This window comes from Lissotriton helveticus, chromosome 12 (assembly GCF_964261635.1).
Source record: "Lissotriton helveticus chromosome 12, aLisHel1.1, whole genome shotgun sequence".
Taxonomy (NCBI): domain Eukaryota; kingdom Metazoa; phylum Chordata; class Amphibia; order Caudata; family Salamandridae; genus Lissotriton; species Lissotriton helveticus.
The window spans coordinates 50,903,580-51,191,937 of NC_136073.1; the positions used below are offsets into that span (position 1 = coordinate 50,903,580).

The 288,358-nt window shown below is 44.1% G+C and overlaps 1 protein-coding gene and 1 long non-coding RNA gene across 2 annotated transcripts; one reads left to right on the forward strand and one right to left on the reverse strand.

Moving 5' to 3' along the window:
• Positions 1 to 7,749: 7,749 nt before the first annotated feature.
• Positions 7,750 to 159,866, reverse strand: LOC144798742 (uncharacterized). Its single transcript, XR_013603635.1, has 3 exons — positions 159,807 to 159,866; positions 7,991 to 8,047; positions 7,750 to 7,886 (listed from the first exon to the last, which is right to left on the reverse strand). It is a non-coding gene; the product is annotated as an uncharacterized LOC144798742 (long non-coding RNA).
• Positions 159,867 to 198,107: 38,241 nt separating this feature from the next.
• On the forward strand, positions 198,108 to 239,253 carry LOC144797849 (monocarboxylate transporter 13-like). The gene is made up of 5 exons (XM_078668656.1): positions 198,108 to 198,857; positions 203,422 to 203,650; positions 207,525 to 207,668; positions 211,379 to 212,164; positions 238,994 to 239,253. Exons 1-5 carry the CDS (start codon positions 198,108 to 198,110, stop codon positions 239,251 to 239,253), a joined length of 2,169 nt encoding a protein of 722 aa, XP_078524782.1.
• The last annotated feature ends 49,105 nt before the right edge of the window (positions 239,254 to 288,358 follow it).

Consider the following 288,358-nt stretch of genomic DNA (forward strand, 5'->3'; position numbering starts at 1 on the left):
GAGATAGAGGCTATGAGAGACTCAGGGGCCAGCGTGACATCTGTCAGGTGTCAGTGGGTGTCTGAAGAGCAGATCATTCCCAAGGAACTCCGTCCTGTGGTGGCAGCTGACAGTTCAGTGCGCCTCTGCAAGTTGGCACGTGTTCCCTTTGAATGGGGAGGAGTCTCCGGTCTTTTGGATGTGGTTGTCAGTGATGCCTTGCCTGTAGATTGTCTATTAGGTAACGACCTGGAGAGCTCTCCATGGAAAGATATGGAGCACAGAACTCATTTGGAAATGTTGGGCTTGCCTGGGTGGATCTGTGTGACCACACGTGCAATGTCAGCCAGTAGGGGTGGATTAGCAGAACTGGAGCCTGGAACAATGGCCCAGGGACCTGCCAAGAGGGGAAGGGGTAGAGGGTGTGGGAAACCAGCCCCCACCGTTCCCACGGTCCAGGAAGAAGCAGAACCTGAGGGGGATGCCCTGGAACCTACAGGGGAACAGGTGGCCGAACTGGGGGAATTGCCTGAGCTGTCCCAGTGGCAGCAAGATGGTGGTCCCTCCAGGGAGGAATTCTGCCAGGCTCAGAAGGAGTGCCCTTCTCTCATTGGTGTGCGGCAGCAGGCTGCAGACCAGGCGGCAGGCCTAGGGTCTAAGGAACATTTGATTTACTGGGAGGATGACTTACTGTATAGTGAGCCTAAGTTCGCTGAGCCCGGTGCAGCCCGTGTGCTGGTGGTACCCGGGCGCTTCAGGAACTTCCTACTGGGTCTGGCTCATGACGTGCCTCTTGCAGGACATCTGGGGCAAGACAAGACCTATCACAGGCATGTAACCCACTTTTACTGGCCCCAGATGAAGAAGCACGTCGCAGCCTTTTGTAAGTCTTGCCAAACTTGTCAGGCCAGTGGCAAGAGCGGAGGGAAGTGCGTGGCACCCCTCCAACCCTTTCCTGTGGTGAGCACCCCTTTTGAGCGGGTGGGCATTGACATCGTGGGGCCCCTGGACCCCAAGACAGCCTTAGGCAACAGGTTTATCCTGGTCTTGGTGGACCATGCTACCCGGTACCCAGAAGCAGTCCCTCTCAGGACAGTCACAGCCCCGTGGTGGGCCGTGCCGTAATGGGGATCTTTTCCCGTGTGGGGTTCCCCAGAGAAGTGGTCTCTGACCGGGGTACAAACTTCATCTCTAGGTACATGAAGTCTCTGTGGGAGGAGTGTGGGGTGACATACAAGTTCACCACTCCTTACCACCCTCAAGGAAATGGGTTGGTTGAAAGATTCAACCGCACCCTCAAAGGCATGATTATGGGCCTGGAAGAGCCCATGAGGCAGAAGTGGGACGTCTTGTTACCATGCCTGTTGTTTGCCTTCAGGAAGGTGCCTCAGAAATCCTTAGGGTTCAGTCCCTTTGAGTTGCTGTATGGCCACTCTGTCAAAGGACCTCTCACTCTGGTGAAGGAGGGGTGGGAGAAATCCCGTGGGAAAACCCCTTAGGATGTGTTCAGCTATGTGCTGGCCATTTGCAACTAGACCAAGCGCTTCAGGAAGCTCGCTCAAGAGACCTGGAGGCTAGCCAGGAGGAGATGAAAAGATGGTACGACCAGAACACTTCTCTGGTTGAGTTCCACCCTGGTCAGAAAGTGTGGGTGATGGCGCCGGTGGAGCCTTGTGCGCTCCGTGACAAGTGGACCGGGCCATATGAGGTGGTAGAGCGCAAGAGCGAGGTTACCTACTTGGTTAACATGAAGACTCCCAGGCAGCCCCTGAGAGTGTTGCACGTGAACCGCCTCAAACCCCACTTTGAGAGGTCTGAAGTGACTATGCTCCTGGCTACAGATGCTGGAGGGGAAGAGGATAGTGATCCTCTCCCTGACCTCCTGGCAACCAAGGAGCAGGATGGGTCAGTGGATGGTGTGATACTCTCACCCACCCTGACCCCAGAGCAGCAGAAGGACTGTCGCCAGGTCTTGCGTCAGTTCGCCCCCCTGTTCTCCCTGACCCCAGGTGTCACCAACTGGTGCGTCCACGATGTGGACACTGGAGATAGTCTGCCTGTGAAACAGAAGTTTTACAGGGTGGCAGACAAGGTCAGAGGTAGCATCAAGGAAGAAGTTTCCAAAGATGTTAGCGCTAGGGGTAATTGAGCCCTCCAGCAGCCCCTGGGCTAGCCCAGTGGTCTTAGTGCCTAAGAAAGCTGCTACCCCCGATGGCCCCCCAGAACTCCAGTTCTGCGTGGACTACCGTGGGCTCAATGCGGTCACCAAGACTGACGCGCACCCCATCCCCAGAGCTGATGAACTGGTGGATCGGTTGGGAGCTGCCCAGTACCTCAGCACCTTTGATTTGACTTCAGGGTACTGGCAGATTGCCTTAACTGAGGGGGCCAAGGAGAGGTCAGCATTTTCAACGCCAGAGGGGCACTTCCAGTTTCGTGTCATGCCCTTTGGGTTGAAAATTGCCCCTGCAACCTTCCAGAGACTGGTCAACCAGGTATTAGCAGGGCTGGAGGAATTCAGCGCAGCATACCTGGATGACATTGCTGTGTTCAGCTCCACTTGGGAGGAACACCTGCAATACCTCTGTGAAGTGTTGAAGGCTCTGCAGAAGGCAGGCCTCACTATCAAGGCCAGTAAGTGCCAGATAGGGCAGGGATCAGTGGTGTACTTGGGACACCAGGTGGGGAGCGGCCAGGTGGCACCCCTACAGGCGAAGATTGATACCATTCTGGCTTGGGAACCCCCCAAGACTCAGACTGAGGTGAGAGCCTTTCTAGGTCTCACCGGGTATTACAGATGGTTTGTCAAAGGTTATGGCACCATTGTGGCCCCTTTGACAGAGCTGACATCTAAAAATCAGCCCAGGAAAGTGAATTGGACCGAGGCCTGTCAAACTGCTTTTGACGCCCTCAAAACTGCCATGTGCACAGCACCGGTGCTTAAGGCACCTGACTTTTCCAGTGAGTTCATTGTGCAAACTGACGCTTCAGAGCAAGGCGTGGGAGCAGTACTCTCACAAATCAATGATGAGGGCGGAGACCAACCAGTGGCTTTCATTAGTAGGAGGCTACTCCCCAGGGAACAGAGATGGAGTGCGATTGAAAGGGAAGCTTTTGCTGTGGTATGGGCTCTGAAGAAGCTGATGCCCTACCTGTTTGGGACTCACTTCCGTGTTCAGACCGACCACAGGCCCCTCAGATGGTTAATGCAGATGATGGGTGAGAATCCAAAACTGTTGAGGTGGTCCATTTCCCTACAGGGGATGTACTTTACGGTGGAGCACCGCCCTGGTACAGAACACGCTAATGCTGATGGTCTGTCCAGATTCTTCCGCCTTAGTGATGAGGACTCCCAAGAGGTTGGGTAGTTCTCCCCACTTTCAGCTAGAGGGGACACGTGTTAGACCTGACACCCTTGCCGTGGTTTTCCCCCATCTTTTTGCCTCTGCCTCCTGTATTTTTTGATGCTGTGCTGGATTTCGTTTTTGCTGGTTTAGATGCTTTGGACACTCTGCCACTGCTGATCAGTGCCAGAGTGTAAGTGCTCCCTATGTAAATTGTCATATTGATTGGGTATACCTGATTGGCATATTTGCCTCACCATGAAGTCCCTAGTCAAGTGCACTGTGTGTGCCAGGGCTGGTGATGACAGATGCTACTAGTGGGCCTGCAGCGCAGATTGCGCCACCCACATGAGTAGCCCTAAAATGGTGTCTCAGGCCTGCCAGCGCAGTGCCTGTGTGCAGTCAGTGGACTGCCATGTCCGCCTGGCCAGTGTCCCTACTGGCTGGGCCTAACCCTTCCCTGTCTGTGCACATCAGTCACCCATATGGAAGGCTCAAGGTACCCCCCTGGGCAGGGTGCAGTGTATGGGTAAGGTAGAGCATGTACTAGTGCAGGTCACATGCTCTGGTAGTGAGCGGCAGCCATTTTGTGTGCTCACTACTGTAAGGTTATCTTGCTCCATAAAATAACATGGGGGAGGCTGGTCCCAATGGATACCAGCCTATCTTCTCATAGGAACAAGATGGGACATAAGTGATTGATATCCCTGAACTCAGAATTTAATAACACATCTTTTAGTGAAGGTTCCTTTTAAATTCTGTGTTTGAGAATAGTACTTTTAGAAAGTGGCTGTTCTCTTGTCTAACCTCTCTGTGTGCCTGGGCCTGCTTGTGGATTGACTGTCTGGTTTGAGGGTGACAGGGGCTGCAGAGCCCCCAGGAGGTTGTCTGAGTCAGCCCGTGGATGAAAGGATGCAGCTGCTGCCAGGGAAGTGGGAGGAGATAGCACCTGGCTGCAGAGCCCCCAGGAGGTTGTCTGAGTCAGCCCATGGATGAAAGGATGCAGCTGCTGCCAGGGAAGTGGGAGGAGATAGCACCTGGGAGTGAATAGGGCTGTGCCGGCCTGACCACAATGCTGGCTCCACCTCCCGCTGGGCGACTGTCACCTCTGTCCCTGATACTGAAAGAAAGAAGGAAGCCAGGAAAGCCCCAGTGCTCCAGCAACACCCAGAACTGGTTTAGACCGGGCTCAGGGCCCACTTTCACAAAGACTTCAAAGGACTTCAAAGACTTTTAGGGGTATAAGAGAAGGACCCCTGACAACAGAAAATTAGATTCTACAAGCAAGAGGAACCTCTGCTGGAAGAAGGACCACTGGAGAACTGAAGGAAGATTGCCTTGCTGTGTGCTCTAAGGGCTGACCTGTTCTGCTGTTCAACTAAAAACTGAGAAGAAGAAAGGGACTTTGCTATGTGCTGTGACCCTGCCTGCTTGAACCAAAAAGACTTTGCTGTGTGCTGTGTCTCCAACTTGAATCTCCAAGGGCCTGAGAAGAGCTGGCCCCCTGTTCCTGGAACCCAGGGTTAAAAGGTTCCTAAAGAAACCCCAAGACGCTGCGCAGATCATGCTGTTTTGGCCTGGTGCATGCTTTGTGACCAACTGCTGAGCGTGGGCAGAGATCGGTGTGCTCATCGGCACATACTCAGCGAGGGTCGGAGGTCCGTGGTGCCTCCCCTCGTGAGTTCTGTTCTAAAACGATCTTGTGGCCGTGAGGGCGGTCTTGTTGTGACCTGTGCCCTCGTAAATCTCTTGCCGCCTGCTCATCGCCGCGGCCCGTGCCAGCAACACCCTCGAAAGCTTGCCGTTCTTGGCGGGGGCTGCGGAGACGGAGAACGAAGCTGCCGCGCTCCCATTGGCCAGGAGAAACGAGCCCCTCCAGTAACGCCGCGCTGGGATTGGCCCAGCATCGCCGCGTCTTCGTCGAAGCCTCGCACGGATTGGTTGCCGGCTCAAGCGTCATCAGGGGCTGGTCCTGGGAGCCGCACTGCCATTGGCTGACTCCCGGGTGCACACGGAGGCTCGCCTAAAGTGCCGCGACATCATTGGCCGGCCCGGGGAAGCTTTGGAAGACCGGCGGAGCTGCGCCCGCAGCGAGAAGGAGACTCGTCCTCGAGACCCGTCCTCGCCGCGGGAGCATCGTGAGTGCCCTCCTGCCCCTGGCCTGTCTGTCCCTGCTCGGAGCGCCGAGCTAGCTCCTCGCCGCTCCCCGAGGATCAGAGAGCGGGCGGAGGGCTGCTGGGACCGGCCGGGGCGGGGAATGAGTCTGTTCTGCACGGCGCAGTGCGCCTGAAGTCCGTGGTGGAGGCGCGCCCGCATTGTTCGGGTCCAGTTTATCAAAGGGCTCCACAGGGGAGTTAAGTACACGCTGGCAGTGATTTTACCACTCGTTTTGAGAGCTAATTTAAATTAAGTCAGTAGCGTTATTTTTAACACTGATTTGAGAGACTTGAGACTATATTTAATATGAAGAACTTCCTAATAAGCTAAGTAACCATCAAGATTAAGAGCAACCTTTTGATCAAGAGCTATCATCGTGCAACTGTTTTATTTTTCTTGCTGAAACTAGATAAAGATATATTTTTATAAATATACTTACCTGTGTGGTCTCAGTTTGTGGTGGATGGGGAGTCATTGTTTGTGTTAAGTGCAGTTATTATACACATTGCCTTGGGGATGAGCCTGTCTGCTCGCGCCAAGCTACCTAGAGGGGGAGCAGGGATTATCTACTGTGTGTATTCCTTCACCCTGACTAGAAGCAAGGGTCCCTACTTGGTCTAAGGTACTTACCTCTGCCAATTAGAGACCCCCAAATCTAACATCTACTATGTGCACATGAGTATCACAATATTTCACACCAACACAGACAAACAAGTGTCTAGTCTCATCCCAAGTTTATTCCAGAGTACCAACCTCAAACTGGCATACTGTCAGTAACTTAACCTACATTATACAAAAGTGAAATGATCAGTCTCGTACACCACAAAGGTCATGTCCAGAATGGAACAAAATGGTAGGAGAGGGTGCACATCACAATCCTAAAAGCTTTGGCCACATGCCAAGCGGTCATGTCATCCGCTGGTACCATACTTAACCAACTCACAATAGGAATCCCACATCAGTGAGAATACCCAAAACTAATATATTGCATAACAACAGTTTTTTCATCACAGGTCCTTTCCAATTTGGTGTAGCTGCCTCTGGTGGAATGTCACTCACAAATGTCAGTGTGTGCCACATGCACTGTGGCTCATAATGATGAGACACATCAACAGCTACATCCAGCTCATACACATTGAGAACATTGTGTTGCAGTACATGATGGCTCACATATCGCAATAGGAACACCACACGACAGGGAGCAAATCCAATTGATTCATTGCAAATTCCATTCTATCACAGTGCAAGCAGCCTTGGTATCAGGGTTGTACACCCAAAGCCGGTGCCGGACATATCCAGGAACAATACATGTTTATTTCGTAGTTTGTAAGAGTATCACATACTTGCTGATGTCCCAACTCTGAAATACCCAAATGAGGATGACATGGTGAAGACACCTACAAGAAACCAATACATAGAGATTAGCAAGGAACCCATACATATGACACCAAACAGAGCCCATTTCTGGAGTACACAGTACATGCCTAAATGTCACCTACACCAATCAACAACTATTATATGTCCATCACAGCTTTTAAAAATGCAGCCTAACCTTTCTTATGAGCAAATTCCTGCCATAACTCCAGCAGTTGTGTCATTATCAGAGGATCTTCTTGTTTAATACACATGCTACCACACATCGACCACTGACATCATTATGATTTTGTAAATTTGCATGTTATGCACAAATGTTTCTCTCACAATTCAATGTACAACTAATTTAATCCTTTGTAGCATAACTGTTGCTAGTAACTCACTGTATAATGATTAGGTTTACTGAAACAGTAAGGTGTTCCATTTGTTATGTGTAAAATTATGTGAATGTAAAGCGCTCTGATACCCTATTAGGGTCAAGTTTGCGCTATATAAAACACCAAATAAATAAAATAAAAAAATAAAAAAATATGAGCATGTATCCAAATCTCCTTCCACAAACATACTCTGCACAGATATTTATACAGCTGTACATACCAAACAGGTACCCAGTAACAAACTCCTCACATCATCACAACTGCAGTCACTGTAACAGGCTATGTAATGACAGTGCACATCATACACTCATGAGAAGAAGTTGTTGATGACCACTTGATGAATGTCAACTCCTCCCTCTTCACCACTATCATCATCAATTACCATTTCAGTCTATTCACCCAGTGGCTCCTGCTGGTCTCTATCCTCTGCTATGAGAGGGATGTTCCGTCTCAGTGCACGGTTGTGGAGCATACACCAGGCAACGGTGATCTGACACCCCTTCTCGAGTGAGTAGAGGAGGCCCCCCACTATTCTGGTCCAGACATCTGAATCTGGCTTTCAGGAGCCCAAAATCCCGCTCCACTGGCTGCTGTGTTCTTCCATGGGCCTCATTCAAGCAGACTTCCCATGGGCGGTTGGGATATGCTGAGTCTCCTAGATGGGAGACGAACAGAAGTGCTTAAAAGTTTAACACACTTTCTGATCATGCAACCTGACATCACACACACACATACAAAGGTTAGGTACATCATACTCACCAAGAAGCCGTGCCCTCTCCAGTAGTATTGTAACATCAGCTGGGGAATGGTGCTGTTCTGCAGTACAAAGGAATCATGGTCAGAACTGGGTAATCTAGCAGACTCTTGTAATATGTAAAAATCTACTAAATAAACCACTTGGACATTGATCGCATGGAAGTACTTCATGGTCCGATATACCTGTTCATTGGTCTGTGGTGCCACCTGTGGTGCCACCAAGGCAATATGCGTGCCATCTGTCGATCCTATCACATGTGGGATGCAACCAAATCCATAAAAGTGTCCTTTCACATTGGTCAAATCATGCAGTGTGCCACTAAACATAGGTTGTGACATTCCTCCAGATATGTCCACAGTGTACTGAAAGGAGCCTGTGGCAACGGAAAGATCATGCTGCCATGACTGTCACCATTGGTTCAGAGCTATTCAATAGTGTCTTTGAGGACATAAATCTGGTCCTACCTCTGCAGATAAATCTTGTATTGTCTGCCTATCAAGATGAAACTTCTGGATTACATCTCTTTCCCCCATAGTTAGGAGGCTTGGGGATGTTCGGTATACTAGAGGTTGGTTTCCTCTCTCTGACACAGAACCTACATGTGGACTAAATGCACATATGGATACAGGTCACAGTGCCCACACAAACATTTGCCAAAACACACCCAAACGTGATGGGAAAATACATTAATTCATATGTGAGAAGTACACAGCAGTTTACTTCACTTTATATGCCACAAAATACTTTTATACATGGCTACTTATTGTATGATGAAACTGAATGAGATGCATTACACACAGCTGGATGCTTCATTTCCACCATTCGGCATTGTTGTGGGACAGGCCATTCCATGAGGAAGAGAGCCAAAAGTGTCACATACACATATCACATATTAATATATTTACTGGAGTCGGTAGGATAATTAAGATGCACTACTTTACATATAAATTGCAGCCATCTTCATATATGGAAAACACGTGTCTGTAACAGCACTGTGCACATCTTGCACACTTCATGGGTATGGTTAACTTTGTCATTTTTCACCATTGTACACAGCCCTGTGGTAAACGTGTGTACATGCACAGTCTTGTTCAACACAGATGAGTGAGCAAAGGTATAGGCAGGGAAATAGTGTCATACATCATGTGTGATATTACTACATACATACATTGTTGAATATGTATGTCAAAAAACATTTTATGATGTAAATTTCAACACTGACAATGTGGAGTCCTAGGCTCTCCAATGGGACATTCAGGACAGCCGACAGCCAGCTGATGGGAACTGTACGGTAGGCAAAGTCTACCACATCAGTCACAGCCATTGGCTACCTTTGTAAAATGCAACCACTGCGGTTCTAATGATGTTTTTGCAGACAGAGGTCACAGCCTAAGATGTTGCCTAAGTTCACCAATGGGACATGCCCAATCAGTGATGCCGTCTGGTTTGAACTAAGCTGTAGGCGTCTTCTACCATTGGTTAACCTTGTAAAATGCAACTGCCGCGGTTCAATGTACGTGGCATCCACACTGAAGACAAGCTGTGTGGTGTATTTAATGGTTGCGGGTTGGGAAATGAAATGCTTGCCTCAAGCCACTGCCTCAAGCCACCGCTGCTTACTACATCTCCTCATCTCCAACTACTATTTGCCACCTCTGGGAATTGTCATAACACACTGTACAGGGCAGAGGGGCCCTCCCTTCACTCCAGAGGAGCTCCAGCCACTGGTAGAAGTGGTCCTTCCCCTGTACCACCAGTTCTAATGGCTCACCAGAGGAGCAGGTAAGTACTGCTGATACAATTTTTACACTATATGGATTGACCTAGCTCAGCCCATGAGCCACATTGTGGATCAGATTCCCATAGCGATATCAATGAATTGTAATTATGATGTTGTGGCCACAACATAGGACTCTAACAGTTATGGTACATGTGGCACTGATATTTGTGGACCTAACAGATTCAAGGTGATGTGCATATACTCCTGAACCATACACCAGTTGAATGCATACAGCAATGCATGTATGGATCTATTATGTTACAATGCTGACTTTGCTTACCATGTTATGGCAGTTTACAGGAAATAATAAGTGGCTTTACTTTAAAATTTGAGTATTTGTCCTGTGAGTGGGTCTTTATTGGACATGTGATATAACTGTTCAGTCCTACCAAGTGCTTAGCACACAAGGAATTACCAACCTGTCTTCAGACAGGTACCAAGACCTCACAGATGCCTTCCCAGTGACCCACTATGTTAATGAGACATATAGAATGGATACTAGGTGTACTGTAAGGTATGGTATATGTGGCCATGTGATGGTCATGTGGGCACAGTGTGCTCAGCATGCTGAGATCTAACACTGACATTGGTATGCGCCTTGCATGCCACATGGCCCAGACTGGGGCATAGTGCATTCCCCAATGCAACAGATGCACACATTACTACCCCTGTAGACCTGCAGATCCTCAAATGTACGCTGCAAACATGTTGAAGGACCATGAATTGACATTGATGCACCTAGTGATACTAGATTGGGTATGGTGCAAGATGAGACCCCCACACCAGAGACTACTGTCCATGGGCCCATTGTCTCACTGTTTGTCATTGCATTAGCACAGGCCCTTAAATGCCACATGCCTTGGATTTTACCTGACATAAGAGTGAGGCTGCAATTGTATAGGAACACTCTTCATGACAAAGAATGTCACAAAAGATAGTCTGGCACATCTGCAGTGCTGTTCCAAAGTGTATCACCAGCTGTGTGGATATGTGAAATTGTTCAGTATGTACATTGCTATGTAGATGTTGTCCCATACACACCCTGACATATATGGCATACAGTGTGTTCTGTAATGTCAGGACTTAAAACACTGACACATGCAGATGTAGTCTGAGGTTCACATCAGAAATCAACATGTTCTCTGATCCACTGACTTTAAATTATTACTTACATGTATGGCAGCCCTCTTTTTTTTGAGAGCCCAAACTTGACATGTACTCAGTGCAATGGTAGTAGTGATGTTTCAGCCAGTGAGATTGAAATTATTTGTCCTGATTGTACAGGTGTCTGTGCATGGCTTCAATACAAGTGTAGCCTTTTTTGAGGACACATTGCTGTGTTGTGTTAAGCTATAACACCATTCACATAACATGTGGTGAGGGCTATGGGTATGTGATATGAGGAGTCTGGTGTAGTGAGTATAACCAAGATCAGGGTGGAGGGTAGTACACAGAGGACATTTAAACTGAGCAGTTAAGGATTTTCTCTAGGTCAGAATGTGCACTTCAAACATGTCATGTATACAATGTTGTTACATGTCTCTGCTAGCTGTGTAGTGCCTATGTGTAACCTTAGATGATAACCTATAACTTGTGTGTCCACTCAGTCTCTTCATCAATTGCATCCGTAAAGGTCATGGCCCATCATAAGGTGTCGATATGGAAAGGAGTTGCCCGGAGTGTGCAGACCCTAGTGGTCAACTGTCCATGCAATGTTCACTGCAAGAAAAGGAGGGAGGACCTGAGATGCTAGACCAGGAAGATCGTTCCTTCTGCCTGGGGCTGTCCTCCCCAGGCAGAAGGACGCTCAGCGAACCCTGACACCCCTAATGGCCCTCATACTGGCATTGGCATACCCAGACCTTGATGAGCAGTGGAGAGCCCAACAGCAGCTCGGAGGGGGTGAGCGGTTCCCTGAGTGTTCAATTCAGTAGCGGTCAGTGGTGAAAGTGCTGCCGGGCGGTGACATGGGGAGGGGGAGGGGCAGGGTGGGAGGTACTAAACTATGGATTACGGCAGATTACAGGTAAGTAAACATAAAAATAAGTAAAACAAATTTTGTTGTGCGCACTGCATCGCATTTGGCGATGCATTGCGCGCAATAAAATTAGTTTTATTTATTTTTATGTTTACTTACCTGTAATCGGCCGAAATCCATAGTTTACTACCCCCCACCCTGCCCCTCACCACGTCACCGCCCAGCAGCACTCCCACCACCGACCGCTACTGGTTCAATTATACATAACATCTATTTTTCCATACAAGCAGCTATTGTCCATTTTAGTTGGAAGATTACCCATTTCCCACACAATGGGAAATGTATTGCATGTGTAGGTCTGGCAGTTGGAGCAAGGTGTGCAGCTTTGACTATTGTACATGTGACCATGAACTGAGCATGCAGAAGTCACACATGTGTGTCAAATGTTGAACAGCCACTTGTCTGCCTATTTATTTGTTGAGATGAATAACCTCAGCTTTTGAAGTAATGTCTGACAGTGAGCCCAAATAGGTCACCTATCAGCTTTGTGTCTAGAGTGATATTCCTGCCCTATTATGTCTCTTTTGATGATGGACAACTCACTTACGGTGAGTGACACAATGCACTTTGGATGCAGACACTAAGCACAAAAATCCCTTGGTAAGAGGGGAAGGTAGAGTAACATGAGTTTGCAAACATCACTGATAGCATATATTTTGTTGTCTACATGCTGGAATGTATACATTTACGTGTTGTACTGCCACATGTACAACTGCTCCATACATGATAATGAGGGTCGACAAGTTGTTCTGACATTATCCCACATTATGTTCTATGTTGGCTAATGTATACATGACAATGTTAGTCAATGATGGGTATACAGAGTATGTGTTACCACATACCATAGTGTTTAGACATTGATGGGTTGGTCACACATACCCATTGACATTGATGGACATCATTACCCAGGTCAAATGTGGAGACAATGACACACATGGTGGTATAACTTCCAGGACTTTCTGGCAATGTTCCATTGCATGTCATTGTGAAGTGTGTATGCAGTGAAAATTGATGTACATGTTTACTGTGTAGGTTCATTCTGTGGCTGGTGATTTATATCAGGGAGTGGTATGCTGGCATGTTGTGTTCACATATTTGTGTCACCACTCAGTGCTACATCTGTATTTTTGATAGCAAAACATGAAATATACAGTTAATCCACTTCCCCTGTGGACACTAGTAAGAACTCTTTGAGGACTACACATTTCCTATTCCTCATTTACTACAAATGTTCAATTTTCATTGAGTTTTTTTATTTTAAATGGTGGGCCCACATAAGATATTCTAGACAAGGGATGTTCCTAAGCAGACTCATGTGCACATGTACTTTTGTCCTGAGAACTAAAACCAAATGGAGCCACTTTGTCTACATAGTACTATTCTGTACTATATGTGACACCTATCAAGGCTACTCTTGTGAATCTGTCAACTAAGTCATCTGGTAGTGGACAGACGTATGTGTCACTTGTGGAGTTTGCACATTGTGGAATGCACACTTCCATGTCATGTCATTGGTGTTCCTCTATGGCAGGGGCCCAGCTATCCTACATGTAGTGTGTCTGGGCCCAGAGAGTGGTGGGAGTTTCATGGAGGAGCAGCACAATGACTCTACAGCAGCACCTTTGACAAGCTCCGCTACATTCTTGTCTTCTATCCCCTACCATCACCACCCTGCCTGCTGCGCCCCAACTAGCTGCCCGGGCCTGCTCCCCTAAAAGGCTCCTTCTTCCCAGGCACCTCATCTCCTGCCTCTGTCTCCCTTGCTGCCTTGAGTGTGGAGGCTATTGACCTCCTTAGGCAGGTCTCTGTTTGTCAGACAGCAGTACTGAATGACCTCCAGGTGCAAACATCCCAGCTAAACTTGATAGTGTCATACGTGGAAGGCATTTACGTTGACATGACTGGCCTACAGTTTTTTTCAGGCTCTGGCTTCCAAATTCACAGCAGTCGTCTAGCATTCCCAGCTTTCCACCCCACCCCCTGCCCTCTCCCCAGTCACTATCCCTTCCTCCTACCGGCCCAAAGCATACACAAATGTCACACATCCACATCAACAGTCACATGCAGCACATGCAAAGACAAGCATAAGATGCCAAAATCCAGCACACCCACTTACTATGCAGTAACCAAAATCCCCACCACATCCACTGACAGACACACATACCCCATTACACCACAGCCCACCACCAACATTTCCACCAAAACACAGACAGACACTATACCCACAGCCTCAGCCATTGCCAATGATATTTTACCTACCATCAAACAGACACCCCAGCCACAGATACTTCCACCATCACATTGACAGACACCACACCCATAGCTGCAGACACTTCCACCATCAGACAGACAGACACCACACCACCGCTGCAGCCACAGACAATTCCATCATCAAAGAGACAGACCCCACACCTACTGTCATAGCCACAGACACTTCCATCATTCAACAGACACACACCATACCCACAACACCAGCCAGCTAGACATCACACACTTCAAGCACAAAAACCATTCAACGGCCAAACAGAAATGACACACACGGAGACATGCATATACTGCACGTACATCAACACCTCAGACCTCACATCCCTCTACCTCGAAGGCCAAACCCCTTCCCATTCCTCCTCCCCAGTCTCGCAAAACTCTTACCCTGTGTGCCCTTGATATTTTTCCTGCCACAGCTGCCACCTCAAACCTAAAAGGTCTGGTTTCCCACCCCTGCCCTACTCTTCCATGTCAAACACCAAACAACCACTACAAAACATCCCACTACCACCAAAGGGGGTAAAAATACCAACCCACTCATCCTGATTCCAAGTGATACCCACCCAAAACAAAACGGTCCTTTTCCGCTACACACCCCAAAGCTTCTAAGCAAAAGAATCGCCCACCTGTTCCCACCCTCCCTATTCCGCTCACTACACTAAAAGGGATAAAATGCCATGGATGAGACAGCCTAGTCCTCGAAACTCCAAGGCCAGCACTCCCACACCAGAATCCAGACCTCCCAATCCCAAGCCCATCCCTCTCAACAACCTACTCAACGCTCCTAATCCAGAGCCAAATCCTCCAAGGCCCACCCCAGACCCCCAATCCAAACCCCAGCCCACCCCAATGACTTATCAGAGGACAGGACCACCCATTGGAGGCCCCTCTCCTGGGAAGGTTTCCCTGGCAGTGATCTGGTTGACAAGTGTCGTGACACAGCAGTGTGCAGGACTACATGGACAATTTTGGACTGGCCATTGGCCTTTGTTTCATCACATTGAAAATGTTGCCTGAATAAAGACTGAATATTTCATGTTGACCTTTGTCCTGCATTTGCTACTTATGCTATTTGTTGTTCCTTACATTTTTAGGATATGAAACAACAGTTGAGTTTGTTTCCCCATGATAGCTGATCCATTTGAGGTGGTAAGTCTAGTCAAACTTTGGAACAAGTTATGAAGTGACAAAGAATGGGGGTCAATGTGCTATGGTTTCATGATAGAGATATATCCAAATGTGGCATAAATCGATTTGGGTGTCGTCTGCTACGGTAAGTATTGTATCTTGTCTTGCCCAATGTCCATGTCTTCAGGCTTGCTGTACTAGGTTAGATATGTGGTGGATATGTGTTACACATGTGTTAAGCAGGTATTTGTTACACCACACATGGGAAGTGCAATATTGTGATAGGTATTTGTTACTTTGGAGGTGCATGTAGGCCTTCTCATGTGTGTTCGTTTGACATGCTTCTCATGGATGTCTGACTAGTGCTGTTGCTGTAGCGTTGTTTTAAGGACTCGCACTTACACATGGTGACATTAATGCAGGGGCAACCTGGACTGTGTTCTTGGTCTGTTGTCTTCCAATTGTTCCCCTGGTTTGGATACTCACATCTGCTGGATTACTGCAGTTTTTGACAATCGCATTTATCTGACTTATCTTATTCATGTGCGTGATGTCAGAAAGGGCAATACAGTGCTTTTGCAGTGTAGTTGGTTACAATTTGCCAAAGACATCCATACAGTTGTAATATCAATGTCTCATCAGATTCTGATAGTTATGTATGTAGATTTTGTGAGTGTGTGGCTGTACATTGTCACTGATCTGGACATAGGTGTAACCATGCAGATATGATGGGAACATACATTCAGTGATATTACAAACAGGGACCCACTAGAATTGTTTGGTCCAGGGATTCAACGCCATAGCCTTATCCATGATTTGGTGCTTCGGGGGTATGCAGTGTGTGAAACCCATTATTGATTTATACTGTGGGTCACAGTTGACTAGGAGTGTTTTCAGTCAGGTGATGTGCAGTGGTGCAGTGTCTGTATATTTTCACCAGGGATGTTTGACCTACACACACACACAGTGACACATGCACACCATCTCTGTCTCCTCTGTTATGGTAGACATTTATAGTTTTGTAAAATGTGTGTTTGTATGTGTTTTAGTGTCCTCCACAACAGTACTTTGAGTCTGATGAGTGTACTGGGGGTCTCTCACAGGTGCTTGAGTGACATACATGAGAGCGTGGCTTACAAGCATGTAAGCCCAACATATGTAATAGCCCTAGTGTCCCACTCAGATGAGATATTTGTTATTGTGACATAGCACAACATCAAGGTATCTGTTTACACAAGTTACATTGCATCTACAGGGATTCAGTGCAGTTGAATTTGCCAATGGGTGTTACTTGCATTAGTTCTAGGAGTTACTACTCAGTCTTAACAACATGAGATTTACGGTGATGCTTCTGATATGACCTATCGGTATTGGGAATGGACTTGTAAGAGTCTCTTGGCTGTTCCATGTGTGGCAGTGATAGGTGGTACTGCTGCAGAAAGACAATATATCACACCCTGAGGGGGGAGGCTATTGAGACTCCATTGGCTCCCTTCTCTGCATCAGTTTTTACCACCTCCCGTTGATGTCCACTGAGCCTCAGAACACTTCAAAAACTTCAACATGACTGTCACAACTTGCTCTTTCCAAGTTCCCTTCAGGCCCCCTCATGTCCGGCTTCTCATTTATTTTGTATTGACTATATCACCAAGTGTGTTCATTTGGGTACATCTTGTTCATACACCCCTATTCCTAAAGACAAAAAGGGCCCTGATTTGGTGGGGACCGTGTGTGTACAGGTTGATGTGTCACATTCCAGCGGTATTCATGACGATACAGATTTTGACTCGTGGAAAATGTTTTTATGTTTCTTCACATAAATATTGAACACAGCAGGGTCCCTTGGCAAATAGAGCCCCTTAAAAGCAACAACTACATGGCTCCTCAAGACACACAGCCTCCTTGAAGATTATGAATAAGAAAATCAGAAAAAAGCCACATCCGACAGACACTAATTGCACTCATCAAAAAGCAATCCAAGACACAAACTCATAACAGGCTAATTTTGGCCAAGCCTTGTGAACATCCACTTTAGAAGATTGAGCCAATACCTATTTACACGTTCTTAAGATGGTGGTAAGTACCTATGAAGCTGATGGCAAATTTCAATGAGGAGTAGGCAGATGCTATGTTCACTGCTATGGTCGCCCGCTGTGGGAGCTCTTCAACCTTCTTCCATGCACACTCAGCGTAAAAAACAATCACGCATTATGGTAAGTACGTCTACATAACACACATATTATTGTACTGTGATGCAGGTGTAATATTAAAACAAATCAAATTTTTTGGGATGGTAAATATTTTTGGTCTTAATATTCGGAATTCAAAACTAGACAGATATTGTCCCAGGCGAAAAGCAAAAATGTAAATCGTGTTTGGAATATTTTCGTCTCCTAACTTAAAGCTACAAGTACAGCTTTTGTGAATTTGTGCACTTGAAAGTTTAAAGCACTTTCAGGGATTATAAGTTTATGGAGTTGTTAAGATTGCCCACGCATTTCTTTGTTTGTGAATCAGGCCCCCTATGTTTGATTGTTCCCATGCTAGTCAGAAAGCAAAAACCTCTTATGAATAAGTTATGTCTTGGCTATGTGAATTAACCCTAACATTTATATTTATTTTTCCACAAACCTGAAGTTACTAGGTAGTATAAGCTCTTGGAGTAGTCATAAGATGCAGGCATAGGTTTGAGGTGCTACTCAGTAATATGTTTGAAACATCAGAAAAGGTAATGTTAATAGAAACTATACAAAGACTAAGGGCCTGATTATGAGTTTGGTGGTGTGGGAGCGGGCTACCATGCCACTGCCCCATTCTCACACTGCCAACCCTCATTAACTGCCACCCCTAGAATATGACTTAGCTTGTGGTCTGGAGGACGGTGCTTTGGCATTCCCAAAAGGCATCGCAATGGGAGTGCCAAAGCCTATTCCTGCACGGCATGACCTGTAACTTCCATGCCATGCAGGGAAAGGGGTGCACGTAGACAGGGGGCACACCATGTGCCCCCCCTGCATGCATACCATGGCCATGAGGGAACCGGGGGCCATGAAAAGGGTGGATGTGAGGAAACTAGTAATATGCTTACCGGTGCAGCTGTGGCAGCACCAGCGTATTGCAGCCCTCTGACTGCCACGCCACTGCCAGGGATCCCTGGTGGTTGTGGCGGTCCTATTGCAGTTTGACTACCGTACTAGTAATAAGGAGGTCGGATCACTGGTGCGGTAGTCCATGACCACCGCCGCACCTCCACCACATGCGTGGCAGTCCTATGGATTCCATAGACTTCCAAACACGTAATCAGACCTATAGACAAGACAATACATACCCTTTCACCTAATTGGCATGAGCAATGAGGTGCCTTATTGCTACGGACACCAGTTAAAGATACCTTTTTCTTTCACTACTGTCTAATCCAGTAGTTAATATAGTACTGGACATTGTCCTGTGGCAGATCTGTTGAGCTCCTTTACTTAATGTACTGTGGATCTTACTGTCACATTTCATGCAGATTGGATCCTCAGACAACCTACTCCTTCAAGTGAGGTGCTGTATTTGATTTTATATAAGTGGGGTGTCATGATTTATTTTAACATTCTCATTCAAAATATATTTAACTTTCAAGTGAATACATAGAACTTAATTCTGATCGTATAGCTTCCTATATTCACTATTTGCAACTATATTTGCTTTTTTCTTCCATTTTTCCATTTCTCATTTATGTGCCAGTAATCTCTAAACATGTAGTGTTTCAAATGACTACGTTTTTATTAAGTACTAGCTTACCCGTCGCGCGTTGCTGCGATCTCAGAAGAAAGTAAATTCAAGGAAACTCGTTATGATAACATTCAATTTACATTGTGTCATTTATATTAAAAAGTATTCATTTTAATGTGGAAAACATTTCAAAGTGTCGTTTTAACTCTATTTATTTATTCGAGTGCTTGTAGAGACACGATATTTTTTGTATTTCCGTCTGGTGCGTACACGAATAAATCAGAAGGTTTTTTCCGACGCATGACCTGGCCACATATAGTTGTCCATGTGAGAAGCACAGATTCTCCAAATCTAGTCCACACACTTGCAGCGATTGTCCTTGTGCTTTGTTGATGGTCATTGCAAAAGCGAGTCGCAACAGAAACTGTAAACGTTTGAATTCAAAAGGCATATCTGTTGGGATCATTGGAATACTTGGCAACAGTACATCTTCCCCCTTGAATTTCCCATTCAAAATTGTAGCTTCGCTGACATTGTTCATCATCTTTTTCACCGAAAGTCTTGTACCGTTGCAAAGTCGTGGTGGATTGATGTTTCGTAGAAGAATGATCGGCACACCAATTTTCAATGTTAAAATGTGCGGTGGCATACCTGGCAAATCCAGTGAATTCAAGAATTCCGTTGGGTAATTGACATCTTTGTCTTGATTCATCACAGTATCGATGGACTTATACGTTGTCGCTTCGCCTGGTATTCTGTAATTTGACGAATTCAGTATTCGAAAGATTATGAGGGCCCTGGGGGCTGATATTTTTAAAAAATGTTTACCTTGAAAAAAGGGTGAAATTTGAAATGCAACACAAATAGGATGCTGTAAAACAGTAATGTTTAACTAGATATTGAATGTATAGGTTGTTGGGCCACAAGGTGTGTGCAGGGTTGATTGTAGGGTCTTAAAGCCTCTCTCATATGTTGATGATAATATATTGTTGAGCAGTAGAGACCAGAAATGGGAGATATTGAAGCATAGGGCTTAGGATGGAGTTTTGAGTATTTCTCAAGAATTGTAAGCTTATATGTATTGGGTTTACAGTGGCAGAATGTGGCTAATTTGTGGTGTGAGGAGTGTAAGTGTGCTTCTGAAGCTTACTGGTCAGGGCCACTATTTGTAACAAGCCCCAAGAGCAATATACAAATGGGTGAACCTTTCCTGAAAGTTTACGGATCCCATTGATAACAAAAAGTCTCCAGAAGATTGGGGAAGAGGCCTTGGTTCGCTCACCTGTGAACTTCATAATATCATAACTGGTAATCAAATCTATAAGAAGAATGTGACTCGTTCTAATGATATCAAAACAAGATGTAACACAACTGATCTAATCAAGGACTTTTTTGGGTTCCACATTTTAGAGAGGATGTCGATTGCCATAATATGGGAAGAATTTTAAGTGATTGTAATGGTTGGATGTTTGTCTTTCACTTTGTGATAGACAGGCACTAAAGGACTAAAGAAAACTGATACACTTAGTAAAGGGACAGAAGTACAGGCAGAACTTATGGGACAAATATGGAAAAGGTAGCATGGAATATGATGATGCCACAGACATATTATGAATTTAAGATAACAACATGTTTCTGACCAGCCAGTATCAAGAAGAGAATAAATCAAGAAGAACAGAGGTACGATTCAAAAAGAAGAATTTATGTTTTCAAAGTCAGAACCTTTAACTCAAGACATAGGAAAGGCAGTGATTGAGTTTCAGAAAAGTTCTGAGGATCCAGGAAATTATGGTACACCCACATAATTATATTAATTTTTCAGAACAACTGAGAAAGTGAGAGATACATCACTCATGACATGGTCAGTGACATCACTGATGACACCAATAATGACATTTCAAATGACATCACTATTGACATCATGCAGTGATTGTGAGTGTTTTAAAATAGTTTATTAGTCTTAAACATATAAACTAAGTTACTACAAAAGTTAAATTAGTATACCTTGTGTACTACTAATGAGTGATACAATTTTTCTAACATATATTATGTGAGTGGCTGTGTGACTGTGTGTATCCATAGGCAAGTGGATATGTTGTGGCTTTTTGGATGTGTAAGTAGCTATAGAGGTGAGTGAGTGGCTGTGTGAGTGGCTATATTGGTGAGTGAGTGGGTGTGTGAGTGGCTGCATGGGTCAGTGAGTGGCTTGTTGAGTGACTGTATGCATGAATGAGTAGGTGTGTGAGTGTCTGTATGGGTGAATTAGCAGGTGTGTGAGTGGCTTATAGGGAAGTGAGTGGCTGTGTGAGTGGCTGTATTTGTGAGTAAGTGGATGTGTGAGTGGCTGAATCAGTGTGGCTCTATGGATAGGTGAATGGCATTATGAGTAGCTGTATGGGTTGGCGAGTCGATGGGTGAGTGGGTATATAGTAGAGTAATGTCTGTGTAAATCTCGGTATGAGTAAATAAGTGGGTGTGTGAATGGTTGTATGGATGTGTGTATGGATATGTAAGTGAATGTGTGGGCTTATGAGTAGCTGTATGAGCTTGACCAGACAGGACGCCTTTCATCATTTTGCAGCGCTTGGCAGATCACGGTCTAGTGCACATACTGTGGTGGGCAAGAGCGATTTTTAAAATACCCGTTTTACATTTGATTCATTTTCTGTTATATTTTCCCCTGTTTTTATAATCGGCCAATTCCAGCTTACCTGCACGATAATTGTTAAACACACCGCGTTTTGGCGGGTCCTTCGCATCCCTTTCTTCATCGGCGGCCATCTTGGGGGAAAGACGGGACGCCCGGCGGAGCCATCTTTGTTTGCCCGCTAGTTGTACAGAGGCAGATATTTAGAGCGGCCATGCTGACGCGCAGCGTTCGCGCGCAGCGTGAGCACGCCGGAGTCACGCCAGAGTCCAGCCCATCTGCACCCGTCCGCGCACGGACGGGTGCAGGGGCCCGGTCTCTTGGTCAGCGGCGTGTCTACACCTCTAGAGAGTTACTCCAGCTTGAGAGACAGGGACAGTCTCTAGATATAGCCATGGTGAGGAAACTAGATGAGATGTCCATTGTTAAATCATCTATCGGTTCCGCCAAACTTTATTCAGGCTCCCTGAAACTGACCTGTTTAAATACAAGGTCTCTGCATAAACACAAGTTAGAAATATTCTCCCTGCTTCAGGATGAAGATATTGACATTCTAACGCTCACTGAGACGTGGCGCTTGGGGACAACTCACTGCCAGACATCATAGCCGCTCTTCCGAATGAATATGATGCAGTATGGCACAATCGTGCAGATAATGCTCGAGGGGCGGGGGGTAGCAATTGTGTTTAGGATATCCCTTACAGTAGTTAAAATTCTAGCGGAAACAGCGGATTTAGCTGACATCCTTGGAGTAAAAATCATGTTTGATGATTTGTGTCTTGTGATCCTCACAGTTTACCGTCCACCTAATTCTACCTCAGTCTTCAATGATTTATTTATGTCTATTATATCTGACATTTGTTAAAGATATAAAAAGGTAGTGGTAACCGGGGATTTTAACTTACATTGGGACAAAGCTCACAAGGAGCCGGCAGCCCGATGCCTAGACACAACTATGTCTTCTTTTGGCTTTAAGCAATTGGTAAAAGTCCCCACACACATAAAGGGACACATCCTTGATCTTATTTGGACTCTAGATCTTAAGGTGGCTCTTTTGGACATCCTACCCTGAATTTGGTCGGACCACCATCTGGTCTATTGTGATATCCTCATTGAGGTAAAGTTGACACAACCACCCCCTAAAATGAAGAAAGTCCGCCAATGGAGGAAAGTTGATTCTCAAACTTTAACGGACACCCTCTCAGACTTTGTCCAACCAATGGCCTCTAATGGCAATTTAGATCAAGATTATAGAGATATAGTGAGTAATCTGAGGAAAGCGGTTGATCAGATTGCACCGGAGAGGCTACAAATAGTTAAAGGAGCAGGAAGGGGGGCACCATGGTTCACATTGTCATTGAGAGAACATAAAAAGAAGCTCCGTCATGCTGAAAGAAGCTGGAGGAAAACCAAAGATGAAGGGAGTCGAGAGCAGTACAAAAATTTGCTCAACGCATATAAAAAACTCATTCTGGTTACTAAATCAAACTATTATGAAATCCGTATAAACCAGGCTGAGAATGTTCAGAAAGAAACATTCAAAATATTAACAAAGTTGAGTAAAAAACCTGATAATACGGAAATAACAATTAGCTGTAATAAGTTCCAAGACTACTTTATGGAAAAGGTAGACACTATCCTCTCTGATATTAGGCAGGGTATAGTGTCTGGTTCTATCATGCTACAGGACGTTCAGACTTCTTCGGAAGTCATTATCTCAAAGTTCCCATTGATAGATCCGATGAGTCTTGAGCAACTTATGAGCAAAACTAAATCGGGCTCCCTGGCAGACCCATGTCCCCCTAGTGTCTTTCGCTTCGCACGCCCTATGCTAGAAGGCCACATTGCCTCCCTCTTGAACAATTCTTTGGAAACAGGGATGGTACCAGCTAGCTTCAAGGAAGCCCGAGTGAAACCTCTGTTAAAGAAGCCAGGAGCCGACCCTACCATCTTGAAAAACTATAGGCCTATCTCCCAACTACCGTTCTTGTCTAAAATCCTGGATCAGCATGTGCTGAAGTCCCTGGCCTCGTCTCTGGAGTTTCACCATCTTCTCCAGGAATGTCAGGCGGGGTTTCGTGCACATCACAGCACCGAGTTGGTGATGTTCTCGGTGCTGGATGAGCTTAGGGGGATGGCTGACATTAAGAAACCGAGCGCCCTGATACTTTTAGATCTTTCAGCGGCGTTCGATACTGTCAGCCATACCCTGCTCTTGGATAGGCTAGCCAACTTTGGGATTCGGGACACGGCCTTTCAGTGGTTTCAATCCTTCCTGTCGGGAAGGACACAGCGGATTCAGCTGGGGAATAGTTTATCGGAGGTGGGTAACCTGATGTGCGGAGTCCCCCAGGGCTCCGCACTATCTCCAGTATTATTTAACCTTTACCTGCAACCAATGATTAACTCCCTGGTAAACATGGGTTGTCGCGTATTTAATTACGCTGACGACACCCAGCTGCTACTTAGCATAGACAATACGGTCTCTGTGCAGAAGTACGCACAGGATACTCTCAGATTTGTAGTTAGCTGGATGACGGCAAATCTGTTGAAAATCAATCCTGAAAAAACTGAGGTTCTAGTGGTTTCAACGATAAGTTCCCCATGGAATGATCTATATTGGCCTCAAGAATTGGGTCCTACCCCAACACCATGTGACAAGGTGAAAAGTCTGGGAATTAATTTGACCGCGACTTGTCAATGGCCAGCCAGATTTCCTCCGTTGTGGGGACATGTACTGGTCTAATTAGACAACTGCGCAAGTTAGCTCCCCTGCTCTCCTCGTCCATGCTTCGCACTGTAGTTTCTGCTACAATCATCTCGAGGCTGGACTACGGGAACGCTCTCTATTTAGGTCTTCCGAAAAACTTGACCAATAGATTGCAGGTTGTTCTGAATGATGCCGCACGTCTTATCTTCAGACTTCCAAGAAAATCTCATGCCTCCCCTTTGTTACAGAGCCTTCACTGGCTTCCTATTAGGCAAAGGGCAGAATTCAAAAGCCTGTGCACGGCCCATAAGGCAATCTACGGGCAAGCACCGGCCTATATTAAGGAACGGCTGGAGGTTTATAAACCTGAACGAAGATTGAGGTCGTCTGATGCCCAGTTGTTGGTCTGTCCACGGTTTAAACTGGCAACGAAGGGTGGGCGATCCTTTTCTGTTTTAATTCCCCAAATCTGGAACAGATTACCCGAGCCCCTTCGCAAAGAAGGTAACCTCCTACGCTTTAGGAAATCATTAAAAACACTTCTATTCAGGGAGGCCTTGGTTTCACCTTAGTCTGTATTATGCTACTGGCTCTCCGATCTGCAAAAAAGCTGTTTTGTCAGTCGGTTATGAGCGCCTTGAGACCTGCCGGTGAGATGGCGCTATATAAACCGAAGCTAACAATAACAATAACAATATGTGCTTGGCTGTGTTCAGAGATTTATGGGTGAGTGAATGGGTACATGAATTATTGAATAAATGGGTGTTTGAGTACCTGTACAGGTGAGTGTGTGGCTGTGTGAGTTGTTGTATGGGTGAGTGAGTGGTTGTTTGAGTAGCTGTATGGGTAAGTGATTAGGTAAGCGAGTACCTGTATAGGTGAGTGAGTAGGTATGTGAGTGGCTCTATGGTTGAGTGAGTGGGTTTCTAAGTGGTTGTATGGGTCTGTGAATGGGTATATGAGTAGCTGTGTGAGTGGGTGTATGTCAGGTTGCATAGGGGTGTGAATGGGTGTGTAAGTAGCTCTGCAGATGATATCATCAGTGATGTCATCAGTGATGTATTTGAGACATCATCAGTGATGACACTTACCATGTCTTGAGTGATTTATTATATGAAGTCATAAGCAGTGCATTGTGGGGACGTAAATTATAGTTAGCTACAACTACTGAATTTCTATGGTTTTGTACGAGTGAAATCTGAGCCAAAGTATAACATCCATGTGACCATTGGCTTTTGAAGTGAATTTGTACGTTTTTATTTTTATTCTCTTAAAATAATGTCCCCGTAAAATGCTATTTCCTAAATGTAACCTGTCACCTTTGAGAGTGTGTGTGTGCGTAGGCTGTATGGGTCAGTTAGTGGATATGTGAGTGACTGTATGGGTTTGTGAGTGAGTGTGTGAATTGGTATGTGAATGGGTGTGTGAGTGACTGTGTGAGTTGATGAGTAGGTGTGTGAATAGCTGTATGGGTCTGTGAGTGGGTGTGTGAATAGCTGTATGGGTCTGTGAGTGGGTTTGTGAGTAGCAGTAAAAGTTGGTGACTAGGTGTGTGAGTAGCTGTATGGGTCTGTAAGTGGGTATTTGGAGTGTCTTAGTGGGTTTGTGAGTGTGTCTGTGGGTCTGTGAATGGGTGTGTGAATACCTGTGCGGATCTGTGAGTAGGACAGAGACTGCCTGTGTGGGTCTGTGAGTGGGTATGTGGATGTGTCGGTAGGGGTGTGAGTACCTGTGTGGGTCTAAGAGTACCTGTGTGGGTATATGAGTGGCTGTGTCAGTCTGTGAATATGCCTCTGGGTTCCTGTGTGGATCTGTGAGTGGGTCTGTGAGTGCTTGTATTAGTCTGTGAGTGCCTGTATGGCTCTGTGAGTGCCTTTGTGTCTGTGAGCGGGTGTCTATGGGTTTGACTCACGAGGTGTGGTGATGGCAGTCCAGCTGTCACCACACCGGCAGTGTGACCACCCCCATTATGAACTGCCATTGTACCACTGCAGCAGCCAGGGAACCGCTGTGCCTTGGCAGTGGCACAGTGGGCTGAGGGTCAAAATATGCTTGGTTGTGCCCTGAGGCACAACCAAGAATATTATGACTTTCCTTACCAGCAGCACTGTCATGGAGGTTCTTCCACCACGAAAAGGCTGGTGGTGAAGAAAGAAAGGGGCCTCTATAGGGCCTCCTATTGCCCTGTGCACAGGGGTACATGCAGGGGAACATGTTGCGTCCTACTGTTTGTCTGCATCCCCAGTTCCTGCACAGGAAGGAATTCAGGACACAGTGCATTTCTTCCTGTGCAGGAAGGAGCACTGACGGTCCTATGGTGGTGCTGTTTCAGGCTCACAAAGAGCCTTTTAAACAGCACCACCATAGGACTGCAATGCCGCCTGCCCATCGGACCACATAAAGCGTGTAAACTGGCAGGAGGGCATAAGTGAGTCTCTGCAGTGCTGGAGCCTGGTGGTGGCATGCCGCCTGCTCATCCACCGCCAAAACCCGTATTCAAGCCCTAACAGCATTTAAAAGAGAGAACCATGGACTCTGCTCTCACCAGGAGATGACAAGAAAGAAACTAAATCATCACAGTCGCTACAGATCAGATGGCGCTCCAATAGATCAATGATGCATTCACCTCCAAAAAGGATTTCATATAGTTTTTCAACATGGAATATGAGAGAAACACACTTGCTTTGCCTTTTGAAATCCCAAGAATTTAAGATTGATTGTACTTTACTGAAGTGGAGCTCCAACTGGGGCACCTGCTATGTTTATATTTGTAAGTTCTTACCATTGAGGTTTCATTTCTGTGAAATAAGCATCAGAGCCAGAATGAAACCTCATATTTTCCAAGAAGAGTCCACAGTTTTGCTGAAAATGTCTACACAATGGGAATACGTTCTACTGGTTAATTAGTAACTGCTAACTCGTTGGGTAAATGTCTAGTGCATATTCTACACTACAGATGCTAATAGGGCCACAAGGTAATGTCATCAGTGACCTTGAGTGCATGTAATTTTGGCAACATGATTGTTCCTGCAGTGTCTTTATCCACAGAATCCTCCTCAAGAGAAGAGGATGAGACTCCAAGGAGGTGAATCTCCACCAAACAGACATACTTTATTTAAGCTATATGAAGTAAGTGTCTGTTAGTTTGGTGGAGATGCCCTTGTATTCCTCTGCATGAAAAATGCTTCACAAACATCTATGGGAAATGCGCTTGAGGGCCTTTTGGTAAATTGTCCCATCAATGTGGGAAAAGGTGGGCAGACCGCTGCATACTTTTAAGGAAAATGGGGCGGGACCAAATTAGCTGAGGTGGCAGATGATTTTGGGCATTTGCACAGTCAAGGTAATTAAAAGGGAGAACCATGGTCTCTCTTTTCTATATTTTTCCAGGAGATAACAGGACATAGAGACCTGGACCTGGACCTGAGAGGTGGAAGTCTTCTGGGCATGAATGACTCCAGGAGGAGGGCTGTGCTGCCCACCTACTTTCATCTTCAAAGGCCTGCCCTGGGGAGGTGGTAGTCCCCAGAGCCCTTACAGGCAATGTAGGGGTAGTCAGTGCAGCCCCCTCCATTTTCATTACTAAAACCCAGGGAGGTGGTAGCCACCAGGGCTCATAGGTGCTTCAGGAGGAAGACCACACTGCCCTCCTCTGCTTTTTTTTATTCAGCCTGGCTCGGTCCCATGGTCTAAGAACATCCCAGGAAAGGGGGGAGCAGGGCCTTCCTCCTTCAAAAGAAAAATAATGCTAAATCCCTCTGGGAGATGGTGTTCCCCAAGGCCATACATGTCTTGGGGAGGAGAGCTCTTTGGGAGGGGAGCCACATGACCCCCTCCCTCTTTATGTACGTGGCTCTGGGGAGGTGGTAGTCCCCAGAGCCCTGACAGGCAATGGCGATGGGGTCAACGTAGCCTCCCTCCTTTTTTATTATAAAACTTCTGGGAGGTGGTGGACCATGGGGCTCATAAGTGCCTCAAGAGGAAGGCCATGGGGCCCTAATCTGCATTTTTAAAATGGTCTACCCCGGGGAGGTAGAGGTCCCAGGGTCTAAGAACTGCCCAGGAAGGGGAGCTGCATGTCCCTTCTCCTTTTAAAAAATAATAATAAAGTTGGGGGGAGGTGGTATTTCCAAAGGACATTCATAGCTCGGGGAAGGGAACCACATGGCCCCTCTCCCTCTATTATGTTAATGGCCCATGGGAGGTGGTGGTCACCAGGGCCTTTACAGTCAGTGGAGGGGGTCAGATAAGCCCCCTCCTTTTTTATTATAAAGCCACATGGAGGTAGTGCCCCCCAGGGCTCATAAGTGCCTAAGGAAAGAAGGCTTTTCAGCCCTCCTCTGCTTTTTTTAATCGGCCTGCTCTGGGGAGGTGGCAGTCCTCGAGTCCAAGATAGACCATTTTTAATTTTCAACACAAATTCACTAATCAATTTTGATTTTCGCTGCAAAAATGTAAAGCAAAATGCTTTTTGGGCCAGGTATGGTCCCTGGGGGACACAAGCACCACGCCCAAGGGGTCAGTGTATTCCTACCCTGCCCCCTTATCTTTTCTAAACATTTTTGTTTGTTTGGGACTTGACTGGTTTAAGTTTTGCCTGCCAATCAGATCTCTGCACGAGAGCGGGAAGAATCATGAAGGGGTCGTATCTCTAGATGTCGATGTACAAATTTGCTTTTTTTATGAATAACTCCAAAACTACCGCAAGAATTTACACCTAATAACAAAAAGGTCACTTGTTGAACCAAGGCCTACCTTTCTGCCAAATGAGGTGTAATTCCTTTTAGTATTTCCGGTTGTAGTTATATTAAAGATCCCTATGGGAAACTGCATATTGATAAAGTATTTGGAACTCTCTTTTTCCTTGGCCCCCTACTTGATGAATCAGGCCGAATATTCCCCGATAGCAGCTGAAGTGACTGGCAAACTAGTTCTGAAAATGTTGTGAAGATGCGGCAAATGGCATCAATGGTTTTAGCTTTTCCTATGGAAACTATGTCTTAACTAAAACTACCAACTGGCGACTGCCAGCTGGTACTATATATCATGTGACCAAGGCCTCGTGTAGGCCGAAACGTTATGCTGTCTGTTGCAGAATAACATTTACTCACAGATCAACTTGGGTCTCCAGTTTCTTGGCGGTAGCAGTGGGAGTCGAACCTGTGAGCTGTTGCTGCCTGTGGAACCTGTGCTCATATATATATATATATGTATATATATATATATATATATATATATATATATATATATATATATATATATATATATATATATATATATATATATATATATATATATATATATATATATATATATATAATCCAGCACGGCGCAGGCTTTTTCCAGGCTGCAAGTACGGACACAAACCCAGGTTCAGTGCAAAAAGTGATTTATTTAGGCTTCGGTGTTCCCAGTCATCACATATATATATTTATATATACATATATATATATATATATATATATATATTCACTGAAAAAACCATAGGTTATAGACCATATATAGTTAGGACTTAGCATTTACAAAACCTTGAAAATTCACTGAAAAAACCATAGGTTATAGACCATATATAGTTAGGAATTAGCATTTACAAAACCTTGAAAATTCACTGAAAAAACCATAGGTTATAGACCATATATAGTTAGGAATTAGCATTTAAAAAACCTTTTTTTACTCACACAAAACCATTGAAATTCCATATATAGTTAGTAGTACTAACTATATATCGCGCACCCGCAATCCACTGCTGATCATGTCACATATTACATCATTCATGACATGGTCAGTGACATCACTGATGACATCACTGATGACATCTCAAATGACATCACTGATGACATCACTGATGACATCTCAAATGACATCACTGATGACATCACTGATGACAACATCCAGTGACTGTGTATTTCTGTAAAGTTAAAATATGTCTTACATATTGAAGAATGAGTGGATGTAGAAGTGTCTGGATGAAGGATTTAGTAGGTGCATGACTGACTGTATGAGTGAGTGGTTAAATGTGTCTCACTGAGTGCATGGGTTAGTAACTGAACTGTGTTAATTTGTGCATCATTATGTTTGTTGTTCTGTAAACTGCTGCATGTGTTGATCAGTAGCTATATGAGTAAGTATATGGGTTATTGATTGGTTGCTCAAGTATTTGTATGGGAGACTGAGTTTGTGTGTGGGTGGCTGGGAGGTGTATGACTGTGCATAGATGTGTGAGCAGTTGATTCACTAGATGTATGGGTTCAAAAGTGCATGTGGAAACAGCTGTATGGGTGGTTGACTGTGTGCATCAGTGCATTGGTGAGTGAATGGATATCTCAGTGCTACATGTCAAAGTAAGTACATATGTAAAACATAGTACATGTGAGAGTTGGCATATATAAATAACTGTGCATAAGAGCCAGTGAATGTGTGAGTGACTTTATGGATGATTGTGAACTTGTATCAGGGATTGTAAAAGAGAGTAAATATGTGTTAGTATATGTTTGAATAAGTAAGGTGTGTATAACTGTATAGTTGAGGAAATGGAGGTGTAATTGATTCTTTGTATGACTGACTAGGTGTGTAAGTAACTCCATGGATGAGTGACAGTCTGTGAGTGTCTGTTTACACTGAGTGTATCTAAGGTTATATTAGAGTCTGAAGAGGTTCATCGTATTATCACATGAATGATGTCATCAGTGATGTGATCAGTAATGTCAAATGAGATGTCATCAGTGATGTCATTTGAGATGTCATCAGTGATGTCATCAGTGATGTCATTTGAGATGTCATCAGTGATGTCATTTGAGATGTCATCAGTGATGTCATCAGTGATGTCACTGACCATGTCATGAATGATGTAATATGTGACATGATCAGCAGTGGATTGCGGGTGCGCGATATATAGTTAGTACTACTAACTATATATGGAATTTCAATGGTTTTGTGTGAGTAAAAAAAGGTTTTTTAAATGCTAATTCCTAACTATATATGGTCTATAACCTATGGTTTTTTCAGTGAATTTTCAAGGTTTTGTAAATGCTAATTCCTAACTATATATGGTCTATAACCTATGGTTTTTTCAGTGAATTTTCAAGGTTTTGTAAATGCTAATTCCTAACTATATATGGTCTATAACCTATGTTTTTTTCAGTGAATTTCAATGGTTTTTTAATAGCAAATATCATAAGCTGTCGAATGTCAAGTACGTGGTAAGAAAAAACATTTTCGTGTTTATGCACACTGATCTGCTTTGAATGCTGCCCCCCCCCTCATTTCTATTAGGAGTACTCTCTCTTTGCAGATAGTGAAGGGTAGTTAACGCAGGCCTTTGCCCCCGTTGTAATCCGTCGTGCCTGCTTCTCTCTCCATTTGATTGATTGTTATCCAAGCATTTACTGTTTTAGAATTGGTTCTCTTTGGTTCATTCTCTATTTACAAACAAGCACAGAGTCGCAATACTCTGTTTAGTCTTTGCAGATAGCGAAAAATCGTGTAAAAAAACAAAAGGAATCGAGCAAAATCAGTAGGCCACTAATGGGATCTCTTTTTGACCTCGCTAAAATAGAAACATTAGGAACAACCCCTCATGACAAATACGAAACTAGTGAGATGAACTGAACTCCACACCATGATGGCTGCAAGACAGCTCGGCTCCGCCACCCACCCCGCCCAAAATAACGATAAACTCTATGCAAATATTACAAATGTATACAACACACCAGCAAAGTAACAGGGTAAAACATTTTATTAAACAACTATTTACATAACTATTTTATACTTTTTGTTGCCCGATCCGGCTAGCTCAATCGATCGAGCATGAAACTCATGCACTCTGATGGTTCAAAGTTTTGAGGAGTGCTTGTAACACTGTCTGAAGCCTATTTGCACTTGCTTCAGCTTCACTATTCTCAAAGTAAGTGGGGGCTGTTTGAGGACGTGACTGCATTTGTAAACAATGTGATGCGGTGCCACCCTGAACCGCTTGACGGAGGCCCCCGAGGGACGGTGTGATGGCGCGGACTCGGAGGGGGCGCTTGGCTCCGGCCCCCCTCCCCAAGTCGTGTTCTCCTGGTGTGGCCTGAGATCGCCCCCGACATAGGTGGCCGGCTCCCGGGATCAAGCAGAACTTTTTGCCTTTTGGTAACTCTTCCATTCTTGACCTTGTCCCACAATCCGTTTCACCTAAAGACACGCTGTAGTGGGGCGCCCCTTTACCATTTCAGTTGCCATTCCGCCCGCTTTTGCTACACTGTGCCTCTTCCGCTATTCAGCTGTTTACCGCCCGCTCTTTCGACTACAGCGTCTCGCTCACCATGTAGTTGAGTTGCTCCCACTCTTGCGGTGCAGCGATAGGCGGCTGCCACAGGACTCTCAAAATTGCGGCCGGCTCTTCAGATTTGGGCGTGGTCCACTGAAATGGCCCTGCGACACCTTGGAACTCGGACGCTTGTCTGCTAGAGCTTGGGCTCCATTCTCGAAAGCGTCCCCTCAGCCTTGAAGATTCTACAAAAGTCTTGGGGGCCCCCGACTCCCGCAGGCTTCTGGTGGGGAGCGGCTAGCATGATTGCTCGTGGAATGGCCACGACGGAGCTACGAAATGGTGGTGCTCTCATGCTAACGCCAGCTTCAGTCTGAAACATCCAGAAACACTGTAGACTACCAATTCGATCAGTTCCGGTAGCGCCCCAACGTGACCCGGTAGAGAAGAACTTGCCCTCCCCTCTTTGACTGATGGTTCTTGTTGCCTGTCCCTTCTGTTGTCATTTAACAGAACTATTTAGCCTGCTGAAAGGGGTTGTGTTCCGACCGCTGGTTGGTGGAGACATTTTGACTATATTCTGGACCTGCGTTGTCGCGTAATGCGTCATATGACGCGCCGCGTTAGCGCATCCGGAAGTGATCCGGGGCGCAGCGCGCAGCGCGTAACGTAAGCATAACAGGTCATGTGACTTGTTAATAAAACTTTTCATTGGTTCATTTTACTTTTCTTATTCTAATGATGAAAGGCTTGGTCATATGACCTAAAAATTACGCTTTTTATTACTTTCGAACATTATTTTTTCTTAAACATATGTTATAATGTTCCAGGCTAATGTACTTTCCCGGAAAATTTACAACTGTCCTGCAAGTAAAATATATTCCTTTTTCGAGAAAAAGGGCGTTTCTTCGTCCCATGACGGAGCCGTTGAGCAAAAGAGAGTCGGCCTGCTGTCTTAGTCGCCGATACGCCTGAATATGAGATTCTTATCGATCATTTTATGTTGCAGGAGTAGAAAACACAACAGCCCTTGACCATTTATCTTTACTGCGTTCCTGCGTATTATACCTTTTACCCTTCATGTAATTGGACTGCTTTATTTCACTTGCCTTTTACTGATTCTAAAACAGTGACTATTATTAAAAACTTTACCAATGTAAATACTACTACCATGTTTTCTTTTAAAAACCTTTATTGTGAAAATGTCAGTATACAAATACGGGCCTATAACCACGTGGGCCGGCCACGGAGCAAACTGTAATCGTATATGATGAGTAGACATTTACACTGTAGAGGAACGTAACGGGCGGGCCATTAGGTTGCAAGAACTAAGGTGTCTAACAGTTGCGGAATCGGTGGACGTACATTTTATAATTAAAATACGACAGGGCCAGTTACAATAAAATTATCTAGATATACATTTGCGGGCAAGTACCATGGGTGACGTTAATTCGAACTTTCAATAGTACAGTAATCAATAACACATCAGAACTTAATATCAATAGGGATGTCGAAATATTCAATCAATTTTCGTCCCCGCCCGCCATGTGCTTCAAAACTGCATACGTATCTCGTGATATCAAGGTTGTGCAACCAGTACACAACAAGGAGTTACGAGTCCCATTTATTCCGGCGCCATTTTGGGCGAGGACGGGCAGGTCCAGGATATAGTCAAAATGTCTCTACCAACCATCGACTATGATGATGTTCATATGCTGTATTTATTAGAGTAACACTCATCTGTCCACATAAAATTAATTTGCCACAATCTAAACATGTCATTTTAATCTTTCCAAAGTTCTTCTAAATATTTGGGACCGTTTCCCTTGCCTCTGATGCTGTCAGTGCCACTTCTTTGATGAATGTACTGGCAGGTCGGGGGTTCTCCTCCAAATCTCTCTTTTATGCAGCACTATAATTAATCGGTGCCACCTCTCCATATGACGATGCATGGTATAGTTTTTTTTTTTTTTTTTTTTTTTTTTGGGTTATAAACTTTTATTCAGTGACAGTACAGACACACAGCTCTATGCCTACAACCCTGAGGCCGGCAGCAATGTAAATGAACTTCAAGACCATCATGGTAGGATCGGCAGATCTATAGAGCAGGAGCCCCCCAGGGAACTGTGGACGACTTGCCTCTTCTCAACTGCTGAGCACACATTCCCTAGGTACCATGGCCTCCCCATCCTAACCTCGCCCCCCCCTGTTGGTGCCCACCCAGCCCCACTATGTGATTAGGTGTGTTGGTGTGGAATGTCTGTCCATCCCCTGAAACCCAGTTTACAACCTCTCTTACAACTACCCCTCTCGAACCTACCCCCTTCCCACCCTTAACTACCCCCGTGCTTGCCTCTGCGTGACTCCCAAACCTATGTCACCTCCTAACCCGTCCTCCCGATCCGTGACCTACCCTCCACCCACTCCAAACCTCAGTGACCCCTGTGTACTGTGACGACCCGCCCTGTAAGGAGCACACTGGAAATGGCGTTCAAATAGCACGCTACCACTAGCTTCCCACCACCCTTGAAGACTCACCCAGTGACGCACCCAGGCCTCCACTAATCACTTAATCCGAAAGAATCGAGCCCCGAGCCTCAGTGTCCTCCTCCCCGATCTGGTTCTCCTCTTCCTCATGTCCCGAATCCGCGTCAGCCTTATTGGTAGCATACGTCAGGTACTGGTCCCAGAAATTTTTGGGTCTGCTGCGAGGGGGTAGAAGCTCGCTATAGAGCTGCGACTGAGTGCACCCATACAGCATATCTCTGGACCACCCATCTTTGGTCGGGAGAGGACCTCGCATCCAGCACCGCGCCACCAACCGTCGGGCCATTATTAGTCCCAGGTCTGCAAGGCGACGCATCGCCGGCGGGAGAATTCTGGAGTGTCCCAGGAGTGCCAACGCCGGGTCAACCGGTAACTCGGTCTCCAGTATGTGGCCCAGCTCATCAAAAATGTCCGCCCAGAATCTGTTGATGCCCGGGCACGTCCACGCAAGATGCATGAAATCCGCCACTGGAGAGTGGCAGCGATCGCACTCCGCTGATTGTCGGAGGCCATACCTATGTAGGCGTTCAGGGGTGTAATATATTCTTTGCAGGAATTTGAAGTGAATGAGTCTATGTCGAGCGTTAATGGAAACCCTTCTAGTATTGCGACAGCAGTATTCCCACATTGAATCGCTTATGTCTGCCTGCAGATCCCGTTGCCAAGCCGATCGAGCTTTGGAGATAGTCTGTTGGCCGCAACGCTGACCCATCCGATACAACCGGGAGATAAGGTGGCTAGGGGACGGCGTTTTGATAACGTACGACAGTTCCGGGGTTTCAGGAGGCTCCTGCATGGTCGCACCCAACGAGTCCCGTAACGCCGCACGGATCCTGTGGAAATGGAAACGCTGCATTAGTGTGGCAGACGGCCTGGATTGTGCCAGCTGTGTCCAGGTGATCGCCGTACCCTCTTTGAATAGATCTCCCAGCTTGAGTATGCCCAATTGTCGAAGCGCACACAGGACCCCCTTCTCCCGTAGCGGCGAGAGCCACACTGCCCAGTCTATAGGGACAAGTGGGGAATACAGAAGGTCGTGTCCATGTCTCCGAGCCAAAGAACGCCACGCATGATTAGTCGCCGTTATGGAGTCCAATGTACCAACCCGACGCGAAGCCGGTTCAAACACTGTGGCCGGCGGGGGGAGAGGGGCGGCGAAAAGGGTTTCAAGTATCACGTGGGGGATGTTGCGATCCCCGTGAATCCAAGTATGCAAATGTGTTGCTTGCGCAACTCTGTAGTATCTCTCTAAGTCAGGCGCCCCTAATCCTCCTTGCTCATATGGGAGCGTGAGGATTTGCCACTGTATCCTCGGTTGCTTGCCCCCCCAGGCCAACCGCGTGAGAGCCTGGGTCAGCGTCTTGAAGAAAACCTTCGGTAAGGTCACCGGGATGGTATTGAACAAAAACAGGAACCGAGGCAGGACAATCATTTTCATCAGGGCTATGCGACCCGACAGGGATAACGGTAACCTGCACCATCTGTCAATGTCATCGGACAGTCTGGAATAGGCCACCCCATAATTCTCCCTCACCAGAACATCTGGGTCCGGGTGCAATTGTATGCCCAGATATCGAACCGGGTCATCCGACCACTGTAGTGGATAATCCATCTCAAACTTGCTTGTTGCCGGGGTCAGTGGGAATGCGACGGATTTGCTCCAGTTTACTCTCAGTCCTGATAACGCTCCAAACTGCACTACTTCCCGCAGCACAGAGGAGAGATTGAGCTCTGGGTCTCTAACATATAGGAGGGTATCGTCAGCATACGTGGATATGCAGATCTTGTACGTAGGGAAACTGATTCCCTCGAGACTATGGTATTCCCTCAGTGCGCACGCCAGAGGTTCGGCAACGAGCGCATATAGCAGCGGCGAGAGAGGACAGCCCTGCCTGGTGCCCCTGCGTATTGCGAAGGCGTCCGACACTCTGTTGCCCAGGCGAATTCTAGCTGATGGTTCATAGTATAACGCACCTATCATCTGCAGGAAGGGTTCTCCCAGGCCCAGCTTCCGTAGCACTCTAGACATGAAGGGCCATTCGACAGAGTCGAACGCCTTTTCCATGTCCAAAAATACAGCTAGTGCCTTACACTCCGGTTTAACATGTTGCATTGTCCCCAGCACCGTGCGTATGTTGTAGGTAAGGCTCCTGGTAGGGATGAAGCCAGCCTGCTCCGGAGCAACCAGTTCCGGGGTCAGGAGAGCCAGACGCGTCGCCAGAATTTTGGCGTACAGTTTAGCATCGACGTTTATTAACGAGAGTGGCCGGTATGAGCTCCGTTCTGTCGGGGGTTTTCCCGGCTTAAGGAGAGTAACAATGAGTGCCTCTCGCATGGTCGGCGGCATACAGCCTTCCTGACATATGCCGTCGAACAGAGTCGACAGGTAGGGTACCAACTGGTCCCCGAAGGCCTTGTAGAAGCCAACCGTCAGCCCGTCGGCACCCGGAGCACTGCCCGCGCTCATGCTGTTCAGGGCATCAACTATCTCTTCCCTCTGAATGGGCATCATCAGGAACTCCCTCTGTGCGTTTGATAGCTGTGGCATTTTAATAAAGCCTAAGTAATCATCTATTGCCCCTTCCATGCCGGTAGATTTGGCCGCATAAAGAGTGGAGTAGAATTGTCGAAACTCATCTAGAATTCGCTCTTCGTCGGTCAGGAGCTCTCCCGTACTCGACACCAATTCGCCAACTACAAGCTGTCGCCTTTCGCTGCGAACCATGTTGGCCAGCAGGGATCCAGGCCTCCCACCTTCGCCATAAGTGCGTGCCGTAGCATATTTGCCCATGTGTTGGACCTCCCTATCAGCTTCCGCATTGTATTCTGATACTAGCTGTTTAATAATATCTAGTGTGTCCCCGTCGGGGCCTGCCTGCAGCCTCTGTTCCAGCTCCGCCAGACGCGTTTCCAGGTGTTGAAGCCGCTGCCTAATGGACTTAAGGACGCTGGAGTGTTTGGCCATAGCTACACCGCGTACATACACCTTGAACGTCTCCCACAGCGTTTGGAAGTCATCCACGGAGCCCTCGTTGATGTCAAAGAAGTTCTGGATCTCCTCTGCGAGTTCGCCCCTAAACACTTCGTCTAGTAAAGAATATGGGGGAAAGCGCCACGTGAAAGGGGGGAGACGAGGCGTCGGCAGTTCGAGAAGCATGAGGAGAGGAGAATGATCCGAAAGTGTGCGGGGCAGAATCAGACAGTCCCTCACTCTGCTAGCCAGAGGCCGCGATGCTAGCCAGTAATCAATTCTCGTGTGTATCTCGTGGTAGGAGGAATAGTGCGTGTAGCCCCCTCTGTCATGGTGCCTGTTTCGCCAAACGTCTAGTAAATCCAGACGCGTCATTGCAGTCTGTAGCACCGCTGCCGCCGCCGACGGACTCCTATGTGGTCCCGCTGACCTGTCCAACATCGGGTCAAGAACCAGATTGAAATCCCCACCCCAGAGCATCCCTGTACATTCATACAGCTCGCATTTCTGAGCCAGTGTCGTGTAGAACTCCGGGGAGTCAAAGTTTGGGCCATACACATTCACCACCATACAATCAAGACCCCTGCCCTCACATCTGCAGAGTACATATCTGCCCTCAGTGTCGGCTTCCAGGAGCGTCAGTTTCAGTTTGGAGCCAGGGTTAACCCAAATGAGAGTTCCCCTAGAGTGTGTTGTGAACCCAGAAGCTACACTACAATCCACCAGACCCTTGTGATGAAGCATTTTGCTGGTCAAAGGCAAGTGTGTTTCCTGTAATAGTGCAAGATCTATGTGGTGTCTGCGCAGGTAACTGAGGACTTTACGAAGCTTCCTGAAGTCATTTAAGCCCCGTACATTCCAAGTCAAGATTCTTAAGTGTGTAGGTTCCGGCTCCCTCAGTGCCGTGAGCTCGGAAGTATCAGTCCCACCCGCCATGGCAGAAGATAATAAAGTTGTGGAATAGATTCGCGTTTACTGCGGCATCACAGTCAAGCAGGAGAAACGGGAGGGGAGCAACAGCTGCAAGCTTATTGGGAGGTCCCCGCACAAATTGGCAAAGCACATTTTCAATCAATAACAAAAAGAACAGTCCAAGTCCCAAAACAAACCCCAACAGTCCACCCTCCTCCCACAGCTGACCCTCCCCAACTCGGTCACTCAGGTCCCTGTCCCACCCGCCCCTCCCCAGCCACCAGTCCAGAAACCCCATAGCCAACGGCTCGTGGGCAAAGGTAGCCAGCCACAACAGACTCACCTAGTAAGTCTCAACTCTGTTGCCCCGAGTCCCCACCCCCCGTCGTACACCATCAAGTATGCATCAGCCCATCAAACCGCAGATACAACTTCTGCATTTCTCCCAGCTATGCCGGGAAGAACTCCCCCTCCCCCCCCACACGCCCCCAACGCTGTAACCACAACCCATCAAATAGTAATAGGCAGAGAGAGCAACAGTCACAATGGGTGCAGTCTATCACAACAATGAACAATAACTGTGCCCGCATCCCACGCCCTCTTATCTGTGACATCTCGGCAGTAAATAGTCCCTCCGGATCCAGATCACTCCAAGCACACACGACCTCAAAAAGGATCAGTTAGCAAAACACTATACCACAGAGCAGTTATCGCCAGGTCACTCCTGATTGTCCACAGGTTGCTGACCGTCTTCTTCCTGATTATCCGCCTGCTCTTCCGGCTTGTCTCGAGCCCATTTCTTCAATGCTTTTTGCAACTCCACAGGGTCCGTGAAGATGTGCGAATGGCCCTGCCTATTCACACGCAGCTTGGCTGGGTACAGCATGGCGTAATCAAGGCCCATGTCTCTGAGTCGTTTCTTGTGCGGCGCAAAGTGCTTGCGCGCCTCCTGTACCCGGGCCGTGAAGTCAGGGAAGATGGAAATCACTGATCCCTCGAAGCGTAGATCACCCTTGGAACGCGCCAACCGAAGTGCCGTGTCCCTGTCTCTGTAATTCAAAAGCTTCGCAATAATTGGCCGCGGAGGGAGACCCGGATTAGGACGTGGGCCCAGCGACCGATGAGCACGTTCGACCACAAACATGGACGAGAACACTCCTTCTCCGAGCAGGTTAGTGAGCAGGGTTTCCACAAACTGCTCCATTCGGCCGGTCTGAGTGGTCTCCGGCAGGCCAAGGATGCGGAGGTTGCAGCGACGGGACCGTGCTTCTAAATCCTCCGTCTTGTCTTGCAGAGTCTTGATCAACGTCTCCGCACGGCGTCTCGCGGTATCCAAGTCTGTCTGGGCCTCCTCCACCTCCGTGATGCGCCTTTCCGCCATGTCATGCCTCTCTGTGTGTTTGTCGAGACGCTCCGCCATGCGGTCCATCCTATATGACATGGCGTCCATCTTGGTCCCCAGCGCCGTGATGTTTGTTTGGATATTCAATTCCATGGATCGAAGCATCGATTTTATCTCCGAGTTATCCTCCGGACGTTCCCCCGCGGGCAAAACCTCATCCTGGGGCGCCTGTGGACTCAGCACCTGGACCCTCCGCTGCGAAAAGGGGAGCTTGCTCTGGGTCCTGTCTCCCTTCCCCATGTCTCCTTTGGGCCTGATATGCCCCCGCCTTTGCATGAAGGGGAAACTGGCCGCCACGTAAATACTGCCGCTTTCAAACGTCTAGAGCAGCACCACTGGGACTTCAAGGAGATAGCCCGGCGCCAGATATGGGCACCGAGACCGTCGTGATACCGCTTGGCCGGCGAAGCAGCAGGTCCGCCACAACCAGATAGTCCAACCGCCGTTGGCAATGCGGTGGGGCCTGGGCCTCGTGGTGAATAAGCAGCAGGAGAGCGGGGGGAGGTGCGCAGTCCCCTGTGTGCCCGTGCTTTAGTCCAGGAGAGGGGCTGATCTCGGGCCGGGCGGACCGTCCAAGGCTCTCTGGGTGGGTAGGAGGGGGGAGACCGCAAGTCACTGCACTCCCCCTTCCACAGCCAAAGTCTGTGCCTGCTGCCGTACGTGTCCCCGGTGCCCCGGGTCCGCGGAAGGCCGCGCGTGCACCCCCGTCCCCTCCCGACTCCTCACCGCTGGTTTAAGCGAGGGCCAGGTCCGCAGTGCAGGTAATGATGGCCGCACTCCCCTCGGCTGCTCCTCTGAGATCTCGCCGAACCCAGCGGAGGGTCCCGACAACTGGCGGTGCAGCCGCCCAGTCTCCGCCGCACGTCGCCGCACGCAACGCGGGCACGCTGCTACTGGAGACCGCGGGCCACGGGCCTTCCAGGAGTTCCAGCGAGGCAGCCCGCCCACTCCGCCGGAGCTGTATGGATCCGTCTCAAGTCGGGTCAGCCAGGCCCCCAGGTGCTCCGCGACACTGTAGAGGGGAGGGGGGGTCGCAGATCGTGGATTGAAGCAGGATATTGTAGGATAGTAAAACGGTGTCGACGGAGCCCCGGGACTATGCGGCCATTTTCCGCGGCTGCTAGCTCCGCCCCCGATGCATGGTATAGTTACCATAACTATATTTTTTTTCGGTTCCTCTGGAGAGTACATCATGGCAGATGAAGCGTGTAACGTACCGGGCATTTACCTTTTTTTGCATGTAGAGGAAAAGAAAAAAAATTCGAGCGGCCGAGTTCTAAGGTGTCCCAGGGCCATTTTAGTGGACCAGGCCCAAATCCAAAGAACAGGCCGCCATTTTGAGAGTCCTGTTGCAGCCGCCTGTCGCTGTAGCATCAAGAGCGGCCGAAACTCAGCTGAATGGCAACTGAAACGGTAAAGGGGCGCCCCACTACAGCAGACGAGCCTCCACCTGGGAAGGCCCGTTCACGCCGCCTCCCCCCCCCCCCTTCGGACACCCCACGCCGTTATTCGGAGCAGGATTGTAGGATGGCCACACCAGTGCGGCAACTTGCTAGACACCACCTCGGTGCCAACCGAATCTCAGCGCCTTGTGGTGTCTTCTATTCAGAAAATATTGTTGTGCTGCCTTCGACCTATTTGCCGCAAGTGCGCACGCAACTCAGCTGCATAGCGAGTGAAACACCAAGGGGCGCCCCACTGCAGCCGAGGAACCTTCATCTTGGGGGCGACGCACAGCATCACATTGCTTTCCAATGCAGTCAGATCCTCAAACAACCCCCACTGACTGACGCGAACTCACAGGCCAACGGAGCGCCCCACGCCGACTTTCGGCGCAGCATTGTAGGATGGCCACACCAGTGCGGCAACTTGCTAGACACCACCTCGGTGCCATCCGGATCTTGGCGCGTTGCGCTGCCTTTGGCCCTATTCGCACATCGGTCCGCTACTGACGCCACCTCACAGGCCAACGGGGTGCCCCACGCCGACTTTCAGCATTGTAGGATGGCCACACCAGTGCGGCAACTTGCTAGACGCCACCTCGAAGCCATCCGGATCTTGGCGCGTTGTGCTGCCTTCGGCCTATTCGCACATCGGTCCGCTACTGACGCTACCTCACAGGCCAACGGGGCGCCCCACGCCGACTTTCAGCATTGTAGGATGGCCACACCAGTGCGGCAACTTGCTAGACACCACCTCGGTGCCATCCGGATCTTGGCGCGTTGTGCTGCCTTCGGCCTATTCGCACATCGGTCCGCTACTGACGCCGCCTCACGTGCCAACGGATTTTCTACGCTTTTTATACCCTATGCCGCATAACAGGTCATGTGACTTGTTTATAAAACTTTTCATTGGTTCATTTTACTTTTGGTTTCCTAATGATGGAAGGCTTGATCATATGACCTAAAAATAACACTTTTCATTGGATGAAAACTTTTTTTTTTTCCCAAACGATGAAAGCCCCACCTTGTTTCTGGATGTTTCAGACTGAAGCTGGCGTCAGCATGAAAGCACCACCATCTCGTTGCTCCGTCGTGGTCATTCCGCGAGCAATCATGGCAGCCGCTCCCCACCGGAAGCCTGCAGGAGTCGGGGGCCCCCAAGACTTTTGTAGAATCCTCAAGGCTGAGGGGACGCTTTCGAGAATGGGGTCCAAGACCTAGCAGACAAGCGTCCGATTTCCAAGGTGTCCCAGGGCCATTTCAGTGGACCAGGCCCAAAAAGGAAAGAGCCTGCCGCCATTTTGAGAGTCCTGTGGCAGCCGCCTATCGCTGCACCGCATCAGTGGGCGCAACTCAGCTGAATGGCGGATTTTGACACAGTGGACCAAAAGCGGACGGAATGGCAACTGAAACGGTAAAGGGGCGCCCCACTACAGCAGACGAGCCTCCACCTGGGAAGGCCCGTTCACGCCGCCTCACGTTTATTGCCCATGCATAAGACAGAGAGCGGGGGTGACCAGTGCCTGGGGGAGATGCTTGCGAGGGTGGGGAGCCATGCTAAGGATCGACAGCGTGCAGAGAGTGGGTCTGGTCAAGGCATCTAAAATGGCTGCCATGCACGACAAAAGTGTGGCATTTGAAAAAAGGCAAGATGGCGCAGACAATGTTTATCAACACTTCCTGATTTCCTTCGAATCGAACGTTAACAGACGTTATCTCTCCCACACTACCGGTCCCCCTGGGCTTAAACGCCGAGATGGTAGGGACTGCATCCCGTGGAGATAGGCCGAGACGTCACTCAGCAGAAAAAAAAGAAAAAAAAAAGTCTATAAACATACAATAAGTTAAAAGTCAATCATTCTTGTTTCCTTGTACGAGCGCTGTTACAGATATATATCTTTTTTTGAACGTTAATTTCTCAAAATCCACTGGAGCACATATATTGAGACCGAGGAAAGGGACATCGGGCTACCAGTCCCTACAATTTTGCCAAGTTTCGTGCAAATCCATTCAGCCGTTCGATTATTATTATTTTTTTTTTTTTGCCCCGCGGGGCCCTTTTAAAACCTCCACATCAAACCTAGGGGGTCAGGGAGGATCTACTATACCCCCTTATGGTCATTTGCCCCTTCGCTTTGGCCTCCTCTTGTCTCTCGATCCTACAGAGAGACAAGATGGCGGCCGCTACGGACTGTTTGGAATGTTTACAGACGCCGGAGAACCAATCAGCTTTGCTTCACAAAGCTCCGTAACGCGAAAAGTACGCGAAGCGGAGCGCTGCCCGGAGCGCTGTTACAGATATATATCTTTTTTTAAACGTTAATTTCTCAAAATCCACTGGAGCACATATATTGAGACCTAGCAAAGGCACATCGGGCTACCAGTCCCTACAATTTTGCCAAGTTTCGTGCAAATCCATTCAGCCGTTCGGGCTAAAAGTGAGGCCAACCGCCCTATGGAAATTAACATTGGAAAAACACGTTTTGGGACCCCCCTTTTTTCTCGGCCCCCCTTGATGAACCCCCCCCAAATTTTCAGGGGCTACTCAGAAACAAAATGTTCCATTTTCCTGAACATTTCAGCCAATTCTGTCCACAAACGCCAAAGTTATTAGACATAGAATTTTCAAAAATCCCATAGGGAAAAAATCCTAACTATATATACCTACTGGCGACCGCCAGAAGGTAATATATATATATATATATATATATATATATATATATATATATATATATATATATATATATATATATATATATAAATTCGATTGCAGAATCCAACTTTTCGGTAGGAACCACACGAACACTGTACTTAGGCTCTCCTCTTTAATAACAGCATCTTGCCAGCAAGAACCTTGCACAGAAGCATTAATAACATCTTCCCCATCGTGCCAGACGCGTTTCAGGACGGAATGTCCTTTCTTCAGTGGCTTTTCGGAGACATGGAGAAACCGTTTGTAAAGCGTGTCTTCATTTATGCAATTCTTTCACTCCCGCCCCGATGGGCGTTGCCACAGGCATCTTGGGAGTTGAAGTCCGCTTTAATTTCTTACCCATGTGGGTGATTTCACAATGTCTTAATGTCCGTAAATTAATGATGCTTGCACTCGTGTAGGTTGTTGCCCTGCTTTATAGTTGCTGTTAGAGCTCAGGTAAACTCCTCTTTTCCAGGCTGCAAGTACGGACACAAACCCAGGTTCAGTGCAAAAAGTGATTTATTTAGGCTTCGGTGTTCCCAGTCATTATATATATATATATATATATATATATATATATATATATATATATATATATATATATATATTGTGATCAAGCTCCGTCCATGGAGCGAAACGCGTCATGGAGGACAGCCGTCCTGTGATTCCACAATAAAAATTCTGAACTGCTCACACAACTTTGTGTGTTGATGGCTTGTTACTGAACGTTACTCTTTGGGGGAAGAGGTCTGCACCTGCTTGGTTCCGCTACGTGATTAGCGGTCAGGATTTGCTTTTTGATATATATATATATATATATATCTTTCTTGTAAATAAAGACCCTTGATAACGAATCCCACGGAGTCGGTGCCTGCTTTTTGGAAAATTTGAACACAGGATTGGGTTCATATATCGTGGCACTCCTGCTACACATGAAAAAATAAAATAAAGAAGACACTGCCGCACTCGCTACCTGACTTGGTGTCCGTTTTTCTCTGAGAGGGTGCTGCGGTCTGTGGCACTCTTGGGAGCGTTGTTGTATATATATATATATATATATATATATATTCCGGCTCAGGAAACGTTTCATTCAGGAAACGAAAAAGCGCACTCCGGGGGTAAAGCAGCAAGGTTTATTTTTCAGCCCACAAACACTCGTGCAACAGACGCGTTTCGGACGTCAAGTCCTTCGTCAGTGTTTACACAATCAACAGTCTACTGGCAACATATAACGATTACCAACAAACTAGAAAACGGACATTCACCATGTAGTATTAATGCGGTGGCCATTTTGTAAAGGTAAAAATACCATCATTCATATGTTATTTCCCAAGGAAGCCTCAATTCTCCCTGTTCTTTCTTATATTGCCGTGTATCGGCAAATCACCGCATTTCAACAATTATACTCCAAAGTCCGTTTACAAAAAACAGGAGCAAGGCAGTTTTTGCATGTATCAAATAAAATTCACATTGATCACAATTATGATTCAATCATTATTCTTGAACATGCATACTTGTGTCTTCCCATGCCTACAATCAGGGCTGATATTAAAGACATGACCACAATTGAGCCGTGTATCGGCATATCACCACACCTTGCCAGTATAAAATATCAAACATCTGTTTGAGAATAAAAAAGAGCAAGACTCCCTGTCCAACATGAAAAATACGTTTCGTATGATAACTACTTTCTCTGATCAAGCCAATGTCCTTAGGAGGATAATGACAAAAAACTGGCATATTCTTCACACGGACCCAGTAATAGGAAAGGATGTCCCGATAAAACCCCTTATGACATTCAGGAAACTTAGATCCATTAGAGACACAATAGTCAATAGCAAATCACTGATGACATCTCATTTGACATCATTCTTGTGCTAATACGATAAACCTCTTCAGACTCTAATATAACCTTAGATACACTCAGTGTATACAGACACTCACACACTGTCACTCATCCATGGAGTTACAAGTTCACAATGATCCATACAGCCACTCACACATTCAGTGGCTCTCATGCACAGTTATTTATATATGCCAACTCTCACATGTACTGTGTTTTACATATGTACTTACTATGACATGTAGCATTGAGATATCCATTCACTCATTAATACACTCATGCACACAGTCAACCGCCCATGTAGCTGTTTCCACATGCACTCTTGAACTCATACACCTAGTGAATCAACTGCTCACACATCTATGCACAGAGTCACACACCTCTCAGCCACCCCCACACAAACTCAATCTCCCATACAAATACTTGGGCAACCAATCAATAACACATATAACCTCTCGTATAGCTAATGATCAACACATGCAGCAGTTTACATCACAACAGACATACTGATGCACACATTCAGACAGTTTAGTCACTAACCCATGCATTTAGTACGACACATTTATTCACTCACTCATACAGTCAGTCACGCACCTACTAAATCCTTCATCCAGACACTTATACATCCACTCATTCTTCAATATATCAAACATATTTAAACTTTACAGAAACACACAGTCACTGGATGATGTCATCAGTGATGTCATTTGAGATGTCATCAGTGATGTCATCAGTGATGTCATTTGAGATGTTATCAGTGATGTCATTTGAGATGTCATCAGTGATGTCATCAGTGATGTCATTTGAGATGTCATCAGTGATGTCATCAGTGATGTCACTGACCATGTCATGAATGATGTAATATGTGACATCATTAGCAGTGGATTGCGGGTGCGCGATATATAGTTAGTGCAACTAACTATATATGGAATTTCAATGGTTTTATGTGAGTAAAATAAGGTTTTTTAAATGCTAATTCCTAACTATATATGGTCTATAACCTATGGTTTTTTCAGTGAATTTTCGAGGTTTTTTAAATGCTAAATCCTAACTATATATGGTCTCTAACCTATGGTTTTTTCAGTGAATATACATATATATATATATAACATCTCTATGGCAAAATGAAACCCCTCATTTTGTTCCTTTGCAAATTAAATGTTTTAAGTGTTAACACTTTATTCCAATCAAGATGACTTCAGGTGTGCCATACTTTTGTCATAAGTAAGACTGTTAGCGCTCTAGTTGTTCTTTAGAACACTCTGGGACATTCTGTCACTGGGCTATAGTTGGGCTACATCTGGCTGATATTTGGGCTACATTTGGGCTCTTTTGTCTCTGGTGGCCATCTTTGGGCTACATTGGGCTACATTGGGCTACATTGGGCTCCAACATATATATAGCCCAATGTAGCCCAATATATATTTTTCAAAGTTAATTTTCGTAAAAACCACTGGAGCATATATCTTGAGACATAGCAAAGGCACATCGGGCTACCAGTCCCTACAATTTTGCCAAGTTTTGTGGAAATCCATTCAGCCGTTCGAGCTAAAAGTGAGTCCAACCGCCCTATGGAAAACTCAATGTTAAAAACACATTTTGGGACCCCCCCTGTTTTCTCGGCCCCCGCTTGACGAAACCCCCCCAAATTTTTAGGGGCTGCTCAGAAACAAAATGTGCCATTTTCCTGAAAATTTCAGCCAATTCCATCGACAAACGCCAAAGTTATTAGACATAGAATTTTCAGAAATCCCATAGAGAAAAAATCCTAACTATATATACCTACTGGCTATCGCCAGTAGGTAATATATATATATATATATATATATATATATATATATATATATATATATATATATATATATATATATATATATATATTTTCTCTAATATTATAAAGAGAGAGCCCAAACCTTTGAGGCAGGTAATCTCAGGAACCACAGCACCAATCACAACACCTAATACAGCATTGGAAAGGACAGTTGCAGCAGATGGACATAGGCTATACAGCTGCCCACCATATACATTAGAAGGGTAAAAGAACCTTAGGGGCAAAGTAGTCCCTTGTGGGCGTGGGCGTACTGCTCGGGGCGTTGTGCTGGGGGCGTGTGCAAACAGCAACGGGCGCGGCATTCCGACATTAAAACGGCATTCAGAAAAACAAAGCCTTCACACTACTTCCTTGTGGGCGTGTGCGTTCTGCCGGGGGCGTGGCCATAGAGCGATGGGCAAGGCATTCGCGCTGCATTCGTGTAAAAATAAAGCCTTCACACTACTTCCTTGTGGGCATGTGCGTTCTGCCAGGGGCGTGGGCACACAGCGATGGGCAAGGCATTTGCGCGGCATTCGTGGAAAATGGGCCGTAAATTCTGGATGCGTTCTGGAGCCGCCACACACCACAACATATTGCTGCAGTGCTCAGGCGGGGGCTGTGGTGAGTCAGCGTACCAGCGGTGCTCAGGCGGGGGCTGAAGAGAGTCAGCATACCAGCGGGGATAAAAAAAAATAAACAGGCTGCTCTTTCACACACGCGCAGCGTGCACGCTGTCATGCACTGAACTCTCAAGAGGCTGAGGAGAGTCAGCGTAACAGCGGGGATACCCGGACAACGTCGGGACGGGCTGCTAGTATATATATATATATATATATATATATATATATATATATATATATATATATATATACACAGCTGGTACAGACCACTCAAGTGCATTGAAGTGAAAAAAGTGATTTATTCCTCCTTATCTGGCAGCATGACGCGTTTCGACTGGGGGAACCCTGTCTTGATCCCAATATATATATTAACGCTCCGTTCCTCCAAAACTCCTCGAAGAAATTACCACACTCACGGAGGGCTGAATTAAACTTTTATTCGGCAGACTAAGAAACAAATGTTTCCACGTGAAATCTGAAGTCATATGTACACTTCAAAATGGCATCCATGAAGGTAAATGGAATTGTGTCCCTTCCTTGTTTCAATGCCTTTTGAAACATGCTCTTTTGAATGAATTGTGGACACAGAGGAATTCTCTACACCGAAACATTTGTTTCTTAGTGTGCTGAATAAAAGTTTAATTGAGACCCCCGGCCACCCCCCCCCACCCCCCCCCCCCTGTGTGGGGAAATTTCTTCGAGGAGTTTTGGAGGAACGGAGCGTTAATAATTAACGGTTCGTCACTACCGCAACCAGCACCCGCCTGTTTGTACTAAGTGGCAACGGAGCTTTGATATATATATATATATATATATATATATATATATATATATATATATATATATACATATATATATATATTTCCAAAGTGCTCCCCACGAATCCCCGGGAAGCATTAGGTGGCACGCCCAAACTGGAAAACATCTCCTTTAATAATTTCAGCAGCAAGAAACATGATTTGCCTCCCAACGCGTTTCGGCAATAAGTCTTGTTCACAGGCATGGCAGAGTCAACGCTACTGTGCATCACACAGGTGACTTCACTTTATATGTTGCAGAAGATCAAGTAATCAGGCAATGCATTCTGGTCACAGTAGTCCCTGCAAAACAATCATAACTCACCATTAGGTAAAATAATGTACATTTGATGCCCTGAATAAAAAAATCAATTATAAGTATGGGCGAACTTTGCGGATCCGCGGTCCGCGAATTCACGCAAAATTGCAAAAAAGTCAGCGAATGCGCAGATTTTCCCGTGAACTCGCGTATTGTTTGCGATTTCCATCTACTCAACTGTAGTACTTTCTACTGGCTAATCAATAAGTGCTACCTCGTTGGGTGAATGTATAGTGATTTTCCTACACTGCAGCTGCGTAAAGGGCCAGAAGATTTGTCTCCACTGACCATGTGTGCCTGTAACTTGGCCACCGCGCCAAAAGGTGCCGAGGTCCCTTGAGTGAGCTGTCCATCATAGTTGGGAAAGGGCGGGAAGACGTTTAATACCGCTTGTGTGTGGTGCGGGGCTTCTATGCGTGTTCACATGCCTTTTGTGTATAAGGTCAGAGAGCGAGCAGGGCAGCAGGTGAGGAGAAAGCAGCCTCCTTCACAGGAACTACACGGGGGTTGCGCTCGAGAAACTCAGGGATTAAAAGACCTCCCTCAAGTATTACTGATAATTTTCGACAGCAGATATGGGGTTGAAACACACTTGCCCAGCCTCGACCGTGCTCAATAATGTTTTGGGCTGATTAAAACGTTACTGAATTTGAGCTTCAACTCGTGCACCTGCTTTATTTATATCTGTAAGTGCTTCCTGTTGAGGTTTAATTTTTGTGACAGGAGCCTCATGCCAGAATGAATCCTGCCCTGCATAGTTATCCATGAAGATGCCACCATTTTATGCAATAGTAATACCTCAACTGGAGTACTTTCTACTGGCTAATCAGTAAGTGTTACCTTGTTGGGTAAATGATAGTGCTTTTCCTACACTGCAGCTGTGGGAAGGGCCAGAAGATTTGTCTCCACTGACCATGTGTGTCACAGGGCGTGTTTGCACACATGTCATCTCAGGCCCCGCCCTCTTCCTTCACCATTGGGCAAAAGCCCCCTGTGGTGCGTTTTAAGTTGAGGAATTAATTCCTCTTCAATCTTGAGAGTCCCTGGGAGCCATCTAGCCCACCTGGTACCTCCAGTATGCGCCAGGGAGCTGCGTTGCAGAGAGGTGTTCAGAGGCCATGCCCCTTTTTACACCTCTCTGCAATGCAGCTCTGTGGCGCTTACTGGAGGTACCTAGTGGGCTAGTTGGACCCTAGGGACCCTCAGGATTCAAGGGGACTTAATCTCCCAACTTAAAACGGACACAGGGCGCGTTTACACAGGGGCGAAGGGAGGGGACGGGGCCTGAGGTGAAGTGTGCAAACACGCCCTGTGGCGTGTTTTAAGTTGGAGAAATAAGTCCCCTTCAATCCTGAGGGCCCCTGAGGGCTAACTAGCCCATCAGGTGCGTCCAGTAAGCGCCACTGTGCTGCATTGCAGAGAGGTGGCCCAGGCCGTGCCCCATTTTACACCTCTCTGCAACGCAGGTCTGGGGCGCCTACTGGAGGTACCTAGTGGGCTACCTGGAACCCTGGGACCCTCAGGATTCAAGGGGACTTAATCAACCAAATTAAAACAGACACAGGGCGCGATTACACAGTGGTGAAGGGAGAGGATGGTGTAGGAAAGTGGCTCTATATATAGTGGACCAAAGTAAAATCAGCCGAACTACGAATTCCGCTTTACTCACCTGTTATCAGGAGAGACCTCAGTGCTGCCTCTTTGAGCCCAGTCCTGATCCTGAAAAGTAATTCTAAACGTACTTACAGTAACTTGAATTTCCTTCCTTCCTTCCATAGGCTAATATTGACTGCTTTCACTTGGAAATTCTTCTGAATGTGGAGTTTTGGAACTTGAAAATATTCACCTAAAATCATCTGAACAACGAATTCCGATTTACTCACCTGTTATCAGGAGAGACCTTGGTGCTTCATCTTTGAGCCCAGTACTGATCCTGAAAAGTAATTCTACCAGCAACTTGAATTTCCTTCCATAGGCTAATATTGAATGCTTTTACTTGGAAATTCTTCTAAGTGTGGAGTTTTGGAACTTTAAAATATTCACCTAAAATCATCCGAACAACCAATTCCGATTTACTCACCTATTATCAGGAGAGAACCTAGTGATGCATCTTTTAGCCCAGCACTGACCCTGAAAAGTAATTCTAACCGTACTTACCAGTAACTTATATTTCATCTATTGTGTGGTTTTCACCAGAAAAGTTTGTGTCGATTTTCACAAACTACAAATATTCCTTAAAATTCGCATGTATGACTTAAACACATTCTTTCAACTGTTACAGAAGATGCACCAGTGCTGGATTCAGGATCCATCACTGAGTAAGAAAAAGTAACCATAACACTACTTACCTGCTAAGTAAATTTCCTCCCATAGGATAACATTGGTGATTCTATGTGAAAAAGATTTTAAGTGTCAACTTTTAAAATACAATATTATTCCTTAAAAATCACTATTGTAACCAAAACGGTTTTACTCAACTGTTTACAGGAGATGTCCCAGGACTGAATCTAGGATCCAGTCCTGTGGTTAGAAAAGTAATCCATAAAGTAACTAATTGCATTTAACTAGAAATTCCCATTGAGCTCAATGTTGCATTGTGTTTGAAATTGTGTTGCCCATTGCAACAACTATAACTACTGTATTTAAAAGTCTATTGCCTATTTTCAAAGTATTTAAACTAAAGTAATTCATTCTGAGAAAGTATATTTTATAATGTAATGTAATGTAATTATAATGTAATTTAAAAAATAAAATATCTAAATATAAATAGTTTAAACAATTGTAGTAAATCAGTATAAAAAAATATATAACAATTAATACATTTAAAAATTGTCATTTACAAAACCTTTGAAATTCACTGAAAATACCATAGGTTTCAGACATGTTATAGTTATTAGAAATTAGCATTCAAAAAACCTTTGAAATTCACTGAAAAAAACATAGGTTTCAGACATGTCATAGTTAGGAATTAGCATTTAAAAAACCTTAGAAATTCACTGAAAAAACCATAGGTTTTAGGGGTGTTATAGTTAGCTAGACATTTCACTCATACGAAACCATTGAAATCAGTCCGTTATAGTTAGTTATGCTAACTATAACTCGCGAGCCCGCAATCCACTGCTGATGATGTCACATATTACATCATTCATGACATGGTCAGTGACATCACTGATGACATCTCAAATGACATCACTGATTACATCACTGATTACATCATCCATGTGACAATCAGATACACCTCATCATACACTAGTATAACCTTTCATCACTCACTGTAAAATACAAAGGGCCCGATTCACAAAATGAACTTAAGACTCAATCCTAAACTTACTACTATTTTGGTATTCACAGAATGCACTTACTACTTTTGGCATTCACAGAATGCACTTACTACTTTTGGTATTCACAGAATGAACTTACTACTTTTGGTATTCACAGAAGTTAGGATTTTGTCTTAAGTTTGTCTTAAGACAAACTTAAGACAGACTTAAGACGACTTAAGACAAACTTAAGACAGACTTAAGACAGACTTAAGACAAAATCCTAACTTCTGTGAATACCAAAAGTAGTAAGTTCATTCTGTGAATACCAAAAGTAGTAAGTGCATTCTATGAATGCCAAAAGTAGTAAGTGCATTCTGTGAATACCAAAATAGTAGTAAGTTTAGGATTGAGTCTTAAGTTCATTCTGTGAATTGGGCCCAGAGTGCCTTATTTGAATCCATTGACACACCTATACAAGTTTCTAAAAACGCACTCAGTGATTCCTTGATCTACACACATATCTAATCACTTACCTATAGATTCACTCATACATGCTGTCAATGATCAATACAACACTATCAAATATACTTATATACCTATATCAACATTACACACCAGCACACATCCTATTCACTTATGCAGTTATCCTACTCACTTATGCAAACAATGGATCATACTTACATTTACTCAGCTACACACTTATACAAACACCACTTCATTTAATAATTTAGATAGTAACTCATACTTAGTGTGTTTTAAATCACTATTACAGCTATACAGCTATCCATACAGTCACTCATACAATCACTGACTCTTATGTATACTTATTTATGTACAACAACTGTCACATACACTGCCATTTATTTTTCTAGTTTGTTGGGCATGTACCATTGAGAGATATATTTGCTAATCACCACACCCATAAAGATATTCACTCACCCAAACAACCGTTATATCATGTAGTCTTAACGTCATATACCGCCTAAATCAACTATTCACACATCTTTAAGCAGTCACACTCCCCCCCACCGAACCACACACACATTCACTCTCCCATACAAATACTCAGTTAACTAATCAATAACTAATATAGACTTTCACATAGCTAGTAACCAACTGGTGCAGCAGTTTACACAACAACTGACAAAGTGATACAGATATTCACACAGTTTAGTCACTATCCAATATATTTAGTGAGACACTATAAATTAGTCAAGTAAATAGTCAATCACACTGCTACTAAATCCTCCATGCAGATATTTATATATCCACTCATTCTTCAATGCAGATTGCTATATCTATATACTAATATTATAAAGAGAGAGCCCGAACCTTTGAGGTGGGTAATCTCAGGAACCACAGCACCAATCACAACACCCAATACAGCATTGGAAAGGACCGTTGCAGCAGATGGACGTAGGCTATACAGCTGCCCACCATATACATTAGAAGGGTAAAAGAACCTTAGGGGCAAAGTAGTCCCTTGTGGGCGTGGGCGTTCTGCTTGGGGCGTTGTGCTGGGGGCGTGTGCATACAGCGATGGGCGCGGCATTCCGACATTAAAACGGCATTCAGAAAAACAAAGCCTTCACACTACTTCCTTGTGGGCGTGTGTGTTCTGCCGGGGGCGTGGCCATACAGCGATGGGCAAGGCATTTTGCGCGGCATCCGTGAAAAAACAAAGCCTTCACACTACTTCCTTGTGGGCGTGTGCGTTCTGCCGGGGGCGTGGGCATACATCGATGGGCAAGGCATTCACGCGGCATTCGTGGAAAATGGGCCGGAAATCCTGGATGCGTTCTGGAGCCGCCACACACCATAACATATTACTACGGTGCTCAGGCGGGGGCTGTGGTGAGTCAGCGTACCAGCGGTGCTCAGGCGGGGGCTGAGGAGAGTCAGCGTACCAGCGGGGATAAAAAAAAATAAACAGGCCGCTCTTTCATACACGCGCAGCGTCGCGTTCACGCTGTCACACACTGAACTCTCAAGAGGCTGAGGAGAGTCAGCGTATAACGGAGGAATTTCAATGGTTTTGTACGAGTGAGATGTCCATCTAACTATAACACCCCTAAAACCTATGGTTTTTTTCAGTGAATTTCTAAGGTTTTTTAAATGCCAATTCCTGACTATACCATGTCTAAAACCGATGGTTTTTTCAGTGAATATATATATATATGATTTACACACCTCTGCAAACAAGGATTGACGCCGCCGTGTTTTGACAAATATCAAGATTTATTTCTCGGCTCAACGGACGCATTTCGCCTGCACCAGCAGGCTTGTTCACCAACCCACCTGGTTGGTGAACAAGCCTGCTGGTACAGACGAAACGCGTCCGATCAGCCGACAAATAAAATCTGATATTTTTCAAAACACGGCATCGTCAATTCGTGTTTGCAGAGGAGTGTAAATTGTAAAAGTACGGACCGAGCTAGGAGTTTGCGGCGGCTGCTACACAAGCAATGCGAAGAAATATATATATATAGTCATTTTTCATTTGCCAATAACTTTGGCGTCATTTGACGAATCCTCACGAGATTTTCAAAACTAGTTTAACGCTTACTTCAATTACTGTCTTGAAAGTTTCAGAGTGATTAGTTAAGTGGGGGCTGAAATTGTCAAAACTAGTTCGTTGCTGACTTCAGCTGCTGTTTTAGAAGCTTTGCGGTGATCAGTCAAGCGCTGGCTGAGAAAAAGGGGAGTCTAACCATTAGTTTTCCCCATGGTAATTTCCAAAGGAACTTTAGACAGCTACAGCCCAAATAGCTGAATGGAATTACACCAGATTTGGGAGAAAGTTAGGCAATGGTCTAGAAAGCACCCTTTTTGTAAATTGGTGTAAATCCTTTTGGTAGTTGCTGAGTAAATAAAAGAAATGTCCAATTGTATCCATAGGGCGGCGGAGGATCGGCGACCCGTTCTGATCTTGTGCTGAGATAAGATTTTATGTCAAGACAGGAGGCTAGCATTATGCATAATAAGCTTTATTTCAAAAACAACAGGTGATGGACAGAATGCAGAACAATGTCATACATTCACCCCAGTACAGAGATCTGGGCCTAAATCCATCGTTTTTTTCACTCCACACCACCCCAGTTCAGACATGGCCATGTGCAAATCAGCCTTGACCCTGTGCCTCATGGGAACAGTCCAGCCCGTACTGCCAAGCCATGCCTTTCCTGGACCGGAATCAAGCATCCTAGGACCGGTTTCTGGCTATCAGCCGTCTTCAGCCAGGATAGCTTGACTCCAATGGTGTGGAGAGCATGGGACTCACGTCTGAGCATACCCATCCCACTCGGGGTGACAATTGCAAAAACAACAGGTGATGGACAGAATGCAGAACAATGTCATACATTCACCCCAGTACAGAGATCTGGTCCTAAATCCATCGTTTTTGTGCACTCCACGCCACCCCAGTTCAGACATGGTCATGGGCAAACAAGCCTTGACCCTGTGCCTCATGGGAACAGTACAGCCCGAACTGCCAAGCCATGCCTTTCCTGGACCGGAATCAAGCATCCTAGGACCGGTTTCTGGCTATCAGCTGTCTTCAGCCAGGATAGCTTGACTCCAATGGTGTGGAGAGCATGGGACTCACGTCTGAGCATACCCATCCCACTCGGGGTGACAATTGCAAAAACAACAGCTGATGGACAGAATGCAGAACAATGTCATACATTCACCCCAGTACAGAGATCTGGGCCTAAATCCATCATTTTTTTGCACTCCACACCACCCCAGTTCAGACATGGCCATGTGCAAATCAGCCTTGACCCTGTGCCTCATGGGAACAGTCCAGCCCGAACTGCCAAGCCATGCCTTTCCTGGATCGGAATCAAGCATCCTAGGACCGGTTTCTGGCTATCAGCCGTCTTCAGCCAGGATAGCTTGACTCCAATGGTGTGGAGAGAATGGGACTCACGTCTGAGCATACCCATCCCACTCAGGGTGACAATTGCAAAAACAACAGGTGATGGACAGAATGCAGAACAATGTCATACATTCACCCCAGTACAGAGATCTGGGCCTGAATCCATCGTTTTTTGCACTCCACAACACCCCAGTTCAGACATGGCCATGTGCAAATCAGCCTTGACCCTGTGCCTCATGGGAACAGTCCAGCCTGGACTGCCAAACCATGCCTTTCCTGGACCGGAATCAAGCATCCTAGGACCGGTTTCTGGCTATTAGCCGTCTTCAGACAGGATAGCTTGACTCCAATAGTGTGGAGAGCATGGGACTCACGTCTGAGCATACCCATCCCACTCGGGGTGACAATTGCAAAAACAACAGGTGTTGGACAGAATGCAGAACAATGTCATACATTCACCCCAGTACAGAGATCTGGGCCTAAATCCATCGTTTTTTGCACTCCACACCACCCCAGTTCAGACATGGCCATGTACAAATCAGCCTTGACCCTGTGCCTCATGGGAACAGTCCAGCCCGAACTGCCAAGCCATGCCTTTCCTGGACCCGAATGAAGAATCCTAGGACCGGTTTCTGGCTATCAGCCGTCTTCAGACAGGATAGCTTGACTCCAATGGTGTGGAGAGCATGGGGCTCAGGTCTGAGCATACCCATTCCACTCGGGGTGACAATTGCAAAAACAACAGGTGATGGACAGAATGCAGAACAATGTCATACATTCACCCCAGTACAGAGATCTGGGCCTAAATCCATCATTTTTTTGCACTCCACACCACCCCAGTTCAGACATGGCCATGTGCAAATCAGACTTGACCCTGTGCCTCATGGGAATAGTCCAGCCCGAACTGCCAAGCCATGCCTTTCCTGGATCGGAATCAAGCATCCTAGGACCGGTTTCTGGCTATCAGCCGTCTTCAGCCAGGATAGCTTGACTCCAATGGTGTGGAGAGCATGGGACTCACGTCTGAGCATACCCATCCCACTCGGGGTGACAATTGCAAAAACAACAGGTGATGGACAGAATGCAGAACAATGTCATACATTCACCCCAGTACAGAGATCTAGGCCTAAATCCATTGTTTATTTGCACTCCACACCACCCCAGTTCAGACATGGCCATGTGCAAATCAGCCTTGACCCTGTGCCTCATGGGAACAGTCCAGCCCGAACTGCCAAGCCAAGCCTTTCCTGGACCTGAATCAAGCATCCTAAGACCGGTTTCTGGCTATCAGCCGTCTTCAGCCAGGATAGCTTGACTCCAATGATGTGGAGAGCATGGGGCTCAGGTCTGAGCATACCCATCCCACTCGGGGTGACAATTGCAAAAACAACAGGTGATGGACAGAATGCAGAACAATGTCATACATTCACCCTTGGATTTTGTCAGGGCGGAGGCAAGATGGCGGCTGCGTAATGGCGGCTGTAACGAGGGAGCAGTGAGAGCTCGCAATACAAGGAGCCCAAATGGAACTTTAGACACGGCCAGGCGCTGTCATCTGGCGCTCATGTAAAGGAGAAAATACCTGTTACCTTCGAACTTCTCGGAATGCTGACAACTTTGTCCTGTCGAAGATCTGCGAGGCAATTGCTCTGGGAGCTGGCATCCACACTTGCCGCTCTCTCACCCGGTTGGAAACGCTGTGGCATTGCAGGAGGGAGGAGTTTGGGTCGAAGACCGCTGCAGCCAGTACAGCCTCCGCGGTCGGATCCCAGAGCGAAGCGCTCGAGCAGGAATTCATTCGGAGAAGAGCTGAGCGGGTTTGATCTTCGGCGCCAGGCACCAACGGAAGCGATGGCCCCTAAAAACAATCCGGCTTTGAAATCCGCCGTGGGGAAAAAGAAAAAACAACGCGATGAGGGACAATTGCAGAGACACTCGGCGCTCAAACGCCCCCGACCGAACATCCAAGGAAGAAGCAGCAGACTGCGGCTAGAACCCGCTTGGCAATGGCTTCGATAGCAGACCTGTTTGCTAAAACCGGTAAGGAGAAAGCAGTTGAGGTGGACACTAAAGGGGTGGAGGGGACCATTACAGAGGACCCTCTGGTCAGTGACGATCTTGATGCCGGTGATGATACTGAAGTACAGGGCGAATTGGAGGTCCCACTGGGGAAGGAGATCCTCGGAAATTCCACAATAACACCTGGAAGTAAGGATGAGCTTTTGGGGTCCTCTGATTCAGGTCGGCATGCCAACAGCCCCCAATTGCCGGTAAAGGATGTTGCGGGGGCAATCAGAACTTTTGGATAATGGAGCTACCCCAGGGATAGATATTTATTCCTCTGCTGGCGGATCAGCAGCTCCTGTAGGCGCAGCAGGGGATGGGATAGAATCTGCCTCAAGTGAAGCTTTTTTATCGGCCTCTGATGCGGCCGGATGGTCTGAGGAAGACGAGGAGTGTAGCTCGTATGCGGACTCCGAGAGTAACTCGGAAATAGATCACCCTGCAACTGCATTTAAGGCCCCAGCTGTGGTCGGCAAGGCCTATACCAAAGGAGAAATGAGTGGGGATCACCTCACCTCTATACAGCTACAGGATAGCCCTAGTATGGAGTTTGCCCAAATGTCATTGCTTGAGACAATTCACCAGGAAATCATAGCCCACAGGGAGAAAACCAGCTCAGACAATCTTAAATCGCAGGCGGCATTGAGGAAGATGAGAGGCGTAGTCAGGAAACTCTCAAAGGTCTGCGTAAATACTGGGGATAGAGTCTCAAACTTAGAAGACAGAATAGTCTCAACTGAGACGGAAGTTGCAGAGGCTGTATCCAAGGTTAACGCGCAATCCTCCCAGGTAGTGGACATTCAATGGAAGATTGAAGAAATGGAGAATAGGCTACACCGTAACAATCTAAGGGTATTGGGAATACCGGAGGGAGCCAAGGGATCTGACATTAGGGCATTCATTATCAAGCTCTTTCAACAAGCATTCCCGGAATTATTTAGCTGGAATTGGCCCCTGGAGCTGCAGAGGGTACATCGCACTCCCTTTAAGATACAAAGGAAAATGAAGGAGGGGGACAAACCCAGGGCTGTTTTGATATTCCTTGGTAACTTCATTCTCAGACAGGCAATATCGGATTTAGCCAGGCCAAACGCTAAGCGAAGCAATGATGGAATAACATTTTTTGTCCGACCAGACTTCTGTCATTCGACAGTAGAGAGACGCTGGCGATTAAGAGGGATGATTAAACCATTCCAGGATAAAAAGATGGAGGCATTTCTGATAAACCCAGCTCAACTGAAAGTCATCAATGAAGGGAGGACACTCTATTTCTCCTCAGAGATAAAAGCGAAGGAATATCTGGACTCTGTTGGTAAATAGACTGGAAGTTTGACACTCAAATTGATATTGCTCTTAAACCAATAGACTTCTGGCTGTCATATAGCGTTAGATCGATGGACAGTGTGATCTTGGCCGGTCTTTGGTTTAAGGATTTTTGGTTTTTCACTTGGGTTATATAAGGCTTCAAAACTGTTTTGTATTCTCTTTATGAATATTGGCGCAGTTTAAGATCTCACTGCTCTATTCGTGTTCCATCACATGCACAGACTAGGTCCGAGTGCCTCATCATGGAGGGATGGGGGGAGAGTGGGGATTTTAGGGGTGAGGGTGCAAGTGTGGGGGGGGGTTGGGTGGGGAAGGGGGGAGAGTTGGGGTTTCAGGGGGAAAAGTGGAAAAAGTGGGAGACGATGCAGAATAGCACAAAGTAAAGGAACATTAAAGGAAAATACAATCAAGGATCAGTTTGTAGTAGAAGGTGGTATAGCACAGCAGGATGGCGAACATTAGAATTTGCACAATTAATGTGGGGGGTATGAATGACCTGAAGAAAAGGGAGAGACCGGCGTATTTCGTCAAATATAATAAAATAGACGTCCTTTGTCTTCAAGAAACTCATCTCCCATGGGCTAAAAGGAAATTGATGTCTCTTAATGGTTTTGAGCTTGTGGCTTGTTCTACCCAATCTTCAACTATCAGGGGGGTTGCTATATTAGTAAGATCTACTTTGGGAAATGCTAGAAAAGTCAACGCTGATAGTAATGGTAGATGGGTCATTGCAGAACTGGAAATGGGTTTTACACTAAGCACCATATACGGCTCTAACAATGATGACCCAGAGATCTTTGATTTTTTAGAAACGGAACTAGCCAGCTGGCCCTCTCCTCTAGTAGTAGCCGGAGACCTAAATATTTCAGCAAACTGGGGAACTGGAATAGTATATGCTGGGCATAAACCCAGAGTTTTTAGAGCATTACAGGCTTTTATTAGCTCATACGGACTTCAAGATGTTTGGGGCGTGAAAGTGCCCAAAGATCCTGGCTTTACGTATTTTTCAAACCCAGCCCAGAAGTACTCAAAGCGGGATTATTTTTTTATCTCATCTTCTGAGATTAAAAAAGTAGCTATCACAAAACTCCCAAGATTAATCTCAGATCACAACCCCTTGGTATTGTCATACGAACTCGGTGGGGTGGAAAGGAAAAGGACAGGATGGACCTTCAAAAGGAGATTATTGGCCGACAAGAGGTTTATCAAACATCTTACTATTTGGGCGGGCGAATTGTTCGCAGGAAATATATATAGTACCTCTATGATTAGGGGTCTGGGAGGCTTTCAAGGTGGCTTTAAGAGGAGAAACTATAAGTTGTTCTGCAAGGCTGAGAAAAGATGATAGATGTAAGGTTGAGGTTTTGATGGAGAAACTATCAAGGACTGAAGAGCAACATGTAAAGGATATTGCCTCAGAAGGGGATAGCAGCGAAAGTCAAAATGCGCTGCTGGCGGTTAAGGCAGAACTACAGAAGGAGGTAACTCAAAGGGCGATCTGTGAGTTTCAATCCTCTAGGGCTAAAAGGTACGAAACAGGGGAGCAAGCTGATAGAGCCCTAGCCCTCAGGTTAAGGCAGGAAAAAACTAAAAACGTAATTTTGTGTATAGAGGAGGATGGGAATGACTATACCAAAGTAAAAGATATAGTGAGGGTTTTTGAGAATTTCTATAAAAAGCTTTATGATGAGGAGAGCGGTGCTAGGACTCAGAGGGGCGAGTATCCGGATAGTGGACCTCGTCTGGATGATGCAGCTAGGGAAGACCTCGATACAGACATTACACAGAGTGAGGTCCTAGCCGCACTGCGGGAACTAGCCCCGGGCAAAGCATCAGGGCCAGACGGGATCCCTCTTGAGGTCTATAGAGCGATCGAATCTGAAATTGCCCCACTATTGGTCAATCTGTTTAATGGGATTATGTACTCAGGGGTAGTTCCAGATTCGTGGAAAGAAACCAGGGAAGCCAAGCGAAAACCAGGGTCTTACCGCCTGATCTATTTAATTAACTCGGATACTAAGCTTCCAAGATATGGGCAAAGAGGTTGAGCAGGATCATTGGGGGTCTAGTATACCCATGGCAGCATGGATTCGTCCCAGGTCGTGGTACGACAGACCATATAAACAGAGCAATAACACTGTTTGACGCCCAGGCTGCCACGGGGGCGGGGGGGGGGAGATGGCCATGATTCTGCTCGACGCAGAGAAGGCCTTTGACCGTGTGGTTTGGAGCTTTCTCTGGGGTATCTTGGCCAGGAGGGGTTTTGGCGAAAAAATTATTAAAGCTTTAAAAGCCATGTACTTAGATCCTACAGCAATGGTTATGGTGATGGGCGAGAAATCGGGTAAAATCGATATAAAGAGAGGCACGCGTCAGGGTTGTCCGTGTTCACCAATCCTGGCCTCTCTTTATATCGACCCCTTAATACAGGAAATTCTCGAGTGCCCCAGGATAACTCCTGTGATTTTTAATGGGTATACGCATAAAATCTTGGCTTACGCCGATAATCTGGTGGTTATCACCACTAATCCACAGCAGGCACTCCCGGCTCTGGCTCGGATGGCGAAGGACTTTGGCCATCGGTCGGGATACCTTTTGAATGAATCAAAAACTCAGATTATCTGCTCAAAAAATATTGTTAAATCTGATTTTAGATTTGTCGATTCTGCTACTTATTTAGGGGTGAAAATCAATGCTTCAGTTGATCGTATTGTTGAAGAAAATTACCCTCCCCAGATCAAATCCATAGAAGCCAAACTAAAAAGAATAGATGTCCTACACCTCTCTTAAGTAGGAAGGGTTAACGCATTAAAGATGTTAATGTTTCCCAAAGTGTTATACTTGTTTTGCGCCATTCCCCTTTTTTTAGATGAAACAATAATGAAAAGTTTGGAATCCACATTCATAAGATTTATTTGGCAGTACGGGAAGGTTAGGCGTTCTACTTGCCTAATGTCATTACCTAGGGAAAAGGGGGGGATGGCTCTCCCAAATCTTAGACTTTACCACTGGTCTTGTTTATTGATTCAAATATCTATCTTTTTTCAATTTGAGCTGGACCCGGGGACCAAAAACACCATTGTACAGAATCCTCCCCCGATTTTTAAGATGCTGCTGGGGGGAAAGGCTACAGGGTTACTGTTGCGTGAAGTGGAAAGGAGATTTTACAAAGGGGCAAGATTTGGGACTTTGTATAGTGCTTGGCTGGTCTGGAAATCTATTCTAAACTTTTTTAATGTTTCAAAGGTACATTCATATTTACACCTTGGAAACTCCAGCCTTTTCCCTCAGTTGAGAGCAGATAGGAATATTCAGCTATGGAAAGGATTAGGAGTTAAGACTCTCGGGGATATTCTGGAGGGCGATAAGATAATCGGGTTCGAAGTTTTACAAAGTAGGTTTGGCATTCCAGCCGACCATTGGCTTCTGTATGGCCAAATAGTTTGAACCCTTAAGGCACAAAGACCAAAGCTCTCTGTCCCGGCGGACATTCCTGTAGTTGAGGTACTAGCTAGAGGTTGCAAGAAGATTAAATTTGTGTATAATCTCCTTTTAACGAAGATCCAAGATGATATTGAGAAGATTGAACATAATTGGGCTATAAAACTTGGAAATCCTGATGTAGACGTGGATCTTTGCGCTATGTCTGAATAAAAAGATATTCCGGGCCTTTAATCTACGAGCCCAGCACTATAAAACGGTTTTTAATCTTTACCATACTCCTGCAAAATTATTCGCCTGGGGCGTAAGGGAAAATGACAGATGCCCAAGATGTAATGACAGCCAAGCAGATATCGTACATATGTTTTTTCATTGTAATCGGATAGAGCCAATAAGGGAAGAGATTATGAAATTTTGGGAGGGGCTGCTGTTTTGCAGCCATTATCCCGCATTTTTTATCCCGCGGACTTTCAGGCCGCATACCATTTTCACGCAAGGTCATTGACCTCGCATACCATCATCCCGCATTTTTTCAAAACGCATGTGCATTTATCACGCATGCCTTTACAACGAATTACGTTGCAAAGGCATGTATGGTAAATGCATTTGCGTTGTGAAAACCACAATGGCGAGAGAGGTAAGTGGGTTTGGGTTAATTTTTTCGTCGTGCTGGGTTAGTGATTGTGTAGTGTAGTGTTGTGTTAGTGTAGTGTAGAGTTGTGGTGGTTGTTTAGTGTAGGGTCGTGCTGGGGGAAGTGTTATAGGGTTTAGGGTAGTGTTGTAGTGTTTGTGTAGTGTAGGGTCATGCTGGGGGTAGTGTGTTAGGGTTTAGGGTAGTGTTGTAGTGTTTGCGTAGTGTAGGGTCATGCTGGGGGTAGTGTGTTAGGGTTTAGGGCAGTGTTGTAGTGTTTGCGTAGTGTAGGGTCATGCTGGGGGTAGTGTGTTAGGGTTTAGGGTAGTGTTGTAGTGTTTGCGTAGTGTGGGGTCATGCTGGGGGTAGTGTTTTAGGGTTTAGGGTAGTGTTGTAGTGTTTGCGTAGTGTAGGAACTTGCTGGGGGTAGTGTTTTAGGGTTTAGGGTAGTGTTGTAGTGTTTGCGTAGTGTAGGGTCATGCTGGGGGTAGTGTTTTAGGGTTTAGGGTAGTGTTGTAGTGTTTGCGTAGTGTAGGGTCATCCTGGGGGTAGTGTTTTAGGGTTTAGGGTAGTGTTGTAGTGTTTGTGTAGTGTAGGATCATGCTGGGGGTAGTGTTTTAGGGTTAAGGGTAGTGTTGTAGTGTAGGGTCATGCTGGGAGAAGTGTTATAAGGTTTAGGGTAGTGTTGTAGTGTAGGGTCATGCAGGGGTAGTGTTTTAGGGTTTAGGGTAGTGTTGTAGTGTTTGTGTAGTGTAGGGTCATGCTGGGGGTAGTGTTTTAGGGTTTAGGGTAGTGTTGTAGTGTTTGTGTAGTGTAGGGTCATGCTGGGGTGTAGTGTTTTAGGGTTTAGGGTTGTGTTGTAGTGTTTGTGTAGTGTAGGGTCATGCTGGGGTGTAGTGGTTTAGGGTAGTATTGTAGTGTTTGTGTAAGGTCATGCTGGGGGTAGTGTATTAAGGTAGTGTTGTAGTGTTTGTTTAGGGAAGTAAAGTGCTTTATGGTAGTGTTGGGGGGTCGTGCTGGGTAGTGTAAATGTTGGAAAAGGACTGTGTATCAAGGGTGGGTGGGGTAGGGGTACTACATTAGAGTGTAGTGTAGGGTAGGGTACCGTTACTTACCTTTAGAACTTTTACAACGAGTATATCTTTAACATGCATGCCTTTTCGTTTTAATGGCATGCGTGCTAAAGGCATATTCGTTTTAAAAGTTTTCGTTCTCTTATTTTGCGGACTAATAGTACTTTCGGTATTATATTTGCGGGATGATGGTATGCAGGATGTTCGTCTGCTGTCTGACATACTATATTCGGGGCTGCTAGGTCATAAGATCGATCTATCCCCGACCCTGATGCTACTTGGTACGCATTCTACGCTGAATCTTGGGAAGGAAGAGGAAGTCCTAGCTTTTGTGTCAGTCGCCGTACTAAGGATTTTAATTTCGGCAGGCTGGAAAAATGTCACAGCTCCTTCCTTCAAGATGTGGCTTTCTAGACTTTTAGGTATACATAATGTCGAATCTTGCCTATATGAATTGAAAGGGACTAAAAAACGGGAGATGGGAAAGCGCATTTGGGCTCCTATAACAAATTGGAGGGAGGCAAGATTATGAGAGGCGGCTGTATGATAATGATTTGTAATTAAAAGAATACCCCATAAGATTGACCTTTTATTATTGTATGTTTTTTATTCTAATTGTGCATCTATTTATTCCCTGATTGGTATATCTATTACTTTGTATATTGGTTTTAGGTATATATGTAATGAAATGCTCTGTCCTTTACTGCATCTTAACCTAATAAAGATATTTAAAAAAAGAAAAGTCATACATTCACCCCAGTACAGAGATCTGGGCCTAAATCCATCGTTTTTTTGCACTCCACACCACCCCAGTTCAGACATGGCCATGTGCAAATCAGCCTTGACCCTGTGCCTCATGGGAACAGTCCAGCCCGAACTGCCAAGCCATGCCTTTCCTGGACCTGAATCAAGCATCCTAGGACCGGTTTCTGGCTATCAGCCGTCTTCAGCCAGGATAGCTTGACTTCAATGGTGTGGAGAGCATGGGATTCACGTCTGAGCATACCCATCCCACTCGGGGTGACAATTGCAAAAACAACAGGTGATGGACAGAATGCAGAACAATGTCATACATTCACCCCAGTACAGAGATCTGGGCCTAAATCCATCATTTTTTTGCACTCCACACCACCCCAGTTCAGACATGGCCATGTGCAAATCAGCCTTGACCCTGTGCCTCATGGGAACAGTCCAGATCGAACTGCCAAGCCATGCCTTTCCTGGACCGGAATCAAGCATCCTAGGACCGGTTTCTGGCTATCAACCGTCTTCAGCCAGGATAGCTTGACTCCAATGGTGTGGAGAGCATGGGACTAACGTCTGAGCATACCCATCCCACTTGGGGTGACAATTGCAAAAACAACAAGTGATGGACAGAATGCAGAACAATGTCATGCATTCACCCCAGTACAGAGATCTGGGCCTAAATCCATTGTTTTTTTGCACTCCACACCACCCCAGTTCAGACATGGCCATGTGCAAATCAGCCTTGACCCTGTGCCTCATGGGAACAGTCCAGCCCGAACTGCCAAGCCATGCCTTTCCTGGACCGGAATCAAGCATCCGAGGACCGGTTTCTGGCTATCAGCCGTCTTCAGCCAGGATAGCTTGACTCCAATGGTGTGGAGAGCATGGGACTCACGTCTGAGCATACCCATCCCACTCAGGGTGACAACTGCAAAAAACAGCAGGTGATGGACAGAATGCAGAACAATGTCATACATTCACCCCAGTACAGAGATCTGGGCCTAAATCCATCGTTTTTTTGCACTCCACACCACCCCACTTCAGACATGGCCATGTGCATATCAGCCTTGACCCTGTGCCTCATGGGAACAGTCGGCCCGAACTGCCAAGCCATGCCTTTCCTGGACCGGAATCAAGCATCCTAGGACCGGTTTCTGGCTATCAGTCATCTTCAGCCAGGATAGCTTGACTCCAATGGTGTGGAGAGCATGGGACTCACGTCTGAGCATATCCATCCCACTCGGGGTGACAATTGCAAAACCAACAGGTGATGGACAGAATGAAGAACAATGTCATACATTCACCCCAGTACAGAGATATGGGCCTAAATCCATCATTTTTTTGCACTCCACACCACCCCAGTTCAGACATGGCCATGTGCAAATCAGCTTTGACCCTGTGCCTCATGGGAACAGTCCAGCCCGAACTGCCAAGCCATGCCTTTCCTGGACCGGAATCAAGCATCCTAGGACCGGTTTCTGGCTATCAGCCGTCTTCAGCCAGGATAGCTTGACTCCAATGGTGTGGAGAGCTTGGGACTCACGTCTGAGCATACCCATCCCTATCGAGGTGACAATTGCAAAAACAACAGGTGATGGACAGAATGCAGAACAATGTCATACATTCACCCCAGTACAGAGATCTGGGCCTAAATCCATCGTTTTTTTGCACTCCACACCACCCCAGTTCAGACATGGCCATGTGCAAATCAGCCTTGACCCTGTGCCTCATGGGAACAGTCCAGCCCGAACTGCCAAGCCATGCCTTTCCTGGACCGGAATCAAGCATCCTAGGACCAGTTTCTGGCTATCAGCCGTCTTCAGGGAGGATAGCTTGACTCCGGTGGTGTGGAGAGCATGGGACTCACGTCTGAGCATACCCATCCCACTCGGGGTGACAAATGCATCAAGTCCATCACCTGTTGTTTTTGCTATTGTCACCCCGAGTTGGATGGGTATGCTCAGACGTGAGTCCCATGCTCTCCACACCATTGGTGTCAAGCTATCCTGGCTGAAGACGGCTGATAGCCAGAAACCGGTCCTAGGATGCTTGATTCCGGTCCAGGAAAGACATGGCTTGGCAGTTCAGGCTGGACTGTTCCCATGAGGCACATGGTCAAGGTTGATTTGCATATGGCCATGTCTGAACTGGGGTGGTGTGGAGTGCACAAAAACAATGGATTTAGGCCCAGATCTCTGTACTGGGGTGAATGTATGACATTGTTCTGCATTCTGTCCATCGGTACACATTCAAAATATCGAGTTTTTTATGTCGACTAGCACTAATATCGAGGTTAAAAAATCGAAGGTAAGAAATATCGATGTTGGAAATATCGCAGTACTAAATATCATTTTTTGTGTAATGAAAATAATATCGAGTCAAGTAATGTCGAGATAAGAAATATCGATGTATCAAATATCGAAAAGTCAAAATAGCGGCATGTAAAAAAGTGTTGTTTGTAAAAAAAAATTAAATAATAATTGTGTTAATTTTTAGCCATAAGAGTTTATAGTAATAATAAATAGTTTTATAATGTATTATATATTTTTAGGAGCGGGATGTTGGGTTTATAGGGGATATGGGTGGGGAGTGTTTTAAAAAGATATATTTATATCGTAAAAATATGAAATTAGATAATAAATAGAAATTAGAAATAAAAATTTAAATTTAAAAATTATTTGGAAACTCGAAATTAGATAAATTGAAATTGTACATTAATTATAAATTTTAGTTGCGGGATGTAGGGTTTATAGGGGATAAGGGTGGGGAGTGTTTTAAAAAAATATATAGAGATTTTTATATTTTTTCAAACAAGTAGAAATTAGAAATAAAAATTTGAAATTAGAAATTATTTCGAAATTTGAAATTAGATAATAATTAGAAATTAAAATTTAAAATTAGAAATTATTTCGAAATTTGAAAATAGATAATAAATTGAAATTTTACATTAATTATAATTTTAAGTAGCGGGATGTAGGGTTTATAGGGGATAAGGGTGGGGAGTGTTTTAAAAAAATATATATAGGTTTTTAATTTTTTTTTTATTTAATTGAAATTTGAAAAAAAAATTCCAAGATTTTTTTTTCGAATTTGGAATTTAGATACAAAAATAAAAAAATACATATTTTTTTTAAGTACGGTATGTAGGGTTTATAGGTGATAAGGGTTGGGATTGTTTAAAATAGATATATTGAGAAATTTATATTTTTTTACAATTTTATGTAGAAATTTTAAATACAAATTTTAAATTCGAAATAATTGTTAAAAAAAATTAGATAATATCAATTTTTTTTACAATAAATACATTTTTTACCAGTGGGATGTAGGGTTTATAGGGGATAAGGTGTGTTTCTAAAATATATATAGAGTATTTTTTATTTTTTATAGAAACTAAATTGAAATTTGATTTGAATTTTTTTTTTAAATATTTAGAATTTTGAAAATCTATTTTATATATACATTTTACATTAAATACCATTTTTAATAGTGGGATGTAGGGTTTATAGGGGATAAGGTTGGGGTGTGTTTCAAATATATTAAATGTAGATTGGAGTTGGAATAGTAAATTAAAAAGGTTCAGTCTCCAGCACCTACCCTAATTAAATGTAGATTGGAGTTGGAATAGTAAATTAAATAGGTTAAGTGTCGAGCACCTACTCTAATTAAATGTAGATTGGAGGTGGAATAGTAAATTTAATAGGTTCAGTGTCCAGCACCTACCCTAATTAAATGTAGATTGGAGTTGGAATAGTAAATTAAATAGGATCAGTGTCCAGCACCTACCCTAATTCAATGTAGATTGGAGTTGGAATAGTACATTTAATAGGTTCAGTGCCCATAACTTACCCTAATTAAATGTAGATTGGAGTTGGAATAGTAAATTTAATAGGCTCAGTGTCCAGCACGTACCCTAATTAAATGTAGATTGGAGTTGGAATAGTAAATTAAATAGGTTCAGTCTCCAGCACCTACCCTAATGAAATGTAGATTGGAGTTGGAATAGTAAATTAAATAGGTTAAGTGTCGAGTGTTAGGATTCGGTCCCCAGTCCTCTTTTGATGACCATGTCTTTACTGTCACATGACTTGCCAGATACACATAAAAACTAGTCCTACCATAGTGTTGGTGCTTGTTATTGCTAACCTGTGGGTTCCTGCTATCCTGGTTCCTGTGTATCCTGTCGGCTGTTGCTGGTTCTCACGGGCTCGTGAGAATCCTTGGAGTTTCCCTTTTTGTTTGCCCCCGCTTCCTGTATCCTGGAGTCCCGTTATTGATTTGTGCCTGTTCCCTCCCCTCCCTTTTTTCTTAGTTTCCGTCCCTTGTAGGCTGTAGTTAGTTAGTGTTGCCCCTTTTTTTTGGTCTCTCTCCCCGTTTTTGCACTTTTATGAGACTTTCTCTGACATTCAGGGGCTCCTGTTTGTCAGTCACCGTATCGGTGCCTTTCCCTTTCTTCTTCACGTAGCGAAGAAAGACTGTTGGACGCGCGGGCTTTCGCGCTGTGCTCACGTCTCATTGTACCCGGTCCGCCTCGTTATGGGCGGAAATGACGTTTGAGGCCATTCCGCGAGTGAAAACCCGGCGGGGTATTACCACTCTGTCCTCCTGGGAATAGAGTCTTCACAGTTCCAGATTGCCCTTTTATCCTATAACTATTTCCGAAGAAACAGGGGTTTTTTGTTCATGCCATCCACTTAGGCGTGTGTTTTACCCTGCATATAAATAAGTGCCCAAACTAATCACCCGAAATACTAGTCCTGTTTTCACTCCTTTCCAAGAGATGTTATCTTGGAGTAGTTGTACCCTGGACTGGACCCCCTCGAAGCAAACCCTGCATTCGTTTCTGGTAAGTGCATGTGTGGTTAATTGTTGGATATGGTCATTATGTGCAGAGGTAGGATTGGGGACTGAGAAGTTATTGTGCGGTGTATTTTTGTCTCACTGTTTATGCAGGTGCGGAAGCGAGGAGGAGGGTGTTTTATTGGACTACGCTCTACAGGGGTGGAAGGTTTGGTGCCTTCATAAAATTCCACCCCCTTCTCTGGGTCATCGGCTTACTCATATGTACCATCTAGTGAGTGGCCGGTGAGTCGGGGAAGTGGATTGGGACATACCTCGTTCCTGCAGTGTGTGGGTTGGGCAGGAGTCTAACAGAATAACAAGACCACGTTTAACTACACTGCCCGAACTAGGATGGATGTCGATGCAGGGGCCATGGCAGGGGCTGAGGCCCCTACCATGTCAGATGTAATGGGTGCCCTGGTAGCCTTGCAGGCTCAGGTGCAGGACTTACGACAGGAGAATGTAGGACTGAGACAGGAGCTAGGCGCTGTAAGGGCGCGAGAGCACACACATTCAAGAGGTCAGGCTCCCATGATACAGCCAGCTATATTTCAGTATGGAGGGGTGGGACAGAGCAATCCAGGAGGCGGAACCCCTGTCGCTATCAATCAATCAATCAATCAATCAATCAAGGCATTTATAGAGCGCACTACTCACCCGGAGGGTCTCAAGGCGCTTGGGGGGGGGGGGGGGGGGTGCCGCTACTGCTCGAACAGCCAGGTCTTGAGCTTCTTCCTGAAGGAGAGGTGGTCTTGGGTCAGGCGAAGGTCGGTCGGGAGGGTGTTCCAGGTCTTGGCGGCCAGGTAGGAGAAGGACCTTCCTCCAGTTGTCGCTCTTCGGATGCGGGGGACGGCGGCGAGGGCGTGGTTGGTCGATCGGAGGTGGCGTTTGGGAGCGTAGAAGTTGAGGCGGTTGTTGAGGTAGCTCGGGCCTTGGTCGTGTAGGGCTTTGTGTGCGTGGGTGAGGAGACGGAAGGTGATTCTCTTGTTGACGGGGAGCCAGTGCAGGTCTCTCAGATGTCCGGAGATGTGGCTGCGTCGGGGGATGTCGAGGAGGAGTCTGGCTGAGGCGTTCTGGATCCGCTGGAGTCTCTTCTGGAGCTTGGTGGTGGTTCCGGCGTAGAGGGCGTTGCCGTAGTCCAGTCGGCTGGTGACGAGGGCCAGGGTGACCGTCTTCCTGGTCTCGGTGGGGATCCACCGGAAGATCTTCCGTAGCATGCGCAGGATGTTGAAACAGGACGCGGAGACGGCGTTGACTTGTCTGGTCATTGAGAGGGAGGAGTCCAGGACGAAGCCCAGGTTGCGTGCGTGGTCTGTCGGTTTGGGTGCGGTGCCCAGGGCGGGGGGCCACCAGGAGTTGTCCCAGGCGGAGGGCGAGGAGCCTAGGATGAGGACTTCCGTCTTGTCTGAGTTCAGTTTCAGGCGGCTGGTCGTCATCCACTCGGCTACGTCTTTCATCCCTTCGTGGAGGTTGGTTCTGGCGGCGGCGGGGTCGTTGGTCAGGGAGAGGATCAGCTGGGTGTCGTCGGCGTAGGAGATGATGTTGAGGTTGTGTTGTCGTGCGATGGCCGCAAGGGGGCTCATGTAGATGTTGAAGAGGGTGGGGCTGAGCGAGGAGCCCTGAGGAACGCCGCAGATGACTTCCGTGGCTGCAGATCTGAACGGTGGCAGGCGTACTCTTTGTGTCCTTCCAGCGAGGAAGGAGATGATCCACTCCAGAGCCTTTTCCTGGATTCCGATGTTGCTGAGGCGCTGCACTAGGGTGCGGTGGCAAACAGTGTCGAACGCCGCGGAGAGGTCTAGGAGGATGAGGGCTGCTGTTTCACCGTTGTCCAGCAGGGCTCGGATGTCATCGGTGGCAGCGATGAGGGCGGTCTCGGTACTGTGGTTGGCTCGGAAGCCAGACTGTGAGGGGTCGAGGGATCCATTCGTCTCGAGGAAGGCGGCCAGCTGCTTGTTGACTGTCTTCTCGATGACTTTGGCTGGAAACGGGAGGAGCGAGATGGGGCGGTAATTCTTGAGTTCGGTGGGGTCCGCTGTTGGTTTCTTTAGTAGAGCGCTGATTTCGGCGTGCTTCCAGCTCTCAGGGAAGGTGGCGGTGTCGAAGGAGGTGTTGATGATGTCCCGCAGGTGGGGTGCGATGACAGCGTCGGCCTTGTTGAAGACGTGGTGAGGGCAGGGGTCTGTCGGAGATCCGGAGAGGATAGAGTTCATCGTGCAGATGGTGTCTTCTGTGCTGATCTGGGTCCAGGCGCTGAGGGTGGTGGTGGGGGGCGTTGGTGCGGTCGTGGGGAGCGTTGTTTGTGGGCTGAAGCTGTTGTGTATGTCAGCGATCTTGTTGTGGAAGTAGGAGGCGAGGGAGTTGCAGAGGTCTTGCGACGGGGTGATGTCGTTGATTCCGGCGTTGGGGTTGGGGAGCTCTTTCACGATGTTGAAGAGTTCCTTGCAGTTGTGTGCGTTGTTGTCCAGCCGGTCCTTGAATGCTGATTTCTTGGTGGCGTGGATCAGTTGATGGTGCTTCCGGGTGGCGAGCTTGAGGGTGGTCATGTTGTCCGGTGTTGGCTCCCTTCTCCAGGCTTTCTCGAGGGCTCGGCAGTTCTTCTTGGAGCTCTTGAGTTCGTCGGTGAACCATGGGGCCTTCTTGCTGCCGGGTCTGCTAGGCGGGGTCCTCAGTGGGGCGAGGTCGTCTGCGCAGTTGCTGATCCACTTCGTGAGGTTGTCGGCGGCCTGGCTGGGGTTCGCTGAGCTGGCGGGAGGGTGTTGGCTCAGGGAAGCGGCGAGCTGGTCTGCTGTGATCTTGTTCCAGTTTCTTCGAGCAACCTGTTGCTGGTGGTGGTGGATCGTGGATCTTCTGAAGGTGAAGTGGACGCAGCTGTGGTCCGTCCAGTGGAGTCCGGTGGCGTGGCTGAAGCCGATGTCCTTGTTGGAAGAGAAGAGAGTGTGTGTCCGGCGAGGTGGGTGGGGGTGGTCACCAGCTGCTTGAGTCAGAGGATGGCGAGGTTGTCAAGCAGGGTGGTGGTGTTGCGGTCGTTGTTGTTCTCCAGGTGGAAGTTGATGTCCCCCAGGAGGATGAAGTCAGCAGAGGGGAGGGCGTGCGGGCTGATGAAGTCGGCGATGTCTTCGCTGAATTGTGTGCGTGGTCCCGGGGGTCGGTAGATGAGGGCACCTCTGAGGGTGGTTTTGGGGTCCGTGTGGATCTGGAAGTGCAGGTGTTCGGCGGTTGTCAGGGTGTCGTCGGTGTTGGTCACGATGCGGATGGTGTCTCTGTAGATGATGGCGATGCCTCCTCCAGTCTGGTTGCCGCGGTCTCTTCGGGTGATCTTGTAGCCCTCTGGGATGGCGATGGCGATGTCGGGCGCTGAGGAGTCGTTCATCCAGGTTTCCGTGAGGAAGGCGACGTCAGGAGCTGTGGTGTCGAGGAGGTTCCAGAGTTCGATGGCGTGTCTGTGGACGGAGCGGGTGTTGAGTAGGATGCACTTGAGGTGGTTGCTGGTGGTGTTCGGCTTGGCGGGCGCTGGTGCGGGGCAGGTCCGGTTGCAGGTGAACTTGCAGGCGTGGCAGCTGTAGGGTCCGTGGGTTCGTCTCGGGGTGGCTCGGTAGCATCCCGGGAATCGGCCGGTGTTGAGTGCGTTGAGGGTGGCGGCGTCATACGTCCGGCGGGGGTCAGGGGTCTTGGCCCTGGGCACGGTCCAGGCGCAGACGGGCTTACCTTTGGCGCACCTTCGGCGCTCAATCGGTGCTCCCGCTGCACGCGTGCGCTGCGCGGTCGCTCTGGGGGCGTCATAAAAAGGGAGCCGGTCGGGAGGGTCTGCGGGAGGGCGGGAGCGGGAGCCAATCGGCTGGCGGGGGGGCGGGGCCGCGGGCTAGGGCGGCGGGAAAATCTGGCGCGACCTCGGCGGGCCTCGGGTGGCTGGGGTGGCGGGAAAATCTGGCGCGGCCTCGGCGGGCCTCGGGTGGCTGGGGTGGCGGGAAAATCTGGCGCGGCCTCGGCGGGCCTCGGGTGGCTGGGGTGGCGGGAGGCTGGCGTGCTCGGCGGCCCTCGGTGGCTGGGGCTGAGCAGGCAGGCACAGGAGCGTGGGGGTGACCAGGCCAGGAGGCGCAGTGGTCACTCCACTATCACTGTGACATCCCCTGTTCCTGTTCCCCTGGCTCCGCCTGAACGATTCTATGGAGACAGTTTGAAGTACGGGGTGTTTATGAATCAGTGTCAGTTACACTTTATGTGTAGGCCTGGTGCCTTTCCTGATGATGCGGCGAAGGTAGCCTTTACGCTTTCTTATTTGGCTGGTACCGCTGCCCAGTGGGCTATACCCTTAGTGGAGGGCGGGGATCAGGTGTTGCGTGATTATGAGGCCTTCAAGGAGTTGATGCGAGGGCTCTTTGCTAAACATGCATTCATGCAAGCCAGTGATTCCGAATTGTTGAAGTTACGGCAGGGCAGACAGGATCTGTTAACGTGTATAGCGACCTTCAACCGGTTGGTAACTGAGACTCACTGGCCAGCGGAAAAGCGGACCTCATTGTTCTACCAGGGTCTCAGTGAAGAATTGAAGGACGTGGTGTCGCAGGTGGTGGATCCGCCAGAGGAGTGTGCCGCGTTCATAGACCTGGTGGTTAAACTGAACCATAGGCTTTCAGAGCGACGTGGGGATCGTGCACGTTTTCAGGTTGCACGGGGAAACTTAATGAAATCAGAGGTTAAACAGCCCCTTGGGGAGTCAAAGTCATCACCGGAACCAATGGAGATAGGGGGAGTAAGGGGGCCTCTGACCCCAGAGGAAAAGAAAAGAAGAAGAGACAAGAACTTGTGTCTCTATTGTGGACAGGGAGGTCATTTTGCAAGGGAGTGTCCTGTTAAACCCTCAGGTGTAGGGTATGGAAAAAAGGTGGCATATGTACAGGTGGGAAGGTCCCGACTTACTGAGCACTCAAGGGGTCAGTATGAGGTGTTGGGGGCAGTGGATTTGGCGCCTAGACATTTCGTCATTTCTGCCCATCTATTGTTGGCCGCACAAAGACGAGTGCCCGTATCGGTGCTATTAGATTCTGGTGCCACTGGTAATTTTATTGATATCTCATTAGCTGAGAAGTTGGGTGTTCCCTGTCAATATAAGAGGCAACCGGAGCCAGTAAGAGCAATTGATGGGACTGAATTGTCATCAGGTTGCATCACCCGACAGACAATGCCTTTGCGATTGCTATGTGAAAATGGACACTCGGAGCGGGTGGTGTTTGATTTGATTGATGCGCCTTCATTCGGTCTGGTGTTAGGGGTTCCTTGGCTCCAGGAACACAATCCCAGGATCGATTGGGTGCAGCGATTAGTGACCCTGGATTCACATTATTGTTTGGGACATTGTTATAGTGAGGCCAGTGAGAAGGTCCCTCCGTTGTCCTGCGCAGCAATGGAAGGAAGTGGGGTCCCAGTGCAGTATGCTGCTTACAAAGATGTCTTCGACAAGGGTTGTGCCCAGAGTCTACCACCACATCGGTCTTTTGACTGTAGGATCGACTTAGTGGCAGGGGTTCCCTTGCCATGTAGTCGTATTTACGCACTATCCGAACCTGAGGAAAAACACCTCAAGGAATATCTGGATGAAATGCTCGGATTGGGGTTTATCCGTCCTTCTTCTTCACCTGTGTCTTCAGCGATCTTCTTCATACCGAAGAAGGTGGGGACATTGAGGGCTTGTGTGGATTATAGGACATTAAACAAGGCCACTGTGAAGAACAGGTACCCTCTTCCGCTCATCCCCGTGTTGCTGGACCAGCTCCGCAAGGCCACAGTGTTCACTAAATTGGACTTGCGGGGAGCTTACCATCTGATCCGTGTTCGGCCTGGGGATGAGTGGAAGACGGCTTTTAAAACCAAACATGGCTTTTTTGAATACTGTGTGATGCCGTTTGGCCTTTGTAATGCGCCGGCGGCGTTCCAGTATTTCATTAACGAAGTTCTGAGCGAGTACCTTGATAGAACGGTCATTGTGTACCTGGATGACATCCTTATTTATTCCGAGACAGGAGTAGACCATCACAAGCATGTGATACAAGTGCTGCAGAAATTGAGGGAACATCGGCTATATGCCAAACTCAAAAAGTGCCAGTTTGATGCTGTAGAGGTGGAATTTTTGGGGTTCTTGATTTCAGCAGAAGGTATACGTATGGACCCAAAAAAGATACAGGCGATCGTGACCTGGCCTGTGCCATCCACTGTTAAGCACATTCAGGTGCTTTTAGAGTTCGCCAATTTCTACCGGCGTTTTATCGCTCGTTTCTCTGATATTGTGGCGCCCATGACACGATTACTGCGAAAGGGGGTCCCTTTTGTGTGGTCCCTTGAGACTCAGAGTGCCTTCCGGTTGTTATTGAAGACCTTTACGTCCGCTCCTGTGCTGGCCCATCCTGACCCTGCCTTGCCGTTCTATGTAGAGACCGATGCGTCAGCTGGTGCAGTAGGTGGTGTATTGTCGCAACGAGAAGAGGGTACGGGCCATATGCATCCTATTGCCTATTTTTCTAAAACATTGCTGCCAGCAGAACGCAATTATACGGTGGCAGAACGCGTGTTGTTAGCCGTGAAACTGTCCTTTGAAGAATGGCGTCACTATTTGTGGGGGGCCAGACATACGATCACGATCTACACGGATCATAAGAATCTGGAGTTCTTTAGATCAGCTCGGGCATTGACACCCAGACAGATGCGATGGGTTTTGTTTTTTAACGAATATGATTTCATCATAACGTACAGACCCGCTGCTCAGCAGATAAAATCTGACGCACTGTCGAGGATTCATATTGATCCGGATGAAGTAAGATCAGTGAAGGAGAGTAGACCCATGATTGAGAACAGGAAGATAGTTGGAGTGGCTTCGGTGGAAAAGTTTGTCTCTACCGTGAAAGACCAGTTGCGCAGGATGGATCTGGCTCCATGGTTACAGCTATCTCAGGTGGTGTTTCGGGATGGGGTGTTGTATCAGGGGGATAGGTTATTCGTTCCACCCGATTTGAGAGGTAAGGTGGTGGAGTGGTGTCACTACTCTCCTTGGTCGCGCATCCTGGAATGGGGAAGACGAAGGAGTTGTGCTTGAGATGGTTTTGGTGGGAGACCGTGGCACAGGATATCCAGAGGTATGTGTCAGCTTGTCCTGTTTGTGCTATCAACAAGCCCTCACATAGAAAGCCCTCTGGTCTCCTGCAACCGTTGGAGGTCCCTCCCTCCCCTTGGCATACGTCACGTCACTGACCTTCCCTCGGTGTCCGGATTCACAGCCATATTTGTAGTGGTGGACTTGTTCACTAAAATGGCGCATTTCATACCACTTAAAAAGATCCCGACAGCAAAGGAGATGGCTTTGGAGTTTTTGTCTTCGGTTGTAAGGTTACATGGGTTGCCTACAGCTGTTATATCAGATAGGGGGGCGCAATTTGTGTCTCATTTCTGGACGGAACTCTGTCTGGTGCTCAAGATGGATATACGATTGTCCTCTGCGTATCGTCTTCAGTCAGATGGGCAGACAGAGCGCACCAACCAGACAATGGAACAATACTTGAGGTGCTTGATCACGTCTCTGTTGTGTGATTGGGTGACGGCTTTACCCATAGCAGAATTCGCCTATAACAATAGTGTACACACTGCCCTGGGAATGACACCGTTTTATTGTTCTATGGGATATCATCCTAGAGCATTAGCTATTCAACCCACTGGGCATATGCCAGCCATTGACGAAGTGTGTAAACGATTGAGTGACATCTGGGAAGTGGCAAGGGTTAGGCTACATGAGGCTAAGGCTGCTATGAAAGTACAGGCGGATCGTCACAGGGTCTCGGCCCCTGGTTACAAGGTGGGCGATCAAGTATGATTGGTTTCACGCAATCTGAGGTTGCAGGGGTCACGAAAGCTACAGCCCCGGTATGTAGGCCCTTTTCCTGTAGTACAGGTGATCAATCCTGTGGCACTGAAGCTTTTATTGCCATTGGATTATAAGATCCATCCAGTTTTCCACACATCGTTGTTGAAGCCCTTTGTTCCTTCAGATCAGGTCTTGCCCCCTCCCGCCCCTGTGTTGGTGGATGGACAGGAAGAGTTCGAAGTCCAGGCTATTCTTGATGCCAAGCGTAGGAGGGGGAGATTGTTTTACCTGGTGGATTGGAAGGGCTATGCCCCGGAAGACAGAACATGGGAACCAGCTGGGGGGGTGCATGCACCTCGTTTAGTGCGGTTATTCCATAGACAGCATCCCCGGAAGCCCCGGCCGGTAGGGAGGGTCATTGGGGGGGGGGTACTGTTAGGATTCGGTCCCCAGTCCTCTTTTGATGACCATGTCTTTACTGTGACATGACTTGCCAGATACACATAAAAACTAGTCCTACCATAGTGTTGGTGCTTGTTATTGCTAACCTGTGGGTTCCTGCTATCCTGGTTCCTGTGTATCCTGTCGGCTGTTGCTGGTTCTCACGGGCTCGTGAGAATCCTTGGAGTTTCCCTTTTTGTTTGCCCCCGCTTCCTGTGTCCTGGAGTCCCGTTATTGATTTGTGCCAGTTCCCTCCCCTCCCTTTTTTCTTAGTTTCCGTCCCTTGTAGGCTGTAGTTAGTTAGTGTTGCCCCCTTTTTTTTGGTCTCTCTCCCCGTTTTTGCACTTTTACGAGACTTTCTCTGACATTCAGGGGCTCCTGTTTGTCAGTCACCGTATCGGTGCCTTTCCCTTTTGTTGTAAGTAATAACGAGGTCTGGAAACAGAGTACTTGTAGAAGCTGGTTTAATGCAGCACAGAGTAAGTAGTACCATCCCCTATCTGACCAGAGCTCCAACTGCCAACAGGGCAGATGGGAATTCCAGAACAAGGAACTCCACAGAAATCTAGAGTGCTAGTCCAGGAAAGGAGAAAAGCACTGTACAACATATCTACCCCCCTTAACAGATAAAAGAAAACAGAAATGATAAAAACGATAAAATCAATGTATGTAGTCATCTAGATAAGTGGGTGGACGCCGAGGGCGAGAACTCCTTAACTTGGCCTCCCCAGAGGAGGACGGAGAAGAAGAAGTAGGAACTGAATCAGCCAGGGCACCACCATGTACAGACATGGAAGCAGGAGCATCACCACTACCCACCTCCCCTCGTCCAATGGATTGAGAGGGGAAAAGTGAACCACCATCAGAAGACAACAAATACCCATTACACTCCCCAGAACCACCACCCTCAGATAGATCAGAAGAGACATCCTCCTTTCTTTGAAACAGAGCCACCCTCCTATAATTCCAGGTTTCCCCGTTTTCCAACACGACAAAATGTGGAGAAGCTTTCTTGACTCTAAAAGGGCCCCTATACTTGCTAAGACCCTTAGAAAATCTACCCGGCTTTACTTTGACCAGATCGCCCACTGCAATAGGTAAAGAATCATCATTAGGGGGTAAACTCTCTCCCTCCATACACCTCAATCATGCAGGAGTCAACCTTGATACCGGTGTGCGTCCACGCATCAATTCAAAAGGAGATTTCTCTCCAACTTTATGAGGTGTTGACCGGTAAGCCCACACAACTCTCTCTGCAGGAGACCACTCTCGCGTCGATCAAGAGAAGATCAGTCTCGCGTCGCTCACTGCACAGGGTTCGCAGGGCAATAGAAGCGCTACCTCTCTGTAATTTCTTCTGCTGCAAGGCTGTGGCCAGATGCGGTATCCGAGTCCAAGTCGCCAAATGTTGTAAGTAATAACGAGGTCTGGAAACAGAGTACTTGTAGAAGCTGGTTTAATGCAGCACAGAGTAAGTAGTACCATCCCCTATCTGACCAGAGCTCCAACTGCCAACAGGGCAGATGGGAATTCCAGAACAAGGAACTCCACAGAAATCTAGAGTGCTAGTCCAGGAAAGGAGGAAAGCACTGTACAACACCTTTCTTCTTCACGTAGCGAAGAAAGACTGTTGGACGCACGGTATTTCGCGCTGTGCTCACGTCTCATTGTACCCGGTCCGCCTCGTTATGGGCGGAAATGACGTTTCAGGCCATTCCGCGAGTGAAAACCCGGCGGGGTATTACCACTCTGTCCTCCTGGGAATAGAGTCATCACAGTTCCTGATTGCCCTTTTATCCTATAACTATTTCCGAAGAAACAGGGGTTTTTTGTTCATGCCATCCACTTAGGCGTGTTTTTTACTCTGCATATAAATAAGTGCCCAAACTAATCACCCGAAATACTAGTCCTGTTTTCCCTCCTTTCCAAGAGATGTTATCTAGGAGTAGTTGTACCCTGGACTAGACCCCCTCGAAGCAAACCCTGCATTCGTTTCTGGTAAGTGCATGTGTGGTTAATTGTTGGATATGGTCATTATGTGCAGAGGTAGGATTGGGGACTGAGAAGTTATTGTGAGGTGTATTTTTGTCTCACTGTTTATGCAGGTGCGGAAGCGAGGAGGAGGGTGTTTTATTAGACTACGCTCTACAGGGGTGGAAGGTTTGGTGCCTTCATAAAATTCCACCCCCTTTTCTGTGTCATCGGCTTACTCATATGTACCATCTAGTGAGTGGCCGGTGAGTCGGGGAAGTGGATTGGGACATACCTCGTTCCTGCAGTGTGTGGGTTGGGCAGGAGTCTAACATCGAGCACCTACTCTAATTAAATGTAGATTGGAGGTGGAATAGTAAATTTAATAGGTTCAGTGTCCAGCACCTACCCTAATTAAATGTAGATTGGAGTGGGAATAGTAAATTAAATAGGTTCAGTGTCCAGCACCTACCCTAATTCAATGTAGATTGGAGTTGGAATAGTACATTGAATAGGTTCAGTGCCCATAACTTACCCTAATTAAATGTAGATTGGAGTTGGAATAGTAAATTTAATAGGTTCAGTGTCCAGCACGTACCCTAATTAAATGTAGATTGGAGTTGGAATAGTAAATTAAATAGGTTTATTGTCCAGCACCTACCCTAATTAAATATAGATTGGAGTTGGAATAGTAAATTAAATAGGTTCATTGTCCGGCACCTACCCTAATTAAATGTAGATTGGAGTTGGAATAGTAAATTAAATAGGTTAAGTGTCCAGCACCTACTCTAATTAAATGTAGATTGGAGGTGGAATAGTAAATTTAATAGGTTCAGTGTCCGGCACCTACCCTAATTAAATGTAGATTGGATTTGGAATAGTAAATTAAATAGGTTCAGTGTTCAGCACCTACCCTAATTAAATGTAGATTGTATTTGCAATAGTAAATTAAATAGGTTCAGTGTCCATAATCTACCCTAATTAAATGTAGATTGGAGTTGAAATAGTAAATTAAATAGTTTCAGTGTCCAGCACCTACTCTAATTAAATGTAGATTGAATTTGGAATAGTAAATTTAATAGGTTCAGTGTCCAGCACCTACCCTAATTAAATGTAGATTGGAGTTGGAATAGTAAATTAAATAGGTTCAGTGTCCAGCACCTACCCTAATTAAATGTAGATTGGAGTTGGAATAGTAAATTAAATAGGTTCAGTGTTCAGCACCTACCCTAATTAAATATAGATTGGAGTTGGAATAGTAAATTAAATAGGTTCAGTGTCCAGCACCTACACTAATTAAATGTAGATTGAATTTGGAATAGTAAATTAAATAGGTTCAGTGTCGCGCACCTATCCTAATTAAATGTAGATTGGAGTTGGAATAGTAAATTAAATAGGTTCAGTGTCTAGCACCTACTCTAATTAAATGTAGATTAAATTTGGAATAGTAAATTTAATAGGTTCAGTGTCCAGCACCTACCTTAATTAAATGTAGATTGGAGTTGGAATAGTAAATTAAATAGGTTCAGTGTCCAGCACCTACCCTAATTAAATGTAGATTGGAGTTGGAATAGTAAATTAAATAGGTTCAGTGTCCAGCACCTACCCTAATTAAATGTAGATTGGAGTTGGAATAGTAAATTAAATAGGTTCAGTGTCCAGCACCTACTCTAAGTAAACGTAGACTGAATTTGGAATAGTAAATTTAATAGGTTCAGTGTCCAGCACCTACCCTAATTAAATGTAGATTGGAGTTGGAATAGTAAAATAAATCGGTTCGGTGTCCAGCACCTACCCTAATTAAATGTAGATTGCAGTTGGAATAGTAAATTAAATAGTTTCAGTGTCCAGCACCTACCCTAATTACATGTAGATTGGAGTTGGAATAGTAAATTAAATAGGTTCAGTGTCCAGCACCTACTGTAATTAAATGTAGATTGGAGTTGGAATAGTAAATTAAAAAGGTTAAGTGTCCAGCACCTACTCTAAATAAATGTAGATTCGAGTTGTAATAGTAAATTAAATAGGTTCAGTGTCCAGCACCTACCCTAATTAAATGTAGATTGGAGTTGGAATAGTAAATTAAATAGGTACAGTGTCCAGCACCTACCCTAAATCAATGTAGATTGGAGTTGGAATAGTAAATTAAATAGGTTCAGTGTCCAGCACCTACCCTAATTAAATGTAGATTGGAGTAGGAATAGTCACTTAAATAGGTTTAGTGTCCAGCATCTACCCTAATTAAATGTAGATTGGAGTTGGAATAGTAAAATAAATAGGTTCAGTGTCCAGCACCTACCCTAATTAAATGAAGATTGGAGTTGGAGTAGTAAAATAAATAGGTTCAGTGTCCAGCACCTACCCTAATTAAATGTAGATTGGAGTTGGAATAGTAAATTAAATAGGTTCAGTGTCCAGCACCTACCCTAATTAAATGTAGATTGGAGTTGGAATAATAAATTAAATAGGTTCAGTGTCCAGCACCTACTGTAATTAAATGTAGATTGGAGTTGGAATAGTAAATTAAAAAGGTTAAGTGTCCAGCACCTACTCTAATTAAATGTAGATTGGAGTTGGAATAGTAAATTTAATAGGATCAGTGTCCAGCACCTACCCTAATTAAATGCAGATTGGAGTTGGAATTTTAAATTAAATAGGTTCAGTGTCCAGCACCTACCCTAATTCAATGTAGATTGGAGTTGGAATAGTAAAATAAATAGGTTCAGTGTCCAGCACCTACCCTAATTAAATGTAGATTGGAGTTGGAATAGTCAATTAAATAGGTTTAGTGTCCAGCATCTACCCTAATTAAATGTAGATTGGAGTTGGAATAGTAAAATAAATAGGTTCAGTGTCCAGCACCTACCCTAATTAAATGTAGATTGGAGTTAGAATAGTAAATTAAATAGGTTCAGTGTACAGCACCTACGCTAATTAAATGTAGATTGGAGTTGGAATAGTAAATTAAATAGGTTCAGTGTCCAGCACCTACTGTAATTAAATGTAGATTGGAGTTGGAATAGTAAATTAAAAAAGGTTAAGTGTACAGCACCTACTCTAATTAAATGTAGATTGGAGTTGGAATAGTAAATACATTAAATAGGTTCAGTGTCCAGCACCTACCCTAATTAAATGTAGATTGAATTTGGATTAGTAAATTAAATAGGTTCAGTTTCCCGCACCTATCCTAATTAAATGTAGATTGGAGTTGGAATAGTAAATTAAATAGGTTCAGTGTCTAGCACCTACTCTAATTAAATGTAGATTGGAGTTGGACTAGTAAATTTAATAGGTTCAGTGTCCAGCACCTACCCTAATTAAATGCAGATTGGAGTTGGAATAGTCAATTACATAGGTTTAGTGTCCAGCATCTACCCTAATTAAATGTAGATTGGAGTTGGAATAGTAAATTAAATAGGTGTAATGTCCAGCACATACTCTAATTAAATGTAGATTGGAGTTGGAATAGTAAATTAAATATGTTCATTGTCCAGCACCTACCCTAATTAAATGTAGATTGGAGTTGGAATAGTAAATTAAATAGGTTAAGTGTCCAGCACCTACTCTAATTAAATGTAGAATGGAGGTGGAATAGTAAATTTAATAGGTTCAGTGTCCGGCACCTACCCTAATTAAATGTAGATTGGATTTGGAATAGTAAATTAAATAGGTTCAGTGTCCAGCACCTACCCTAATTAAATGTAGATTGTATTTGCAATAGTAAATTAAATAGGTTCAGTGTCCATAACCTACCCTAATTAAATGTAGATTGGAGTTGAAATAGTAAATTAAATAGTTTCAGTGTCCAGCACCTACTCTAATTAAATGTAGATTGAATTTGGAATAGTAAATTTACTAGGTTCAGTGTCCAGCACCTACGCTAATTAAATGTAGATTGGAGTTGGAATAGTAAATTAAATAGGTTTAGTGTCCAGCACCTACCCTAATTAAATGTAGATTGGAGTTGGAATAGTAAATTAAATAGGTTCAGTGTTCAGCACCTACCCTAATTAAATGTAGATTGGAGTTGGAATAGTAAATTAAATAGGTTCAGTGTACATCACCTACACTAATTAAATGTAGATTGAATTTGGAATAGTAAATTAAATAGGTTCAGTGTCCCGCACCTATCCTAATTAAATGTAGATTGGAGTTGGAATAGTAAATTAAATAGGTTCAGTGTCTAGCACCTACTCTAATTAAATGTAGATTGAATTTGGAATAGTAAATTTAATAGGATCAGTGTCCAGCACCTACCTTAATTAAATGTAGATTGGAGTTAGAAAAGTAAATTAAATAAGTTCAGTGTCCAGCACCTACCCTAATTAAATGTAGATTGGAGTTGGAATAGTAAATTTAATAGGTTCAGTGTCCAGCACCTACCCTAATTAAATGTAGATTGGAGTTGGAATAGTAAATTAAATAGGTTCAGTGTCCAGCACCTACTCTAAGTAAATGTAGATTGAATTTGGAATAGTAAATGTTATTGGTTCAGTGTCCAGCACCTACCCTAATTAAATGTAGATTGGAGTTGGAATAGTAAAATGAATCGGTTCGGTGTCCAGCACCTACCCTAATTAAATGTAGATTGCAGTTGGAATAGTAAATTAAATAGGTTCAGTGTCCAGCACTTACCCTAATTACATGTAGATTGGAGTTGGAATAGTAAATTAAATAGGTTCAGTGTCCAGCACCTACTGTAATTAAATGTAGATTGGAGTTGGAATAGTAAATTAAAAAGGTTAAGTGTCCAGCACCTACTCTAAATGAATGTCGATTGGAGTTGGAATAGTAAATTAAATAGGTTCAGTGTCCAGCACCTACCCTAATTAAATGTAGATTGGAGTTGGAATAGTAAATTAAATAGGTACAGTGTCCAGCACCTACCCTAATTCAATGTAGATTGAAGTTGGAATAGTAAATTAAATAGGTTCAGTGTCCAGGACCTACCCTAATTAAATGTAGATTGGAGTTGGAATAGTCAATTAAATAGGTTTAGTGTCCAGCATCTACCCTAATTAAATGTAGATTGGTGTTGGAATAGTAAAATAAATAGGTTCAGTGTCCAGCACCTACCCTAATTAAATGTAGATTGGAGTCGGAATAGTAAAATAAATAGGTTCAGTGTCCAGCACCTACCCTAATTAAATGTAGATTGGAGTTGGAATAGTAAATTAAATAAGTTCAGTGTCCAGCACCTACCCTAATTAAATGTAGATTGGAGTTGGAATAGTAAATTAAATAGGTTCAGTGTCCAGCACCTACTGTAATTAAATGAAGATTGGAGTTGGAATAGTAAATTAAAAAGGTTAAGTGTCCAGCACCTACTCTAATTAAATGTAGATTGGAGTTGGAATAGTAAATTAAATAGAATCAGTGTCCAGCACCTACCCTAGTTAGATGTAGATTGGAGTTGGAATTTTAAATTATATAGGTTCAGTGTCCAGCACCTACCCTAATTCAATGTAGATTGGAGTTGGAATAGTAAAATAAATAGGTTCAGTGTCCAGCACCTACCCTAATTAAATGTAGATTGGAGTTGGAATAGTCAATTAAATAGGTTTAGTGTCCAGCATCTACCCTAATTAAATGTAGATTGGAGTTGGAATAGTAAAATAAATAGGTTCAGTGTCCAGCACCTACCCTAATTAAATGTAGATTGGAGTTAGAATAGTAAATTAAATAGGTTCAGTGTCTAGCACCTACGCTAATTAAATGTAGATTGGAGTTGGAATAGTAAATTAAATAGGTTCAGTGTCCAGCACCTACTGTAATTAAATATAGATTGGAGTTGGAATAGTAAATTAAAAAAGGTTAAGTGTACAGCACCTACTCTAATTAAATGTAGATTGGAGTTGGAATAGTAAATAAATTAAATAGGTTCAGTGTCCAGCACCTACCCTAATTAAATGTAGATTGGAGTTGGAATAGTAAATTAAATAGGTTCAGTGTTCAGCACCTACCCTAATTCAATGTAGATTGGAGTTGGAATAGTAAATTAAATAGGTTCAGTGTCCAGCACCTACCCTAATTAAATGTAGATTGGAGTCGGAGTAGTCAATTACATAGGTTTAGTGTCCAGGATCTACCCTAATTAAATGTAGTTTGGAGTTGGAATAGTAAATTAAATAGGTTTAGTGTCCAGCACATACTCTAATTAAATGTAGATTGGCGTTGGACTAGTCAATTAAATAGGTTCAGTGTCCAGCACCTACCCTAATTCAATGTAGATTGGAGTTGGCATAGTAAATTAAATAGGTTCAGTGTCCAGCACCTACCCTAATTAAATGTAGATTGAATTTGGAATAGTAAATTAAATAGGTTCAGTGTCCCGCACCTATCCTAATTAAATGTAGATTGGAGTTGGAATAGTAAATTAAATAGGTTCAGTGTCTAGCACCTACTCTAATTAATTGAATTTGGAATAGTAAATTTAATAGGTTCAGTGTCCAGCACCTACCCTAATTAAATGTAGATTGGAGTTGGAATAGTAAATTAAATAGGTTTAGTGTCCAGCACCTACCCTAATTAAATGTAGATTGGAGTTGGAATAGTAAATTAAATAGGTTCAGTGTTCAGCACCTACCCTAATTAAATGTAGATTGGAGTTGGAATAGTAAATAAAATAGGTTCAGTGTACAGCACCTACACTAATTAAATGTAGATTGAATTTGGAATAGTAAATTAAATAGGTTCAGTGTCCCGCACCTATCCTAATTAAATGTAGATTGGAGTTGGAATAGTAAATTAAATAGGTTCAGTGTCTAGCACCTACTCTAATTAAATGTAGATTGAATTTGGAATAGTAAATTTAATAGGATCAGTGTCCAGCACCTACCTTAATTAAATGTAGATTGGAGTTAGAAAAGTAAATTAAATAGGTTCAGTGTCCATCACCTACCCTAATTAAATGTAGATTGGAGTTGGAATAGTAAATTTAATAGGTGCAGTGTCCAGCACCTACCCTAATTAAATGTAGATTGGAGTTGGAATAGTAAATTAAATAGGTTCAGTGTCCAGCACCTACTCTAAGTAAATGTAGATTGAATTTGGAATAGTAAATTTTATAGGTTCAGTGTCCAGCACCTACTCTAATTAAATGTAGATTGGAGTTGGAATAGTAAATTAAATAGGTTCAGTGTCCAGCACTTACCCTAATTACATGTAGATTGGAGTTGGAATAGTAAATTAAATAGGTTCAGTGTCCAGCACCTACTGTAATTAAATGTAGATTGGAGTTGGAATAGTAAATTAAAAAGGTTAAGTGTCCAGCACCTACTCTAAATAAATGTAGATTGGAGTTGGAATAGTAAATTAAATAGGTTCAGTGTCCAGCACCTACCCTAATTAAATGTAGATTGGAGTTGGAATAGTAAATTAAATAGGTACAGTGTCCAGCACCTACCCTAATTCAATGTAGATTGAAGTTGGAATAGTAAATTAAATAGGTTCAGTGTCCAGAACCTACCCTAATTAAATGTAGATTGGAGTTGGAATAGTCAATTAAATAGGTTTAGTGTCCAGCATCTACCCTAAATAAATGTAGATTGGTGTTGGAATAGTAAAATAAATAGGTTCAGTGTCCAGCACCTACCCTAATTAAATGTAGATTGGAGTCGGAATAGTAAAATAAATAGGTTCAGTGTCCAGCACCTACCCTAATTAAATGTAGATTGGAGTTGGAATAGTAAATTAAATAAGTTCAGTGTCCAGCACCTACCCTAATTAAAAGTAGATTGGAGTTGGAATAGTAAATTAAATAGGTTCAGTGTCCAGCACCTACTGTAATTAAATGAAGATTGGAGTTGGAATAGTAAATTAAAAAGGTTAAGTGTCCAGCACCTACTCTAATTAAATGTAGATTGGAGTTGGAATAGTAAATTAAATAGAATCAGTGTCCAGCACCTACCCTAGTTAGATGTAGATTGGAGTTGGAATTTTAAATTAAATAGGTTCAGTGTCCAGCACCTACCCTAATTCAATGTAGATTGGAGTTGGAATAGTCAATTAAATAGGTTTAGTGTCCAGCATCTACCTTAATTAAATGTAGATTGGAGTTGGAATAGTAAAATAAATAGGTTCAGTGTCCAGCACCTACGCTAATTAAATGTAGATTGGAGTTAGAATAGTAAATTAAATAGGTTCAGTGTCCAGCACCTACTGTAATTAAATGTAGATTGGAGTTGGAATAGTAAATTAAAAAAGGTTAAGTGTACAGCACCTACTCTAATTAAATGTAGATTGGAGTTGGAATAGTAAATACATTAAATAGGTTCAGTGTCCAGCACCTACCCTAATTAAATGTAGATTGGAGTTGGAATAGTAAATTAAATAGGTTCAGTGTTCAGCACCTACCCTAATTCAATGTAGATTGGAGTTGGAATAGTAAATTAAATAGGTTCAGTGTCCAGCACCTACCCTAATTAAATGTAGATTGGAGTTGGAGTAGTCAATTACATAGGTTTAGTGTCCAGGATCTACCCTAATTAAATGTAGTTTGGAGTTGGAATAGTAAATTAAATAGGTTTAGTGTCCAGCACATACTCTAATTAAATGTAGATTGGCGTTGGAATAGTCAATTAAATAGGTTCAGTGTCCAGCACCTACCCTAATTCAATGTAGATTGGAGTTGGCATAGTAAATTAAATAGGTTCAGTGTACAGCACCTACCCTAATTAAATGTAGATTGGAGTTGGAATAGTAAATTAAATAGGTTCAGTGTCCCGCACCTATCCTAATTAAATGTAGATTGGAGTTGGAATAGTAAATTAAATAGGTTCAGTGTCTAGCACCTACTCTAATTAATTGCATTTGGAATAGTAAATTTAATAGGTTCAGTGTCCAGCACCTACCCTAATTAAATGTAGATTGGAGTTGGAACAGTCAAGTACATCGGTTTAGTGTCCAGCATCTACCCTAATTAAATGTAGATTGGAGTTGGAATAGTAAATTAAATAGGTTTAGTGTCCAGCACATACTCTAATTAAATGTAGATTGGAGTTGGAATAGTCAATTAAATAGGTTCAGTGTCCAGCACCTACCCTAATTCAATGTAGATTGGAGTTGGCATAGTAAATTAAATAGGTTCAGTGTCCAGCACCTACCCTAATTAAATGTAGATTGAATTTGGAATAGTAAATTAAATAGGTTCAGTGTCCCGCACCTATCCTAATTAAATGTAGATTGGAGTTGGAATAGTAAATTAAATAGGTTCAGTGTCTAGCACCTACTCTAATTAATTGAATTTGGAATAGTAAATTTAATAGGTTCAGTGTCCAGCACCTACCCTAATTAAATGTAGATTGGAGTTGGAATAGTAAATTAAATAGGTTTAGTGTCCAGCACCTACCCTAATTAAATGTAGATTGGAGTTGGAATAGTAAATTAAATAGGTTCAGTGTTCAGCACCTACCCTAATTAAATGTAGATTGGAGTTGGAATAGTAAATAAAATAGGTTCAGTGTACAGCACCTACACTAATTAAATGTAGATTGAATTTGGAATAGTAAATTAAATAGGTTCAGTGTCCCGCACCTATCCTAATTAAATGTAGATTGGAGTTGGAATAGTAAATTAAATAGGTTCAGTGTCTAGCACCTACTCTAATTAAATGTAGATTGAATTTGGAATAGTAAATTTAATAGGATCAGTGTCCAGCACCTACCTTAATTAAATGTAGATTGGAGTTAGAAAAGTAAATTAAATAGGTTCAGTGTCCATCACCTACCCTAATTAAATGTAGATTGGAGTTGGAATAGTAAATTTAATAGGTGCAGTGTCCAGCACCTACCCTAATTAAATGTAGATTGGAGTTGGAATAGTAAATTAAATAGGTTCAGTGTCCAGCACCTACTCTAAGTAAATGTAGATTGAATTTGGAATAGTAAATTTTATAGGTTCAGTGTCCAGCACCTACTCTAATTAAATGTAGATTGGAGTTGGAATAGTAAATTAAATAGGTTCAGTGTCCAGCACTTACCCTAATTACATGTAGATTGGAGTTGGAATAGTAAATTAAATAGGTTCAGTGTCCAGCACCTACTGTAATTAAATGTAGATTGGAGTTGGAATAGTAAATTAAAAAGGTTAAGTGTCCAGCACCTACTCTAAATAAATGTAGATTGGAGTTGGAATAGTAAATTAAATAGGTTCAGTGTCCAGCACCTACCCTAATTAAATGTAGATTGGAGTTGGAATAGTAAATTAAATAGGTACAGTGTCCAGCACCTACCCTAATTCAATGTAGATTGAAGTTGGAATAGTAAATTAAATAGGTTCAGTGTCCAGAACCTACCCTAATTAAATGTAGATTGGAGTTGGAATAGTCAATTAAATAGGTTTAGTGTCCAGCATCTACCCTAAATAAATGTAGATTGGTGTTGGAATAGTAAAATAAATAGGTTCAGTGTCCAGCACCTACCCTAATTAAATGTAGATTGGAGTCGGAATAGTAAAATAAATAGGTTCAGTGTCCAGCACCTACCCTAATTAAATGTAGATTGGAGTTGGAATAGTAAATTAAATAAGTTCAGTGTCCAGCACCTACCCTAATTAAAAGTAGATTGGAGTTGGAATAGTAAATTAAATAGGTTCAGTGTCCAGCACCTACTGTAATTAAATGAAGATTGGAGTTGGAATAGTAAATTAAAAAGGTTAAGTGTCCAGCACCTACTCTAATTAAATGTAGATTGGAGTTGGAATAGTAAATTAAATAGAATCAGTGTCCAGCACCTACCCTAGTTAGATGTAGATTGGAGTTGGAATTTTAAATTAAATAGGTTCAGTGTCCAGCACCTACCCTAATTCAATGTAGATTGGAGTTGGAATAGTCAATTAAATAGGTTTAGTGTCCAGCATCTACCTTAATTAAATGTAGATTGGAGTTGGAATAGTAAAATAAATAGGTTCAGTGTCCAGCACCTACGCTAATTAAATGTAGATTGGAGTTAGAATAGTAAATTAAATAGGTTCAGTGTCCAGCACCTACTGTAATTAAATGTAGATTGGAGTTGGAATAGTAAATTAAAAAAGGTTAAGTGTACAGCACCTACTCTAATTAACTGTAGATTGGAGTTGGAATAGTAAATAAATTAAATAGGTTCAGTGTCCAGCACCTACCCTAATTAAATGTAGATTGGAGTTGGAATAGTAAATTAAATAGGTTCAGTGTTCAGCACCTACCCTAATTCAATGTAGATTGGAGTTGGAATAGTAAATTAAATAGGTTCAGTGTCCAGCACCTACCCTAATTAAATGTAGATTGGAGTTGGAGTAGTCAATTACATAGGTTTAGTTTCCAGGATCTACCCTAATTAAATGTAGTTTGGAGTTGGAATAGTAAATTAAATAGGTTTAGTGTCCAGCACATACTCTAATTAAATGTAGATTGGCGTTGGAATAGTCAATTAAATAGGTTCAGTGTCCAGCACGTACCCTAATTCAATGTAGATTGGAGTTGGCATAGTAAATTAAATAGGTTCAGTGTACAGCACCTACCCTAATTAAATGTAGATTGGAGTTGGAATAGTAAATTAAATAGGTTCAGTGTCCCGCACCTATCCTAATTAAATGTAGATTGGAGTTGGAATAGTAAATTAAATAGGTTCAGTGTCTAGCACCTACTCTAATTAATTGCATTTGGAATAGTAAATTTAATAGGTTCAGTGTCCAGCACCTACCCTAATTAAATGTAGATTGGAGTTGGAATAGTAAATTAAATAGGTTTAGTGTCCAGCACATACTCTAATTAAATGTAGATTGGAGTTGGAATAGTAAATTAAATAGGTTTAGTGTCCAGCACATACTCTAATTAAATGTAGATTGGAGTTGGAATAGTCAATTAAATAGGTTCAGTGTCCAGCACCTACCCTAATTCAATGTAGATTGGAGTTGGCATAGTAAATTAAATAGGTTCAGTGTCCAGCACCTACCCTAATTAAATGTAGATTGAATTTGGAATAGTAAATTAAATAGGTTCAGTGTCCCGCACCTATCCTAATTAAATGTAGATTGGAGTTGGAATAGTAAATTAAATAGGTTCAGTGTCTAGCACCTACTCTAATTAAATGTAGATTGAATTTGAAATAGTAAATTTAATAGGTTCAGTGTCCAGCACCTACCTTAATTAAATGTAGATTGGAGTTGGAATAGTAAATTAAATAGGTTCAGTGTCCAGCACCTACCCTAATTAAATGTAGATTGGAGTTGGAATAGTAAATTAAATAGGTTCAGTGTCCAGCACCTACCCTAATTAAATGTATATTGGAGTTGGAATAGTACATTAAATAGGTTCAGTGTCCAGCACCTACCCTAATTAAATGTAGATTGGAGTTCGAATAGTAAAATAAATCTGTTCAGTGTCCAGCACCTACCCTAATTAAATGTAGATTGCAGTTGGAATAGTAAATTAAATAGGTTCAGTGTTCAGCACCTACCCTAATTACATGTAGATTGGAGTTGGAATAGTAAATTAAATAGATTTAGTGTCCAGCACCTACTGTAATTAAATGTAGATTGGAGTTGGAATAGTAAATTAAAAAGGTTAAGTGTCCAGCACCTACTCTAATTAAATGTAGATTGGAGTTGGAATAGTAAATTAAATAGGTTCAGTGTCCAGCACCTACCCTAATTAAATGTAGATTGGAGTTGGAATAGTAAATTAAATAGGTTCAGTGTCCAGCACCTACCCTAATTCAATGTAGATTGGAGTTGGAATAGTAAATTAAATAGGTTCAGTGTCCAGCACCTACCCTAATTAAATGTAGATTGGAGTTGGAATAGTCAATTAACTAGGTTTAGTGTCCAGCATCTACCCTAATTAAATGTAGATTGGAGTTGGAATAGTAAAATGAATAGGTTCAGTGTCCAGCACCTACCCTAATTAAATGTAGATTGGAGTTGGAATAGTAATATAAATAGGTTCAGTGTCCAGCACCTACCCTAATTAAATGTAGATTGGAGTTGGAATAGTAAATTAAATAGGTTCAGTGTCCAGCACCTACCCTAATTAAATGTAGATTGGAGTTGGAATAGTAAATTAAATAGGTTCAGTGTCCAGCACCTACTCTAATTAAATGTAGATTGGAGTTGGAATAGTAAACTAAATAGGTTCAGTGTCCAGCACCCACCCTAATTAAATGTAGATTGGAGTTTGAATAGTAAATTAAATAGGTTCAGTGTCCAGCACCTACCCTAATTCAATGTAGATTGGAGTTGGAATAGTAAATTAAATAGGTTCAGTGTCCAGCACCTACCCTAATTAAATGTAGAATGGAGTTGGAATAGTCAATTAAATAGGTTTAGTGTCCAGCATCTACCCTAATTAAATGTAGAATGGAGTTGGAATAGTAAAATAAATAGGTTCAGTGTCCAGCACCTACCCTAATTAAATGTAGATTGGAGTTGGAATAGTAAATTAAATAGGTTCAGTGTCCAGCACCTACGCTAATTAAATGTAGATTGGAGTTGGAATAGTAAATTAAATAGGTTCAGTGTCCAGCACCTACTGTAATTAAATGTAGATTGGAGTTGGAATAGTAAATTAAAAAGGTTAAGTGTCCAGCACCTACTCTAATTAAATGTAGATTGGAGTTGGAATAGTAAATTAAATAGGTTCAGTGTCCAGCACCTTTCCCTAATTAAATGTAGATTGGAGTTGGAATAGTAAATTAAATAGGTTCAGTGTCCAGCACCTACCCTAATTCAATGTAGATTGGAGTTGGAATAGTAAATTAAATAGGTTCAGTGTCCAGCACCTACCCTAATTAAATGTAGATTGGAGTTGGAATAGTCAATTACATAGGTTTAGTGTCCAGCATCTACCCTAATTAAATGTAGATTGGAGTTGGAATAGTAAATTAAATAAGTTTAGTGTCCAGCACATACTCTAATTAAATGTAGATTGGAGTTGGAATAGTAAATTAAATAGGTTCAGTGTCCAGCACCTACCCTAATTAAATATAGATTGGAGTTGGAGTAGTAAATTAAATAGGTTCAGTGTCCAGTACCTACTGTAATTAAATGTAGATTGGAGTTGGAATAGTAAATTAAATAGGTTCAGAGACCAGAATCTACCCTAATTAAATGTAAATTAGAATTGGAATAGTAAAGTAAATAGGTTAAGTTTGTAGTATGTACATAATTTACATTTAGATTTAAATGTGAATATTAAAAGGATTTACATTTTTTACTTTATTTCTTTGAATTTATAATATTTATATATATGATGTTTTTAATAAATAATTTTTATATAGTGTTAGTCATGATTTTATAATAGGTAGTAGACAAACATCAATCAGTTTTTTGAAAATAAAATTTCTTTATTTGTTCATATAGTACACAAATTAAATTAAAAATGTTTTAATAATGCATGTATAATATTTAAACAAATAAATATAAGTACAATGTATAATACAAATATACATTTTTTGATAGTTGTTCAGTACAGTACATTTTTTGTATATCAAAATAATATAGTACATGAAAATAGATTGAAGATAACAATAATAGAGTACATACATTTAGAGATAAATGAAAATATTCATACATTCTTCTTCAATGAAATGTAATTGAATTTTTAACATATTAATGTGCTGTACAAATTATGTTATACAGGTTTATATATTTTTACATTGCAACATTGATACTCAATAATTTTAACATCATACAATAAACATTTTTATAATAACATTTTTAAATTATATCAGTTAAATATATTTACTTTGTTATTATTAATTATATAGTATTAATAATAATAAATTAAAAATATTTGTAAAAAAAGTAAAATAAATACAGAAAAAGTATACATTAAGTTTCACAATTTATAACAAAACATGTTTTCATAATTATAACGTTAAAGATTAAAAAGTAATAATATTTAATGTTATACAAATTAAAAATATGATTATAATAAAATAGTTATGGAACAAAGAGAAATAAATTGTATAAATGTTGCAAAACAATTTATAACAGTTTTACAAATTTTTTACTAGTAAAATACATTTTTTACACATTTATTTCACTATTTTTTTGATTATACTATTATTTGGGTCTTTTATTTTGTAACCACTCATTGTCTTTTTGGGTCATTTTTGAAGATTGAAGCTCGCGGTTGGAAGCTACTTCACGTCTGAGCAGGTAAGAGTGGTTTTCATTATATTTTAACTATTTTAAGTAAGTTTTGAAGGTAGTAGTTTGTCATTTAGTATTTGTGGACTATTATATTAGAATTTAGGTAGTATGTAGTTGTTTATGTACGTTTTCCCGTTTTCTTAGCGTTTTGTCATTTCACGGCCTTGGAGTTATTGTGTTTGTGGCATTTTATTAAGTTTTGGTTAAAAATATGTATGTTATGGTTATTAATCATGTATCGTTTTAATTTTTTTGTGGGTGGGAATGTTCATTTTTCTATTCTAGGTTTTTGGATAAAGCCTTTTCCGTTTCCGAGTTGTAAAATTTTTTTTTTTAAAAGGAAGTTTGTTTCAGTTGTTTAACTGAGATGTATTTTACACTTCCTTTATTTTTCGTGTTTCCTGGAGCGTTTTTTAAATTTTTAAGCCATTTTCGGGTTTTTGATGGATTTCGAATTATCGATTTATTTGGATGTTGGATGGATTTACCACAGTTGTATTTTTTCATTTTATTGGGCCATTTTTTTATGCTGTGGATTTATTACTACATGGATTGGTATGGATAATTGGATTTGCCTATTACGTTCTTGTCAAAGGTAAGTGATTTTATTATCATATTTTTGTGGGTTGGGAAATGTGTTATTATTAAACATATTTTTTTTAGTTTGATATTTATTTTGTCTACATACTAAAAATTATTTAAATATATTAGGCAAAATAAATATCTTATAATTTTTTATGGGGATGTGTGGTGTTATATTTCATGATTTTTTAGGATTTTGAACATTTTATATGGTTAGTGTTTTTAGTTTAGTGTTTTGGCTATCATTTTCAAGTATTCTAGTCCTCTTGTTGTAGGGTGAAGTTGTACTTGTTGTTGTAAATATTGGTACATTTGGGCAGTTTGTCTTGATATTTTGGGTTTAAATTGTAAGACAGATTGCTCCATTCTTAATTCTTGAAAACTTTGTTCTTTTTGGATTGCTGTTAGGAGTTTGTGTAGTGTGGGAGTTGTTCGGCCAGTTGAAGATAGGAAGGCATTATGCCAACCTTCAACTGCGTTGTTTGTTTTGGCTTCTTTGTTTAGGTTTGGTAGATATACATTCCACCAAGGGATTAGGAATTTAGGTTGGCGTCTGTGGCCTGACCTGTGTAGTCTTCCCACCCAGGTGTCCTCAAAATAATCCAAAAGTGGAGCTAGTTTTTGTTCATTTTGTGTATAGAAAGGACTTTCAATTAAAATGTTATAGTGATCAGCCACATCTGTGATTGGTACGTATGCTAAGGCTATTGAATTTATAATATTTATATATATGATGTTTTTAATAAATAATTTTTATATAGTGTTAGTCATGATTTTATAATAGGTAGTAGACAAACATCACTCAGTTTTTTGAAAATAAAATTTCTTTATTTGTTCATATAGTACACAAATTAAATTAAAAATGTTTTAATAATGCATGTATAATATTTAAACAAATAAATATAAGTACAATGTAAAATACAAATATAAATTTTTTGATAGTTGTTCAGTACAGTACATTTTTTGCATATCAAAATAATATAGTACATGAAAATAGATTGAAGATAACAATAATAGAGTACATACATTTAGAGATAAATGAAAATATTTATACATTCTTCTTCAATTAAATGTAATTGAATTTTTAACATATTAATGTGCTGTACAAATTATGTTATACAGGTTTATATATTTTTACATTGCAACATTGATACTCAATAATTTTAACATCATACAATAAACATTTTTATAATAACATTTTTAAATTATAATATCAGTTAAATATATTTAATTTGTTATTATTAATTATATAGTATTAATAATAATAAATTAAAAATATTTGTAAAAAAAGTAAAATAAATACAGAAAAAGTATACATTTAGTTTCACAATTTATAACAAAACATGTTTTCATAATTATAACGTTAAAGATTAAAAAGTAATAATATTTAATGTTATAAAAATTTAAAATATGATTAGAATAAAATAGTTATGGAACAAAGATAAATAAATCGTATAAATGTTGCAAAACAATTTATAACAGTTTTACAAATTTTTTACTAGTAAAATAATTTTTTACACATTTATTTCACTATTTTTTTGATTATACTATTATTTGGGTCTTTTATTTTGTAACCGCTCATTGTCTTTTTGGGTCATTTTTGAAGATTGAAGCTCGCGGTTGGAAGCTACTTCACGTCTGAGCAGGTAAGAGTGGTTTTCATTATATTTTAACTATTTTAAGTAAGTTTTGAAGGTAGTAGTTTGTTATTTAGTATTTGTGGACTATTATATTAGAATTTAGGTAGTATGTAGTTGTTTATGTACGTTTTCCCGTTTTCTTAGCGTTTTGTCATTTCACGGCCTTGGAGTTATTGTGTTTGTGGCATTTTATTGAGTTTTGGTTAAAAATATGTATGTTATGGTTATTAATCATGTATCGTTTTAAGTTTTTTGTGGGTGGGAATGTTAATTTTTCTATTCTAGGTTTTTGGATACAGCCTTTTCCGTTTCCGAGTTGTAACGTTTTTTTTTTAAAAGGAAGTTTGTTTCAGTTGTTTAACTGAGATGTATTTTACACTTCCTTTATTTTTCGGGTTTCCTGGAGCGTTTTTTAAATTTTTAAGCCATTTTCGGGTTTTTGATGGATTTGGAATTGTCGATTTATTTGGATGTTGGATGGATTTACCACAGTTGTATTTTTTCATTTTATTGGGCCATTTTTTTATGCTGTGGATTTATTACTACATGGATTGGTATGGATAATTGGATTTGCCTATTACGTTCTTGTCAAAGGTAAGTGATTTTATTATAATATTTTTGTGGGTTGGGAAATGTGTTATTATTAAACATATTTTTTTTTTGTTTGATATTTATTTTGTCTACATATTAAAAATTATTTAAATATATTAGGCAAAATAAATATCTTATAATTTTTTATGGGGATAGGTGGTGTTATATTTCATGATTTTTTAGGATTTTGAACATTTTATATGGTTAGTGTTTTTAGTTTAGTGTTTTGGCTAATATACATTCCACCAAGGGATTAGGAATTTAGGTTGGCGTCTGTGGCCTGACCTGTGTAGTCTTCCCACCCAGGTGTCCTCAAAATAATCCAAAAGTGGAGCCAGTTTTTGTTCATTTTGTGTATAGAAAGGACTTTCAATTAAAATGTTATAGTGATCAGCCACATCTGTGATTGGTACGTATGCTAAGGCTATTAGGTGTTTTATTTGGTATGTAAAGGTAATATTGGTTGCATACTCAACACTAAGTCTAGATTTTTGCAAATGTCTCCATAGACATTGGTTAAAATGGAAGTAACATCCTTGTATGGATGTGTGTGGATTCGGCGATTAAATTGGAATTAGGTCTCCGTACTAAGAAACCTTCGAGTACATGGTCCTTTGATCGCTCTCTCCTCACCAATGATGAGGATATCTCATATCTCAAGTTGGAGACTCAGAACTTTTTTCTATCAAATAATGGTTCAGCTTCAAATAGAATTATCTGGGACTCTTTTAAGGCTACCTTAAGAGGGCTTATAACTGCTAAAGTTGCCTATCGTAGGAAGAATTACAATGATAAAATTTTCTTTATTTAAGCAGAAATGGCTTGTGTTCAACATGATATTGATATTAACAGCACAGCCTCAGGGTCTATGTTAGACCCTCTTCACAATCAAATGCTGATCTTAAAAGGAAACCTTGCGTCAACGTTAAATCTGAGAGTTCAACAGAGATGGGAAGCCAGTAAGTTGGCCCATTTTGAATACAGTGAAGGTGCTGGTAAATTACTGGCTTGGAAGACCAAAGTAGATCAGGTCCGGAACAATATAGCATCCATAAAAGTAGGAAATAACAACTTCACCTCAGATGATGAAATCAGGAGAGCTTTTAGGGAATTCTTCCAAGAGATATATCAAGAAGATAAGGTTATTACAGCTGAGGCCATTAAGAGTTGGATGAGTAACATCACTTTACCCTTTTTTTCTCTGGAGCAATCACAACATTTGGATAATCCCATCACAGAGGAAGAGGTGAGATCAGCTATTAGGAAGGGTAAGAAAGGAAAGGCATCCGGACCGGATGGGCTGCCAGCCGAGTTATATAGAATCCTGGAATCAGAAATTGTTCCCTTCCTCACCATTTTGTTTAATCAAATCCCTGTAGAAGGAGTATCCCCTCCGACATCATGGGATAATGCCTCCATTACCCTTATCTTAAAACCTGGTAACCCTAAGGAGGCCTGTGGCTCTTATAGGCCAATTTCCATTTTAAATGTAGATTATAAAATCTTTACCACAGTTTTATCCATCAGATTGGCCTCTATTGCGCCTTCTGTCCTTCACTCGGATCAAAAGGGGTTTCTGAAAGGGAGACAACTTTACGAACTGACCTATGATTTGATTGGTGCCATAGATATGGCAACAACTAATAACCTACCATTGGCCGCCCTTACACTAGACGCAACCAAGGCTTTCGACAGGGTTAATTGGGGATACCTGTCGGAGGCCTTGACCAAGTTTGGTGTCGTTGAAAGGTTCCGTAGGGTGATAGGCCTCTTGTATAGTAATCCATCTGCCTGCCTCCTCGTTAATGGTGACCTGTCGAGCCCCTTCTCCATCTCTAGGGGCACCCGACAGGGATGCCCGCTCTCTCCCTTGCTTTTTGATTTTTACATTGAGCCTTTTGCGCAACATCTAAGGGAGGAGGTCACCATTAAACCTTTTTACTATCAAGGTTGGATGAGAAAGGTAGCATTATATGCCGACAATGTGGTTATATTAACATCAGAGGTCACCACTGCTCTTCCGGCAATCTTGAAACTGGCTTACCCTTTCGGACAAATTTCGGGTTATGAGATTAACGCCGCGAAGACTGAAATGCTTGTATGGAACAATGAGAATGCTGTAACCGAGTTGTAAGCAGGCATTTCACTACGATATCTAGGCTTGACGATAGTTAAGGACATTAATAAACTTGTCCAAGTAAATCTATCTTCAGTTCTTAAAGATTGTCGCAAGCTTCTTCAATCATGGTCGCATTTGCCCCTCTCATTACTTGGTAGAGCTAATCTTATAAAAATGTCTATTCTTCCTAAAATTTCTTTTTTATTTAATACCATTCCTTTATACTTTGATCAAACTATCTTAACTAAATTCCAATCCAACATCTCAACCTTTATCTGGAATAACCATCTTCCACGTATCGCTTGGAAAAAACTAAGACGGCGACGTGACAAGGGTAGTTTAGCGGCACCAGATCTAAAAATTTATGCGTGGGCCTTTCAATTATCCCATTCTCGAATGTTGCTGAAGGGTCCTTTAGGTTCTGGGGTAGGCCTTATGTAAGCAGCTATGCTGGATGGGGAAAGAATTAATCGTTCTGTTTTTCTTTTTAAGTTTGGTAATCCTAAGTTCTTTAAAAAAATGAAATTGAAGATTTTACAAGGTCTTGCTAAAACTTGGGCTGAAGTCATGAAATTCATTAAACTAAATTACTTCTGTGAAAAAACTCCGTTGTGGGGGCTGCCTGAAAATCCTGCCTGGCCTGATGATACTCTAGCTATCCCTTTGAGAGAGGCAGGCCTTGAAGTTTGGGGTGACCTCTTTTTCGAGGGGGATTTACTTTCATGGGAACATCTGCAGGCTAAGGTTGGCCCCAACCTTTCACGATTTAAATATCTACAGATTCATAGTTGGACAGTGGCCTATAAAACCTCTCCCGCTAATAGGAATAAATTTAAACTTGGAGGGCATAGTCAATTTGTTTCTGATTTAGTAGTCTGTGGACCAGTAAAAAAAGAAGTATCTAAATGGTATAACTTTATTCTGGAGGAGTCGGATGGGGACTTTATTCTGCCGGAGTCAATATGGGGCTCAGTTTTGATGGACCAAAACTTACAAAACCTTTGGATAACTTCTTTTTAACTTTTGTGGACGATTGTTAAACCATCTTGGCTTCGCAGAAATCATATCTTTACCCTCCATAGGGCATATTATTCCCCTCTTAGGTTATCTAAATTCGTAGGAGGAGAGTTAGTGTCTTGTGCTAGATGTGGGTTGATTGCTGCATCAGACACACATATGTTTTTTGAATGCCCACTATTAACCACATTTTGGGAGGAAATCTGTAACTACCTCACAGAATCACAGGGAAGTCCTGTTATCATAGATCTGCCCCTAGTGATATTTGGGGTATTAGAAGGTCTACAAAATCCAGCCAAGTTTCTAGTATTCTATGCTATCCTGCTTGCAAGAAGGGAGATATGCAGAAAATGGAAAGACTCTTCACCCCCTACATTTAGGGATTGGCAATCTTCAGTCTTGCAGACCTCCCGCATGGATCTGGCTAGATCTGGCAATCGCAGTAAAAGGGCGTTTTGGTATCTACTTTCTTGGCTTCATTGATTTATCCGGGTTTTTCTTTTTTTTTTTTCCCGGGTCCTATGATTGATCTCCTATGGTACTTAAATATTTTGTACCTATGGAACAGCCGTTAACCGGTTCTTGCCCGGCCCCATCTGGCTGCTAAATTACACCAATGGTTTGCTGTAGATCGGTAAATCGTTGATTTTGTGCCTACCTGGAATGCAGTTGACAGCTGTGGGATAAATGGCCCCCACAAGAATCGTGTCCCCTCCGGTTTATGAAATAAACTGAGACAGCTGTTTTTGTAAATTCCTTTTGGTACTTTGTCTATATGATGGTTATGAGGACACAAAAAAAAGACATTTAAAAAAAAAAGGATGGAATTAATCATTGCTTGTTCGAAGTCAATTATAATTTTTAGGGGAAAGAAGTCTGATGTCTCTTCTTTTATTTTGTTTAATATTTCTGTGTAAGTAGATGTTTGTTTGTTTGGTAATAAACAATAGATGAATGGAATACAGGTATTATGGTATTGCCCATGTATGGTATATAATTGATAGAATGGTTTATGGCATATGGTAAAAGTGCCATCCTTCATCCATGTTTGACTTTCTTTTAATTTAGGTTGTTGTTTGTAGCAAACATTATTATCCTTTTATCTTTGTTGTTGTTATCGTAGAAGATAAAAGGTTCATCATTATGTGTTATGGTAAGCTCAGGTGGAATTATGATCTCTTCAAAAGTTTTAGGTATTGGTATTGTTGGTCTACTGGATTTTTTGGTACTAGCTATGGTTCTTTTTATAGCAGCTATTGTTGGTAACTGACCTCTTGCCTCTCTAGGTACTCTAGGTATTAATTCTTTAAGTATTACACTAGTTGGTAGGTCAGAGGTTTTGCTTAATTCTGTAATATTGTCTAGAGTAGATCTAACCTCTATTTCTGAGTGGTTAGGTGGATGGTTATGTTCAGTAGTATTAATAACACTTGTTTCTGTGGTTGTTGCACGCCCATAGCTTTGTTAGAATAATACTTAGTACATTTCCAGTTAACTTTAAGGTCTATTTGTTTTTCTTGAATATAAGTATACCCCATATAGCACAACAAAAGTTTTCCTTTCTGAGATGTAACAAATCTTGCTTCTTCCGTCATTGTTGTTTTCTTAAATCTAGAAAGGGTGTATTAAATATTATTAGGAAAAGTATTAACTTTAAAAGAGTACATATTTATTTATGTACAATTTTTAGGTACTTACCAATAGTAAAATTGTAGATTTTGAAAGTAGATGGGTTTTTTGCTTGATGCTTTTGTAGATTTTACTGGTCTGTTGAAAGAAAGTGAAGAATATTTTAGGGAATGATTATATGTGTATTTTGGTTACACATTTGGTAGGGTGCTATCTTTTATTATAAAAAAGCTACGTTTATTTAATTAAAAATAGAAAACATTCAGTGAAAATACATTTATAAATTTTAATAAAGTCAAGTACTAACATTGTGGTTTTTTAAAAGCTAAAAAATAGTACATGTGCATGTATTATATACTTACCAAGTGTTAATTCTAAGGGGGTCATTATGATGACGGGCGGACTTTGTCCGCCCGTCACCATAGTGGGGAACGGGACATCCCGCCATAAGGGCGGGGGTCCCGTGGGGGGAATTAGGATGTGCCCGCCACAGAGGCGGGCACATCCTGTAGTTTTAGCATTGTGGCGGGCGGTGCACTCTGCACCGCCCGCCACAATGCTAAAAATGCATTTTTGCATTTGCATATGCAAAGCGGCAGGCACCGCGCGGTGCCTGCCGCTTTGCATATGCAAATGTGGGGGGGTACCATAGGTACCCCCCATGTGCCCCCTGACAGTGGTGTGAACCTGGGGGCCCTGCAGGGGGCCCCCGCAGCAATCCCCGCCTGCCTTTCCGTGGCGGCATTGCCGCCGCGGAAAGGCCTCTACTTTGTGCCATTGTAATATGGCTGGCGGTGTCCATTGGACACCGCCACCATATTAATCCATTACCGCCGCGGTCGCCTTGCGACCGCGGCGGTAAAGCGGCGGACGGTCTTTCCGTCCGCCGCTGTGCCCTCCGCCATCCTAATCTGGCGGAGGGGAAAACGGGAGTGCTTGTCGGGCGGATTGCCTCCGCCAGGGTGGCGGTGGCCACTGCCACCCTGGCGGAGGCAATCCGCCCGACATCCTAATGGACCCCTTAGTTGTTGAATGTATATTCTTGGTGGATGTATTGCAGCTTTTCGTTTTTCAGTTATCTGTTGAAAAATTAAAATGTGTGAATAATGATTTGTTCAGTATTTATAATTTAAGTTTCATTTTAAAAAAAGTATTACATTTTTTGTGTCTTTTAAACCTGTGTTTACTAATTTAAAAAAATTAGAAAGTTAAGTGGGATTTTCTTACAAGTTAATCTCATTTTAGATATTAATTTAACTTTTCTTTAGTGTTTATAAAGGAAATTTCATATACTTACGTTATAAGTATGTTGTAGTAGTTCTGTAGAAAATGTTCATCTGTTTTTTAAAGTAGAATCTGTAGTGGAAAAATGTAGAGATAGAAAGCAAAATCAGTTATTAAGTTTTGACTATGAATAGTAGGTTACATTTGATGTAACATTTTATTCATACTCATAAATGTACTTACTTTTTGTAGTTTGTAGTATTTTCCTTGATAGAAGAATCTTGAAGGTAGTTGAAAAGTTTGCAGTGTAGCTTGGAGCTGAATATTTTCTGCTGGTTTTAGAGTATGTTTTCAAATTCTTTATACAGGGTATGTTTAATTAGTGTTTGGTTCTGATTGGTTACATATCTTGAAAATTGTTCGTATTGGTTAGTTTGAATTTTTTTAAGTTCATTTATTAAGTTAGTTGTATGTTAAATGTTTATCCTGAGAAGTAGTGTAGTTGTAAGTATTGTACGAATAGCATTTTAAAATTGTATAGGTTGTAAAAAAGTATAATATTTATTTAAAAATGTGTATGTATTAAATGTGTGTGTATAAATGTTCTTTATTGATGTGTTAATTTTAAATAATTGTTTTAGGGAGATATATGTATATAAATGTTTTTTGTATGTTAAAACATATTTTTATGGTTGTACTTGTAATAGATTAAATGTGTAGTATGTTTAAAAAAATTATTTAATCATTTAGAGTTGTCGATATTTAGATAAAGTCGAAATATTAGCTGTCGATATTTGTGCAATCGATATTATTTAAAGTGCTATAATTAAATGTATAGGTCGATATTTTATATTCCGATAATCGATATTTATGCTATCGATATTTGTGCTGACGATATTTTTGTATATCGATATTGTTTGATCGATGTTTTTGTAGTTCTTTAAATAAATATAGGGTGTCGATGTAATTGTCATCGATATTTGAGACACAATATTTCTGTAGGTCGATTTTAGTGAAATCGATAATATGTCAGTGATTCCTGTCCATCAACTGTTGTTTTTGCATTAATAACCTTTATTTGCCACCTTCTGAGCAGCAACCATTTTAAAGCTAATAGAACCAAAAATAACATCACAATAACTAATAGAATGTTCAGTCCCATAAATAGACTCTGTCCTCCATTTTCCTCCTCTTTTGTTTGCTTCTGGGCAGATAAGGATATGAATCTTACTTTATATATTTAATGTATAATTCATAAATGTCTGTTGGATTGACTGCTTATTTGAGGTTTGTCCGAAAATACCCAGTATATGGGCATATGAAGTATGTAAGCCATTAAAATGTTTAGCAGCAATTTTTAAATTGAATTTTAGAGAAAGGTAGCGTTTTAAGGAATGGTATAAATATTTGATTAGGTTCAAATAGGCTAGTAGGAGGTAGTTTATTTTTGTAGCATGTGGGCTTGTTCGTCTTATTTAAAAAAGAAATAAAGATACCGTTTTATTTTTTAACTGCGCGGGTCTTACCGGTGAGACTTGCTCGTGCAGGAAAAAATCCGACTGCCTGCAAGGCGCACGGTATAGAATTTTTCAGCATTTGAGTTTTTGTTGCACAAGCTTATGACCGCGAGCAAGGTGTGGGGATCAGATAAGGCTGCGTCGAGGGTTTTTAAATTGCTAACATGACGCTGTTGATGTGGTGACATCACTGGTTGCTCGGGGTTAACTCGCAACTCGTGTATTGATTGGCCAGGTTTAGTGTTATTTTTTAAGGGATATGGTGCATGTTATGATGAATCCCATCGTATTGTAGGATTGCCATACCAACGGAACTCATGAAGTTAATCGTTGTGGTGAGGAGACAATCACACTTTTAAGATTTGTTATGGGAGGGAAAACAGAATAGATAAAAATATGAAGTATAATAGAGAGGATCAAGAGAGCTTGATTAGGGATATTATATCCAAGGAGTCTGAAGATGTGATAAAGGAATCTGTTAAACAGGCTCTGAGTAAAAGAAAATCCCTGAGGAGGAGGAGTATTTCTCTATTTCTGAAGAGAATGATGGGAGGGGCTCAGGAGGGAAGTGTTTAACTAAGAGGAAGCCTTTAGAGAATATAACTTCACGGAGTGGAGTCCAAAGCTGCTCGCATCGAGAAGGTACCCGACGGGGTACAAAGACAGGTCAGTCAAGCAATGATAATGATAATGAAGATGATACATCTGAGGATGTATCTATAAACTATAATGGAGATTTGGATGAATATATTCTTGATCTTGAATATAAAGATGATTTGGATGAGGAAAATGAGATTAAAACAGGTAGAGTTAGGAGTAGTGAAAAGGTGGTTGATCCCTTTGGAGAGGTTCTCTTTAACCCAAAAGAGATTAGACATCCTAGAGGGAACGATAGGTGGCCATTAGAGCATGTTGTGGATTACATTAGATCTAGATTAAGGAAGACTTTGGAGAAAGAAGAAAGAAATATAATGCAAGCTGAGTGATCGAGACCTATCATTGAGGAAAAAGTGTCAGTAACTCCAAATTTGGATCCTGAGTTAATAACTTATTTATTTAAGATGGGGAAGGATCACAGGAAGGGTTTAGAGCATTCACTGAAACAATGTCAGGATAAACGTCTTTACTTTTTAGGGCCTCTGGCAAAAAATGTTGACGCAGTGGAGGAAGCATATATTAAAAATCTGGATTTGGATTGTTATATGGATGATGCCAGAGGGCCATGTGTTTTTTGGGACACGCAAATACAGGGCTATTACCAGAAAGGAGGAAGACAATTCTTATGCATAATAATCCCAAATTGAGCAACCTGGCAAACAGGGAAACTAGTGTAGATGCCCGAGGTTTGTTGTTTGGAGAAGGCATGGTGAGGTCATTAACGGAGTACATAAAAACTTTTACTGGCCTTGATAAGGCTCAGAGTTCGATGAAAAGAGTATTTGGATACTCTAGTTTTTATGGACAGGCTGGTAGGAGAGGGCAAACTATCAGCCATGCAAATTTCAGAGCCCAGTACCACAATCAAGGAAAAGGCTATTTTAGAGGACAAGGGAGTTCTCAGTTCTTCCATCAAAGAAGAAGGTCACGGAGTCAGGCAAATAGAGCAAGAGGTCAATTTACGACTAATGTACAGAATCAGGGTGAGTACGAAGATTATTTCCATTTCTAAAGGTGTAGGAGGAAGATTAAACATTTTCAAGGAAAAATGGAAAACAATAACAGGAGATATATGGGTTCTAAAGGCTATAGAGGGCTATTCAATAGAATTCGACACAGAACCTGGGTCAGCTAAATGAACCACAGGAATTGAGTTTTCTGGAGGATTTACACAAAGTAATAGAGGAGGAGGTTTTGCAGATGTTGGAAAAAAATGTGATTGTTCAGGTGGTGGAGGAAATGAAAGGTTTTGTGAGCACTTCATTTGTTGTAGAGAAAGAGGACAGAGGGTTGAGACCGGTAATGAATTTGGAAAATTTAAATCAGTATGTGACGTATCAACATTTCAAGATGGAGGGGGTTAATCTTTTAAGAGATATTCTTCAGGAAAAGGATTGGATGGTGAAATTAGATCTAAAGGATGCTTATTTTACTATTCCGATGGCGGAGACGAGTCAGAGATCCTTGCAGTTTACTTGGAAAGGCCAAATTATTTCAGTTTCTAAGTTTACCTTTTGGACTATCTTCTTCCCCTTGGTGTTTGACGAAGGTGATGAAACCAATAGTTTGTTTTTTAAAGGAAAGGGGTGTAAGAATTATTGTGTACCTAGACGATATTTTACTAATGAATCAACTGATTTGAGATTTGGAGAAACAGTTGTTGATGGTGAGAGAGTTGTTGGAGAGTTTGGGTTTCATAGTGAATTTAGAAAAGTCGATTTGTGGTGGACACAGTATCAGGGCAGCTGATTCTGCCGGAGAAGAAGGTAAAGATGATAAGGCAGAAAGTTCAATTTGTACTGAGGAAAGAGAAGGTAACATTGAGAGGTTTGGCACAAGTGATTGGATTATTAACATCATCTATTCAGGCAATTTTTACAGGTCCTTTGCATTACAGGGCTTTACAATGTTTAAAGATCTCAGGTTTAGCGAAGGATTTATGGCATGGTGATCAGATAGTAATCTTGGAAGAGGCAAGGGAGGAGTTGCTTTGGTGGAAGACGAATTTAGAGGCTTGGAATGGCAAAGCGATTTTTGGAGTTGCTCCAAATTTTGTGTTGGAATCAGATGCAAGCAACACAGGTTGGGAAGCATTTGGCTTTGGAGAAGAGACTGGGGGATTTTCGAACCAGAAGGGGCAGGAGAGGCATATAAATTGTCTGAAAATTAAGGCAGGCTTGTTCTCATTGAAAAATGTCAGGAAAGGACTGAAGTCTGTTCTCTTAAGGATGGACAATATAAGTGCCATGGCATATATAAATAGGTTGGGAGGAATGAGATCAAAAGGTCTATCAAATTTAGCAAAAGAAATTCGGGATCTTTGTCTGAAACAGAAGATAGGATTAGGAGCAGAGTATTTACCAGGGAAGGAGAATGTTTTAGCAGATTGGAGCTCACTTTATTTGACAGATTACTTTGGTAAATTGAAGGAGGAAGTGTTTCAGAGAAGATTAACCTTCCAGTTGGAAAGGTATATCAGTTGGAGAGAGGATCCGGGGGTGATGGAAGTGGATGCTTTTCTTCAGAATTGGAAAGGAATGAAAGGATATGCTTTTCCCCCTTTTTCAATGATTCAAAGGTCTGTCGTACATGTGAAGAGACAGCAATGTCAGATTGTCTTGGTTACTCCCTTTTGGAAGACCAAGCCATGGTTTACATCAGTGATGGAGTTGATGGTGGAAGTACCTCTTTTGGTAGAGAATTTGGAGGGACTATTAAAAAATGTAGAGGGGAGAGAGCATCCGATGGTGAAATCAGGTTCTCTCAACCTTGTAGTATGCAAGATATCAGGCGTTCAGAGGCATTCAGAGAACTTTCGAGCTCTGCTACAGAATTACTCAATGAATCTTGGGCACCGGGGACTAGAAAGAGGTACAGAGCTGCATGGAAGGTGTGGTTTAGTTGGTGCGTGGAAAATGGTTTGGAACCATTGGAAACAGATGATTTTCAGCAGAATTGTTTATGGTTTGTGTTATACTACAGTGAATTGTTATAGATCTGTGATTTCAGCGTGTCATTCACTTAAACATGGTGTAGTGTTTGGGAGGCCCTTTGGTGTGTAGAGTGATGAAGGGTATTCGTCTTAGGAGACCGCCAAATTCGAAATATAATTCTTTATGGAATGTTGATTTGATTCTGAAATTGTTTCAAGGGTGGCCAGCTAATAAATATTTAGGGGTGTGAGAATTGTCATGGAAATTAGCTTCTTTGTTATGTCTTATATCTTTTAGAAGAGTTTCTGATGTGAGAGCAATGGAGCTTTCTCATAGGTTTTATCAACCGAATGGGGTTGTTTTTGAATTATGTAGGAGGACCAAGACCATGTCTGGTTCAGTATTTTATCCTTTGTTTGATGATCACCCTACGTTGTGTGTAGTACATTTTCTTAAAGGGTACGAGAATAGATTGCAGGAGAAAAGGGCGGACGGAGTTGATCAAGTGTTGATTTCATATGTTAAACCTTATAGAGAAGTGTGTAATGCAACGATTGCAAGATGGGTTAAGAATGCAATGAAAGAAGCAGGTGTGAATGTTTCAAAATGTATAGCTAATTCTGTGAGAGGAGCTATGGCGAGTAAAGCGTGTATGATTGGTGGTAGATTGGAGGATATTATGAAAGCAGCAGATTGGTCTTCAGCTGAAACATTCAGAAGGTTTTATTTTAAGTCAATAGATCATGTATCAAGATATGTGTTACAGAAGCTTTGAACATGCATAATGCTAGCCTCCTGTCTTGAAATAAATTGCGATTCTAAAGGGTTTACCCTATACAGAATCGAGATTTTCTTAAAGACTAGGAGGCTAGCATTATCCTTCCCTCCCTACACTTGTTTTGGGAGTTGTGGTATCTAATAGATTAAGTCTATACTGTTGAATATTATTTTAATTTGTGGAGTATATAATGTGGAGTATGTAAAGTGATTAGAATTTATATAGTGTTGTTTATTTTTGTCTCATAGAGAACTAAAAGAGGATAAGGAATAGGAGTAAGGGATCAAGAAGGACAGGATACAAAAAGAGGAAGAAAATGGAGGACAGAGTCTATTAATGGGACTGAACATTCTACTAGTTATTGTGATGTTATTTTTTGGTTCTATTAGCTTTAAAATGGTTGCTGCTCAGAAGGTGGCAAATAAAGGTTATTATGCATAATGCTAGTCTTTAATAAAATCTTGATTCTTTATACAGTAAACCTTTCAGCATCACAATTGGCTGCTGACATTTAAAACCAGGAAGTGTTGGCAGCCATCTTGGGACTGGACTTGAGCAGAGTCCCTTAAAAAACATAAAAAATACAAAAGGGGGCAGGGTAGTAATACCCTGACCCCCATGCCTTTTGGGACAGTATCACAGGCACCCTGCACGGCCAAAAAAGCTTTATTTGAAAAAACAGTTTGGCAAAATCCTGGGATACTGCCTAAAATATTTTCAAACATGAAGCGCAGGCTCCCGCACTTCGTTACTTCTCGTTCCCCGGGTGGGCCGAGTCTCGGCGGCATATTTTGAATACGGGAGGGGGCACATGCTCCCCCTCCTGGGGCCTATAATTGCCCCAGTGCCCACCACCTTCCCGGGGCTTCTTAATAAATGAATGCGTGGTAGGCCGCATGGCCTGCCTGGCTGCCCTGGGGACCGCCACCTCACTGACGCTTTCCCAGAAAAATTCAAAGGGGGCTGCTCAGCCCCGTCTGTAACCTCGGTGTAGTGCTAGAGGCAAGTTTTGAAACCACGTGATTACCTTTGACTACAATTATTTTAATTGAGTTTTGGTGTTTTATTTGCACCGTAGCTTGAATGTACAACATCAGTTTTCCCTGCATGTGCATGTTTCCTCTAAGATGTCTCTTGTGTAATCTTGCAGTTTTAAAGTGGGAGAGCTTTCACACAGTAGAACAGCCTTGCCAGGAACAAAACATGTGGGATGTGCATTTGAAAGCATTAGAGAGAGGTGTGGAATTTACTTCTTGGTCTCGAAGTGCAATGTTATGAGCAATGGTGCTCAAATGTGCATTGTGTTGTACATTGGAAAGTGTTATTAATTTCTTACTATTGACTTTGACATGCCCTCATGTCATCTTGAATTGTGACTCTGTCTAGCTTGAGCTTTTTGTGCGCACAGGCAGACCCCCAGATTGCTTAAGTTGCTTAATTTATTCACGTTCAAGGTTGTTTTGTTGACTGTACTGCCACATGCCTCCAGTTACTCACTAAAGGCCCCAGAATGCACTAAGTATCTCATGTTTAAACGCGCACAGGTATACAGTTCCATTATTGCTTAATAGCGTGAATTATATCCAATGTCACAATCGTTGTGTCATATTTCAAAAGTGCATTCTTGAAAATTATTAAAAGCTGCAAAGTGCATAGATTGTTCCGCAATGCTCGTAGTACCTGCGTGTCATGCCGTGTCACCAGAGAGAGGAATTACCTCTCTCATCTCCCTTTCTCAATCAAATGCAGCCACATTGCCACAGAAACCCATTTGTGCTGGCTTGCATTTGAGAGCGGACCATGACTCCTCCGTTGAATATTAGCAAATAGGCTTCATTTTGCCGGGGGCCCCCAATCCTGCAGGGCGGGCTCTTAAGCCAGGAATGGAGATCCTGGAAAATGCAGTTCTGCCACGAAAGAAAGCCTTGGTGCTTTGGTTGCAGGGGTGTCTTTAGGCGTCGGCTTTCTCTTACCAGCTCCGGTCGCTGTCGGGGGAGTCTCCAGAAAGAGGCTGCAGGCTTCACTGGGAGTTTCGAGGCAGGTCAGAGATCACCAGATCTTGGGTCAGAGTTGTGCGGACTCGCATATTTGGCTGGAACCAGAATCTGTGGGTGAACAAATCCGGTGTTCACCGGAGACAAAGGGTTTTATTTGGAAGGTAGGGCAGGTCCTCTGGGATTTTGAGGTTGCTGGCTTCAGGACACACTGGAGTTTCACTTCTGCAGGTTCGCGGTGGGGGCAGGCTGGTAGGGCTGGGGCCAAGTCAGTGGGGGTCCCCCTCTTCTTAGCATCAGCACGGCTGTTTGGTCCTTCTTCTTTTTTTCTTGGTTGTTTCTTGTCTGAGGAGGCATGGTTCAGGGGTTCCCTTAAATACTATATTTAGGGGTGTTACAGGTAAATCAAAGGTTGGGACCATTGGGTCCCTTTCTTGGGGTGGGTACACCCCCTATTATGCCACCCTCCAGTGGGAGGGGGGAATATGCCTCACTCTAGTTGGCTGGGTCCCCCCATCTGCAAGGGTGGGCACACCTCCCTTTCTCACTTGGTTTTCCTGACGGTTCTCTCACCCAAGGTAGGGGCCAGAACCAGTGGGGACCAGTTGCTGGAACCAGCAAAAGTCCTGGGGAAGCTTACAAAGACAGCAAACCTTTGAAGCTTCCCCTTCGTGGACCCTGCCCATGCTGGGGGAGAAGGCTTGGCACCTTGTCCCAGGATGTGCATTATTTCAGACCCCAAGAGCAGCAGGCTCTCAACCCAGGGGTCCAGAACATTTGTCTCAGCCTGGACACTAGTGTTAGGTAATTTTTCTAGGGGGCATCTCTAGGATGCCCTCTGTGTGCATTTTTAATTAAATCCCACCCTGGCCTCACTGTGGGTTTAGTGTGCTGAGAAGTTTGACACCAAACTTCTCAGTTTTCAGTAAAGCCATTATGGTACTGCAGAGTTTGTAATGACACACTCCCAGCACCATCTTGATGGCATTACTGTACTTACAATGTTTAAGAATTGACTTAGACGCTGTAGGGGTACAGGGCTCAACTACCCCTCCAGCTGAACTAACAAAAGTATACATTTGGGAAATTTCATGAAGATTCATCAAGCAGCGACACAGTTATTGACAAAACAAAAAAAGCTCTCCCTATGGAAGCTAATTCCTATCACCACATACTGGTGACCGGCAGTGGGGTAGGTAATATTTGAAGATAAAGTAGATTTTTTATTTTTTTACCTGAAACGTGGGCTACCGCAATTCTTTAATAATCAACCCCGGGTGGGCCAGGTACCGGGAGCACTTACATAACAAAGGAGGCGGTGCACAGGTACCACCTTCTGGGGCTAACTTATGTCCCTGCAATACACTGCTTATGACCTCACATATTACTTCACTCATGACATGGCCAGTGACATCACTGATGGCATCTCAAATTACATAATCAGTGATGTCACTGACAATGTCATGAGTGATGTAATATGTGAGGTCATAAACAGTGCGTTGCGAGGGCGTACCTTTTAGTTAGCTCAGGTAGCTATAACTGGTGAATTTTTATGGCTTTGTACGAGTGATGCCGGTTATGCACGGAAGGTTTTTACCATACTTTTGTCTGAAGATGTCCCCATCAGATCCGTCTCTTGTACATGTGATACTTCCTCTGCACTAGACACTTTGCACATTGTTTTAATTTGCCCTAAGTGGGCCGACCTGCGACATAAATATATCCGTTCTTTACTCATGCCTTTGAATTTTCAGCAAGCAAGACCAGTTCTTTTATCTCTGCAATTTTAAGATAATATTATACTATGTCAATATTAATGTAGATTTTTAGCAGGGGCGTTTTTTGCTTGTGTAGAACTGTAAATATGTTAATTTTCATGCCATAGTCATAAATGTATTGAAGTTTTTATTATATTTTTATGATTGATGATGCAAATCAAAATACAGAGCTAATGATGATGATATATATGTATATATGTGTGTGTGTATATATACATATACATATATATATATATATATATATATATATATATATATATATATATATAATTATTTAAGGTAAAATAGACGTCTTACAGCAAATTTTCTTGTTTAAAGAGACGAGGCAGACCCAAGTAATGGTGCTTAATTATTTTTAATGTGCTCTACACCATTCTGCCATTACGCGTTTCGGCCTAACGTGGCCTTGATCACATGACAGCCAATATAATTATAAATATATATATATATATATATACATACATACATACATATACATATATATATACTGGTGTCACTGTGCTGTGCCTGACCAGTTGGACCTGACTGAATGGCCTGGGGAGGGCCTGGGCAGTGGCAGTGGGAGATAGGCTACGGAAAACAGGGCAGCACAGTTGCTGCGTGACCAGTCCATTTTGCCAGTTTTACCGTCCCGAGGGACGCAGGCTGCAGACGAAGTCTGAGCGCAGCCAGGAGATGGAAATTCAATCAGTCTATCAGCCCGACAGCAGCTACTAACAGCAGTCACTGTCAGATGCCCCAGGCAATCCCCATTACTTTACCGAGCTACTCACTCTGCCTCTACTCTTCCCCCGCCCCATTCCGCCCCGCAGACATTTGCAGACCGTGCAAAAACGTGCGCTCACCTCCTCCTCCTGACATGGAAAGCAGCCAGAAGGAGGCTGGTGGTAACTTCCAAAGGCAAACAGGTGACAAACAGGATAATATAGGAGACAAACAAGAGAGCAGCCGGAAAGCATGAAAGCAGAAAAGGCTATAGCCATGGTACTCCCTACTGGGGCAGAAGCAGCCAGTGGTAGGCCTGTGCAGCTTGCCTCATCGGTGATGGCCACACCCCCACTCCCCGCACCCTCCTGTAACTAAGCGGGTCTGTGCCAATGTTTTCTGTGAAGCAGCGATGAAGGTTAAAGGAGTAATAGGAAAAATTGGACACAGGAAATGGAGGGATTGAAAATGTAGGACCATCTTCCCATTCATTGTCCCTTGAAATAACATAAAGGGATACATCTGGGCTTGCTTTCACTTGCCTTCACTCACCAGCACTTATTGACTTTGCTCAGCACTCATTCCTCAGCACTTTCAGTCGGCGCAACCCAAAGACATGCTCGTGCCCCCTTTGTACAGGAGGGTGTGGGGGTGCACAGGGAAGGCCTCCACTCTCTCGCAAACTGGCCGTGTAATGGATGTGCTGTTAGTGCACAGCAAGGGGGCGCTCCCCTCCGCCACTTGGGTTGGGTGTGTGGGCTTATGCCTACCCCTCCTACTAAACTTTGACATTGACTAGCGAGAAAAAGAAGACAACGCTCAGCAATAAGCCAATACAAGAAGTGAATGGAGTACAACGGAGAAGCTATTGTCACAAATTACAATGTCAGGCAGAGGGCTGCTAAAGAGACACGCATGCCCCCCATCCTGACATAAGCTATACCTGAAAAAGCGGGATGTGGTGGTGCAGTCCAACTGTAGGCTACATCTTCTGTAAGGCGATACTAGCAAGCCCAAAGCCAAAGAAAGGATCACACGAGTCGACCAGGAAGTCAGAGCTTTAACCACAGCTTCAAAAATTAGGTCCCACCAGACAACGAGGCCTCCGTTGCCCAAGACAGAGGGAAAAAGCACGAAAGGAAGCTGCAACCAACTCAGCTTTCTGGGAAAACTCAATCTGATCCCCAACTAGATCTCGATATCATTGAAACTGACTTTGACAAAGGACAAGGACACCCACTAAGCAGCACTGCGGAAGAGAGAAAAAACAGTGCCAAGAAATGTTGCGGCAGTGTCTCCCAACCGAAAATCTATACTAAATTCTGCTTCTTGAAAGACGCAGGATCTAATCTCTTTTCAAGCATCACCTGTGTTCAGGGCCTGGAATCACCACTTCAACCATTAGAAAGTAGCAGTCATATGGAGGAAGACAGTCCTAAGGTGAACGCCTCTAAGCCCAGACTAGGTCTAGGGACTGAGCAGCTCTCCGCCAGGACCACAAAGTCTTACTGCACCCACATTACAGAAAAAAGGGCATACAGCCCAGGTGATCCCAGCGGAGATCAACGCAGTCTATGAACATGATCCGGGGCCAGTCCTAGCCCACTCACCTCAGTTGGCGCCAAAACTGGGACATAGAATCAAAAAATACATGTGAAAGAAAAGATACCAGAATCAGAAAGAACTGCCAAACAAATGAACCCCTAACTATAACGCAGTTGGACAACTTAACATCTCCAGATCAGGACCATCATTTCTCTAAAGATGTAAAGTCCCACACCCTCCAAACAACATCACTCTCTTCCCCTTCAAACTGTAACAAGCCAAGTCACTCCCCCTGCAGCAGATGTAAAACAGTAAAGCGCAGGTGCCTCAGGCTCACTGGAAGGGGAAAAAGACAACACAGAACGTGCTTGGGCATCTTTATTAAAAACAGTGCAACTCTTAGTGGAGGCTCTCCAATACCATTCGGACAAGATGGCCATGCAGATAACCTTTGTCAGAACCCTGGTAGTCTTTGTAGCAGGCATTGATGGGAAGTTAGGAGATCTGAACTTACTACTCCATTGTGCACAGAATAGGCCTTGTTGAGAATAACCCTGTTGTGGGTACGGTCCAATAGTGTATAAATTAGCTTCTCTCCACTCAATTCTGAGCAACCTACGTAAGGATCTCAAAAAAGAAATTTGAGGTGGCAAAAGTCTACCTCCCAAGGAGCAGCCTCCGCTCACAAAGCAAACGTGAGTGGGAACTCAGCCTCCAAACTGTAGTGTAGTTCCAATAGTACCCTTTCATACAGGACCTATGTTGTTTACGGATAACGTATACTGTGGGCTTGGTGGCAAACTGACACCCCCACTGAATATGTCGGCCTATGTTTTCGCATTAGCTAGCTCGCAATGCCACTAGAATCTCCTGTTATCAGAGAGTTTAGTTTTTGGCAACCTCAGAACATAATAACCTCAGGCTCGTGGAAACAATATCCTACATTTCACCCAGTCACTCCTGCTTGCTTGTTTTGCTCTCAGAAAGATACACAAAAGAAACAATCGAGGGCATTTTCAATAGGAATTTATTGTACCGTTGTTCATCTTATGTAAAATACTGCGCTGCTACAACTGTAACACTATAATGTAAAGATAGTCTACAAGGGATTTTGTTTCTAGTACAATTGTGTTTTTTTTCAATTCAATTAGGCGAGTAAGTCATGTGAGATCAACCTCGAACGTGTCCACATTTGTTGGTGTTGTCCTGTGGACACGTTCGAGGTTGATCTCACATGACTTACTCGCCTAATTGAATTGAAAAAACCCACAATTGTACTAGAAACAAAATCCCTTGTAGACTATCTTTACATTGTACTGTTTATTGCCCAAGCCTACAAGAGTTTATTGGGTTTCCCATATCTCTCAACAACTGTAACACAGTAGCAGAGACATAGAACCAGCAGTACACTGAATAAAAAGAAATAGTATAGTTCTACCATTTTGCAATAGTCTTGAACACATACATGAATATGAAATGCATTTATAAAATAAAGTGCGTACTCCTAAGATGCCTGTCTAGATGTACCGAAGTGTACCTAGCATGTGAGTAGATGCGAAAGAGCCTAAGTCTAAGAACCAAGAATCCCACTAGGATTTAGTCGAACCCCCATACCTGAATAGTGAGAGTGTGGGACTTTGTCCTGGACTTGAGCTGGACATCCTGCAAGGGATCGCAGACCACTGTCAGCAGGAGCGAAGCATGTCGGAGCCGCAGCTTCTCTGGTTGGTGTGTCAGCTTTGAAATCACGGTTCCCTCCTGCTCTTTGATAGCAAGAGGTGCTGTTTTTATACAGTCTATGTGTGTGTGTTCCCCATTGTTCAGTATGAGTATGACGTTGAGGATTACATCTTGTGCGTTGATGGGAGAGGTGAAGTGTACCTCCTGGAGAGTGTGCTCATAAATTATTCATATGTGCTAAGGATGACGTCTTAGCAATATCGATTGGGAAAACCCACCCTCGGCATAGAACTAGGTGAAAGGTTTAGTCCATAAAAGGCTACAGTCCTTATAAGGCGTTATGTCCATACAAGGCAGTCTGTCCTTATTTGGAGTTATGTCCTTATAAGGCTTGTTCATAGAAAATGACGGGGAGATGATGTAGGCAAAGTGTGTGATATTCCCTGGACCTATGTCAGGGTACCAATATGAAACATAAACACCCACTCCACCTTATACTTAACAATGATAATACTCATTTGAGATACACATTTATAACAGTGTCAGTGCATAAAATCACCAAGTAGTCATCTAAAATGTTTCTAAAAACGTTAAAATTTCATTTAAAAACAGTTTAAAAAACGATGAAAAATGTTCTTTGTGAAAGTATGACCTTTGTAGTAAAGTTCCACAAATCACAGTTCTAAATGAGTTCGATCACACAAGTTTAACTACTGCAAACGTACTTAGAAGGCCATGCTTTGGTCTAGAAAGTGTCAATTCGAAAAAAAAGTTATTTTGAGTAAAAAGAAGGGGAAAGAAAAAACTGAATTTGTTCCCAGCACACGGTGAGCCGGATTCGGATTATATGTCCTGGCTGGGAGACATAACATTATCGTTGCCTGCTGTCGTAGGGGACAAACATTGTAGTACCTCGCATAGCACGGCAAGTGTGCATAGATGAAACTCGTCAGTGCTGCCAACAGTTGTTGATGACCAAAACCAAAACAAATGCCAATACTGAACACTACTTACCATGCTACTTCATAAAATGACCCATAAAACTAAATCAAAAGGTCTACACTGATCAAATTCAAGTTCTTCATTTTATTTGAAAAAACCTTTGAATTACTTTCGAATAATCTACAAACATACACTGTTTTACTTAGAGGAAAGATTGCGACACACACTTAATGAAAATACACAACTTCACCATAGAGACACCACAAACACTCAATGCTCTCCTTCACTCACTCCACACTCATTCACAACATCATTACCACTCAACAGACACAGACAGTTCAAACCCCGGTTAGGCCAAAGTGGCTTATTTTCTTGGAAAGGCAAAACCCGGGAGAGAACAGCGCGTAAACAGCCAAACAACGAGAGAATTAAACACAAATCTCAGAAAGGCACACAAAAAAGGTTCTACTATAAATTTACAGTGACCAAACAATTATTTACAGTGCACCAAAAACCACATTAATTTTAAACACGTTTGTTTGACTTGAAAGAAGGCAAGGTCGACGCGTTTCGAGCCCAAGAAAAAACTGAATTTGTTCTCAGCACATGTTGAGCCGGATTCAGATTTTATGTCCTGGCTGGGAGACATAACATTGTCGTTGCCTGCTGTTGTAGGGGACAAACATTGTAGTACCTCGCATAGCACGTCAAGTGTGCATAGATGAAACTCGTCAGTGCTGCCCTCAGTACCCACATACGTGTCCCAAAGAGGACCTCATATGGAGTGACACCCCTAAGAGAGCTTCTTGGCTTGTTGTTTAATGCCTGCTGTACCCCATAAAGGTGTGTGACCCAACTACCGCCCTTGCCTAATACCCTAGCTGTTAAATATTGCTTAAGTCCCGTTGTTTTTCTCTCCACAACTGAATTTCCCTCGGGATGGTATGGAGATGAGAACCGCAATGCTACGCACATTCCTTCCATGGCCTCTTTGTAAGCCCGAGAGCTAAACGCAGGGCCATGGCCAGAGTGTAACGTGCTAACCGCGTATGTACCAATAAAGACTCGCAAATCTTTTATAACAGTTCAAGTGTCAGCAGAAGGCTGAGGCCATACCGATAGGACTCTCAAGCATGAATCCACTGCTACCATGATATACCTGTAAACCCCGTCCGTTTGCAAGGGACCGCAGTGGTCCAAGTACACACATGCAAGAGGTTTGTCTGACTTTAGTAATGGCATCTGTGCCAGGTGTGCAACGGTGGAGCCTTTCATCTGCTGGAAGATGTCACATTTCAAGACATAGTCTTTAGTTTGCTTAGTTAACCCTGGCCACCAATAGCGCTGTTTCAGTAAAGAAATAGTCGCTGTAATGCCTGTATGCGCAGAGCCCAAACCTCTGTGTGCAGCTAGTATTAAACCTTGCCTATGATCCATATTTGGTATTACTCTATCCCCCACTCCAGGAATCTGAGCATATGGAATGTTTTGTGCATCTAACTTGTAGGAGTATTTGAGTGGAAATCTTTTAGGTACTGCTGTGCTGCCTTTGCGTGATGCGATGACAGCTACCATTATATCTCTGTCTATTCTTCTTTTTTAAATGAGTCAGCGCAGCTACAGAAGCTGTGCGAACAGCTCCCTTTGCGGCTTCATCAGCCAATTAATTCCCTTCATTGTGAACGCCATCACGTTGATGACTCAGTGTATGGATCACTTGAGTCCTCGGTAGCTCAGATTTCAATTCCGCTACCTGTTCCCATAACATTTTGTGTTTTATTGTGCCACCTTTTGCGTCTTTAAACCCGTGTTGCTTCCAATGCTGTAAGTACTCATTGTTCAACTGTACACAGTAAAAAGAATCACACACGATCAGTGTGGGGAATTCATGATCCGTATTTACAAGTGCCAGTATTAGTGATTTTAATTCTGCCAACTGAGCCATGCAGTCTCCTAGAGATCGCGTTTTTGTGCTACTAGGATGGAACTTGCCATCACGCATGCGACGTTTAACGATAGCACACGCCCAAAAATATTGCTGCTTACTTCCTATGGCCGGTTGCGCAGATCCGTCAGTATAAATAATATATTCATACTGATCTAGAGGCAAGATTTCATTTGGTGGAGGATATTCTTGTTCATATTGCAGGAATGCTTGTGTTTTTGAACTTGGATCAAATCTGTATTCAACATATTTTGCAGTAAGAGTATTAGTTCATTGTATCCATCTTGGATGTAACGCTTTTGCATTTGGGATGCTGGCCTTTGTAACAGCTTCTAAAGCCGGCACCGGAGTTACGACAATAATGCGTTTCCCCTGAGCCAGTGCTCTTTCTCTTGCTACAGCAGTCTGAACGGCTGTCCATATTTCTTTTGTTGAAGTGAAATGCATTTCTGCATTGGTGTACAGGTGTGATTTTTAAGCGATTGGTACAGTTTCTCCTTCATTAAAGGAGAAATAAGTGTACCCGCATTGACCCGCGATTATTCGGATCACTAAGTGGCGTACGTTTACGCGTGTTTGGAAGTGTTTGGAAGCAATCATGTCTTCCTGGAGTAAACGACGAATATGAGTATGTTCTTGTCTCCAATCTTTGGCTGAAAAGTCAGGTTTTATTAAATCATACAAAGGTTTTCCACTTTGTGCTTAATCTAAAATGTATGTCCTGCCGAAATTCAGGAATCCTAGTATTGATTGTAATATTTTTAAAGAGTTTGGAGGCTGGAGCAGTGCACATTTTTCTAAAAAGTTAGCTGCCTGACTTTTGCCTTCACTTAACAGCTCATATCCCAAAAATAGGACATTGGGGTGGGCTATTTTTTATTTTTGAAAGTTACATTTGTAGTCCTCTCCGGCAAATCCCATAATAATGGTGCTTAACCTGGTCAAGTGCCTCTCTAAGTCGTCATATGTCAGATAAATATCATCCACATATGACAATGCTTCTTCATCAAATTCTTGAAGTAACTCTGTTACCCTTGCTGAAAATACACCGGGCTGTTTTTATACCCTTGTGCTAGATGACAGAATTGTTGTTGGGACCCTAACGCACTGAATGCGGTCAGATACCTGCTTTCAGGAGCTATATTTTGGCAGAAAAATCCATTTGAAATATCTAGTGTGGTTTTGTATTTTTTGCGCACAATGTTATTAATTAATGCATACTACGTGCATTTTGGACAGCATATGTCTTTGTGCATGAGTTTAAATTCTGTAATCGAAAAACTAGACGATATGTATTGTCGGGTTTAGCAACAGGAAACAAAGGATTGTTCATTGGCGAGGTATATTTTTCAATTAACCCCTGGTATTCAAGTTGCTCTAAGATCTCCTTGACCCATTTTTTTAGCTTCTTGCTATTGGATATTGCCTCTGAGCAATAGGTGAAACTTTTAACGTGATCACGTGGTAGGTTGAGTTCTCATCCCATCCTGTGTGATTTTTGTACAATGCCGGAGCTTGGGCTACTGCCCACTCCTGTGCATATGTATGTTTACGGTGAAGTGGAACGTGGCTGGCAAATGCAGGAAAATTATACTTTCTCCCCTGGGGCACTCCATTACGAATGCAGGCGGCCAATCTTGTTCTGCTAACAAGATGTCATAATCAGATGATAAGTACTTCAAAAAAAGAGCTTTTACTTTCCTGGGCTTGTCCTCCTCCAACCGGAGTGTTATTTATTATAACTTATGTGGGACGCTCACCCTGGTGTCTGGTGTTTCCACCGTGATGTAATCATTCAACTCCGCTGTCACCAGAAATTCCTTCAGGTGCAGGCGAGCTATTGTTACTTCTGCCACACCATCTAGAATCAACAGAGCCCATTTACCGCTCAGACGTTATGTCCTCGGAATTCTGGGCATGTCTGATTTTAAGACTAGCAACTTTCTTTTACTTAAATTGAGGTTTTGGATTTTCTTCTTTTTTAGAAGTAAAGTCTTGAGGGCGCTGTTTGTCTCTGAACTGTGTGCGCTCCTCTCTATTTATAGACCGTCCTTCCCTTTCTGAGCTTTTCTTCGAGCCCTGAAAGGAATGAGAGAAACGTGTATCAGTATACTGAATCCTGTCACGTTTCCTAATGTTATCCCTATTCCTAAGGTAATACCTCCTTTCAGGCGGCTCCTGTGGAGGAGACCTACCTCGGTATTGAGATCTCTTACCTTTAGAATTTTCTTTTTTACTATCCCATTTCTTTTTAGAAGAAGTAGGTGTCTGCTTAGACGTGTCCTTTTCAGATCTGCCCTGTAGTTAATGTTTTAAAGCTCTTTCCCCCAAACTATCTCTGCCTAATTCTGCATACGCAGTTTCAAATATTTTGGTTAGTTCAGCCTCCTGAATTAACAGGCAGATCTACCTTAGACATTGGTGGATTGCCACTGATGCTGCTTCCCTTTTAATATTAGCTAGTATTATGGCTGATACCTGGTTGTAGTTATTTAATAACTTCATCCCTAAGTTTAGGGCAGGTTCTGCTCCATAGTCATTTTGTATTTGTCTTAACACATCTGGTATTATTGCTAATGAAGGAATACCATGAGTTCTGCTTTATATGTGAGCGGCAAAGACTGTACCCCAAGAGGTGCAATCCTCTAACTGTGGTGTAATCCCCATGGGCAAACATATTGTTAACGTTCTGTGTTTTCCAAATGATGTTGTATTTGGGAATACTGCTTCTTCTGAGCTACCGAGAAAGGAATTTTTTCACGTTTTGTGGGCACTTTGCCCATTACCAAGTGTAATGTTTGTGGAGTTATTCTAGTACTAGTACTCTGTTTAAGAGCTGCAGAAGGTGTAATTACTGTAGGTTGGACTGCTAGTGTCCTTAAGACGAACTGTGTCATGTTTCTGTAGTTTTATCAACTCTGTCATCTGAACAAGTAGTTCATCAGATGGCATTGTGTCAATGTCTGGATGTGGTGCATAGGTCGCTCATATCGGTCATGTTGCTCCTGGTCTTCCTAAAGGACCAAGCCTTGCTCTTGTTCTTGTGTGGGGTAGGGCGCCCTTAAACCAGAAAATATGTTCCTGGTAAGTAAGCGGAATCTCAGTCTCCCCAAACGGAGTGTAAGCCGCTGGAACTTCTTCATGTGTGTAATAATGAAAGGTTTTTGTCACAGCATCTGCCTCTGGGAATATAACCTATGAGTAGAATACCTCTGTTTTGAAATCTTCGTGTGCCTTTATCATGAATATTACTACACCTCCTCTGGGGGATAACCCATGTTTAACAAGTTTAACTGTCAAAGTTTGTCTTACTTTGGGTGCAATATGTATTGCATTTGCATCATCCCATTCCTCACTAGAATGATTTAGTCCTTGGTGTAAGTCTCTCTCCTCTTCAGACATCGTGTTCTTATGACACGGAATTACTGTCCAAGGAACTTTAGAAAAGGTTTTATGCAAAGGTTTTATGCACAATTTTGGGAACTTTTTCCTTTCAAGCTTGATTAACCAACAGCCAATACATAGGATATCTGGCTTACTCAGATGTGGCAGAGTTTTTTTCCCACCTATTTGAGAAGTCTCTGGGTTTTGTAAGTAGGGTCCTGAGAATAGGCACAACTGAGCTACTCAAATTCTACTGTTGAGTAAGTGCACCATATATATACCACGTTGGGTAATATTAGACCACATTGGGTAACCCATGTTTTACACGTTGGGTGCCATGTAGAGTAGTTCCGATAGTACCCTTTCATGCAGCACCTACGATGTTTGTGGATAACTATACTGTGAGCTTGGTGGCAAACTGACTCTGTACACCCCCACCGAATATGTCAGCCTATGTTTCCGCATTAGCTAGTTCGCAGTGCTACTAGAATCTCCTGTTATCAGAGAGATTCGTTTTTATCAACCTCAGATCTTGGTCAAGCAAGTATACTCTCATATAGTAATATGTTTTGGGCTGTTGTTAACAGCCCTTTTTTTCTGATTCAGAAAGTGCCAGAACAGATTGCACCATAGCCCCAGATCGATCGGTTCTGTATTTTGGGGGTATGTACAGTGGCAACGATTTGGAAGGGATGGAGATACAATGGGACTCCAGCTTAGTCATTGCACCTCTTTATGTTAATGTAGATGAGGTCTATAGAGCAATCCTTGCTACATCTGGGGGAAAGGCACCGGGCCCGGATTGGGTACCAGCCAACCTGTACAAGGCAGACCTTTTGGCCGGGGCGAACATATTGGCTCTGGTTTTTAATGCGGTTAGAAAATGCGGCTTTCCTCCCTCGTGGGACAGGGCTATTATTATTCCTATTTTTAAAAAGGGCTCATGGGACAACCCTGCTTGTTACCGACCCATTTCGCTCTTGGACTCCGCTGCCAATATCATGGGGAATGTGATTTTGAATTGCTTATCATCGTGGCTAGATAATTTTAATGTTATTAGTGATCTACAGTATGGTTTTAGGCAAGGCAGAGGGACCCTTGATTAATGTATTAATTTGAACCTGGTGGTTGGGAAATATACAATAGCAAGAGGGGTACCCTGCACATGGCCTTTATGGATTTAACATCTGCATTTGACTGTGTAAATATATCCAAACTGTGGACGATCCTCGGGTAGCTGGGTATTGAGCCGGAGCTAGTAAACTTTTTATATTCCGCCAACAATAATACTACTGCGGCAATAATGTTTAAGGAGGATGGCGGTATGACAGACCCCTGGGAGGTCGGGAGAGGGGTACGGCAGGGGTACACTTTGGCCCCTCTGTTAGTCACATACTTTATCAATAAGCTAGGGGACCTCATCACAGCGAGCAGTAAAGATATCCTAAGAGCAGGGTCTAAACTGAGCCCTGCACTTTTGTACGCAGATGATCCGGTGCTGTTTGCCAGGACCGCTGCAGTCCTTCACAAACAACGATTGGCAGTAGAAAGGCTGCTAAGTGCAAGTTTTTTTGTAGGAGGGGCTGAATTAACAAAAGTGACTACCTTCCATAACTTGGGGGTGTTGTTTGACGATCGAGGGTCCTGGTTGCACAAAGACAGCTTAAAAAGAATGTTCTGGCAAGAGCAGTAGGGGCTACACGGAACTTTGCAAAAAGGCTGGGATCAAAACCTGTACCTGCCCTTCTTAAGGTGTATACAGAAAAATGTATTCCTATGGCCACATACAGGTGCGATGTCTGGGGCTACAAGGATGTGAGTGACATTCAGGGGGTTGAAAACAAATTCATGTGAGGCCTTCTTGTAGTCCCTTCTAGCAACCCGGTCATTATTTTGCAGGAAGAGCTTGGTCTGGGGAACATTTCTGACCTTATTGCTGTTGTACCATGCCACGTTGGCTGAGAATCTGGTTGAGTCCCACGACCACCTTGAACCAGCTTGTTATCGGACTGTATTGCCTACAAGGGGGCTCTACGCGTTCCCTGGTTAACATATATCATGGAGCAAATGAAATGGTTAGGCTGTCCTGAAATGTATACTAAACCTAGACCTCTAGGTCCGGCAGGCATCAGGGACATTAAACAGAAGTTTCTGGATAAGCAGCAGGCGATTAGGGAGGGTATGGAATTAGCCAAACCCTCAGTGAGAAGGTATCTCACCTTGAGTGCGTGCTCACAGACACAGCCTTATTTGTCACTGGTCTTAAACGTGTAACATCGCTTTGTTTTGACCAGATTCCAGCTGAACCTGGTACCCTGGTAATTAGCTTTACCCAAGGATTACTTGACACCTGGTGCCCTAAAGCCATGTCTCTGTTTTTCTGAGCAGGATATCTTTCATTTTATCTTTTTTTAATGAATTTTACGACCCCCTGCGTAAAAAGTTTATATTGCCGTTACTTAAAAATTCAAATTTTGTTCAAGTAAGGCCAGCATTATTATATTTAAAAATGCTTCCCTCCCTTTTGGTGTGCTTGGGGTTGCGAGTTTCCTATCAGGGGCTTTAAGACATAGGAAGAAGATGGCTCAGCAGTAGTTATCTATTTAAATATGGCCAGGGCATTATATGCATCATTGAGCTCTTCTTATGGTGTAATTAAGCTGTACATTTATTAAGGCCTCGTCATTACTATATTTTATTCACTTTTGGTACTTGCTGCCTGATTTCTCGTAATGAGTTCTAATTCTATTTGCCAAGTGACTAATTCTAGTATACATAATATTTGTATGATGGGGCCTCTCTTAAAGGATGTGTGCAATTATTTCTTTCTTTTAATGTACTGAATTTTTAAAATGTTTTAAAAAGTTTTTAGCTGTCTGCTTTCATGGCTTTTATCGGCCGAATAAAGTATTTTGTATTTGGAGACAGTAAAGAATCAAAATAAGTTGGAGAGGCCTCGGAAACAAATATAAATAGGACAGGAGCCAGAACAGACAGCCACCAACAAGCTCCTGGTCCAACACTACATCCAACCAGCATGGACCCTCTGATAGCACCAGCTAACAATGATAGTCAGACAGTGTTCAAACCACACTATTGAGAGGGAAAACAACCCAGAAAACACTATGAACCTTACTAAATTAACTAAGCCACTGACAAGCCAGCAAAGGTCAGATGAGGCAGTCCAATCTCTGCTTGATGGGCATGGATGTGGTACTTTGCCCCGGGAAGTCACAGTTAAGGTGACCCAAGTGGAATCTAATACAAATGACCAATTCTGTGAAGGAGAAAAGGCTGGTGGAAGCACCCTAGCACCAATTTTCAGTCTGCTGCTCTTCTGAAACCATGACACATCGGAGACTCTCAGCGGCAAACTTGCAGTGGGGCACAAACACCTTCATCTTCAGTCGGGAATATAAATCCAGACGTCCTCACTACGTCCTGAACCAAGGGAACATACTCTGGCTGCTGGCAAATATTCCATCCCTGACAGATCTATGACCTACAAACTTGGGGAAAAAATGCTGTAGGGAGAAGTCACAAAGACAATTTGCAGAACATTGAATACTGCACAGAAAGTCTTCACGGAAAGTTCCATCTTTGAGAACTGGGGGATAAATATTACTGCCTTTCAGGAAACCCAGCTATCCTGCAGCCCTGCTATCAGAGGGAAGGGGCAAACCCTCTGATGTTTGAATAACACCACAAGTTCTGTGCTCAGAGGAGCAAAGGTGCCTTTGCCAACCAAGATGGAGACTTTTCAAGACTCAAACAGATATCACATGGATCTAGTGGATCTCTGCCATCTGTACAACAACCTTAGATGGATTTTAAGAACCATCAACAGTCAATTGGGCAGTAAATGAAAAAAGAAAAACAATCCATTAATCACACGAAGTAACAATATTCTCCATCTGTGTTCTTGGAATATCAATGGACTCGCCAGCAAGGTGGCAGATCTTGACTTTATCAACTATCTGCAATCTTTTGGCATCATCGCACTGCAAGAAACCTGACAGACAGATCCACTGCACCTTACAGTTTTTTCCTGTTTCTTCACATCAGCAATCAAGGGGGGGAAATATGGCCACTTACAAGGTGGATTGGTTACTCATATTTCCATCACGTGCACATCCTCGGCCCACCTCCTTCACTCTGCTCCATCAGAAACCAATGCAATAAAAATGTAAGTGCTATCCATAGCACCACAGATCAGGACCCTTGATATAATATTCATCAACATTTATATCCATCCAAAAAGGAAAATCAAGGCAGCACAGCATTTGGCTGATTAGCTTGAGGCATACATAAGCAAGAAGGAAACAGCAGGCATCTTCCTCACTGGTGACCTGAACCTATTAGGCTCCTCCTCAGAAGATGCTGTGTCTGCTCAAAGTTCACTCTGGGACATACCCACGCAGGGAAATAACACTCAGGATCATTTAACTAGAACAGTCCGGCACCTATTAGAGGACCTTGAGCATCTTAACTTAAGAGCCACTAATGGGAGGTTCTCAGACGACAACCCCCTGGCATCCACCTTCTACTCCTCAACTACAAGTACAATAATAGATCATCCCTTTGTCTCCCTTTCACTGTTCAAACAGGTCATTTCATTTCAATTAGGAGACAAAGGTGACATTGAGCGTCGACCCCCAAGAGATCTCATAAAAACAACTATGCCCATCTTTGATTTGTCACTTGTCACACCTGAGACAATCTCCACAATCAACTACAAGAAGATCAAATATGCACAAGCAGTAATTAGGCACCTTTCACAATCCGCCACATGTCTCTTCAAGGCCTTGACAGGAACAGTCATTCCACACCAGCCAAAGGTGCACCAAAACACCAATGGGAGGGGAGGCATTCCAAAAATGCAATGGACCCAAATCAATTTCAATTTCAATTTAAAAAAAGTACACCAAAAGAATAATTAACCATACTCTAAGGTCTCTTCGCCACAACCCAATGGACAAGTTAGCTCAGACTCTATTACGGCAGCAAAAAGTACATTTAAAGAGATTGAAATGGGCTGCCAACAGGCAAAGAGAAAAGGAGGTATGGGCAAAACATTTTGCTGATATCAAGCACACTGACAGCGCTAGATTCTGGGGAACGATTAACAACCTTACCTGCGCCTAACATAGGGGCACTATCGCCCACATTTCTGATGAAGGCTGGGTAAGCTACCTTGGGTATAATTTTCACCAGGACAGCACCATGTAAATGACTGGACCAGCACCGAAAAAACATCAAATTACTAACCCCTGTGCTGCCCAAGTAGATAAAGGCAATCCCTCAGTGCAGTCTTCGACAGAAGTATGAACGATGCTTACACCATCTCTAGCACTCATCACAGTAATTAGAAGGCAAATTGGCAAAAGCAGGAGGGAGGGGGCCCTGGGCCCCAATAGGATCTCCCCAGCATTATTAAAACCTAATGCAGAATTCTGGATTAAAGCATTAGAGCCTCTCTTTTTCAAAATAAGGTATTCCTAGAGGGGCTCAAAATTCTCTCTGATATTTAAAAACGGCAATAAATACATGGCAAAAAATTATCATCTAGTTGCTCTTATAGACAATGAGGCCAAATACTTTGCAGGAACATTATTAGAGGAACTTTTTTAGTGGGCCCATGAAAAATTAATTATACCACTTAACCAAACTGGCTTCTCAATGTCCGCCGGTACTGGCCTCAAAGGACAGAATATATGCCAATGCACACAATAGCAAGGAACTCTTCACCATCGTCTAGGAGTTCACCAGATCCAACAGCTAAACCACTCATGTCCCACCCTCCCAAGACCTCTACAACAAACTCAGCTCCTTCTTTCACCACAAGATCAGGCACATCTACAGCTTCAACACCCAAGACCCCGCTACAACGCCCACCACCACTGCACACAACCACACCTCACCCGAACAGATTGTGCTCAACTGGACTCTACTCACCATAGACGACACACTCAAGACCATGAAGAGCATCCACTCAGGAGTCCGTTTGAAACCTTGCCCGTACCACATGTTCCATAGAGCAGCCGCCTCCATCGCATCCCAGCTTCGCTGCGCCATCAACAGCTCCATTGAAACCGCCCCCTTCCCCAACAACTGGAAACACTCCGACACTAACCACCTGCTGAAGAAACCATTTGCCAATCTGACAGACCTCAAGAAGTTCAGACCCAACTCCCTCCTCCCCTTCCCAGCCAAGGTCATCGAGAAAGCCATCAATGCCTAACTCTCTGAGTTCATCATGGAGAACTACGTCCTGGACACCTCCCAAGCCAGTTTCTGAAGCAACCACAACACTGAGACCGCACTCCTCGCTGCCACCGATGACATTCGCTCCATCCAAGTCCCAGGTGAAACCATAGCCCTCAACCTACTGGACCTCTCGGCCACCTTTGACACTGTCTCCCATCGCACCCTAATCTTGAGACTCCACGACGCCTGCATCCGCAACAAGGCATTAGACTGGATCCACACCTTCCTTACCGGCCAAACACAGCGAGTCAGACTACCCAGTTCCTCTTAATGCCCTCAGAGATCAGCTGCGGAGTGCTCCAGGGCTCCTACCTGAGCCCCACCATCTTCAACATCTACATGGCTCCCTTTGCAGCCATTGTCAGGAGCCGCGGACTCAATATTGTCACCTACGCTGACGAAATCCAGATGATCATCTCCCTCAGCAACGAACCCACAGCCGAAAGAATCAAAATTCACAACAGAAAGAAGGCTGTTGCTACCTGGATGCAAGACAGCTGCCTCAAGCTCAACTCAAATAAGACCAAAGTACTCATTCTGGGACCCACCCCCTCAGCCTAGGACAACTCCTGGTAGCCCGCAGCAATATGAACCCCTCCCACCCCTACAAACCACGCACTCAACCTCAGCATCATACTAGACTCCTCGCTCTCAATGGGCAGCCAAATCAACTCAGTATCCTCATCCTGTTTCCACATGCTCCGCCTGCTTCGAAAAACTTTCAGATGGCTCCCCAGAGGACCCAGGAAGATGGTCACCCACACACTCATCACCAGTAGACTTGACTTCGGCAGCGCACTGTACGCCGACGTCACCCAGAAACAGCTCAGGAATTAAAGAACATCCAGACCGCCACTCGACATTCCCCACAACCAACATGACAACACCTCCAACAACTCCACTTGCTCCCCATCAACAAGAGAATCTCCACCTTCAAGCACCTCACACATGCCTACAAGACCCTCCATGATGCAGGACCAGAATATCTGAACCACTGCCTCACTTTCCACACACCTGCCAGACAACTCTGCTCTGCCCAACTTTCCCTGGCTTTCGTCTACGGTTCCTCAAGACCAGAACCTGAGAAAACTCCTTCGCCTACCTTGCTGCCAAGACCTGTAACACCCTACCCTTCCACTTTTGGAAATCCGCTTAGTTAACCCAGTTCAGGAAGGATCTGAAGACAAGGCTCTTTGACTGAACCACTACACCCAGACAGATCAGCAGCCTGCCAGCACCTTGAGACCCTCACGGGTGAGTAGCCATGCTTTACAAACCCCTGATTGATTGGTAGAACATCAAACATCTTGGCTATGCCATTGCTAATTGACAAGGCAAAAGCATCAAAAATGTTGTTACACCTATGCTTTATTGCCTACAAAGCCAAATTCAACCACGTGAATCTTGGCAGACTCTGGAGCAAACTAGCACAGACTCTACTGAACCTATTAATCTTCCTCTGTACAGATACATCGGTACAGGTAAAGCTTGGCGATGGCTCATTTTTATCAGTATGCATACCAATGAGCAAAGTGCTCAAGCAGGGAAGAGTCTTCACCCGACCCTATTAAATCACTTCTTGTCGGACTTGTTACCATCACTGAATGCTGTGATTCCCATGACAAAGGCCTAGCAATGTCGAGTATCCTATACGAGGATGACATAGTCCGGATTAGTCACACAAAGGTTGGCCTACAGCAGCACCTCATCAGCACAACACAGGAACGTTCCAGAGCAAATAGCCTAAACATTAGGGACTATGACAATTGGCAAAAGCTCCAAGAAATCACTGGTCTGGTTCTGGGGCAAAACACGAGTCAAAGCAGCATCAGAATTCAAATGTCTAGAGGTAATCATAGACAAGGAAGGTCACTTCATTTCTCAAAGGGAGTCAATTAAAAGAAATGGCCTTGCCTTGGCAAATACCTTAAAGAGCCTCAAGTCAAAACTGAAAGTTCCAATGCTACTCCCCTGTATTTGAGTAATACAAGCCAAACTTATACCAACAATAGCTTATGGCTGCAAACTACAGAGGGGTAGGGATGCTAAAATTCTGGACAGCACTATAATAAGAGCGTGTAGAATCATCTTCAGCCTGGTAAACTACACCTCGCCAGCACAGATCCGGCTGGAGTTTGGACTACAAAGGCAAACCTTGGCAAGAAAAGGAGACTTCCTTATCAGCTAGGATAAAATCCAGAAGGCTAGACCAGAAAGAGCTACAACAGAGAGGCTCATCATCAGCCAAGACTTACCTCAATGAATGCCTATATAACATAGGTCTTTACAGCTCTGGGCATCAACCTTTAGCAATCCTGCATTCAAAAAGCTAGTTTGGAAATCAGTAAAATCTCTGTCGCTGGTTGAAGGCAAAGCCGAATTAGCAAAGAGGGCACATGGCTGGATGACATTGAGCACTTATAGAGCACTGGCACCTCAAAAACACTTCAGCCTAGGTTATTTAAAAACCATTAAAGAACAAATTCTGAAACACCGATTGGGGTTGTTACCATGCGCTCAGCCCCTCCCACCCTGACAAAGGGACTATACAGAAACAGTTTGCTGTCTATGCAGCATGTCCCCAGTAAATCTGTTACACCTCCTCTACACCTGCAAAGAGCTTTTGACAGAACAGAGGCAGATCCTTAAATCTTATTTTAATCAAAGCGGGATTCGGACTCAGAGACAGGCCATGCTGGCCTGTTTTTTACCCGAGGATCTGCAGCTGAACTGCCGACTGGTACAATTCCTGACACTGGTGACTAAAAGGATGCCAGAAAGCTAAGTCAGGGGGTTCCAGCTCAAAACAACTCAAAGCTGGCTCAAGGCACTCTGCAGTCCCTACTACATCAGTTGGATTGGTTCTATTTGCACTCAGCCGAGACGGCAAACCTGGGAAGCATGTCACCTGACTGCAAATTTATTGGCAATATAGAGATGCAGACCTAGACCCAAGCCTACTCATAAATCTCTCTGGAAGTCAATCTCGATGTCATCAAAGAGAGCCCTCCCTTCTAAATATGTACAATCTCCACCATCCCCTATCATTCACATGTACTTAAGGATTCTTTTATCTGTTTCACTATCCTGAAAAAACTGCTATGGACTTTTTTCAATTTAAGCAACGTTTTATTATACACACTGTTTTTATGCATTTTCTCACCATATTCTAACGTCAAATAAATCTTTGCCGCAAGGGTGGCCATCACTAAGGGGCATCCCTTCAAGAGGATACTCCTCTTTTTGTTGTACCGCATCCCTTCAATGCCACAGAATTTACAATCAATTATTCTTGAATAACTCAAAAGCCCATATTACATATTTCAGGACTGCTGCATGCCCACATAACATTTTATCAGTTTGTCAGGATTTTAATGCTTTATCTCTTTTATGCAATGATTTTATGTAACTATGCTAATCAAATTTGACTTGACTTGTGTCCAAAAATGTCGTTTTTTTTAAATTAGGCGTGATATTCACGCAGACAACCCGACCATCAGTACAGCCTGTGTTACGCTGCAACTATGTTGTTACTATTTCGACGTTGTCACAAACATAAGTGAAACTAAAAAAATTATTCACAAGCTCACCCTCAATTTTACATAGACACTAACACATCCACTCACAGACTCTCATGCACTTACTGACCCACTCATTCAGAGACTTGTACACTCATTCATAGTTGCTCTGCAACACTAATACAGTCACTCACAGACCTACTCAAAGAGTCATGCAACCACCCACAGACCCTCTTAGAGACTTATTCACCCAGTGACTCACAGGTCCACGCACTCGATAAGAAAACACTCAGACACTGATGTGCCCAGTGATAGATCTACTGAAACACTGATGAACCCTCTCAGAGATCTATTCAGAGACTGATGTAGCCAGTCGCAGATCCATTCAGAGAATCAGACACCCACTCGATTTCCTACTCGGACGCTGACACACACATTAACAGACCCACACAAAGACCTAGGCAGCCACTCACAGACCCTCCCAGAGATATATACACTGACTCAGACATCCCCTGAGATACTCATGTACCCACTCACAGACCCACTCAGAGACTCATGCACTCACTCACAGACCCACTCAGAGACTCATGCACTCACTCACAGACCCAATCAGAGACTCATGTAGTGACTCACATAACTAATCAGATACTCATGTACCCACTCAGAGACACATGTACCCATTCACAGACTCACTCAGAGTTATGTACCCACGTGCACACCCACTCAGACAGAGTTTCACACGGCCACTCAGAGACCCACTCAGAGACTGACACCTTTTCAAAGACCCACTCAGAGACTCATGCAGCAACACTTACATCTACTGTGGAGAGAATTGATTAGGCCACTTCCATTTCTGCCGTTGGCATATCTTGGAGTACACCAAGACAGTGTGAGGAAAAAGAGTCATTAATTTTGCAAAGGTATCCTTCATTAGGATTTCCAGTCCTACTCCAGTCAGTGTGCCTAGGTCATTGCCACCACAGTGCACAATCATGAGGTCAGGGCAATGGGAATCGCAATGCTTGTAAACAAAGGCAGCAATTGATGCCACTTTAATCCTCTCTGACCAATTCAATTAATGTTCACATTCGGCAAACCCAAATCACTGTCACTACTACTTTTTCTAGCAGCTTCTCTTGCCCATAAGACATAGTTGGGGCCCACAATCCACACTCTAACCATTTTGAAGTGAAGAAGCAGTAACAGAAAGGAGAATGGTGTAGCTGAATGAGGCAGTTTTCCAAATGTAAAGCAAGTAAAATGGAGATGTTCTCCTGGTTTAAAAAAACCACATATTTGATTGGATGTTGTGCACATGCAGGAGGATAAAATGAGGTAATGCATGTGTTGAGAGGATTAGTTACTAGGGGCCAGATGTAGGTACATTTTATTTTACCACCTCTTAAATACCGCATCATACCGACTCGGTATTTCAGAGATGGTAAAATAAAAGTACCGAGATGTAGGTAAATGCAGATGTGCAATTACCGAATCGGAAACAGTCGGTATTTTCCGATGCGGTAAATACCGACCAGTTAATGCCCATTCATTCCTATGGGCTTTGAAGCCCATAGGATTGATTGGGCATTTACCGGTCGGTATTTACCGCATCGGAAAATACCGACTGTCACAAGGGTGCAGGGGGTGTCACTTTGACACCCTCTGGCACCCCCAAAAGAGGCTCGGGTGCCATGTGGCAGGCATACCTGCCCTAAGGGCAGGTCTGCCTGTCATATGGCATAGGTGTGCATGCACACATGTGCATGCACACCAGAATCGGTATTTTACCATCAAATAGTATTTGATGGTAAAATACCGATTTTGTAATGCTTGTGGGACTCAGAAGAGTCCCACCTACATAACAATTTTCCGGAATCCGTAATGATACCGACTCGGTATTTTACATAATCGGTAAATTTACCTATCGGTAAATTTACCGAGTCTGTAAAATACAGGGCCCTACATATCAAATTGCTTTTACCGGTCGGTAACGGCCGAATTCGGCCGTTACCACCCGGTAAACGCCTACCTACATCTGGCCCTACATCTTTTACTGGGTCTGGTGAAAAAAATGTAATACAGACATGTGTATGCATTTTTAATATGTACAGTAAACCACACCTGCTACAGCTCAATTTGTAAACAAGTATGGTACTTTTAGAATGTGGTGTGAACTTGTAACCTACTGGTTCAATTGGGCTGGTGTGGACACTGTGCTAAGAGACATATTGGGAGAAGGGTGTTAAAGAGACAGGTCATTATTCCTTATAAATATGAGGTGTTTAGTCTAATTACAGTATAAAAAAGGGTTTTTATTTCCTAGGAAGGGGTTTTCAAAAAAGTGTACTGTACTGTTAAAGTTGTAAAAGGATGAAGGCAAATATGTTTTTGAGCTCCTATTTCTTTGTTGGGAATTCAGCGCAATGACGCTGCGATTAGCAACAAATATGCTTCTAGTTTGTGGTCTTTATTAAAGGGAGGAAAAGGGTTAACATATACTAACCATTCACAAGTGCACTTACAGCTTTACAATATGAAAGGAATGTTTTCATTTGCTGCCTTCTACAGTATCCAACAGTACAAAGTTGAAATGATTGCCATTTATGGTTGCTTTTATGAGAGTGGTGTGCCATTCTTGTGCTTAGTTTTTGCAAACGCTGAGACTATTGCATCTATCTACTAAGAGACCAAAAAGCTATTTGATCAACAAACTCAATCTTCAGTTATGTGAATTATATTTCTTTTTAACTAAAAAAAATATATAGAGGTATGTGAGATTTTTAACAAAGTCTGAAATGTATATAAAACAATTTAAAGAAAATGAAATGTTTTATGAGTGGTAGAGTATACATGATGTGGTGTTTACATAGAACCTTTTTCTTTGCATTCTGGGACTTTTAGTCATATTTATTTAATTGTAAAACAGAACAAGAATAATTTTAGTTGAAAGAGAAAACAATGCAATGTAGGTTTATATGAAACGTGAATCTCAGAAACCTGCCACAAATGTCTTAAATATTCTTTAGCATAGCTGTTTCACAATTATAAAGCAGATTTGTTGATGATTAGATGGTGAGATATGTTCTTTAAGCTTGTACTAAGTCACATATGTACTATGAGACTGCTCTGCATACTTAAACATGCACTATTTAAAAATTAGTTAGGTTTTCTATTGTAGACTGTGCCTCTGGAGTGTCACTGTGAGCTTGACTATCCATATAACATCTGCTTCTGATGTGTTGAATGCTTTTTTTACAACAGATAACTCCCCTGGGAGATGTGCTGTAGGTATGTCATAAAGCATGGTTTTGCTTTAAAAAGTGACATTTGCTGTTTTGAGTTTTAGTAACTTAGTTATGTATGCACACACTGTTATAAACACTACATTTGCTATATCACGTATAATGCAGGTAAAATAGATGGTTGCAAAGTATATATATTCCCTCACCCACCGACAGACTAACACCTGGAGTTATACATTCACTAAGTTACTCCTGAAGTAGTTATATATGCAAGTTATAAGGTTAAAGATGAAGTATGAACTTCCAGTGATCTACATGCAGTTCTACAGATACATGTGCCCAATTATACATGCACCCTGCCACCGAGATTTTAATCTGACGTATCTAAAGAGAAAAGAAGGCAGACACTTGAAAATGGATTCAAATAAAGCAGCTAAACAGTTACTTGCATATAGAGGCACAACTGATATGTATCTAGCACTAAGGAAAGCAGTTGCACATATACCTCTAAAACCCATCACTCACTAACATACCCACACCTGAGAGGTCACAAACAGAGGCAGTAATTTATCAATCAATTAATCAATCAATCAATCAGGGAATTTGTAAAGCACGCTACTCACCCGTAAGGGTCTCAAGGCGCTGGGGGGGGGGGATCCCCTACTGCTCGAAGAGCCAGGTCTTGAGCTGTTTCCTGAAGGAGAGATGGTCCTGGGTCAGTCGTAGGTGGGTGGGGAGGGAGTTCCATGTCTTGGCGGCCAGGTAGGAGAAGGATCTTCCTCCGGCGGTGGTTCAGCGGATGCGTGGGATGGTGGCGAGGGCAAGGCTGGCGGGTCGGAGCTGGCGGGTGGTTGTGTAGAATGTGAGGCGGTTGTTGAGGTATTTGGGTCCCATGTCGTGGAGAGCTTTGTGTGCATGGGTGAGGAGCCTGAACTTGATCCTCTTGTTGACGGGGAGCCAGTGCAGGTCTCTCAGCTGGGGAGAGATGTGGCTGTGGCGGGGGATGTCCAGGATGAGTCGTGCAGAGGCGTTCTGTATGCGCTGGAGTCTTTTCTGTAGTTTGGCAGTGGTGCCAGTGTAGAGGGTGTTTCCATAGTCCAGTCGGCTGGTGACAAGGGCATGGGTGACCGTCTTCCTGGTGTCGGTGGGGATCCACCGGAAGATCTTTCGGAGCATGCGCAGGGTGTTGAAACAGGATGACGAGACGGCGTTGACTTGCTTGGTCATCGGGAGGGAGGAGTCCAGGATGAAGCCCAGGTTGCGTGCATGGTCCGTTGGCTTGGGGGCGGTGCCCAGGGCAGGGGGCCACCAGGAGTCGTCCCAGGCGGAGGGGGATGTTCCCAGGATGAGGACTTCCGTCTTGTCTGGGTTCAGTTTCAGCCGGCTGAGCTTCATCCATTCCGCGACGTCTTTCATTCCTTCTTGGAGGCTGGCTCTGGCAGTGGCGGGGTCCTTGGTGAGGGAGAGGATCAGCTCCGTGTCGTCTGCGTAGGAGATGATGTTTATCCAGAAACTTACATGAACATGAACTTACATGAACATGCAACCAGGACTGCAAATACAGGCTGAGACACTCATTCGGATATGGGCTAAAGAACTGACACTTTCTAGATTAACATGTTTAGAAGTAGCCCTTGCATCATACTTTGGGCATGGAACACTTTAGCTTGTGCACTCTGCTTCATAGCCAGGCTTGACCTTCACATTTAAAGCTCCTACCTAAGGCATAAACTGCTGTTCTACTATGTATAAGTCACCACTCAGGTAACCTCCAGTTAGGTCATAGGGGAGAGTACTATGTGCTGAAAAGATACTACATGTACTCTCAATAATTTTTTTAAGGAGCATGCACTTCTAGGGATCCATGTGCCCAATTTTACATCTACCCTGCTACCCAGACTTTAATCTGACATACCTAAATAGAATAGGAGGCAGACAAAAAAAACTCAGTGAAATAGAGTCAGAAACACTTAAAGATTCACTCATACAGATAGGGACAGCTGATATGTCTCTAGCACTAAGGGACGCAGTTGCACACACACACTTCAAAGATCCTATATTCACTAACACAGCAAGTAGGCTAACCATGCAGTCTATTCCATTTAATTTCAGAGAACCAGGGAGGTCACAAACAGAGGCTGGTCATTTGCCCACAAACTTGGTAAAATATATGCATATACACATGTAATCACAGGCCCAAATAGGGAGACACTCAATTGGATATGAGGTAAAGAAGTGACATTTTCTACTCTGATATGCAGACAGGTTGCCCTTCCATCATGTTTGAAGCCTTGTACACTTCAGTTAGTGAATGGGATTTTTGCATCTAGGTCACTATCTGAGTTCAAAGTACTACACAAGACATAAACTGTAAGTGACCACAGAGGCGGTCTGCAGCTAAAGTATAGGGCATGGTGCTAAGTGCTTAAAAGGTAGCATGGGCACTCTGTATATTCTCCAAGCTACATGCCACCCATACTTAAATGTGACATACCTAAATAGAAAAGGGAGCAGACACATGAACATTCAGTAAAATAGTGAGAGAAGCAGTTAAACATTTACACGCACAGAGAGGCAGAACTGATATGTATCTAGCACTAAGGAAGGTAGTTGCACATATTCTTCAAAAAGCCAATACTTACTCACACACCCAGGACACAATCCATGCAGCCCTTTTTACTTTGTTTTACGAAACCTCCCAGGTGACAAACAGAGCCAGCCATTTAACCAGATACTTGCATACACATGCAATCAGAGCCCCAAATAGGGACTGAGATACTCATCCAATTTGGGCTAAAGAATTTATATTGTCTACTCTTACATTCAGACAAGTTCTTTATTATCATGTTTGAGGTCTCCTACACTTGAGACAATGCATGGAATTCTAAAGCTAGGCCAATCATCTGATTTAAAACTGCTATAGAAGGCCTAATCTGATCTTCTACTACATATAACTTACCACTGAAGCACTTTGTGCTAGGCCATAGAGCAGGATGCTATGTGCTTAAAATATACCAGATGTGTTCTGTATCTTGTGTTACCTATATGGCTCCCTACAAAATACTGTTAGAAATGAATAGCATAATATTACGTATAGCAGAGAAAGAGAATTGTTTGATTCTGCTTAAATATTCGAAAAATATAAAGCCATAGTATATGATTAAAAGGTAACTTTGGTTATGTTCTTTTTTTCTTTCAGATATCAATTTTAAGTTAACTCCAGACAGATATAATGCCATAAAAAAGTGGTAGAAGAAAAACACAACAGTTGAAAATACCATATTGTTGGAACTGAGAAATGGGCTAAATGCGGAAAAAGTGGTGAAAGAGAAAAGAGCTGCTGGTGAGAGGGCAAAGACATTTGTTAAATTGTTTGTGGTCAAATGGAAAAAGAGGAAAACAGAGTAAATAAAAAAGAAAATATTAAATGCAGTAAGAAAGGTGAAATGATACATCGAAAAAAAAATGAGAAATGTAACGGAAAAGGACTGGCTTTAAGTAGGAGGTGTAAGCAGTTTAAGGAAATCAGACTTAGAATGTTCTGTAGGTGTGTAATATAAAATTCAATTACAAGAACGAAGAAGTACAAAAGAAGAAGAGAAGCAGTGAGACAAAAGGAACACGTTGAGGGTGTAGTTGATAATGCCTTTGCTCTGAAGAAGAAGCTATTTGTTATTTTGTTATGGTACTAAACAGAATGAACAAATTAGACAAAATAGGATTGTCAATGAGAAGACAAAGCCAAAAGAAAAGACTAGTCAATAGAAGTAACTTTTGCATGGGTTTTAGTGGTGAATGGATACATACTTCAAGCACGGATGTATGACGTTACAACGCATGCTTTTACCACGCATGCTGTTACAACGCGGTTTTTACATCGCATACCATTACAACGCATAGCGCTTTTGGGTGCTGGATAGTGAATAGTTTAATTTACTATTCCAACTCCAGTCCCCGCGGACACTAGGGAAGGTTATTGGATAGTAAATTAACCTATTCCCTATCCTAGAGCGCCCCCCAGCGCAATGCGTTGTAATGGTTTGCGTTGTAATGACCGCGTTGTAATGGTAGTGCGTTGTAAAAGTTTCGTTGTAAGTGATGTTTCCCTTCAAGCACTGAGCCTTTCTATAGCGAAGAAGACTACTTGCAAGACAACACATTATTGCATGCAGTTGATGAAGCTGGATGATGTTATGAGATGAAGAATGGTACTCCTATTCCAAAAGAATTAATTATACCTAGAAAGGTAGAAGTAGTGATTTTTGAAGAAGTGTAAGGAAGGCGTACACAAGCCCCTGTGTACCAATGTAATTGTAGTAATAGGTTGCATTATTCAACAATTGATATATTAAGAAATTTCTTATGTAACTTTTCCAGGAAAAGTCTAAAACAGACAATTGGCTTTGCAAGGTTTAGATCCATGCAAGTTGAGGAAGCAGACTAATTTACAGGGCTACTCACTAGTAAGTCTATAAAAGAAAGTGTGCCAAAGCACCTTTCATCATTTCAGAATATTAGGTGTACACCACTTGAAAATGTGAACCTTTGTTAGGAGGCTTTACTATGTGAAAACTCCTGCTCTTTGTTTAGGAGAAATTAATAGAGCTCTTTTGCATGGTACTGTAGTATAGGTAGAAAAGGTGTGTGATGATGTACAGTTTTGTTTCTTTCGTCCTGAACAGGACTGTAAGCAAAATGAAGAGTTGGTAACAACGGGAGTTGCAGAACAGGACACAGGTGTTACTGTTGACACTCTCTACAAAAGTCAAACTTCGAATATTGATTTGTACATTAAAAGTGAAAAAGAGAATAATGATAAGTGGTGTGAATTTGCTGTTTACTTATTTGTAGAGGAACAGTTTTACTTGTCCATGCGACAAGTTATATGTAAGTACTGCTCTATTATGTTAGAGGAAAACAAAATGTCTGCTAGAGCAGTCCAGAACAAGTTAGAAATATTACCTATTCCAGAAGTATTTAAATATTTTAATGTTTATGAATCAATACTAAACCAAAGTATACATGTATTTCAAGTTATAGTTCGTGTGGAGCCAAAGACAGGAAAATTACCTCCAACTGACCTGTAGAAAGGTCTCAAAGGTAGAGGTGTATACTTGCTATTTGATTTTAAGCAAAATATTGAAACTATAGGGGTACAGAGAGATTTGGAAGAGTGTCCCTACCAAGAGTAAAAAGAAATGGCAAGAGTTAGTAGATGTTACTGAAGTTTACTGCAAAAATGTAGATATTCCTTAAAATATCACACCCATGGAGAACAACACATCACCATTGACAGGTCAGATAAAACATGTGGATCGATACAGATCAGTAAAAAAATGTATGGACATTATAGCATCGATCCCCAACATTCTAAAGAAGGTATTGGTGATGCTATTGGTCTGTATCAATTGAAAGAAGTGAAAGAAGCTCCCATCAGTTTGTGGGAAAAAGTTTAAAAGCTTGCTGTTTCCTGCATCTCTGTCATAGTGGACTGGGTGGTAGGTATGATGACCAGCCTGTAAAAATACCAGCGACTAAGTACAGATCAACTAGACTTTACTCAGAGAACCCCAGATTTCCCCACTGTATCCCTTACTTGTTTCATATACCTTTGAAAGTGACTTGTCTGGGTTGTTTTGCGCCATAAATCACATTGTGAAAACAGGTGTGCATCTGCAAAATGTATCAGCAAGGGAATTTGCTGAGAAATTTTAAGGAAAAGATGAACAGCTGCAATGCAACTTGATTAATCTTAAGGCATGTCAACCTGGGATGAATGAGTATTGGTATCATTGTAATGATGAGCTGAAATTCATTTTGAGAAACTTAGGAGGAAGGGCTAGAAATTAACAAACTCTCCATAGCAATAGAAATAAAAAACCCTCACCCACCAGGATTGCACCTTGGTGGCATGATTCATCATTGGGGTTCTTCCCGATCCACTGTGGATCGAGGCGTGCTATGACCAAGAGAACATGCCGGAACACTTGTTGGTAACATATATGATAAAGCTGGTGTTGTGAGAGGAGAGTGGAGTGAAAGTGCTAAGCTAAAAAATACCTGACTAGTAGGACACCGTACTTTATTCCCGAACACTTGCCGGTATGGTTAAAATCAGGGGGTGATGGGAAAAATAGGTTTCAATGAGTTTATTTCTTCAGGTCGCTCAACAAGTTTAGAGCCTTGCCCCTATTGGCTCTTGGACAGGACCTCCAGGAACCTAGTTCCTATTGCTACCACTCCGTGATGGTCCTAGTAGGAACACATTACCCAGCATGCCACGAGGAATCAAATAACATACATACAATTGATATTAGTGTAAGCTGCAATGGCACTACGTATCTATAAAAACAGAAAAGAGGTGAGAGATATTCACTGTTTGGATGTGTTAGTTGTTTGATGAGACATCAGAAAGAAAATCTTATCAACCACATAAAACTGAGTTTACAAACACTAGGCTGAAACGAGTTTTTCTACTTGCCACTTTTGTAGTTGTTCAAGCCCTGGCATGGAGAATCAGAATTGTTTGGACACTTTACTGTTATGAAGACACTTTCAAATCTATGAAAGACACCATTGAGTTCTAAGTATTTCCAAATCACCTTCAAATATTGAGAGAAGAGACTGAACAGGAGGTAACCATTGCTGCCGAGATATCCAGGGAGAGCCCCAGGGAGAGTTCTCGGAGCAGTGAAAGTTCAGCATCAGCAACTCAAGATCATCTTGAAGAACCAGTGATTCAAAACTAAACAGCTATATCTATGACTGAGGTGGAGAATGCAATTCAGCATGTAAGAGTTGAAACTGAACAAAATTCAACCAGTTAGTGCAGCAACCGAATACCAACCAGAAACACATTTTTTATGAAGTTAAAGATAAAATAGAGCATGGACACCTGCATGAGAAGAAACAGTGTGATTGTTGTTCTTTTAATCCAGTTCACCTGCATATACATGGTCAATCTGGCACTGAAAAAATCTTCCTAATTAAAGTACTCACCAGTTATCTACAGAAGACTACAGATTCAAATGTGTCATGTGTAGTTACTGCACCAACAGGATTTGCTGCACATAACATTCAAGGAATTACTCTTCATCAACTATTAATGCTACCTGTGGAACACGACAACAAACTGGAATACCAAATGTTTTCAGGTGACTCTTGTCATGAGGTAGCAAGAGTTTTAAAAAACTGAATCTTCTCATTATTGATGAAGTCAGCATGGTGTCAAACCTAATGCTTGTCGTTATACAATTAAAAATGCAGCAGATATTGAAAAATAACTATGACACACTGTTTGGTGGAAAGTATTTAATTGTATTTGGTGAGCTTCTACAACTAACACCTGTAAAAGGACAACCTGTTTTCAAAACACTTCTACGAAATGAAACAAAAAGTTCTCTAGGAAGTATGGGAAGCGTAAATATTTGGCAATACTTTAAATTCAAAGAATTAGTCCAAAATATGCAGCCAGCAACAGATGTGGAAATCGGAGATATATTCAGAACTCCTATTTGAGTAGGAGTTCTGAAAAAACAAGGAAAACACGCTTTGGAAACTCATCTTATCAACAAATTATTTCCATTGAATATTATACCAGCTCAACAAAAATTTATAATTTCATTTAAGAAAACACGTATATAATTTGTTTAATGCCAACCCTACATAGTGCTCCAAATCAATGAACAATTACTCCAACTGGAGAAAGAAGATATTTTAAAAATTACATCTACTGATAAAATGGAACATCGGGGAGCAACAGTAATACTGACAGATAAACTATAAGCAAAATTGGATTCTTTGGAAATGTCTGTATCAAAAACTGCAGGATTAGAGAAGCGGTTACATCTTTGTAAAAACTGTTGTATAATTTTATGTCGAATGTAAATGTTGAAGAAGGGTTAGTAAATGGTGCAATGGGTAAAGTTATACATTTTGTTAAATAACCAAACATAGATGACGTAGAATACCTGATAAAATGTGATGAGGTTGACAGTGTCAAGCAGATTGGTTGGTGACTTGTACAGTTTTTGTTAGTGAAAGACTTATATGTGCAGCAAAAGCAGTTTCCAGTGTCACTAATGTATGCTGTATCAATTAAAAAATCACAAGGGTTAAGTATAGATGCAGCTTTTTGTAAATATTGGTAGTACTGTATCCAAAGAAGGAATGTCATATGTAGCATAATCGCTAATTAGAACATTGTCAGGTTTGTTTTTGATTGACTTTGATGAGAAAACAATTAGTGCTGATGCAAGCTGCGTAAGGGAGTACAATCGGTTAAGGAGTGCATTTGCTCCTTATTTATGCTAAGTAACCTGTTTATGAAGAAAGAGTAATCTGTCCAAAGTGGAAGATAGCCAAACAGAATATAGATATTGAACAAAAGTACGGAAGGAAAATCCCCAACAATCAAAGAAGAAGAAACTAATAATTGATGACAAAATTGTAGGTTACCAGTTTGACAACACGTCAGGGGTCAACATCTAATCCAATGTTGTCAATCTACTATTCCATGTGCCAGATGTTGTTACTGAACTCCAACAAAAAAGAGATAAGATGATTTGTTCCGCAATATATGGTATTCTGCAAAGTTTACTCAGTGACAGAACTACAGTACATTCTGCTTCAGGAATACGAGATCTTATAGATGTATGTACTGGATCAGTAGTGTTTTCTATGAATAATCAACAAGATGCACAAGAATTTTCTATGGCGATGTTAGGAATATGAGAGGAAGAAGAGGTAGATATTAGTGAGTTATTTGGATTATGTTACAAATGGGAGAATAAGTATAAAGATTGTAAATTCACCTTAAGCACTGTAATCAATTGCAGACCGATTCCTCTACTTGACATTACCAGATTTCAAAACTGTACCTTTCCAGCAATTGACCAAAAAGGACAACCAAAATATGACCTGCCCAAACTACAAATTAGACTTTATATCTACATGGTTTCTAGAAAGAATAGGAAAGTACATTATAATAATGTTACAACGATGTACACTAGATGGGGCAAAATTGGATGCTGAAATAACAAGCTATGTAGCTGGACAAATATACATTTCAGAAATAACTTTTACTACTTGGCAATCATCTTTCATGAAGGAGTAAATACAATGTCTGGACATTATTTGGTCTATTTAAGATGCCAACCTTGATGGACAGAATGCAATTACCTCAGTCTAAAACTCAAGCCAAGGCTACCTAGGAGATTACCAAACTCATATCTCTTATTTCTTGGACCAAATTTCTGAGGATTATTTGCAGATAAAAAAAACTGGTATATGGTATTTTGTATTATGAGGGTTATGATTTATTAGACATTATTTGGTCTATCAGGGATAATCTTTGAAAAGTTGTTTGAAGTGTAACATTGGTTTTACCTTTCACAAAGGACTGTATATAACATCTAACAGTACACTCTCTTATTACAGTTAAATACTGAATGCATATAGTGCAATAACAGGAGACTTAAGATACTACTTAAAACTGCCTTAAAAAACAAACAAAAACTCTTTTGTTTCTCCAACAAGAACTTCTACATACTACTGTGCAGTATTTTGTATACATGGATCATCACTATTTTCCATATTATTTCAAGTACAAGAAAGGATGTTTTCAAAAGGATCTGCAAAATTAAATACTGCTTCACAATTAGAAGTCATTTTGTACCAAGTAGAGCAACATAAAAACTGTTATATCCTACATATTCATAGATTATTGTAGTAAGTTTAGAAAAAGTCACTAATTACTGAAATGTAGTGAGTGCAAAGCACAGCATCACTTATTAGTAGAGATGTTCTATGCAGCATGGTGTTTTTTTGCAATCCATTGATTGTTATTTTCCCCACTGTTCCATGATGATGCTATATACAGATCACTATTTATGGTGAAGAAGTATGAAAACTGAGAACAGTGCAAAATAGATAATAATGTTTTTACTATGCTGTCTTAAACTGTTACATGATAAGTAATCTATGTTGGTATAATTGTGCTATGTTGAAGATCAAATACTAACATATCTTTTCTTTCTTTTTTCTTTGTCAAAACTGGCTGCAGTTCAGCTGTATTGAATGTGTCAAGTCACTTTTGCTCCACAATTGGTTAGTCATAAGGAAAGTAATCCATCCACTTATGCACTCATTCAATCATGCATGCACAACTGATGCACTTATTCAATCATCTATGCAAAACTCATGTACTCACCCAATCAACCATGGACCCCTTACACCCTCATTCAATCATCCATGTACCACTCACACCCTCATTATTTATTTATTTTTTAAAATATCTTTTATTGCATTTCTTATTGAGATTGCGTGACAAAGCAAAGATTTTACAGGATAAACATGTCTTTCAAAGAGAAAAAAAAGAAAAAACGCAAATGTACAGAGATATATGCAGTCAACAACAGTTTGCTGTGTTAGCATTACTTGCGAATCAGGCATATGGTCTAAGGCACATATTCCAATAAGCAAATAGCCCAGAAATGGTGGGGTCACTTGAAAACAGTGTGGATAACATCAACTAAATGAAATCAATACCACTTCATCAAAGGGGTGCCAACATGTTTTGAGGGTGTGTAAAACAAGAAAAGCTCAGGGCATACAAGGCATCGCTATGTATCTGGTCATGCGTGTCAATAATTAATTACCACACTACGAGGGTGCACCCCCCGCCATGTTCCTCAGTAAAGCTCGTCCGCCCACTGGGGTCACAGCGCCAACAGAATCAAATCCGCGTCTGCGCTCGTTGGGGCGGGCCCAAGGGGATGTGCATGTCATTCGATATTCAGTGCAGCGCACTCATTATATTGAACATAGAACATTAACTTGAAAAAACAGTAACAACTGTAAATGTGAAAAAATCTAAAATAAAGAAACATGGGAGAGGTTGGGTGTTCGTGTTACGCTGTCACTAATGTGAAATGTCCGATGCGAGATGCGGCTGTTCTAGGAGACAAGGGAGGCCTGCCGGTGTTGTGTCTCTGAGGGGGAAGAGGAGGGGGGGGCAAGGCATGGGGGGGAGGGGGCGGAGAGGGGGGCGGGGGGAGGGGGGAGAAAGGGGGGTTCGGCGGGGAGGCACAAAGGAGCAACCATGGCCTCCGCTCTGGTGCCGCGGGAGCTGTATCCGTCAGGCTGTGGCGGGTGGGCCTCTTAAGTGTGCTTCGGCAGAGCCTTGCTTCCCTGTTGGGGTTCGAGTGTAGGACTGCCGCAATGGGCCGCCGCTGGTGCTAGCGCCATGACCGAGGAAGTAAGCGGGAGGGGGTATGTCTAAGTGATTCCTTACTGAAGGCATGCCCGGGTATACTCAGACATGAGTCCCTTGCTCACTGCTCCATCAGGATTCAAGCAAGCCGGGCCGACGACGGCTGAAATGCCAGAAACCGGTCCCCGGAAGCTTGTCTCCTTTCTGGTGAAGAATTGGCTTGGTAGTTTGGTCTGCCCTGTTCCCATGATGCACTGGGCCAGGGACAGACTAATTTGCATATACCCAGGTTCTGAGCTGGGATGGGGCAGTGAGCTAAATGACGGTGATGGATCAAGCCCTGATCTTTGGACTGGGTAAGAGTGGTCTGCTTAATTCAGACACTCTGTTCATCACTACCCCCTTTTCTGAATCGTTTTTGGCCACTATAGGTGTGGCAGGGTATACTCACACATGAGTCCCTTGCTCACTGCTCCATCAGGATTCAAGCAAGCCGGGCCGACGACGGCTGAAATGCCAGAAACCGGTCCCCGGAAGCTTGTCTCCTTTCTGGTGAAGAATTGGCTTGGTAGTTTGGTCTGCCCTGTTCCCATGATGCACTGGGCCAGGGACAGACTAATTTGCATATAGCCAGGTTCTGAGCTGGGATGGGGCAGTGAGCTAAATAACGGTGATGGATCAAGCCCTGATCTTTGGACTGGGTAAGAGTGGTCTGCTTAATTCAGACACTCTGTTCATCACCACCCCCTTTTCTGAATCGTTTTTGGCCACTATAGGTGTGGCAGGGTATACTCAGACATGAGTCCCTTGCTCACTGCTCCATCAGGATTCAAGCAAGCCGGGCCGACGACGGCTGAAATGCCAGAAACCGGTCCCCGGAAGCTTGTCTCCTTTCTGGTGAAGAATTGGCTTGGTAGTTTGGTCTGCCCTGTTCCCATGATGCACTGGGCCAGGGACAGACTAATTTGCATATAGCCAGGTTCTGAGCTGGGATGGGGCAGTGAGCTAAATAACGGTGATGGATCAAGCCCTGATCTTTGGACTGGGTAAGAGTGGTCTGCTTAATTCAGACACTCTGTTCATCACCACCCCCTTTTCTGAATCGTTTTTGGCCACTATAGGTGTGGCAGGGTATACTCAGACATGAGTCCCTTGCTCACTGCTCCATCAGGATTCAAGCAAGCCGGGCCGACGACGGCTGAAATGCCAGAAACCGGTCCCCGGAAGCTTGTCTCCTTTCTGGTGAAGAATTGGCTTGGTAGTTTGGTCTGCCCTGTTCCCATGATGCACTGGGCCAGGGACAGACTAATTTGCATATAGCCAGGTTCTGAGCTGGGATGGGGCAGTGAGCTAAATAACGGTGATGGATCAAGCCCTGATCTTTGGACTGGGTAAGAGTGGTCTGCTTAATTCAGACCCTCTGTTCATCACCACCCCCTTTTCTGAATCGTTTTTGGCCACTATAGGTGTGGCAGGGTATACTCAGACATGAGTCCCTTGCTCACTGCTCCATCAGGATTCAAGCAAGCCGGGCCGACGACGGCTGAAATGCCAGAAACCGGTCCCCGGAAGCTTGTCTCCTTTCTGGTGAAGAATTGGCTTGGTAGTTTGGTCTGCCCTGTTCCCATGATGCACTGGGCCAGGGACAGACTAATTTGCATATAGCCAGGTTCTGAGCTGGGATGGGGCAGTGAGCTAAATAACGGTGATGGATCAAGCCCTGATCTTTGGACTGGGTAAGAGTGGTCTGCTTAATTCAGACACTCTGTTCATCACCACCCCCTTTTCTGAATCGTTTTTGGCCACTATAGGTGTGGCAGGGTATACTCAGACATGAGTCCCTTGCTCACTGCTCCATCAGGATTCAAGCAAGCCGGGCCGACGACGGCTGAAATGCCAGAAACCGGTCCCCGGAAGCTTGTCTCCTTTCTGGTGAAGAATTGGCTTGGTAGTTTGGTCTGCCCTGTTCCCATGATGCACTGGGCCAGGGACAGACTAATTTGCATATACCCAGGTTCTGAGCTGGGATGGGGCAGTGAGCTAAATAACGGTGATGGATCAAGCCCTGATCTTTGGACTGGGTAAGAGTGGTCTGCTTAATTCAGACACTCTGTTCATCACCACCCCCTTTTCTGAATCGTTTTTGGCCACTATAGGTGTGGCAGGGTATACTCAGACATGAGTCCCTTGCTCACTGCTCCATCAGGATTCAAGCAAGCCGGGCCGACGACGGCTGAAATGCCAGAAACCGGTCCCCGGAAGCTTGTCTCCTTTCTGGTGAAGAATTGGCTTGGTAGTTTGGTCTGCCCTGTTCCCATGATGCACTGGGCCAGGGACAGACTAATTTGCATATAGCCAGGTTCTGAGCTGGGATGGGGCAGTGAGCTAAATAACGGTGATGGATCAAGCCCTGATCTTTGGACTGGGTAAGAGTGGTCTGCTTAATTCAGACACTCTGTTCATCACCACCCCCTTTTCTGAATCGTTTTTGGCCACTATAGGTGTGGCAGGGTATACTCAGACATGAGTCCCTTGCTCACTGCTCCATCAGGATTCAAGCAAGCCGGGCCGACGACGGCTGAAATGCCAGAAACCGGTCCACGGAAGCTTTTCTCCTTTCTGGTGAAGAATTGGCTTGGTAGTTTGGTCTGCCCTGTTCCCATGATGCACTGGGCCAGGGACAGACTAATTGGCATATAGCCAGGTTCTGAGCTGGGATGGGGCAGTGAGCTAAATAACGGTGATGGATCAAGCCCTGATCTTTGGACTGGCTAAGAGTGGTCTGCTTAATTCAGACACTCTGTTCATCACCACCCCCTTTTCTGAATCGTTTTTGGCCACTATAGGTGTGGCAGGGTATACTCAGACATGAGTCCCTTGCTCACTGCTCCATCAGGATTCAAGCAAGCCGGGCCGACGACGGCTGAAATGCCAGAAACCGGTCTCCGGAAGCTTGTCTCCTTTCTGGTGAAGAATTGGCTTGGTAGTTTGGTCTGCCCTGTTCCCATGATGTACTGGGCCAGGGACAGACTAATTTGCATATAGCCAGGTTCTGAGCTGGGATGGGGCAGTGAGCTAAATAACGGTGATGGATCAAGCCCTGATCTTTGGACTGGGTAAGAGTGGTCTGCTTAATTCAGACACTCTGTTCATCACCACCCCTTTTCTGAATCGTTTTTGGCCACTATAGGTGTGGCAGGGTATACTCAGACATGAGTCCCTTGCTCACTGCTCCATCAGGATTCAAGCAAGCCGGGCCGACGACGGCTGAGATGCCAGAAACCGGTCCCCGGAAGCTTGTCTCCTTTCTGGTGAAGAATTGGCTTGGTAGTTTGGTCTGCCCTGTTCCCATGATGCACTGGGCCAGGGACAGACTAATTTGCATATAGCCAGGTTCTGAGCTGGGATGGGGCAGTGAGCTAAATAACGGTGATGGATCAAGCCCTGATCTTTGGACTGGGTAAGAGTGGTCTGCTTAATTCAGACACTCTGTTCATCACCACCCCCTTTTCTGAATCGTTTTTGGCCACTATAGGTGTGGCAGGGTATACTCAGACATGAGTCCCTTGCTCACTGCTCCATCAGGATTCAAGCAAGCCGGGCCGACGACGGCTGAAATGCCAGAAACCGGTCCCCGGAAGCTTGTCTCCTTTCTGGTGAAGAATTGGCTTGGTAGTTTGGTCTGCCCTGTTCCCATGATGCACTGGGCCAGGGACAGACTAATTTGCATATAGCCAGGTTCTGAGCTGGGATGGGGCAGTGAGCTAAATAACGGTGATGGATCAAGCCCTGATCTTTGGACTGGGTAAGAGTGGTCTGCTTAATTCAGACACTCTGTTCATCACCACCCCCTTTTCTGAATTGTTTTTGGCCACTATAGGTGTGGCAGGGTATACTCAGACATGAGTCCCTTGCTCACTGCTCCATCAGGATTCAAGCAAGCCGGGCCGACGATGGCTGAAATGCCAGAAACCGGTCCCCGGAAGCTTGTCTCCTTTCTGGTGAAGAATTGGCTTGGTAGTTTGGTCTGCCCTGTTCCCATGATGCACTGGGCCAGGGACAGACTAATTTGCATATAGCCAGGTTCTGAGCTGGGATCGGGCAATGAGCTAAATAACGGTGATGGATCAAGCCCTGATCTTTGGACTGGGTAAGAGTGGTCTGCTTAATTCAGACACTCTGTTCATCACCACCCCTTTTTCTGAATCGGTAAAAGGCAGTCAGGGTGTCATCCCAGGCCTGGGCTATGAGATATGCGTGAAGTCCCGCCGTTTCTTCCCTATGCAAGGCTACGCTGTCTGCTCTAGTCCAGTTATCAAAGGAGTTGCGCCAGTGTATCACCTGGGGAGGTTCGCTGTTCTTCCAGCGCTTAGTGATGAGCCTCTTTACCGTTATTAAACCAAGGTCCCAACGTCTGGTGGGAACCTTTGTCAGCTTTGTCTGTTTGTAAAGACCCAGCAGACATGCCTCCCACGTGTGCTGTAATCCCCCTCCCACCCCCGCAGCCAGGGAGGTTGACACCGCTTTCCAGTAATCGTGTAGTGAAGGGCAAGACCAAAGCATATGTAAGACACCTGCATCGGTCAGCCCGCATCTCGGGCATGCAGACGTAGTAAGTCCGAAATAGCGGTTGATCTTGTCTGGGGATAAGTATGCACGGTGTATGATGTAGTATTGGATGATTTTGAAGCGGGAATTACGTGGGATGTTAAGTGCACCAGCTAATACCACCGCCCATTCCTTGTCGGTCCATACCCGACCCCTGTCCTCTGTCCACTTGTCTCGCAAGCGCTGGGAAGAAACCTGTGTGTGTGTGTGAAGGGCCTGCGCCAGCCAATGCACTACATGGGACCCGTTCCCCATCACATGTAAGTATTGTATTAGCAAGTGGGTTGGTAGTTCCTCAGAGAGGTCGCCCCAGGCCTGTGCAAGTGTGCGTATGAGTACGGCGTGTGTTAGGAACTGTCCTGCCGAGAGTCCCGTATCAGTGACCAGCGTCTCGAATGGGACTAAGGCACCCTCCGCAAATAGGTCTCCTACGGTATCTATCTCAGCCCGCACCCAACTGCCCAGCGCCGTCTCCGTAAGTGCACCGTTCTCCCAGGGTGTCCCTAGCAGCGGTAGGTTTGGAGCATATGGCTTTGTGGATCCCGTAAGCTTCAAACTTCTCACATAACATCTCCGTGCAACCGCCAAATGTAGCTGCATTGGGCAGCGGGTTTTGGCTAATGGGTGGAATAGTGCATGTACCTGTGCGACCGTCATGACTATGGTATCCTTGGTCGTATCTCCCAGGTTTTTCCCACTCAACCAGTAGGTCACCCACTGCAGTTGTGCGGCTAGGTAGTAAAGCTCCTGATTGGGGACCGCCAGACCCCCAGCTTCCGTGGAGGCATAAAGCATCTTCAGAGCCACCCTGGCCTTCCCGCACTCCAGATCATGCTCCTGACTAGAGTCTCTAATTCACGAAATATGCGTGTGGGGACATAGACTGGGGGGTTAGCATAGAAATACAATAATTTGGGTAGTGCTATCATTTTCGTCAAAGTGATTCGGCTCGGGACATTCAGAGGAAGAGATTTCCAGAAGGCCACATACGCCCTAAGTGATGAAACTGCCCTTATTAGACTACCCTCTAACACATCTGTGAGGTCTCGATACATAAATACACCTAAGTAACGAAAAGTGGTCGGATACCAGACAAGTTGTTCGTCCAGAACCGTGATTGCACATTCGGGTGTGGCGGCGTCAAAAGAGTACACGCCAGACTTTGCCAAATTGACCTTAAGCCCCGACATCTCTCCAAAGTTACGGGAGATGGCAGTAAGCGCTGATGGGAAGCGAGTCAGGTCTCTGATGTATGGCAGTAGTTCGTCAGAGTATAGCGAGACCGCATGTACCCCGTCGGCCAGGGGAATGCCCCAATCCATGCCGGAGGCTCGTAGTTGCGCTGCCAGAGGCTCCATCATTAGAGCGAAAATTGGAGGGGATAGGGGGCATCCCTGCCTGGTACCCCTGCACACCCGGATAGGGTCAGAGAGCAGCCTACCCGTGCGGACCCGTACAATGGGTCTCTGGTACAGGAGCTCCACTATTTGGATAAAGTCATCACCCAGGCTGTACGTCTGTAACACCGACACCAGGTAGGGCCATTCTACAGAGTCAAATGCCTTCTCAAGGTCGAGCACTATAGACATCCTGAGTGAGGCCATCGAGTTGTGGCGAGGCTCTGCACCCTGAACAGCCGATGTGCTGCGAGCTGGTACAAAACCGTTTGTGTGTGGACGAGAGCAGGCACCAGGGGGGCCAGTCGCTGAGCCAACGTGGAGGCCAGGATCTTGTAATCTGTGTTAAGAAGGGCTAGTGGCCTGTACGATCCCAGTTGGGTCTCGTCTCTGCCTGGCTTCGGGAGAGAGATCAAGTTTTCTTCATTCAGTGTAGGCGGGAGAGCAGAGTCGGTGATTGCCGCCTCGTACACCCGAAGCAATTCCGGAATTAGAATGATAGAATAGGCTTTGTAAACCTCCGTGGGTAGCCCATCAGGCCCCGGGGATTTACGGTTAGAGAGGGAAAAAATGGCTGCTCGGATTTCCCAGTTTGTCGCTCTGTGCATCATTTATCTCAGGTAGGAGTAGGGCAGATAGATATTCCGTTATATCGGTAGTAGTAACCTGCAGGTGGGACCAGTAGAGACCCTTGTAATGTTCCACGAAGGCCTCATGGATGGCTCTCTGCGTATACACAGTATTACCTTGGTTAGTGCAGACGGACGTCACTGGAGTGGTCTGGGCATCCTGCCTGATCAACCACGCCAATAGTTTACCTGGCTTATCCCCAAGGTGATGGGTGCGTGCCGAGTGGGCAGCATAGTTCAGATTTTTCAGCCTGTCAAGCAACCGCATGTGCTGTTCCCTTCCTGCCAGTAGTGGCCCATCATCCCCCTCCACCGCCTCCTGCTCCCCATGCAGTAGGTCAGATTCAATACGCGTCAAGTCTCCCTCTATTTGCTTTCGCATACCTGCCTGCATGCCCAGACAGTGGCCCCTCATGATGACTTTAAAGGCGTCCCATTCTAGTTGCGGAGTGGAGGCAGTATGGTTGTTCTCTTCAAAATATTGTAAGAGGCATGTCGAGAGTGCGTCCCGGAATGGAACGTCCAGCAGCATATCAGGTTGAAGTCTCCAGGTGGGCACCGGTGGGTATGGGCGCTCCCAAGTCAAGTCTAAAGTGTGGGGGTTATGGTCAGAGTGGGTACGGCCCAGATAGCAAGTATCCGTGACATGGGGGAGCAGGTCGCTTGTTAGCATGTATCTGTCCAGCCTGACATGTAATGAGTGGCCGCCTGAATAGTAAGAGTATACCCTAGTGTGCGGATTACGACCCCGCCAGGCATCGTGTAAGTCCCACTGTGACACCCAGTTCGTGAGTGCCCTCATTGCCCCACCTGCCCAAGCACTGGCTAGGGGAGGGAATGAACGGTCCAGGTCAATGTCCAAGACGCAGTTATAGTCGCCCCCCTTGTGCAACAACAGCGTGCCTCTGACACCATAAATTCAACAAACTTTTCGGTACCCAAACGCTTTTTTAATTAACGTTGGGATGTTTGCATTTAACTTTTTTTCTTTTTCAATTTTTCACAATACACAAACACAACCTACTGATGGGCATTGGAAACATTTCTTAATGTGTACAATCTAAACAAGGTAGTGTGTTCTGTAAATATATAGAGTGAAAAACAACTTAAACATGTGCTAATATATACATTAAAGACAAGCGTGTTCCAAGGACAAAAAACATAAGAAAGTATTAAGAGTATTTCAATGGTACAAGTGGATGTAAGTCTTTCCATCCATCGTTAGTCTTATTACTTTGCGAAAGAGCAACAAGGGCAGATTATAACTTTTTACTGTCCTCAGGCTGATAGTACTCTTCTATGCCAGGGGAGAGGTCAAGGGAATTATTTCCAACACGAGGGGCAGAAAAAATCCTGGATTCAGGGCTAGGATAAATTCAAAGTCTGAACTCGACTCGGTTGGCCTAAGAACCTCTCTCAAAAATGGGCCAACGCGTTTCGACCTTCTAGATGGCACTTCTTTCAGGTGAAGGTCTTTTCAGGGAAGCAAGTTCAAAAGAACAGGACTGGTGTACCGTATTTCTTGTTATGGCCACACCCAAAGTTGGGCCAGAGGTCCTGTGGTGTTGTTTGACAGTGTCTTGAGCTCCTTATTTCGTAGGGTATGGGTGTACGCTGCTCGGAGTCGGCATCAAGCGTCTTCTTTAGCCGTCCTGTCCAGGCGCAGACAGGTACGGGTTGATAAATTCAGGCGTGTCTTCTCTCTTCTTTTTGCAGCTGTATTCCTTCCGCAAAACTTTCAGATGTCGGTAAAGTTATAGTCGCCCCCCAGCACCAAGGGAACGCCATGCCAGGGCACCAGCACTGTCGACAGCTGTGTGAAGAAGTTTCCCTGCTCAGTGTTAGGGGCGTAAAGGGACGCAAGGACAATCAATTGGCCGTCTAGCTTACCATGAATTACCACATATCTACCCTCCGTGTCTACCCTGCAGTGGGAAAGTGCAAATGGGACCCCGGGTCGCACCCAGATCACCGCCCCTCGCGCATAGGCCGAATATCCAGTAGCATACAACTGCCCCCTCCATCTGCGGTGTAGAGTGTGCATCTCCGGGCCAGTCAAATGAGTTTCCTGCAAAAGGGCTATAGGTACGTGGTGTCGCTTGAGATATGAGTATATCTGGTAATGGCGCGATGGCGTGTGCATGTCACGCACGTTCCATGTGTATAGTTTAATCACCGACATAGCACGTCTAGACATCTGTCACTCCCCCGCCCGCCCCCCACCAGCAGCCAGCACAGTATCTCATTAAGCCATGCATCCACAATCATCATCGAAGAACCAGCGTCTACACTTACAATATGCATGAAAGGCGTGGGAAAATAAAACAAATCAGCCAGTACTAGGAACAAGGAAAACAAAAGTACAATGCCAAAGGGTCGACAGCAGAACATTCTGTCGTCCAAACGCTCTAAAGAGCTATTGAAATCGTAAGTTCAGGGGGGGTCGCTGAGCACCTGGGTCAACCGTTGCAGGCGCACTGGGCAGACGATCCGAGGGTGTCTCCCCCTACACAGGCGTCTCATGTGAATCAGCCCAGTTGCAGCAGGTATTCGTCCCATCAGGGGTTCTGGGCCTTCTGGCCGCAGCACTCCGCAGCCAGGCATTGCCTTGGAACAGTTCTCAACATATCATTCACCTCTGGAGGCATGACCGTCTCCACCACTCCGCTCTCTGGTCACCAAGCCATGCCTGGGCTCGCCCAGTGTCTCGAAGCCCTAAGCGATACCTGCTGTGCCACTCCGGTCAAAACAAGGTGCATCCTGGGACCAGAGTGCACTCGCCAGTGTCCAAAAGATGCCCAGCGGAAGCAGGATCCCGGGTAGCAGTAAGGGCTCTCGGAAACTAGCGAGGTGCACCAGAAAGCCTAGTCCGTCATCAATGAATGAGATCCGCAGTTTGTGGGGTGACAACGGGTAGCTCCATTGATACTTGTGAGTCCGGCAATCCATAAATTTGTTCGTCGTCACTGGGCATCTCTAGCGGGCTGGCCTCCAGGGCGGTATCTGTGTCCAGGGAACCGCTGATCTCCACTACCATCCAGAGGGCTTTTTGTTGCTCACTGTGGACGAGATCAGCTGGGGGGCCCACCTCCGTCTCTGTACGTGCCTGTCCCGCCGGCGAGGATCTTCGCCTGCGACGGCGCCGGGGCCCCCGGGAGCGCCGCAGGGCCGACGCCGATGGCGTCGCATGGGGTTCCGTACCCACACCCAAGTCCAGCCAGGCCTCAACCGTCTCAGGGGTGTTGAAAAAATCAGTTTTGTCCTGGGCCACCACGCGCAGTCGGGCTGGAAAAGGGAGAGAATATTTCAGGGCCAGCTGGCGGAGCCGTTGTTTCACCACCAGGAAAGAGTGTCTCTGGCATTGCCCCTGAATCGTGTAGTCAGGGAACAGCATGATCTTAGCATTTTCAACCCTTATTTCCGGCAGCTTCCTAGATTCTCGTAGGATGGCATCGCCGTCGCGATAGTTCAGGATACGGATAAGCATGGGTCTCGGGTTAGAACCTGCCGGGAGAGGCCGGGTCGGCACTCGGTGGGCCCGCTCCACCACAAAGTGTTGAGAGAGGGTGCCCTCTGGCAGTAGGCCCGTTAGCCAGCACTCCATATGTATCTCAGGCTCCCTTCCTTCCCATCGTTCCGGCAGTCCTACAATGCGGACGTTGTTTCTCCTCGCCCTCCCTCCCGCATCCTCCGCGCGATCCTCCAGGAATTCCATATGGTTGAGGAAGTCCTGCACATACCTGTCCGTCCGTGCTACCTTGGGCGCAACGTCAGTCATGGTGGCCTCCAGGGTGGCAGTGCGTTCCGATAGCTTCCTGTGGTCAGCCCGCAGGTGCGTGAGATCTATGGCAACACTGGCGATCTTCATTTCCAGGGAGGTGCGGGTCAGCTGCATCGACTCATCCAGCCGCTCCATCGCCGCCAGCATTGTGTCCAGTTTGGAGGCGGTCTGATCTTGGTCAGCCAATTTTGTCGCCTTCTCCATCTTCCCCTTCACCTGTGTGTCGCCTGCACCGGCTCTTGTCCTGGTTCCCCCAGACATGAGCACCTCGGTGTATTCCGTGATGTGAGTGCGTCCAGGGGGTTTCCCCGGGTCCTGGGCGGGGGGGGGGGGGCGGTCCACCTCTGGGCCAAGAGTATTCAGATCCGTGGGGGGCGCAGGACAATGTCGCTGTCAGTTCGTGCGGGAGGGCCTGCTGCGCACCGGACCAGATGGCAGCAATAGGGCAGGAGCGAGGTGGGGTGGGGGGGTGCTCTCTCCCCACGCAGCCGGTACCCACTGATATGCACGGGGGGCCAATGTCCTCCCGCGATGGAAGCCTGGAGCGGAAAGCAGGTGTCTCTAGTCTCTGATAGCAGTCCCCCGAGCTCAATTGGCCGCAGGGGCTTCAAAGTTCACTCCAGTCTGTGCGCCGTGGTCAATGGCGACCACTTTGAGCCTCCCCAGCACAGAGCGCGTCTCCCTGGGGGGGGCAACCTCCTCCTGCTGCAGGGCGGGCGGGCCCAGGGCATGTGCAAGGCATGCGGCTCCGTCTCCACCCTCACAGGTCGCAAGGGAGAGGCCTGCTCCGTGGCTGAATGAAGGACACGAGGATCGGGCTGTTGACCCCTTCCCTGGGGGGGGGGGCGCTCGTCGCCCATGGCAGGTAGTAGATTTACCCCAGCGCGGGTGAAGGGTGGCCCGATAGGTGTTCCACAAATGTCACTGATTGTCCGCACCAGGGGCCCCCAGACTCGGGCTCCAGCAGCAGGGCCTCACAGTTGCAGTTCAACCCCGGCCTCGCGTAGGCGCACGCCCCGGCCGGGGGAACCAGCCGAGAAGATGGCTCACCTCGCTGCAGCCGGAGCAGCTGAAAACATCCCCGCTATCCCCGACGTCGTGAGGGCATGTAATGTGTTCCTGCACAGCTCCGCTGGCGTTAGGGGCCGGTTCCGTGCAGCGAATATCCAATCCAGGTGCCCCCAGATGCAGGTCCCAGCAGCCGGGCCCCGCGATCGCGGCCCGACCCCGGCCTCGCGCAGGCGCGCGCGCGCCGGCCAAAAGAACCAGCAGAGGAGGCAGCCCGCCCTCGCTGCGACCGGAGCGGCCGGACACTTCTCTGCGACCCCAAAATTCTTCAGGGCATGGAGATTGCCCCTGCGCTGCTCAGGGCCGGTTCCGCAGAAATGGTGCGGAGTATTGACGTGCGGTAGGGGAGCTCGGCACGGAGCTCTACCCAGGCACGTCCGCCGCCATTGCGCGCTCAGCCACGCTCCACCACTCACACCCTCATGCAATCATGCAAGCACCACTCATGCACTCATTAAACCATCCATGCACCTTTCATGCACTAATCCAATCATCCATGCACCACTCACACCCTTATTCAATCAATCATGTACCACTCATGCACTCATTCAATCATCCATGCACCACTACTCATGCACTCATTCAATCATCCATGCACCACTCACACCTTAATTCAATCATCCATGCACCACTCATGCACTCATTCGAACATCTATGCATCACTCTTGTATTTATCCAACCATCCATGCACCACTCATGCACTCATTCAATAATGCATGCACCACTCAAGACACATTTCAATCATTCATGCACCACTCATGCACTCTAATGCACTCATGCAATCAATCATACACTACTCATGCACTCATTCTTAGATACATCCACACAATCATATACTCATTCAATCATTTTTGCACTGATACTAACATTCATAGACCACTCATGCACTCAATAAATCATACATGCGCCACTCATGGACTCAATCAATCATCCATGTAGCTCATGCATTCATTCAATCATCCATACATCACTCATTCTCATTCAATCATCCCTGCACCAATCACACCCTGGTTCAATCATGCATGCATCACTCTCGTACTCATCCAATCATCCATGCACCACTCACACCCTCATTCAATCATGCATGCACCACTCATGCACACATTAAATCATCAACACACCACTCATGCGCTCATTCTAATATCTATGCACCACTCATTAACACATCCAATCATGCATGTACTACTCATGCACTTATTTAATCATCAATGCACTACTCCTACACCCATTCATTCATCCATGTACCACTAATGTACTCATGGTTGAGGAAGTCCTGCACATACCTGTCCGTCCGTGCTACCTTGGGCGCAACGTCAGTCATGGTGGCCTCCAGGGTGGCAGTGCGTTCCGATAGCTTCCTGTGGTCAGCCCGCAGGTGCGTGAGATCTATGGCAACACTGGCGATCTTCATTTCCAGGGAGGTGCGGGTCAGCTGCATCGACTCATCCAGCCGCTCCATCGCCGCCAGCATTGTGTCCAGTTTGGAGGCGGTCTGATCTTGGTCAGCCAATTTTGTCGCCTTCTCCATCTTCCCCTTCACCTGTGTGTCGCCTGCACCGGCTCTTGTCCTGGTTCCCCCAGACATGAGCACCTCGGTGTATTCCGTGATGTGAGTGCGTCCAGGGGGTTTCCCCGGGTCCTGGGCGGGGGGGGGGGGGCGGTCCACCTCTGGGCCAAGAGTATTCAGATCCGTGGGGGGCGCAGGACAATGTCGCTGTCAGTTCGTGCGGGAGGGCCTGCTGCGCACCGGACCAGATGGCAGCAATAGGGCAGGAGCGAGGTGGGGTGGGGGGGTGCTCTCTCCCCACGCAGCCGGTACCCACTGATATGCACGGGGGGCCAATGTCCTCCCGCGATGGAAGCCTGGAGCGGAAAGCAGGTGTCTCTAGTCTCTGATAGCAGTCCCCCGAGCTCAATTGGCCGCAGGGGCTTCAAAGTTCACTCCAGTCTGTGCGCCGTGGTCAATGGCGACCACTTTGAGCCTCCCCAGCACAGAGCGCGTCTCCCTGGGGGGGGCAACCTCCTCCTGCTGCAGGGCGGGCGGGCCCAGGGCATGTGCAAGGCATGCGGCTCCGTCTCCACCCTCACAGGTCGCAAGGGAGAGGCCTGCTCCGTGGCTGAATGAAGGACACGAGGATCGGGCTGTTGACCCCTTCCCTGGGGGGGGGGGCGCTCGTCGCCCATGGCAGGTAGTAGATTTACCCCAGCGCGGGTGAAGGGTGGCCCGATAGGTGTTCCACAAATGTCACTGATTGTCCGCACCAGGGGCCCCCAGACTCGGGCTCCAGCAGCAGGGCCTCACAGTTGCAGTTCAACCCCGGCCTCGCGTAGGCGCACGCCCCGGCCGGGGGAACCAGCCGAGAAGATGGCTCACCTCGCTGCAGCCGGAGCAGCTGAAAACATCCCCGCTATCCCCGACGTCGTGAGGGCATGTAATGTGTTCCTGCACAGCTCCGCTGGCGTTAGGGGCCGGTTCCGTGCAGCGAATATCCAATCCAGGTGCCCCCAGATGCAGGTCCCAGCAGCCGGGCCCCGCGATCGCGGCCCGACCCCGGCCTCGCGCAGGCGCGCGCGCGCCGGCCAAAAGAACCAGCAGAGGAGGCAGCCCGCCCTCGCTGCGACCGGAGCGGCCGGACACTTCTCTGCGACCCCAAAATTCTTCAGGGCATGGAGATTGCCCCTGCGCTGCTCAGGGCCGGTTCCGCAGAAATGGTGCGGAGTATTGACGTGCGGTAGGGGAGCTCGGCACGGAGCTCTACCCAGGCACGTCCGCCGCCATTGCGCGCTCAGCCACGCTCCACCACTCACACCCTCATGCAATCATGCAAGCACCACTCATGCACTCATTAAACCATCCATGCACCTTTCATGCACTAATCCAATCATCCATGCACCACTCACACCCTTATTCAATCAATCATGTACCACTCATGCACTCATTCAATCATCCATGCACCACTACTCATGCACTCATTCAATCATCCATGCACCACTCACACCTTAATTCAATCATCCATGCACCACTCATGCACTCATTCGAACATCTATGCATCACTCTTGTATTTATCCAACCATCCATGCACCACTCATGCACTCATTCAATAATGCATGCACCACTCAAGACACATTTCAATCATTCATGCACCACTCATGCACTCTAATGCACTCATGCAATCAATCATACACTACTCATGCACTCATTCTTAGATACATCCACACAATCATATACTCATTCAATCATTTTTGCACTGATACTAACATTCATAGACCACTCATGCACTCAATAAATCATACATGCGCCACTCATGGACTCAATCAATCATCCATGTAGCTCATGCATTCATTCAATCATCCATACATCACTCATTCTCATTCAATCATCCCTGCACCAATCACACCCTGGTTCAATCATGCATGCATCACTCTCGTACTCATCCAATCATCCATGCACCACTCACACCCTCATTCAATCATGCATGCACCACTCATGCACACATTAAATCATCAACACACCACTCATGCGCTCATTCTAATATCTATGCACCACTCATTAACACATCCAATCATGCATGTACTACTCATGCACTTATTTAATCATCAATGCACTACTCCTACACCCATTCATTCATCCATGTACCACTAATGTACTCATGCAATCATCCATGCACTACTCCTATACTCATTCAAATATTCATGCAACACTCATGTACTCATGCAATCCTCCATGTATCACTCATGCACTCACCATGCATGTACTTATTCAATCATTTATTCATCAATCATGCACTTATACATTTATCAATGCAGCACTCATGCACTCATTCAAGCACCGATGCTCTACTCCTACTCTTATGCTAACATTCATTTTTCGCACATGCATTCATACAATTATTCATGCACTACTCATGCACTCACACAATTTTCTATATACCACTCATGCACTCATTCAATTATCCATGCACCACTCACACGCTCATAGAAACATCCGTACACCACGGTACACTCATTCAATCATCCATGTACCAATCATTTTATTTATTTTATTTTATTGAATTTGTATTGAGCTCAGCTACCCATAAAGGGTTTCCCGGCGCCAGGGACAGCCTAGAGAAGAGAGATAGGTATTTGCTGAAGCAGGAAAAGCAGAAAACATTTGATCAACTAAAACAGAAAAGTTTTTAGCTTTTTGCGAAAAGCCAACAGGTTGGTCTCCGTTTTGAGCGTCAATGGAAGAGCATTCCACATCTTCGGCCCCAAATGGGTAAAAGAGCGACCTCCCATTTTTGTCAAGCGAATTCTAGGAATTACAAAATTTGCTTGATTTGATGACCTAAGGGGACGGTTTGGCTGGTATGGTCGGACAAGATTGTGCAAATATGCAGGAGCAAAACCCTGACGGATCTTAAACATAAGGCACAAAGTTTTAAAAGCTACACGGTCAGCAATTTTTAACCAATGAAGGTCACATAGGGCTTGTGTTGCAGACATTCTGCGAGGAACATTGCACAGAAGGCGGGCAGCTGAGTTCTGCACAACTTGGAGTATATTCATTGTAGCTCTATCAGCTCCCAGATAGAGCACATTGCCGTAGTCGATACGGGACATTACAAGAGCCTGGACAACAGTTCGACGAGTAGACTCAGGCAGCATCCATAGGATCTTCTGCAACCAGCGTAGAGTATTAAAGCAGATTGCAGCGACCTTAGTTGCCTGTTGACGCATCGAGAGTTTCTCGTCGATTAGAAAGCCGAGGTTACGAACAACTGGCACAGGGGTAGGCAGTGGACCCATGTTACTAGGCCAATGTCTAGAACCCCACAGATCTTTATGTTTGCCAAGTACGATCACCTCGGTCTTTTCACCATTGAGTTTTAGCAGGTTAACCTGCATCCAGGCTGCAACCCGAGAAAGGCCGATTTTAAGGGCAGAAGTGTCCTGAGACCTACTGTCAGACAGGGAGAACACGATCTGCGTATCATCTGCATAGGAATAAATAGACAGACCGGCGTCCTCTACAATCGTGGCAAGGGGTCTGATGTAAATATTGAACAATAAAGGGCTCAATATAGACCCCTGCGGAACGCCATAAGCAGATGAACAGATCGCCGATTCAGCTTTGGTTGAAAATACCTGAAAGGTACGCTCATTAAGAAATGAAGCCACCCAGGCGAGCGCAGATCCTGCAACACCAAGGGAGTGAAGGGACTCTAGAAGAATGGAATGCGACACGGTATCAAAAGCTGCGCTTAAATCCAATAGTATAAGCGCAAAGGTCTCACCACTATCAATACCGTGTCGGAGTCGCTCAGTCACCCCCAGGAGTGCGGATTCGGTGGAATAATTGGCGCGAAAGCCTGATTGGGATGGATGGAGATATCCCGTATTTTCAACAAATTCGTTTAGCTGAAAGTTGACATGACGTTCTAGTATCTTAGAACAGGCTGGCAGTAGGGATATAGGCCTGAAGTTGGCCAGGTTAGCAATGTCCATGCCAGATTTCTTCTGTAGGGGAACGACCATGGCATGTTTCCATTCCTGTTCCACCCGAGATTCACTGAGAGAGATGTTAAGTAACCTCATTAGGAATCTGCGTGGTTCAAGGTCAAGTTGTTTCAGTATCCTCATAGGGACAGGGTCCCGAGGAGATCCTGACTTGATGCTTTTTAGGCATGACAGGAAGGAAACATCATCAAATAATTTCCAGTTGTGCAGAAACTCAGTGGGAGGGACAGAGACATTACAGCAAGAGCCAGATAAAAAGGGATCAATAGGGGGAGGAAGAGACATTAAGGATTGGTGAATGTCTTGAACCTTCGATATAAAAAAGTCCGCAATAGCATTACAATGTTTACCATCTAAGGCCGGCAACACAGGAACAGTATCAGCACCTGTAAGTTTGTTAACAGTAGCAAACAGAGTCCGAGGACAATTTTGCACTGAAGTGATAGTAGAGGTAATGTAAACTGCCTTGGCCCGTTTACAGTTGGCATGATAAGTTTTTAACTCATCCTTGTAAATCTGTTTAGAGGGAATGGAGTAAAATCTTCTCCACTTCCTCTCCAAGGCTTTACATTTAGCACGTTGGATTCTTAACTCATCCGAGTACCAAGGTGCTGGGGGACGCAAAGATCGAAATTTACTGCCCGAACAGGGGGCGTGCACAGATACTGCATCTGTTAGCCACTTATTAATAGGGGCGTTCAAATTCTGCTCAGTGTTATTGAGAGAAGGAATAGTCTTTGTCAGATGCAGATTAAAGGTGACTATATCGATTTTGTCCCATCTATAAGAGGGTTTAGTTTCCTCTACATAAGCATTGGCTATGTAAAGACCGGGCGGTAACACAAAGTGTACAGCATAATGATCGGACCACACCAGCGGACGTGCCAGATGAGAGCACTCAAATGGAAGAGTGGAAATAACTGGGTCCAAAAGGTGACCGGCAATATGAGTAGCTCCAGTATTACATAGTTTGAGATTAAAAACCTCTAAATCAGAAAGAAGAGATTTGGTAAGGGAATTATTAACATCATCTAGATGAATATTTAAATCACCAAGTATGGTGAAATTATTTGATTTCAGGAGTATTGCTGATAGACAATCAACAAGTAAGGGAATCCAAGAAGCAGCATTCCCCGGGGGCCGATAAATTAGCAGACCCGAAAGTGTCAAACGGGGATTAATCGTAAGTTTAAACAATGCAGCTTCACTACCTGGAAGATGTAAAGCCTCCAGTTTGCATTGGTAGGTGGATTTAAAAATAATGGCAATTCCACCCCCTTTACCTGAGGGTCTATCCTGATGTAGCATAACATAGTTAGAAGGGATCGCAGTAGCGATATCCGGACCCGAGCTGGCGTGAATCCAGGTCTCGGTCAGGAATAAAACATCAGGGGATTCCTCAATTATGAAATCATGGATGTTTAAATTATTCTTAGGGAGCGATCTACAGTTTAGGCTCCAAAAATGGAGCGGGGCGGGAGGAGAGGTACCACCCTTCGTAGGCTTCCGTTTCCCCCTACAGTGCTTAGTATACTGTTGGGTTTTAGAGAGCTGCATTTTGCCAGTAGTAAAACCGCAGCCGGGGCATAAAAAGTAGTGACATGGCAGAGTGCAGGTAGCGCAATGAGAGGAGGCAGAAGGTCGCAGAGAATAGAGTGCCGCAAATGAATAATAAACGCGACTTCCCTGAGTTGACGTACCTGAAGTCACATTGGTAGTAGACAGCCCGTCCTGCAGCCCGTCCTCAGCGCGGAAGGGCGCAGACGGGCGCAGACGGGCAGGACTCAGGCACGACTCCGGCTAAGCGAAGGCGACCCATCTGCGCGTCCCGCTGCGCGGTAGAGAAGAGCTTTAAATAGGCACTCCAGGCCCAGCTCGGTCACAAGGGCGTTCCAAAATGGCGCCCGTAGTTGTGGTAGTGATCCCAAACTAAGATGGCCCCCAAACAGGGCAAACCCCGGGACCCGGACTCGCCGAAAACGGCGATGCGCTTTCCTTTATATCCGGTGTGAGGGAGGGAAAGATGTTGAGCCCAGCCTGACCCCGGCTAAAAACAGGGGAAAAACGAAAATTAATACCAAAACAAATATCAAGAAAGGTGAGTTTTAAAATGAGGTAGCGCTAGCAGCAGCGCGAGCGCTAAGCAGCAATACCTATCAGGGCAGAGATGGAGGATTAATCGCCTTAAATAGGCACTCCAGGCCCAGCTCGGTCACAAGGGCGTTCCAAAATGGCACCCGTAGTTGTGGTAGTGATCCCAAACTAAGATGGCCCCCAAACAGGGCAAACCCCGGGACCCGGACTCGCCGAAAACGGCGATGCGCTTTCCTTTATATGCGGTGTGAGGGAGGGAAAGATGTTGAGCCCAGCCTGACCCCGCCTAAAAACAGGGGAAAAACGAAAATTAATACCAAAACAAATATCAAGAAAGGTGAGTTTTAAAATGAGGTAGCGCTAGCAGCAGCGCGAGCGCTAAGCAGCAATACCTATCATGCACTCATTCACTCATCCATCCACTGCTCATAAACTCATTCAATCATCTAAGCATCAATCATGCACGCATTCAACCATTCATACACCAACTATGCACTCATTCTAACATCCATGCACCAGTCACAGTCATTCAATTTTCCATGCACAGTCATGTACTCATTTGAAAATCCATGCACCGGTCATGCACTCATACAATCATCCATACATGTCATACACTCATTCAATAATCCATACACCACGCATGTACTCTTTCAATCATTCATCCACCATCAATCCATCCAAAAACATGTTTTTTAGACTATTGACCTTTAAACAGTGCAGCAATTTATGTCCATTGTCCGATGTCCAATTTCAAGTGCCTAAGTAACATTCAAACTAATACAACAAACTTATCAAAATCTACCTATTAAAATCGACTTTCAAGCAAAATATCTGATATAGTCCCATAAAATACACAAAACATCCTGATTACTAAAACTCAGTGATCACAGTTCTAACTGTCCTCATGAATCTCCCAATGGCACATGCTATATCCAAAAAAGGCATAGTAGTTAAAAATTCTGCAGCGTAAAAACTGTCTCCGTTGTTGTTTCACCTTTAAGCAGTCCAACAGAATATGCAACATATCACATTTAGTGTTCAAACCACAAGTACAATTCCCTCCTACATCAATAACTTTTAATTGTACCATATTATATATCTTGAGGGTTGAGTCCAACCCTTACTCTCAGTAGTTCACTTCTTAACAAGTGGTTTGGTAAGATATCAACATACTGGAAGCTCACTTTGTTTCGCCAAAAGTGTAGCATGAATTGTTCTGATTTCTTCCCACTTAAGTAGAGATAGTCGCATTCATAGGATAAATCTTTACCTAACGGATTTAACTCACTCTTTGAAAATTCAGTTTGTAGATTCTGTGGATGCAACATTGCTTTCATATCTTTGGCAGACAGCCCTTAATTCGATCCTTATGTGTTTTGCCCACTTTAATTCACTTTGCAGAATGTTGTTCTTGCACCACTGAGAAACTTTCTGTACTTTTTCCCCACTCAGTTTTCCCCAGAATCTTATTAACGCTTCTGCAGCCGAAAAGTTCCCTGAGATCATACCAGTTTCTAATCTTATTGCTTGGTTCATGACAGAGCTGGGAAGTGACAATAAGTTCTTCAAGAACTTCCCCTCCTCACCTTCCCACCTATTTTTGCCACTAACATACAGTAGCTCAGCGCCATATTGCAATTGCGGAGAGATCATTGCAACATAAGGTTTAAGGACTGGTCTGAATGACATTTCGCAGAAGTCCCTATTCAATTTTTTCAGGCCACTCACCGAGGCCATAGCCCTGATCTTAAGTACCTCTAGATGTATTTTCCATTTCAGGGACCTCTCAAACCAGACTCCAAGATACTTATGTTGGTTGACTAATTCAAGTTTCTCGGTGCCTAAGTGCCAATTAAATTAACTTTTTGTCTTCCCAAAGCAAAGCACCCTAGTTTAATCCAAGTTTACCACTAAAGTTTGACACCTACAGTAATCTCTAAATATGCCTAATTTCCTTTGCAGGCCTATTTCAGTTTGTTCTACAATCACAAGATCAACTGCATACAGGAGGCATGCTACATGTTTACCATTCATTCTAGGGCTAAATCCATTTAAAGTAGCTAGAGTCGCCGGCAAATCGTCAACAAATTAGGAAAAGAGTAAAGGGGCTAATACACACCCCTGTCTCTGTATTTTTTGTGTTAAAGTCCCTTCAGTGTGCATAATGACCAGGGCCCAGTTGCTTCTACGTAGCTCCTGAATTAGTCTTAGAATGTCTTTCGGGATGTCTTGTTTTTTCAATGCCTCCCTTGGGCAATTTCTGTCTAACAGATCAAAAGTTGCTCGGAAGTCTACAAAGCAGCAGAATAAATTGCCCCTCTGCTCAACAGACTTACATGCAATAGACCAGAGCGCAAAGCAATGGTCAGTTGTAGAATAATGGTCTTTAAAGCCTCCCTGTTCTGGCAGCACTATACAATTTGAGTCAGCCCACTCCTTTAACATTCCCAAGATTATTTGAGCAAATAGCTTTTCTGACACATCGAGAAGATGAATCAACCTATAATTTTTTCGGCTTTTTATATCTCCCTTTTTATGTATTGGCCTGATGATTGTGCCTCTCCAATTTTCAGGTATGTTCCCTGTATCCAATATCTTATCAAACATCCTGTACAATAACTCGGCCCACCAATTCGGACGGGTTTTTATGATTATTGCAGGCATGTTGTCAGGTCCGGACCTGCGAGTCAGGGTTAATCTTGAGATAATGGTTCTGATGTTACTTAGTGAGAATTTGGTCCTTAAGTCCGCAGCCACTTTCTCCCAAAAGGTTACTTGTACCCCCACTTGTTCCTTGTTTTTACCATACATCTCCTCTAGATAGTCCACCCAAACTTCTTCTTCTACCATACAGGTCATTATGCACATCATTTTTCCATATCCTTCTTGTACCAGTTTCCAGAAAAGTTTTATGTTTTTGGCTTCTATTGCGTCTAACATATGGCCCCAACGCCTCTCTTTATGATCTCTTTTGTGGTCTCTGATTAAAGTTTTATATCTTCACCTTAACTTCGTCAGAACATGACTTTCTGTTTTGTATCTTATTTTACCCACCACTTATGCACTCATTCAATTATCCATGCACCACTGATGCACCAAGTCAACAGCCATACATGCACTAACGCTGCCTTCACTGACCCATACAGGAACTCATGCACCCATTCACTCACTCATACATGTTAACATGCACCCGTACAGCATACTTTATCTTTTTTAACTGTAAAAGATGGTTCCAACAAGAACCTTTTTTTTGGGACCGTATTTTGTGATAAAATGTTTTTATTTATTTATGGTAACAAAAATGGCAACTGGGATAGGAAACACTTCAAAAAGCACTCAAAAACATGTGAAAACTATGAAGGGCAAAAAATATTTGTGATTTTTCTCATCATTTCGAAGAGTTGTGATGACAACTTTCTGGCACTCAACAGAATTCCACAGTTCATGCAGTATGATGCCATCCGGCAAAACTCTGGAGCCATATCTTCAACACGATTCTGCACCTCTAAAAGGACTCTCTGGCCTGGCATTATTGCTGCTGCCAATGAAGTTGAGGGTCCTTCAGCCTCTCCTTTTTTTCTGTTGCCTTCAGGCAATTGGCATGGAATGATTTTAAATGGTTCAGCATGGAGGTAGTCCCACAGGAATATGTTTTACTTGTGCCCCTAGACTGTGTCTTCTCACATATTGTGATTGCACAGGTTTAGCTACTGTCTTTGAATCACCTAAAGGAATCCTAAAGAAATCCCATGCAAATGCTTGATTTTTTTTGGGGAGGCCCTTCATCTTCGGAATCACCGAAATTCAGTTATTGGACTTCCTACTCCTCCTGTTGTCCACCAGGGGCTACATTACACAAAGTGCCCCAGGGGCGTTTGTGCCCGCTTTGTGCGCCCCAGGGTCACTTTGGTAATACAGAAGGGGCCGCAGACGCTTGTGCAGCCATTTCTGTAATACTGCTAGAGCTATCTTCAGGGGGTGTTCGCTCATTTGCATGGTTCTTGCCTCATGCAAATGAGGGCATCCCTTTGCCTCTGCACCCGCGCCATATTACAGACGCAAAGAACCTCTTAGGTGGCGCACTGACTAAGCGCCACCTAAAAGGTGAGAAGAAGCACTCTGTAATGATGAAAATGGGTCCTATGGAACCCCAGACATCCCCTTGCAGGAGGGTGCAGTCAGTGACTGCACCCTCCTGCAGGGGGGTCTCTAAACCCCCTTCAAAGCGCAGGCGGATTGCCACTTGCACTGTGAAAACATGAAGCAGCCACTTCGTTTTTCACAGGAATGCGTTGCCCTCAGGGCAGTGCGAGTGTGCGGGTGCCCAGGGGGCACCGCATTACATCCCTGTTGAACCCAGCACACCTGTTTTAAGGTGGGCCAGCCGCCAAAAGTGAAAGTGTGCCCTTACATAATCGGGGCCCTGATCTCCCACTGCAGGCTGAGTTGCCATTTTTGCCCGAATACTTGAAAAGTGTTTTATCATATGCCTTACTTTTACGGTCACATGATCTTCGTGATGACAGGTGTCATTTCGAATACTAGAAATTGCAACAACATAAAGATTTTGTTTAAATGAATTACACAAACATAAGTGTAAACTTTATTGTACTAAACCTGTAATTATCAACATACATATAATATACAGAAGCATCTATTTGCTTTTTTGCCCTAAATTGGCAGGGTATGCCCAGACGTGGGTCCCCTGCTCACTGTGCCATTGAATTCAAGCTAGCCTGGCTGTTTAGAGGATGGTACATTGAAACCGGTCCAGGGAAGACCTTATCGGCGCTCCATCCATCACCTCCATGTGTTTGCTTTGTTCACCCTAAGTTGGCAGACGTGGGTCCCATGCTCACTTTTCCACTGGATTCAAACTAGCATAGCTATGAGGGGTGTTACCCCAAAACCGGTCCCAGAATCCTTGTTTCCGGTCCAGGGAAGACTTGGCTTGGTAGTTCGGACTGGACTGTTCCCATGAGGCACACGGTCAACACTTATTTGCATTTAGCTCTGGTGGAGAAGTGAGCTAATCAACGATGATGGATTCGATCCAGATTTGTGAAGGGGCTGAGAAAAGTTTTGGCACTCTATCATCTCATTTTGTTTGCTTTGTTTGCCCTAAGTTGGCAGGGTATGCACAGACGTGGGTCCCCTGCTCACTGTGCCACTGAATTCAAGTTAGCCTGGCTGATTAGAGGGTGTTACACTGAAAGCGGTCCCAGGATGCTTGTTTCCGGTCCAGGGAAGACCTGGCTTGGCAGTTCGGGCTGAACTGATCCCATGAGGCACAGGGTCAAGACTGATTTGCATATAGCTCGGTCTGAACTGGGGTGGCGAAGTGAGCTAAAGACTGATGATGGGTTCAAGCCAGATCTGTGACTGGGGGGGAGTGTCTGAAAAGTGTCGGCCCTCCATCCATCATCACCTTGTGCTTGCTTTGTTCACTCAAGTTGGCAGGGTATGCCCAGGCGTGAGTCCCTTCCTCACTTTGCCACTGGATTCAAGCTAGCCTGGCTGATGAGGGGTGTTACCCCAAAACCAGTCCCTGGATGCTTGTTTCCAGTCCAGGGAAGACTTGGCTTGGCAGTTTGGGAAGGACTGTTCCCATGAGGCACAGGGTCAAGACTGATTTGCATATAGCTGGGTCTGAACTGGGGTGTCGAAGTGAACTAAAGAAAGATGATGGATTCAACCAGCTCTGTGACTGGGGGTAAGTGTCTGAAAAGTTTCTGCACTCTATCCATCATCTCCTTGTATAAACATCTATTATAAACATTCCTAAAACCATGCGCTCATCATGGTTATTAACATATTTGTGATGAGCACTATTGACACACAAAGTGAAAAGGTATTTCAAAATCATATTTTATTACAATGAAATGTAAAACAGAAGTGTAAACGGTGTGATAGTAATCCATTCATGTCTAGTACATTTTAAAATATGTTTATAGATGTATTATACACTTTATAAAAAACATGCGGTCATCGCGGATACCGCCGTTATCGCAAAGTTAAACGTCACGGTGAAGAACAGGACTCAAATTTGAAACTACTTTTCAGCAAAACTGAAATCACAAGGTTAAATATTATTGTAAAAAAATACCTAATGCGCACCCTACTTTAGAATGTGCCTATGTATGTGTTTTATACTATCTAAAAAGAGGGTACAGTCCCCGCGAACACTGGAAATTGTATTGAAAAGTGCTTTTTAGTTAAATAAAGCCAAGTAAAAGCAAAAACCACAAGTTTCAATGTTAGGCAGCTAAATCCCTAACATCAAGTATACAGTACAATATCACTATATAGGTCTTTGACGCAATCTTCGCGAGTACCGACATCCCTGCGATAACAGTTGATACAGCGGCCACCATAAAATTCACTTTTAACATAGTTTTTTGTGAAACTTCATTTAGAAACACAACTTAAAACTTTAATCTAATAAACCCTTAGGGCCTTATTATGATGTTGGGAGGACCTACGTCTGCCCGACACCGTTGCAGTCTTGGGACTGATAAACCTCCAGTCAGCAATCCCGACACCATTATTACAGTGTGACCGCACATAGTGCAGTCACATACTCCCATTTCTCCCAAACCTTCTTGTAAACTGGCTGTTGAACAAGCTCCCATAGTGAAATGGGAGTTTCTGTTAATTCCTGCACCATGTGGCAGGCACCTCACTGTGCCTTTCACATGGTGCAGGGATTAATAGGGGGGCACAATAGGTGCACCCAGGCCCCCAACTGGAGTCCGCAGGGTGAATGGGGCCCTTCTAGGGGCCCCCAAAGTCGCTTTCAGACAGCTTTCCATGCAGGAAATCCCAACATGGAAAGTCTGTTGAAAACCGACATCGTAATACCGACGGCGGAAACTCCGTCCATAGGGATTATGGTGAGGCTTCCGATTGGCTAACGAGCTCCTTGGGACCATCGGAATCCAGCTGGAATGACCGGCTGGTTTCACTTTTGACCGCCTGCATTATAATGCGGCGGTCGAAACTTAAACCGAAGATGTGACTCGGAAAGCCTCTGACTGCTGGTAATGAGGCCCTTAGTGTCCAACATACTGTAAATAATTTGTATATTTAAGTTTTATAGTGTTAAAAAAGGGATATTTCATGGCATCACCGCAACATAATCGCAATATCGCCACAAAGAAAAAAAGAAACACAAACAAACTGGAATATATTAAAACCTAAAACAAATCAGAGGAACTCATTGATACAGATGGATGAAATAGAGGGTCATAAGACACATATAATCAACAATATCCAATTTTTGAATGAAAAAAGAAAAATAAGAAATACACTGAAAAACATACAGTACAGGGCATTATATTTAAAAAATATACCCTCTGCGCCGAGACACCCTCGGGTATTTGTGCGCAATACAAATGTAATATACATTAACATAAACATAAACATAATTTTGAAACTTTACAAATGATAGGTCAGTGACATCACTGATGATATCCTTGATGACATCTCAAATTATATCACTGAAAACATCACTGATGACATTATCCGCAGAATCATTCACACACCCACTTACACCCCCATGCAACCTCTAATATGCCCAATACCATACAACCACTCATATACGTATTCACAGACCCATACAAATATTTTTTGTTGTTGTTTTTTTAAACTTTATTTACCAGTTTATCGCATTAACATTAAATATGTTAATAAAACATTGCTTATTTGCATGACACAATGTAAACTCTGGTCTTATAAAGTACATCCCCACTGTCCGTCACATTTGACAACTATTATAAACTGTGATAGCATATCAGCCGTTATCCTCCGACCCACCTGCCCCCTTTCCCAAATCCGTCTCATATGCCGCGGCAATACCTACAAGGTCATGTCAACTCACACAGATGCCGTTTAATCATTGGATCAGTCTACCCCATGCGAGATCTTGTTCAGCCCACACCTACTGGGTGTTTTAGGACTGCAAAGTGTCTGCATAGGTTTTGAGGGAACCCAAAAATGTCCTTTGGGTGGGAAGCCCTGGGTAAAGTGGTGCAAAACCAGTTTGCTGTTGGTATTGCATATGTAAGACTATTTAACCAATTCTGTAACTTAACCGCATCGCTGCGGCGGCTTTTCCCGCTGTGCGCGGCGGTTTTGAAAAACCTGCGGTTCATGACGAGCTCAGCTCGTCATGAGCGCATGGCAGGTTACGCTCATGACGAGCTGAGCTCGTCATCAGCCTGGAAGGGGTTAAGAGCTGCCTTTGTCCCCCACCGGAGCACGATCTCCCTTTTTGCCAACAACAAACCCACGGTAATGAATTGTCGGACCCCTTCAGAAAGTTGACCACATAGCCCATTAATGCGACCTCTGGAGGGGGTGTAATGTAATGTCCATTTCTACCATGTTTCCCAAAACTCAAAATATTACTTCCCAGTATGCTTTAATTTTGCTGTAGTTCCAAGTGAGATGTGCAAAATCTGCATGCGGGGCCCGCATTTCAAACAAAAGTGGGGCCTGGTCGGTCTATCTTATGAAGTGTTTCTGGTGTGACATAGGGCCTTGGTCATCTAGGATTGGGTGCCCCAGATCAACCTCCCATTTCCCCCGAACTTTGGTGTCATCAATTGGGATGACATCTGCATGTGCTTTGTATAGTTTAGAAATGAGGTGTTCCCCCCCTTACACTCAATAACTGTGGAAAGTGGAACAAATGGATCTGGCTCAGATGGGAAATCCGGTAGTAGCAGCCTCATCGGCGAACGCACCCGGTTATGAATAAACTTATCCATGAATGTTGCTTCTTTGAATTTCTCTTCTTTGGGCACAGTTAAAAATTTCCCGTCCATGAACCAGTCTCCGACTTCACCAATTATATATTTGTAGAGAGTTTTTTGCACCAGCAGTTCGCCGGTGATTGGGATCCAATTTGTATTAATTATCAGAAGCCCAGGAGAGTATATTATGGTGGCCCTCATGATTCTGATCAATTTTTTCCAGGCCCAGCTGGTGGTAGAAACCATTTGTATGTCTTTAGGGTCAAGGGGTAAGCCCTGAAGGAGCACTATGATTAAGGAGCCTGTGAGGACTAAGTCAGCCTCAGGACGTAAGGTATGGGATTCTGGCATCAGGATGGAACCAGGAGTGGGTGTAGCTGCACTGGGCAACTAAATAATATAGCTGAAGATTTGGCGCCCCAAATCCACCTCTGTCATAAGGAAGTGTCAAAACCTCCCAACGAGCCCTGGGTCTCTTACCACGCCACGTAAGCCTAATAAGGTGAGTGCATAATGTCAAGAAGAAACTGCTGGGAATCGGTATTAGGATGTTATTAAACAGGTAGAGAAATTTTGGTAGGACCACCATTTTTATTAAAGCCACTCGGCCGGCAATCGACAGGGGAAGTCGCAACCATTTCTCAACCTGGTCCTCTAGTTTATGCATCTCTTGGCCGTAACTTAGTTGGATTATTTGGTCAGTATCTAAATGTATAAGTATTTAAAGATATTTTGTCGAGTCAGCACACCACTCCAGGGTAAACTTGCAGTCCCACTGAATAGTGCTTGAAGTGAGAGGAAAAATAACTGACTTATGCCAATTGATTCCCAGACATGAGAAGCGCACAAACCTAATGATTTCCCTAATAAAAGGTCCGAGGTTAGCCTGTGGGTACCGAATGTACAAAATGACATCGTCCGCATATACGGAGAACAGCAGAGGGCCCATATGAAACTGGAGTCCTCTCTGTAGATGTCGCTCTTGAAAATGTCGCACCAGGAGATCCATTGCCAAAATGAACAAAAGCGGTGATAACGGACAACCTTGACTGGTGCCTCTTGAGAGGGTAAAAGAGCGAGACAATGTGCATTTGCACAGATCTGGGCCGTCGGTCCATGATACAAGAGAGGGGTGAGATTAATGAATCCCTTGGGCATTCCCATCCTGCGCATTATAGAAATAAAAAACGGCCATTCCAAGGAATCAAATGCTTCTCGGTGTCTAGAAGGATCGCCACGTCTGGGACCTCCGGATAAATTCTGTGCAATATGCCAAATAGCGTCCTTATATTTAGGGAGGTGGACCTATGAGGCACAAACCCTGATTGAGCGGGGGAGATGATTTTGTCTAGCAGCAGAGAGAGCCGCAGTGCTATCATTTTTGCTAGTATTTTATAATCTAAATTTTATAACGGTAGCGGACTGTAGGATCCACAGAGCAGCGGATCCTTCCCTTGTTTAGGAAGTCAAACTATCACAGCCTCTCGAAGTGTTGGAGGAAGCTCATTCCACTCCAGTGCCTCATTGTAAACTTTTAGTAGTCTGGGGGCCAGGAGATCTTTGTAGGATTTATAAAAGTAGCCAGTGAAGCCGTCCAGACCAGGTGTGGTGAACCCATTCAATGCTTCAATCGTGCTTATAATCTCATCAGAGGAGAGCTCAGCCAAAAATTCCCACATGTACTTTTCGAGGTATACCAGAGCTATCTCCGAGAAATATTGTTCCAGCTCGGCCAGATTATGGGAGGATTTGGAAGTGTACAGTGTGCTGTTATATGTCAGGAATTCATCCCTGATATCTGCAGTATTTGTAAGGAGATTCCCTGACAGTGGAGGTTTATGATATAGGATTTTCCATAAGGGGGTCTCAACAGACCTGCCAGGGTGCGTCCTGGTCTCTCCCCCTTGCCATAATGGGGGGCAGTAGCATATTTGCTCAGGAAATGAATTTCCCTATTTACAGCTTCACAAAATTCTGTGAGTAGTGCCAGGCATCGCCTGGTACCGTCAGGCTGAGGGGAGTGGAGTTGCGCTTGGTCTATGACTTTCAACTGCTGCTCAAGGTGGGCTAGAGTGCCCCTAAGATCTCTTACTACTCCTGCATGCTTGGCAGTGCTAACTCCCCAAATTAAAGCCTTAAAGGCCTCCCAGAGTAGTGCCCAGGTGTCTACCGATCCTGGGTTTAATTCGAAGTATTCAATTATTGCCTCTTTAATCTTGGTGAAAAACAGGTCATCATTCAAGCCCTACCCGGGAACCGCCACTGCCTTTCATGACCTTCGGGCCTGGGGACACGAGCCTGGAGCACCACAGGGGAATGAACAGAATATGTTCTGGGGAGCATTGTGGTGTAAGTATACCATGTGGTTAAGCCGAGGGGAACATAACCAATAGTACCACCTGGTCCAGGAATTATGTTGTGCAGAGTAATACGTGTCAGAGCTTACTGTAGGATTACGGCGTTTCCAGATGTCAAACAAATGTAATTTGCACAGTTCGGTGAGGGCGCATCGCGCTCAGGGCTTGGTGTGTGGGGTGGTGGAAGAGCTGTCTAATGTAGGATGTAATAGCAGATTGTAATCACCCCCCATCAATATGAGATCAGAGTCCGTGTGGAGAACCAAAGCATGGAGTGCGTAAAAGTATTCGGGACTGTCAGTGTTGGAGGCAAATAAGCACACCAACGTGACGGTGTAGCCCATCAGTTTTCTTGTCACTATGGTGTGGTGACCATCTGCGTTGCAGTGGGTGTTGTGTAAATGGAAAGGGAGTCGTTTGTGTATGAATATCGCTATGGCACGAGCATATGAACTATAATTGGAAAATAGCGGTGTGGGCCCCAGCTTGCTGCAAAATGAGTGTTTGTGGATTTCTGGAGGTGGATTTCCTAAAACAATGCTACTTCAATGTGATGCCTTTGTAGGTATTGGAGAATATGCTTTCCTTTTCTGTTGTTATTGAGGCCCCTAACAGTCCAGGTGATTAAGGAAAGGCAGGTGTGGTCGGCTAAGTCAGGCGAGGAGGTCATTTTCATGAATGATATGAAAGAGCAGTATGACAGTAGTGGTGATGTATAGCATAATGTGGCAACAACCGTTATGCAAGTTAGAACCGGAGAAACAAATCTGTGAATATTGCCCTTCCCCCTCTCCCCACCCAACCTCACATCTGTAGACTAAAGGCACCAACCCCTTCAAACCAAAACCAGATGCATCCAGTAAACATCCTAGTTGGAAATGCCATTTTACAGCACCATGCATTAATATCAAGAAACAAAGCAACATGAGAAATACTCAGGGAGGAGGCAATGCTCCCACACCCCCCAAGCAGTGGAAAATAATGGCCAATGATACGTAATCTGTCAAACATCAATGAAAATTACAGTCTGGAGAGACTGCAGTTTTGAACAAGTAGAATTAACTATTCTGTGGCGAAAAAAACGAAATTGGCGAATGAACCGCTATGTGGGGGAGAAGAGCCAGGCCCTGCCCCTTTCTGTTGGTTGTTACTGTTTTTAAGACTTACAGGATTTTTGCTCCGCGGCGGGGGACTCAAAGATGTGGGAGTGGCCATTGACTTCAATCATAAGCGGGCTGGGTATAAAAGACCATATCGTAGTTCTAGGTTGCGAAGGGTAGCCTTTATCCCACTGTACTTTCGCCATGCTTTTTCCACCATTGCCATGAAGTCCGGGTACAATGCCACTGTTGAGCCCTGCCTGCCAGTCTCACCTCTTTCACGTGCTAGATGGAGAGCTGTGTCCCTGTCTCTGAAGTTCATGATTCTAGCAATAATGGGTCTCGTGGGTAGCCTGGATTGGGGTGTGGGTCTAAGGAGCAGTGGCCTAATATATAGGCCACCAGGAGCCATTGGCTCTTTTTCTAGTGATTTAATTGAAAATATAGCAAATCCTATTAGCACTTTGCTAAATTATTCAGTGTTAGGTGACCTAAATCTGCACTTGGAAGAGAGCACTGCACATGGTGTGGAAGATTTGGTTGACTCACTAGATGCATTATTGCTCACCCAGAAAGTGAAGGGAGCGACCCATATTAAGGGACACCTTCTTTACCCCATTTTTACTAATGCTGACATAGCAGTTGATAATCCTCTCCCGGTATTGTGGAGCGACCATTACTTGATCCCTTTTTCCTGGTCCCCACCTGTAAAGGAGATGTCAGGAAACAATATGGTAATATCTAGCAGAAATTGGTCAAAAATCCCACTGGAAAGTTGGGCAGATATCCTTACTGATACATGCCCGATACTTGATGATGACCCAGAAATAGCTAAAAGACAATTTAATTACTGGATCGAAGCTTCCTTGGACCAGATAGCTCCAATAAAATGCAGAGATATTAAACAAGGTCCCAAAAAAATAGGATGGTACACCCCTGAGCGGAAAGTTCTGAAACATAAATGCAAACAGCTAGAGAGGTAGTGGCGGAAAGACTACCCATTAGAGAAAAAGCCAGTCTACCGTGAAGCTATTAAACTCTACAAATTAGAAATCTGTATTGCGCAATCGAAATTTTACGATGCAAAAATTGCATCAGCCTCAAACACTCCACGAGAAATTTTTACTATATTCAAATCTCTTACAACTCCCTCTACTAATAAAGTTAAATCAAGGGATTTACTGGGCAGATGCAAAGACCTCGCTGAGTTTTTTCATGCAAAATTTGAGGCGATTTACTCAGCCTTCCAAACATTTGATAGTTTGGATAATGAACAACAATCAGAAGCATTAAGAGACACTTCACAATCTAGTCTCGAATCCTTCCCACCTCTGAAGGTTGGAGGTTTGATATCTCTGTTGAACAAATTAAAATCAGGCTCCCCAACAGATATGGCTCCTCCAACCATTCTGAATAAGGTATCTATAGAAGTAGCCCCCACGATTGCTGCACTTATCAACACTTTATTGGAAGTTGGGAAGGTACCAGCACAGTGGGAAAAACCCATGGTAAGAGCTTTACTCAAAAAGGAAGGTTCGGACCGAGAGATATTGGCAAATTTTCGCCCTATCTCACTATTACCTGGAATAGCAAAACTAGCTGAGAAACATGTAAATTCCATCTTGTCATCATATCTTGAGGACAATGATCGCCTTCACTCGACACAGACAGGTTTTAGACCCCATCAGGGCACGGAAACTGCTCTGGTGGTTGTAGTTGAGGAGGCGAGAAAAATTATGGATGCAGGTGGATCAGCAGCAATAATCCTCCTAGACCTCAGTGCGGCCTTTGACACTGTCAACCACCAACTTCTTATTTCTAGATGCCAAGAATTAGGGGTGACAGGAACCGCACTGAGATGGCTAACATCTTTCCTGGAAGATCGTTCTTTTCAGGTTTTTGAAGATGACACAATTTCTAAGACCATGCAATTGAAATGTGGAGTGCCACAGGGCTCTTCTTTGAGCTCTACTCTTTTTAACGTTTATATGCACCCCTTGGCAAAAATTGTGAAATCATTTGGCATACAAATAGTGACGTATGCCGATGATACACAATTAATTGTATCCCTTAATCAATTGAGAGACAGTGTGGACAATCCCCCTAGGTGCCTTGAGGAAATCTCAGCCTGGATGAAAGGCTCCTTCCTACAATTGAATGGAGAAAAAACGGACCTTATGATAGTGGGCAACACTTGGCACCCTGGTCTGTCATTTAATTGGCCCAATTGTATGGGGAATCTGCCTACACCTAAAGACCATATAAAGAGTCTGGATGTTTGGCTTGATGACAAACTTAACATGAGGTTCCAGGCAAAGAAAGTGGCAGGGTGCTGCTTTGGAATGATGAGAATGGTGAGAAAATGTTTTCCTCTCTTACCCCTCTATGCGAAGAAGCTTCAGGTGTTGATAATGTCACGCCTGGATTACGCAAATGCGCTCTATCTTGGAGCTCCGCAGTACACGATAGACCTTCTTCAGAAGGTACTGAATTGTGCAGCAAGAATGCTTATGCATATCCCTCGAGAGAATCAGTGAGGAAAGCGTTGAATCATCTTCATTGGCTCCCAGTTGCTGAAAGAATTCAATTGAAATCTCTCTGCATTACGCACAAGATTTTAACTTCTAAGGGTCCATCAATACTTCATCAGTTGATCTCCCGATACTGTCCTAAAAGAGCTCTCCGGTCTGAAAGTAAACGCATGGCCATAGTACCAAAAATTAAGAGGGCCAGAAGTGGAGGACGACGTTTCTCTTATGTTGCCTCCAAAAGATGGAATCATCTTCCGGAACATATTCGGATGACAAAAGATCATCTTTCTTTCCGAAAAATGTTGAAGACTCATCTATTCCCAGCCAGATAATCAGTTCCTATCTGTACGCTCTCTTCTTAGCGCTGGGAGGCCTACGGGTAGCCATGCGCTTTATAAATGTCTCTTTCAATTCATTTCATTCAGTGAGCTTGCTCTACAATGAACCCAGGGGTAATAGAGTATTTTCCAAATAGGTCAGTGAGCAGCGTTTCTACAAAATGGTCTATGCGGCCAGTATTTGTGGATTTGGGTACCCCGATAATGCGTATGTTATTGCGTCTACTACGTGATTCCAGATCTTCATTCTTGATAGCTATGTTCTTTAGGATTTTTTCCATACGCTCCAGGCGTTTAGTGGATTGTGCTGCTCCATCTTCAAAATCGAATACCCGCCCCTCAGCTGTGCCCAGTCGACGATCCTCAACGTCAATTCTAGCCCCCAGGGTATATAGATGCTTTTCAAGCATTTCAAACCTGCCATCCAAGGCTCGAAATCCGGCTCTCAGCTCTGCCAATAGGACGCCTGAGTGATATTCGGGTCCGTGGTGGGGACAGTATCTTGACCCCCTCCGCCATGTTGGTATCAAGCTATTTGTTCTCGCCGCAGGCTTGTCAAATGTTAGAAGCCTTTTCTTAGGGTCCTTACGGCCCATTCCTCCCTGCTCTTGTGTGAGGGGGAGTCAGTGCTGGTGTGCAGTGGAAAGCCGGTGATGCAGCTGGACCAGAAGGGGTTTTATTAACGACTGGTGCATGAGGCTGAGCAGGTGGTGTATCCAGCAGGAGCTGATTTGTGAAAGAGCAAGTTCTGGGTATAACAGTAATACACGGTAGGCGATGTAGCAATCACAGTATGCAGTGGTAGTGTCAAGTGCCTCTATCTTGTTGTGCGCAGGAAGATCGCGCCAAACTGGGCAGCAGGTGTAGATATCTGAGGCAAATCAGAGGGACAAAAAGCCAGTGGTGCTTCCGTGTTGTCCAGCTCACGTAAAAATGGCAGCTGTGAAGTACACCTTCCCCAGGCCTCCCAGGGGTCCTCTGGACACCGCTCACAGCCTCCCGCAGCAGTCGCCGGGCAGGAAGCCCTGGTTCCCATGGTGTGGCACAGAGTCTGCTTGTGATGGGCATCAGGGATCCCTGTCCCCTACCCCGCCCTCCTGCGGTTCCTGTCACCGTGGGGCCTCCGGGAGAAGTAACGGCCTTGAGTGCATGCTCTGGACCCAGCAGGGATCCGAGGCATGCCAAGGATATATCAGAGGGTGGGACCGGGGGGCAAAGGCCACCAAGCACCTCACTCACCGGACCCAAGCTGGAACGTGGCTCAAAACTGCTGATTTCTGGTTTTTCTTGGGGGCAGCATCCTCCACAAGTCTTCTCCTCCTTCTTGGGATCGCGGGATCTTGCTCAGGATACAATTGCAGTTGATGTAGAGGCGACAGAAAGCATTTTGCTGGTTGCGACTGGCAGAGTTTCAGTGCAGCGCGGCCATCGCGGTCGGCTGCCTGGCGACGCCCCGACCCATACAAATAGTTAAGACACCCACTCACCGATCCATAGAGGCACTCACAGATTATCTCATGCATACAGTCACTAAAGCAACCACTAACTCATATAAGTAACCACTGATGCACATACCAATACAGTCAGTCAGACATCTAGTCATGCACACATACAGACACTTACATAACCACTCATACACCCATACACCCACTCACACACTGATTCACTCTCTCATACAGCTACTGACATATCTACTCACTCACCCACACAGTCATTCACACAGCCGCTCACTCCCCGTACAGTTACTCAAACACCTGCTCAAATAGGAGAAGGGATTAATATCATGAGCAATGATACAACATCTTTTAGACCATCTTCCAGATTTACTCCTACGACAGGGAAAGATGCGGTTGATATCTATAATGAACTAGTAACTAATGATTTGAAACAACTATGTATCAGCACGTTTTCACAGCATAAAAAAATACCACATAAAAAAATACCACAGCAACAACGTGACTATTATGCTTTGGTTAAGAAACTAGCTATGAATTCTGAATGTATTGCTTGCAATGCAGATAAAGGCGGAAATGTGGTGCTTTGGGGCAAACAACAGTGTCTACTTGAAACCTATAGGCAGCTGAATAACCGTTCAAACTATGTAAAAATAACTGAGTCGATTATGCAAAATAGTCATGTTTTGTATAATTGTAAACTATCTGAATGGTACACAAAAGGGCTGTTAAAACAGGAGGAAATTACTTTTTTAAAAATCAGTAACCCAGTGACACCAGTGATGTACTTAATTCCTAAGGTACATAAAGATCAGTATAATCCACCAGGCCGTCCTATAATTTCTGCCATCAATAGTGCCTTAGTTAACACCTCAAAATTTGTAGACTCTTTTGTGTGCCATTTGACAAAGTGCCTCCCATCGTATATTCAAGATACGGGTGACTTTCTCAAACTAGTGTATGATTTACCCTGGGAAAGTGATTTCTTATTGGCCACTATTGATGTAACAAGTCTGTACACCTGTATCCGTCATGATGATGGCCTTAATGCTGTTAGGCAATGGACCAGTTAAATTCTGGGCACACACACACAGATGCTAATTGAGATAACAGCATTCTGTTTGAAAAACAACTACTTTATTTTTAATGGTGAGTTATTTCATCAGGTGTCTGGTACAGCAAAGGGCACCTGCTTCACCCCCAGCTTTGCTAATTTGCATATGGGATGGTGGGATGAGCAGGTGGTCCAGAAACTGTATCCGGACATTTGGCAGAATAATGTGATACATTGGAGTAGATTCATCGATGACCTTTTCATCGTATGGAAGTGCTCTGAGGAATCTTTAGTTGAATTCATTGAAATGTTACAAAAAAATGATTTAAACTTATTTTACTAGCTCTATTAGTGACACCAGTATTAATTTCTTAGATTTAACCATCTACATCAAGGAAGGCAAATTAGAAACTGCTTTGTATCAGAAAACAATGGCCGGCAATACATTGCTACACGCCAAGAGTGTCCATCCCCAAAACCTAATCAAGAGCATCCCATATGGGGAAAGTCTAAGGACAACTCGGAATTGCAGTAATCAGGAAAGTTGTGGCGTAGAATTAAAGACATTGCAGGCACATTTCAAAGCAAGAGGCTATCCTGAACAATGTATTAATTCAGCGATTACAAGAGCCAAAAAGAGAACGAGGGAAGAAATTCTCTTTAACAAAAGCAACACCAGAAACAAAAAAGAAAGCTTAAACAAAAATGAGTGTAGGATGAATACCACGTTCAACACACAACATAAAAGGCAAGGAGTATCTTGCCCAGCATTGGCACCTGATTCGCAGCGATCCAGTGTTAAGGAAGATTGTCCAAAAAAGGGCCCAACTAACATTCAGGAAAGCTAGAAGCTTTAAGCAAATGTTGGTTAGCAACGTCTTAAAAACTCTCCCACCACCAAGAAACCAACTACAATGTGGTTAAGTAAGAAAGAAGGCTCCATAAAATGCACCAAGTGCAAAGCTTGCGTCCCTCCATGGAAATAATACCACCGTGTACACATCGGGACTAGCCAGTAAATAATTTAAGATCAGAGGCCATTACACATGCAAAACAGACCATGCTGTCTATGTGCTTCAGTGCCCTTGTGGCTTGAGGTACGTGGGCAGCACGATCTTACCTGTCCAAAAGAATGTTTTACAACACCTAAATTAAAAATGGAGACAAAGCGTATCCAGTGTCACGCCACTTTGAACGATATCATCAGAAGAATATAACTGGACTGTCTTACTATGTTATAGACGCAGTTAAATCAAATGAGAGAGGAGGCAACCATGAGAAATATTTGAGAAGATTAGAATCAATGTATATAATCAAACTACATTGTAAAATCCCTGCTGGTTTAAATATGGAGGAAGAATTACACACTCAATTGTAATATACTATATTGAATCGTGCTTCTTCCCTCCTGTTTGTTTTTAAACCATTGAATATACTCACATTTCTTTAGGTGTTTTTTGGGGGATTTTCCACACTACAATTGTCACATATGCAGTAAGTTTGTATTTCGAAATTTTACCTTTTTCTGCTTATGTAATGCCCACTTGAGCTATATACTAATTAATGTGCAAAGAACATGCACCGGGTATTGTAGCATATCACAGTATGCATTTATTAGTATGAATAAGTTTGTACTTTTATTGTGTATTAATAAGGGATCTTTTGATCATGTAAGAATGGGCACTAGCCCTGCATTGAGGACTATTTTAGCGTCCGGATGTCGAGCATGCATGTCACTGCATTTTAATAACTTGCAGCTTTGTTTACAGCGCTAATAAAAATTGATTGTGAGCTGGTCACATAATTCTAAATGAGGGTAATGAATTTTAAAATATCCCATTTGAATTTGAGGCAATGCGAGTTAAACGTTGAGTTTATGGTGATTCAAAGTTGGGTAAAAAGAAAACTACTAGTCTTTTTTCTAATATACTGCATTTGTAGTACGAACATGTGACATTGTTATGATGTGTTTAAATTGGTGGTAAACTTTATTTCACACCTTTGGTGAACAAGCCTGAAGGACAGGCGAAACGCGTCCAGCAGCTGACAAATAAATTCTTTATTTGAGCAAGACACGGCGTCTTCATCCTTTACTTCAGTATAGGGAATTTTGGAGAATTCAATGCGGACCTTGCTGGGTTGGTCCGCGCGGACGACGCACCCTTTTTTCTGGAGCTGTGGCAGTTTTAATCGAGCATACATGCTCTGTTTAATATATATATATATATATATATATATGACGAAAATTCTTCAACTGCAAGAAGAAAGGAGGAACCAGACGGGGAATGCAGGTGAAGCATTTAATTACAACAGCAAAGGCATGACGCGTTTCGACGTGAATGTCTTCCTCAGATGCCCGCTAACACCATGCTTACACGCCTGCCACTCGTAAATACTCCATCCGTTCTGTCTTTAATGACGTAGTCAGGTGGGCCGGCTCAGAGTCACCATCATGGCTGTGGTTGTCATCGGAAGACCACAGTTCCCAGAATGCCCCTCTCACGGGAAAACTGGGTCGGGATCTCTTTCACGGCACCATGTATCCCTTCCTGGGTCCTGGCTGTAAGTAAGAACGTGGTACGAGTGCTCTGGCAAAGCACAGTGGCTGAAACAAACACAACACCTGAGCCCCCTAGACGCCTCAACCGTACAGTCCTCATTCAGCCAGGCCTGAAATTGCGAAATCAGTGTTCCGGAATTCCTCCATGTAGTCATGGACTGCTGTCTGCAGCGGCGCTGTCTCTGGAAGGGGATACGGTGGGTATTGAGCGATCCAATACCTTGGATGTACGAAATTGCCGAAGCTTGTCCTTGTAGCTCAAACCACTTGGTGGGGCGGGTACCCTCCTGGCGTGCTCCGGACACTGCACGCTGTATATGACGAAAATTCTTCAACTGCAAGAAGAAAGGAGGAACCAGACGGGGAATTCAGGTGAAGCATTTAATTACAACAGCAAAGGCATGACGCGTTTCGACGTGAATGTCTTCCACAGATGCCCGCTAACACCATGCTTACACGCCTGCCACTCGGAAATACTCCATATATATATATATGGCCAAACAAAGTACTGAATCCGATGCGCTCGTTGCTAGCGGGTGCCGATCTTGAGACCATACCAAGCCTCGTATTGAATTAAACAGCAAAAGTCAGAGAAAGACAGCACTCCAGAAGACAGAAACTTTCGTGAAGCTTGTTTATTCAAGCATAATGGAATCCGCCACCATTCACCACCCACCAACGTTTTGAACAAGAGATGGACACCGTGACAAAGAACATCTCTTGTTCGAAACGTTGGTGGGTGATGAATGGTGGCGGATTCCATTATGCTTGAATAAACAAGCTTAACGAAAGTTCCTGTCTTCTGGAGTGCGGTCTTTTTCTGACTTTTGCTGTTTAATATATATATATATATGTATATAAAATGGGGGTCTCTAGTTGGCAAGGGTTTGCACCTTTATCCAAGTTGGGACCGTTCTTCCTTGTCAGGATAAGGGAGTTACACTCCTAAAATAACCCCTGCTCTTCCCCTTGGTAACTTGGCACGAGCAGTAAGGTTAATCTTAGGGCAGTGTGTAAAGCATTTTCACATAACCAACAGTAATACAGTGAAAGCACTACAAAAGGACACCAGACCAGTTTAGAAAAATATCCAATATTGTATATACTCAAAACAAGACCAAAAAGATAGAAATCCACAATATAGTACTTAAAAATGTATACTTTTCAAGAATACTTGAAAAACACAGTTCGTACGAGTTGGTAGCTCAATTCGGGGCTACCGCGATACTGAAAACAACAGAGTCTACCAGTTCCAGCCGACCGCACTGGTACCGGTTAGCGAAAGCGTTGACAGACTCGGCAACCGTACCTTTCTTGTTGTGGCTGGCACTTTGGTGCGAGTCTGTTGTGGCAACCATCGCGGTTGCATTGCAAAATGGAAGAAGTGCTGGATGTGGTGCCCTCTTGATGCGGTGCTGGCAGCGGCTCGGTGATGATCATCCAGACGGCGTTGGTGAGCCCAAGCCTTACAGTGCAGGCGAGGCGGTGCTCGATGAAGTGCAGACAGGTTGCGGTGCAAGGGACAGAGCCGGTTAGCGGGAACTGGCATCAGTCAGCCCAGACTGCTGTGTTGGACGAGGCAGTGCATCGTGAAACTTATGAGCATTGCCCCCAACCCCGATGTGGTCACAGGTGTCGAAGTCAGCAGCAGCGACGGTGTCGGTGAGCGAGGTGGTGCAGAGTGCTGTGCCCACAGGTCATGGTGCAAGCAGTGGCTCTGTGGTGGCCATCATCGGTGAGACCAAGGTTGCGGTAGAAGATGCGGACGGTGCCTTCTGTGGTGCCGTCAGGACACAAAGCCAGCGACGGAGTCGGTTGTGTTTCCCTTCTCTGTGGCAACTGAAACTGCGGTTCCAGAAGCAGTATCCAGAGGTTGGTGAAGTCTTTGCAGTCCCTGAGACTTCAGAACAGGAAGCACGCTCTGATTCAAAGCCCTTGGAGATACTCAGCAGAAGTAAAGAAAGTTCAGTCCAGTCATTTCACTGCCCAAGGCAGAAGCAGCAACTGCAGGCCAACCCAACAAAGCAACAACACAGCAAAAGGGCAGTACTCCTTCTGGGAGCTCTTCCAGCTCTTCTCCTTGGCAGGTTCCTTGATTCCAACAAGTTCTAAAGTTCTGGGGTCTGGGCCCCACTATTTATACTACAAAAATCCTTTGTTCTCTCAGTCAGAAAATATCTGTGCCTAGTCCAAACCAGTTCTGTCCTCTCTGGCCCAGCTTCCTGGCAGGAGGTGGAGACAGCAAGGTGGAAGGCAGACCAGGCTGATTCAGGTGAAAGGAAGTCTCCTCCACTACTCTAAATGCAACCGAGGTCTATTCCGCCCAGCCCTGACTCATCAGACTTTCTAGAGCCACTGCACATCCCCAGCCCCTGTCACCCCCAAAGCCAGACAGACAAAACACATCCTAGCAGAGGCACACTGGATGGCTAAGCAAGAAAATACCTACTTTCTAAAAGTGGTATATTCAAACACAGAATGGAAAAAACACTTTCACTAAAAGATGCATTTTGACATTCTAAGTTCAGGCATACTAAACTTTATTTTCCTACCTGGTTCCCAGGGGTAGTTATGTTTATAGGATGTTATAGGCAAACTCCCCATTCTATCCTATAGGAACAGGCAGCCTTGCAATAGTCAAAAATGAAATTGCCAGTATTTCACTATCAGGACATGCAACACACACCAGGACATGTCCTATCTTTCACATACACTGCACCCTGCCCACAGGGGTACCTTGGGCCTACCTTAGGGGTGACTAACATATAGGAAAAGGAAAGGTTAGGGCCTGGCAAGTTGGTGCACTTGCCAGGTCAACATAGCGTTACAAACTGCACGCGGACTCTGCAGTGGCAGGTCTAAGTAACCTTTCCAGGGCTACTTCTGTGGGGGCACAATCAGTGCTGCAAGCCCACTAGTATCATTTAATTTACAGGCCCTGGAACTCTAAGTGCACTTTACTAGGGACTTACAAGTAAGTCAAATATGTAAATCATTGAAACACCAAGCCATAACACATTTACAACAGGAGCACTTGCACTTTAACACTGAACAGCAGTGAGAAAGTGCAGAGAGACTGTAGACACTAAACCAGCAAAAACAGAGTCAGAACCGGGAGGTAAGAAAGCAAAAAGACAAGGGGAAACATTCCAAAAGATGCCACGTCTAACACACACACACATACATATAGATATATATATGATCAAGGCAGGGGATCCTTCCAAAACGTGTCATAGTCCTCAAATCTGCAATAAAGTGAAATTGGAGAAACTCACCTTGGACTGCTGTGTCGTATTCTGGTGCGAGGAGGTAACACGCTGGTTGAATATATATATATATATTCACTGAAAAAACCATAGGTTTCAGGCCTTATATAGTTAGGAATTAGCATTTAAAAAACCTTTGAAATTCACTCAAAAGACTATAAGTTTTAGGGGTGTTATAGTTAGCTGGACATTTCACTCATACAAAACCATTGAAATTGCTCCTCTATAGTTAGTTATACTAACTATATTTCGCGCACCCGCAATCCACTGCTGATGATGTCACATATTACGGTTTATGTAAATGGGGATGATTCCTTAAGGAGAACAGGGGCTTGAATCAAAACTAGATTTGTCACAAAACACAATTACCCCTGACACCATAAATTGTTTTGTATGAGTGAAATGTCCAGCTAACTATAACACCCCTAAAACTTATAGTTTTTTTGAGTGAATTTCAAAGGTTTTTTAAATGCTAATTCCTAACTATATAAGGCCTGAAACCTATGGTTTTTTCAGTGAATTTCAAAGGTTTTTTAAATGCTAATTCCTAACTATATAAGGCCTGAAACCTATGTTTTTTTCAGTGAATGTCAACGTTTTTTAAATGCTAATTCCTAACTATATAAGACCTGAAAGCCCACCAGGAACCTCCAGTATGCGCCAGGGGACTTTATTGCAGAGAGGTGTAATGAAGCCACGCCCCTTTTTACACCTCTCTGCAACGCAGCCCCCGTGCATGTTAGAAGAGGGGGAACTAATTTCCCTTGCATACTGGGGGCCCCTGGGGGCCAACTAGCCCACCTGGAACCTCCAGTATGCGCCAGGGGCTGCATTGCAGAGGTGTAATGAGGCTATGCTCCTTGTTACACTTCTCTGCAACGCAGCCCCCTGGCGCGTTAGCAGAGGGGGAACTAATTCCCCTTGCATACTGGGGGTCCCTGGGGGCCAACTAGCCCACCAGGAGCCTCCAGTATGCACCAGGGGGCTGCATTGCAGAGAGGTGTAATGAGGCCACATCCTTTTTTACACCTCTCTGCAACGCACCCCCGTGCATGTTTGAAGAGAGGGAACTAATTCTCCTTGCATACTGGGGGTCCCTGGGGGCCAACTAGCCCACCTGGAACCTCCAGTATGTGCCAGGGGGCTGCATTGCACAGAGGTGTAATGAGGCTATGCCCCTTTTTACACCTCTCTGCAACGCAGGCCACTGGCGCGTTTGCAGAGGGGGGACTAATTACCCTTGCATACTGGGGGTCCCTGGGTCATATCTGCCCAAACGCCGATATTACGAACGATTGAAAATGACTTTTCTTGGGAAACATTTGGATTTGGATTATCATGTCCTATACTTTGGAATTTTTGAAAGACTGACTTTGAGGATGCTATAAATTACTCAAGTCTGCCCGAATTGTGTGGGTAAAATTGATACCTAGTCACTTTGAATAAGAATGTACTTACGTCTCGTCTAACATTTGGAAGAATTATCTAGTTAGATGACAACAGGATACCGACATAACTTGAAGGAAATAAGATTGCCCTGAAGAAGTTCTGTTGTACAGAACGAAATGCGTCGGCTGGCTGTGGTACATAAACTTAAGAAAAATAAAAGCATTTGAATATACACCAAGATTCAGCGCTTCAATAAGGACTCTAAGTGATATGATTTGATTGGACTTATTGTTCAAGTGGTGCTGTGCCAGACTTTGGAAGATTCTCCACTACTCTCTCCTACTTACTCTCTACTACTCCACTACTCTCTAATACTCACTCTCTACTACTCATTCTCTACTACTCTACTACTCTCTACTACTCTCTCTCTACTACTCACTCCCTACTACTTACTATCTACTACTCTCTACTACTCACTCTCTACTACTCTCTACTCTCTACTACTCTCTACTCTCTACTACTCTCTCTCTACTACTCACTCTTTACTACTCACTCTCTACTCCTCTATACTACTCACTCTCTACTCCTCACTCTCTACTACTCTCTACTACTCACTCTCTACTACTCTCTCTCTACTACTCTCTACTACTCACTCTCTACTACTCACTCTACTACTCACTCTCTACTACTCTCTACTACTCACTCTCTACTACTCTCTCTCTACTACTCTCTACTACTCACTCTACTACTCACTCTCTACTACTCTCTACTATTCTCTCTCTCTGCTACTCACTCTCTACTACTCACTCTCTACTACTCTCTACTAACTCTTTACTACTCTACTACTCACTCTCTACTGCTCTCTACTACTCACTCTACTACTTACTCTCTACTACTCTCTACTACTCACTCTCTACTACTCACTCTCTACTACTCTCTACTACTCACTCTACTATTTACTCTACTACTCTCTACTACTCACTCTCTGCTACTCTCTCTACTGCTCTCCACTACTCTCTACTACTCACTCTCTACTCTCTATTACTCACTCTCTACTCTCTACCTCTCTCTACTTCTCTCTCTACTAGTCTCCACCTCTCTACCTCTACCTCTCTACCTCTCTACCTCTACACCTCTACCTCTCTACCTCTCTCTACACGCACACATATACACATATATATATGCATATGCATTTATATATATATGTGTGTGTATATATATATATACATACATATATAAACATATATAATCTGCATATCTATATAAATACAAATATAAATGCATGCATACATATACATATATGCATACATATGCATGTTATTTACATGAAAGTTTCAAAAACACTAATAAAAGCAAAGCTAAGAAGCCACCTCATTACAGACAGAATGGCTTTAACTTAAACGAGGGCGAGATCTATTGCATTTTCAATGTTTGTTTACTTTGGTTCCATCAAGAAGGCATTCCGATGTGTCACACATTTGCCATAAATTCTGAATGTTAGCACTCTAGTGGTTCATTAGATCACTGTAGTAAAGCTACTGCTCACCAGGGAAGTCTGCTGCTGGTATTCAAAGTGCATGTTTCAGTCTGCATGTCAGAATTTTTTTAATGAAATAGAAGAGGATTTGAGAAGTCACTCAAAATGTGCCCTAATTTTTCTTTCTGAAGCACTAATCATACTTTCTATGGCAAAATGAACCCCCTCATTTTGTTCCTTTTTAAATTAAATGTTTTCAGACTTACCACTTCATTCCAATCAAGATGGCTTCTGGTGTGCCATACTTTTGTCATAAGTAAGACTGTTAGCGCTCTAGTTGTTCTTTAGAACACTCTGGGACATTCTGTCATTGGGCTATACTTGGGCTACATCTGGGTGATATTTGGGCTACATTTGGGCTCTTTTGTCTCTGGTGGCCATCTTGGGAGACTGCATGTCAGAATTTTTTAATGAAATAGAGGAGGATTTGAGAAGTCACTCAAAATGTGCCCCAATTTTTCTTTCTGCAGCACTAATCATACTTTCTATGGCAAAATATACCCCCTCATTTTGTTCCTTTTTAAATTAAATGTTTTAAGAGTTACCACTTTATTCCAATCTAGATGGCTTCAGGTGTGCCATACCTTTGTAATAAGTAGGACTGTTAGCGCTCTAGTTGTTCTTTAGAACACTCTAGGAGGCTGCAGTAGAACACAAAGGAATCAACTGACAGTCTCTGTCCTAGTTGGATGTACGTGTTTTACTGAGAATGTCAGACTTCAATCTCACATGACTGAGAAAGATAATGTGAATTTACAGAAAATATGCTTTCAGTTTAGCTTATAGACCCCCTTCCAAACCACTGTGGAAAAAGCATGAGATAATAGTTTTCTTTCAAACATGATTCATGATATCCCAGCAGAAGGCTTTTTCACATGGTAAAATCACCTTAGAAGACACCACAATTCCTAAAATGAGTATGGTACCATCAACAAATGATTTATAATGTAACTATTAACTACAATGCTTTTTAATGAGGTGCTATCATGTATATTGGTCCCAAGATGGCTGCCAACACTTCTTGGATGAAGTGCTGACAAGCCAATCAGATCTCACGATGAGATGTGTGGTTAGGCTCCGCCCAGATATATATGTGTTTTTGAAGTTAATTTTCATAAAAACCACTGGAGCAATTTTCACCAAATATAGCAAAGGCACTTCTGCGTACCAGTCCCTACAATTTTGACAAGTTTGGTGTAATTCCATTCAGCGGTTCGGGCTGTAGCCTTGTCTATTCATCCTATGGAAATTAACATGGGGAGAACACTTTTTGGGACCCCCCTTTTTTCTCGGCCCCCGCATGACGAATCCCCCCGAAACTTCCAGGGAAGAAGCGGAGCGGAGCTGGCCTAAATTTTGGAAAATTACACGCAAATTCCTCAACCGGCGCCAAAGTTATTCGCAATAGAATGTTGCGGATTTCCTATGGTAGCTAGGTCCTAACTATATATACCTACTGGCTATCGCCAGTAGGTTATATATATATATATATATATATATATATATATATATATATTAAAGCTCCTGTGAAACACCAATGGCTCGCACTCTCAGGCGGGTGCTCCTCGTAGTGGGGGTGCACCCACTCAATAAATTACTGCTCCGTTTCCGCGTAAGGACACATCCACTGACCTTGCGGATAAAAAAGCACTCTCGGGGGATAGATTTGGAAATGTATTCAAACTCCAAAGCACTGCATGACGAACAGACGCGTTTCGGTAATAAACCTTAATCTTTGATTACCGAAGCGCCATCTTGATACAGCTTATAACACACATGGTTGACAGAAAGCAAAGAGGGACATAGAAAGTCAAATGAAAACAAGTCCCAATACGAGCGCCATTTGTAAATGACAAATAACTACCATCACTCGCAATAGTGCCCCTGAATGGGCATAACTATATACACAACCAATCGAAGTATATACACAATCAACAAAATTGAGCCCTGGATGGGCATAAGCCTCCTGCTTCTAAAACATGTGACGCTGTAACCAAAAGAAATAACAATAGCACAGTGGGAGAGAGTGAGAAAAATAGGAGAGAACAGAAGGATAAAGGACAAAGAGGTTAGAGAGGAATATATACATATATAATACAATATAATACAAGTGGCAAATTCAGTAAAGATTGGAACCCCCGGAAAAGGAGAAGCCAAACATAATTATCACTCTAGCAGGATACTGCAGTACATTGCAAATCAACATTCCAACATTTTAGTCACCCAGATGTACAGCTAATTCCTCACTGATGTTAAGACCCAGAGGGTGCTTTGTCTGCATGTCAACGATGTACCGGGACTCTAACCTCCGGAGTCTAAGCAGCCTATCACCTCCTCTGGGATTACTTGGGACATGATCCAGGCCAAAGTAACTTAATAGATCCCTGTTGCGTTGATGAACCTTGTCAAAGTGGCGCGCAACAGGGTAAGTCTCATCGCCCTTCGCGATGGCCCTCATGTGTTCAAGTATTCTCATTTTCATGGGATTTATGGTGCTCCCTACGTATCGTAGCCCGCAGGGGCAAGTTAGACAATAGACACTGTAGGGGGTAGTACATGTAAGGAAGCTCCTGATTTTTCTGCGTGCTCCTACATGTGGAATGGTGTAACTCAGGACTCTCTTGCTAGTTTTACAGACTTTACATTTCCCGCATGGGAAAAAACCTTGCATAGAACCAAAGGCAGAGTCAGATTTCTTAACAAAATGACTCTGCACTAGGTCATTTTTCAGAGATTTAGCCTTCCTGAATGTTACGAGAGGATTAGCAGGTAGGTCTTTTTTAAGGATCTCATCTGTCTGGAGTATGTGCCAGCTCCTTTTTAAGATCTTTTTAAATTGCATGGCATTTTTGGAGTATGTTGTGATGAGGCGAAATTTGCCTCCTGATTTAGTATCCTGCTCTTTGTTCTGTTTGGTCTTCAAAAGGTCTTGCCTCTTGAGTTTGTTGGCTCTTTGGTACGCACTGTCAAGTATACTTTCACTATAGCCCCGATTTCTGAAGCGTTGTATACTCTTCCTGGCTGCATTTTGATATTCTATCTTCTCGGTACAGTTGCGCTTGATTCTCAGTAATTCCCCAAATGGGATACTTCTGATCAGATTGGGTGGGTGGCAACTACTGGCTTCAAGCAGAGAGTTACCCGCTGTCGGTTTACGATACAGTCGGGTGTTCATCACTCCTTTTTCTATATAGATGTTAATATCCAGATAATTCACAGATGTGTTACTCACTACACCTGAGAATTCCAGATTGATGTCGTTGTCAAATGATCTTTTGATCATATGGGATGGGCCCCTTGAGAAGGCTGGAGAATATATTAAGATCTTGAACAACAACGACATCAATCTGGAATTCTCAGGTGTAGTGAGTAACACATCTGTGAATTATCTGGATATTAACATCTATATAGAAAAAGGAGTGATGAACACCCGACTGTATCGTAAACCGACAGCGGGTAACTCTCTGCTTGAAGCCAGTAGTTGCCACCCACCCAATCTGATCAGAAGTATCCCATTTGGGGAATTACTGAGAATCAAGCGCAACTGTACCGAGAAGATAGAATATCAAAATGCAGCCAGGAAGAGTATACAACGCTTCAGAAATCGGGGCTATAGTGAAAGTATACTTGACAGTGCGTACCAAAGAGCCAACAAACTCAAGAGGCAAGACCTTTTGAAGACCAAACAGAACAAAGAGCAGGATACTAAATCAGGAGGCAAATTTCGCCTCATCACAACATACTCCAAAAATGCCATGCAATTTAAAAAGATCTTAAAAAGGAGCTGGCACATACTGCAGACAGATGAGATCCTTAAAAAAGACCTACCTGCTAATCCTCTCGTAACATTCAGGAAGGCTAAATCTCTGAAAAATGACCTAGTGCAGAGTCATTTTGTTAAGAAATCTGACTCTGCCTTTGGTTCTATGCAAGGTTTTTTCCCATGCGGGAAATGTAAAGCCTGTAAAACTAGCAAGAGAGTCCTGAGTTACACCATTCCACATGTAGGAGCACGCAGAAAAATCAGGAGCTTCCTTACATGTACTACCCCCTACAGTGTCTATTGTCTAACTTGCCCCTGCGGGCTACGATATGTAGGGAGCACCATAAATCCCATGAAAATGAGAATACGTGAACACATGAGGGCCATCGCGAAGGGCGATGAGACTTACCCTGTTGCGCGCCACTTTGACAAGGTTCATCAACGCAACAGGGATCTATTAAGTTACTTTGGCCTGGATCATGTCCCAAGTAATCCCAGAGGAGGTGATAGGCTGCTTAGACTCCGGAGGTTAGAGTCCCGGTACATCGTTGACATGCAGACAAAGCACCCTCTGGGTCTTAACATCAGTGAGGAATTAGCTGTACATCTGGGTGACTAAAATGTTGGAATGTTGATTTGCAATGTACTGCAGTATCCTGCTAGAGTGATAATTATGTTTGGCTTCTCCTTTTCCGGGGGTTCCAATCTTTACTGAATTTGCCACTTGTATTATATTGTATTATATATGTATATATTCCTCTCTAACCTCTTTGTCCTTTATCCTTCTGTTCTCTCCTATTTTTCTCACTCTCTCCCACTGTGCTATTGTTATTTCTTTTGGTTACAGCGTCACATGTTTTAGAAGCAGGAGGCTTATGCCCATCCAGGGCTCAATTTTGTTGATTGTGTATATACTTCGATTGGTTGTGTATATAGTTATGCCCATTCAGGGGCACTATTGCGAGTGATGGTAGTTATTTGTCATTTACAAATGGCGCTCGTATTGGGACTTGTTTTCATTTGACTTTCTATGTCCCTCTTTGCTTTCTGTCAACCATGTGTGTTATAAGCTGTACCAAGATGGCGCTTCGGTAAACAAAGATTAAGGTTTATTACCGAAACGCGTCTGTTCGTCATGCAGTGCTTTGGAGTTTGAATAAATTTCCAAATCTATCCCCCGAGAGTGCTTTTTTATCCGCAAGGTCAGTGGATGTGTCCTTACGCGGAAACGGAGCAGTAATACATATATATATATATATATATATATATATATATATATATATATATATATATATATATATATATATATATATGTATATATATATATATATATATATATATAAATATATATACATATATACACAAACACATGTACTCACTCACGTACAGTTACTGCCACAAGCACATACTGTCTCATACAGTCTCTCATACTCACTTATTCACGGTTACAGACACTCACATAGACATTCACTCACCATGCAGCCACACATACAGCCACTCAGATAGTCATATATGCAGTTGCACTTACACACCCATTCACATACGCATACAACTAATCATGTTCCATCACACTCAGCCATAGACACACTTATATATATTTTCACTCATCTATACTGTCACTCATACACCATCTTATTCCACAAGTACAGTTACCAACACACCCACCCAATCACACATACAGGAACTCATTCACCCACCCATACACCATTACGTCCACTTTTACAGACATTCACACACCAATACACATATTCACAAAGCTATTTGTGTACTCATACCCCTACTAAGATGCCACACATTCACCAATAAAAACTTCACAGACATACACTCACTCATGATTAGAGTCTCTGACATACATACTCACTCTTCTATACTCCCTATAGACACCCACAGACTCACCCATACAGACACTCTTTCAGCCCCTTACCTCACTATTTACATTTAACACAGTAAGTTAGGGAAAACCCTTACAATGACTGCATGATGATTTTGTGAGAGTGTGTGAGTAGTTGTATGGGTGTGCCAATATGTATGTTGAGATGGTTTATGGGTGCATGACTCGTTGTCTGAGTTATTGTATGACTGATTAAGTGGGCGTGGGAGTACCTGTATGGGTGATTATATGGCTATGTTAGTTGTTGATTGACTGAGTAACTGGCTGCATGAGTAGCTCCATGAGTGAGTGAGTAGTTTTATGAGTGGTTGTATGGGTGAGTGAGTGTTTGCATGGGTGAGTGAGTGGGTATGCAACAAGTTGTATTGATCTGTGAAAAGGTATGGAATGGTTCTTTGGGTGTATGAGTGAGTGATTGTATGAGAGACTGTATAGGGGTATGAGTGGGTGTGTGAGTGGTTCTGTGGATGATATCATCAATGATGTCAGTTGAGATGTCATCAGTAATGTCACTGACCATGTCATCAGTGATATAAAAAAGTTGGATAATCTGTACATTGAAAGTACTCTCATATGAAAGTAAAACTGCAGTGTCCCTGAAACCAAAAAAAGCTGTATAATGGGAAATCGATTCGCAGTATTAACACAAACAAGGAGATTCTGCTTTCCCAAAAAAGGTGTGTCATGGGCTTTGCAGTATCTATAGGACTACAGGAGAACGGATTAGTTCTAGAGGGTGTATAAAGTCGTGTGACATCACTGCCAACACATTGATGGCCCCCCTGTGATCAATGCAAAAAGAACAGATGATGGACAGGATGCAGAACAATGTCATACATTCACCCCAGTACAGAGATCTGGCCTAAATTCATAATTTTTTTGCTCACCATGCCATTCCAGTTTGAACCCAGCCATATGCAAATCAGTCTTGACCCTGTGCCTCATGGGAACAGTCCAGCCCGAACTGCCAAGCCAGGTCGTCCCTGGACTGAAAACAAGCATCCTAGGACCGGTTTCGGGGTTTCACCCCTCTTCAGCCAGGGTCGCTTGATTCCAGTGGAATGGAGATCACGGGACTCACGTCTGAGCATACCCGTCCCACTCGGGGTGACAAATGAAAAAAGAACAGATGATGGACAGAATGCAGAACATTGTCATACATTCACCCCAGTACAGAGATCTGGGTCTATATCCATCATTTTTTTGCTCACCATGCCATTCCAGTTTGAACCCAGCCATATGCAAATCCGTCATGACCCTGTGCCTCATGGGAACAGTCGAGCCTGAACTGCCAAACCAGGTCCTCCCTGGACTGGAAACAAGCATCCTAGGACCGGTTTCGGGGTTTCACCCCTCTTCAGCCAGGATAGCTTGATTCCAGTGGCATGGAGAGCACTGGACTCACGTCTGAGCATACCCGTCCCACTCGGGGTGACAAATGCAAAAAGAACAGATGATGGACAGAATGCAGAACAATGTCTTACATTCACCCCAGTACAGAGATCTAGGCCAAAATCCATCATTTTTTTGCTCACCATGCCATTCCAGTTTGAACCCAGCCATATGCAAATCAGTCTTGACCCTGTGCCTCATGGGAACAGTCCAGCCCGAACTGCCAAGCCAGGTCGTCCCTGGACTGGAAACAAGCATCCTAGGACCGGTTTCAGCCAGGGTCGCTTGATTCCAGTGGCATGGAGAGCACGGGACTCACTGCATGAGGCCATCAAGGCATGAATGAACTGAAACATGCTAGGAAGGTTTTTATGGACTTGAAAGCCAGCTGCCTAATTGCTGATTGGAAAACAAAGTACCTGTTATCCTGAAGGTCTTGTGTGCGATGTGCTTATTTGCTGGTGACAATGAAGGTGTTTGAATTTCTATGGGGAACTCTGTCCCCGTGCGCCGAGGCCGGCCTGTGGAGGTTGGAGCTCTGACACGGAGTTATTGTATATGAGTATATGTATGTATAGTTTATACTTACACTTTCATGGTAAAAGCATCCATGGTAAAGGCATACCCATTGTTAAAAATGTTGTTGTAAAAGAGTTTTGTTGTAATATCGTTTTCTTTGTAAAAACATTATTGCAAAGCCATATGTTGTAATGGCATTCATTGTTCCAACATACATCCCTCTGTGAGGGATCAGACCACAACCCAATTGTGTTTAACTGCTGTAGGAGTAGGATAGGCTGAGCATGCAGAACACCCTCCTCTGGAGGCATAAATATTGAGTAGGCCAACAATACACCCAAGACACATAGCAATCATATGTGAGCCCAGCACTTCATTATCACTTTTAGGCACAGACATCTCACTGCTGAGTATGTCATTGTCTGACCATAATTTGCAATCAGAGCTTAGCACCAGACTTCCTTTCTCACTTAAAGCATTCCATACATACCAAGGGAGAGACCTTCCATTGTAGAGTGGACAGGGTACAGACAGGAACACACCTTCAGGAGAGATAACAGATTGTTGAAGAAATAATGTAGCTCTTCTCTGACCATGAATGGTCTTACATAACACAGGACCCCCATCTTGGGCTGCAGGACCAATATAATGGAGGTGCTTCTACAGCCAGAGGCTAAAGACCATTTATTGGGTTGCAGGATTTACACCTGCCATGCAAAAACTATTGTATGTTGCATGTATATGTTTAGGGATGAAGGCCTTATATTTTGAGGGACAGGGCCTTGATTTGGTGGTTGCATGTAAACATATTGGGGCATGGGGATCCTAAAGAAGTGTTCAATGTTTATACATGAAGTGCAAAACCCATATTTTTGGGAACACCTCCCAAATTTCAAGGTACGAGATCTATTACTAAGGAATCACCAGTTTAGTGCCAATATTTATGGTATATGGCTAATATAAGCATTCAGATGTCATGTGACTATTTTTTTCTTTCATGCAGGTAGCACCCAGAGTTTTGATGGTGCTCCCGAGCCCGGGCCTAGATGCCCCCTCCGAAGGAGGGTGGGCGTGGATGATCGCCCTGTCTGGGTTTATGGTGAATGCACTCACCTATGGTGTTATCCGCTCCATGGGAGTCTTTTACATGGAGTTTGTCTACTCGTTCCACAAACCATCCAGTGAGGTGTCTTGGATCACCTCCATCTCTATCACTGTTCTACAATTTGCAAGTGAGTGACATTGTGGATGAGACACTGAGTAACACCTGAGGAGGAGGGCAAAGACCAGAGCTCTAAACACTAACATGGTTAATGAGTGAATAATTTAGGGATGCTTATAGAGGGCTAGAGAAGGGAGTGGGCAGGGACCTGAGAGGTTATAGCTCTGAGAGCGCAATCATCTTAGGCCTTCATTATAAGTGGACCAATGTCCGATGCGTTAATTATCGCATTCAACCTAATTCTACACCAAGGAGATTGGAATCTATTGGGAGTAATAGTTATCCCCTACCTCAAATTTTCTCTGTGAAAATTGGACATTAATGCAGATTTTTATACTTTCCTCACCACAATAAAATCTGCATGTCCCCTTAGTTGCCAGATATTTTTTCCCCTGAGTAAATTTCTGCAGGTCTGACCTGACAGAAATTACCCAGGTATAACTGCAGGTGTGTGGTGTTTGCTGCAAAACCTGGAATTCAGGTATATGCAATTATAGAAACTAACTCACAAAGCAGCCACAATTCAGAGGCCAATCATAAGGGCCTTGAAGGATAAGGCTGAGAAGGAATGGTTTTCCTAGGGACAGAACAGAGAGGACATGGCTTTGAAAGCACACTGTTCAACAATGCATGGCTCAGATAGAGTCAGGCTCCTCAGTGGTAGAGACATGCAAGAGCCAGATTCCGAGAGAAAAGGGCTCTGACTGTGTTGGAATCAGACAGCAGGAAACTGAGTGTGCAGTGATGAAGGTGTGCATCTTAGAGAGGGCCCTGCTCTGAGAAGGAAGGGTTCAGCAAGGGAAGAAATCAGACAGGGCAAGATTCAAATGGCAACAGACTGAAAGCAGCACAGACTGAGCAGCACAGATCTTAGATTGTACTGCTTTAAGTAGGGAGGAGTCTCAAACAGCAAGGGACTGAGAAGGTGGGTACCTTTGACAGGAAGTCCTTGTCAGAGGGCAGGGCTCAGATAGAGCATGGCTCTGTGGATGAAAGGGTCTGATATTGCAAAGGACTCTGACAGGGCTTGAGTGTGAAAGGGAGAAGTGATGAATGGTAAATATATTTTAGGGCATGAATCAGAGTACAGCACTGCGAAACCCTATTTGGGTAGCCATGAGCACTATAAAATATATAAATGAAAATAGAATAGAAATAGTCTGAGAAGAAATTGATTTGTGAAGGCAGGGTTTAAGTTATCGGATCTTAGGGCAGAGGCAAGAGGGTATACCTCTGAAAGGGGATGGGGTTGACAGGTTACAAAACCCACAGCTCCTAGAGTTCTGAGATAAGGATTTGGAGTAGTAAGGGCATAGGTCGGCAATCACACTGACACAGACTGGACAGGACCTAGAGAAGACAGAGCTCAGTATGGTCTTGGGCTCGGTAATAGAAGGACTCAGGGGCAGAGCTCAGACTGGATAAGGCACAGGGATGGCATGGTTCAGAGAGGGTCTAAGCTCACAAAGAGTTGGGTTCAGAGAGGGCATGGTGAGAGATCACAAGTCTGCAGAGTCATCTTTGCATTTGAAGATGGTATGGGCTCAGAAAGGACAGATAGCTGAAAACGCATGGGTGGGAACCCTTTCTTGTGATCTGGGAGCGGTCAGGGGTTACTGGGCACCAATTGTGAAAAGAGTGTCATTCACCACTAGTGTCCTATGACAACCATACTGTTGAATGAACAGGTTCTCCCTTTTTTGAGGTAAAGGGACAAGCACTCCAAGGGTTACTCTGGATGTTGAGTAGGGTTAGACACTCAGAATAGAGTAAAAACCTAGATGTAGTTTAAAAAATGATTGTCCAGTCAATGGTTTGCTTTAGAAAACTATTTAAATACAAATAATTAAAATATAATAAAAAGGAGTCTGAAGCCTGAGTATAAATGCCCATCTGTTAGTTCCTTAATACAGACCAGTTGTGAGCTAAAAGATCAGAAAAACAAAAGGCCAGCATGTTTATGTATTACATGGTATAGATCTCCACATCAATGAGATAATCTCTGCATAATTCTACACAATCTAAGTCACAGTACTTTCTTAATCTGATTTTGATTACATTAATCAGATTCTAGTATATTCTTGCAAAAATACTAACTGCTTTTTGGTGTCTTTAATTCCTCAATAAAGATTCTGCTTTTATTAGTGATGTTTGTAGTGAACACAAGAACATAATAGCAAGGATTTAAGGGGCATATCAGCCAGGGCCAGAGTTAAAATTATCGCCGCTTTGGCGTCCGATTTCGGTCGAAAAGCGGCGATAATTTTAACGCCCTATTAGCAAAGACACGCTGTCGCGTGAATCCATGCTTCTTCGCCCTTTCCCTTAACGCCCACCTTTGCATCTCTAATGAGATGCAAAGTGGGCGTTCCTCCCCAGGATAACAGGAGAAATGTCGCTAAGTGATATTTCTCTTATTATCAAGCCTCACGCAAAGAAGCATAGCGACAAGGAAAATAGCGATAACCTCTGCTATCGCTATTTTCCTTACGCCTGCTGTGAAACTGACTTAGCCATGATATCCTATGGAAGGTGGATATCATGGCTACGTATGTGTAGCCCTATCAGCAAGCTATTGCTATCTAGAACCTTTCCACCAAGAGATAAAAACTTATATAGTTAACATGAGGGTTGGACTCATAGAGAGATCAGAGACAGCAGGGTTCAGGTACTCATTCCATTAATGTTGATCTTACTGGCTGAAGTCCACATTAGAGGTCATGTGCTGGAGTAGATTCAGTCTTTCTAAGAGACAGTTAAGGTGGGCTTGGCACCTCTCCCACTAGACCAGAGTTATGGGGTCCTCTCTTTTGCCCCTGTTGTTGAAACAGAATCTAAGGCCATCGGCCCATCTGCTGCATATGGGGAGATTTTCCTTCATGTTTGTGGTTGATGTTCACGTCTTGTTGGACTTGCGAAGATTAGATGGGTTCTATTGTGAAGGGGCTTTGTCCAGCTCTGAATGTGATCTATTAGTGGATGAACTCAAACTTCTTACATTTTTATCTGATAAATACGATACTGCTTATGGAGATTTACCCTCACTTGTGGGACAGTAGCTTCATCAACTGCCTCCTATTTAAGCTACTCACAAATCAAGAGGTCCAGATGGATCAGAACATTCCTTGACCCTGCAAATTGCGGCAATAATTAAATCCTGGTCCTTCCAGCTGAGAGCTCTTTGGAGGCTACTGCAGTTTGTGTATTTTGTCAAAAAAGTGAGAGAGATGAAAGCTTCAATTAATTCATGCATTCACTATTGTAATTCTATCTATTTGGGTAGTCACTCTGGGTCCAACAGGAAGCTAAGCAATATTCAGATTGGCATTAAGCAGACTCTGTTTGACCTTACAAAATATATTACATTTGCTTACTATGATATTAAAGATGGGGTTTAAATTGCTATGTGTGAGGCAGTGCCTCCTTTACACATAATCTCCATGTGAAGCTTTTTTCGTCCTCTCAGAGGCTGTACACTGAACCTTTTATCAAGAGACCTCAGTGGGAAGGAAGGGCCTTTACTGTGCATAGTTTCAAATTATCTTCTCTTCAAATTGAAGCTGGTGCCTGGCCATGATCAAAATGTAACCTAACCAGTGATCAGACCTTGAAGAGGCAGCTTTTTGGGCTCCCTCCCAAATGTGCTTGCTATCTACAACACCAAGATATCCACTTCAGGGTGTATGCAGTGTGTATGTAGTTTGATAGGTTCATTGATAAGTAGTAGTGTAGGACACAAGGAAAGGTGCCCTATGTTGGTAGGTTAGGGGCCAATGTGAAAATCATGGTCAGTGCCTGTATATTCTAAACAGTTTTTCATGATCATCCATCCATGTGTGTCCCCTACTCACTCCAATGTGTCTTTCCCCCCCTTGTTGCTTCAGGTCCGGTTGGCAGCGCCCTCAGCATACAGTATGGGGATCGAGCGGTGGTGATGGCTGGAGGGGTCCTCACCTTCTTGGGAACTCTTCTGGCTTCATTTGGAAACTCCTTGCTGCACCTCTACCTCACCATGGGAGCCTTGACAGGTAAGAGACACTCCCTGTGAATGGAGGGTGGACTGTCGCTCCCTTGGAGTGATGTTCTGGACTTTGGAAGTATGACAGTATGGTGAACACCCTAAATATCGATTCCAAAATATTGAATGGACAGAATATCGAATCAAAAATATAGAATAGACAGAATATTGAATTATCAAAATATAGATAGGCCAGAATATCAAAATTGGGGTAGGAAATCTCGAATTCCACAATATCGAATTTTATAATATAGATTCCCATAATATCGAATTTTATAATATAGATTCCCATAATATCGAATTTTTTTTAGTGTTATGTATAGTAGTATATGTGTTAAAATTATGTATTGTTTTTCTAATGTATGTTTAATTTTTTTAAAGTAATGAATGTTATGTAACTTAGTTTTTGTGTAATTTAATTCCGTAGCTGGTTGTGGGATTATAGGGGAATAGGGTGGGAAGTAATTTAATTATATTAAATTAAATATTCATTTTTATTTTGATGTATTGATAATTAATTGATTGATAATTATTTATTAATTGGTAATTAAATGGTATGAATTGGTAATGAATTTTTATTAATGGATTAATTGATAATTCTGTTAATTGTATTTTTTGTTATTAGGAGCCGGTTGTGGGTTCATAGGGTACTAGGGTGGGAAGTAATTTAATTATAGTAAATTAAATATTAAATTGTATGTATATGTATTGATAATTAATTAATTGATCATTAATTATTTATTGGTAATAAATGTTTTTTATTTGGTAATTAATTTTTATAAATTGGTAATTAGTTTTTATTAATTGATTAATTGATAATTATGTTAATTGTATTTTTTATTATTAGGAGCGGGTTGTGGGTTTATAGGGGAATTGGGTGGGACGTCATTTATTTATAATAAAGTTAATATATATTTTTTTATATGTATTGATAATTGATTGATAATTTATTATTTATTGGTATTTAATTTATTAATTGGTAATAATTTATTAATTTAATCTTATTTTAATATTAAATCATTTCTTTCCCTACTGTTGCACTCTCTGGAGTGGGAATAGTAATTTTTACCCCTACGCTATCCAACGTTTTCCCTACAGTTGAACTCTCTGGAGTGGGAAAAGTAATTGTTACCCCTACGCTGTCCAACGCTTTCCCTACTGTTGCACTCTCTGGAGTGGGAATAGTAATTTCTACCCCCCTGCTATCCAACACTTTCCCTACTGTTGCACTCTCTGGAGTGGGAATAGTAATTTTTACCCCTACGCTATCCAACGCTTTCTCTACTGTTGCACTCTCTGAAGTGGGAATAGTAATTTGTACCCCTATGCTATCCAACGTTTTCCTTACTGTTGCACTCTCTGGAGTGGGAATAGTATTTTTTACCCCTACGCTATCCATTGTTTTCCCTACTGTTGCACTCTCTGGAGTGGGAATAGTAATTTTTTCCACCCCACTATCCAACGCTTTCCCTTCTGTTGCACTCTCTGGAGTGGGAATAGTAATTTTAACCCCCACGCTATCCAACGCTTTCCCTTCTGTTCCACTCTCTGGAGTGGGAATAGTAATTTTTACCCCCCCCCGCTATCCAACGCTTTCCCTACTGTTGCACTAACGGTAGTGGGTATAGTAACTTTTACCCCTACGCTATCCAACATTTTCACTACAGTTACACTCCTTATTAATTACCATAAAATATGTTATTTTAATTATTATATTTTATTTATTTTTATATTTATATATTATGTTTATTTATATATTTATGTCAATATATTTTTATTAATGTTCTAAATATTTTATATTTAAGATTAATAATTATTTTATAATATTATGAAGTAAATTTATATTAAAAAATTTTTTTACATTTCATTTATTATTTTTACATTTTAAGCTTTTTTACATTATTTTAATTATGTTTTATTTAATTATTTCACTACATTTCTAGTATTTCTAATACATTTAAAAAAATTGCTATTTTAATTAACTATATTTTAACATTCTATATTTTGGAATTGATATTTTAGTACTTACCTGTATGTAGATAGGCATTCTATATTCTGTCCCTCGATATTTTGGCGTCGATGTTTTGATAATTCAATATTTTGTCCCTCGATATTTCAATACTGAACCTGACAGTATATGTGATGTGGTTCCTGGCATCATGTTCCTTCCCTCCTACATACTGAACACTGCCCTCACACTCTTTGGAGTCTCTTTGTAAGGGGCACAGACACAAAGGGAATCTGAGGTAGAGTGGTGTTTCATGGCATGATCTGTGTTTATTCCTTCTCTACCTGTATTATCAATGTATGTGATGTGACATATAGGCCCCATTAGGATGGCGGGCAGACTTTGCCTGCCCGTCATCCTTGCAGAAAACGGGACCGCCCGCGAGCTGTGCCGCAGTCCCGCCTAGCATATTATGATGCGCCCGCCACAGTGGTGGGCGTATCATGCATTTATAACATTGCGGCGGGCGGTTTTCACACCAGCACCCGCCGCAATGCTTGTGATGCAGTTGCATACACAAAGCGGCAGGCACCGCGCGGTGCCTGCAGCATTGTGTATGCAAATGGTACCCCCCATGTTCATCCCCCCCTCGCCATGGGGGCCCACAGGGCATGACTTTCCGTGGCTGCAAGGCATCTGATCCTGGCCATCCTAATATGGCTGGCGGTGTCTGAAAGACACCGCCAGCCATATGAACCCTTTTCCGCCCCCGGGGCGGAAAAGCGTCGGATGGCGTTTACGTCCACCGCGGTCCCCCCGCCATTGTAATATGGCGGGGGGGGGAATGGGTGGCGGCCGGTGATGAATGTCGGGCGGATCGCCACCGCCTGCATGGCGGCGTCGATCTGCCCGACATCCTAATGGGCCCCATAGTTAGGTCTTTAGATCTAATATTATGTCTGGTAGGAGTAATAATAATAATAATAATAATAAAAATAATAATAATAATCTTTATTCAGCAGTAATCACAGCCATTAAAGATACACAGATAAGAATTCAACAACAACAAAATTAAAACAGTTAGGAGTAGGCAAGCTGGAAGGCGGTTCAACATCCAGGGTTTTCTGGAATAATTCACTTGAAATCGAAATCACGTGATTACCTCTCTTCCCATTCATGACAGACAAGGGAGCTAGAAAAATACTTTGAAAATATTATATTTACTGATAATTGGAGTACAAAGGCACAGGAGACTGTGCACCTGCATAAACAATCTCTGTTTCGCACATCTCGATCTACAAAAGTGTGTGAACATGTGGTCTGTGGGTCCATTGCAGAAGGGTCCATCAACCAGTGTCATGTATGTTTCCCCTTTCCTATGTCCTCTCACTCTTCCCTCCCATTCTTGTGCTTTCCTGTTTTCTTACTGTCATGATTCTGATTTATTTATTCTTTAATGTAACAAGTATAGTGTAATGTTTATGGTGAGTTGTCCTTGGTCACAAGCTACAATAAAGGTAAATCTTATGTTCTATTTGCTGGAACTTTTGATTTCTACAGGAAGCTGCAACTGGGTATCCCTTGGGGGCTTTGTGTCTATTAGTATGTGTGTGTACATGTGTGCATGTGCATCTGGGTTTAAAGGCAGTTCATCAGAGGCCTAATAAGACTACACCAAGGAAGCACACTGAGAAAAAGAACTTGGTGCCAGTGGTGGGTGGGTGGGTGTAACTGAGGCAGATCATAACAATCTTGGTTTTCTTCCCTCTCAGGTTTTGGTTGGGCTCTGGTATTTTCACCAACCATGGCAATCATTCCACAGTACTTCCACCGCAGAAGGGGCCTAGCACTGGGCTTGGCACTCACTGGAAATGGCCTCTCCTCCATCCTCTTCTCACCACTCTTCCAAGCTCTCATTGACATCTACAGCTGGCGTGGGGCTCTCCTCATCATCTCAGCAATAGAGTTGAACCTGTGCATCTGTGGGGCTCTACTTAGACCTGTCCACTTGCTGCAAGACCACCACCGCGGGCGAGTAGAAACAGAGAAGTCTTCAAAGTGTGCCTCGTTCTTGCGCAAGTTGGCTTCTGACCTGGACCTCAGTCTGTTCCGGAACTGTGGCTATGTATTGTACCAAGCTGCCATGTTTCTTTACTTTGCTGGTACCTTCATGGTTTATGCCCACCTGGTGTTACATGGCAAGGAGATGGGCCTTAGCAGCTATGAGGCAGCCTTTCTCATGTCAGTGACAGGTCTAGCAGACACATGCTTTCGCCCTCTATCAGGATGGTTTGCGGACCTCAAGCTACTTACGACGCTGCAACTCTCGGTGCTTTGGAGTTCAGCAACTGGGCTCAGTCTGCTCTTCTTGCCCCTTACCAACACCTTCCCTGGCATCATGGCCCTGTCGTTCATCTACGGCCTGAACAATGGTGCCAATACACCTCTGTTTTTCGCAACACTGCCTGATCTGGTGACCATTGAGAGGACGACCAGTGCTGTGGGGCTCTCCATGATGCTCAACAGCTTTAGTGCATTGCTAGGTCCCCCATTTTCAGGTAAAGGGAATTGGAATATCTATATTGCAAGGGGCTTTGGAGAAATTAAGTGATTGGGGAGCAGGAAATAGAGTATCATTAGAGGAATGTAGAAAAGGGTGAGAGTGAAAAAGATTCACCCTCCACAAATGCATAAAAAATATTGGTGTTGGATGAGGTTATGACTATGTGGCTGGGAATGGACAGAAAAGGAGATACCAAATGCAGTGTTGTACCTGGTTATTTCTAATATGGCTCTGAAACACTAATTACTGCACACTAACACATTACTCCAGCTCTGGAGTGCACATGTACATAGCAGCTTGGGTGAACATCTGTGTGTCTGTCTCTTGATAACTTCATGCAATGGGCTATTGGTAGATAAAACACTTCTGAGAACATAACAAATGCTGATGAGGGAGTCCCCCTCAACTTGAGGACCCCAAATCCTTCTCCGAAAGTTCATTCAAGTATACAAGAAGACCACCAATATCCAAAATCTCCAAAAGAATTAGCGTATGACTGTTTCTTTACCTCTCCTTATGCAGGATGATCTCCTACATGCTCTCTGGCAACATTCTATGGAGTAAACTAAAGGGTCAGGGGGAAAGAAAGGAGAAAGAAGAAGGAAAAATAGGGTATTTAAGACTTCCCATTATAGTCTATCTTTTCCACTGGACAGATAACTTATAAAACACTTGATTTTGAAATGATTATAAAAAGATTACACATTTGCTAGTCCTTAAACCAAGTCAGATTTTTGGTTGCCCTCCTTTTCCTAACTCTAAATACACATTGGTCTATTCCATGCCCTCTGTTATGATTTCCCATTCACCCTTGACAAACAAAGATCATGGAGATAGGATCTTCGGGCCCGATTCACAAAAGTAAGTCATAAAGTAAGGATTTTGGCTCAGTTAAACTTAAGTTTTAGTAAACTTAAGACCAAAACTTAAGTTTAACGGAGACAAAAATCCTAACTTAAGCTTTCGGCATTCACAATGGGCATTTAGAAGTAGTAACGTTAGGATTCCTAACTTTACTACTCCTAAATGCACTTGTGAATACAGAATCAATCAATCAATCAATCAGAGTACTTGTAAAGAGCGCTACTTACCCGTGAGGGTCTCAAGGGGCTGAGGGGAGGGGGTACAGCTACTGCTCGAAGAGCCAGGTCTGAAGGCGAGTAGGTCTCGGGTCTGCCGTAGGTGGGTAGGGAGGGTGTTCCAGGTCTTGACGGCGAGGTAGGAGAAGGATCTGCCACCGGAGGTCGTTTGTTGGATGTGGGGGACAGCGGCGAGGGCTAAAGCTGGCCGAGCGGAGCTGGCGAGTGGGGGTGTAGAAGCTGAGTCTGCTGTTCAGGTAGGCTTGTCTGGCGTTGTGGAGTGATTTGTTTGTGTGGGTGAGGAGCTTGAAGGTGATCCTCTTGTCGACGGGGAGCCAGTGTAGGTCTCTCAGGTGGGGGGTGATGTGGCTGCGGCGGGGGACGTTGACGATCAGTCGGGTGGAGGCGTTTTTGATGCGTTGTAGTCGTCTTAGGTGTTTGGCTGGGATTCCTGCATAGAGTGTGTTGCCGTAGTCGAGTCTACTGCTGACGAGGGCCTGTGTCACCGTTCTTCTTGTTTCGGTCGGGATCCACTTGTAGATCCTGCAGGGCGTGCGCAGGGTGTTGTAGCTAAGCATGGGCGGATTTTGCGGATTGGCAATCCGCGAACTTGCGTATTTACGGATTCGCAATCCGCGAAGATCCGCGAACTCTAGCGGATTTGCGGATTTTTCCGTTTTTTGTGTTGGCGCGTGTTCGCGCCGATTTTGGGACAAGTTCGCAATTGCGAACTTACTTTTCGGCTTGCAACGGCCGCGACTATGTTGTTTCTACGTCTGGTTTATCATCACAGGTTCACAGCACCCTCTGTTTCACCACTGCCACCCTCTGGGACACCCATGCCACCCTCTAGTACATCCTCACAGGCACCTATTAGGTTTATTTATTACTGTAGATTATGGTGGTTGAAAAAAGCTAGCACACCTGCCCTTCTTCAACTGCCATCAATTAATTTGTGTTTCATTAATGTGTCAGTAATTTTGAAAGTTCCAGTCTGGCTGGCACCTGCTTCCTTCCTTATCTGTAATTTGCTTTTTGTTGCAGTGAAATTTTTTTTTTACAGGACCTTTATGGTGCTATTCTATGAGCCTGCTGTTTGGGTCATAGCAGGGTCATAGAATTGTTGCAAACTCTGGAGGGGCCCATCAGGAAGCACTACCTTGAATGTTACTAATGTTAAGTTTGAACTTTTGCACCTGCTCATTGCTTTCATTTTAGCTAAAATCGTTTTTTTTGCAATTTCGCGCGTTATTTGGGGCGCGAATCCGTGCGAGATCGATTTCGGAAGCCGCGAATACGTGCGAATACAAAATTGTTTTTGTTGCGACGTGTATGTTCGCGTGATCTTGCGCGTGTTCGCGAGGCGCTTCTAGCTATTCGTTTGCCAAGTTACCCTATCGGTCGTACACGGGCGCGGCCATCTTGTTGGCGTGACGTAATTCCGTTTCCGCCCGCTATGTGTAATCTCGCAAAGTGTGCTGCTCGCGAGTACAAGTTCGCGCGTACTCGCAAGGAAAATCTCGCGCGAACTTACCCACGCGGTCGTGAACGGGCGCGGCCATCTTGTTTCTCATTCATTGCTATGGTTCTGGGCATGCTTTCTCTATCCTCTCTCAATCTCTGCCATCCTTTGCTTGTTTGAAGTTTTTTTGATCTAATTTTACTTATTATCTAACCCTCTATTTTTCTAGCTCTATATTTTTGTGTTTTCTGCAGCTTTTAGTTACTTTTAAACTACTTTTTTAAACTCTTTTCTTTTCTTCTTCACTATTCTATTTCTTCTTTATCATTTAAGTTTATTTCTGCCCAGACCATGGTAAAGGGAGCCGGGAAGCACCCTGAGAAGGGGAAGGGTCCCGCACCCCGTGCCCGGCTCCCGTGCGGGCGTTTAAGGGGGGAGCAAGTGGTCCCGAGGGAGATCTTCAGCGCGGAGGAAGTGGCGGCACTGATCTTCCATGTCCAGCGCCGCCTCCCCAAGACGATCCTGGGAGGCGGCAAGATCGCGACCGGCTATGGCATCCGGGAGCGCCGCCAGCGGTGGGAGAAGGTGTGCCGGGCCATGTACAAGATCTCTGGGGTCCGGCGCACATATAACCAGGCCACCCACCGCTGGACCGATGTCATGGACCGGGAGCGGGACTTGCTGGACGCGCTCGGCGTAGAGGTCCCCGGGCTTGGTGAGTAGTAGTAGTAGTCCATTTACTACTCTGTTTTATCCTGCTCTGTTATTTGCAAATCTTTGTTCTTTACCAAGAGCAATAATGCTGCCGATTACATTGAGGTAAATTATATTTCAAAATCTTCTATGCATTTCATTTTCAGGTGCACTGCTCTCCTTCTCAGTAGCCTTGCTTGCTACTATGCTTCTTTGTTTTGTATGTTGTGTTCAGAAGCATTTCATTGGCCTGAGAAATTATGTATCAGTGTACTGTAAAGAAAAGAACTGCGTAATGCTAGACAGTAAGGGTCATATTTTCAATTACCGGCGCATCCCTGCAAAGTAGCAGGGATGCGGCAGTAATTGTGTGCCATGCCACCACCACCCATTGGCCCAAAACGTCACAGAAGCCTTACGCATCTGTGCCGTAAAGGCAGCGCATTGCTGGAGTTGCGTGCCAACGATGGCGCAGCTCCAGCAATGCTCTGGGGTACCCTATCTCCCCAATGCTGCATCAAGCCGTACGTCGGCTTCAAGCGCGCAGGGTTTGAGTCATGCATCATTGTCATAAAAATGACTGATTGACATCTTGTAGATTTCCCTCAGCCACTTTTAGGATTCGTTCCTGCGCAGGTACGCCCTCCCTTGCGCCGGAACGCCCCCTGATGGCGCAGGGCTTTACAACGTGATGCATCGCCCATATGCCCATATGTGTTTTTTTTTTTAATATATACGCCGCACCAACACCATGGCGAGTCTTTTGTTCTGCCGCTGCGTCAGAAAAGGCACGCAACAATGGAGGAAAATCAGCCGCAACTTCCGCAAGGGACTTATAAATCAGCCCCAACAGACTGAAGTCCAGTGTCCTTCCTTTAGACAGTCACATGGCTATCAGGAGAAATAGTGGCGGTGGTGGCGGGTGGATTGATAGTTTGAGTATTCACTGATCTGCAAGCAGGATGGACTTTGTCTGTCACGTGTTGCGCACTACTGCCTGCAGTGCCAGGCCTAGGCAAACCTCTTTAGTAGTCTGTTTATTGAGTTACATAGGAACTTTCTAAGTCAACGTTCCGCAAATCAGGCAATACGAATAACGTAGTATACCACATGAGATAGATCCCGTGGAATAGTTGTCTATCTATTTGCTATTTTTCCAAAATATGTTGTTATTGTTCTTTTGAAATGTTTGATTTGGTTGAAAAATCTCATCCATGTTTTATGGTTTTTCTTTCTTTCATGTTGTACATCAGCTCCCCCCAAGGGCAAGAGGACACAGGAGGAGGGTGCTGAGGATGCAGGCCAGGATCGGGCAGGCGAGGGCTCCTTTGCTGGCCCCAGTAAGTTTACATTTTACTAAACAGTACCTATTTTTTCCTAGCGTTCCTCATTCGATTTTTTCTAAATCGTCTTTGATCTTCTTGTAGACTGGATATAAATTCTTATCCTGCCTCGAATATGACTCCCTGTGGTATTACTAGACTATTCTTATTAGTCTGTCTGTGTAGCTAACTAAGATTGGACATTTGGCAATTCCATTGGACTCCCATTATATTCAGCAATACCTCTATGCACTGTCTCCTTACTGACTAGATAGTGTGGCAGAGTCATTCAGCTCCCGAAGTCACCGATTATAGATCCCCAATGATCTCTAGATTATCGTACGCAGGACAAGAGAGTAGTACGGAGTCACAGCACAGTCAAGAAGTGTCAGAGGCACTCATGCTTGCAAAAATTCCAAAACCTTTAGCTCATCCACTCTAGTCTAGAGGAACAAAAACCACAGAGTCTATTTAAGTGTAAAAGCTTTATTAAAAGTAAACACATTTATTGAAATCTACTTTGTCATAAAACTATTTAACTGTAAACGGAAAAGTGGTTAGTGCTGACGATTAATTGGACACATTTCTTGTGGTCGAGCCGAACTCTCACCTACTTTGAACTTGATCCTGGTCGTGTTCTTAGGACTCAGGAGTCAAGCTTCTGTCTGTTAGGAGAAAAAGTGGTGCGTGTTAAAAATCAAAAGCAAGCATTCATCAGTTGTGCATAAAAGTGCAGCAAGACAACAGCCTTCCCTGGAAAATGGGACATTTTTACTATGGAGTAGACAGTCACAAATTATTACATTGTATTCTGTTTTTTTAACATTTCTCCTAGACCAAATATTATATAGTAGTGAGTGGTGTATTCTAACTTTCTTAAATGTACTTTGTAGGTGTAACATCTGGTGACGGGGCCAGCGCGGAGGTGGCTGATGTGTTGGACTTGGACTCGGAGGCCTCTGGGGAGGATGCGGCGGTAGAAGAGCTGGTGGCCGTTCCTGTGGGGGATCAAACGGTGGTGGCGGAAACAGGTAAGCTATATATTCCTTACTTATTGAGATTGAAGACTGCATAGTGTGCTTTCTGCACGGGTGTATTACAATTACAAATCAACCAGGTAGTAGCCTCCTCGAAATGTACTTCGACTTAGCTGTGAAGTTTTTGGTGAGAAGAATCCCAATAAGTTCTTAGACGAACGTGATGGATGGGATGAACGAAAAGCGAAAGAAGGGTGTAAGTAAGTGGGACGCGAACTTGTATGATGGCTGGCAAAGAAGAACGATATGTGTTTGCTTGGACCCAGAGGTGGCTGGGAAGGAAAGAATATGGTATGGTGCATGGCTGGGTCAATGATGAAGCAAGGATGGGTGGAAGGACAGCAGCCTGGGTGGGTGAAACAGAAACTGTATGTGTGCGTATACTTTGAATGAATGGATGCCTGGAGCATGGTATTCTCTGACTCTTACATAGCAAATGTGTATCTAGAGAGAGTAGATGGTCGCCAGGTGAAGTAAGTGTTACCTTGAAGAGCATGTACCACCGCACCCGCACGTCCGTCCCAGTGCAGGGAAGGCAAGGAAAAGAAATTGTAAATGTGTCCAATACTACCATGAATAGTAGCAGTACTTTGTATTGCGTTTGCATTCACAGCATATATCTGGTTATTACGGTGGACACTCCGTACCTCTCTTAATAACTTTAGTTTACTTGTAGTACGTCATTCATGTGTGGGTGTATCACTGTGTTCACTCAATATTAAGCAAAGCACCTAAAGTCATCTCATCTGTCATTAAATACGTCCCATGTGAAGTGATAGATAATCAAATTAGTTAGCTTCTTCAGTTTCCTTTTCTAGTACTCATTTGCACTGTAGGGTGAAAGGTAAATTAATTAAGCAGTAGCCCTTGTAACAGAGTATTCTCAGTGCCACCCGTAATAGAAAAGTAATAGCTTCACCACCTGCATGTACTGGACCGGTACAGTAACGCAAGTCTGTCTCCATCATCATGGTGTGCAACTTTTTTTCTCGGGTGCAACTTCACTGTGCTGTGTCCATGTCATTCTGCCGGCTTGCATAAGATAACGTACCCATTTCCCTAAACAAGAGAGAAGAAGAAGAATAAGACTGGTGTACTGTCATAGTCGACTGTAATGGAAGTCCATAGTGGTCGTAGAATTAGTTCATTAAACTACCACTACTGTTAGAGCAAGGATGCAGAAGTGGGAGGTTACATAGATACTGTCCTCAATAGTTATGTACTGTGCTTTCAATTTGCTACTTGTACTCTGTGACCCAACTTTCGGCTCAATCACTTTGTGTTATTAATAAGGAGCATTGGTTACAGACTATGTCTTTCTTTCTTCATATAGTTGCTCCTTCCAAATCAACAACAAGGAGGGAGCAGGCTAGATTGGCCCGGCAACGGAGGCTGGAGGCCACAGTCGCCGAGTATCGGCGGCTGGTGGCCCTGGAGGAGGAGGAGGACACGCAGTCGAGCGGGGCAACATCTTCGACTGTGACCACTGCATCCTCCTCCGTGACTAAACCAGCGGGACCGAGCCGGGCTAAGAAAGCCGACCGCCACCGCCAAGCACCCGAAATACCAGCTGCCCCCCACAGGAGCTGCAAGGAACGCCAACGCCGCCTACGAGTCCGCATGTCCAACCTGGAGCAGGAGGTCCTGAGGTATAAGACCTTGGTTAAGGGCCTCCGCTCCGAGCTTGCCACCCTCCGCAAGGAGTATGATGCCCATGCCGCATCATGCACCAGCACCAGCACCCTCCAGTAGTGGAGTGTCCCTTGCCCTTTTTTTATAGACTTTTGGGGGGTGGGATTTGGGAGTTGGGATCGTTTTGGGACGTTTCAGAGACAATCGTTGGGGTTAGGGTGGGTGAGGGAGATTATTTTGTTAGGGATAAATAAATATATTTTTCAACTACTTTATCTGACCATACCTGTTTTTTACTGCTTTTCAGTCTGGTGGGTGGGGGGCGGGGGTGTAACAGTAACTTTGTTTTCCTGAACAGTCGTAGGACTTTAGTAGTACAACCGTCAATCTCTTGTCTACTCCGAAATAATACTCCATTATACTACCTCCCACCAAACGCTTATCTTACCTGTAATTTGTGTTAGAAATTAGGGCTAGGCCCAGGGCTGGCTCCAGGTGAAATGGGGATTAACGTTGTCATTCCTGGGCGGGTGACATTTCCTCATTGCGGTGTTACTAGTGGTGTGACACAGTGGCAGTTGCATGCCTATGGAAAAAAAGAAAACGAAACCTTGTTTGTACTCCTTACTGTAGCATTACAACGGTTACGGTACGATCGAGAAAATAGCAGGTGACAGTACACTAGAACAGTGCCATAATGTAGCCTAACAAATGGTAAAGTATTGCAAGTATAACTAGTACTTGCGTTGAATTTATTTGACATTGGCTACTACTACTAGAAGATATAGTACTGAAGCTGAGTAAGTCTAGAAGATATCCTCGTATTCCTTCACCAGCCTGTTGCTGCTATCACCTTATCCTCCCCAGCAAGTGTGTGGAATTATTGATGTCATTTTAGTCAGACATCAAGCAAAACAACACAGCCCGGGGGAAGAGGGTTAGGGTTTGTAAAATGGATGGGAATGGGGGTTTCTTTTTGGGTAGGTTTTATTGAGAGAAGAAAAAAAAAGCAGAGCATGGACAAACAATAATTGAAGATACAGAGTTTACAGACAATATTTGGTTACAAAGTCACACTCATAGAGTAAAAGACAACAATGGATACTGTATCTGTATTGCGTATGTTGTTGGAGTTGTCCTGTTGAAATTGGTAAGTAAGTTGCATGCAGCAAACAATTCCTCTTATTGGCGGCACTCCTCCATTCCAGCTGACGCTTCGTCCATCAATGTGGTGGTGACCACTGACAGAAGAGACACCCTGTCCACTGCCTGCCTGGCGGATGTTGACTGAAACCCGGCCTGTAATTATTGAACGGAAAACAGGAAGTGCTATTACAATACCACTGATAAATAAATAAAAGGTATGTACGCTGTGTGGTTCAAAAAGTCACACTTTGATTTCCCTAATAGACAGTACAATATTTTTGAAATTGCGTGCTCTGTCTGAGTCACCTTTTTAAGGATCAATAAGTATGGCCAAAATATTATAGCGGATCTTTCCCCTCAAGGTGGGTGTACTACTGTGTTTTAGAACAAAATTTGACCTTCCCAGCAATGCTCCCACCAAGACCCTTACTAAAGCCAGTCGCAAAAATGTAGAAGAACCCAATCATATCTCCAAAAACGATGCCTAGCAGAAAAATGGTTACAAAACGTACTTTGAAAGTAACAGTAGACCCAAATACAGACCGTGGATTGTATTCAAACCACTTGCCTGCAAGCAAAAGTATCCATAGCCAGCATCGCTCCAACAGTGCTCTACAACAACAGAACCGCGTTGCAATAGAACCCCCCTAAACACATGCAATCCTGCTGCTAGGGCTAACCCTAACGAACCCTAACTTACAAAAAGTGCAAAAACTGGTGTTTCCTTATGGATTTTGTCCAACAAACTTCTAGCCGGTATTAGACCTTCCCAGGAATGCCCCAGGCAAGACCCGCCAACCCACCCGCAAAAAAACACGCGACACAACACCACCAAACAGCGAAAAAGCTAAATCTCATACTTACAATGTCTCTCGGCCTTCGGTCCAAACGCGGCGCTGTGCAGCTAGGTCGTCATCATCATCAATCATCATAACTCCTGTTTTCCACCACGGATTTCCTGAAAAGCAAATGCAATCAAGATTAGACTGTCGCAGCAGTGCTTCGACAGAGACCCCGGCCGCAACCCACCCACGAACAGCAGGAAGCCCCCCAAAACGCTACATTGAGCAAGATGTCTGAAGAAATGGCAAAAAAAAGGCTGTTCCTTATGGATTTTGTCCAAAACACTTGTATCCGGTATTAGACCTTCCCAGGAATGCCCCAGGCAAGACCCGCCGGCGCCAACCCACCCGCAAAAAAACACCCGACAACACCCCCAAACAGCGAAAAAGCTAAATCTCATACTTACAATATCTCTCGGCCTTCGGTCCAAAGTAACGCGCTGTGCAGCTAGGTCATCATCAATCATCATAACTCCTGTTTTCCACCACGGATTTCCTGAAAAGCAAATGCAATCAAGATTAGACTGTCGCAGCAGTGCTTCGACAGACACCAAAAATTACACACAAACCCCCGGAACCCCGCCAAAGAGCACCTCAAAGGCAAGCAAGTCAGCAAAAACGGCAAGAAATTTCCACCTCATATTTGGTCCAAAACACTTTTGTCCATTATTAGAGCTTCACAGCAATGGGCCCAAAACCGTCAACTCACCCGCAAAGAAGTACAACACCCCCACAAGTGCTGAGTCTTTCTTCATTGTGCGTAATCCAGCACTCTGCTTGGAGGGAAATCGCAGTCTGGAGGAGGAGGATAGAGGAGCATGTTCTTCAGAACTTGTGAACCTGAGGAATGTAGACTGCGGCACCTTCAAATCAATAAGCAAACAAGTGAAGACAGTTCTGATGATGGTCTTGTTTTTGGGATTAGGTGATTAAAGTTTGAATTAAATTAACTGTGCAAAACAAAGAAAGAGAGACACAAAGCACACAGGAATAAAAGTGAATAAGGACGAAAAAGAAAGTTCTTGATTGATTGTCTCATTTTCAGGGCTCGGTGTCAGGGAATAAGAACAAGATTTCGTCATCATACTCTGCGAATTCAGGCTGGATGAGGTCAGTGGCACCGAACAGAGAAAAAATCCCCTCATCTACGTTGCTGTCCTCATCGTCTTCATGTGGCGTGCTTTCTCGCACTTTGTAATCTGGTGGTATGAGGTGCTGATTCATCTTGATCATTGTCAGCCGCTCCACATTTTTGGGCGATAGGCGGCTCCGTTTGGCAGTTACAATGCCACCAGCAGCACTGAAAACACGTTCAGAAGACACACTTGCGAGTGGGCAAGACAAATAGTTTATAGCCAGGTTGTAGAGCTGTGGCCACAATTGTTTTTTGCCATGCCAATACTGCAATGGCTCCTCATTAAGAAAGACCACTGTTGAGTCATTCAGATAGTCCTGCACCATCGACTCAAGGTCATCAACTGTTCCTCCACTTTGCTTACTTTTTGCTGTGCCTGTGACATTTTTTAGAGAACCATACCCCATCAAACTTAGCCAATCCTCCTCCCCAGCCACTGTTAGTGTTGTCATTGTGTGTGGTGCAGATGATCCAGTTGCCGGTGTCTTTAACGGCTGAGAGGTCACTTGTGCCCCAGCCACAGGTGCAGAAGTGGATTCTTGTGACTGCGGATGGCCTGCTGATGCTGATGCTGATGTACTGGCTTCTCCTTCAATAACCTGCCGTTCTTTTTCAAACCTCTTGGCTGACCAGGCTAACCAATGTTTGTACTTTTGAACATCTGCATCAGCGAAAGGAAAGAATGCGTTGTCTGCCAGCGCCTTTTTGTAGCGTGGATCCAGAATAGTAGCACAAATGTAATGCTGATCTGAGTTGATGTTTTTAAGACGTTCATCACCACGTAGGCGATGTAATAATTTCTCAGACAAAATGAAATGGTTTTTTTTTTTTCATCTTTTTCAAACTCAGAAGAAACCGCCATCAGTTGGTGCTCCAGTATGCACAACAATGGGATAGCTTTTCCCAAATTACAGTCCTCCTGGCTGACTGCACGCGTGAAGAACTCAAAAGGACGAAGCATGTCTGTCAGGCTTTTAACTATGGCCCATTGCGCCTTACTCATCCGCAGGTCCTCCTTCTGAGATGTAGCCTCTGTCAAGAAATAGTGATCGAGTACCGTATACTGCTCATGCAGACGCTCAAGCATGTAGAAGGTTGAGTTCCAACGTGTTGCCACCTCCTGGATGAGTGCTTTCACTGGCATTCCACGTTGAAGTAGCAGTCTCCGCAGATGCTTCCGGGCCTTAAAAGAATGGCTGAAATGGTTGCACATTTTGCGGCAGGTGGCCATTACCTCGAACGCTGGACTCTCTTTATCACTCAAGAATTTTTGAACTACCAGGTTGATACAGTGCGCCAAACACGGCACTCTAACATGGTGACCCTGTGACATGGCCTTAACTACATTGGCGCCATTATCCGTGGAAACATAACCAATCTTGCGTTTTAGGGGGGATAGCATTGACAACACCTTTTTGTCAAACTCTTCCAAAAGGTTTTCTGCTGTGTGACTTTTCTCCAAGGCAAACATGGCTAGTGTTGCATGTTTCCGAGCAGCTTTGAAAACTTGGTCCGGGTCAACACCTGCGTTTAGCTTTGCTATAACACCTGAAAAAGAGACCCAGTGTGCAGTGATGCACATGTAATCATCGCCTGGGCCACTGGTCCACATGTCTGTTGTCAGATGTATTGTGTGAACAGCACTCTTCTGCAAAGCTGCCCCAATCGCCTGCAGCACATCTTCATGTAGTGCTGGAACCGCAACTCTGGCAAAATAGAACCGGCTCGGAACCTTCCATTTAGGGCAGAGCGTTGCAACTAATTCAAGAAAACCTACCGCTTCTACAAAAGAAAAAGGTAGAAGGTCCACAGCTAGCATTTTAGCCAGCTTAGTGTTATACAGACGCGTCAGTGGGTGGTTGCGTTCATATGGCACGTCTGAAGTAAGCATTGTTCTAATGTTGGCCTGGACCAAGCATTTACGGGCTGATAATGACTTCGTTGACCCAATTTTGCTCGCTGGTGAACTTTTGTGCGTTGGTGTCTCACTCGCTCCAACACTCTTAGTGTGCCTCACATTGGGTGTGCTGCTGAGAGGGGTACTGGGTGTAAGGGAAGTGTTTGACACGTCTTCTTCCTGCTCGTCAACATCAGATGAAACATCAACGTTTCCTTGATTTTGGCCTTTCTTGATCGCAGCTAGGTGCGCAAACCATTGGACAGCGTGCTTTCTGTCAAGATGACCACTCTGGCCGCCGGTACCATAGTTGCTACCTGGCTTACCACGACTAACTGCAAGCTTACAAAGGGTACAAATGGCAAACCTTGGATTTTTGGGACAAACAGTAAAGAAGTCCCAAACTGGGGACTTGAAGTGTCTGTGGGACCTGGAGGAGGCGGCGATACTGGTGGTGGTGGTGGTCATGAAGCTAATGCCAGATGAAGTGGAGGATCTGGATTGGCCAACTTTTGTACGTTTTCCACTTTCACCGCCACTAATTAAGGTCGAGGTTGACGCAGGTCTCTTCTTGCCAGAAAGAAATATGGAAGCGGGACGAGTTGGTGTACTACTTAACTCCAATGATTGTGGTGTTTCCACTGCCTCCTCATCGACAACATCATCATCATCATCATCACGCGCAGCAGCTCTTCGGGCTAGGGTCAAAATGTCTGTTTGCTGCATGCCCGCTGGGGCTGCAGTGACCTTTATGATGACTGGGTCGTCGTTGGCAGAGTCTTCATCAGCAGCAGTATCCGCCACTTCTTGTTGAGCCTCATCACACTCCATAAGTCTGAGACTTTGGACGAGCTTCCTTTTACGCTTAAGTACCTTTGTTGGATCATGGTGTGCCTCACTCTCAGACGGCTGTGGTGCTGGTTCCCAAGTTTGATCCGTATCATCAGAAGGAGGTGTGCTTGAAGAGGATGTAGACACCACCCTTGATCTCTTCCTTGCTAGGGTTGTGGAAGACAATGAAGGATCATCAGGAGGAGTGGCTTCCTCAAATGATACCTCGCCTTGATTGTCGATTTCCTGATGTGCCCCTACTTCGGGAGGAACAACTATTGTGGGCACTTGTTGTGACCCTCCATGCACCTCTGCATGCGCATCTCCTTGCGCTGCCTCTCCTTCCACATGTACTTGGGCTTGTACTTGCACATGTGATTGTTGTTGCCGCTGTGGTTGTTCAACACTCGTCAGATGAGCTACAACAACCTGTGTTGATTGAGGGACATTGCTGCTGCTTTCTTGCGATGAGCCAACATCACTGGTCGATGGTGATTGAAGAAGTATACTGGCTGCCTCTGCAGCACTCAAGGGCTTGGACTTAAGTTGGCGTGGTGGTGGTGGTGGCACTGAGCCCAATGGAGCGGGGGTGCTGCTGCCAGCTTGGTCCCCAGCAGATCCCGCTGCAGCTGCTGCAGGCATACTTTTTTTTTTACTCACAAAAAAAGGGGCGGGCGGCACACCAGTGTCCTTGGTAACTTGCTTCTTCTGCTCCTTACTGGCACCTTTCTTGCTAGAGGAGCTACGGGTTACTTTTTTTGGGGCCATCTTCTTCAGAGCAGGTCAGCAGGCAGCAGTTGCACGAGTTGCAGAGGGTTCTGTGTCCAGACGTGACGTCGCGTGACGTTATGCTGCACACACCGCTGCAGGACTTCTTCCTGGCACTGGTGGTTCTATTGAGTCTTCTTGTGCACCTAAAAGCAATGGAAGACAGAGGAACATCAGTTCAGTTATACACCCCAAAAAATCGACAAAACACAGAAAAATGAGCACAATCCCATGCCATCCATGATGTTTACATTGAAGACACCCCACAGAAAGACTAGGGACATGCAAGTATGCAACACTCACTACCCCTGGGCATAAGGGATGAAAAGTAGGCAAAATAAGTGCAGGCCTCAGACACTGCCTCTCCTCAAAATGGCCCCCTTACACCCCAAGCACATGTTGCCTGTACCAGCCAGCACTCAAGATGGCCACCACCACCACCCACATGGCCAGTCCACATCAACAGTACACCCCCAAAAAACAGAAAAACAGCCAGAAATCACCACAATCCAATGCCATCCATGATGTTTACATCAAAGAGAGTGAGACAACACCACAGGCACACTCAGTCCATGCACCACCACCACCCCATGGCAAGCAAAAGGCCACACCAGCAGCCCCCCAAAAACGACAAAAAACAATAAAATAAGCACAATCCCAGCCCATCCATGGCCTCAATTATGTTTAAATTCAAGAAGACACCCCACAGAAAGACTAGGCCCATGCAACACTCACCACCCCTGGGCAAAGGGCCACACCAGCAGGCCCAAAAAAACGACAAAAAACAATAAAATCTGCACAATCCCAGCCCATCCATGGCCTCAATGGTGTTTAAATTCAAGAAGACACCCCACAGAAAGACTAGGCCCATGCAACACTCACCACCCCTGGGCAAAGGGCCACACCAGCAGGCCCAAAAAAACGACAAAAACCAATAAAATCTGCACATTCCCAGTCCATCCATGACCTTAATGGTGTTTAAATTCAAGAAGACACCCCTCAGAAACACTAGGCCCATGCAACACTCACTACCCCTGGGCATAAGGGATGAAAAGTAGGCAAAATAAGTGCAGGCCTCAGACACTGCCTCTCCTCAAAATGGCCCCCTTACACCCCAAGCACATGTTGCCTGTACCAGCCAGCACTCAAGATGGCCACCACCACCACCCACATGGCCAGTCCACATCAACAGTACACCCCCAAAAAACAGAAAAACTGCCAGAAATCACCACAATCCAATGCCATCCATGATGTTTACATCAAAAAGAGTGAGACAACACCACAGGCACACTCAGTCCATGCACCACCACCACCCCTGGGCAAGCAAAAGGCCACACCAGCAGCCCCCCAAAAACGACAAAAAACAATAAAATAAGCACAATCCCAGCCCATCCATGGCCTCAATTATGTTTAAATTCAAGAAGACACCCCACAGAAAGACTAGGCCCATGCAACACTCACCACCCCTGGGCAAAGGGCCACACCAGCAGGCCCAAAAAAACGACAAAAAACAATAAAATCTGCACAATCCCAGCCCATCCATGGCCTCAATGGTGTTTAAATTCAAGAAGACACCCCACAGAAAGACTAGGCCCATGCAACACTCACCACCCCTGGGCAAAGGGCCACACCAGCAGGCCCAAAAAAACGACAAAAAACAATAAAATCTGCACAATCCCAGCCCATCCATGGCCTCAATGGTGTTTAAATTCAAGAAGACACCCCTCAGAAACACTAGGCCCATGCAACACTCACTACCCCTGGGCATAAGGGATGAAAAGTAGGCAAAATAAGTGCAGGCCTCAGACACTGCCTCTCCTCAAAATGGCCCCCTTACACCCCAAGCACATGTTGCCTGTACCAGCCAGCACTCAAGATGGCCACCACCACCACCCACATGGCCAGTCCACATCAACAGTACACCCCCAAAAAACAGAAAAACAGCCAGAAATCACCACAATCCAATGCCATCCATGATGTTTACATCAAAGAGAGTGAGACAACACCACAGGCACACTCAGTCCATGCACCACCACCACCCCTGGGCAAGCAAAAGGCCACACCAGCAGCCCCCCAAAAACGACAAAAAACAATAAAATAAGCACAATCCCAGCCCATCCATGGCCTCAATTATGTTTAAATTCAAGAAGACACCCCACAGAAAGACTAGGCCCATGCAACACTCACCACCCCTGGGCAAAGGGCCACACCAGCAGGCCCAAAAAAACGACAAAAAACAATAAAATCTGCACAATCCCAGCCCATCCATGGCCTCAATGGTGTTTAAATTCAAGAAGACACCCCACAGAAAGACTAGGCCCATGCAACACTCACCACCCCTGGGCAAAGGGCCACACCAGCAGGCCCAAAAAAACGACAAAAAACAATAAAATCTGCACAATCCCAGCCCATCCATGGCCTCAATGGTGTTTAAATTCAAGAAGACACCCCTCAGAAACACTAGGCCCATGCAACACTCACTACCCCTGGGCATAAGGGATGAAAAGTAGGCAAAATAAGTGCAGGCCTCAGACACTGCCTCTCCTCAAAATGGCCCCCTTACACCCCAAGCACATGTTGCCTGTACCAGCCAGCACTCAAGATGGCCACCACCACCACCACCACCCACATGGCCAGACCACATCAACAGTACACCCCCAAAAAACAGAAAAACAGCCAGAAATCACCACAATCCAATGCCATCCATGATGTTTACATCAAAGAGAGTGAGACAACACCACAGGCACACTCAGTCCATGCACCACCACCACCCCTGGGCAAGCAAAAGGCCACACCAGCAGCCCCCCAAAAACGACAAAAAACAATAAAATAAGCACAATCCCAGCCCATCCATGGCCTCAATTATGTTTAAATTCAAGAAGACACCCCACAGAAAGACTAGGCCCATGCAACACTCACCACCCCTGGGCAAAGGGCCACACCAGCAGGCCCAAAAAAACGACAAAAAACAATAAAATCTGCACAATCCCAGCCCATCCATGGCCTCAATGGTGTTTAAATTCAACAAAACAGTTGTATCATGCACCCATAACCAACCCTGGTCCTACTGGATACTGTGGCTACCCACAATATAATTTATTTAATTTTCTGAAAAAGTTCCAAAATTGTACTTGCAGCAACTGTAATGCCCCAAACAAACTTACTTGTGAAAGTTGATTTCTAATCCAAAAGTGATCCAAAGACAGTCAAAAAGGCCTCAAATCCAAATATCCAGCAGCACCCACAAAAAGTAATCCTTCCAGCTCCAGATCCAAATGAAAGTGACCAGGAGATGGACAAAGCACTGGGAGGAGCCTGCTGGACAGGAACAGGAAGTTGGAGACTGTGGGGCACTTCCTTCCTCCCCCCCCCCCAAAATGGACTCCTTGCAAAAAAAAAGGCCATGCAAATGTCAACCTGAGGAGTGATTCTGATAAAAATCATAATTTTCTGAAGGTTTATCCTGTTTGCTGGTGATTTTCTTGTGCGAAATTGCAAAATCTCTATTTCGCAAGTGCGAGATTGTTCCTTTCCGCCGCAACTACATGTTCGCAATTGCGAACTCTCGCGAGGTGTGCTGTGCAAGGTGGCAAGCCGCGAGTACGTATTCGCGGGCGACAAACTCCCGCGGGAACACGCAGCAAGATCTAAAATGGCGCGTCACTCGCAAAGAAAAACAACTCGGCAAACGCTAAAATGACGGAAAGTGAACGCCGTGCACCACGCCGCGCGCCGCAACCAAGCAAAAAATCCGCCGCGAGCGGATTCACGGATTTTCGACAAATTCGCGAGCGTTCGCGGATTGCGGATTTGCCGAAAATCCGAAAAATCCGCGAGCGGAGCGGATTTTACGCCCATGCTTAGTTGTAGCATGAGGAGGAGAAGGCGTTGACCTGCTTAGACATGGAGAGGGAAGAGTCGAGGATGAGGGTGTCTGTGCTGTTCCCAGTGTGGTCGGCCACCAGGAGTCGTCCCAGTCTGAGGGGGAGGGTCCGAGGATGAGGACCTCCGTCTTGTCCGAGTTCAGTTTCAGACGGCTGCTACTCATCCAGTCGGTGACGGCCTTCATTACCTCGTGGAGGTTTGTTTTGTCGGTGTGTGGGTCCTTGGTGAGGGAGAGGATGAGCTGGGTGTCATCGGCGTAGGAGATGATGTTGAGGTTCTGATGGCGGGCCACTTGTGTGAGGGGGGCCATGTAGACGTTGAATAGCGTCGGGCTGAGGGATGAGCCCTGGGGGATGACGCAGATGATGTCGGTGGCTTCGGATCGGAAGGGTGGGGGGGCGGAAGCTCTGGGTTCTGCCGGAGAGGAAGGACGTGGTCCAGTCAAGGACCTTCTCTTGGATTCCGGCTTCTTGGAGGCGTGTCTTTAGAGTGCGATGGCAGACCGTGTCGAGGGCGACAGGTCCAGGAGGATGAGGGCTGATGTTTCGCCGTTGTCTAGTTGGCTCCTGATGTCGTCTGTGGTGGTGAAGAGGGCTGTCTCGGTGCTGTGGTTTCGTCTGAATCCGGACTGGGACGAGTCCAAAATGTTGTTGTCTTCGAGGTGGCGGGCCAATTGCATGTTGACGATTTTCTCGATGACCTTCACCGGGAATGGGAGCAGGGAGATGGGCCGGAATTAGTAAAGTTTGTGAATCAGGCCCTTTATATTGTGTTCATTCTCGAACCCTGGACATTTTTCAGCATAATAGCATTCTTACAAATTGTCCAATTTTGTGAGCCTCTTAGAAAATGGTCCTCTTGGCTTGTTTGAGCTTCGGAATTATTCCAAATTTAAGATGTGCCTAAAGCTATCGCAGATCTGCCCTCAAGGGGGGCATAAGCAGCCAAAATGTTCACAAAAAAAGGGAGCAACCCTAGCCTAAGAGGCCGCTCCATCACATGCCCATAAACAAATCTCTGGTGCCTAGTGGGCTTTCTGCCCTCCCGGGGGGCAAATCGGTGACTACTGCCCCATCTGCCCCTCAGGAGGGCAGAATGACTGTGGCTATTTTTTGGGGCGTATTGGCATTACCCCTTATGGGCTGCTCCTACTCCTCTTTTAAAAAAGAATCCTGGTGTCTAGTAATAACCCCCATCTGCCCTCCTGGGCAGGCAGAAAGACTGACACTTTTTTGGGGGGAATGGAATGCCTATTTTGGGCAGGCCCCACCCTTACAAATTCAAAACAAAAAATCCCTGGTGCCTATTGGGATTTATGCCCATCCAGGGGAGCAGAAAGCCTTTTGTTTTTATAATTGTGGGTGGGGGCATGGTCTTGGCCATTGTGGGCAGACCCCACTCATCTTTTATAAAATAAAAATCCCTGATGTTTAGTGGGCTTTCCACTCCCTGGGGAGGGAGGGCAGATGAGGGTAATAACTCACATCTGCCCCCTAGTGGACAGAAAGTCTGTCCCTTTTGTTTTGGGCAGTAGAGGCAGATGGTCAATTTTGTGTTGGGGGTGGGGGTATTGGCATGACCAATGTGGGCAGCCCCCCACCCCTTGTTTAATAAAAGAAAAATCATTCCTGGTTTCTAGTGGGCTTTCTGCCTCCTGGGGGGAAAGATCGGGGGCGATTGTCCCCATCTGCACCCCAGGGGTGCAGAAAGACTGTGTCAATTTTTGGGAGGGGTGGGGTATTTTAGTGCCCATTTAGGGAAGCCCCATCCCTAATTAGTAAAAAACAACGAATCCCTGGTGTCTAGTCTGCTTTCTGCCCCCCTGGTGGGGCAGAAAGACTGAATATGGCCAATAATATGTTGGGGAGAGCTAAGGCCCTTGCCCAAGGTGCCACTCCCCCCCTCCCTAGTGTCTAGTGGAAGATCCCTGCTTGGGTTTCGCCCTGCTGTGGCAATCTACAAGCAGGGATCCACTAGGGAAGGGTACCATTGGAAAGGGGCGATTCCCCCCATGCCAACAATACCTCTATAATGTGTTTCGGTAGTCGGGGGATGAGAGAAACCCACGAGCAATCAAGAAGTGAAACTGAAAAGAGTCAATCAGCTCATTTCGGTTTAACAATCAATGTAATGACGTCAGCTCGCCATGCGTGCGATCATCATTACATTGAAAGAAAAAATGGCTCAGGAGATTGGGGAAGCTCTTCCCCATCTCCAGAGGCAAAAAATAAATAAAAAGGAAATCCCTCTTATGTTTACAGTAGAGGGATTTGGCGGTGGTGTGCCGAGGACGTAACAGTATATCCTTGGCACACCAGCCCCACAGCCAAGGACGTAACATTTATGTCCTCGGCACCAAACGGGTTGAGAAGTAACTACATTATATTTATGTAATGAATATTTTTGGGTCCACAAATAATTTTAAATAAAAATATATATTTGTTTGAATTTTTTTGTATTTTATATATAATAATATTTGTTGTTATTTGTGGTATGTATTTAACATTGTAATATGTTTTATTTATTAATTTTGAATAATACATATATTTTTAGTGGGAATAGTGCAATTTACCCCTCTGCAATCTAACATTTTCCCCATTGTTGTACTGACTGGTGTGGTAATAGTAAATCTTACCCCTCCGCTATCCAACACTTTCCCAACAGTTGTACTGACTCGAGTAGGATTAGTAAATGTTATTCCTTTGCACTCAAACAGTTTCCCTACTGTTGTACTGGCTAGAGTGGGAATAGTAAATTTTATCTAAGCGCAATCCAACACTTTCACTACTATTGCATTTACTGGAGGGAGATTTGTATATTTTACCCAGTTTTGTTATTTTTCCGTTGTGTGAAGTGGGAGTCGTACATATTTAATATTTTTACTATAATAGTTTGCGTAGTTTTATATAAATTGTAGTGGAAATAGTATATGTATTGCATTTTATATTTTATAATTTATCTTATATAGGTATAATGTATATTATTATTTGTTTTTATAAAAATATTTATCATTATTAATTTTTTTGATATATAAAATATTTGAACTAAATTTGAAGTTGTTTACTTTTTTAATTTAATTAAAATGGTTTGTTTTTTAAAGATTATGGGGTCTATTACGATGTCAGTCGTCGGGCTCCTTGAGTCCATCGGAAGCCAGCCGGAATGACTGACTGGTTTCAATTCTCACCGTATGAAAGTATGATATAAATTAAACATATTAGTTTAATAATTCTTTTGTAAATAGATATATGTTAATATATATATATATTAATTATTAAATATGTGTATTGAACTTTTTAAATTACGTTTTTATTATATTTGTTAAACTATATATTAAATCTAATTTATTTTTTAGTTAATGTTACTATTTAATATCATTAATACTTACTATTTTAATTAATACAATATTTTAAAAACTATATTTTTAATGCAATTATATGTATTACATCAATGTTTTTTTTTCTATATTTTTGTACTTACCATAATAAGTATAGGACAGTGATATTTTTGACATCAATATTTTGGTCAAAAATTGTTTGATAGGGGCATATTTTGAGGGTCGATATTATGTCAGTGAACCGACTAAATCATGTCTGTGTTTGATACCCTCGTGGGAAATGATGTGGTCAAAGTAGTTTAACAATCGCAACCCAATTTATTTATCTTTCTGTATCTCTTAAAATCTCCAAACATTCCTTAAGTTCCAATTATCTTTCTCTCCCATCTCACAATGATCTAGAATATCATCCTGAAAACAGACAACTTTAAGTAGGTTGAATGTAGCAGCTGCTGGTGCTAACCAGAATGCCATGCAACAACACAGATAGGGCACCAGAGAAGTAACAAGGGAGGTGGAAATAGTTTCAATAAAGGCTGTTTTAGCCAAAAAGTTATTATTGTAACAATACAAAGGAAATTGCTTATTGAGTATTTTCCATAGTCAAGGAAATTGTAATTTTGGAGGAAGGTAGTGTTGTATATGTAAGCCACCGCAACATCAAAGAGGCAAATTCAGAAGATGGGAGGAGGGTCAAATGGCAACCAACCGAATGTAGTTTGGAAGGAGATGGGAGGGTACTAGAAGGAGATACTTTAAATGGCATGAGAAAGAACTATAAAGAAGAGTAGAAGGCAGCAGAGTTAGCAAATACTAGAATTGAGATGAAGATAGAGTTAAGAGACTAAGAGGGCACTCTATGAGTTTGGAAACGCACTCGATGGAGCTAGGATGGACAATTGGCATTAGAAAGAGTGTGACTGAAACCTAGAGAGCATTAGAAATGGGAAGAAACTAGAATTGAGATGGAAATGGATTAAAATATTAGAGGGCGCCACTAGGAAATGGGAGTGCCCAAGACTTGGTGAGATGAGAGTAGATTTGAGATGGAGATCAGAAGCCACTAAAGGGAATTGGAAAGGAGCTGGGGCATCAGAAGGACATTGAAAGTGGATGAAAAAAAGGCTATGAAGCAGAAAGAAAGAAGCAGGGATGTTGATGGAAGATGGTGCAGGAGGATTAGGATAAATAGGCAGATAAGAGATTACATTTTATGGGACTTGAACAAATTGGGAAGGGGCTGGGAAGAACTGTTAAGCCATTGGGGAAGTAATTGAGATGTATTTATTTATTCATTTATTTATTTATAAAGTTTTCTATAGCGCGAACAAGATCCCGAGGGATAACAGAGCACTTTACAATATGCCTGGAGGGAGACAAAGAAATATCATAGGCAAAAGAAAAGAAGAGTACGGGCAAGAAAGAGAATATATTATAGAAAACAAATAGGAGGATAATACAATAAAACAAATGTAGAGCGTAACAAGGGTGAAACACAATGTTCAGGGGGGAGTTGCCACAAAATAAGAACAAAGTCATCAGGAGAAATGTCAACGGACCTGTGCGACTAACCCGATTAGGGTATTAATTTGTTCATTAGGAATCTTTTGGCTTCCACTTTGAACTCTGTCAATGAGGAGATTCTGCGAGTTTCTGGTGGGAGAGAGCTCCAAATCTTAGGGGGGCTCCGGAGAAAGCTCGGTGGCAACTTCTCTTTTTCTTAAGGATACCAGGTTTCAGGAGGAGGGAGGAGGCACTTCTTGAGGCTCTTTCTCCACAGGATAAAGTTAGTTTTTCTGTAAGGTACGTAGGAGTATTTAGGTGAAGGGCTTTGTGTGTGAGAACAGCAATCTTTATTTGAATTCGTGCTTCGAAGGGCAGCCAATTGAGGGACTGGTGATATATGATTTTTTCGCTTAGAATCCGTAACCAGTCTAGCAGCTGAGTTGAGTGCAGCCCTTAGTGGAGCCAGACGCATTTGGGAAGGCCACAGAGGGTAGCACTGCTGTAGTCTAGCCTCGTCAAGACGAGCGCTTGCACCACTTGCTTCAAATCATTTGGGGGAAGCAAAGGTTTGATATTTCTTAGAGCTCTCATCAAGTGGTTGGCTCCTTTGCATACATTGCTGATGTGACCTTTCATGTTCAGGTGCTTGTCCATAGTGATACCGAGAGACTTGGCTGCGTCTACGATTTGAGGCGTACAGTTGAAAGCAGTGAGGTGGTTCAGCCACAGATCTAACTTGGGGATGCGATTCAGGGGGAGATGAGCAGGAATTCCGTTTTTGAGGTGTTGAGCAGTAGATGATTCTCCGTTAACCAGTTTTGAGTAAACATTAGGATGGTGCTAAGTACGATGATGTTTTCCGAGGATGAGATTTTCAAATATAATTGCGTGTCATCCACATACATGTGGAAGAGAATGTTCATGGAATTTAGGGGGTGAGCAAGAGGTTCCAAGAAAAGATTGACGAGAATAGGAGATAGAGCAGATCCTTGGGGGACTCCCATGAATACGGGAGAGGGCTGGGAGAGATAGTGGTTTGCCTTGACTCTTTGAGTTCTGTGCTGAAGGAAGGATGAGAACCATAGTAAGACCTGAACAGAAAAACCCATTCTATTTTGTAGGATAGATAGCAAGTTGTCATGATTAACCATGTCAAATGCGGAGGAAAGGTCGAAGAGGATCAGGAGGCAGGATTAATTTTGGTCGAGCATAATTAAGATGTCATCAAAGACGTGAGTGAGAGCCGATTTGGTGCTGTGCCATTTGCTAAAGCTTGATTTGTGCTGGTCTAGGAGTTGGTAGTTCTCAATGTGGGCACAAAGTTGAGATTGTACACATTTTTCTAGTAGTTTCGCTAGGGTGGGGATGTTGGAAATGGGGCAGAAGTAATTGAGATCAGATTTGTCAGCGATAGTTTTTTTTAGTATGGGTGTTACCTGAGCTTCTTTGAGGCATTCAGGAATCATGCCTTGTGCTAGGGAAGCATTGACAATCCTAGTCCATGTGGGGATCAAAGCATTCTTGATTTCTTTGAAAATAGAAGGGGGCAATGGGTTGCTGAAGTGGTTTGAAGGGTTGATATTCTGAAGAATCTTGAAGATATCATATTCGCTAAAGGTGGTAAAGGTGCACCATGATGCATTTTTCTTGGGATTTGTGGAGGTCAGTTTAAACCTCACAGAGGGGTCAATGAGTGAGGGAGTAATAGGAGACGGAAGTAAAGCCTTCTTAGCGGCTAGGTCAATGGAGATGGTTCGAGATTTTTCCGTGAAGAAAGCGGCAAGATCATCACAGGAAGGTGGGTTGCCACCAGGATCAGATTGGTTGGACCCAACAACACATTGTTGTTTGACCAGTTCGAAGAGTTTCTTAGGGCGATTTGCAGCTCGATCCAATTGGTGTCTGAAGTAGGTTGCCTTAGCACTCTTGATTTGCTTGTTGTATCGGCTCCTGGCATCTCTAAGGAGTTTTAGTTGGTCCGAGGAGGGATTGGCTCGCCATGACCGTTCAAATACCCTAAGGTTGCGGCGTTCTGAGTTTAGGTTTCCATTATACCATGGTTTGGTTATTTTTGTTGAGGCATTTTTTAGTTGGAGTGGAGCAATATTCTCCATGATTGGATAGAGTTTATAGCTCTTAAGTCCCTTTTCCAGATCTTAGATTTTAGAGGTTGAACCTTTCTCATCAGTACTTCCCTGTTGATATAGAAGAGGATGTAGTGGTGGTCGGACCAGTCGCAGGGGGTGATGGACTCAATGGAGATAGATTGCTCTTTAGAGATAATGAGGTCTAACATTTCTACTTTGTTATGAGTAGGTTGGATACAGTGCTGAGTAAGATCTTGATCAGTTAAGTTAATGCAGGATACAGTGAGGTCGTTGGTGTTAGACCAATAAAGGTTGAAATCACCATGGAAGATTTGTGATACCGCTGAGTTGACATTACTAGTGATGATTTCCATTAGTTGCTCAGTGAAAGGGAGATTGTCGTCCGGGGGGTGATAAAAGATGTGAAGTTTGCAGACAGGTAGGTTCATATTTGATATAGCGAGACATAAGTATTCACAGGAGGTAGGCTTCAGGGAGTCTGATTGAGAAACCGAAAGTGTGTTTCTGTGAATACATGCTAGTCCCCCACCCAGTTTCAGATCTCTGTCAAGCCTAATTATATCATGAGTGGGAGGGTACTAGGAGGTCTAAGATGGGAGTGGAAGCTAAATTTAACCAAGTTTCAGTAAGGATGATAATGTCTAAATCGTTGTGTTGGATGAGGTTGAAGATATCGGTGGCATGTTTACTGGTGGACCTGCTGTTAAGTAGTACACATTTAAGACAGGGTGGATTTGGGGAGGGAGACGACTGGGAGATCTTTACACTTGTGAGGTTGTCAGTGTTACTGCAACAATGATTGCGACAGGGTTCTCTGCATGGATTAGATGGAATGGAAGGAATTTGTCTCGGAGGGTCAAGGTTAGATTCTGACAGGGTGGGGCTGGCGTTGTGAGAGACATCTGGATCAACAGACGAAAAATAGGACTCAAATCCACTGAGACAGGTGTTAGGTTATTGGTTAGGTTTTGAGAAGGATGCGTTAGTGTTGAGCGAGTTCGGTGGATCAGTGGTCGAAGGTTGGACCTCATCTCCTATGCAACAGGCATTGGTGTTGACTAGGGGGATCGATTCGGACGTGGAGGGACCAAGAGGCTGGACCATGTGATCCGTAGTCCGAGAGGCCTCTATAGGCCAGCTCGTAGAAGAGAGAAGAGAAATAATCCTAGGGACGAGATCTGTTGATAGGGTTTTCAACTCGTTTAGTTCAGAGGAGATAAGGTGTAGCTGTAGAGAGATATCATCAAGGCGTGAAGTCAAGTCAGAGTGTTGGGTGAATGGAGGCAAGAGTGGGGGAAGAGCGGTCGGCAACGGGGGTTGAGGAAGGCCAGAAAGGTCTAGTGGTGGCGATCGAAGCCCGGGCTCATTACTAGTGTGTGGCAGTGTTATAGGGAGGTGGAGGGGGGCATCATCTGCTGTAAGAGATCAACTCAACTCTAGAGCTTTCCTGAGTCAGGTTGGCGGTAGGAGAAGAGATTGAAGCCATTGGGACCTGAGGGAGCAACTCCGTTCTAAAGTCAACAGATGATAAGCTAACCGAAGGTGAGGAAGAAGAGGCCATTGGGGCATGTAAGGGGGATTGAAGTCCCGAACTCAAGACAAGTATAGGGCAGAGGTATTGGGTTGGTGAAAGGGGCAATGTCAGTTAAATAGGAGGACTGAGTGACTTGGTGAGGTATCTCCACTCGGAAGTCCTCGTGTGTTGAGGTTACAGTCAGTGAAGAAATAGAAGACATCGGTTCGTCCTCCAGTTGGGAGGTGAAATAATGAGATGATGGGATACGACTGGGGGCACTGTAGCTATGTGAGTGGGATATAGGGAGAAGAGAGTGGTCATGACCGTTAAAGAGGGTGTTCTAGTGAGTTGAGGTAATCCTACTGGTGACGTGTAGGCTGTGGACTCAGTAGAAGGAGATGAGGGGTTAATAGAGACTGAGGTATTTAATGATGTTGAAGGAATAGTAATATCCAGGCTCGGCATGGACGTGGTGGTTGACATGGGGTCAGGGGAGTCACTAAAGATCGCTTTCCTGAGAGTTGGGTAGATATTCGCTATCTATGTAGTTTTGCTTTAAGGCAGGTTGTCTGCAGTTTTCAAAATTTACAATCATCACCATCTTTGTTTCACCCTTGTCTTTTTGCAGGATTCCTCAGGGACCTCACCGGGGGCTTCACAGTCTCGTTCCTTGTCTTTGGGGGACTGACATTAGTTGCGAGTGGCATTATTTTGTGTGTCCACTTGTTCTTGACCAGAAACTCATTGCCCTGCCTGGTGAAGAAGAGCAGTGAGTTGCAATGTAATGAAAATGAACCATCAGCTTCCAGAACTCTGATGAGACTATCATCAATGGACCAATCTACAGACATCTCAAAGACCACTGAACTATGTACTGTGTCCAGTTAGTTATAGTCATCTTGGAAAACAACCAAATAACATCAGTGTGTAAAATCAGGAAATGGACTCTCTCTTCTACTTTAGACGAAAACTACAACTCCATTTCTCCAGATATTTTTGCTCTTTATCGCCTTCACCTTGGAAGTCAGACAATTTCACAATCTGTAATAAAAAAATAAAAGTGAATGTTAAAAAAATGTCCATATATATATATATATATATAAACTCTTCGTCTCAGCACTTCCCCGCACAGCCAGGCGAACAGAGACAACACGAATCCCAGGTGTTCGGCACTGATGAGATTTTATTCACAGAGCTGCAATCTGACGCGTTTCGGACAGAATGTCCTTCCTCACAGATAGCCAGATTCGGCCTGCCGTGTTTTTAAATTTGCTAAGTGCATACAACGTGTTTGACAAACATAGACAAAATGCAATGCATAAATCCACCATACCAAGCATTGGTCAGTCTGTTTTCCAAATCACGATAAAACATGTAATTGTTATTTGGATATAATATCAAACAAATGGCAAAGAATAAATACCTAAATCAACCATTGTAATAATTAAATGCTTAAATTCAATTTTCATTTAGAAACTAATATTTCAAATAAAAAAAAACTGTATGGTCCAACCTCAAATAACTGTCTTAATACTGATAATAAATGAGTGTGAATCGCCACAATATTTATAAATATGTACTTTTTGGTAATCAAAATGTGCAAATACGCCTTTTGTTGTAAACATTGATCCATGTGCAAATATAGCCCAATTCTACATAAATGCGTTTAATAAATATGTGCAAATAACGCTAAATGTTTGTAAACATATACATCTTAATGACTAATATGTGCAAATTACGCATTTCTTTGTAAACGTAGATCCATGTGCTAATATCTCCAATCTCATTATAAAACCATAAAAGTCAATCCTGCTCAGCCTAAATGCTGATTGAGGATTCGGTGCAAATATCACTGAGTAGTATGTAAATTGGAGACCCCTGTGTAACCATTGCAAAATAACTATGGCTTGCATTCCTATTGCCACATGTACCATTCTAATATCGTGTGAAAATCACTAATTGCAATATTTCAACATTTGAGAATGACTTGACCAGAATCAAGTGCTCTACTTAATAAATCTGGGTGCATAAATTGCTAATACTGTATAAACCCCACGCGAAATGAGAAAAAACCCAAGTGAAATGTGTATTTAAAAACAATCGTGCTGCAAGGAGGCCAACCTCTTTAAATGTGCATTCTAAAATTATCCCTTAAAAAAAAACAAAGTCCAGATTTAGGATACCATATATTACTACTTGTATTCTTTATAAAAAGTGGTACAGATCTTCTGTGGTGTTTAAACCGTTGGGGAATTTACCATCTAGTTCTAATATTATTTTGGATTCCATCCTTCTCAACATCTTATCCCTGTCACCTCCTCTACATGGTTTGGGATTCGCCGTTATTACAAAGTACTTCAAACATTGCAGATCATTGCTGTGTGCTTGTTTGAAATGCCTGGCTACAGGATACGAGCTATTGTTAGTAACAATAGCTAGAAGATGTTGGAGGATTCTGACATGCGCCTGCAGCTTGGTGCTGCCCACATATCGCAAGCCACAGGTGCATGTCAGAACATAAACTGCATACTCGGTCCTGCAATTGTAATTCCCTTTGATGGTGACCATTTCTGGACTCAACGTGGTGGCATATTGTGTGGTGTTGATTCCAAACTTGCAGGCCTTGCAGCTGGAACATTTAGCAAACCCCGGCCTGAAATAATATTTTTATTTGAATGATGATATATCCATGCTAATATTATAAAGAGAGAGCCCAAACCTTTGAGGCGGGTAATCTCAGTAACCACAGCACCAATCACAACACCCAATACAGCGTTGGAAAGGGCAGTTGCAGCAGAAGGACATAGGCTATGCAGAGGGAAAAAAAAACTACATCATCCAGATGGCCGAGGGCCAAAATAACATCAAACAGGAAATGATGTAATAATGTGACTCACGGGGGAGAAGCCAAGCAGGCATTCGAAATGGTCGCATAGTCGCTCGGCTCCGCGAGCCCTTTTTCCCCACACGGCTATCCTGCCACATATCCTGGCCCACGGAGGCATACTTCGATTGAGGAAGATAACGAGCACCTACCGTTTGCTCCCGGAGCTCCTGCATGCCGCCGTTCCCGGGATTTCTCCCCGAATGTTCTGCGGCCCACGAGGTGGAGAGACCGGGGCGTTAATTAGGCGGGGCCTCCGGCCGCAACCACAGTGCCAACGATTGTTGCTTGCGGAGGGGAGCCTTGCCGGTGGAAGCCACTGATCTGAAGAACCGCTGCCTGCGGTGCCTCCCCGCGTCGCTTGACGGAGGCCCCCGAGGGGCGGTGTGGTGGCGAGGACTCGGAGGGGGCGCTTGGTTCCTGCCCCCTCCCCAAGTTTTGTTGCCCTGGTGTGGCCTGAGATCGCCCCCGACATAGGCGGCCGGCTCCCGGGATCCGGCGGGACTTTTAGCCTTCTGGTGACTCTTCCATTCTGGACCCTGTCCCACAATCCGTTTGACCTGAAGACACGTCCTGCGGTGCCCTCGCAATGCGGCCTGGTCCCTGAGTGTGTGCGGGGGGACGGTGTTGATTGGATCAAGATGGCGGCTGGTGCCCTTCTTCATGGCTCACGTCCGTACCGGGCGGCTGTTCCAGAGATGGGGCCAAAATGCTTGCAACGCGTGACAGAGTTCACGCCCCGGGATGTGTTTGAGGCCATAACAACTTTGCACGAAACCATTGATTGTTACGCCCTCGATCTAGGCGTACGGATCGACGCCATTTTTGTTTCGCTGTCTGTGGAGGCCGCGGTTCTACTTCAGGGGTTAGCCGCTGAACTTGATACTGTCTTCATGGAGGAGGTCTCGGACCTTCGAGTGCCCTTCGGGCCGTTTAGTGACTGGACTCCTGTGCCCGTGCGACTCGTCTCGACTGCTCGTGTGGCTCTATCCCTGGGACACATCTCCAACTGGCGGTTGGCGGTGGAGAGTCCCTCTCCTCCCTGGACTGGCCTGGATGTATCGCGGCAGTGGCCGGAAGTTTGACTTTCATCTCCTGGGTGTTTCTACTCCTTGCCAGCGTCGGGAAGTTTATGGGACCGGCATTGTTATTGCCTGATCTTCACTATCTATATTGTGATGGTTTGAGATTATTATGCTTTTTTATGGCCTCGTCCCTTCCGGGCCGCTCATCCTGTTCGGACCCTCTATACTGTGCTCCGTATTGCTTACTGGGAAGGCTTCGGGCTGTGTCACTGACAGACAGGGCCAGGGATGAGATGGCCTACGGCTTATTTGCTCTATTGCCGTTAAATGATGCAGTGGGTATCTTCACCTGACATTTCATTGAGGCGGTTTTTATGCTCGTGATTTGCATTTTTCCTTGTGGTATTGCTTCCTTCGTGGGATTTCTGTAGTGTTGGGGTACTGGGCGGGGCCGGGCGGCGAGTTATGGGCCCTCCTCCGCTTATGTTTTCTTTTCTTTTCTTCTTCCCTTTCCTATCTTCTATATTTCGGGTTCTCTTAGGGCGACGGGCACGTGGCTGGGGGGTAGGCCATGGCCTTCTGCTGGTGTGCAGGGTGGGGGGTAGCGGGTTGGGGACTGGATTAGTATTTGTTTCTATGGCCCTTTAGTTTCCTTCTTCTTCTCCCTTTTTCAGTGTCGCCATTGCCCATGTGTTTTGCGGGGTGTTGGGGTGGAGGGGCGGGGTTTCTACTCTTTGCATGTGGGGGTTGTGTTTTCATTTCTCCTGCCATTTGTCTTTTATCCCCTGATGGGGCCCCCCTCTCCTCTCCCCCCCGTATTGTCATTGTTCTTAATATCCTGATTCTTATACCTTCGCGAGAATGGGAGTAATTGTGCGACACCATTTTTCAGTTCTTTATTTGAAAATGAACCTTTTCCATCCTGACCCGAGCTGCTGTGTTTACTTATAATTACTGTGCTGTTTTGATACTATATCCCGTTCTGGTTTGTTGCCACTGTACGTAATGCTTGCAATGTCTGATCTTTTAGCGGCCAGCCGTGATGGTTGTAGGCCCATCCTTGTAATCGTACTTACTATTAAATAAAGGTTCAATAAAAAAATAAAAAATAAAAAAAAATAATAATGTGACTCACTATATTGAGACTGAGAGCCTGGAGCCAAATTGATTGTGAACAAGGGATATGCTATCCCGAAACACGTAGATTTGTGCCTGCCTGCTTGAAAAACTCCATGCTGTGAGGATTAAATAAAAAAGCACATAAGTGAAGACAAACGCGAGTTCGTCCCGTTTTTCTCCCAGCTGGGAGAATTGGTTGTGGATTTAAATGCGGCATGGTTCTGCTGCGGGGATTTACGAACCGGCGAGAGAGCGCTGCAAAAGGAACCGAGGGGTATCAATATATATAATATATATATATCAATACTAATATTATAAAGAGAGAGCCCAAACCTTTGAGGCGGGTAATCTCAGTAACCACAGCACCAATCACAACACCCAATACAGCGTTGGAAAGGGCAGTTGCAGCAGAAGTACATAGGCTATGCAGACGGCCACCATATAGATTTAAAAGGTAAAAGAACCGTGCCAGCAAAGTAGTCTCTTGTGGGCGTCTCTGCATTCTGCTGTGGGCGTGTGCTGGGGGCGTGACAAACGCTGGGGGCGTGTGATACATTCCGCCCTTCATGCCATGTGAGGCATAATTGCGCCACATCAAGGGGCACGCTGGGGGCGTGACATGCTGGGGCCGTGACAAACGCTGTGGGCGTGTGCTACGTTCCGCACTTCATGCCATCTGGGTCGTACATTAATCAGATCGTCTGCTGTGGCCGTGTGCTGGGGGAGTCACAAAGGCGTTCACCTCGAAGCGTGGTAAGTAACCATTCTCAAGACTCCCTTGGGGGATAGCCCGTTGTCTCACACATACTGGGGGTGCCAAATGCAGTGTGTGCCTTGGCCTGGGTGCGTCTGAAAGGGCCGAACGCAGTGTGTGGCTTGGCCTGGGTGCGTCTAAAAAGCACTCGCGCCGGAGAGCGTCGGTGTGGGTCATAAAAAAATAAGAACAGCGGGAAACAATCATTCAAGACTCACAGAATTCTAATTGTTAGACGGTCGCCGCTGGCCCTCAAGCGGGGGCACACGTGACTGAGCGTGTCTGCGGGGACAATTACTGGAGCCTCTCATACGCGCTGTTACTGAACTATCACATTAAACCAAATTACACGCGCCTGCTAACATCAGCCAGGGCTGTAGCCGGGCTCAGGTGGCGGATCACTACACTAATTACTTGCGCCTGCTAACATGAACCAGGGCTGCAGCTGGGCCTCAAGCGGGGGAACACGTACCTGAATACACACATTACACACATTCTATTTCATACCCAGACAACGTCGGGACGGGCTGCTAGTATATATATATATATATATATGCACACACAGAGTTGGCGTGCTTAAGCCACTTTGGCGGCGGGCTCTCGACGGGGTTCGCCAACCCCCTCAAATTACACACACTCCTGGCCTGAATCCTTACACGGAGAAACCAGAGTCGGAGCCCAATTGTATTACGGTGCTTCATCAGTGTTTATTCAGCAGAAAAAAACACACTCGCAACGCGTTTCGAGATCAGCCGATCTCTTGCTCACGGGTGGAGCTTACCTGCACCATCATTCATTTAAAGAAACATACTAAGTTGTAAGGTGTACCACGTGATCATAGAAATAGAGAATTTCTTCAAATTACATGCTGTGTTAACAAAATAACCATTTCAAGTGAATATATTATGCAGAAACTAAATCAGTTATAAACGAAAGTCACCTTTCATCTGGCAATTAGAAATCAATTACGAACTAATTCACGAACTAATTCAACATTGCCAGAGAACGAAATATCCCGCTTAATGGCCATGTGAAATTCATCTTCTCATGATTAACAGCCAATAGTCGTACAGTACCCCAACTGTATTAGTTGCATAGAATTGTAAAATAGTTCGTGAAACAATATTGCCCAAGTGGGCATATGTCGTGTATTCTGTTAGGCCCACAGACTGACTTCCAAATTCAGCCCGAGTGGGCACAATCAATTAAAACTTCATGCTCCTGAAAAGGAAAAGAAAAAACACAGCTGTATATGACAATTCATACTTTACAGATCCGTGTACTATTAAAACCAATTAAAATCCTTGAATTTCAGTTACCCAAGAAGCAGCATCATGTTCCCACACCAAAATAGACTATTACTCAAATCTGGAGGTGAATTGCTAACTCCTCCCCCAAGTTGTGACCCACAGGCTGCATGGTGTTGTACATTATGATATACTTCGATTCTAATTTTCTCAGTTCCAGCCATCTGTTACCTCCCCTTTCATTGCTTTCAACGCTGTCCAGAACACAAAATTTAATTAAGTTCGGATTCTTGTATGTTTTTCGGCAAAGTGCCTAGCTACAGGATATTGTTGGTTCACATTCCTGATAGCTCTCTGGTGTTCTAGAATTCTGAGTTTTGCTTGTTTCGTGGTGCACCCTATATAAAACTTCTTACAAGGACATTCCAGTGCATAAATAACGTACTCTGTTGTGCAGCTCAGATATTTGGTAATCTTGTGTGCACAACGGTCGTTGGACAGTTGGATAGATTTGCAGTTATTACTGTATTTGCAGGCCTTACATCTGCGACAGGGATAGCATCCTTGAATAGTATTGGTTTTCTGGCTACCTTTTATCAATGTGCTGCTTAATATATCCTTGAGGGATTTTGCTTTTCTGTATGTCAGAGAAGGGATGTCATGAATGGCTTCCCTGATATCATTATCAAGCTTGAGAGTATCCCAATATGTAAGTAGACATTTACGCAATCTCCACGATTGACTGTTATAGGTAGTTATAAAACGTACCTTATCCTCAGTGTTGCGTTGTCTGGGAATTAACAGCTCTCTTCTATCCATGGCATTGACTCTCAAAACCGCCTGCTTGATTACCTTCTGACTGTATCCTCTTTCTGAGAACCGTTTGATCATAGTCTGGCTCTCTGTGGAAAAGCTTTCAGCCGAGCTACAATTTCTCTTAGCCCTGATCAATTCACCAACTGGTATACTGCGTATAAGGCTAGTGGGATGACTGCTCCCTGCATGGAGCAGACTATTGCCTGCTGTAGGTTTCCGAAAAAGGGCACTGCTTAAAACTCCCTCCTCGACTTCTAGCCTTATATCTAGAAATTCCAACTGTTGTTTACTAATAACACTGGTGAACCTTAAGTTAAGGGTATTGTCATTCAGAATAGACTCAAATTCATGTATCTGGTCCAGGGTGCCACTCCAGATACAGAAAATGTCATCAATGTATCTTTTCCAGAGGATGACGTGGGTACCAAAGTGGGAGATCTTACGCACCACTAGCTCTTCCCACCAGCCCAGATAAAGACATGCTAGGCTGGGGGCAAAGCAAGTACCCATCGCCACCCCATCCGACTTTTTGTGAATTATTAATGACGTCACCTGGAGTCCTGAGTACTGGCTGGTGAGTTTCGACGTAACCAGCCTGTACACAAGCATTCCCCAGGAACTTGGTGTAGAAGCATGTAAATTTTATTTAAAAGAGAGATCGATCTCTCTTCTGTCACATACTCACATACTTCTCGACATGATGTGGGAATGCTTATCCAATAATTACTTCATTTTCAACAAATCACTGTTTAAACAAACCAGGGGGGTGGCGATGGGTACTTGCTTTGCCCCCAGCCTAGCATGTCTGTATCTGGGCTGGTGGGAAGAGCTAGTGGTGCGTAAGATCTCCCACTTTGGTACCCACGTCATCCTCTGGAAAAGATACATTGATGACATTTTCTGTATCTGGAGTGGCACCCTGGACCAGATACATGAATTTGAGTCTATTCTGAATGACAATACCCTTAACTTAAGGTTCACCAGTGTTATTAGTAAACAACAGTTGGAATTTCTAGATATAAGGCTAGAAGTCGAGGAGGGAGTTTTAAGCAGTGCCCTTTTTCGGAAACCTACAGCAGGCAATAGTCTGCTCCATGCAGGGAGCAGTCATCCCACTAGCCTTATACGCAGTATACCAGTTGGTGAATTGATCAGGGCTAAGAGAAATTGCAGCTCGGCTGAAAACTTTTCCACAGAGAGCCAGACTATGATCAAACGGTTCTCTGAAAGAGGATACAGTCAGAAGGTAATCAAGCAGGCGGTTTTGAGAGTCAATGCCATGGATAGAAGAGAGCTGTTAATTCCCAGACAACGCAACACTGAGGAAAAGGTACGTTTTATAACTACCTATAACAGTCAATCGTGGAGATTGCGTAAATGTCTACTTAAATATTGGGATACTCTCAAGCTTGATAATGATATCAGGGAAGCCATTCATGACATCCCTTCTCTGACATACAGAAAAGCAAAATCCCTCAAGGATATATTAAGCAGCACATTGATAAAAGGTAGCCAGAAAACCAATACTATTCAAGGATTCTATCCCTGTCGCAGATGTAAGGCCTGCAAATGCAGTAATAACTGCAAATCTATCCAACTGTCCAACGACCGTTGTGCACACAAGATTACCAAATATCTGAGCTGCACAACAGAGTATGTTATTTATGCACTGGAATGGCCTTGTAAGAAGTTTTATATAGGGTGCACCACGAAACAAGCAAAACTCAGAATTCTAGAACACCAGAGAGCTATCAGGAATGTGAACCAACAATATCCTGTAGCTAGGCACTTTGCCGAAAAACATAACAAGAATCCGAACTTAATGAAATTTTGTGTTCTGGACAGCGTTGAAAGCAATGAAAGGGGAGGTAACAGATGGCTGGAACTGAGAAAATTAGAATCGAAGTATATCATAATGTACAACACCATGCAGCCTGTGGGTCACAACTTGGGGGAGGAGTTAGCCATTCACCTCCAGGTTTGAGTAATAGTCTATTTTGGTGTGGGAACATGATGCTGCTTCTTGGGTAACTGAAATTCAAGGATTTTAATTGGTTTTAATAGTACACGGATCTGTAAAGTATGAATTGTCATATACAGCTGTGTTTTTTCTTTTCCTTTTCAGGAGCATGAAGTTTTCATTGATTGTGCCCACTCGGGCTGAATTCGGAAGTCATTCTGTGGGCCTAACAGAATACACGACATATGCCCATTTGGGCGGTATTGTTTCACGAACTATTTTACAATTCTATGCAACTAATACAGTTGGGGTGCTGTACGACTATTGGCTGTTAATCATGAGAAGATGAATTTCACATGGCCATTAAGCGGGATATTTTGTTCTCTCGCAATGTTGAATTAGTTCGTGAATTAGTTCGTAATTGATTTCTAATTGCCAGATGAAAGGTGACTTTCGTTTATAACTGATTTAGTTTCTGCATAATATATTCACTTGAAATGGTTATTTTGTTAACACAGCATGTAATTTCAAGAAATTCTCTATGTCTATGATCACGTGGTACACCTTACAACTTAGTATGTTTCTTTAAATGAATGATAGTGCCGGTAAGCTCCACCCGTGAGCAAGAGATCGGCTGATCTCGAAACGCGTTGGGAGTGTGTTTTTTTCTGCTGAATAAACACTGATGAAGCACCGTAATACAATTGGGCTCCGACTCTAGTTTCTCCGTGTAAGGATTCAGGCCAGGAGTGTGTGTAATATATATATATATATATATATATATATTCCAGCTACGAAGTACCCAACGTACAAAGGAGCACCCGGACCTCAGCTGCACACAAGGAGCCTTGAATGGTAAGCACGCCTCCAGCACGATATCCTTTAACTGTTCAAACTGCCCTGGATGCCTGACGCGTTTCGAAGTGTCCCCACTTCTCTTCAGAGGCTTTGGCAGTTATGAAGGAGCGCTTGAGGCACCACACCCCTTCTTGCTTAGATGCACGCCCTGGATGGGACTTATGGGACTTGTAGTGCCTCAGGTCGCGCTAATGTTCAGTTGGTAACTTTTCAAGCCCACAGATGGGTCTCGCTGTGTGGGATTCGTGCAAAATCCATATGCTGCTGTCCCATGTTCTCGGCCCGTAGTCAAGACCGCATGGCCCCCGGTTCTTGCGGGGTGGTGCTCCTTCCGCGGCATGGGTCGCCGCGTAAGTATTCCAGCTCCGAAGTACCCAACGTACAAAGGAGCACCCGGACCTCAGCTGCACACAAGGAGCCTTGAATGGTAAGCACGCCTCCAGCACAACGATATCCTTTAACTGTTCAAACTGCCCTGGATGCCTGACGCGTTTCGAAGTGTCCCCACTTCTCTTCAGAGGCTTTGGCAGTTATGAAGGAGCGCTTGTGGCACCACACCCCTTCTTGCTTAGATGCACGCCCTGGATGGGACTTATGGGACTTGTAGTGCCTCACGTCACGCTAATGTTCAGTTGGTAACTTTTCAAGCCCACAGATGGGTCTCGCTGTGTGGGATTCGTGCAAAATCCATATGCTGCTGTCCCATGTTCTCGGCCCGTAGTCAAGACCGCATGGCCCCCGGTTCTTGCGGGGTGGTGCTCATTCCGCGGCATGGCTCGCCGCGTAAGTATTCCAGCTCCGAAGTACCCAACGTACAAAGGAGCACCCGGACCTCAGCTGCACACAAGAAGCCTTGAATGGTAAGCACGCCTCCAGCACAACGATATCCTTTAACTGTTCAAACTGCCCTGGATGCCTGACGCGTTTCGAAGTGTCCCCACTTCTCTTCAGAGGCTTTGGCAGTTATGAAGGAGCGCTTGTGGCACCACACCCCTTCTTGCTTAGATGCACGCCCTGGATGGGACTTATGGGACTTGTAGTGCCTCACGTCGCGCTAATGTTCAGTTGGTAACTTTTCAAGCCCACAGATGGGTCTCGCTGTGTGGGATTCGTGCAAAATCCATATGCTGCTGTCCCATGTTCTCGGCCCGTAGTCAAGACCGCATGGCCCCCGGTTCTTTCAGGGTGGTGCTCCTTCCGCGGCATGGGTCACCGCGTAAGTATTCCAGCTCCGAAGTACCCAACGTACAAAGGAGCACCCGGACCTCAGCTGCACACAAGGAGCCTTGAATGGTAAGCACGCCTCCAGCACAACGATATCCTTTAACTGTTCAAACTGCCCTGGATGCCTGACGCGTTTCGAAGTGTCCCCACTTCTCTTCAGAGGCTTTGGCAGTTATGAAGGAGCGCTTGAGGCACCACACCCCTTCTTGCTTAGATGCACGCCCTGGATGGGACTTATGGGACTTGTAGTGCCTCACGTCGCGCTAATGTTCAGTTGGTACCTTTTCAAGCCCACAGATGGGTCTCGCTGTGTGGGATTCGTGCAAAATCCATATGCTGCTGTCCCATGTTCTCGGCCCGTAGTCAAGACCGCATAGCCCCCGGTTCTTTCAGGGTGGTGCTCCTTCCGCGGCATGGGTCGCCGCGTAAGTATTCCAGCTCCGAAGTACCCAACGTACAAAGGAGCACCCGGACCTCAGCTGCACACAAGGAGCCTTGAATGGTAAGCACGCCTCCAGCACAACGATATCCTTTAACTGTTCAAACTGCCCTGGATGCCTGATGCGTTTCGAAGTGTCCCGACTTCCCTTCAGAGGCTTTGGCAGTTATGAAGGAGCGCTTGAGGCACCACACCCCTTCTTGCTTAGATGCACGCCCTGGATGGGACTTATGGGACTTGTAGTGCCTCACGTCGCGCTAATGTTCAGTTGGTAACTTTTCAAGCCCACAGATGGGTCTCGCTGTGTGGGTTCGTGCAAAATCCATATGCTGCTGTCCCATGTTCTCGGCCCGTAGTCAAGACCGCATGGCCCCCGGTTCTTTCAGGGTGGTGCTCCTTCCGCGGCATGGGTCGCCGCGTAAGTATTCCAGCTCCGAAGTACCCAACGTACAAAGGAGCACCCGGACCTCAGCTGCACACAAGGAGCCTTGAATGGTAAGCACGCCTCCAGCACAACGATATCCTTTAACTGTTCAAACTGCCCTGGATGCCTGACGCGTTTCAAAGTGTCCCCACTTCTCTTCAGAGGCTTTGGCAGTTATGAAGGAGCCGCGGAAGGAGCACCACCCTGAAAGAACCAGGGGCCATGCGGTTTTGACTACGGGCCGAGAACATGGGACAGCAGCATATGGATTTTGCACGCATTCCACGCAGCGAGGCTCATCTGTGGGCTTGAAAAGTTACCAACTGAACATTAGCGCGACGTGAGGCACTACAAGTCCCATAAGTCCCATCCAGGGCGTGCATCTAAGCAAGAAGGGGTGTGGTGCCTCAAGCGCTCCTTCATAACTGCCAAAGCCTCTGAAGAGAAGTGGGGACACTTCGAAACGCGTCAGGCATCCAGGGCAGTTTGAACAGTTAAAGGACATCGTTGTGCTGGAGGCGTGCTTACCATTTAAGGCTCCTTGTGTGCAGCTGAGGTCCGGGTGCTCCTTTGTACGTTGGGTACTTCGGAGCTGAATATTTACGCGGCGACCCATGCCGCGGAAGGAGCACCACCCTGAAAGAACCAGGGGCCATGCGGTCTTGACTACGGGCCGAGAACATGGGACAGCAGCATATGGATTTTGCACGCATTGCACGCAGCGAGGCCCATCTGTGGGCTTGAAAAGTTACCAACTGAACATTAGCGCGACGTGAGGCACTACAAGTCCCATAAGTCCCATCCAGGGCGTGCATCTAAGCAAGAAGGGGTGTGGTGCCTCAAGCGCTCCTTCATAACTGCCAAAGCCTCTGAAGAGAAGTGGGGACACTTCGAAACGCGGCAGGCATCCAGGGCAGTTTGAACAGTTAAAGGACATCGTTGTGCTGGAGGCGTGCTTACCATTTAAGGCTCCTTGTGTGCAGCTGAGGTCCGGGTGCTCCTTTGTACGTTGGGTACTTCGGAGCTGAATATATATATATATATATATATATATATATATATATATATATATACACCATCATTCAATACTTGCACCGTCCCCTTAGTGGATGTCCTTGGGGGCAAACTACACTACCCCTCTTGTTACCTCCAGTAAGTCTCACACAGTGGGGTTGCTAAAACATCTTCGGAGGCCATGCCCCCTCTTTCTCCACCACTCTGTAAATGTGCCTCCTGGCAGACTACAGGATGGGGGATGAAGTCCAATTCACTCTTGAGGGACATTGGGGGCCAAGAAGCCCTCCTGGTACCTCTTCTAAGTCCTACGCAGTGGAATTCCTGAGCGCTGGTCAGAGGCTTACCACCCTTTCTCCACCACTCTGCAAATGCGACTACTAGTTAAAGAAGTGTTTGCAATGTAATAGGTTTTGCAGTTGCAAGAATTAGAGCTATTGGAGTTGTAAATGTAAATGTTTTTTACTAATGTTTTTTGGAGTGGAGTGGAGTGGATGTATGTTGTGTGAGGTGGAATTATGTGGTATGTTGTGCAGTGAAATTATGTGGATAGAAAGTATGTGGTATTAAGTGTATAGGAATCATGCAGAGTGGGATTATGTGTTATGGAGAGTAATTATGTGGAATGATAGTTTGTCTTGTGGAGTGGTAACCTCAGGTTTAGTCTTCCTTATTTCTGTTGAAGCTAAACTATGAACTCAGTGAGACAAATAAAGAAGGAACATTGAGGAGCACTTGGGGACCTAGTCAGAGGTATGAGCAGGGCCACTGAAATGATGTGACTGGCTGCACCGACTTATACATTTTCTGCATTAGCCACATAATTCATCATCTGCACGTAATCTGCAGATTTGAACAAAAAAGGCCTTGTTTCTAGCTCAAACGGCTCAAACGTTAACAAAAATCAAGTGACAAGCGTTACAGCGTGGAGGAAGGCCCTTTGCAAACCTAGAATAGTCAACGGTTACTTACTGCTAAATGTGGGTGTTAAATTGGGACTAATGGTGTGCAAGCCACTCTTGCTTCCCTCTGCGCCTCTCTTGCCTCTTTCTGCCTTTCTGTTGCTTCTTTCTGCATGTGTCTTTCTTTTTCTGTACTTTTCTTGTCTCATTCTGCAAATCTGTTGTAGTCAAGTCAAGTCAAGAAAACTTTATTCGGTTTATGATTGAAACCATAAAAGTTGCACAACATAAAAACATTACAGATGACGGTGCTTGTGTTAAGATGACAACCAGAACAGCAATGATAATTAATAAATAGATAAAAAGAAAGAACCTGAGGAAAACACTCTTTACTGATCCATGTGATTCCTAGAGTAAAAATAGCTTTTAAAAAACCCACTATAAAAACTAGGCAGTCATCTTTCAGTAATTGCAAATACAACAATGCAGGACAAACTTGTCTAAAATTCATTCTTTTTAAAATAGGAACCAAATAGCGTTTATGAGGTAAATCATAAAGTTTACATAAAAACATAAAATGCAGCATATCCTGCAGAGACTGTCCGTCGCAGCCGCAGGAGCTGACACTTTGCCTCTAGTAAAACATTTGGGTCTGGCAAGCAGAAGGTAAAAAAGGTTCAGCCGAAACCTAGTTAATACGAATTTTTCATGTGTGGACAAAGGCCCCATGTGGTATGACTCTGCCCTAGGGGTTGTTTTAAGCATTATATATGTCCGCACGCTAGATTTCTGTACCTCCTTGGCTTCCGTTTCCATATTCCTTTCTGCAATCTGTTGTACTTTCTGCACCTCTCTTCCCTCATTGTTGCCTCTTTCTGTACCTCATTTGCTTCTTTCTATATCTCTCTTATGTCTTTTGCCTCTTTCTGCACCTCTATTCCTTCTTTCTGCACTTCTTTTGTTTCTTTTTGCACCTGTCTTGCATCTTTCTGCACCCCTCTTGCCTCTCTCTCCACCCCACTTCCCTCTTTCTGCACTTCTGTTGCTTCTTTCTGCACTTATGTTGCTTCTTTCTGCACCTCACTTACCTCTTTCTGCACCTCTATTGCCTCTTTCTGCAGTTCTCTTGCCTCCTTCTGCACTTCAGTTGCCTCTTTCTGTAACTCTCTTGCCTCTTTGTGTACCTTTTTTACCTCTTTCTGCACCTCGTTTGCTTCTTTCTGCACCCCTTTTGCCTGTTTCTGCACCCCTCTTCCCTCTTTGTACAACTCTCTTGCTTCTTTCTACACCTCTCTTCCCTCTTTCTGCACAACTCTTGCCTCTTTCCGTACCTATGTACCTTCTTTCTTCACTTGTCTTGTCTCTTTCTACATCCTTTGCGCCTCTTTCTTCACCTTTATTGCTTCTTTCTGCAGTTGTCTTCCTCTTTCTGCACCTCACCTGCCTCTTTATGTATCCCTCTTGCCTCTTTGTGCACCTCTCCTACTCCTGTCTGCACCCCTGTTGCCTCCTTTTCCACCTCTGTTGGTTCTTGCTGCACCTCGTTTGCTTCGTTCTGTACTTCACGTGCCTCTTTCTTTGCCTCTCTTACCTCTTTCTGCACCTCTGTTGGTTCCTTCGGCACTGCTCTGGCCTCTTCTTGCACCTCTGTTCTAAATTTCTGAATCCCTGTTACCTTTTTCTGCATTCCTATTCCCTCTTTCTGTACCTTTCTTACCTCGGTCTGCCCACCTGTTGCCTCTTTCTGTACCTCTTGCCTGTTACTTCAGTTCTCTTTCCTCCTTTTGCACCCCTCTTGCCTATTTCTGCATCCCTTTTACCTCTTCTGTATCTTCTGTACCTTTCCTGCCACTGTCTGCACCTCTGTCCCCTCTTTCTGTACCTCTTTTGCCTGTTTCTACAACTCTCTTGCCTCTTTCCTCAGTATTCTTGCTTCCCTCTGCACCTCTGTTGATTTTTCTGCACTTCTCTTGCCTCTTTCTGCCCAGTTGCTTTATTGTGCACTTTCCATGCTTCTTTCTGAACTCCTTTTCCTTCTTTCTGCATCCCTCATGCCTCCTTCTGCACCTCTGTTGCCTCTTTCAGTACCTCTGTTGGTTCTTTCTGCATGCCTTTGCTTCTTTCTGTATCTCACTGTGTCCCATCAATGCCAAAAGTTAGGCACCCTGCTTTTTGCATTATGAGTTTAATGCAGGTTGGCAGTTTCACAGCGGTAGAGTAATGATGGTAGTATGTTTCGCGCTGGAAACGAGCCAGATTCCCATGCTGCCCACACTACTGACTGCTGAACACACCCAGAACGTGGTCCCAGTCAGTCGAACACTTATTTTCCTGCTGTTTATTTTACCAAGATCCCGACCCGAAGGTATTAGAGTGTTTTTCATGTGCACCAGTGACATCCCACAAGGGCACAATCACCCTTGGCACAATTTTAGGGCACATTTATTACCTTTCCACCAACTCTCACATGGCAGTGTCCCTGCCAGGAAAAGGTCAAAGGAAAGGCAGGTCATAATTTGTATGACGGTACATATGCTAGCATAGCCTGCCATGGGAGCTCTGATATTAGCAGTTACAATCTGGAGGCCGTATTTCTGCGCAAATCCTAATCAAGCATTCAAACTGCCATGGAAAAGGACGTTCAGGTGGCTGAAAAACAACATCAGTTCCCTTACAGCGAAGTTGTAATTAGGCCCAAAATAAAAAATTCACAGTCCAATATAACTCATTTTTAAGAAAGGGGTGACATTTACTATTCTCATTCCAATCTTTACCGTTTTGGGGAAGGGGCAGGACACCACTCCAATTTGAACCAATTTTGGGAAAGTGTCAGACAGCAATGTCATTTACTTTTTCCACTCCAATCTATACCAATTGGGGGAAAGTGATAGACACTAAAGGGGTGACATTTAGTATTTCCATTTCAATGTATACCAATTTGGGGAAGAGGTTAGACACTAAGCAGGTGATATTTACTATTCACACTCCAAGTTAAACCAATTTTGGAAAAGTATTGAACACTAAAGGGGTGACATTTACTATTCCCACTCCAATCTAAAACAATTTGAGGAAAGTGTTGTACACTAAAGTGTTGACATTAACTATTCCCACTCCAACCTAAAACAATTTGGGGAAAGTGTTGGAAACTAAAGGGGTGATATTTACTATTCCTAATCCAATCCATACCAATTTGGGGACTGTGTTGGTCATTAAAAGGGTGACATTTACTATTGCCACTCTAATATATACCAACTTGTGGAAGGTGTTGGACACTAAAGGGATAACATTTACTATCCCCACTTCAATCTATAACAATATTTTTTTTATTGAGCAGAGAGAACAAACATGGATATTAACAATATACTTACACAGAAAACAATTTTGTACATGAAATTATGATGTAGCGGGGGGCGCTAGAGGGCGCCAAGCAAGATGGCCGCACTGCTGTGAGGCTCTGCATGACCGGTAATATATCCGCCAAATATCGGCTGCATCCTGCACTTTTACAGCCATGAAAACCCAGAGGTGCCTACCTGTGTGAGTTCAGCGCTGCCTGAGTTGCCTTACTGCTGCGTTGGCCTGCCATTTGAGGTGCAACCGGCCCCCTACATTTCTTCGTGGCGAGGACTGTAAATGGCGTCTGCTGGACGCTGGTGATCCGTGGCGGATCGGAGCTCCCAGCTGCCTACGAGGTCCCATCGAGTGCCCTGGAGTGTATGCCGGTGACCCCCCGGCGGACGGTAGCGGCTTCGGAGCGGAAGGCATGCCTGGAGCCTTCCCGTTATATATCCTACACAGCGTGGCCCGTCGAGATTGGAGGCGGCGGGCCTGGGCAGATCCTGCAAACCCTCCAGCGACGCTGCAGGGGCGTGCCTGGTGCCTCCCTGGCCTGGTGAACGCAGCGCGGCTCCCCTGGTGCCGGAGGGGGCTGCGCCGGAGGCACTGCAACGGATTGCGGTGTATCCTGAAAGGAGGCCTGGTGGAGAGGAGCCCTGTGGTGGCGTAGTAAAGGCCCCAGCTCTTCTGGACAACAGTGCCCGTCGGTGCTGGATGCGGTGAGTGGGTGGGCCTGCACTCGGCCTGGGCTGCGGAGGTGTGACCGGGTCCGGTGCTAGGCCGCGCCTCACTTGCTGGGTCTGGTGTGGGGCGGAGGACATTGCGGAGCTTCAGGCCCATGGCAACTGGGGAGGACAGATCGGTGGGTCCACTGTGTGTTAGGCCTCTCTGCTGCTAGACGCTGCCATAGTTCAAGGCCTCAGTTGGGCAGGGGTGACAGTTGAGGCCCCGGACCGGCCCTATTGTGTACTGTGACTACATTAGCTGTGGAGACTCCTGGCATTTGTCTTCCTTGCTGCACTTTCCCATATCTGATATGTGGATCGGTGGCCTTTGATATGACATTCTCTTCCTGGGTGTAGCCGCGGTGGTGCATACGTGGCAGATCTTTGCGGAGTGAAATCTGGGTGGATAAAACGTGGGCCGCCATAGCACTTCAACACACCCTACTGTTACCAGCTGGTGGGGGGACTTTCCTTCATGAGCAGTGTGAGGCAGGCAGCTCCGCTACATTGCTCCACTCCCACTTGAGTCTCCGTGATATAAGTTCTGCTGCCATCATTTTTGTGGGTGTCTGAATAGGAGGTGAGGCCTTGACGCTCGTTAATTCTACCTCCACATTGTGAGACCCTGAAGGGTGCGCCCCGGTCAAGCCCTGTGTTAAGACTGGTCCAGATAGTGCCATCTGACTCCCACTCTGCCCCTGTTTCTGCACTGGCTGGCGTTTTGCGATTTGGGACCATGGGCCTGTATGATAGGACACAGCCTAAACTAACATTTGAAACTCAGCACGTCCCTAAGACCCCACAAAAGCCTGCCTCGGACCCGGAGGTGGATGCGGTGTCGGATGGGCCCCCCACCCTTGAGGATACACTGGTTGCCATGCAGCGGACCTTGCAATCCATAGAGGGCGCTATGACGGCGGTCAACCAGAGACTAGATCACATGTCTTTGCAGTTGGAAAAACAAAGCACGAGCATGGGTGCGGTGGAGCAGAGGGTCTCTGCCGCGGAAGATGGTCTGTCCACAGTTACAGACAAGGCCCTAAATATGGAGAAGGTCCTCTTGCTTATACAGGAGAAGAATGAGGATTTGGAGTCGCGGTCCCGACGCAATAACATCTGCGTTATGGGACTGCCGGAATCCACGAATGTGGGAAAAATGGAGACCTATATGGAACGCCTCATCACAGACATCTTTGGCACGGAACACCTCTCCCCTATGTTTATTGTAGAGCGCGCCCACCGTTCACTGGCTGCCCTGCCAGTCCCAGGAACACCTCCTCGTCCTATAATTGCTAGGATTTTAAACTATAGGGACAGAGACACGATTTTGCGACTGGCGCGAGAAAAGGGAGCCGTAGAACATCAGGAGAACTCCCTTACCTTCTTTCCTGATTTTACTGTTGCAGTGCAGGGCCGCGCGAAGGGAGTTCGTCACTGTGAAACAGTTCCTGCGCTCGGAGGAGGCCCCTTATGCAATGCTGTACCCTGCCTGCCTGCGTATTGGCGCAACTTCGGACAATAAGATTTTTACTTCACCTAAGGCTGCTATGGATTATGCAAAAAAGTTGAAGCGGAGGAAGCGGGCCTCTGCGGAGGCGACCGGAGGGGAGGAACTAGAAGACACTGAGTGCTGAGGGGTCTTTCTGGTGTGTAACTGTGACTGCTGCACTAGAGACAGCTAGACCTCTGGGACACTGTGCATAACAATATGTTTGATAGTTTACATTAGTTACCCGTCCTGTATGTAGATCTGCTTCTCGTCTTCTGAAGGGTAGGCTGTTACAGACATAGTGGCACTGATAATGCTATGGATGTCAGGAGTGTTATATATTTGCTGTCACTGGTGAACCTTAGCGACTTTGACTATTTCTCGCTTTGCATACCACCTACTCTAAAACAAAAGAACAAAAGTTACTGTGGGAATCATGCCTGCCTAGACCTGAGTTGTTTATCTTAGAGTCTGGGTCTCTTGAATTATAATATGATGGTAGGATCTAAAGACAGATAATAATATGGCGCCAGATGTGCCAAAATGTTCCCCCGGTCAACCCCTGCTAGGCGGGAGAAAAGCGCTTCTGCGCTCCCTTCATATGGGTGTACCCCGACTTTTGTTCTCTGTTGTGGGTGAAGGGGGGAGGGATAGGTTGGGAATCGAGGTGGCTTTGGCATGGTTGGGGTGCTGAAGTGGGAGGTGGGTGGGATGGGACGAGTTGGGGGGTGATTGTTGGTTGATCGCTATCAGGTGCACATTTCAGATCAGGGACGTCTGCTGCGCTCTGAGAAAGTATTAAACCGGTGTTATTGTCCGCCACTTATTACGCCTACCACCAGATAATGGGTAGTTCCATTAAATTTGCCACTTGGAATGTGCGTGGGCTGAACTCCCCGCGGAAGATCAGGATGGTGTTTGCAGGACTGGATAGAATGGTTGTGAAAGTGGCTTTCCTTCAGGAAACGCATTTGACCTCTGCATCGGTACGGAATGTTGGCGCCCGGTGGGCTGGTGTGCTAGCTTCCTCCTCCTATTCATCGTTTGCTAGAGGTGTACTCACGTTAGTGAAGAAGGGGGTTCCCTTTACTGAACTTCAGACTGAATCGGATGACTGTGGACGATGTGTGATAATTCATGGCAGACTGGAAAGCGAGAGTGTGTTGTTAGAGAACATCTATGGGCCGAATTTGGATGATCCGGCTTTTTTCTCTGATGTGTGGTGCAGGATTCAGCGGTTTCCCCGAGCTGAAATTATTTAGAGTGGAGATTTCAAGGTGTATTTGGACGCGTTTAGGGATAGACAGGGAGTGAGTGACGCCCGACCGAAAAATAAATCTGAAGTGTTGTCGGGTTTGATAGATGCTGGACATGTGCAGGATGTGTGGCGACTGTGTCATCCAGAGGCGCGCGAGAGCTCTTGTGTGTCTTCGGGGCGCGGCTCGTGGTCCTGCATTGACTATTGGTTGATTTCAGGGGGGTGTATCCTTGGGTCCAGAGTGTGTGCCATGCAGCCAGGACGCTCTCCGACCATTCTCCAGTGCTCCTGGAATTGACACTGCCGGAATGTGGGGCTCCGCCATTTGCCTGGCGCCTTCAGCCGTCTGAATTGAAAGACCCGGTGTTCAAACACACTATAGAAGAAGCAATCGGGCATTACTTCATGGAGAATGAAGGTACGGTGGATAGTGCCGGAGTCTTGTGGGAGGCCTTCAAGGTCACCATAAGGGGGGCTTGCATAGGGGCTCAGGCGGGTGTGCTGCGGGATATTCGACGCCGGATTCGGAAACTAGCTATGGAGATTAGTGATTTGGGCGAGCCTTTGACGCTGACCCTTCTGCGGATAAGCTTACTCAGATTCGAGAACTTGTCTCGGAACATAATGACACTGTAGACCAGGAATTGCGGCACTGCTCTCGGCGTCGCATGGCAAGATATTATGGTGAAGGCGGACATCCCAGCCACTCCCTTGCTCAGAAGCTGAGAGAGCCCCGAGGCCAGGAGCCCATACTTGAGCTAGTTGATGATGCAGGTGAGGCACGCCACTCAGCTGACGACCTGTGTGAGGTTGTCTTGCAGTTCTACACTGATCTCTATGCTGCCCGGGAGTCTTCTTCTGATAAGGCAACACATTCTTACCTGGACGATGTTGCACTGGGTTGGTTATCCAATGCGCATCATGAATATTTGGTGCAACCGTTTGGGGAAGAAGATGTGCGGGACGCTATACAGGCATTACCTACCTGTAAGGCTGTCGGACCGGATGGGCTGCCCAGTGACTTTCATAAGACATTTGCATCACCTTTGGCTCCCCGGCTGCTGGAAGTATTTGCGGAGGCATATGACAATGGGCATCTTCCACCGTCACTCCGCGAGGCCTTACTGGTCACACTACTGAAACCAGACAAACCCCCCTAATCAATGTGGATCGTACAGACCGTTGTCCATCATCAAAATCGACACCAACATTTTAGTAAAAATGATCGCCACTAGGCTGCAGCCCCTGGTTCACCTTCAGGTCCTGCCGGACCAGTCTGGCTTCGTGATGGAGTGGTCCACTACACATAATTTACGTATACTATTTTCCATATTGCACTATTTTGAACCTGACATCCAGGCCGTGGCTGTGTTGCTTGATGCAGCTAAGGCCTTTGATTCTGTGCATTGGTCTTACATGTTCACGGTCCTGACTCGAATGGGGTTCCCCCCTTCTTTCTCCAGTGGATTCCGGTTCTTTATAGTGGTCCTGTTGCCAGGGTTATGGTTAATGGCAGGGTCTTGCCCTTATTTCTGATTGGAAGGGGCACCCGACAGGGTTGCCCCCTATCACCGATACTATTCTCCTTGATAGTAGAGCCCCTAGCTTGCAAGCTTCACCAAAAACATTCGGCTGCGGCCTTGAGATTCCGGCAGCGTCCCTTGATCGTATCGCTGTATGCGGACGATATGCTTCTGTATGTCCGGGAGCCCTCAAACTATCTATCCCCGCTTCTGAGGGAATATGTCCAATTCGAAAGATTTTCGGGCTTGGGCATAAACTCGTCCAAATCCGTAGTTTTTCCTCTAATTGAGCGCATGAAGGAGGTCGACTTGGACTTCCCCCTGACATGGGCTACAGAACCAGTAAAGTACTGATCCATAGAGACCCTGCGGTGGTGGTCGCAGAGAATCATGGCTGCGCCATTATGCGTATAGTGGAACAAACTGAGAGGTGGGCACGTCTTCCTTTGTCACTGGCGGATAGGATCGCGGTGGTTAAAATGGTGTTCCTGCCTAAATTATTGTATTTTTTCATCAATGTCCCCATCAGGCTGAATCTAGCTTTCTTTCAGACACTGCAGGCAGCTCTACTCACATTTATATGGGGAGGAAAGCAAGCAAGATGTCGCTGGGACCTCCTAGTGCAGCCGTTTGACAGAGGAGGCTTTGAAGCCGCGGACATTCGCTTATATTACCTTTGTGCACAGGCGCACTTTGCACATTACTGGCATTTCCCACTGCGCTTCCAGCCGCATGTGGCGATTGAAACAGATGGGGTTCGTCCTATCCCCGTGCAAGCTATGATCCTATCGGGCGGGTCAGGTGGGCCTCGCCAGGAAATTATCCCTACCTGGTGTACGTCTTGGACGTGGAAAACCCTAGCCGCTAGGGTTCCGCTTCCATACCCCTATGCTCCTCTTCTACTTTGGCTTCCCATCCAGGAATCTCGGCTGTGAGGGAGCCCGCGACCTTGAAGGAGCTCTCGGCTGCCGGTATAGTTCGTATGGGTGACCTGTACGCTGGGGGTCATTTCAAAACTTTGGAGGAATCCCAACAAGGCGTCCTTTATGTTCAGATTTATGTATATCCGTGTTCGGAAGGCAGTACTGGATGCTTACCCGAAATTCCCGGAGGAACCTTTAACCCTCAGGGCCTTGCAGGTGATGCTAACGGGTGCGAGCCGTAAGTGGCTCATAACTCGGCTTTACCATGCCTCTCAGAGAGAAATGGAGTTTGAGGACCATGCGTCACGTCAACGATGGCAAACTGCGTTGGGCACCCCACTCCCGATGGAAACATGGTCGGCTTGTTGTCAACTCACAGGGTGCTTGACTGCCAATTGTAATCTCTGGATTATCCACTTTAAGTTTCTGCATCAATTATATTATACTCCGCTACAGCTCTATAGGTATGGTCTGCGTGAGTCTGCAAGGTGTGTGAGATGTGGAGTTGAGGATGCGGATTTCCTCCACGTGGCTTGGCTGTGTGGGAAAGTGTCGGAGTTCCGGACTGCGGTAGCTCGCATCCTATTGGAAGTGGTGCTGGAGCGAGTTGAGTGTACTTCTGAAGTTGGAAACAACCTTTACATTGCAACTTTTACAACGCACTACCATTACAACGAAACTTTTACAATGCAACATCCATTACATCGCATGCCATTACAACGCAACCATTACAACGCATGACACTACAACACATACCACTACAGCGCATGTCATTACAACGCAGTCATTACAATGCATACCATTACAACGCATACCATCACAACGCATAGTACCCTTGCACTATCCAACATTTACCCTACTGTTGCACCCCCTGGAGTTAGAATAGTAATTTTTACCCCTACACTACCCAACACTTACCCTACTGTTGCACCCCCTGGAGTTAGAATAGTAATTTTTACCCCTACACTATCCAATACTTACCATATATGCAATGTAATGGTATGCGTTGTAATGGTATGCCTTGTAAAGGTAGTATGCGTTGTAATGAAATGCGTTGTAAAGGTAGTTTTTAAAAATTCGATGTAATGGCATGCGTTGTAATGGAATACGTTGTAATGGATGTTGCATTGTAAGAAATGCGTTGTAAAGGTATGCTTTGTAAAAGTATGCGTTGTAACGTCATACATTCTCCTGAAGTGTGCCTCCTAGGCTATGTCAATTGTCTAAAGCCCGCTAACCGCCGCCTAGTGGCGGTTGCCACTTTGATGGTAAAACGTGCCGTGGCAAAGAGGTGGGGTGCACGCTCAGCCCCCACGGTCATACTGTGGCTTATTGACCTGTCATACTGTAGAGACCAGTTGCTAGCTTATGGGGAGGAGCTGCCTGAGGCTTCCTGCCCAAAGGACTTCTGGACCCCTTGAAGGCATACATGCTTGCACACCCTGACCTGCTTGAGGGGGGGGCAGCTCGACACATAGGTCGCTGTGAGCACTGTTCTGGATATATCACAGATTACAGGCATTCTACATTGTAAGCTCTGAGTGCTATACTGTACTGTCATTATGATACTACTCACTGTAAATTCTAAAGGCGCATGCATGGATGGAACTGACTTGATGAGAAGGCTTTGAAGTGTTGGTACTACCTGGTAGAAGTGAAGGGGGTGGGGGGAGTTGGGGGGAGTTGGGTGTTTTCTCTGCAATTTAGCAAAGTCTGTATATGTTACGAGTTGACTAGCTGTGCCATCTACAATGTACGGATTTTCAATGTATTTTGGCAGTGATATGCATATGTTTTTGTGGATGTATGCTGTTTGTTACTCTTGAATTGCTAATAAAACTTAATTAAAATTTTATTTTTTTTAAATTATGATATAGCACCTAGTAGCAAACAATACTCCATTGTAACCTATCCATAATGCAAGTTAATTAAAATGACATAGAATCCAACTTTGCTCCAGATTCCAGAGACAATAAGCGGTGCACCTTTGAACTTTTGTATAACAAAGAATAAAATACTCATAGCTCATTGATACCGGTTCTCAAGCTAATATAACCTCTATTCTGATGCATCTTCTCACTATCCAAAGCGCAGACACTGATCAAGAACATATCTGGGTGAGCAATTAGAAGGTGCTAAAGTGCTGTACAACTGTAAACTATGCTATCAACACTTCTATAACATACCATATCCTATAGATACAATCAGCAAGAAAAATACGAAAGTGCTTCCGATAGTACAATTGTATATTAAGATACATTCTGCCAATGAAAAGTGCAAAAGTGCTCTGGAGAGAGATTGTGAAAGATTATAGGTAAAAATAACTAACGTATGAATAAATGGTCTAGAATCCAAGTTCTCACTAAGGGCCTGATTACGATTTTGGTAGGAAAGCCTCCTAACGACAGTTGGATTCCCCTATACCACGTCGGATGCCATCCGCCCGTCTCGGTCGGAAACATTTCCGACCGACCGATTACGATACTCGTGGTAAGAAGGGGAACCGTTCTGACATTCTGAATCAGTTCCAACCGGAAATCAGAGAATACAGGTAGAACGGAGCCGATTAATACAGCTCAACTGACAGCGGTTCCGACCAACCCATTACAATGTCGGATTCCAACAGCCTTTCTGACTCGGTCTGTCCAACATGAAAAGAGTGTCGGAAACTGACTTTGAGTGCCCCTAGCAGGCCCCCATTTATTCTATTTCCACCTCAAGCATAGTTTCAGGTGAGGCACAATCCACGTTGGATTCAGTTTCTTCAATGTAGCAGCACAGTTCACTTTGAACAAAATCAATCAATCAATCAATCAAAGTATTTGTATAACGCGCTACTCACCCGGAGGGTATCAAGGCGCTTGGGGGAGGGGGGTCCGCTACTGCTCGAAACAGCCTGGTCTTGAGTTGCTTTCTGAAGGAGAGGTGGTCTTGGGTTCTTGATGCAGTCGCAGAGTCCTTTTTGGGCACAGCTTGGTGTTATGGTTCCCACCTGGAACATTCAGCAGAGACTGCACCCATGCTTCCCAGGGCACGCATAGCACTTTCCACAGTCTTCCTTTTCTAGCAGACCCACACACCATTAAGGGTCAAGGTGCTTCTGGCTCTCCTGGAACAGTCACACTTCCTGCAGAGTCAGGAGGCTGCTTCCCTCTCTCAGCAGGTAAGATGGCTTTTAGGTGCTCCAGGTCAGAGAAACAACTCATTCCATCCAGGCAAGACTTCAGGTACTGCCGCCTCACATTTGGGAAGCAGACTGTCAGGCAGAGACAAGTTCTGGTTGCACAGCAGATCCATGAGTACTCTGCAGAACACTATCTTCCTTGGTCAACAAGAACTTATATCTAGAGGAATACGTGGGTCAGCGGCTCACACTTTTCTACAGTCAAAGCAGAAAGGATATGTGGATTCACTGTCCCCACTTTTAAAAGAAGTTTATGGTGGTTCTTCATTCAAGTGTCTTCCTTTCCAGGCTGCCCCCCTGACACAACCTTTGTTTATAAGGATGCTTCTCCCAGCAGGGTAGTCTCCAGCTGGAGAACCATCAATGGAGGGACAAAGAGATGTGAGTTTTCTGAAGTACCCTCTCAGCAACCGCTTACAGTAAAAGACCGAATTGAACTTCCAAAGGAGCCTTATATCCCCTGTCCATATGTCTGTGTTTCATCCTCCTACCTTCAGCTTCAGGAATGTTAACAATGCACTTCCATTGTGTGGTAAAATACCCTAACTTTCATCTTGTGCACAGAAACAGGGCATGGGCTTCCAAAATAGAACCCACTGGCCTTCCTTGCTCTGGCTTACTCATTCACACAATTCATGCACCACAGAGGGTGCATACATGCACAACATACACTTGGGATGTTAGTGCTCAGATCTGGATAAGAAGCAGAACTTTATACGAGTGGACCAGTTGGCTTCCACTCCAGTGACACAAATATAAATGTATGGTCATAGCTATGGATTCACAAAACATTTTGTGCTGCCTCCACCATTACACATGACAAACTCATGACAAGGACAGTAGTCCTCAGCATAATGAGGGCATGCTAGGTGTGCCCCCACCTCCCCATGGTCAAATGGACAGGTCCAAAACTTCATTCAAGTCAAAGGATATGCCTAGCCTCTGAACACACATTAGGTTAGTGTGACGGTACGGACAAAATGCAGGATACCAGATAATAGCAGGGAAAGGAAACACAACTGTACACCATGCAGCAGACATTTGTATCCAGGCATCCATCATGCACATACAGGAGTATATTGATGCACTTACATTGGGTCTATATTACACATACAGTTGCACTATGGTGTTATTGCTAAAGCTCCAAAACACACATACGAGGCTAGAAAACACTTATACTGAAGGCTGATCATCATAAATGGAAGCTCAATAAAGCACACATATAGTGCACATACAACTAGTTAAATCAGACTGTATTCCATACTGTGGGCCTCATAACACACATAACGGGGTTCTACAGCTCACATACCAAAGCTTTATAACACGCTGTATCTATAAAACGGGCTTTGTAAAAATGGAGTTATTAGTTGATAGAGGTAAGTATCCACCTCAAGTAATAACTGCAATCCTTCTCAGGGTGAAGTACTAAAGTCACTAAATTAACCTGAACTCAATCCCGTTTAGCTATGGCACAGAGCAGACAGGCTTAACTAACAGACAATGTGTAACGTATGTATGCAGTCCTCAAACAGTAAGAAAGTCAAAGCACAACACAAGAAAAATATCGAACCAATTTAGAAAAATAGAGTACATTTAAATAAATTAAAAAAACGAAAGTGACAAAAATCCAACAAGTAGATCCAGAGTTATAAATTTGTAGATTTTAAAGTTCAAAATAGTGCCAGACAGCCTAAGGTGCTAACAGCAGTCATCTGATTGCACTTGGCCAGGATGAGGGTAAGGTCAACCACGATGACCACTGGCCAGATACAATGACTAAGTTTGTTTCAGTGAAAAGATTTAGCTTTGGACTTAGTCTCGGAATGGAAGCCAAAAATCCTCAGCGGGGCAAGGCATCAAGGCAAAGGCGAAGAGGGCTCTATTTGCCGTATACATGCTGATCTAGGTCTTGTGAAGTCATTGTTTTGGCTGGAAGGCTCCATCTGGAAAAAACTTTCATTTTGAGCCCAGAAAAGGGCCCTCACTGGTTGGATACTGTTTGCACCTTTGCTCTGTGAAGATTTCTACCTGCGGACCTGGTCACTTTTTTTTAGCTCAAATTGCTCCAGCTGGACACAGCAGCAGGCTGTAGCCAAAGAGTGCTCTACAAGGCCGGACACCTTCTTCGCCAGGTCCTGCTGAATCAGATTTGCTGCTGCGCAAAAGAACATGGCAGGAGAAATACAAATCTTTGGCCAAGTGGCAACTTACCTTCATTCTATTGACTTAGCATCTTAGTCCCAGTCCCCCGGCAATTCTTCAACCAAAAAGTTGGCAAATAGATTCTAAGTGCCAAGTTTCAAGAAACTTTAGGAGTACACTTTGACATCAGCCAAGGGTCCAGGGTCTTAGGGAACAGCACTTGGAGGTTAAGTCCCACTCCAGAAGAGGACAGCAGCAGTGTCCAAGGCAGGTTCAGTTGGAACTGGTCCGCTGAAAATGCAGGAAAAATAATTGTGAAGCATGTTATGTCCCTTTAGCCCAAACAGGAAGACATCCAATTGACCACTGGAGTCCACTTCTGTGTCCTGAGTACCAAGAACAAAGTCTAGCAAGTCTAGTCTTCAAGGCTCTTCTCATGTCATAAACAGCCCAGTCCTTTTCTGTACTTCCTTAGGTCCAGATGTGATCCAAGGAGGGTAAAGTGGGTGCCACATTTATTCCCAGTGCTAACCACTTTAGGGTGACCAACTTACTGCTCCTTGACTGACTAGGTGGACAAAGGAAGAGGGCAGGCCCAAGTGTTAGCTACATGTGGCTGTGGTAGGGTAGGCCTCCTTGAAATTAATTAAGCTTCCTGGACACAGACCAGAAGGTCGGCATGTCAGAGTAACAGCGCACCTCCCGAAACAAAAGGTGTTTGTCTCAGCTCTGGAAGCAGATTCACACCTCAGAAGGGGAGCTGTACTGCTTTTGGATGAACGAGTGAATAAGTATTTATAGTATTAAAATCAATCAATTACAGATATCGTAAAAAACAAAATATAATAAGATAAAAACAAATAGTAATCAGTTTGTATACAAGTCCCCATAAAATCCAAATACCTGAGCCTGCGTCTTTGTGCTTGGCTCCAGTTCATTGACTATGTATACTGTTACAGTGAAGTACTAGGTTTTGCCTACGAGTCAGGTAGGGTAGGTTGAGATATTTTACGAGTTTGCTAACAAAACAATTTGTCTGAAGGTAGAAGTAGCAGCATGTTCCTTCTTTAAATGATCTTTTTTTGTTCTCAATAAAAGTTTGGCACAAATGCAATAATTCTGGGCAGATGCATATCATGTGTTCCAAGGTTTCTAATCTGTAACCACATAGGGCCCGATGTAGGTAGCCAAATACCGGTCGGTAACGGCTGAAATTCGGTAAATTTGCCGTTACCGACCGGTATTTAGGGAATTGAGATGTAGGAGGCAGGTTTCAAGGATTCTGTCATTAAAAGAATCAGTAAATTACCGAATTCTTACAATACCGAATCGGTAATTTACCGAATCCTTAATGTAGGGAGCACTCAAGTGAGTGCATTTTTCATTTAAGGATTTGTTATTTACCACCAACTACAAGTTGGTGGTAAATATCGAAAACCTTTAAAAAAGCAATTTAGTGATTTTTTAAAAGTGCCATGTGGCAGACATACATGCCCTTAGGGCATGGAAGTGTGCCACATGTGCACCCATGCACTATTCATGGGTGCAACAGGGTGTGAATGTGACACCCTGCCACCCTTGAAAATGTTCCCCCTATTATCGATTCGGTATTTACCGAATCAGTAATAATGAATGGCTTCCCATTCATTCCCATGGGCCTCCAGGCCCATAGGAATGAATGGGAATTACCGAATCGGTAAATACTGAATCGGTAATACTGAATATTACCGATTCAGTAAAATGTACCGATTCATTACCTACATCACATTTATCAATTCCTAAATGCCGAGTCGGTAAAATTTGGTGTTTAGGAATCGGTAATATGTGATTACCTACATATGGCCCATAGTCTTTAGCAATCACATGCGCATGTTCTTTTTTTCAGGCACATTCAAATTCATTGATTGGAATGTACAGTAGTCGAAACTGCAAGCATCTGAATTTTGTGGCGGCTTCCAGGTCTGAGTCTGGGCGCAGCTGTTTTGCAGCACAGGTTGTGTTTAGGACCAGGTGATAGTACTTATATTTCAAAATTGTGTTTATTTAGTTGTAACATCCAAGTTGAAAGAGAGCATTTTGTAGAAGGCTTTTTTTGGCTATGTCTTTGGAGGCCGGATGCATCGGCCAGAGAGGACAGATTGTGGACATCCAGAAGTTTTCTAATTTTGTAGAGAGTGCAGTCTGGTGAGTGGGTGAGTACCACTAAGTGCCAGCAGGATGTGTTCAAAGAAAGAAGTTTTTTGTAGAAATTGCAGGAGCCCACTTTCCACTGGTCAGGTCTCCACAAAATTCAAACCGCATCTGAGAGCTTGGTTGTAGATACCATGGGGAAAGAATGCGGCCGTGAGCCATACTTAAACAAATACACATACAAATATAAACTACGCTTGTGATACACTGATGTTAACACTGTCATCAACGGACAACATTTAAATCATATGCTACATCATCTTCCCACTTACATAGAAAGAAAAATAACAGAAAAAAAAGTCTTTATACTTAGTTGACATGGAAACATTGCAAGAACTTCTACACTGTTAATGGCCATTACCATCAGGTTCAGTAAAGGAATAGTTAACAATTTCACGTGCAATATTTGAAGGAACTTTCTCATTTGTCATGCTTGCAGAAATTCCTTCATTGGTTCTCACATCCATCTTTGATGAACATTTTTGTGTAACAGAAACCGACTGATATATGTTAGAGGAAGAATTATTGTCTTCCAAGTTAAACCAATTTTCAAATGTCTGACATTTATGCTTACCAATTTCAAATGCTTGCTTAGCTGTCAATTTAACTAGCGCTCTTTTGCTCCACCAACTGTTCCCTTGTAGTACATATTTTCTCTTTTTTCCTCTATTAGGTTGTTAAAGTGGAACCCAGTCATTTTTCTTGAAATCCACACATTTCATTCCATGGGTGGTGTCATAATACAGTTTGTGCTTTGTCTGTGCTGCATCCATTCTTTGTTTTACCATTTTGGCAATGCCACAATGACAAACTTTGTCTCTGAGCATTGTGGCACTCACCCAATCTGGACAAACTTCTGCTATGGGCTTCATTTTTCTCAATAGACAAAACGGAGAAACACCAGTAGTAGATGTGGGGTGAGGTGGTATGCCCATACTTTTTGTTTTAAGAAAATATCAACAGGTACTCCACTTGCCAAAGCAGACTGTATACCCTTTTTCTAAAACCTATTTAGAGGTCGGTGATGTCTGATGTGATGTTTATGTACAAATTATTTCATGTGTGAAGAAATAAAATGAGTATCATTGTCAGTATCCAAGTCCAAATTGGGTCCTTAATTTTCAAAACAGACAATGGGTATGCTATTGGAACAAAATAAAAAATATCTAATTTGAAAAATAAGGACTATTAAGAATTATTTTGTTGGATGGTAGTAAATGAAATGGCCCAGCAAAATGTAGGGCTACTTTTGACCTGAGTTCTTCAAGATATGAAACCATTTGTAATGGTGTGTTATGAGTAAGTCAGTGTTTGTCTGAAAGCAAACAAGTACTGCAGAAAGATATCCAGTTGGCCACTTGGGAATCTAGTGAGGGCCACCAAAAATCTTGTTTTAAATTTTAAGAAGTGCCCTCCAAGCCAAGTGGTCCTGATGGCCAGCATGGAATGGTTTGGATCCCATAGCAGCAGGTGGAATGGTAACATCTTGCGTAAAAGCGGCCATTCAAGGATAACTCACTGGCTACTTGTAAGAAAGGTCTAAGGGGATGAGATAATGACCTTTCTTTGGGCCATCCTTTTTTAACAAACTCCATACCCAGGGATAAGATGTTATCTTCGGCAATGGCGGATAAACAATCTTCATGAGAAATGAGTTCAGAGGTACTTAAAATATCATCTAAAGTGGCTACTACTGATTCAACGTCTTTATGCTCCTTAGTTGAGTCAGTATCCAGAAATGGCATTCTAGATAAAAAATCTGCTCTTGAGTTTCTGCTGCCAGGAGTGTAATCAATGTTGAAATTGTACTCATGTAGTTGTTAAAAAAGTCTAACCAGTCTTGCTGATGCTTTATCTGATCCATTTCCATTAAGTAAATTAATTGAAAGTTTAAGGTCTATAAGAATTGCCCAGGAGTAGGCTAATGCTTCTCTCCCAATGGTGCTGTAGTGAGATTCAGATCTTTTAAGGGAACGCAAAGCAAAATCTATTGTGTGCTCATTGTTTTCATGGCATTGTAACAATACAGGACCTATACCAATCTGACTTGCACCAACAGTCACAATGCAATTAGTACTGGGTTTAAAAGCAAATCGAGAAGGTGCATTAGTAATAATGCTTTTACCAGTGGTGAAAGCTTAGTCAGCTGCATCATCCCAAACAAATTGTAATATTTTCTGCAACAACTTTCTAAGAGGTTGTACAGTCACAGCATAACCGTGAATGAATGTAGAATAGTATTCACTAATTCCTAGAAACGTTTTTGAAGTATCTTTATATTTGGGAGGAGCAACTCCTTGAATAGCTTGTTCCAATGAAAACTTTGGATGTATACCGGTCTCAGATATATGATCTCCTAAATAATCCAACTCATTTTGAGTAATGTACATTTCTCAGGCTTAAGAGGGGAGAGGAGTTGGCCTAATGACTAGGGAAGTCAACCTTGAATCTTGGGAACTGGGATTGAGTCTCGGAAATGATGCTGAACAGCCTGTGATTCTGGGCAATCGTAATCTGCCTGTGCCTAACAAAAATTAACGTGGCCTCATTTAACGCAACTTGTGCTATGTAAGCGCTCTGATACCCGATACCTGCGGGTCAAGTTCGTGCTATATAAAACTCCGTTAAAACAAAGAGTGATGCCAATGTCTCTGAAAACTATTGACACATTTTTAAGGTGTCTTTATGCTCCAACTCTATTCTTGAAAATGTAAGTATGTCATCCTGGTAAACTTGTGTGAATGGAATCTTGGCTAAAATAGTGTTCATTAGTTTTTGAAAAAAAGCTTGTTGTAGAAGCAAGACCAAATGTGAGCCTTAAAAAATGTATAAGCACAGCAAGGGGTGATGAATGCTTTGAGTTCTTGAGATTCTGCAGCAAGGGGAATCTGATGATAAGCGGAGCAAAGATCTAATAAAGTGAAGAACTTAGCTCCATGGATGTTAGAAAGTAAACAGTTGATTTTGGGTAATGGGTGTCAATCACCAGATTCTTGTTAAGTGTGCGTAAGTCTGCACATAATCTTATGTCTTCGTCCTTTTTGCAAACTGCAACAATGGGACTGATCCATTCTGAGGAATCAGTCTGTACAACCAGTTGATCTTTAACTAGTTTTTCCAGTAAAATCTTAAATTCAGATCTCACTGATAAAGGTACGGATCTGACCTTATGTGAGATTGGAAAGACAGTTTCTTTTAAGTTTATTCTTATGTTCAAATTTGTGAATCATGCCAATTTTATTGGTGAAAACATCAGGAAAAATGTGCATCATTTCTGACAGAATGTTATCTTCAGGACTTTCTATAGATGCTATATCTACATCACACACTAACTGGATAAGAGGATCCAGTCTTAAGCATCAATGCCAATTTTACCAAACCTTGCCAACCTGGAATACGTTTACCTTTTCTAGCCACATATAGTTTTATGTAAGTTTCTCTACCTAAACACTTCACAATTTCCAGGAAAAAAAAACTTCAATGCCCTGACCACCATAAGCTCTGGGAAACACGTCAGGTTTCTGTAAGGGTTTGAGTGTACTCTGAACTTGCTCATATAGCGTATCTGAAATAATTGTAATGAGTGCTCCTGAATCTTCCATCATATCAAGTTTGATAGAACCAATAGGAACATCACAAATATGCCCTTTCAGATATTTAACATCAACTGCATCTATATTGGGTGTCAGGAAAACCCTTAATAGATCCTGTTTACAGTCCTCTGTAACTATATGCCTGAAAGGGTGTTGTTTTGACTTATACTTGGGGCTCCCTTGAGTCTTCACGAAGCTATACCTCTCTGAAAAGGTCTAATGAGAAAGAAACACATGTCAGGGGTTGCTTTTATTAATTTCTGGTTGGCTCAGATGGTATTTTACAAATCCAATGCTGCATTACTGTGCCTGGAGTGGTAAAATGCTTTTGCCATTTTACTGCTAGCCATGGATAGCACTGCACGAATCCTGTGCTTAAAGACTTTGCTGTAGAAATGGCAAAAGACTGTGGGGCATATTACCAACAACTAGCGATAATTTTTGTCTCTAACTTGTTTAGAGACAAAAATTATCGCCGCACATCGGTGATTTTTATCACAGATAAACCTTGCTATTAGCAAGGTTTATCGCAAATGCGATAAAAAACGTCCGCAATGCATGAATATCGCTGAAAAGTCAGCGATATTCATGCATTATCGAGCAAATGCTCTTAGCCATGTTATCCACCTCCCATTGGATAACATGGTGAAGAACTGCTCAGGGCAGGTGTTAGCTTTTGGAGATATTCGCGCTTAGCGCGAATATCTCCAAGAGTTGGTAATAGGAGATAGCGATGTTAGCGACTGTTTCCAGTCGCTAACATCTTGGCACGCCCACTTTGCATGTCATTAGTGATAAATATCACTGACATGCAAAGCGGGGCCCAAGATGGTCGCTATCTCCTATTAGCTGTCACTAACTGGTGTTACTTACATAAAGTCAAGTCAAGATAATTTTATCTCCGCTTTCTTGGCTTTTAAAGCCAAAAAAGCGGAGATAAACCCCCTTGATAATATGCCCCACTGTCCCTTTCTATCTCGGCATGGATGGCACTGTGCTAATCCTACGCTTAAAGACTTTTATAGAAAAGTAGACATTTCAGGTGACCAAATTTAGAGTGTCTCTGGTGTTGAGAGTGCTCTATACTGGAGCTGCTTTCTACCTAAACTTGTGAAACTTCCCAGAGTTCTCTGCTTCTTTTTTTGCATAGCTAGATAGCAAGACTCCAACTGGGCTTAATGCCTCAGAGGATTTTTACACGTGTCTGTAAGCTGTTGCATGCTACCATCTACATTATCTTGACTTGACTTTATGTAAGTAACACGTCCCAGCCTACATGCTAGGCAGTCCAGTCAATTGATACTTTCCTGCATATTTATAGCTGGTTTCTGATTAAAGTGTTCAGGGTGCTTTCCACTACTTGCCAATCTGCCGCAGTTATCAGTTCAACTACCACAAAAAAAGAAAAAATGTTTTTTTCATTTTTTATTCTTTTCACAGTCACACATTTCACTAGCTGCACAATCATGGTTTACTTATATGTTTTTCACAATCAACATATCCACTTGAATAAAACGCCCACTTGGGCAGTTTTTGGTTTCAGTCTTAGCAACAGGGGCTAACAATGCACGAAAGCGGCTCGCAATAATCATTGACAGGGGTTAGTAGCTGAAGACATATTATATGTTGATGTTGTCTTTTCTGCATTATGAAGTTAGCTACCTCGTCATACTTATGAATTAAGGTTTTAACATTTGATGATGCACATTTGCACATTTGTATATAACCTGAGGCTTTTCGATTTATGTTATGCTTGTGTTTTTTGAACGCGTACTCCTCAATAGCACTGCTTGCACAAATAATATTGAAATGATTTTTATTATAATTCATTATACATTGTGAAATTGATTTTATGCAAACATCTTTTTTATCACAAGATTGCAATCTGTTTATGCGTATCTATAGTCTGTTGTCAGTGGTATTTAAACCTTATGCACATCAACCAATTGTAAACCATGTACTATTTGCATTTGCACTATAAAAAGTAACCTCTCCCAGGCTGGCGTCATGTGATCAAGGCCTCTGGGCAGGCCAAAACGTTATGCTGGCAGGGCGAGCTTCACGAAGAATAAAATACTAACTGCTCACTTGCAATTTGGGTCGGCTCCTCTTTCTTGCATCGCCGGTAGACTCCGAGCAACTGGGAGTTCCTTGGTGTGGACGGAGTGATTTGGCATTCCTTTAACCGGTTTTTGGCTTCTCCGGTTTGAGCTGACCCCTCCTTCATCTGTGTGGCAGAGCGGTAGGAAGCTGTGACCTCCGGTGCCCCGGAAGTCTTTAACACTCGCGTTGGGGAGATTCTGCTCTAGCCCCCGGACAACAGTATTCGACTGTACACTTGAAAACGGACACGACGGAGCGAGACGGCTGTCTCTGCTGGTGCTGGGTGTCCGCTGCAGCAGTATCGCCGGTCATTACAGTCTGGAGAAGGAGTCTGCAAGGTCTCACGGAGCAAACCACAAAGGCGAGTGTTCCTGGGTCCTGTGAGTACGCATTAGCGTTTTTTGAATTTAACGAAGCGCCATGTCAGCTGACGCCAAGAGGGGGAGAGAGCAGGCAGCCCGTGACCTGTTTGATGACTCCCCGGCTGGGGGGTCACATTTAACTGAGGCAGCGCAAGCAAACAGTGAGGAAAGTACTGGCAAACTTAAAAAACTTGAAAAACTGATGAGAAGAGAACAGGCCAAGTGGTGGGAACATCGGTCCCTCAGTAAATACTTGGAGGTTGACCGCATCCCCAGGGGCCTAAGAATCATGCTTGCTCCAAGCTATGAGCTACCTGATCCTGATATGCTCAAGGACTGAGGGGAGTGTAATTTGGAATCGTCCCGCCGACTTATAACTATTTTGGTGAAATATGCGGAGAGTGACCGCGCAAAACTTGAGGTGCAGATTGAAGAAGTGAATAAGGAGATAGAAGTTCTGGCTGCTGGAAATACAGCGGATTATGACAAAGTGAAAGATGAGATGTTGGCAAGATTGAGCAAAGAAGAGGAGATCATTAAAAAGAGGAAGGCGTTCAAGTTTCAAAGGGATAAAATAGACTATCAGGAGGGACGCATTTTTACGTTCGCCAAGAAATTTGACACCATCAAAGCAGCTACGTCAAAGACCTCCTTGCTTGGTCTCCCTGTTGGCCATACTCCGGCTTCATCTTCGAATGCGCAAACTCTTGGTTCTTCAATGTCAGACCTAAGCTCCAAGATTGACAGTGGGTCAGACACAGAGACAGTCAGAGCTAATTCTCAGTTGGGGTTTACCCGGTTTTCATTGGCGCAAGAGGTGGACTGCTTGCACCAAGATCGACGCGATACATTACATCCCAGGAGACCCTTTGAGCCAAGCGCAAAGCAAGGAACATCAAGCGCCGCAGACGCAGGCAAGCCCGCAACAGATGCATTACCAAAAAAGAAAACCTTCCAAAAGAAATTGATCAACAAAAAGCGTTAATTTCTTCCATCCAGTCTAGCCATGAACGCTCTGTCATCAATCTTACGGACATCACACTCACTAATGCGGATCTACAAACTCTATCTCTAGGACTATCATACAGTCCTGCCAGCAACTTTAATTATGCGAATACACGGATAGACCTTTTTAAATTTACACGCAAATTAAAGCTGCGAAAACACTTCGCAGGTATCAAAACTTCAAGGACACAGGAGATCATACCTTCCAGAGACAGCACCCTGGACATAAACATTCATGATCATCGCTTAGTGCAGAATTTGGAGTCTTTAAGAGCAGAACAATCAAACTCACAAGGCTTCGAGGAACTTACGCCCTGTAATACTGCTGGCATTTCCAAATTCAAACCCAAGTCAACTTACACGCTGGTGATGTTTCATGATAATATCGATATTTTTCATGAATTAGCCACGAAAGAGATAAAAAATCTTCATGTTAAAACATTGCAAACTAAAAAACAACATCACATGCAGAACAATCAATACATGAGTTTGGTCAAGAAAATTCAAGGAGACAACAACATCATTGTTCGCCAAGCAGATAAGGGTGGCAATGTTGTCCTATGGCCTCGCTCTTTGTATTTACAGGAAGCTCACTCACAATTAAACGATCAAATGTGTTACCGACGTTGTGATGTCACAGCAATGAGGAGGGCACAGACTGAATTTTATTCACTGTTAATGGGATGGCGTAGCAGAGGACTTCTGAGCCTAGATGAGCTCAAATTTTTGAAAAATGATCATCCAATCACGCCAGTACTCTACCTCATACCGAAGGTACACAAAGATGCAACTACACCTCCGGGCAGACCCATTATTTCTGCTCGTGGAGGATTGTTGGAGAACATCACCATCTATATTGACTCATTTTTACAAGGGTTTGTGAGTGAATTACCCTCCTTTATTCAAGACTCTGGAGACTTCCTAAGAAAAATTAACAACTTGATTTGGGATCCTGACTGGTGGCTGATAACCCTAGATGTAACATCATTGTACACCAGTATTTACCATCAGGATGGTGTCAGGGCAGTCCAATACTATCTGGACTTCAGATCGGTGGGAATGTTGAACCATAACAGAATGCTAGTAGCCATGATTAACCACTGTTTGAACAATAACTATTTCATGTTCAATAACCAATATTACCAACAGATCAGGGGCGTTGCTATGGGTGCCTGCTTCTCTCCCAGTTATGCTTGTCTTCACATGGGCTACTGGGAGAGGCAGGTACTCCATGGTGACTACCATGAGATCTGCAGTAATCACATTATACACTGGGTTAGATATATCGATGATATATTTTTAATATGGCGTGGTTCCTTGTTACAAGCAGAAGCCTTTGTAGACTGCATCAACTCCAATGCTTTCAATTTGATGTTCACGTCTAACATCAGCCAAACTGTAGCACACTTTTTGGACATCGAGATCATGATTGTAAATGGCAACATAGAAACCAAGCTTTTCAGAAAACCAACGGCTGGCAACACTGTGTTGCACGCTACCAGCCACCACCCAGCCCATCTAATACGCAGCATCTCCTATGGGGAAATGTTGCATATTAGGCGTATTTGCAGTACAGAACATGAATGCTCGGTAGCTCAACAGGCCAGCAAAATCAGATTTTTAGCTAGAGGCTATAAAGAGACAGACATCAGTAATGCCATAAGAAAAGCAAATGCATTCCCTAGACAGGAAGTTCTAACACACAAAAGAGTTAGGAAAAAGGTCGAAAGAGATTCCAAACAGCCTACAAGGCTGATTTGGACTTTCAACAAACAACATGGAGCCCTTAGGAGAATTGTCAACAGACATTGGAGTCTTTTTCGCAATGATCCAGTAATAGGAGAGCTTATGTCACCTAGGCCTTTGATAACTTTCAGGAAAGTGCGCTCATTGAGTGATGCCCTGGTAAAGTCCAGCCCTGAAGTTATCACTCCTGTCATTTGGCTTCACACCAGCAGAGGCTTCCGCAAGTGTGCAAGCTGTAAGGCGTGCAAGAATGGAGTCAATAAGACCGAAGTCGCCACTCCTTTTTCTGAAACCCCCTTAAAAATAACCAAGCAGCTTACATGTAAGACTGATTTTGCAATATATGTGCTGGAGTGTCCATGTGGTCTGCGCTACGTTGGTAGCACCAAGTTACAGGTTCACAAACGGATACTCCAGCACATTAGGGCCATCAACACCAGCGACGCGACATATCCGGTTGCGTGGCATTTTAAAGATCATCACAATAATAGAAGCGATTTATTGCAATATTACGTGATTGATGCCATTGGTCCTCTAAGAAGAGGGGGCAACAGAGAGGCTATCTTGCGAGCGACAGAAACCAGATACATCCTGGAACTAGATAGCAAGACTCCAACTGGGCTTAATGCCTCAGAGGATTTTTACACGTGTCTGTAAGCTGGTGCATGCTACCATCTACATTATCTTGACTTGACTTTATGGAAGTAACACATCCCAGCCTACATGCTAGGCAGTCCAGTCAATTGATACGTTCCTGCATATTTATAGCTGCTTTCTGATGAAATTATTCAGGGTGTTTTCCACTACTTGCCAATCTGCCGCAGTTATCAGTTCAACTACCACAAAAAAACAAAAAATGTTTTTTTTCATTTTTTATTCTTTTCACAGTCACACATTTCACTAGCTGCACAATCATGGTTACTTATAGGTTTTTCACAATCAACATATCCACTTGAATAAACGCCCACTTGGGCAGTTTTTGGTTTCAGTCTTAGCAACAGGGGCTAACAATGCACGAAAGCGGCTCGCAACAAACATTGACAGGGGTTAGTAGCTGAAGACATATTATATGTTGATGTTGTCTTTCTGCATTATGTAGTTAGCTACCTCGTCATACTTATGAATTAAGGTTTTAACCACAGAGGAAGGCGTATGCCCTAACGCGTTTGGTGCGTTTGAAAGTCAAATAAAATCTGTGACTTTCCCCCCTCGAGTGCTGTGTCTTCTTTGGTAACAAGAAGGGGACGAGGAGCAGAATATATATATATATATATATATATCTATATATATATATATATATCACGATAGGTTTGCTATGTTTGTAATGTGGTTTGCTTCGTTATTTAAATATGCATTATATATATAGCAATTTGCATTGAAGAATGAGTGGATATATAAAAATAAATATTTGGATGGAGGATTTAGTAGCAGTGTTATTGACTGTTTACTTGACCAATTTATAGTGTCTCACTAAATATAGTGGATAGTGACTAAACTGTTTGAATATCTGTATCACTTTGTCAGTTGTTGTGTAAACTGGTTCTCCAGTTGGTTACTAGCTATGTGAAAGTCTGTATTAGTTACTGATTAGTTAACTGAGTATTTGTATGGGAGAGTGAATGTGTGTGTGGTTCGGTGGGGGGTGTGTGACTGCCCAAAGATGTGTGAATAATTGATTCACTAGATATATGAAGTTAAAACTACATGTTCTAACAGTTGTTTGGGTGAGTGAATATCTTTATGGGTGTGGTGATGAGCAAATATATTTCTCAATGGTACATGTCCAACAAACTAGAAAAATAAAAGGCAGTGTATGTGTCAGTTGTTGTATATTAATAAGTATACATAAGACTAAATGATTGTGTGAGTGACTGTATGGATAACTTTATACTTGTAATAATGATTTTATAATTCACTAAGTATGACTTACTATCTAAATGAATAGATGAAGTTGTGTTTGTATAAGTGTGTAGCTAAGTAAATATGTAAGTATGATCCATTGTTTGCATAAGTGAGTAGGATGACTTCATATGTGAATAGGATGTGTGCTGGTGTGTAATGTCGATTTAGGTGTATAAGTATTTTTGATAGTGTTCTATTGTTCATTGACAGCATGTATGAGTGAATCTACAGGTAAGTGATTAGATGTGTGTATACATCTAAAATCACTGAGTGGGTTTTTAGATACTTGTATTGCTGTAACAATGGATTCAAATATGATACTCTTTATTTTACAAAGAGTGATGAAAGATTTTACTAGTGTATGAAAAGGTGTATGTGATTGTCACGTGGATGATGTCATCAGTGATGTCATCAGTGATGTCATTTGAGATGTCATCAGTGATGTCACTGACCATGTCATGAATGATGTAATATGTGACATCATCAGCAGTGGATTGGGGGTGCGCGAAATATAGTTAGTACAACTAACTATATAGGAGCAATTTCAATGGTTTTGTATGAGTGAAATGTCCAGCTAACTATAACACCCCTAAAACCTATAGTTTTTTTAGTACATTTTAAAGGTTTTTTAAATGCTAATTCCTAACTATATAAGGCCTAAAACCTATGGTTTTTTTCAGTGAATTTCAAAGGTTTTTTAAATGCTAATTCCTAACTATATAAGGACTGAAACCTATGTTTTTTTCAGTGAATTTGCAAGGTTTTTTAAATGCTAATTCCTAACTATATAAGGCCTGAAACCTATGTTTTTTTCAGTGAATTTCAAAGTTTTTTTTAATGCTAATTCCTAACTATATAAGACCTGAAAGCCCACCAGGAATCTCCAGTATGCGCCAGGGCACTGCATTGCAGAGAGGTGTAATGAAGCCACGCCCCTTTTTACACCTCTCTGCAACGCAGCCCCCGTGCATGTTTGAAGAGGGGGAACTAATTCCCCTTGCATACTGGGGGTCCCTGGGGGCCAACTAGCCCACCTTGAACCTCCAGTATGTGCCAGGGGGCTGCATTGCAGAGGTGTAATGAGTCCATGCCCCTTGTTACACCTCTCTGCAATGCAGCCCCTGGCGCGTTTGCAGAGGGGGAACTAATTCCCCTTGCATACTGGGGGTCCCTGGGGGCCAACTAGCCCACCAGGAGCCTCTAGTATGCGCCAGGGGGCTGCATTGCAGAGAGGTGTAATGAGGCCACACCCTTTTTTACACCTCTCTGCAACACAGCCCCAGTGCATGTTTGAAGAGAGGGAACTAATTCCCCTTGCATACTGGGGGTCCCTGGGGGCCAACTAGCCCACCTGGAACCTCCAGTATGCGCCAGGGGGCTGCATTGCACAGAGGTGTAATGAGGCTATGCCTCTTTTTACACCTCTCTGCAACGCAGGCCACTGGCGCGTTTGCAGAGGGGGGACTAATTCCCCTTGCATACTGGGGGTCCCTGGGCCATATCTGCCCAAACGCCAAAATTCCGAACATTTGAAAATGACTTTTCTTGAGAAACATTTGGATTTGGATTATCATGTCCTATACTTTGGAATTTTTGAAAGACTGACTTTGAGGATGCTATAAATTACTCAAGTCTGCCCGAATTGTGTGGGTAAAATTTATACCTAGTCACTTTGAATAAGAATGTACTTACGTCTCGTCTAACATTTGGAAGAAATATCTAGTTATATGACAACAGGATACCGACATAACTTGAAGGAAATAAGAACGCCCTGAAGAAGTTCTGTTGTACAGAACGAAACGCGTCAGCTGGCTGTGGTACATAAACTTAAGGAAAATTAAAGCATTTGAATATACACCAAGATTCAGCGCTTCAATAAGGACTCTAAGTGATATGATTTGATTGGACTTATTGTGCAGGTGGTATCTCCCAGGACTTCAAGTCCCAGGAGCGCCCACAACCCCCAATCACCAACAGCTGGGACGCTCTCCCTGCAGGCTCCTCCCTTGGTTCTACGCGGTAATAACCCGCCTTGTTACCTGTACCGGCGTATCTCCCTGACTCTTGCTGCTGATACTTTGCTCCACGCTGGGATTGCTGAAGTGCTGAAGAGTGCTTCGTTTGTTGTGCTTGCCCGGAATACCGGATCACTGCTTGCGGAACCCGCTGCGCGGGTCCCGCTTCGCTGAGGCCGCTACCTTTCAGCCAAACAGAAGGATTTTCTCCGGTAACTGCGGGGACCTGCAGGGCTGCGAGCGCGTTGTGGGCGCAGGACTTCAAGTCCCAGGAGCGCCCACAACCCCCAATCACCAACAGCTGGGACGCTCTCCCTGCAGGCTCCTCCTCTTCCTCTCCCACCTTGGCCAGTATATTAACAACTGCTGACTCCCGCGTCGCGGGAGGGCGCCGGGAGAAGCCCGGGACAAGGGCGGGACCGTCTGAGGCCGTCCAAGGTCGTACAAGGACGGGGCGGGCCACCCTATTTTCATTTTATTTTCCTATTGATACTCAACCTCAATTAATATGTTCACGTCGCCATAGAGTCCTTGGTTCCAGTAATAACCGGCAATATCGAGGAAAGGTTTTTCCATCTACTCGCCTGACGACTACTCAAGCCGCTAAAAGTGGTATCTTTCATCTAAAATTCTCATATACCTGAATAAGAGAATTTTTATGGCCTACAAAAAACTTAGATCCCGCACTATATTTATGAAAAGAATGGGCACCGAGGAAGCAGTAAGGAAATCCTCCGATAAAGCAATAAAACAAGGTCAGTTATTGGGCACACCTGCTATTAGTAACTATTTTTTAGCCTTATCGCCAAAAAAGCAAATACGATCACCCGTTCAAGAAAAGCCTGCAAATATGGAAATAATTTCTTCTAAAGAGGCTTTAGAGTTGCCTCTTCTGGACTCACAAACTACTCTAGCTTCAACTGTTACAGGCCTCGAATTTAATCACCAGATTTTATTTTCAACACAAGAATCTCAAATACCGATCCATGAGTCTTCAATTTTATCAACTATATCACCCATAAAACATATAGGTAGCCTCTCTGACACCGAGGATCCTCTCCAAAACGATATAAAACCGATGGAAAATATCTCTGATCTACAGCTAAATCCAGACAATCTACAAACCGGTCCTCAGGAACAATCCCTTGATTACAAAATAGACCTGGATATATCACTGGATACATTTCTTCCTAATAACATCAATTTAACAAATACTGCGACACCTATCTCAAAGGCTCTTTATACTTTACAGGAAATATTGGAATCAGTTCTTTCTTTTTTAGGTAACATCCTAGAAAATTCTGATCAAACTTTGGATGTTCAAATCGGCATTTTGAAATTCTTGGTGGAAGAAAAAAGGAAAAAAGATTCTGTTGAAGTAACAAAATGCAAACAGGCAACAGAGGAGAAAAAGGAATGTCATAAGACCTCTTCCTTCACTAACATTTCAACTCCAGAATTTCAAAATAAAAGTGACACTAGTACCCAAACATCTGCACAAAAACTATTAGATCATTCAAACATAAAGATCCAGAAAAACTCTAAGGACGTCCCAATATATTCCTTAAAGAAACTTTTTAGAGAGGAGCCTTCATCAACAGTTAAAGAGTTTTCGATTTTTTTCGGTTGCAAAAAAATACAATCTGCAAAAAGGTACCGACGAAGGAGAAGAAGGAACCACCATTATACCTTTACCTGATGAAGCTGGAGACGATAAGATCTCCCAATCGAAATCTAACAAAGGAGTAAAAGGAAAAAATAGAAATAGGAAACCGCTAAGAAGAATTAACAAAAAGAAATCCAGAAAGATCAGATTCAAAAATGTAATCCCCCATCAAAATAACCAGGAGGGTCTACTTAATCAAACAATAATCAATCAATCTTCGGTAGAGACATATGGGGATATAACAAATATACCATCTATATAGCTATTGAACAATAAAGCGCCTGAATATATACCTTTCAAAACAACTGATAGAGCTGATCAAACAATCAATGAAATAACTGAGACTAATAAGAAGCTGTCTTTTGGCAGCGACCAAACCGTAAATAATCATTTACAGTTTGAAGAACTTTTTCCAATTGATGATCTACCACTGAACCGAGGAAGGATAATTAATTTGCTACAGCAAATACACTCTTTACAAACTATTACTAGCAAAGAAATAGATCTGGTGACCTTCCCTATAAAATCAAATCGAAAAATAGCGGAAGTAGTCTTCTGGTCTTCCGTTGTTCCTGGGATCATCATAAAGGAAAAAGAAACATTACATAAATGTGGATACGATGTTATAGAAATACCTCCATCAAAGAACATCAAAACTAATAATAAATCTCTTGGTCTCCAAAATACTAAGTTGAATATCCCAATCAACAACTGGCATACTAATATTTCTAATCATATCGATTCAGGGCTAACCTGCTCTAGGAAGGAAATTTTGAAAATTCAGGTAAATAACGGAGAAAGGAATGTGTGGACCCAAGATCAAGAAGCAAATGAGATCCGAAAAACAACAAAATCTTGGGCTTGGGTCTCGGAGGCCATAAATAGTAATAAATTAGTGCATCAACAGCAACGTACTGTTTAACAACGGTCTAAAGATCACCTCATGGAATATAGCCGGAAAAACCAATAATAAAATGAATACAGCATAGAAAAACAATCCAGATGTCTTAGCTATGCAGGAAACATGGGCGATGAAATCCTTCAATCAGAGGGGTTATTATGTCTATGATATTCCTGCTATAGCAACTAACAGAGGGCACGCTAAGGGTGGTCTGGCTATTCTATTGAGTGAGGAACATTTATGGTCTCAAGAAATCATCGAGTCCAAATCAGACAACTTTCAATGTATTATGGTCACATTGAAGACTCATAGTCTTGACCAAAAAAAGGCCTTTTTGTTCTTCAACGTGTACATTCCTCCAGGCACTACCCAGGATGTTATCTTTGTTGAAACCATAGATGCAATTTCAAAGATAATTGAAGACCGAGCAAACACGTCCTATCTAATCATGGGTGATGTGAATGGAAAAATCTCTAATGCCGAAATTGGTAAATGGGCAAAACTTTATGAAGATGAAACATTGGATTTATCCATTCCAATATTCCCAAAAGGGAAAGTTTCTGACAAAAGAGGAAAAATGTTACTAGCATGTTTGCCAAATATAAACGGGACAATTTTAAATGGTAATGTAGATGGTGATAGACCGGCGTCTTCTACTAGACGAGGTTATGGATCCTCTTCAATTATTGATTATCTAATATGTGGTATGGAGCTAGTGGATACAGTCTCACACTTGAATATTAATTTTACAGATGACAGCGACCATGCTCTCTTATGCTTAAATACTGGTTGGTCGGTAAAATCCTCCTCGTTGAACCCAAGTACGCATCATACATGCAATATTGAAATCAATAAAAAGCAGAGACGAATCTTCTGGAATTCCATGACCTTAGATTACATGCATGAAATGATCTCACAAAACAATCTATTAACCAGTATGCATTCTGAAGATCAAATAATAAACTTTGAATGTATCATGACAAATCTTAAAAAATCTCTCCTCAACAGGATAAAACAATGTAAAAAGAGAAACTTCAAGAAGGTCAACGAAAATACAATCAGGTGGAAGCTTAACAAACTCATTAGAGGGCAATTCTTAAACTTCTCACCTGCTATACAGCAAGAAATAAATAAACTAAAAAATCAGTTAAGAAGAGATAAGAATAGCCAAAAAAGAAGGTTGCAGGATAAAAACTGGGTGGATATTCAAGAGGCGGCAAAAAAGGATAACCAAAGAAAATACTGGTCCCTGATAGCCAAAACAACTGGAACAAAAAAGAAACTACATGCCATACCAGTTCCACCGCAGGAATGGGAAATCTATCTAACTGACCTATATAAAGAAAATATAATAGAAACAGCCAGTAATGCTACTGATATGGTTTTGGAAAGTAAACTAAATTCGATAGAAAAAAGTACAGCATCTTCTATAGAAATCCATATCAGAAAAGCTAGGAGTACCTCGGCGTCAGGCCCTGATCTGATACCCATTAAAGTTCTGCAGTTATATCCAAAAGAATGGAGTCAGTTTTTATCACCACTCTTTAATTTTATCTTCCGCACTAGGAGATTACCAAAGTCGTGGCAGGGAAGCACTATAATTCCAATATACAAAAAAGGGAGTCAAAATATTGCTAGTAATTATCGTCAAATTGCGTTAATGGACGCTACAGGGAAAATCTTCGCTGCAGAGGTTCTGGATAGATTAAAAGACTGGTGCTTCTCTCAGGGCATTATACCGATGTATCAAGCCGGTTTTCGTCCTAATCATTCAGTCACAGATAACATCTCAATTCTCCAGACCATTCTAGACAAATACATCGGGCAGAAATCACAATCAGTGTATGCAGCATTCATTGACTATTCCACCGTGTTCGATCGCGTCGACAGACCTACATTATGGAAAAAATTGAGAAGACTGGGGATCTCAGAAAATTTACTACAAATTATAATTAAGCTCCACACTAACACCTGGTCTCAGGTACAAATGGGAAGTGAAAAAGGACTGACGAAACCAATTAAAACTTCGAATGGTCTTAAACAAGGGTGCCTTCTCGCACCAATTTTATTCTCATTATATTTGAGTGACCTGCCGTCTCATCTGCAACAATGCTCTAGTCTACCGCCAAAGATTGCTTCACAGAGCATCCACGCTCTGTTATATGCAGATGACATAGTAATGTTGGACCTCACACCCTTTGGTCTTCAAAAGTTACTGGACACTTTAAATGTTTATTCAAAGGAACACTTTTTAATCCCAAACTTAACAAAAACTAAAGTGGTAGCTTTCTCAGGTAGGAAAAAAAGTGTCAAATACTGTTGGAATCTTGATGGGATTAGAGTAGAGGAAGTAGAAGAATATACTTACCTCGGCAGGATTTTCACAAAGAATTTACAAAACTTAAAACAAATAAATAACTTAAAGAGAAAATCTGAAATACACGCCGGGGCACTTTCTAGACTGTATACCGCCACTGGAAATAGGCACTTTTCCTCCTTACTTAAAGTGTATAGAGTAAAAATACCCCCAGTTTTATCTTATGCAACTGAGCACATACCAACAAAGCAGTGGTCCTACATGGACATAACCGAAGGAAAGATCTTGAAAAAAATACTAAAGGTCTCTAGATCAACATCTGTACAAGCTCTCAGACTGGAATTTGCATTAACAAGCTCCTATGCTACAGCTGTGGCAAATGTCATCAGATGGGCCTATAACATTCTACATGCAAAGGAAGGATCATTGAGATCTCTGCTAAAGACTGAGACATTTAAAGCAGACTCTACAAAATTCAACTTCTTCAGGAATATGTCTGAGGTATTTAAAATCGCTAACCTTACCAAAGATATTCTGTTATCTTGGTCAAAATCCCAACTAAAACTCTTTTTGAAATGCTTTACACCAAGACTCAGTTATGATCTCGATTTCCTACATTGTAGTAGGCTATCGACTTACAAAACTTATATAGAGACATTGGAATATAAGCAAATGCGGCCATATTTGGGGTTTTGCCTTACACACGGAGCTAGAAGGGCCATAACTATGTTGCGCTTAGGCATCCTACCTGTTTCCACTTTCACCTCCAGATGGTCACCAGCAGATTCCCCGACTTGTAACCTCTGCCAAGGGGGTGATCAGGACATTGTGCATATTTTATTTGTCTGTCCCCACTCTACTGTAGTTAAAGCACGGGCAAGATATCTTGAGCCGATATATCGGAAATGTAAAATTAATACAGTAAATAACCTGTTATCACTAGGTAA

What these genes read in the sequence shown, in the direction of transcription:
- LOC144797849 (XM_078668656.1), top strand. Translation starts at nt 198,108, where the DNA reads ATGTCGTTGTCAAATGATCTTTTGATCATATGGGATGGGCCCCTTGAG. An exon ending in TGAGTTACACCATTCCACAT is followed by an intron (nt 198,858 to 203,421) that starts GTAGGAGCACGC and finishes TCTTTCATGCAG; the next exon opens with GTAGCACCCAGAGTTTTGAT. An exon ending in CACCATGGGAGCCTTGACAG is followed by an intron (nt 207,669 to 211,378) that starts GTAAGAGACACT and finishes CTTCCCTCTCAG; the next exon opens with GTTTTGGTTGGGCTCTGGTA.